Genomic DNA, 285,551 nt, shown 5'->3' on the forward strand with positions numbered 1-285,551 from the left:
TTTCCTTCTTTCACCCTAGAGGATACAGGGTGCAAAAGAAAAATATTAGATGTACCATCTCCTTACAGCCAGCACCTTCAGAGTCCATTCACTACTTCCTTCAGACATCTGGGCTCCCTTCTCTTGATTCCTGCAGCGTTACTCTAGCACCAAGGATATCTGTCCCCGAATTCTCTCACTAGGAAGGATGCTCTTTGGTAGGATCTTCCACAATGTTTCCTTTTCTGCTTCCCCTAACGTTTATGCTGGAAAATTGCTTTTCCCTCATTGCTTATAGAGAATTGTGAAGACACTCAGAACAGCTTGTTAATAACAGACCTGCCCTCTTGCTCCACAGCGAATGGGTGAGGGTCCATGAGAAACAGAAGCGTCTCATGGCCAGGTGGTTAGAATGGGAAAGCTCGGTGCTTTGCAGATTGGTTCAGTCCCCCTCCTTCCCTTCTGTTGATGAAGGACCAACAGACCCTGCCACCAGGAATGGAAATTAACCAGAGAGGAGAACATGGCAGAGGCTCCATAGGTGGCTTTGGGAGGCTGGGAGCTGGCTGTTTCCTCCTGTTAGCTGTGTAACTAAAGGGAGGCTGTTTTCTCTCTCCATCTTAGTGTCTTTAGCTGTAGAATGGGAATAACAACAGTAACACCTCAAGGGGATTATCTAGGAGAGCAAAGGAAATGACCTGTGTCAAGGGTCAATGTGCTTGCTTATTAGCCATGGTTATTACCTTGGAAGTAGTATTCAGTGCATATCATGGAAAAAATAAACTGAAGGCACGATTTAAATTTGTTTAAGCTTATCAAATAATATTAATTCTACATAAACTACAGTGTTTATGTAGTTGGCAGCCCTGCCGTCCCACCCCCCACCCCCACAAGAAACTGTGGGAAGGGGCTTAACAAAATCAGAGGAAATGAGAGGTCAGATTCAGGCTTCTTTGGTTACTCTGTTATCTTCATTCACAAGAAGGTCCTGTGCGGTGTCTGTCTAGTCAAATGCCTCTCCCAACCATTCCCTTTTTTTTTTTTTCGGCCATGCCTCTGGTATGTGGGATCTTAGTTCCCTGACCAGGGATCAAACCCTTGCCCGCTGCATTGGAAGCACAGTCTTAACCACTGGATGGCCTGGAAAGTCCCATTCACTTTTATTTTGAAAGGAAAAATAAAAGAAGCAACACTACAACACCCTACCCCCCCCCCACCCCACCTGTCCTGTTTGACTCCAGCCTTACTTATTAGATTGTAACTTTCTGACGGCAGAATTGTTTTTTCTTTGACTGCATTCTTCACCCAGTAAGGGATCACAGGTACACTTGGATTTTTAACGAAGAAGCAATACAAACACCCCCAAGGCTCCGGGGTGGCCTCCTTTCTTAGAGATTTTGCAGAGATGATATTGTTCAGGAAAGCAAAATATAAAGCTGCCCACACTCAGGGGTCTGCCATCCCTGCCAACTCCTGATTAATCAACAAGGAAGAAGTTTCCTTTAAGGAAAAGAAGTATGGACCGGGAAAGAGAGCGAGCTTGCTTATCACTCTCCTCCAGCCCTGCCACCCTCTGTAATGCTTGGTCTTCAGTACAATCATGGCTAAATAGATCTGGTCCAGGCAAACTAGCCAGCAATGGACCCGGCAGGGAACAGCTGGATAACTTAGTCTCTGACTAATAAATACATGGTCAGGAGAAAAAAAAAAAAAAAATCTGAATTTCAAGGTTAAGAATCCGCCTGCCAATCCAGGGGACAAGGGTTCGATCCCTGGTCCAGGAGGATTCCACATGCCATGGGGCAACTAAGTCCACACACAACTACTGAAGTCTGAGTGCCCTAAAAGCCACAGCACTGAGAAGCCCGAGCGCCACAACTAGAAAGTAGCCCCTGCTTTCCACAACTACAGCAAGGCTCTGCACAGCAACGAAGACCCAGTGCAGCCAAAAATAAATAAATGAGTAAAAAAAATTTTTAAAGGCACCTCTAGAACAACTCTTTCCCCTCTTTTACAATTTCCCCACAATCCCTGGCCAGGTGCAACAGAAAACACTCAACATTTCACCATTCCCCCCAGTACAAGGGGCTTCCCAGGTGGCGCTAGTGGTAAAGAAAGTGCCTGCCAGTGCAGGAGACATATGAGACAAGGATTTGACCCCTGGGTGGGGATGATCCCTTGGAGGAGGGCATGGCAACCCACTCCAGTTCTTGCCTGGAGAACCCACGGACAGAGGAGCCTGGCGGGCTACGGGGGTTGCAAAGACTGGGACACAATGGAAGCAAGTTAGCACGCTTGTACCCAGCACCAGAGATTACTCACCGCACCCTCCCCCCTCCACCCCCAGGCTGGTGGACAGCAGCCTCTTTGTAAGGAAAGTGAACAAAGGTGTGCAGACTGGGCGGAGGTGAGTGGGTGTCTGCAGTCTGTGCCCTGCCTCATCCTGGTCTTGCGAATGCAATACGCAATCCTAAAGGTTAATAATAATCACAACAGGCAGCCCATCATTGCCTCCCTGTCTGGCTGAGAGGTTTACAACTTAAACTCATGGCAGAGGGAGAAATTGGCTCAATCACTTGGAGTAATGGTACATGGAGAGCCAGTTGGGCATGACTGCTATTTAACTCAAGGAAACTGGGCTGCTGCGGTGAGTCTAGGTAAGCGTTAATAAACACGTCATGCTCTGAGGTGAAAATTAACACTGCCCCTGCACTTTATACTTCATATCTGCACTCCCCCACTCCGCTCTCCATTTGCCCGCTTGCCTCGTCCCAACCAAATAAATGGGACAAGACTGGGAGAACTGGGCTGCAAACCAATGCTTACAGCTATCATTATGTCAATAATCACAGGTCATCCTTCATTCTTTCAAAGAGCTTTTACTTCTCATGAAACCTTACCCCGAATATTTATAATCAGGCATTTTGTAGGGGGAAGGGAGAAAAGAAAAGAGCATCTGACATTATCGCTAATAATAGCTAACATTTTCGGAACTTTCATTGTGGCCAAGCACCCGGGGCATGTTCCCAGCCGCTCTATCAGATGGGTACTATTATTTGTCCTCGATTTAGCTGCTGAGGACAGTACAACTCAAGAGTTTAAATGACGGACCCCAAACCCCCCAAGATCTAGGAAATGGGATGTGGTATTTGAATCCAGATCCACGTGAGTAAATGAGAGTCCAAGTTCTCAGCCTTTTTGCTACACTAGCTGTTTAAGGGACGAAGGAAAAAGTGGAGGAAGACACAATGATTGGCTTAACAGTGTTCTCAACTAGTCCTCGTTTTAGCCTCAAAAGCTCAGATAGGTCCACATTATGATGCCTTCCCATCCGCCCTTCCCTAGCGGGCATGCTGCTCTTCCACTACAGATTAAGGGCTCAACTTTATCATGTGCCAAGTATGGCAGACACAGAGGTGAAACTCACAACCATCTCTGTCCCCAGGCTTACAGTCTAGTAGAGGCAGCTAAGAAAACTATGTTCATAGGAAAACTAGGTGAACTAAAAGCTGTTGGACTCTTTCTTGGTTTTCCCCTTGACCCTGTCCATACGAGATGCTACATTCTCAATTGCTCTACGTGTAACCCAAGTTGTCACAGAGGTGAAACTCACAACCATCTCTGTCCCCAGGCTTACAGTCTAGTAGAGAGGCAGCTAAGAAAACTATGTTCATAGGAAAACTAGGTGAACTAAAAGCTGTTGGACTCTTTCTTGGTTTTCCCCTTGACCCTGTTCATACGAGATGCTACATTCTCAATTGCTCTACGTGTAACCCAAGTTGTCAAGAGGGCCTGGGGTCAACCCCTTGTCCCAGGCCAGGATCCCAGCTCAGGCGCCATCGCCCTGCTGCTCTGACAAATGAAACTAGGTGTATTGTATTAAGGTAATGCTAGTTACTATAATAAACAAACTGTAAGATATATAACAGCTGAAAGACATCAATTTAAATTTGAATTTCAAATAGTTTTAGCATTACTATGTGCTGTGCAATATTTGGGACACACTTATATTAAAAATTGTTCATTATTTATCTGAAATTCAAATTTAACTGAGTGTCCTGCATTTTCTTCACCAAGCCTACTCAAGACATCAAAGGTTTTTCGGCTTGTTTGTTTTTTTATATTTATTTATTTGGCTGTGCCAGGTTTTAGTTGTGGCTTTTGGGTTCAAGTTCCCCGGCCAGAGATTGAACCCCAGCCTCCTGCCTTGGGAATGGGGAGTTCTAGCTTCTGGACCACAAGGGAAGTTCCTGACATCAAAGGTTTTTTTCTTGTTTATATAAAGCCCACACTGGGAGTTCTCAGTAGACAGGTAGGTGCCCTCCAAGGCTCCTTCCATCTTGGCTCTGTCATTTTCATCACTCAGTTTTCAAGGTATCTGTAGGCTCATGGGGCCAAGTCACAGGAAGGGCAAAGGCTTGGGGAGTTCCACGTGGGAGTCTTTATGGGTTGGCGCTGGTAGCGGCACAATGGACTTCTGATCACAATCCATTCATTGGCCAGAATGCCATTACATGGCCTGTACCTGGCAGCAGGGTAAGCTGAAAAATGTAATCCAGTGTGTGTTCAGGAAGATATCTGGAAAGCAGCTAGCCAGTCTCTGCCACACTGGGTGATAGCAGAACTCACCTGTCAGTACTGGTGCCTAATCTCCTGTGCTAGTTTCAGGCTTAGTCAGCAGTCCTCCACCCACTGAGGTCCCCAGCAGGAGATCAGACGCTTCTTCTCAGCCCTGGACTAGTTAACTAATAGCCACAGGGATTAGGGGTACAAGGCCACTATGGGAGTAATAAGTGTTACGATGAATTCATATCAATTCATTTTGATCCAATGCAATTTAATAAATATGTATTAATGCTCTTAGGATACTGAGAAAAGCTTGGTTCTAGGCCCTCAAGGGAGATATAAACTGATCTAGAACCCAGTTATATCCTCAAGAAGCTGTATAGAATTAAATTCAACAGTTATTCTCCACCCTTATCTATATCCTTTGGATTTTTCAAAAGCTGATGAAAAACCCATAGGTTTTTACATACAAAGAATTCTGCCCTAAATGTTAGGGTACAGAATGGTTCCTCCTCTCCTAAATTCCTAAAACTTTTGGTGTCTATGTCCATTTATTCATTCATTTATCCATGCATATATGCACTCATTCAGTGAGTTCATTCATGAACATTGATTGAGACCTCTTTGCTTGACAGTGTGCAGGCTCTGAGGACAGGAATGGGGAATCTAAGTTGAGCAAGACTGAGACCAAGCCTTCCAGAAACTCTCAAAAAAAGGAGTGATCACAATGCACATAATTCAGTCAGATACAAGGCAGATGGTAGTCAACATAGAGAGGAAGGAGAAATTAATTCTAAGTGGAGGGTGGAGTGGAGAACACTGCATCAAAGATCCAATGACGGGGACTTAACTGTGGTCCAGTGGTTATGACTTCATGCTTCCAGTGTAGGGGGCTCACGCTTGATCCCACAGGCCACGTGGCAGGACCAAAAAAAAAAAAAGCCCGAAGATCCAACAATGAACTTCCCGGAGACAAATGAACCTGCCTTGCAGACAGGGCCTCAGGCAAACCCTTTACCCACTGGGCATCCGCCTGTCTCCCACCCATTCAGGTCCAATGGGAAGAAACGCAGTGAGCGCTCCTCAAGGGAGAACTCCAAGGCAGTCTCTCATTTTATCTTAAAAATTCACACAAAATTTGAATTCCACTCCACAGGATACTAACACTTGTTTTGCTATGATAATTTTAACATAATTGGCTTAAATTACCTGTCATTGAGTAAAATCATTTCATCTTGTGGCTTATGTACCCTCAACATACCACTTCTGTTTGAAGAGTACCTTTTTGGGAAATTTGGCTTCCCAGGTGGTTCAGCGGTAAAGAATTCGTCTGCCAGTGCAGGAGATTCAGGAGATGCAGGTTCGATCCCTGGGTAAGGAAGATCCCCTGGAGAAGGAAATGGCAAACCACTCCAGTTTTCTTGCCTGGGAAACCCCATGGACAGAGGAGCCTGGCGGGTTTCAGTCCATGGGGTCACAAAGAGAGACTGAGCATGAATGCATGCATTTTCCAGAAATTTAGCTTCTGCAAGCATAGGGCTGGAAATTCAGTTTTCACTTATTTTATCTCTTCTCTTTTCTCCCTCAGAATATAGGAAAGATTCCGCTGTAAGGATTCTGAGGCTAGCCATATGCTTTGTGAACACATAACACAATAACCATTGTTGAATTTTGTATTAGATAAACAGGCTCGTTTTCATACACTTCTCTCACATCTGGTAAGAAATGTACAAAATAACACAACTTGGATACGAGTTGTTATTTCTGGATGGTGGTGCTTCTGGGGACACCTTCAAGGAGCATGACCCTTCTCCTGCAGGTCCTTCCGGGTAGTGCAGGGTGCTCTGCTGTCAAACAGCTGCCCTGGATTCCAGTGTGCAAAGTTAAATACCTCACAGTGTAAACAACTGACTGAAGTTTAAAAGCACAGAAAATGTTACATATTTCCCTTCTTCCTGACCTCCTCACAAAGAAACACCAAAGTGTTAAACAAAAAAAATCCTTTTTCTAATGAGGACTCAGGGGTTAATTTTTAGCATGGTGCCTGGGGATTTCAGGCTTCCCTTGTGGCTCAGCTGGTAAAGAATCCTCCTGCAATGCGAGAGACCTGGGTTCGATCCCTGGGTTGGGAAGATCCCCTGGAGGTAGGGCATGGCAACCCACTCCAGCATTCTTGCCTGGAGAATCCCCATGGACAGAGGAGCCTGGCGGGCTGCAGTCCATGGGGCTGCAGAGAGTTGGACACGACTGAGCGACTAAGCACAGGACAGGGGATTTCATCGTGGGACTCCCGTTACTTGTAATGGGAGTCTTGCTGCTTCATTTCATGCATACTGTATGCGCCCCTCGACAGCCACAAAATTTTACTTTTGAAATTGAGGCCATCTTTTTCAGAACAAATCAGATTACAAGAAAACGCCAAAACTACTCTGTGTTGGCCTGGTGCCAGAGTTTGTGCTTGTGTGTATCTGAAGGGGAGAACTGCCTTTCCCTGGCATGCAAATGCCCCTTTCAGAGACAACAACATTAAAACATTATGCCCAAGAGGTGACAGCCATGGTGTGTGCCTCACCCCAAAGCTTTGTTTGGAACCCCATAAAACCTGGCACATGGTTTGTGACACCCAGTGAAACACAGGGCTTCTCCCTAATAACCTGAGCCCTGCTGCCTGTCATTAAGGGACCTCTCTTATTAAGCATCTCTTTTTTAAATGGCTGCCATCATCTGGTCCCAGTGTACATTAAATCCCATTATAATTATAAGCACACTTCCCCATAACATCCGTTGCAGATTTCATCCACACTGCCTACCCCCTCAGGGCATCTTTGCACTAATAACAACTCAGATTTTCTATTTGAGTTGACAACATTAGGTCCCAACACCATTTGCAATATGCTGGTGGGAGAGAGAGAAGAAAAAGCTTTCTCTCCCTCAGTCACAAAGATCTTGGGGTCACAGTGACTCAAGGCCTCTGGGGCTAAAAGAAATAACCCCTCATGTCCTCATTTTGAAACTCTCTGCCTTACAGAAAAGAAGGGCATTCTTAGAACCTGGAAGAGAAGCCTCAGTGTAAATATCACTAACCAGACGTCCACTGGGAAAAGATGACAATTACTAGGCAAAGAAACTATCTTCTTGTTTTCTTTTCTACACTTCAAATATCCAGAAGCTACACCACCTCACCTGATTTTTTTTCCCTCTGCTTTTTAGAGGGGGGATGAAAGGAAGTGGGATGAAATAATTAAATTAAGAAAACAAACAAACAAAAGAAAACTATCAACACATGCTGCTGCTGCTTCTAAGTCGCTTCAGTCGTGTCTGACTCTGTGTGACCCCATAGACGGCAGCCCAACAGGCTCCCCTGTCCCTGGGATTCTCCAGGCAAGAACACTGGAGTGGGTTGCCACTTCCTTCTCCAATGCAATCAACATATGCATTGAGGGCAAATATGACTCTGCTTAGCTTTCTTCTTCTTCTTTTTTTTTTTTTTGGTTTAGTCTTGTGGCTTTCAGGATCTTAGTTCCCTGACCAGGGATCGAACCTGGGTCTCCTGAAGTGTGGAGTTCTAACCACTGGATGGTCAGAGAATTCCCGACTCTGCTTAATTTTTGACATTATCAGTATCTATCTAGAGGATATCTCAGTGATGGCCGTGAAGCATCATAAGATCATTTGACTCCAAAAATGGACACAATAGGCTTGCTGTGTTTTTTCCCTCAAGAGTCCCCAGTGGGGTGAAGAGCTGAGAGTACATGTGATGGCCTAAAGATCTCACCTGCCAATACAGGAGACCTGGGTTCAATCCCTGGGTCAGGAAGTTCCCCTGGAGGAGGGCATGGCAACCCACTCCAGTATTCTTGTCTGGAGAATCCTATGGACAGAGAAGCTGGTGGGTTCCAGTCCATGGGGTTGCAGAGTCTGACTCAACTGAAGTGACTTAGCATGCACACATGACTGCCTGGTGCATCTTCTGTGGCAACCTGGAATTCTCCATTGTAGAGGTGACTATTTACATTTTTTGTTTTTTTTCCATTCAGGGCCTTCACTGCCAGCATCCCTCCCTGAATATTCTTCATTCTGTATCACAATATTTTGGAAAAATATGAAGTGGCTGTTTCTCCCCCAAAGACAGGAGTCTTTGATTTCATTTTCATGATAGGAAATTTTACCTTTCAATTTTAAGACTATTTTCCAATGAAGGAGCTGGAACAAAATGGTTTGGAACATTTTGTTAACCCTCAAGCAGAATATTCAAAACAACACAATCACCTTCTTCCTGGGCATCTACTTAATTGGAATTTTATTGTAATTCCAGACTCCCTTCTCAACTTTTGCTGAGGTTTTTTTTTTTTTTTTTTCCCCCAGTACTGCGCCACTCAGCTTTTGGCTTGAGGTTCTGACTGGGGAGTGAACCTGGGCCCCTTGGCAGTGAAAGTGTAGAGTCCTAACCACTGGATCTCCAGGGGACCCCCTTGATTGAGATTTCTGAGGAGGAAAGAAAGTGCAGAGATCTGGGCATCTAAGTCTGCCTCCTTGGTGGCCTGATTCAATGCAGAACTGTTCGGTTCCCAGCTTGGCTGGCTGTTGCGGAGGCCTTGATCTTTGTGGAGTAAGAGAAGGGAAATTAAATGCCCTTGTTTCCTTTTTAATCCCACTAGAGGCTATTTAGGAGCTTCCCTGGTAGCTCAGGTGGTAAAGAATCCGCCTGCAATGCTGGAGACCTGGGTTTGATCCCTGGGTGGGGAAGATCCCTTAGAGGAACGTATGTATGGCAATCAGTCCAGTATTCTTGCCTGGAGAATCCCCAAGGACAGAGGTGCCTGGCGGGCTATGGTCCATGGGGTCGCAAAGAGTTGGACATGATTGAGCGACTAAGCACAGCACAGCACAGAGGCTATACAATCTAGAAATTATGATCATGAGCTTTGAAGTTGGAATGGTCTGATTTAAGTCTTGGCTCTGATATATAACAGCTCTGTAGTCTTGGGTAAAGTGCTTAACCTCTCTGAGCCTCAGGTTTCCCATCCACAGAAATGGGGGAAAGAACAATACTTGCATCATGAAAGTTGTTACAAGGATTAAATAAATCAACACGGGTAACGTGTTAAGATTCACAGACAGTGCTCAGAATGAGGTATAATCCCCATGGTCTCCCTCCTGTACGATCACTTAGACCTGACGTACCCTTCTCTTCCACAACCTGAATTCTGAAGGGCTGCTACCACAGGGAGGTACATGAGTAAAGGAAGAGATGAAGGGATAAGATGTTTTAGCGATACAATTCCACCCAAAGGTCAACTCATCTGTTCCTCTGTTTCCAGCAGGATGATGTCCCTAAGATTGAAGTCTCTTCTATTTTTAGGATCTGTCAAAACTGATGTCCCAGTTTCTCTTACCACACCCAGGAAAAAAAAAAAAGTTAAAAAAAAAAAAACTACTACAGATCCATGAACATGAGAGAGAGAGAGAGAGAGAGAGAGAGAGAATGAGAATTTTCTGCTGTAATTTTCCATCCTGCTGGTTTTTAGGTGCTGCCATATGAAATCTCTGAACCGGAGATTCTCATCAGCCTTCCCGGGGCCCAAGGACACACAGCTCTGGCTATAAATGGTGCCAGTTTTGGTGGGGGAGCTGCTGCCACTTTATCTGGGCCCAATAAACCTTATCAAACTGCTGTGAGCCAGCCTTCAGCACTAAGTGGAAATGCTTGGAGCCCAACGCTGGCACTCAGCCCAAAGCCTCGCCTGCCTTCCTCCTTTTTGTTACCTTCTCCACCTCTTAAATTCGGGCATTAATCTCTCTTTAACACTTACTAACAAGGGCCGGGCTTTTTAATGGGTCGAGTTTATGAAGCAAGGGAGATTTTCACATAGCGTGAGTATGGCATGGAGGTTGGGGGGGGAGGGGTCCAGGGCCACAGAGGATTTCTTCTTTCCCATTGTTTCCCCAGAGAGTCACCCTGCCTCTGATTGAGGATTAATAGGAGATTAGATCAGGGGTTAATTGTTTGCTTCGCTTCTTACTGCACTCAGGAGGGGCTGGTAGGTGGACGTGGAGAGAGGTAGCAACCTTCAGAAGGTACTATCTAGGCAGAAGCTAAATGCTTCAGTTAAATGCTTCCTTCTATTTCCCCGGTGAGGCACTAGGACCATGCTCTCTTCTTCCATCTCTCTCCTCTTGTTCTTCTTGTGGATCAGTTCTTTTTTTAAAATTGAATTATAGTTGACTTACAATATTGTGTTAGCTTCAGGTGCATAGCAAAGTGATTCAGTTATATGTATATTTAGATTTTTTCCATTGCAGGTCATTACAAGATACTTAATATAGTTCTGTGTGTTTTAGTCGCTCAGTTGTGTCTGACTCTGCAACCCCATGGACTGTAGCCCGCCAGGCTCCTCTGTCCATGGAATTCTCCAGCAAGAATACTAGGGTGGGGAGCCATTCTCTTCTCCAGGGGATCTTCCCCACCCCGGGATGGAACCTGGGTCTCCTGCACTGCAGGCAGATTCTTTACTGTCTGAGCCAACCCAGAAGCCCTCTAGTTCCCTGTACTGTATAGTAAATCCTTGTTGTTTATCACACCAGTTTTTTTCTCAACTTTCCTTAAATTTCTTTCTTCTTACAGACTATAGACCTTAGCTAGAAAAGTAGCCCTATCATAGATTGCTCTTTGTTGTTCATCAGAATACCCAGGGACTGAGTTTTCCCTGGCATCCGTCAGGCACTGCGGTGTTGTCTGCTTTCAGAGGATAACTAACTCCCTTCCTTCACTTTCAAGTGGCTTCTCGCCGGTCTTTTCTCCCCTGACTCTTGCAGGCAGGTCTGAGCACTTTTCCTGCGAGCAGGAGACAGCTTGCTGGGATGGAGCTGCCTGTTCTCGGGACTGCTCCGTTAGCAGCTCTTGTGAACACGGATCAGTTCTGATGGAAACTCCCGCCAACTGGCCTTGCCAGGCCGGAAGTGGATTTTTGCCTCTAGCGGGCCTCTGCCACCTTCCAAGACGCTTCAGTTCTTGGGGCCTGACCTTCGGTTTGGGGCGGTGCCAGAGGGCGCATCGGGATATTCCCATGCTTGAGTCCGATGGGAAACCTTTGACCCACCCGCTTGTCAGGGACTGAGTGTGGGGACTGATTGAAGCCCCGCGTTGAGAGGATTGTATGACCTCCAGGGCCAACTGTCTGGAGACCCAGCGAGGGCGCTATCAACCACCTCCCTCACCCTAGCCGGAAGTCAAGGTGTGTGCCCAGAAGAAGGGCGTTTTCCACCTCTCGCCCACCACCTTCGCCAAGTTCCAAGGAAAGGGCGAAGACCGGGGCTCTCCGCAGCCGCGTTTCTTCTGGTTGCTCTAGGGATTCCTGACCTCAGCTCCGCCCTCTAGAGTGGAGCGGTCAGCAGAGAGGAGGCACTTTGGGGAGCCTTCTCCAGGCTCTCACTCGCCCCCTGAAGACTTTGTCCCGAACTGAAGGCAGTTCTTGCGGAACTGCTCCCAGCCAAGGTTCCCTGAGGGGACGGGGGCTGGGGGAAGGGGGACGGCGGAGAAAGGAGGGGTGGGGGGAAGCCCAGGGGATGCTCGAGACAGGGAAGAAAAGTTTCCCTCGCGCCTCGACCTTGGCCTCCAGGGGTCGCGACAGCTAAAACGGGGACGTCTCCCCTCGACGACAGATCCCCGAGGGAGCCTCTGGCACTCGGTTCACCCGGGCCCGCGAACTCTGCGCCTGGAGGCGAGTCGCAGTTTGGATGCTCAGGCCTGGAGGCCCCAAAGCGCTGGGTTTGGGCACCGCGAAAACGACCTTCTAAAGCTGACGCCGGGGTCCAGGGGTGCCGTCCCGAGCCCCGAGAAAAAAGTGAAAGGGGAGATGACACGCACTCATGAGGCAAACGCTGGGAGACCAAAATCCCGAGCCTGGAAGCAGCAGGGAAACACGAAACCTGTTCCCACTGGAGATTAACATTCTGGGGGTTGAAGATGGGGGCAGCTCCTCGCCCCTCATCTCCACTGCCCCCACTGAGGCGTCCATGTCCCTGGTGCGCCTCTCCACGAGCTCCTCCTTCTCTCCTCTCCGCTTGGCGGGTGAGCGGCGGCCGCCAGCGCCCCGGCAGCAGCTAGATGTCAGGCGAAGCCCGGAGCGCGGCGCACGGGGAAGGGAGGGGACGGCAGGGGAGGGGAGGGGTGGGGCGGAGAGCGCGCGCGGGCTCGGCCAGTGCGGGGGGGTGGGCGGGCGGAGCGGGGGGACGGGCGGGAGGGGGGAGGGAAGGGGGGCAGCTGTGGGCAGGGAGCCGGGCTCGGCCGCCAGCACTAAAGATGGAGAGGCGCCGGGGCCTCGCAGGGGAGGGGGCTCGGCGTTGACGTGGGACGCGGCGGAGGCGCCGCAGCCGGTGGTGATTTGCTAACCTCGCAGCACAGAGGAGTTGAGGGCGATGAGAGCGGGTACTGCGAACTGCCGGGCGATGCCGCCGCTACCGCCGTGATACCGAGAGCAACAGTTCCCCAGCAACACCCCTCCCCGACAGAGGCACACACCCCCAAGAGGCACGCACACCCACCCCACGGCACCCGGCTCGGCAGTGGTGAGTTGGGGGCCAGGGAGAGGCGCACCGCCCAGACATAGCTGTGCGCCCGGGCGCCCCAGGGCTGGAGAGGTCTGGGGGGGCGCGCTCGCTTCGGCCACTCGACTACTGGGCTTTTGCCTTATTTTATTCGGCTTGTTTCCTTCCTTCTGCTGCAGCCGTCGCCGCCGGCGGTTGGGGGTCGGCTGGAAGGGAGAGCCCTGGCTGTCAGCTTGGGCGCAGTTGTCTCCCCAACCCTTCCACTCCAGGGCACAGTCGGGGTGAGAGGTGGGGGCCAGAGCGGTCTGCGGGGCCGGGAGGCACAAGCGGAGGGCTGGGAATTGGAGGCTTTGTACCAGCAGGGGCCGGCGGAGGAGCCGGGAGCCTGTGGGTGCTCATATGTATGCCGACCGGTGCGCGGGCGCGAGATAGGGCTGTGGTTTATTTGTGTGTTTATTCGCCCGCCAGCTGGGAAGCTAGAATCGGAGGATCGGAGGAGTGGTTTGGGGGGCGGAGGGGAGCCGGACTGGGACTCACTTGGGTTTTGTTTCTCTCTGGAAAACGTGGTGGGCTCCTTTTTCTTGATTGGACTTGATCCCCCCGGTTTTGGGGGGGAGGGGCTCGGTGGTGGAGCGCTGGAGTGTCTCCAGCGCTCCGGGCCCTCTTCGGCTCTCGGCGGGACCGGCCGTGGCGCCGGAGCTCGCTGTGCGCTCCCGGCCGCGCTCGGTGGGTGCTCCGCTCTGCACCTGATGCGTTCCTGGTGCCTTTCCCACCCCGGCGCGCCAGCAGCTCGCTCTCACAGCCCCTCGAACACTCCCTCACGCGCTCGAAATGCGCACGGTCTCGCCGGCCCGCGGACCCGCTGGAACGCACAGACGCGCTCAGCACCGACTCGCTGGCCGCTCCCCGGAACGCTCGCAACGTGCCTGGGCCGGGCGCGCCTGCTACTGGCGCCACCCGCCCGAGGCCGGGGACCTTGCCCGCCGCTCCCGGGGATCCCCGCCCTGGGTCGGAGAGAGAGGGCCCTCAGATCCCTTCTCGCCTTTCCTCCCACAACTCGTTGTCGGGCTTTTGTGCTTCCCCTTCGCCTCAAGGCGAGTCCGCCTTCTCGCCTCTCTCGCCCCGGCGTCCGGCCCGCCTGGACTCTTGCCTTTCGCCCGGGTCTCTTTCGCTTTTCTTCTTTCCTAACCCGGCTCCCTTTCTTGTTGCCATCTGGCTTCCCCGGAAAAGTTGCTTCCCAAAGTTTGCTGAAGTCGTCTCCAAGTCTCCGTGGGGGGTGGCTGGGAACTGGGTGGGGGGCGGGGGGCGGGAAGGTGTAAGCGCGCGATCGATCCCCGGAGCTCGAGCTGGTTAGCCCTGGCTTTCCGCCGTGACGAGGGGCACGGCGCTGCAGCCAGCACCAGCCGGTTCCCAGGCGCCGAGCCGCGGGTTTCAGGGACGGCTGATCAGGGCACCCTGATTTCCCTCAGGACCCACGGTGCTTGCTTTGGGGAAGGAATTCGGGTAGACCAGCTTCCATTCTTTCGATTCCTACCTCCTAGTTCTCTGAAACCCGAAGTCTGCGGGGAAAGCGCATGGTGCCAAGGCACTTGGGAATGGTCACCGCCCCCCCACCATGGCCTCGGTTCCCACCCCAGGGTGGGGAGCAAAAGTGTCTTCTTGATTGGCCGTCCTGGTAACCCTTTCTAAGTAAGATTTGTGGCTCTGGAGTCAATAGGGTTCCTTTTGGGGGCGGAGGCCAGCAGTGTTCCAAGAGGAAGAGCCCTTGCTCTGTGTTGCTTCCAATTGATTTCACAGCAGTGTTGGCCACAGCCAGGCCGAGGCTGGGAGGGACCTGGGCCTGTGAGGTCTTTCAGACAAGCTTTAGACAGGTTTGGGAGACCCAGAGCCCTGTTACTGATCCCAAACAGCACTTCGAGAGAGGCCTTTGTCTCCAGCCCAGTCTTCCCTTCATGCTGGTAACTCACACCATAGATGCTGGTGCCAATATCACCTCTCACCCATCTGAGCCAGGTCTAGCAGTCCGGCATCAATTCCTCTTTGGGACATGGGACTTGCCCACTCCCGGGAGCCTGTGGAGTTTGTGTTCCCAGCACATGCACTCCTGGCTTTAGGGGTGCATGTTTCCTAGGATCTCTCTGTAGGTCCTTCAGTATCTTCTGCATATTATAAATTCTCCTCACTACTGGGCACTTGTGGGCAGGAGTTAAGTGCGGCACGTTATATAAGTGCGGCACATTATGTAAGTGTGGACATGTGTACTTGGGGTTTCCCAGGTAGCGCAGAGGTAAAGAATCGCCTGCCAGTGCAGGAGATGCAGGAGACACGGGTTCAACCCCTGGGTGGGGAAGATCTGCTGGAGGAGGAAATGGCAACACACTCCTGTAGTCTTGCCTGGAAAACTCCTTGGTCAGGAGCCTGGCAGGCTACAGTCATGGGGTCTCAAAGAGTTGGACACGACTGAGCATGCATGCACACACGTGTGCTGTTTCTACTTCTCTGGCTGGTGCATGCACACATACATGCACACGACACAGTTGAGATTTTGGATTACTTACACGATCACTTTGAGGCACCCATGATTGGAAGTGAGCCAAGCTAGTACATAGACTGTGTGTGTGTATTTCTCTTAGGGCCTAAGGAGAGGGTCAGGGCGTGGGTTCATCAGTACTTTGCAACTCTGAGAAGAGTGGAAGGGCAGAGGCCCAGGAAGGCATTAACTGAGGGTGAAAAGGTGGGCTGGAGGAGGAGAACCTTGCCTGTAGATTTCTTTGAGCTGTGACTCTAGGCTGCTAGCCCCAGCTAGGCTGGGCGTTGTTCCTGGGGCTACCACAATGAGGCAGGATTTAGAGAAACTTCGTTTTGAAGATGAGATTTGCTGCACAAGGGGTTGAAAGTGAAATTGAGTGCTCACACTGACTAGAAGAGGGGGTTAAATTCTTACTCATTTAAATTAAGCACTGGGCATCTTCTCAGAATCATTGTTGACTTTGCACAGGAGCCCCCCACCCTCAGACTTAAAGAAAGCTCAGGACTCACAAGACTCCACTGTAATTTTCATTTTACTTCTTCTAACAGATGTCATAGACCAGTGAATTAGGCATGTGCTATGTAGCAGAAACTTCTCTTTACTCCCATCATCCTTGACTGTAAAGGCAGTCATGTAGGTGTCTAGAAAGCCCTTCCGCTCTATTAAAATCTCCAGGACTGTCTTGCTGCAGGTTTGGGTCAGGGGCTATTGATTGAATTCTTACTTTTAGGTACAGTAACTAATTTATCTTTTGTTCTTGCATCTCTTTTGCCTCTTTCCCGATTTCTCCCCTCTAGCCCTCCCCATTGGCCCAGGAAACGCACCCTGCCCTGCCACGCAGAGCCAGGAAGGAAAGAGAGCCTCATGCCTAAGCCTCGGGGAGCACCATGGATCTGACAAAGATGGGCATGATCCAGCTGCAGAACCCCAGCCACCCCACGGGGCTCCTGTGCAAGGCCAACCAGATGCGGCTGGCCGGGACGCTGTGTGATGTGGTCATCATGGTGGACAGCCAGGAGTTCCATGCCCACCGGACTGTGCTGGCCTGCACCAGCAAGATGTTTGAGATCCTCTTCCACCGCAACAGCCAGCACTATACTCTGGACTTCCTGTCTCCCAAGACCTTCCAGCAGATTCTGGAGTATGCATACACGGCCACGCTGCAAGCCAAGGCAGAGGACTTGGATGACCTGCTGTATGCCGCCGAGATCCTGGAGATCGAGTACCTGGAGGAGCAGTGCCTGAAGATCCTGGAGACCATCCAGGCCTCAGATGACAATGACACGGAGGCCACCATGGCAGAGGGCGGGGCTGAGGAGGAAGAGGACCGCAAGGCGCGCTACCTGAAGAACATCTTCATCTCGAAGCATTCCAGCGAGGAGAGTGGCTATGCCAGCGTGGCGGCCCAGAGCCTCCCTGGGCCCATGGTGGACCAGAGCCCTTCCGTCTCCACCTCATTTGGCCTTTCTGCCATGAGTCCCACCAAGGCAGCGGTGGACAGTCTGATGACCATAGGACAGTCTCTCCTGCAGGGGGCTCTTCAGCCGCCCGCTGGGCCTGAGGAGCCGACCCTGGCTGGGGGTGGGCGGCACCCTGCAGTGGCCGAGGTGAAGCCAGAGATGATGCAGGTGGATGAGGTGCCCGGCCAGGAAAGCCCTGGGGCCGCGGAGTCTAGCCTCTCAGCTGGGATGGGGGACAAGGTGGAGGAAAGGGGCAAGGAGGGACCCGGGACCCCTACTCGGAGCAGCGTCATCACCAGCGCCAGGGAGCTGCACTACGGACGTGAGGAGAGCGCTGAGCAGCTGCCGCCTCCGGTCGAGGCCAGCCAGGGGCCCCCTGGCCGACTGGAGCCCCCTGCGCCCCCAGCTGAGAAGCACCTGGGCCTCTACCCCGTGTTGCCCAACCACAAGGCCGATGCCGTGCTGAGCATGCCGTCCTCGGTGACCTCGGGCCTCCACGTGCAGCCCGCCCTGGCTGTCTCCATGGACTTCAGCACCTACGGGGGTCTGCTGCCCCAGGGCTTCATCCAGCGAGAGCTCTTCAGCAAGCTGGGGGAGCTGGCTGTGGGCATGAAGGCCGAGAGCCGCACTGTTGGGGAGCAGTGCAGTGTGTGCGGCGTGGAGCTTCCTGACAACGAGGCCGTGGAGCAGCACAGGTAGGCCCCTCTGCCCCCGTCACCCCCAGCCTGAATTTCTGGCCCCGGGCCCGCCTTCTTCTCGGCTGTCCCCTAGTCCTGGGGCCTGGCTCCCTTGTTCTCTTTGCTATTTGTGAAAAACCATCTGGGGGGGGGGCACTTTCCAGGTGTGTTGAGAGAGCTTCGGGTCTTTCCTAAACAAGGGGGAACTTATGTGCCCAGTTTCGTTTAAAAAAAAAATTATGATTTTTGTTTATTTATTTTTTGATCATGTCAAGTGGCTTACAGAATCTTAGTTCCTCGGCCGAGGATTGAACTTGCGTCCTCGGTAGCGAAAGCTTGGACTGCCAGGAAATTCCTTTCGCCCAGAGTCTTTACTAAGCTCTTTCTGCTCTTTTTCATTTGGGCTCCCGTTTTGCTTTTCCTGCTGTTGGGTCGCTTCTCCTGGGCCTGGAGAGACTCCTAAAGTGGAGGGAGGGAAAGGTGGGGTGAGGAGGAGGGGCCCGTGGCCGGGATCTGGCCACTCTGCCAGGTTTCAGGTACCTGAGTTCCCCTGCGGTGGTTCCTGCCAAGGCCGGCACATCTGCAGCTCGGGAGGAGGGGAAGGGCTGCAGTCTGCTTAGACCCCAGAGCAGCTGCAGGTTCCAAACGTTGTTCCTGGTGAACCTTCATCACCAGGAATGTTGCTTCCTCTCCCTTTTCATTCTCTGTCCCTGTGAACACATTTCGGGGGAGCTGATTTAAATTCAAGGGAGAAGGATGGGTATGAGAGACATTGGTTTTGCAGCTTGCAGTCTTATTCTTAACCCATCCCTACTCACATTGAATTTAATACCACTTTGGGCCAGCATCGGCTCCCCTCTGGCTTCTGTTTCCTTCTCTGTGAAATGGCTTTTATGATGTGCCTGGTTCAAGTGCTTTTCGTGGGGTCATATTTTTGTTAATGGCAGTTTTCCCAAGTAGATGATGTTCTTGTCCATAGGGAGATAATAAGACCTTTACCCAGGGTCATGTAGATACTGAGAGGCAGAGCTGGATTCAAATTCAGGTTAACCTTCTTGCACTTTGCTGCCTTTCGGAGTTATTCAGTCTGAAAGAGTGTCTTGTCTGCAGAATGGAGGGTTTTGAAATTGCTCATCGGAAATGGAGTAAACGCAGAGGGACTCTGTAGTGAGTGTGACATGCCCATCACATTACCCTCCAGTTCCTGGGTCAGGCGAGGGGTGTCAAGAAATCCAGTTTCTCTTTGTCATCTGTGATAACATTTCCCTGCACACTCTCTTGCCTGCTGTGCTGCAGATCTTGGGTGGATTCTTTAGTTTTGCACTCCTCTCCCCCCTGCCCGCCCCCCCTCAAATTCTTCTGTTGACCATTCAGGAGGGGGTGTGGGGGAGAGGAGGTGGGGACATGGAGTTGGAGGCACCTGGAGGTCATCTGATTCCACCAAGCTGAGTCGGAACCTCCTCCAACACTGCTTAATCCAGTCTTGTGAGACTTACCTTGTGGAAAGTGCCGCTGAGCTCCACGTAGCTGATTCTCTTCCGGTTGGGTGCGAAAAATAACCGCCACTAAGGTGTGTCTTCGTGATGCCTGTACTGCTCAGAAACAGACCGAGGTTGTGTTTGTTTTTGCTCACACTTTCCTAAAGAGGAAACCCTCTCCCCAAACTTGACCAGATACGTTGATCGCCTTCTCCGGATGTGAATTATCTCAGTTATGTGCTATGAGAAATGGGGTATAGTGGAAAGCAATTTTAAAATGGATATATCATTGACGTATAACAGTTTCAGGTATATAATGATTTGGTATTTGAATATTTTATGAAATGATCACTATGATAAGTCGACTTAGTTAAAATCCATCACTCTGGATAGTCTGAGAATTTTTTTTCTTGAGCACTTCTAAGATCTACTCTTTTAGCAACTTTCATTATGTAATGCAGTGTTGTTAACTATAGTCCTCATGTTGTGTGTTATAACCCCAGGACTCATTTATTTTTTGACCACCTTTGACTACCTTTTCCCATTTCCCCCAACCCCTGTTCCCTGAAAAGTAGGTTTTTTTTTCCTGGCTTCCTGGGTCCTTTCTCTTTACCTGAGATAGGGCTGCAAAAGATATTACTCTCCCAGGAGTTTTCTGTGGGACCCTTGTTCCTCTGGGGCGAGCCGGAGGGTTGGCTGTGTTCTATCCACCCTCCCCACCAGAGCATGGGTAACAGAACTAGCCATGTCTAGCACTGAGAGCTTGGCAACGTTATGTAACCTTTCTGAGTCTTGCTTTACTTTCTTTAAAATGGAGGTGTTCTGCAGGGTGGGGTGCTGAATTAACGAAGTAACACCTGGAAATCCCTGGAGCCGCGATTGGCACTTAGTAACAAAGAGGGTGAGGGCTGGACCCTCAGTGTCCCCCTGTCTCCCTTGGGTCTCGTCTCTGCTTCGCCCTTGCGGCTCTGAGTTTTACGGTGTAGTGTCTGCGGCCCTGCCATCAAGGGGTTGAGTTGGCTGGGAGGTGGTGCAAAGGATGTTGCCGTTCTTCTGAGCTTGTGATGGTGAGGCGCCGGTCCTGGCATCCTCGGCGTCATGCCCTGGGCTGCTGACACGGGAGAATGTGCTACTGACTGAGGATGGAAAGTGGGCTGCCGCCGCCCCAGAGGCTGGAGCCTGGAGCCTGGGGCTGTGCCCTGGGTGGAAAGCTGTGGGGTCCGAGGAGATCAGGGATGGAGAGAATGTTCCCGCGTGCTTTCCTCCCTGGCAGCCCCTGGCTCCCGATCTGATGCGCTTTCAGGAGGCTTCACCTCTCTCCCTCTCTCTCTCAGACCTCCAGGATGAGGGTGCTGCTTCCCAATTTCCTACTGTTCTCTTGTGTAAAGCTGCCAGCATAACACGAACAAAAAGTCAAGACAAAACAATCAGAGTGGGAGATTTTGATGTCAGGAGGCTGTGGATGTGATAGTGATGAACATGATGAAGTAACAGTCTAGAGGATTTATTTTATTTTGTTGCTAAGCCAGTAGGCCAGAGCATTGGTAAAGGTTAGGTACCTGCTTGCCGTTGTAGTCGCTTTTCTTCTTGCGGGGCGGGGGCGGCAGGTGATGGGCAGAAGGGCACGGAGAGGAAGGAGGGGGAGAGTGCAGGGAAGGGAGACAGGCAGGAAGGTGTGTGATAGAATCACACCAGTGTGCTTTCCTTGTGACTTGGTTCCAAGCTGGGGAGAGGGGAGCCTGTCGGGGTGACAGACAGTTGGAGTGAAACTTTGTAAAGTTATGGTCCCTGCAGTGCATGGTGAGATGTAAAAGCAGTGTCAGATGTAGTCTGATGGATTGATGGAAGGCCCACACAGAGATGCTACCTGGGTAAATCAAGTGGGGCTTACCTGCCTAAAGGATAAGGAAGGAAGTCAGAACAATCAGAGGGCCTGCTGGATAAGCAGATCTGTCTCCAGGCAGATGCAGGAGCAAGTGCTGGATTCTAAAACCTCCCCAGCAGGCTCACATCGCAGAAGATAATGTCTGAGGGAGGGAGGGTCTTTTTGGGAAGGTTGGACTCTTCTTCTCTAAATTTCCCTGGTTACTCAGATGATAAAGAATCTGCCTGCAATGTGGGAGACCTGGGTTCAATCCCAGGGCTGGGAAGATCCCCTGGGGAAGGGAATGGCAACCCAATCCAGTATTCTTGCCTGGAGGATTCTGTGGACAGGGGAGCCTGGCAGGCTACAGTCCAGGGGGTCTCAAGAGTCAGAGACGACTGAGTGAACGAACACTTTGTTTAAACTTGATCTCTGTTCTGTCTCCTTCTCTCCCTGAAAGGGTGGGCCTGGTCTGCATGTCACCTTGTCTGGATCTGATCTGGGGACCAGCTGAACTAGGCCAGGTGCAGTCTCTGTCTTAGATTTATGTACATGTGATAAGATGATCTTGAATAATGTGATTGACTTAGGAGTCAACACAGCCCTCGTGGGCCTCAGTCTCCCCAGGCTCATGAGCCTAAATCTTTTTTCTTTTTTTATGGCCATGCTGCGTGGCTTGAGGTATCTTAGTTTCCTGACCATGGATTGAACCCTCGTGCCTCCTACAGTGGAAGTGAGTAGTCCTGACACCCTGGACTGCCAGGGAATTCCCAGCCTGGTCGTAATATGTTTCTGAATTAAAGTGCCACAGAATCAGAGTGGGATCTGATTTCCTAGGAACCTCTGGATCTCCTGCAGACAAACCTTCGGATCAGCACTGTGTGTCCTGCATACACACAGGAGGAGCTCTTGTCTGGTTCTTGCAGGCATGCTCAGGAACCCCAGAGGTGGTCCCAGCCCTGTCAATGCACTCAGGAGTTCAGAGGCTCCCCAGGCCAAGTCCAGAGTGCACGACCATGTCACTGAGCCATCAGGTTCTGCCTGGCCCTTGCCTTGGCCTCTTTCAGATGGCCAGCTGCTTGGTTTTCAGTGGTTGACCATGTAGAGGGCCAGTCACTGTTGACCTTGGTTTCGGTCACTTGGAGAATTTAGATGTTGCCCTGAACTCTTGGTCTCTTCTCATCATTCTGCCAGCTTTAGGCACCGCTGAGGTCATACCAGATTCTGTTTGGAAAAGAGCATCCAGTGGCATAATGATAGCCACAGTAATAATATTTTTTTTTAAGGTAGTTAAATTTATTTTTATTTATTTTTTGACCATGCCATGCGGTATGCAGGATTTTAGTTCCCCAACCAGGGACTGAACTCATGCCCTCTGCAATGGAAGTGCAGATTCTTAACCACTGGACCACCCTGGAAGTCCCAGCAGTAATATTAACAATGCGTTTTATCAGTTGTCTCACTTTTTCCTTTGCTAAGCTCCTGTTTTAAAAATACTTAATCTCTATTTTTGGCTATCCTGGGTCTCTGATGCTGTGTGTGGACTGTTCTCTAGTTACGGTGATCAGGAGCTACTCTCCGTCGTGGTGCACAGGCTTCTCACTGTGCTGGCTTCTCTCGTCGTGGAGCATGGTCTGGAGGGCTCATGGGCTTCAGGAGTTGCAGCACATGGGCTTGGTAGTTGTGGTTCCCGGGCTCTAGGGCACAGGCTCAATAGTCGTGGCGCGCGGGCATAGTTTCTTGGCGGCACGTGGGGTCTTCCTGTACCAGAGCTCGAACCTGTGTCTACTGCATCGGCAGACGGATTCGTAACTCCTGGGCCACCCAGGGAAGCCCCTGCAAGGCACCTGTAGTGACTTTGTCTCTCTTAACCTCCCAGCCTCCCCTCAGGGGGTGCAGGTCTCTCATTCCATACCTGTGATGAATTAGTCTGAAAACCTCTGAAAGCTAAAAGGCTTTGTGTAAGTTTGCAGCGAACTCATTTAGCGGCAAAACCTGATCTGAACTGATGTGAGGCTATATTTATCTCGCCTATTTTGAATATTCATATATTTTGCTGCAAAAATATTAATGCGTTTGATTACGGAGTGGTTCCCTAGACTACTCTGGGCCTGGTGAACACTCAAGTCCCCATAGTACCTTTTAAAAGTCTGAGCAGTTCGGATTTCCAAAGCACCAAGGATTTGGGTAAGGGATTGTCACTGTCATCAGCTCCAACTTACAGATGAGGAAAATGGGCTTTGAGTGAGTAAGTGACATGCCCAAGGTCACATAGCTATCTATAAATGGCTAGAGACAGGAGCTCGGCTCACCTTCTAATTCGCAGTCCTGGGTGTTCCGCGCCAGGCCATATAAGCACATGGGCATTGCCATTCTAGGTCAGATCCATCTGACCTAGTCTTTGGGTGCCAATACCATCCCTAAGATACCACCGTCGGAGGTTGCAGCTCTCTTTCTTGACGTCAATCGTAAAGGTCAGGTGGAGCCCGGCTTCTCTTAATAGCTATTTATGGCTGCTCTGTCATTCACAGATTTGCCCAAATCCTTTCTGAAACCATTTCTGTTTCCAGGAAGTATCCTTTGGGGGATGATGAATGACTTAAGTTTATAAGCTCCTGGACTCCTGGAAATCTAGTCTGTTCAAGAGGTCACTGGCTGTGAAGATGGGAAGGTGGCTTTGTGGTGTTGTGTCCTGCCATTTTGGAGGCTGGTTCTGTATTTTTTGTTTTTCAGTTCTGTCATTATTGTCAGTCTCTTTTTTTATCTGGAATTTAACGTCTTCATTTGTAAAACCAGGCCCTTGGATGAAGCTATTTCTGGTTTGTTGAACTCTTAAAAAAAAACTTCTCCTTTGCTCTTTTGGCACTCACTTATATCTTCATGAAGTCATTTTGGTTATTTGAATTTTGCTCTGTTTTGGAATCTGGTTTGGCAGTCAGCCAGCTAAAATAGGGGGTCAGTTTGATTTGATTCTGTCTGCTCTGACTTTGTTTTTTAATGCTTCAACCTGCTTAGGGTTACTGAATCATCTGGAATATAGACTAAACTCTTGGGAAGTTTGAAGATGAGTTCTTTTATTTTCTTTCTAATAAGAAAGTTGCCTACTCTTTCATCTCAGTGAAAAGTCTCATTTTAACTTACTGTCACTATTGGTTGGAGCTGCTAATTGCTGGAAGGGGAGGGGAAGAAGCTTTAGTTCAGCAGTGCTTTTCCCTGTTGCTTGTTCTAGGAAAGCTATTTATGAATCTTTAAAATAGTGATTATCCTAAACTGTTAAAATCAAAACTCCATTCACAGCTCGGATTTCTTGCTAATTCAGGGGAAAAACATTTCCAGTTATTTTAATTCAAAAAAATTAATGACTTTAAAACAAGTCCAACCGAAAGTCCATGTGTGAGACATAAAAAGTCTTGCTAAATGAATACAGGCGTGCCTCAATTTGCCCATTGGAAGGTTCTGGAATTTTCCACGATAAGTGAAGGTTTCTGTAGTCAAATTCTGTTTTGGCGGTTTTAAGTGAAAACTCTGACTCAGTGGCATTTATTTTGTTAGTAAGGAAAACCTACCACCGCATCCCTGCTCCCCAACCTCCAGCACCTGAGATGGGCATTTTGAGCAACTTATACTATCTGGGTCAGAATCTCGATTTCACCACTTACCCACTGTGTGACTATGGTTACGTTACTTAACCTCTCTTCACTTGTTTTGTCTGTAAGATGGGAATAATAACCCAGTACCTACTCACTGGGTTGTTGCAGGAATTAATCACTCAATATTTGTCATGAGCATGGAAGAATAGCAGAGAGCAGATGTTTGCTGTTGTATTTTTGCCACCATTGTTGGTGTGAAGCTGGCAGGGCAGGGTAAAATTTTTGTTCCTGTTGGTTGATGTCCTGCTTGCCCTCAGAGGTGTCCATTTATCCAGCACCTGAGAACCGCTGGTGTTTTTGCAGCTGGTTCACAGTGGGCACCTGCATTTCCCCCCAAAAAGCTGATCTCTTGAGGCACGGTGGCCAGGGTACTCTTTGTCCCATTGACCTGAAGCCTGATGAGTCATTGCAGGCTTCTTTTAAACTTAGCTGGGCAGCACGCCACCGTCATCAGTTACGAATGCTGAGGCTGCTCACCGACGCCGGGTCCTATCGCGTGTGCACGTGGCCAGGCCAGCAGATCACTGTGATGGGAGCACAGCTGCCTCCGCACCTAGAGAAGTCTGGGCTTTCAGGGGTGGCGTGCTGCAGAGCCCCTTCCCATCCCCACCCTACAGTGCAGGATGCTTCTAAGGGCAGATTCAGCAAATGTCGCCTTGAGTGCTTGATGCATATGCTAAGTGCATTCTTGTCAGTATCTTCTCAAAACCTCTAGCCACCCGCTGGGTTAGATATTCATTTCCCATTCCCCGATGCACAGAGGGAAGCCTGAGAGGTTAACGGACTGTTCCCTGGTGAGACGGTGAAGGTTGGCACCAGGGTTTGTGCCCAGGTCTTCTGGCTTCATGTTCATGCTTGTTTCCACAATGTCCCGCTTGGATCTTCAGCCCCTAATGGAATCAGAAGGGAAGGGGGCGTACAGGAAGGACCGTTCCATGTTCCCTGAAGTTGCTAACCGGGAGGCTCATGGCTTGGCCAGTTCTAGCCTCCTGGCTTTGTGCGGTGGCTTGAGAAGAGGGAGGGAGAGTCCTGATTCCCTGGAAGGGTTTGTGTCTCCTGGGGTCACAGGAGTCCATCCTCTCTTACAGACACAGGGAGAGGCCAGCTTCTAGCGATAAAGGGGGTTTATGCTGACTTCAAAAACAGAAAAAAAAAAGAGAGAGAAAAAGGAACCCACTTACAAAAATAAAAATCCCGTGCCGTTAATTTTATGCCAGCATAATCAGAAATACCCCTTTCTACTGTTTCCCCTTAAAAGCCCCCGTGTCCTTATTATGCTGGCTCAGTCTAGAAAAACTCTGGTCGGGTTTTGCCTGTGTGAGGCTTATCTCTGCAGCTGCCAAGAGGGAATCCAGTACTTGATCGTCAGCACGGAAACTTCGGCTAACAACTCACAGAAACCTGCTTGGTTCTAAATTTCTTGCCCTCTTTCAACTCTTGTCCTCAAGACATGACATTCTTTGGCAGGGACAGAATGTGTCCAGCTTTGTAGTAGGAGGAATCCAGGTCAGATGAGAGAAAGAACTCCCTGACACAGTGGGGGCATTACTGGCAATTTTATTAGAGTATGCAGTCACAGAAATTTTGATGGGAGGAGGAGGAGTCATGGGCTAGTTGGAAGGAGTGTTTCGAGGTCTCCCCTCTTTAGGGTCATTTAGATCCTCCGAGGTGATAAGTAAGGGTGTATATACCAGGCATGCTAGGAATGAGAAGGCACGCCACCACCCCGACTCTGCAGGCAGACAAGGTGTGTAGGGCCGGGGCATAAAGACTGATCTCAAACTTGGGTTTGAATGCCTCATGGTGGATCTGGGCAGATTTGGGTAGATGGCTTCACCTGTCTGAAGGGTCAGGCGCCTCTGTAAAGTGAGGTTGTAGCCCCTTACCTCTCAATGTGGTGCAAACATGTTAAATGGGGTCCCATGTAACATGAAGCACCCAGCAGGGACTCACATGTGAGGCTGCCCCCACCCCCCCACGCTTCCCGCTTCTCCTGTGACCCCAGTCTGACAAGGGAGCCTCTCGCTCCAAGCCCCCAGCCACCCTCTCCTGCCGTTGGTCTCTAAGTGGATTAGGCGAGTGTTGTGATCTTAATGCCATTAGGCCTGTTGGCACAACTCTCCTCGCCATAGTGAGAAGCAGATGTGGCCGAGCGTAATGGCCCTCGGTGATCCATCAGGCCTGGAGTGCTGGGGGAAACATTATGAGTGTTAATTTGGGGGAGTCTCTTTATGGTAGCTGGGGGAAATGTGGAGGGATTGTTGGAAATGTATTTATTTAAGCCGTTTAGCAGGTTAGATGCTGCCGGGGGTCTACAGTGGCTGAAGCTCCCACCTCCCTCCACCCACACCCTCCCAACCCCTCCTTTAAAGAAGGACCCTCCCCAGCCCTGCAGCCCAGGCCTGATTGCTTCCAGAGTTGGAGAGACAGCTTAGCAGGCTCTTGTTTCTTGCCGATGTACCTTATTAGTAGCACCTGGCATCATAACCCGCTAATGGGAACCAGCGCTCTCCTCCTGCGTGGCCAGTGACAAGTAGCCCTGTCAGCCGGAGCTCGCCGTGCGAGGAAGTTCCTATTAGCTTTATGGTCAGGAGAACTTGTCCTGTTCAGGAAATGAATGTTGCCGCTAAAGGTCCTCGGCCCTGACCCTGGCGGCGTAACCTGTGCGGGCTGGGGAGACCCCGCTCAGGATGCTTGGGATTTCAGCCCCTCTCTGGTTCTTGTCATATGTAAAGAGGGAATCATTGTGGTATGTTGCAGCCTTGAACTTTTGATTTATGCAGCGAGGGCGACTTAACCGTTTCCATGCCTGGACGGCTGTGTGGTGACAGAGCTGAGGGTGTGCGCCTAGGTGTTGGGGGGTGGAGGACAGAGCCCTCGTGCTGGCCGGCGGAGTGGCCGCTAGGACCTCAGGAGAACGCTTTGCTTGCTTTTTCTTCCCGGAGCGTCTGGATGTTCAGGGGTGCTTGTTGCCTGCGGAAGGGTGGGAACCTGGGACACTTTGCGTCTGCGATTGAACCTGACTTTGAATCCATTCTCTGCCTGTTTGGAGCTCGGCGATAGATACCTGGCCACCAGCTTCCTCATCTGCGCCAGGAAGTTAATAATGTCAATTTCATACGTGCTGCCATGATGATGTTCCTAGGATGGTGCACACGGGACCCCCGGGCCAGGCACGTGGCCTGGTCTCAGGGTACAGTGTCGGGAGGGACACGTGTGTTTCCTTTTTGCTCATCGTAACACGGTTTGAAAAACGGAAAAGAACGGCAGAGCACTTTTTTCTTTTTCGAGTATCAAGACCGTTTCTCCCCCTCATCACAGCCTAAAATCTTTACGGAAAGACTCCTTAGGTGGCTTCTCCTTCTGTCTTTTTCGACCTGTGAGTAACGTTTGTAAATGTGACTTTTGTGGAGAACAGCAGCGTTTGACCTCATTCTCTAGGGGAACTCTGGCCTGACTCTTTGAGAAGAGGCGTTTGTGAGTTGTCTGGCAAAAGGATGCGTCACTTTTGCTGTGGCCGCTGCCTTGCTAAAGGCCCCTGGTGACAAAGGGGTGAACTGCACCAGGGTCGCCAGGAAAGGGTGGGCCTGGCGGGGGAGGGAGGGCTGGGACGGGACGCCTCCGGAACTGCAAAACAGACCTGTCCCTCTGTCTCTGGCATTTATGGCATCGTTGACAGTAGTTCAAGGAAGAATAAAAATAAGTTCTTACCGACTGTGTGGTTGGGTGCAAAGAGTGAAGGACAGGCGTGGTTAGTGGTGGCGGCAACTGATGACCACCGTAACTCTCTGGTAACTCTCTGTTACCCAGAATTTTGAGGAGTGGGACCCTGGATCCCTGCGGGGTACACACACTCTGGGAGGATGTTCTTACTCCCCTCAACCCTCTCTCCATCCTTTTACGTAAAGAGCAGCTCCTGCCCCTCTTGGAGCAGGTGAAAGCTGCTTTGAGGGCGTTCGCAGAGCAGGGATTGGAAATGTTCGATGCAAAAGTGAAATCGTGACAGTTGTCCCCTCGATTCTCTGCTAAATTAAGGATCCGCTAACATTTCTGAGTCTACCTCCTTATATACCCCCACCCCCGTCCCCTTGGCAGAAGGGATAAAGCCGGTACCTAAAAACAATGTGAAGCCGCTGCTAAATCGAGTGACTCTAAAAACATTTTTCTTTCCTTGAAGTTGAGTGTGGAAAACCAGGGCTGGACTCTTGAGCGCCGCAGACCCATTTAGGGCCCGGGACTGGCCCCTTCCTCAGTTCCTGGCACAATGGTTTTTCATTGCCACCGGCGCCCCCCCCCTTCCTTCCCCCCTTCATAATTATCCACTATTTTACTTTTTGTGTCCTGACAGCTACAGAGTGGGTTTTGTGTTTTGAGCTGAGTAGCTGCTAAATATTCCCCAGAAGCCAGATTCAATGGCTCGAGGGAGGGGATAGGCCAAATCTTGGCATCTCCTGTTGCAAAAAGTGAAAAATATTTCTGTTTGCAGTTAATTTTAGTGGCAAGCAGATCATGTTAACTGGATGTAATTGCTTCCAGATATGGCGGAGGGTTTTGTGTGTTGAGATGAAGGGTCTGGTAAGTGCTTACTTCCTGTGTAAATTAGCCTATTCCATTCAGGCTTTCATTCTGGCCAGCCCTGGATTCTGTCATTCTCCCGTTTCCCCCTCCCCAGCCCACAGCCTGGTGTGAGAAACAGCTTGCTCCGTCTGTCCATCCGTCCGAGTGCAATTCTTTTGTCACTTGGAACCACTCACCTCTTGGTGCTTGATGCGAATTTGCCCTTAAAATAATGAGAAGGGTTTAAAAAGATGCCATCTGGGCCTGCTTCTTTCTGGGCAAAGGCAGATCTGCCGAACCCAGGGCAGGTAGGCTGTACCTGCTGGTCCCATGGATGGTGTCCAGAACCCACAACTCATGGTTTTCCTTGGGTTTTTTTTTTTTTCCCCTGTTGCCCACTGACCCCTACTCTCACCTTGGAGAATACCTTTTTCAATATTTCTGAACAAAGCAGACTCCAGTGGTTCTGAATCCCAGAAAAATGAAATGGCTGTTGCAAGGAGGAGAAAGTTTGGGCCATGGAATCTAGCCATGGAAGGTTCTCTTAGATACGAAGCTACCACTCTTGCAAAGCAGGTTGGACCAACACATACTCTCACCTGCCCCTCCCTGCAAAACAGGAGAGGCAAATCCACCCAGGGAATCTTCTCCACGTTCCTGTGGGTTTCCAGGGTTGGAACCAAGGGAAAAGTGTTAAGATTCATGTTCTCCTAAATTCCGATTTTGTCCTGTGGCCAGTCCTACATTCTTAGTGCTATTTGCATAAGAGATTGCTGTTTATCTTCCTATATCAACTCCACTGATAACCCCTGTGGTCTGTTTAACAATCTATGAGGAGTAGATTACTTGATAAATGCCAGTTTTTCCAATATGCAAAGATAAACTGTTGGGGTCAGGGTGAAGGGTGGAATGAGGAAGGAGAGACCAGGTGGGGAGCTCGGACCCTCTTTCAGATCGGGGTGGAAATGTGTGAGGGCACCTGATGGCAGAAAACAGGTATCTTGTAAAACACAGCCGCCGCATTTATCACACAGTTTATCAGCTTCCTGCCCTCCTCTGCCTTTCTCCCCCTGCGTGTGGACAGGCAGCCTCTGAGAACGTTTCACTGAGTGGGCTGTCGAGGCCCATGTTCATACAAGATGGGAGAGGGTGTAGGTAATCTTTGCTTCTTTAGTTCCTGTCTTTTTCTCCATCCTCTTCCCCCTCCCACAAGTTGTAGGCTGATAAGTAATGCGTGCTTACTAAAAATATGTAAAGCTGAAATCTTCAAGGGATGGACTTTTCCTACCTGCCCTGAATTTGCTTTTTTAAGCACAGTGCCTGGTTGGGGAAGAAGCGAGGTGAAAACTTCTGACCCCATCGCCTAGTCAATAAGCTGTCTGAGAATCAAACAAAGAGTTTGGACTGGCTGCTGAGGCTTGGAACCCAACTGATAGCTTTGTTTTGATGTCCTTGTAATGTTTGCAGATCACAGAGGGTGCTATTTAGAGCAGGGGTATCTGCGGGGACAGACTTACTGGGAAGTTGAAACAGGGAGCACAAAGTCCAGGAGATGCTGAAGATAGTGAAATACAGCCCAGGAATTGGGGTGGGGGTGGCAGGAAAGAGGCTCTCTGGGAGGTGATGGAAGTGGTGTTTTCTAGGAACAATATGCAGTGATGGGAAGAATGCAAAGTTCAGAGTAAGACATCCTGGATGAAAACCCAGACTCCAGATTTACTAGCTGGATGCTTTGAGCAAGTTACTTAGCCTTTCTGTGCCCTTATTTCCTTGTTCTCTAAAAAAAAAAAAAAAAAATGTGGCCAGTATACCTTTTAGGTGGTTATTTGGATAAAATAATGTTTAAAGAAGAAATTCCCTGGCAGGTCAGTGGATAAGACTTGATGCTTTCACTGCTGTGGGCCTGGGTTCCATCCCTGGTCAGGGAACTAAGATCCTACAAGCTGCATAGTATGCCCTGCCCCCCCCCCCCCCCAAAAAAAAGATATAACTACTGAGCCTTAGAACTAGGCCCTTAGAAAAGCCTTCTATGTTGGCCCAAGGGAACAACTATGAAAGAAATCAGTGAAATCTTTTGTTTTGGGCACTGCTAAATGGAAGGTAGTACTGACTGATCTTGTGCTAGCAGTCAGCAGGTGAACTAATAGATGAATAATCTGAGTGCTTCCCAGGCGGCTCAGTGGTAAAGAATCCCCCTCTCAACGTGGGAGACGCAGGTTTGATCCCTGGGTTGAGAAGAACCCTGGGAGAAGGAAATGGTAACCCACTCCGTCATTACTCCCTGGGAAATCCCGCAGATGGAGGAGTCTTGTGGGCTGCAGTCCAGGGGGTCGCGAAAGATTTGAACGCAACTTAGTAATTAAGCAAACAAACACATGTGAGCACATAGTGAATATGAAGGTCTCCATTTGTGAGGCGCTACTTGAGCGTGTAGTGAATATGAAGGTCCCCATTTGTGAGGTGCTACTTGCTGTTGTAAAGAAGCTCTGTATCCAATAAGTGATCACTTAATCCTCTGATGTGGCCTAGGCCCCAAGCATTTTGGAAATCTTTCCGAATCCTTTCTGAAGCCTGTGCCACATTCTTTTGCCTTGTCTTCTGGGAGGGTAGGTTTGACTGTTGGAAATGGTGGAAATAATTCAGTGACAAATCTGGTGAATATAACATGTGATGACACTGGTGACTGTGGCTGACTCTGAAGGCAGATTTTTGGAGAGAGTGTGTAGAGAGGGCACGTCAGCGCAGCCCAGGGTGCATGGGGCCTTACTTCTTGGGTGGGAGGTGAACAGGGCCAAGGGACTTGTGACTTCCAACTGATGACCCTGAAGGAGTCGCTGCCCCTGACTGCGCCCCCACCCTCACCCACCCCTTCTAGGCCTGGGGCAGACTCATCTCATTGCTGGAGTGTTTCTGCATTTGTGGTTTGGACTCCTGTGACTTTGGGCTCCCAAGAGGCACTTCTGGTGTTAAAAAAAAAAAAATCTAGCCCATCACGAGTCAGTGTTGCTGGGAATCAGGAAGAATGGATTGAGTTCAGACATGTATTCTCCAAGGGGATGGGCACAGGAGGCTTTAGGGGCCCCAGTGAATCCTGATTTCCATCTCTTGGGAAGGTTAAAGGAGCTCGTGTGTTAAAATCCTGTCCTGGTGCCCGGCACATCCTCAGCGTGGCTAGTCCCCATTCTGACATCCTTACTTGTCCTCAACGCCGCGAGGCTGGAGGGAGGAATATTTGACTTGCCTCTCCTTGGGAACCACCACTGTGCTGTCAGTCAATCCCATTCACCTTGGGATTGTCCGTCAGACCTGACTCTTTTGTGACCTGGCTGTGAGGGGGTCGGGGAGGGGGGCAACGCTCAGAGGGGGGCCTCTCCTTCTCTCTCCTCACTTTCCACATTATTTATAGTAAAACATATTAGGACCGAGTGTTAAAGAGGAAGGATGAGTCATTCCATTGAAACCATTGATGACATAAATAAAAGCAAAATGCTTACTATGTGTTTTGCACAGTATTTAAGGCCAGGTGGTGCTAATTTGAATGCTCCCTGACTGGATCTGTGAAAGTATACACATGTGGGAAAAAATTCAGGTTTAACCAGAGGGAAGTTAGTTATTGAAAATCTATTTCGGTATCTGCTTTCTCCCTTTTATTTACTTCCGATCCATATTCAAATCCTGGTTGTCATCCTTCCTAATGAGAGGGACTGGCTTGTTCTCTCGCTGGGATTTGTTTATTTTTGGAAGGTTGAGGAATGGTGCAAGGGGGGTTCTGTGCACCCCCAGTCTTCACCCCTCTTCTCGCCGCCTGTGGAGGGAAAGCTCTCAGAGCCCTCACCTGCCTCCCAGCTGTGGGTTCTCAAGGTGACCAGTAATCATAGACTGATAGGCCTGGAAGGACCCATACATTGTTTGTATCAGCATGCTCATTTAGGATGTAAAATACGGAGGTTCAGAGAGGCTCTGTGATTCACCCAAGGTCACGTGGCAAATTAGTAAGGACTAGAATCCATATCCCTGCCTACTTTAATTGCTTCTTCACAAACCTCCCTGTGACTGCTGGGGTCTGCTCCCTGCTTCCACCACCAAGGAGGAATTAAAGTAGGATAAGAATAGAATCTGACTTAAGGGCAGTTTCAGATCTTTGGCTGTGCGGTGTGGATTTTTGGCATGGTGACTGGCCTAGTAGGGTGCTCATTAACCTCTCTCCTGCTCAGGCCGAGTGGACTAGTGTGCGCTGAATCCTTTAGATTTGCAGGTGCACTGCTCTGGAGTATTAAGTATTGGTAAGACCTGGGACTTGCCCTTGAGGAGCTTATAACTTGAGCAGCTGAGTTAAAATGCTGCCTGCAAATGTGTACGAGTAGGTTGATAACCATGAGAGAAAGTAGAAAATGGAAAAATTATGGCAGATATACAGGAAAAAAAAAACATAAGGCAATTCAGAGATGACATGCCTTCCACCTGGAGGGATTCATTTTTAATTAAAATTTTTTTTGTTGTTGCACACTTATATGTGGGCCCCAGATTAGGCCCCTGGAATTCAGGGGTGCACAAGACAACAGCGTGTCTGGCCTTGTGGGGCTTTCTGGATGGGGGAGAAATGTAGCTGGTGTTCTTCTGGAAAACTGTGGGGTTGCAATTGTGGTAAATGCTGGGATCCTGGATAATACAACTCCCTTTGGCTGGAATGAGGGTGATTACTGGAATGGTAGGTTGGGGTCAGGTGGGGGTGCCAGAAAATGCCAGGCTAGGAAGGGGACAAGGCAGGATGGAAGGGTGGGGAGAACATGGGCAGCCTGAGGACAGATTGTCGCGCTGCCACTTGGAGACTCTGATCTTGGCCGCGTGCCCAAAACACTGTCAACTGTGGTTTCCTCATCCTACGGTGGGGTTATCATGCGGGATATCATGGGGGCTCGCCTGAGGATTTCAGATAATGCAGTTAACACATTCTGCATGGGACCTGGACCAAGGTAGTTGCTCAATAAACGTAACTGTTGTTAGTTCGGGGACTTTATCCTGGGGCAGTTGGGAGCCTCTGAAGGTGTTTGAGCAGGAATGTGACAAGGTCTGAGCTGTCCTCGCTGGTCGTCTTGTCCCCCTGGGTCCTGGCTCCCAGGCTCCGCCGGCTCTGTTTCTGCCTTCAGGTCTGTGAAGGAGTTTGTTTAGCTGTTAATCATCAGCCCCTCTCCCTGCGTCTTGCACCCAGCATCTGCCAAGATGGAATGACGTGACATGAAATGGGCCGTTGCTGCCACTTCTCGGTGGGTGGAGGGCCGGGGAGAGGGCGAGGCAGTGGGGAGAGGGGACTGCAGCCCTGGGACCAGGGGAAACGACACCACGAAGCTGGCCAGCCGGACTGTTACCGGCTGTCTGACGCTCTTTTAATAGAAACCTGAAGGTCTGAGCTCAGCCTAACCGTCCGTCGCCCCGCTTGCCTGCCTGATAGCGAGCCGAGGGCCGGTATCTCTCGTGGGCCAGTCTGGGCTGTGGTTGCAGCCGAAGCCCGCGTCTGCAGAGCGACAGCGGCTGGGGGAGATAAGGGCCGCGTTGTGTAAGAGGGGCTCGGTCTGTTGGCCCCGCGGCTCCCGGCCCCTGGTTAACTGCTAACCTCAACGGAGGAGTGGGCCCTTGCTGGGAAAGGCCGTTCCAGGGCCCCTCGCTGGTTCCACTGATGCCTTTTTGTGGTTGGATAAAGGAAGCTCATGTAGGCCGCCCACAGTGCACACTTGGGCTTGGGCTACGGCTGTCTGCTTGTTTTGTTTTTCTCCTTTGTCTTTCTTAAAAAAGAGAAGCTGAAAGGGGGACAGTCTTGCTTGGCACCTACCGCCCATAGCCCGAAACGACAGAAAACAAGCAGTTCCTAAACCAGACGGGAAAACATCCTCCTTCCCTGCCTGATATCCCCGGGTCCCCAGAGGCCAGCTTGGAGAATTCGGTTTGGGGGCTTGACCGGAGGGGGCTTCCTTGGTGGCTCAGCGGTAAAGAATCCAGCTGCCAGTGCAGGAAGATACAGGTTCCATCCCTGGGTTGGGAAGATCCCCTGGAGGAGGAAATGGCAACCCGCTCCAGTATTCTTGCCTGGGAAATCCCATGAATAGAGGAACCCAGTGGGCTACTGTCCATGGGGTCGCAGAAGAGTAGGACACGACTTGGCAACTAAACAACAATGACAACTTGACTAGAAGCTCCTGTCCTGGAACCTCCACCCCAGGCCAGCTTTTCTACTATCCCAGGGGCTGGGTCCAGGGAGCCATGGTAGAAAACACATTGTACTTTGCTTGCTTCTTTCCGTCTTCCCCAGCCACTTTCAAGATGGATGAGCTAGCCATAGTGTGTGTCCCCCGCTCTTGAAAGGATGATGGAGTCTAGCATCCTGGCTTCTGGTGTTGCCCTGTTGTGATGGGTGATAGGCTAGAAGGGGCTTTGGTGGCCACAGCCCCCATTCTGAGGCTCTTGTGTGTTGATGCTACCGAGTCTGTCCATGGACCCCTCAGGACAGGGATGTTGCTGTTCCCTGAGCGCCCAGTTCTTCTTCCAGAGAGTTCTTACAGCCCCACCACTCCTTCTGCTCTTTGGAGTCATGGAGACTGGGCCACAGCCTTTGAGAGCTTCGTAGGATAGCAACGTGTCTTCCTTAGTTAGGCAGTGGCTTTCCGTATGCGATGATTTTAATTCACTTCACCATTCTCATAACACTGTTTTAGGTGCTTCCAGATTTGTCAGTTTTGTATCAACTGCAGACATCAGAAGGATCGTATGCACTGACATGAGCAGGTGAAGAACCAGACACTCACCTCCGTTGTTTGAGGTGTTACACTTCTATTAATGGGCCTTCTGAGTGTCTGCCTTCTGTTCTTTCCTCTGGCTGCCCCAAGGTTATTTCCCTTGTTCTGGGCTGTCTGATTGCTCCCAGAGACTGCAGTGATTTTTCTTTTTGTGGGCGAGGTCACTGGGGGTAGCAGGAACGAGGGGTTGGATGGGAGATGAGCTCTCTGAATGTTAGCCAGAATGGATGGTCATTTGCAGGCTTGGTGGTTGCTGCATGACCACTGCAGGGGTCTGACTCAGGGATAGTCAGGGGAGGGCAGGTGGTGATTTAAAAGATTCGAGGTGGTGGCTTATATTGATTTTAGCTTATCTGACCCTTTAGCTAGAGGCTGCTCTTCCCTCAAAGTGTCTTACTAGCTGTAACTTAAAGCAACAGAGATATGTATATCATCCCTTTCTTTGCATTAATTAGGGCTGGGAAATTCATTATTTAGAAGGATAAGCGCTTCTGAGGAGGGAGACTTTTGAACCAGTTTAGAGATCTGTGGCCAGACTGCGGGAATTCCCAGGTAGCAAGTGGAGATGAGGTGAGAGAGTTGATGAGACATGAGTGGGGAGAAGGAGGGGTGAAGGGTCAGGAAGGGGAGGCACCCAGAGCCCTGTGCAGCCTAGCAGGGATCAGACGCCCTTCTCCAAGGGGGCCTGAGTTAGCAGTGCTGGGAGCCGGCTGATCCTGGATCTTCTAGAAATGTTGCTTTCTGGGTTTAAAATACAATGTTTAGATTAACTGCTGCTCCCGCACGTGGTCTGGTTAGCCAGGGGTTAAATTGTACATTTCCCCCTTTTAGTCATAAAGCCAGTTACAGATCTGCCCTGGAGCAGGGTCTTCCTGCCTGCCTTGGTGGCCGAGTCTAGAGGACCTACCAGAATGATCAGTGACTCTTATCTGAATTCCAAAACCTTACCATGATGATTCTCTTCTGAAGCTGTGGAGTCAAGGGTGAGTGAATGGGTAGTGACCCCTTTCCCCCCAGGAAGTCTCCAGAAGTTATGTTTTGGGTGAAACCTGTGATAACTAGCTTTTTTCTTTGCTGGTTTATCCTAGAACGGAGGCTGTGGCCCACAGAACAGTACATTTTTCATCTAGGCCCGGGCCTCACACAAGTATACCTACAACTGAAGGTTCAGCAGAACTCTTTATCTGTATTCTATGTTATGGGCTCTGATAGTTTCTCTTCTGTTTATCTGTCCTATTTCATTTAACATTAATCAAGACCCACTGATGGATTGTTACCCATAGTTTAAAGAACACCCTAATAAAGTGAGGATTTAGCCACAAGTATTCAACTCAAAAGACATTTACTGAGCACCTACTGTGTGCTGGGTGCTTACCAAGTGCTGTGAGGAAGCACACAGCTGTTAATAAAGCCTCTTAAGAGCTCACAGTAAAACACAGGATAACCACACACATGTATATGGCTCTGTGTGTGTGTGTTTATCAGACATTTGCTCAATTATTGGATTAGTGAGATACTAGGGGAGCACAGGAGAGGAATTGAACAGTTCTGATTGAAGCTTCAGGAGGGGCTCACGGAGGAGGTGTCATTTGGCTGGTCTTGGATGATGGCAAGGATTTGGAGAAGTAGAGATAGGTATTGTCATTTTTAGCTGGGAAGTGAGAAAAGGTGACCGTGTATGTGTTTGGGCAGGTGGCCCACGGACAGCTCAGTGAGCTGGAGTGGGGGATGGACATGGGATGAATGGGAGAGCAGGCAGAAAAAATGGATTGGGGCCAGGTCTTGGAGCTCTTTGAATGCCAGGCTAGCAGTTCTGGGCAAGGCTGAGTTGGTTGGAGGTTGGGTAACTGAGATTTTCGTAGAAGACAGGCCTGGGAGAGGTGAGACCATGAAGTCTCTCAGAATGCTAACCCCCCTCTGTTGCTATCCAGCCTTTTCTGAGTATTTGGGGGTGGGATGGAAGTGGTGTAGAGCTTTACAAGCAACCTGGATTGGATGCTGGCTTTTGCACCAAAGTTCTTTTCCATCCTAACTCCTTCCCACAGTCCACACCCAACTTTGGGAGAGAGAACTGCCTCTTTGGGGCTTCCCTGGTGGCTCAGATGGTTAAGAATCTGCCTACAATTTGTGAGCTCTGGGTTCGATCCCTGGGTCAGGAAGAACACCAAGAAGGGAATAGCTACCCACTCCAGTATTCTTGCCTGGAGGGTCCCATGGACAGAGGAGCCTGGCATGCTAGTCCACGGGGTTGCAAAGAGTCAGACACGACTGAGCGACACTCACTGCCTCATGGAGCCGCCTGGTCAGTGACATTGAACAGGCCCCCTTAGACCTGGCGCACACCTGTCCTTTCTCACATTCAATCTCTACCCTTGGCAAACATCACGCAGCAGCTCAAACTCAGCCCTGGGCCTCCCAGAAGTCAGGCCCCTTCCAGGAGAGCAGGGTTTGGAATGAAAGTGCTTTTGTTTGGGGCGTTTTCTGCTCCCTGACCCCCACCCCTGCCAGACCTGAGTTGTCCTTCTCTTTCTCTGTGGTCTCCAGGTCAGGCCTCTGTGGAAGCTCCATCTCACTGTTTGGCTCTCCCCAGCTTGCCCCGACAAGTGTTTCTAATCGTTTCTAAATATATACCATTTCACCGTAAGCTCCACAGCCTTCTTACCAGGCTGTTTGGGCTCGCGTTTTGTCTCCCCAGCTACCGCACAGGTTCTGTGAGGATGGTGATCATGGTTTATCCAGCCTCTCTCCCTCAACTACCTGACGCCTTGCTGAACACGCAGCCGCGATTCCATAAATTATAGCTAAGCGGGCACCCGCTCTGGAGTAAGCCCTTCATGAGCGTGAATACACTTCATCCTCATAACCACCCGTGGGGGTGGGTGCTGGGTTTTTAGGAAATAATTTTATTTATTTATTTTTGGTTGTGCTGGGTCTTCATTGCTGCTCGGGGGCTTTCTCTAGTTGGGGTGAGCGGGGGGGCTACACGTGGTTGCGTGCATGGGCTTCTCTCGTGGAGCATGGGCTGTGAGTGCAGGGCTTCAGTAGGTAAGGTTCATGGGCTCAGTTGCTTTTTGGCATGTGGCATCTTCCTGCAGCAGTGGTCAGACTCATGTTCCCTGCATGGACAGGTGGATTCTTGCCCACTGTGCTACCACGGAAGTCCCAGGTGCTGTTGCAGAAATCCTTGGGCATCCAGGTTCCCTCTCCTCAACTTTGAATTTAGGTTCTCCTGCCCCAGGATGCTCCTTGGTTTATCTCCATCCAGCCTTCATCAGGGTGACTGTGTTGATGCTCTTATTTCAAAGGCTGCCTGTGACCTCCTAGTTCTCAAAAGCAGTGTCCCTTCCTGGATTCTTTAACATCAACCCCCCTGCTCTTCCCCCTCAAGATTCCTGCAGCTCCCTCCCTAGAGGCGATGTGATCTAGTACACGGACTTCTGCAGGATCTCTGCTTGCCTTTATTTAAAATCTTGCTTTTTGAATGTTTTTATTAAACCTTTTTATGAGAAAACTGAAGTGTGGTTGATTTACAGTGTTGTGTTACGTTCCGATGCTCAGCAAAGTGATTGAGTTACACACACACACACACACACGCATATGTACATTCTTTTTCAGAGTCTTTTCAGTTGTAGATTATTACATGATACTGAATACAGTCCCCTGTGCTGTACTGGTTATCTGTTTTCTGCACGTCTTTGCCTCTTGTTGAGGGGCAGACACTTTGGTCCCCATGGTCTGCTTCCTCGCCTGCCAAGGGCTGGTAGCTTCTCCTCTGCACAGCAGCGGCAGGCGGGGGGTGGGCGGTGTGTGTCCCCAGTGGCTGAAGGTGGCCCTGTCACGCCACGGCGGAGGTCTTTCCTGAGCTGATGTCCCTGCTGTCTCTCCTCTCTCCAGTCTCCTCCTTGGCCATCTCGTGGTTTCTGTGCTCTGCTCTCTGTGGAAGGTGTCCAGATCTTTGTTGCTAGTATTTTTGTCTCCCCTGTGTTGCCCACATGCCTTTTTAGCTGCCTGCTGGGTACCCCAGTCCTGCCAGAAACTAGAATTTGGTGTGCGCGGGCTGAGTTCAGCCCTGTCCCTCTTGGATCTTCTCCTCTGTGTCCTCAAGTTCTGCCAGAGGCTCTGCCCCCTTCTTCAGACCGTGGCATTGTCTGTGCCCTGCCTTCCCTTTGCCTCTCCGGTTCATCTCCTCCTTCTCACTTAATTGGATGGATATCCCAGCCTCCTAACCGGCCTTCCTGCAGGTCCCCCGGCCGTGGCTTATCACCACATCCTCCCGAAGCAGAGCTCTGATCATGCTGCTGCCCTGCTCAAAACCCACAGTGGCCATTAACTCTTTCTAGAGAAGCAACTGGAGAATTCTTAGCTTGGTGTTCAGAGCCATCGGGGATCCTAGATTCCAGCTATGTTTCTGTGCTTCTTCCCTTTCTCAGCACATGCCTTAGGACATACACCCCTCAAGTGGAGGGACCATCTTTTTCATGTCCAAGTTACAACCGTTTAGCCCATCATCCAGCACATGGAGGCTCAGAACACGTTCCTGTTGCATCAGACTCGTTCCTTCACTTGCTCTAACTTCTCTACTCATCACAACAGGGCCAGAGATTTCAAGTTCAAGCACAAATGCTGTCTCCTCACAGCCTTTCTTGGTGCATCCTTCCCTTGGCTGCCAGTGGGAAATAAGATGCCCTTGGAAACCTCCCAAGCAAAGGGGTATAGATAAAACTTGATGCTTATTATCACCACTTCTGTTCATTTCTTCCCTCTGATACCCTTTCTCAGTAGCATCTGGGTGCTCTTCAGTTCCATAGCCATCCCTCCTCCTCTCCTCTTTCCCCCAAGTCCAGGGCCATGCCCTGGATATTGTAAGTGTTCCATGAATCTTGTTGCATAGTGAACTGGAGGTTGTCTGATGGATGGTGGCATTATTACGAAATGGGTGGGCTGAACTTTCTGAATATCTGCAGTATAGTACTAAGGGTTCAATTCAGTTTAGTTCAGTCACTCAGTTGTGTCCGACTGCGACCCCACGGACTGCAGCATGCCAGGCCTCCCTGTCCATCATCAACTCCCAGAGTTTACTCAGACTCATGTCCATTGAGTTGGTGATGCCATCCAACCATCTCATCCTCTGTCGTCCTCTTCTCCTCCTGCATTCAATCTTTCCCAGCATCAGGTCTTTTCAAATGAGTCCATTCTTCACATCAGGTGGTCAAAGTATTGGAGCTTCAGCTTCAGCATCAGTCCTTCCAATGAATATTTAGGAGTGATCTCCTTTAGGATGGACTGGTTGGATCTCTTTGCAGTCCAAGGGACTCTCAAGAGTCTTCTCCAACACCACCGTCAAAAGCATCAATTTTTCGGCGCTCAGCTTTCTTTATAGTCCAGCTCTCACATCCATACATGACTATTGAAGAAACCATAGGAGTTAGAAATAGTTCAATAGCATCACCAACTCAGTGGACATGAATTTCAGCAAACTCCGGGAGATAGAGGAGGACCAAGGACCCTGGCGTGCTGCAGCCCATGAACTCGCAAAGACTCGGACACGACTTAGCGACTGGACAATCACATCAGCAACTAAGGGTTAGCTATCAAGGCAAAGCTGGTAATAAAAAGAGAACCCAGAAAGTGGGCCCAGGCTTGGGTACTGTCAAAGCAGAACTGTCTTTGCTTGGAGCTTTTTCTTTTATCTTTTCTTTTTTCTGTCTGCTTTCCCCCACCCCTTTTTTGATCAGTGCCAAATTTGTCCTAATTGGCATCTTTATTATGGCAGGAATCGGCCAGGCAACAGCAAGGGCTGGGGTGTGTGAACGCTATGTGAAGAAGGGAGGTGGCTGGGAAGGCGGATAGAGTGCCTTGTTGTGCAAGGGCAGGCATCCACTGTACAACCGCCTGCCTTTACCCACCTGGTGACAGTGAGCAGGCCCCCGGGGCCAAGGACCCCGAGCCCCTGCAACTGGATCCTCCCCTTCCCTCGCCTCCAGCACCCCCAGAGGAGACCCACCTTCCAATGAGCAGCAGTCCTTGGAGCAAAGGTGTCAGGGAGAGCTTTGCTGGGAAGGGTGGCAGGGCCCAGGGGGTGGACATTTGCTGGTTCCACCGGAGATTCCCTGTGGGTTAAGGGAACCTGGGAGGGGCTGATCCTGAAGGGAAGGACTCGTACAAGGACTTCTCGTCTGCACCTGCTCGCCCGGTGAACGTGCTGGTACCACCACACTGAATTCCTTATCATCGCTCCAGTAAGAGGGCCGAGACTGTGGCTTTTTCTTTTCTTTCTCCCAGTGCCCAGCCTGGCACAAGGTGGTCACCTGTGATGTGTTCAGTGGGTTGAGGTGTAGAGGGTGCCTCTGATCCCCAAGACCTGTGTGTGGGGGGATCAGCCTTCTCTCGGCTCCCAGAAATCATCCCCGCTCCAGACTAGGCTTAGATGGGGAGAGGCAGAGGCCGCTGAGCTAGCTGGTGAGGAGGCAAGAGGGGAGGACCATCTGGCTCCCATCCTGAAGGGCTCGCTGGGGAGTCGTCCTTTTGCCCCTGAGTTTGCCGGAGTGCAGTATGTTCTTGGCTGGCCTGGCGAACCTGGTGTTGGTATGAGCTAGACCTGGAGACGAGAGGGGCAGGGAGGCTGGACGGCTGCTTCCCTTTTCTGTCCTTTTCGACTTGGCAAGTAAGTCCCGAAGTGTTTGCATTGTAAAGGTCCATGGGTTTTATAGGCACCCGGATGGCAGGTGCAGGTCTATAACTCCACTTGGGGCCTCCCTGGGGCAGCCGGCCAGGCTCAGGGCAGGAAATGGCTGATTCTGGGTCACTTGGCGGCTGTTGTTTGCTGCTGAGATTGTTCCTGTAATCAAGATCTTAGATCTGGAAGGGACACGAAGAGATAATCTAGCTTAGCTCGTGGCCTTCGGGCCTGAAAAGTGGTGCTGACAGTCTCATGCCCATTTCATGGGCAGGTACCTGAAGGCCCAGAGTGACAGAGTGCCCTTAGGTCATTCAGCATGGCTGCCTCCGATCTTCTCTTCCAGCCCCTGCCGTGACATGCTGTGGATGGTTGTGGATGAGGCACTGTCTCCCTGGTGAGGTATATTCTCTGTGGGGTGAAGCCATTCTTGTCATTCGATGCGCGAGAGGGCCAGGAAGAACGCCCTTGCTTTATTTCTAGGGGCCTGTTGGAAAGAGCGGGTGGGAAGACAAGGTGGCCTCTTGAACTTTGGGGTTTCTCTGAGTTGAGGCTTTGCCTCGCTGGCCCTGGGAGGCTGTTGGTGGTTTGGGAAACGAAGGAGGGAAGCGTGGCCTAGCCAGAGAGCTCCTGGGCTCCTGTCTGCCAGCCCCACATCACAGAAATGCCTGGACTTTCTGGTGGTCAGAAGGTAGTTTTGGAGAGCCTGTGTGGTTGAAGCCTTGTCTGGGGCTTGTCTGAGGTCTGGGTAAGAACTTCCCTGTCCATGGCTTAGAGACTCAGGCTTTATGGTCCCTCCATCCTGGGAAGCTCATTTGCAAACTTAAAAAAGGACTTCATTTTCTTAGATGCCGTGTGGACCAGCCCTGGGCTGTCAGTGAGAAATGTCTGAGACCTTGGCTTTCCTGACCGAGATAGGGGTGTGTGCGCCATGGCTGTCTGCCCTTTCTCATAAGATAACTAATATCTCTACCACTCTACCAAACTCTCAGATTGTTTCTGCCTTTTTTTTTCCCCCCCTGCAGCATTTTATCTTTGTGGGAAGTTTAAGCAAAATGTATCTGACTTTGTTGTTTCTGCTTATTTGTCTTGTCCTCAAAGTTTCTGATTTTCTCCTCTCTCCCTCCCATGGTGGAGTTAGTGGAAATTACAGTGGGTGTCATGGGGTGGTTGAAGGTCCTTAGGCCTTTGTCCTCCTACCTGGGTGCAGAGAAGACAAGCTACAGGCATTTAATAAAGAACCTTTCACTATATTCTTGTATCTTTCCCTGCCAACCCCTAAGCTCCGTCAAATAGCGAATAGATGTGAATTCTCCTAGCCTGTTAGTGCCAACTTCCATAAGTACCTTGCCGACCGGCTCTGGGCTGAGCGTCTCCCATGGGGTTTGGCCTCTGTTGCTGGGTATGAGAGTTGGGTTGCTACTTCTGTACTTCCTTGTGCCTTTTCCCTTTTTCCTAATCTTATCTTTCTTTCTTTGCTTGATGTTTTCTTGTAATTATGTGACTGCACCCAGTGTGATAGGGTTCCTTTCTGCTTCCCTAACTTCCCGGGACAGTGTCCTGTGGCTGTGATCAGGGTGGACTCCATCTCTCCGCCCACTCCCCTTCTCCTTGCTTTTGTCCAGTTGACCGGACAAAGAGAAGAAAACCAAATGGCCTCCCCGCCCCCTCTCTCCAGCCAGTCACGCACTGGTGTTCCGAGCTGATCTTCCTGCAGCCATTGAAACACGTGCTTAAATGCCTCCAAGTCACTGGGACTGGCCAGGCCCGTGAACCCCTCCTCTCTGACACCCCCAGACCAGCCAGGGTCTTCCTGCCCCATGGAACCCAGTGGGTGTGGGGCCGTGCAGAGCCCCTGAGGCTCTGCTGACCGGCAGCTCTGTTACAGTCGAGGAGCCGGAGGGCCGGGGCTGGGACAGGTCAGCCAGGCCTCTTTTATTTACAGTACTCTCTTTCACGGCCCCAGTGAAACGGGAGCCCCGAGAGGCGGCAGTGAAAGGACACTGTGTTTGTGCACTCAGGCCTTCCAGGGCTTGCTACAAAAGGTGGGGGCGCCCGGAGCTCTGAAGGGCTTTTTGTCACCAGCAGTTTGGCCTGGGCTCGCTGAGGGCCAGAGTGCGAGGGTCGCCGCTGGGATTCTGAGCCTGTGCCCGTGTAGACAGCTCTGGGCTGCTCCTTAGGGCTAATTCTGCAGTCTGGGGGTGGGGGCAGGGGTGGGCACTGCACGTCCTGATCCTCTCAATTTTATTGTAGCAAAGCCTCCCTTTCTCCTCAGGGTTTCTCCTAGTGGGCCCCTCGTCTCACAGAAGCTATGGTTGGAAGTAAAGTGTAGAGGGGACCCCAGTCTCTTCCCCTACTCTCCTGTCTCCCAAGAGCAATTTCATGGGCAGCAAGTCAACTTCCATGAGCTCTTCTTGGCAGCTCATTCTTGTGGCTGCCATTTCCTGATTCTGCCTCCCCCCATTAATCCCTTTGAGCCTTAGTTTGCCCATCTGTAAAATGGGGGCAGTGATAGCATCTACCTGATAGACTGTTGCTTTTGTAACTGTTGTAACCTCTGGGTCAGATAACACGTGGGGTTGGCTCACATAGGTTTCTTTTCTTTCAAACTAACCAGCCACAGTTCCTTTCTCGGTCTGAGGAGCCAGGTTGGGGACCCCACTTTGTAGTGACCTCAACTTTCCTTCCATCCTCCCTGGCTATTGGGGTTCTTCATACTTGTCACCCTCTGGTCTGCGTTACGTGATCAAGGGAAGAGAAGTTTTCCAGAAGAACATTCAAAGCATTAAGGTTTGAGATTGTAGAACAGATGAAAGCACACATATACCACACCCCTCCCCAAAATTACCCATTAAAAGGAGATAAAAAAACCACAAGTACCTACCATGCATTGGTAAATTCTGGAAGCCTGACAGTATTTTCTTCACTGACCTGCTGTGGACTCAACTCTGTGGTTGAGTCCAGATGGGTGTGGAAGCCTCAAGTGTTTTTGCCTTTGCCCTTTAATTCTATCTTTGAATGTGCAGAACCAGAAATCAGGGCCACAGACGAGCAGTGGCACAGAATGGTTAAATTCAAGCCCGTTTAGAGAGCCTCGGGGCATTTGGAAGCCCTGGGTGGTCCGTGCAGTGGGGAAGCTGGTATTCCCCAGCTACAGAGGGACCATCTTCCTTTCAGCTTTTGTTTTCTTCACCCCCCTCCCCTCTTACACTTACCACCCCGGCTTCTCTTTTGGGGGCAACCCCCTCATGTTCTTGCCCATCTTCCCAAGAGGCAGTTAATAAACAGCCACAAGCAGAAGCAAGAAGACATCTCGAGGGAGTGAGCAGAAGGCCCGGATAAGGGCGGTAGAGCGTTGGCCTGAAATACAGAATTATAAAGAGCCTCAGAAAATCTCCTTACTGTGCTCACCCTTCAGGCCATTTCTGTGTCCTGTCCAGCTGAAAGGAGAAAAAGATTGGAAAGACACAGCCAAGGGGGTTTTCTGTCTTAGCCAGCACTGATTTCTCTGCTGCCGGGTTTCTCTGAGGGACTAATCTGTAAGAAAAATGGAGAACCTTATTTCTACCACTTAACCCATGTCCATTTTCTAGATGGTTTATAAAAAAGGTCTCACACTAGCTCTTTGGGACTATCTGTCATACATTAGGAATGGTTCTAGATGATTCTTGCATTGTCAAGAGACACTTTTTCTTTCTGTCTTGCTGCTTCTGAAATAGTGATGATGTCACTGATTCAGACTTAAAGTCCTTCTCTGGTTAAATTCTTCCATATCGGCCCTGAAAAATATATTTTTGGGCTTTTCAGTAGAGCATACCTGATTAGTCCACCAGTAGTCTGAGATGTTGGTTCAGTCACACGGGCCACTCAGAAAGGTGTACTCTCCTTTACAGTTGGTGAGGGCACAGGCCACCCCATGAATTGCAGTGTTGTGACTGATTGGGCACCCAGCTTCTGGGAGTCAGAGGGGGAACTTGGGTGTGCAGACAATGGAAAGGGGCCTCCCGAGAGCCATTGCTGCTCAGAAAGTTTCTGTGTGGGCTCAAGCTTGGCTGCCAGCCCTCCACACAGTGCTTTTCTATGAGTTAGAGAAGGTGCCCCTTTTCCATTGGGTGGGATGGGTGGGATTTTGCACCTGCTCAGCTCTCAGTTGGGTACGCCAGGCTCCTGGTCCAATGAGGCTTCAGTGCTTGGAGGGGTCCTGCAATGAAAGCTCTTCTAGTGAGATGTTTCGAGTCATCAGCTCATTGAGTGTCAGTGAGTGGGAGCCAGAGTTTCCTAAAGCCAAGGCCTCCTGAGGGTTTCACTGATCCCCCCACCCATCTGGGTTCCTCCAGCCCAGAGCCAGTCACAGCCCTATAGTGACTACACCAGGCTGCGGGCCACTGCGGCTCAACTCCACAGGAGTCGGGGGCCTCTCCGCCCGCTCTGGCATCCTTAAAACTGCCAGAAATGTCAGGTGGGGTTTATGGTATCCTCGTAGCATGACTGTCTCTGGTGATCAAGGCCAAGAAAAACAACGGGAAGGAGTAGGAGTGGCCACGTGCATGCACACAGCCCCCAGTCCCTGGCGTTGCCGTCTGTAGGGTTGAGTTTGGAAAAGCACAGAATCTTATGCAACCAGTTTCTTCGGCATGGATATGGAGCTGGGAGGGGGAGACCCGTTAACAAGGCAGAGTTCAGCGCTTTGCAGGAAGATCCGATTTGCTCACCTCTTTTCTCGTAGTGTTGCTCATCAAGTGGGTCTTTAAAAAGCCACTGCCAGACCTAGGCCAGTGGTAGAGTAACCCCAGGTCCCTTTAGCCTGAGCGCCCTTGGGTGCTGTATTGACAAGACTCTGAAGGGCCCATGGTAAGTAGACCAGGGCCTGAGAATAATTTCCATTTAACTAATGATTATTCTTACTCCAATAGATTTGAAATCTATTTAACTTTTCAGGGTCCCATAGCCTTTTAAATGTTTCAAATGTATTCTCTCTGATAGGTTACCTTTTCTCTCCCTGTAGGCTATAATTAGTGTCCTTTACACAAAATTGGCTTAGAATTGGATTTAGAGAAGATAAGAATCAAATTACCAGTATTTATCTTGTAAATTCCAAAAGATCTACTTAAGACACTGTATTTAAAAAAAAAAGAGTTTAAAAGAAAAGTTTATTCTATGAAAAAGTAAATTCCTCATAGTCTGAATATCCCAGGGCCATTTTAATATTAAAACTGCAACTTCCCTTGGAGGAGCCTAAAATTGCCTTTTCCCTTGTCTCTCGTTTTATCTTCAATGGAGCTGAAATATGTTGCCAGGCTTTGGATGGTGGAAAGCTAATGTCCGGGTTTTCATTAAAATTTGGAGGGTTTGGATTGTCTATAATTTTTTGATTTGTGGTGAGACAAACCTCTAAACGTGTATCCTAAAAGATATACATGTAATTTTTTTACCTTGGCATTTTAAGTTATTAAGCTGTCGGGAGCTGAGAGAACAGACCTCGGAAGTCTCCTGCATGTTTGCATGACCTGAAATGTCAGCATGTTAGTTTTCACCTGCTGCTTAGTACAGTAAGTCTCCAGCAGGTTTAAATAAGGTCATGTCAGAAAAATATGCCTGAGTTTTTAACACTGTTAGCTCATAAAGGTGCCAGGCAGTAATGGCATACTCAGACCATTCATTAAGCATTTAGCTACAGTCCTCATACCCTACAAATCCTTCCTGTATTCAGGTGCACTTCCGGTGTTGAAGGTGAAACTCTCACCCCCAGGCGAGGAAGTAAAGGGTTTCAGCTGCAGCTCCCAGTTTGTGGCCGGGGTCACACTTCACTGGCACTTTTGTGACCTCAGAGGCACTCTCTGCATGGCCTTCTGCTTCAGCAATATTGTTGACTGCAGTTTTCCAAATTGATTCTGACTTTTTTTTTTTGGTTCTGATGAAGGTGTTGGAGGCCAAAACACAAACAACAGATTCCTTTTAAGGGAACAAAAATGTGTTTCATGAGCAGTTCCATTTATGGGTATGGACCCAAAAGACTGGCAAGCAGGGACTTAAACAGATAACTGGTACACCCATGTTTGTAGCAGCGTTATTCACAATAACAAAAGAGTGGAAAGAACCCAAGTGTTCATTGACAGATGAATCGATAGATAAAAATGTGGTAAATACATACAATGGAATATTATTCAGCCTTAAAAAGGAAGGAAGTTCTGACACACAGACTTGATATAGCATGGCTGATCCTTGAAGACCTTATTCTACGTGAAATAAGCCAGACATAAAAGGTAAGTCTTGTGTGGTTCCATTTCTATGTTTATAAGTATCTCTGTTTATAAGAAGCACATTCATAGAGACAGAAAGTTGAATAGAGGTTACCAGGGGCTGGTGGGGGTAGGAGTAGGGAGTTAGTGTTTAATGGGGACAGAGTTTCAGTTTAGAATGATGAAAACGTTCTGTGGATGGACGATGGTGGTGGTTGCATGCACTTAGGCCACTGATTTATACACTTAAAAATAGCTAAAATAGTGCATTTTAATGTAATGTCTGTTTTACCATGATAAAAAATTACATTAATTGTGATACCTGGCTTTTGAAATGAAATTTCTTGGAAAACACTTAGGTTATCATTACTATTAAAAGCCCTCTGCTAAATGTTAAAGAAACAGTTACCTAGATATTGTATTGATTATCAGCCACTAGCCCAGGACCCTTAAACTATCAGCATTGTTATCAGCAGGATAAAATACTTTCATCTACCTCTCAGTTGGTACGATTACTTGCTGAGGCCCCGTGTTGTTATTACTCATGTGGTTCTAGAACAGTCTCCCCTTTTTGGCTCTGATACTTTCTCTGGTTGACCTCTTCCCAGAGAGAAGGCTGAGGAACATCTCCCCCCCTGATTTTTATTCTACGTCAATAATTTTTAAAAATGTCTGTGGTTTTACAAACACAGGGAGGTTTCAGTGAGGAAGGAAATTCATTCTGGGTTTGCAAAATTTCTGAAAATTGTGGAAGAGGTGTTTATGCTTTTTGACTTTGTACCTGTGTGGTCAGGTTTTTAGAAGCTTTCTGTTCCCCATCTGTGGTGAGTCTCGTCCCCCGCCAAGGGTTGCAGACATAACCAGAGATTTTTGTGAGCTTCTGAACAGAAACTTCAGCTCCTCTTAGTTGGGTTTTTAGTTAAATGAAAAATTTAAAACTCCTAAGGAAATTCACAGGGAAAAATCTATGCCCAAATAAGTTAGCATCTCAAGATGAAAATATCAGTTCTGGAAATGGAAGTTTCCTCTACCCCGTGGTGGCGTTGCAGCCAGCAGCCTCGTTCTGTGCGTCTGAGGGTTTAATGGCCAGCATGTGTAGGTATGGGGCTCGCTGTATATATAGTACCAGGCGTGTGGGCGCCTTGGCGCTGATCTGAAAATGCTTAACTTTGGCATTTCTAGGTTTATTTTAAACCTACAACCTTTAACGCCAGACACAGAACTGCTTTCCCACTTAATGTAACCATACATTGATTGCTTTTAATTAGCGTTGAATCTTTTTTGGTGCTTTGCAGCTTGGGATATGTAAGAAGTCTGACTTAAATTAAAAGAAAAAAAAAAAAACCAACTCCGACAGTCTCACGAGGCATGGGAGCTTTTGAAATCCACACCCTGCCGGGGTCCTCTTTATTTTTGTCTTGAGTCAGGTGGGCTGCGAAGCAAGTGAAGGGTCCGGTATAACCCATGTGATAGATAAAAGGTAATTTACTTGCAGTGTTTTGGCAGAAATTAAACGTCCGTATGTAAATAACAGCAGCGGGGAGCTAGGTTTTTAGAGCCTGAACATAGTTGATGAAGATCAATGATGCCCGAGTCATGGGTTGTTGGCTAGGACGGGAGGGGTAGGGTCAAGCCTTTTCGTTCAACAGTTTGGAAATGCTAATGATCAACTGTGGTTTTCAAGCCAGGATTCATAGTTGCTTGCACATCGCCTCCCCTTGTGGGAAGCCTCCATGCCACCACCGAATTCTCCAGTAAATATTTCAGACATCCTGGGCCCTGCTCTCCTTCCCCTGCAGTAAATTACATATTAAAGAAGCCTGGTAACTGAGCACTGGTTGCTGTGAGATAAGGACTGGGAAATCAATATGTTTGCCATGTGGCTGCTTGTTTATGACACCTGCCTCTGGAACAGTTGAGCAATGTTTTGTTTGTTAAGGCTGCATTTCAGAAGCTTGTATCCTCCTAAAACAACCGTGATCTTACTGAGGGGGAGAGAGAAGTGCTACAACAGATATTGATTTTAGTTTCTCTAAGTATGGAATTGCCCTTCTAAACAGTGGTCTCCCAGGCTGCTTTTTCCTTCCCCCTGTTGAAGAAGGGAGGTAGATAACTCTGATCCTCTGAACATGTAGATCATAAATCTATTTTAGAATGTTTATGATGTGGTCAGTTAGAAGAAGGAGTGTAGCTTATAATAAGGAAGTGTAGGTGTTGTTTAGATTATCTTTTCTCCGGGTACCTGGCTCACACCAGTTCCGTTCTCTCCAGACTCCTGATCCTGCCTGATAAATGCTTTTCCAACAATAAGAGCAAAATGCAGCAAGAAACATATCTGTGGCTGACAGTAAATAAGCATTTTAATCTCAGTCCCCAGTGGGGTTGTATTTTAACTAATGGATAATACTATTGTCTTGTGACCCAGCCTGCTGGTGAGTTAATGGTTCTTAGAGCTGTGCATTGTCAACTCAAGTGAGCGAAAGAGTGTGTGTGTGAGAGTGCGTGTGTGTGCGTGTGTTAGGGTAAGGGGTCAGCTTTGGAGAGAGGAGGGAGGCAGTATGAATCTTTCACTTGGTCTTCCATTTTGGAAAAGAGCAACAGTGACCCAGCTTCTCTCCTTGCCTTAGCGATTCAGTGGTTATAAAATATATTTCAAATACGTTTGGTTGTCAGGGTGTAAAACGCATATTGTGTTGGTGCAGTTGGGTTGCCAATGGCACACGCCCTCCTAGTGTTCCTACACCTAAGATGCATTCTTCTGTCTCCAGCCCAGTTAGTGTTCTGTGACTTCAAATGCACTTACATGTAAACAGTCAGCTCTGTTTTGTTTTGCCAGAAAGTGAGTTAAAGATCTGAAAGGAAACACGGGCTCCTTATTGAGCACCCTGGGGGCACCACCCCGGAGCTGCTGCCCTGCACTGGGGTCCCGAAGACGAGGGAGATGATCTCTTAACGACATGGAGATATTCTGAGCCCTGATTTTTGTTTGTTCCTGTGTTTTTTAACCCAGATTGTCAGGTCCTCCTTAATCAACAGTGGCAAAACATCGCTTTCCTTTCTGTGTTCGACGGAATGGTAAATGGCTTACGCAATCATCTCTCTCTCTGCTGTGTTCAGCCCAAGGTGACATTTAACATTAGATGGAGGTGATGGGCAGGGGGGCTTGGTGAGTTGAGTACCAGCTCAAACCTGGGGAAAGTGAATGAAGCTGGACCTGTGCAACTGTTTGAAAGGCCAGTGACCCAGGTGTCAAAGTCAAAAAATTAGTTCTCCACTGCCCCCACACCCTTAGTGTCTAATAATACGGTAGGCATGATAGGTGACTTATCCTGAGGAGGCTGGAACATATTTGAGATGTATTTAATTTTTGTAATCCTGGCTTGGCTGGATGACAAAAGTGCTTAAACCAAAACTGATTCTAGGAAGCATTTTATCCTGCTGGTAATGGGATGTGGTCATAGCGCATATGTGCAAATTTGGTGGTGAGGGTGGGGGGCGGTGTTGGAGGTTGGCAAGGTGGCCTCTCTTCTCTTAAATTTGCTCAGCCACTGATGGAAAGAGAGGAAACTCAATGAGGACCCTTCTAGTGATTTTAGTTTTCCAGAGATTTTTAATCACTGAGCAGTGCTGGGAACTGAAGTGACTCTGACCTTTCTGATAGATCCTTTTGTGAGAGGTGGCACTTCTAGCTTTATGAAATTACTAACCTTTTATAAGACTGAGATGGTTATAAATGCAGAGAGAGACCAGACAACGGCTGTAGGATTCCTCAGTTGGAAAGATCAGGTGTTTACTGCCTTCACAAAAGTTAGAGCTGGTTTGGAAATCCAGAAGGACCTTTGGGGTGGGGAGAGACCCTAGAGGAGTTTTAATGAGGATGTAGTCACAGGGCAAGCTTCTCAGGAGATCCAGAGGGACTTTTAAGGCCAGGAACATTGCAATCTGGGTTTTGGGGTTTTTTTGGTGAGTGTTTATTTTGGACAGTTACCTCCTGTAAAAGGATTTAGAGTATCCACTCAGTTATGACCCAGCCCTCCCCATATCCTCCAGCTCAGCATTGTTTTTTTGAGCTATGGAAGCATATTTTCCTAAGGACTGTGTGTAATTCATCTACTTAACCAGATCTATTTGAGGGGTTTTCAGAGCCTTGCATGACTGAAGAGAGAAACATGATATGGTACAAAGAGCCCAAATTTTAGAATCAAGATAGACCTAGATTGAGAGAGAGTTTGTCCACTTTTTAAATTGTGTGTCCTTAGATACGTCACTTACACATTCCGAGCCTCTTGTAAAATGGGGATGATGTCGCCTAGCTTGTGAGGTTATTGTGAGGATCAAATGGAAAAACACATGTAGTTCTCCTTGCTATTATTGTAGTGCCCAATAAATGTTCGTTCCCTTGTCCTCCTTTCTCTCTATGAGAGCCGGGGACCTGCTTGTATTTCTTTGTTTTTTGATGTCATGGTACACAATGGAGATACTTTCATGTACTGTGGCTCTGTTTGGTATCCATCATGGTGGTAATAAAGGAGCTGGTGGTGTCCCAAACGGGGAGAGAACAGGCAAGGTTTTCCCGGTGGCTTTTCATTTGTCTTCTGTAGGAAATTGGGCCCTGCTCCAAGGAATGAAAGTCCTGGGGCAGACATGTGTTCCCTTGCCTTTGGCCTCTGCACCTGGGAGCTCCTTCGTTTGGTGGTCTGCCTGGTCTCGTGGGTCTTGTCTGGTATATTGGGGTTGGCACTGAACAGATCGCCGATGGCTGCGTGTCCTCATTCACAGGCCTCTGAGCCACGGGCCTCAGCTGCTTCACTCTGCAGACTTGCAATTTCCTTTTCCAGGGGAAGAAAAAATCCTTAAAAAATGCTCTGGGAAGTCTTTCTTATTGTAGCTGTAAGGTGCTGGTGCTTCGTTGGCAGCCAAGTTTGGGTTTGGATCTCCCTGGGGTTTGAGGATGCTCAGCGACTGTTCCTGACACCTCTTGCCTTTTTATGCATGGACCGAGCTTGGGATCCTTGGTGAACGTTTCACTGTGGGGCTTTCAGGAGAGAGGTTTGTCATTTGTCATCACGCTCCTCATCCATCATGATTGCAGTGAGAGTCGTTCCAGGGACAAGGTGGAATCAGTTGTTCAGATTTTTGCTTCTTCCTGATAAGTCAGTCCCCATCTCTCACCTCTCACCCCGCCCCCGCCCCCAATCTTTCTGGAAATGAACCAGTTGGGAAATGCTTGGGCCAGTGTTTCTGGGATGATCCTGGCATACGTAGGAAGAGGGGTGCTTTTTGCAGATAGCCCTGGGATCCGTCCCATATCCCTGAGGTGTGGTTTAGTAAGAGGTAAACAGTCACTTAATTATTTATTAGGTGCCTACAAAATTTTATAGGCAGGAGAGCCTAGGGCAATTCTAGAAAAAAGGCCAATCCTGGAGCCTTCTGTGCAGCTCCCTCCTTGGCTTTGAAGCTTTTAATGCTCCCTGCTATCCATTATAGCCCCCAGTGCCAGCTGAGTGTCAGGTGGGGACAGTAGTCAGCCAGAGCTAGGTCGTTTGGTGTGTCCATAGGAACCAAATCCAATCAAAAGTGAGTGTCCTTCCAAACCATTACATCTTGCCCCTCTCAGCTGCTGGGAACATTCCAGTTCCAGTTCAGTCGCTCAGTCGTGTCCGACTCTTTGCGACCCCATGAGCCGCAGCATGTCAGGCCTCCCTGTCCATCACCAACTCCTGGAGTCTGCCCAAACCCATGTCCATTGAGTTGGTGATGTCATCCAACCATCTCATCCTCTGTCGTCTCCTTCTCCTCTTGCCCTCAATCTTTCCCAGCATCAGGGTCTTTTCAAATGAGTCAGATCTTCGAATCAGGTGGCCAAAGTATTGGAGTTTCAGCGTCAACATCAGTCCTTCCAGTGAACACCCAGGACTGATCTCCGTATTTAAAGACCGTATATGAAAGCAAACATGACTGTACCAAGGATATGCTGGAACCAGAGGTCTGTAAAACAGTACTTCATTTCGTTGATGATTATTCCTGTTTTGAGCCCTAACGCTGTGATCACTGAGGTTAAAATGTAGGGGCTGAGAGAGCCTTGAGGTCATTGTGAGTAGTCTCCTGCCTTTAGACTGGGCCCTCTTCTGTCTGAAATTCAGGAGACCTGGGTTTGATCTCTGAGTCAGGAAGATCTCCTGGAGGAGGTCACGGCAACCCACCCCAGTGTTCTTGCCTGAAGAATCCCATGGACAGAGGAGCCTGGTGGGCTGCAGTCCATGGGATTGCAAAGAGTCGGACACAGCTGTGCTACTGACACTTTCTGTTTAAGGAGGGAGGGAGAAATGTGGAAGGGAGAAGTGTGGACTCTGCAGGGAGGAGGATCAGAAAATAATTGGGATTCGGGAGGCAGACCTCCTCCCTCAGCCTGGGTCCAAAGCACTGTTTAACCCGGAGATGAACTCAGAGGGCAGGGGCTGTACCAGCTTTGAGACGCGGCTGAACATTCTGCTTAAACACACTTTTAGTTTTTTTTTTTTTTTTTTTTCATTTCTTTTTTAGCATGTACCGTCTGCTAGGACTGGAGAGGTTTGGGTTTTTTTTTTTTTTTTTAAAACTTTGGGACACAGAAGTCTCTGCTTGCATTTGTGTATCGGTAACCACATGTAACAGCCAGTGGAATCTTTCTTCTCTTTGCTTTCTCTGAACTTTCCAAAGAGTGGGCCCCTGACTCTTGGGGGGGGTTAACTCCTCATCGGCCCTGTGTCGTGGGTGCTCCCCCACCCTGTGTCAGCATCTCAAGCCCTGTACACAGGATGTTTTCTCTAGCGCTTATCAGATGGTTTAGGAGATGTGGGGTGGAGATACAGGTAACGTATAACCCATCCTGAATTCCTTTCACAAGTTGGGGCCCAAGACCAACTCAGCCGCAGCACAGAGTGGGGTTTGGCTAGAGTGAATGGTGCTGAGCTTTCTATCTTAGAGGGAGGTGTGGGTGCCTGTGGTGTTATGGCACAAAGGAGCTTCATTTCGGTGGTGGCTAATTTAGCACCCCCTCCCTGACATCAGTGTGTGGGTTTGGAGCCCGGGGAATCAAAGAGAAATCTAACAAGCTATTCTTTCTTGTGTGTGGGCTGAATAATTGAATTTGTGGGTTATCCGTGCCAGTTTCTTCTCTGGTCTTATCTTCCTTTCTTCCTACTCAGACCAGCATTTTGATCAAGGTGCCCAGTCTGAGATCATTGGCCAAAGAGGAGCAAGGGAGGGAGCAGAAACCAAAGCAAGCACCTCTGTAGCCATGGAGGCTCTTTTTACGTGGATGCGTTTGGATTCCGTAGAGGTTGAGATTGTTTTCTAAGACTGCACATGCGTGGAAAACTGGCAACTAGCTACTTTCTTGTCTTCAGCCTCGCAAGAGTTCCTACTTTGGAGGCGGAAAGGATGGAAACAGACTTTAGCATAGCTCTGTAAGAACCTTGCAAGCATGTGCCAGCCTGTTGACATGGCCTGCTAGCTGGCGAAGGACACCGCTGATGAAAGATATCAGAACTCAATCCTGCTACTCAACTAAGACTGAACATTTCTTACTCTTTCTGGACCTGGCCATCTCTTGGTCACCTTTTCTTCTGATATACCCCTCTCTTTCCATAGCAGGAAGGGAGAAGAAAGTACCCCAGGATAGCTAGCCATCAACCCTGTTCCTAAAACACTCTGTAATACCAAGTCGGAGGGCGAGCAGGGATGAGAGGGTGAATTGGTGCTGTTTTGCAGTGGTTTGCATGCATGTTCCAAAATCTTTCTGGGTATGATTGTCAGATTCAGGGAAGATGATGGACCTCCCAGAAGCCATGAAGAAGGAGATCCTGTGGCTGGGGAATCAGAAGACCTGGACTCTGGAGGCATCTCATCATAGCATTCAGCTCACCCAGCCTCCAAAACAGAGAGCATCCTTTTAGCTTCTGCAGCATGTTTCCATTGGAAAGCCAGCCATCCTATTGAATGGATATTGACTCATTCTTGCTTTTCTTCTTGCTGTACAAAAGAGAAAAGTAGCTCCTTTCATCATTGGGACACTCTTGTTAGAGGCACCAGAGTCTTCTCCACCACTCTTGAGTAGCAGGATTGAGTTCATTTGGCTATCAGAAGGGGAGTTTACCGTTCCTGTCTTCCCTGAGGTCAAAGTTGGTCACCAGACTGCAAACCAGAATTGTCTTTTCCTGACCCATATTGGCAGGCAAATTAACAGTTTTGCCCATAGAGCTCCAATACTTTGGCCACCTGATATGAAGAGTTGACTCATTGAAAAAGACTCTGATATTGGGAAAAATTGAGGGCAGGAAGAGAAGGGGGCAACAGAGGATGAGATGGTTGGATGGCATCACCGACTCAGTGGACGTGAGTTTGAACTCTGGGAGACAGTGAAGGACAGGGAGGCCTGGCGTGCTGCTGTCCATGGGGTCTCAAAGGGTCAGACACAACTGAGTGACTGAACAGCAGCAATCCACCCACCTGGGCAAGACATGTCTGTGTGATCTAAAAATTATACCAGTTGGTATTTGGCACCTGAGAGGTAGACATAGCAGCACATGATAACTCATCGTATTTTCTCTTGTGGTCTGAATATTCTCTGATTCTTACAACAAGCCCGTGAGCTGAGGCTAGCCAGGCAGCCCGAACCTCTGAATTAATTCCTCTGGCTGAAACACTGGGTGTGGCTGTTCTTTTGGTGGAGGTGACAAAAGAGAGGTGAGGTATCTTCTAAAGGCTTGCTTGGAGGCAGAGAGAGCTGGCCTGTCTCTGGGTTCCCCTCTTTGCTGGCTGTGCTTAGATGAGGTTTTTTTTTTTTCCTCCCCCTCCCACTGCTCTTTCCTTTTCCTCTTATCCTAACAGTCTCGTAGGTAAACTTAGAAGGAAGACAGATACTTCTCAAACTGTCACCAAGAGGGCCATAAAAGAGACATTTGGACAGTGGTGTTGGAGACCCTTGTCTTGGCTCCGTGTTAATACAAAGGGATCAGGGTAGCCCAGATCACCAGGGAAAGGCAGTTTTTCTTCATTTAGCTTTTAATTGCTTTCTTTCACTTTTATGTATAAAAGATTGTCCATTTAATTAACTCAAGAATGCAATTTCAAAAACACTAATGCTTTACACATGATGGCTTTTAAAATAAAAGTAGCATTCTAATATTGCGTAATGTTTTCCTCTCCCCTTGCTCTCTCCCCTCTCCCCCCACCTTCCCTCCAGTCCGACTTAACCTTTAATAGCTGAGGGTTGTTAGGAAGAAAATGCTGGGTCCTGGCCATGTGTCTGCTTCCACTTCCCACAGAACAAGTACTCCCATCAGTGACAGGATGGCTGCCCTTTTATGAAGCATTCTGTCTCTTTTGTGAAAAGAAGGCAGCTCATCCCTTCTGCCTGGGCTCATTTCAGGGCTGTATTTACCGTCTTTTGAGGTCACAAGAACCTTGCTTCTGTTCCTGACTTTAAAAAAAAAATGGTGGATTATATAGAAAAATGAAAAAGGAAATAAAATCCTAATGCTTGACCTTGGTTTCTTTAATCATTTCATTAAAAGAAGCCTGTGAAAATTGGCCTGAGAGTTAACGATTTCACTGTCTTCTGTTTTCTGACTTCTCAAAGAAGGCTGGCTCTTTCTCCTCTCTTCTTCCCCTCTTACCGTGTGAGTTCCCCGTGTTTTTGGTCTGTCTGCTTTTCTGATCCCGGTTCCTCCCAGCCCAGACTTTTCCACTCGGACCAACCCTTACAGCCTAGTGCCCACGCGATGGTTGTTTGAAAGCATAGTTGTATTTTGACCGGTTGGGCTTGGGAAGGGTTGCTGCTGCTGCTGCTGCTGCTAAGTCGCTCCAGTCGTGTCCGACTCCGTGCGACCCCATAGACGGCAGCCACCAAGCTCCCCCACCCCTGGGATTCTCCAGGCAAGAACACTGGAGTGGGTTGCCATTTCCTTCTCCAATGCATGAAAGTGAAAAGTGAGAGTGAAGTCGCTCAGTCGTGTTGGACTCTTTGCGACCCCATGGACTGCAGCCCACCAGGCTCCTCTGTTCATGGGATTTTCCAGGCAACAGTACTGGAGTGGGTTGCTGTTGCCTTCTCCTGGGAAGGGTTAGGAGTACACATAGGGATTCCGCACATCTGTACGCCCCGAGAAAGACACAGCAAGCCCAGCTGCGAGGTGGGAGTGATCCTGGTGATCCCTTTGATTTTGTAGCTGAGATAAGAGAGTGGAGCCCCCGAGGGTTCAATGACTTGTCCGCGGTCTCCTTGTCAATGGGAGTCAAGCCTGAATGAGGTCCCCTTGCTTGGCTGATGGCTCAGTCTTTCTGCCTACCATCTTCTTGGATTTTTCTCTGTTGCATTATGATCCGGTTCCTGAAAGGGACCTCAGGCATCATGTCACTCATCTACCTCGACACCTGCCTGGGTAGCCCTCCTATTTTGGTTCTGATGATGTCCAGAGAAGAGCTCTTTAGACCTTGTAACTGCACCCTACATAAAACTCTTTGTGTTTAGATCTAATTTAACTTTCTCATGTTAGCCCTGCTTTCTCTTGCTCTGGCCTCCCTGGTGATGAAACACGTGGTCGTTTAGAGTGAATAAATCCAGTGACTGCCAAGTGTAGCAGTGCAGGTCTCTTCGGAGAGAGATCTTTTCTCCCATGGTGTCTCTTTTCCAAAAGAACGTGATATTTGAGCCTGTTTAAGTGAGGGCAGTGCTAGATCTTCCACCTCAGAAGAACAGTTGTAAAGCTTTACAAGTGGCCCAAAGGTTGTTTCTTTCCCTGGGTTAGGTGCGTAGCCCTGACTCTTTCTCCACTGAGTGTTGTGAATGTATACATGTGCATCTTGGGAGAGCTATAGACTCTTGATTCCAGAATAGGTTGGTCAAACTGACCTCAGAGATAGCTGTTGTTCAAAGAGGAACAGTGTGCTGGACTGAAATGGCTAGAGCTTGGTGACAATGTGCAGTTCCACTTTTTTTTTTCTTGTCCTATTTGGGGAGAGAGATTTTCTAATTAACCTGGAGCGAGTAGAATACTTTAGCAGGAGATTTGGGGCTAAGTCTTTTTTTTTTTTTTTTAAGTTGTCCTTCCTTATAATGGGATCCCTTTTCCACCTCCTACCTTTATTATTTATTATTGGTTTGCACTTGGGAAGCATTCATTGTGGAAGATACTGGGAGGGTTGGAGTGCTGCTCAGGAGAAGACAGGCAGATAGGGACCATACGGCTTTCTCATTCATTAATTCTAGGGTTCATTCACTGAGCTATTTAAACCTCTGTCTGTAAGCCCCAGATGGTCTTTTGGTGCCAGCTTTAGCTCTGAGACCCCAGGCTCTTGACAAAAGAGGGTACAAAGAACAGCTGAGTGTACGAAATATTTGCGGTCATTAGGAAGTATGTTCTGGAGCTAGCTACAACACCTAGCATCTCCAGCATCTTAGGGATCTTTTTTTTTTTTTTTTTTTCTTTACTTTTTCCATTTTTAAAAAGAGCCCAGCATGAATCAGTGAGCCAGATTTTATTATTACAGAAGTGGTCACAGTACATCTCTGATTTTTAGAATGGAATTGAGGTCCATGTGTTTATTCACGGATTTCCTCCGTCATAGCTCCCTGCCTTCTGTTCTGGAAGGAGTTCACTTTAACATCACGGTGAACCTTTGAGCTCATCCCCATCCTTCTCCTTCCGCCCACTCCTTCCCCACTCAGCACTCTACAGGACCCCTCAGTGGTTAGGAAATGGCCAGGAGGGTCGAGGAGGGTAGCTGGTAGTGGTGACTGATTTCCCTATGCATGATGGAGGTGGCTCCCCTGGGTTGACCACCTGCAATGCCATGGGCTCTGAGTTCAGTGTTCGGTCCACATCATATTGCCTCATTCAGTCCCCACGACAGACCTTTGGCATCCTGGTGTTACTGATGAGAAACCTCATGTGTACACATGAGATGTTCAAAGAGATTAGACTGTTTAGCCCATTCTTTTAAGTTGGGTGTCTGGAAATCAAACCCAGGTCTGTCTAATTGCTTAGCCTATGCTCCTAATGCCTTCTTGGATTTTCTCTGTGAGTGTTGGGATAGGCTGGCTTCAGAGTTGATGGTTAGACGTGGGCACCGGACGGAACTGGCTTTGCCAAACTGCAGTTACGCACCTTTTGTGTTTGCATCTCTGGTGAGTCTGCCCCCTGAGGGGACTGTGGATGGGGCACATGGGTCATCCTATCCCATGTTGGGCTTCCCTCCTGGCTCAGATGGTAGAGAATCCACCTGCAATGCAGGAGACCTGGGTTTGATCCCTGAGTTGGGAAGATCCCCTGGAGGAGGGCTTGGCAACCCACTCCAGTATTCTTGCCTGGAGAATCCCATGGATGGAGGGACCTGGGGTGCTACAGTCCATGGGTCAAAAAGAGTCAGACACGACTGAGTGACTGAACACACACACAGGCAGAGGCAGGAAGAGTATGGGGCATGTCCTCATCCTTGGGAAACACTGTCACTTCTTCTCTAGTGGATTTAGCTTTGTCTTTTCATTAGCTCTCCATCTGAAAGTGGCAGTTTGTCCCAGTTCTGAACTGGCCTTCTGGAAAATGCTGTTTTCTCCAGAAATAATGCTGTGGTGAGTGAGATGAGTTCTTTGAGGGTTGGGGAGGGACATCTTTGGCCGGGCCAAGTCTTTGCTAGACTGAAAATGTCTGCAGCCTCCCTGGCCTCCCAGGCCCCAATGCCAGGCCCTGTCCCCCGCTGCCATGGCCGTGGCACTCACTCTTGGGGAGACCTGGAGGTTGATGGAGTGCCCCAAGGCTGGGGTTGGGAGCACGGGGAGGCGCAGATGTTTTGCATAGTTTTTTCCATTGCCCCATTAGGAATGTGTTCCCTCAGGACGGGTGATGGCCTGGAAGTGAGCCTAATGTAAACATCCTTGCTGTGGCCAGTCCCCTTAATCGAATAGAAATGGTTTGGGGATAAGCGGGCTTAGGGCAGGGAGGAAAGGGAAGGAGGGGAGGGGAGAGATTTAGTGACTGAATTCAGAGACAAGACTGTCTGTCGGGGGCTGTTCTCCCGGTGGGTTCCAGGCTGATGCAAAGCAGGGCCAGCCTCCCTGGAGCTGGTGCAGGGCGGACCTGGCCGGTTCTCTTAGGCAGTGGGATAAGACGCTGAGGCCACGGTGGTTCAGTTGACCAGCCGGGCAGAGCAGTGAGGCGTACAGAGGTGTACCGGATGAGCCAGGACTAGGGGCAGGAGTGGCAGGGGCCCCATGAGGACTTCTAGGGGAGCCTGCTAATTCAAGTACCTCATATTTAAAAAAAATATTTATTCATTCATTTGGCTGCGTCGGGTCTTAGTTGCCCATGGCATGTGGGATCTAGTTCCCCGACCAGGGATCGAACCCATGTCCCCTGCACTGGAAGGTGGATTCTTAACTACTGAACCACCAGGGAAGTCCGTCAAGTACTTTAAAGGCCTGCAACATCATATTCAGAATTGTACTCTTTGAAATGCTATATTTTAGGGGCACTAGACTCCTGGAGAAGGAGTGTGAAGAGTATGGCAGAGTTATATGAATATGTGTGAGCTGGGGGTGGTCTCAGGGCTCTTGGCAGGGAGCCTCCACATCCCAGGGAGGGATCCTGGGATCCCCCACATCCCTCTTTACTGCATCCCGTGTACCTCTTTTTCCTCTCCCTTTAGGGGGCTCAGGCTTTCTAGGAGATCCTGGTACCTCACTCAGACTTTGAAGTGGAAGATTCGTCATAAAGCAGTCCTCTGTAGCAATCTGTGTGCAGAACCCCCCCAGAGCAGTCATCTGGGGTCCCCAGGGGACATTAGATTTTAGAAATCTGACCTGGATAGTTTCCTCTTGTGTGGGAGAGTCTAGGTGTGCTCCGGGCAGCGTCAGAGCAGCTGCTCTTTCCTGGCTGGTAAACTTTTAGGACTTCTGCGTGAGGTTGGTTTTAAACAGTTGGCAGAGATGCCAAGACCGGTGGGTTGGTTTCACTGGTTCAGATTCTAGGAATAAGAATCAGGCAGCAGGAGAGACCTCAGGATCTGCGAGGTGGTGGGAAAGTTCCTGTTCTCACACCTTGGAATCTTGTTGCCTGAGTGTGCCGAGGAGACTGGAGATGTAAACAATTCAGTTTGCCTTCGGGACGCAGGCTCTAATCTAAACATGATTAAGCTGATTTGATTTTATAGATTGGAATTTCTAAGTGATGGAAACTGATGAGGTTAATGTGAAATATTTACTTAATAAAAAGCCTCATTACCTGATGCTGAAGGATAGGGGAAAAAACTGATTCTTGGTAACTCGTCTGATCTGTTGGAAATGAAGTTGGGTTAAAGTTTTCTTGGTAAAAACTGAATTCTGTGATCTTGTTTTTACACATGCTGTGCTTAAATATTAACACCAATTGAGCAAATTGCCTTTTAACTGCCTTTATTTGCTTTCATTAACAGTATAATTTAAAAGCTCAAGAATTTGCATAGAACCTGTTGTGCATGTTGGGGGAGGGGCTATTTATAAATTAATTAATCGTGAGAATGTTATCTTTAAGGAAGGTCATGACACGCGAGCATGCTTTCTGAAAAGCAGTGACATGTTTTGCTGTTTCTTGATGGAACTTGATGTACTTTTGGCTTAGAGATTGTGTGTGTGTGTATGTGCAATAACTTGGCTGGATCAAGAAAAATTTTAATGACTGGACATGTTTTAAGTTAAGTTGAGTGAACCTAATTAACACTGTTGTTTCTAGAGAGCTGAAGGCAATACCATTGGTGTGTAAGTACTAGTTTCAAAATTAAAACCAACCTATATAATTGCCTGTGCTCCTTAAATTGTTTCTCTCCTCCCCTCTCCATCTCTGAACACTACCCCCACTTTCACTTTCACACCAAAAGAGAAGAAAGAAGTTGGCCAATGCTGTTGACAACATCATTCTTGCGTCCAGCACATACCGTGAACTGCATTGTCTCTTCCTGAAATGACTCTCAACATGTGAAAAGTTTCCAGAATGATTTCACTGAAATCAGTTGCTCCCTTCTGTACAGATGTTTTTGTGGTTTAGAACCTCAGCCAAGGCAAACATTATGAATGGGACCAAGACCACCGTGTCCTCTGACGGACTGAAGTTCCCAAGGAGTTACTGTGCCCAGGCTCTTCTGACACCTCTGTTTTGACAGCACTCAGCCTCTCCTTCCCCTTTCGTCTCCCTTTCCTGGTGCTGTTGGTTTGTTGTGGGTGGTTTTCCTAATTAATTTAATCTGTAGTCTAGTTTTTCTGGGTCTGCAGATGCCAGAATGCTGAATTTATTTATCTCTAGTGTTTTTGTTGGCTGCTGTTGAGACACATTTTTTTCCTCTTCTCTTTACCCTAACTCTTTTGGAGGCTTCTAGACCCACGTCAGTAAAGAATTTCTGTTGTGAACGCTTGTTAGATATGTTTTCTTCAGTGTCAGGGGAAGTATACAGTTTAAATAATATATATGTATATATATATTTAACAGGTCATATACAAAACCCCGAAGTATATAGAGTTTTATCTTTATGTACTTGACTACATCAAAATTTTAAACCTTCTGTGTGTTTTTCTATTGGATTTTTGCCTTTTCCCTATTTATTTGTTGGTTCTTTTTCTATATAAATCAGAAATGTTCATCCTTTATTTGTTGAAGGCATAGCAGATATTTTTCCAGTTTATCATTTGTCCTGCAATTCCGATTATGGTTCCTTTTACATCATATACCATTTTTATAGCTTATCTAATTTAATTAAAAAATTTTTTTTTTTGTTTATTGGCCACACTGCACAGCGTATGGGATCTTACTTAGTTCCCTGACCGAGGATTGAACCCACACTCCCTGCATTGAAAGGGCAGAGTTTTAACCACTGGACACCAGGGAAATCCCTAAAATTTATCTAATTTTAAAATGTCACATGATGTCTGTAGAATGGAGAGTGTAAAGCCTTTAATGGTTGTGTTTTAAAGTTTGAATTTGTAGCGTATTCAGGTACTGAAACAGAGAGGGAGGGAAAGAGGGAAGGGGAAGAAAGGGAAGAAGAAGAGAGGGTGAAGACAAAAGGTTGATTTTTTTCCTATAAAGAAATCCGTGGTCATCTGAGGCCCCCTCTCTCTAAGGGGAGTGTTGTTCTGGCAATTTCAGTACATACTCGCTTCACGAAAGTTTCCCCTGTTCCGAAGAGACTCCTCCTACATACGAGTTGTCCATCTACAGAAGGCAGCCTCACCCCATTCTCTCTTCTGGTCATCTCTCCTACTGAGGCTTTTGAAATAAAAACTCCATAAAGCCACCTCTGTTTCCATACACTTTATTTTGACCTCTCAGAGGACCTACTGCTTTCTAGGTTATGACAGAAGTATTTCTGCATATCTAACCTTCCTTTTTTTTTTTTAGATACTTTAGGCAGAACAGCAGGCTGCTTTCTTTTCTAACTTTAATTTTTATTATTATTTTATTTTTTTGGCCAAGCACCGTGGCATGTGAGATCTTAACTCCCTAACCAGAGATCAGACCTGTGCCCCCTACATTGGCAGTGCAGAGTCTTAACCACTGGACCACCAGGGAAGTCTCTCTCACTTTCCTTTTTAGACTCTTACTTGAGAGCAGAGACCTCGTTTTTCTGTTGTTCTGTCTTATCTTCAAATTCTTCTCTTTCTTTGGTCACTGTACAATAACTATTTATGAGTAAGCAATTTACCAGACAGATCAACTTTCATCCATTCCTTTTTCCTATGCTCTCTTCTGAGACCAGTATAGGCTTCCCAAAAGGCTTCTGGGGCCTGGAGGTTTAACATTGCACGTATTTTGCATAAATAAGGTTGAGGTGTTGACTTGGAACCTGGTTGGAGTTTTGGGAAGAGAAAAAGGAAGAGAAGAAGGAATTTCAGAGCTGCCCACGGTGACCTCAGGATTTTCCCAATCTAAAACCATTCTAATCATGACCTTTATTCTCCCAGAGCACCGGACAAGTGTTTTACTTTGAGTGAAGTGATGGAGGGCAAATAGAAATGTCATGATCTTTGCCCTTGTAAAGTATTCTCTAGTTTGAGATCTGTTTGGGACAAGGGGTTACAAAATGCAGACATTCTGTGAAATGACTCTTCTGAGTTAACCCTCATTCTGTTTTTATTCCCCATCCTTTCATTTCCTCTTCCTAAATGAAGCTGATTGGGGGTGTCTTTTTCAGAGCCAACTCTGTTGAGATTCTTGGGGGCAGCCAGAGTTAGCTGTCTTGTTGCCCAGATAGTCTTCACTTGAAACCTGGCATTTATTCTTTTACTTGTATATTCATTTATTCATTCAATTAGTCATTCAACAAAACGTTGTTTAATCGATATTAGATTAGTCTAGTTTTAAGTACTTGAAGCGACTAAGCTCCTACTCTCTTTCTATTAAAAAGCTGATTTATTAGTGGAAGTAATGGATGGTAGGGATAAAATTGTTACTGAAAAACCTTCCCTGTCGGCTGTCTTATAACCTCCAGGTGATTCAGTAGAAAGAATACTATTTCTGTCTCCGTGACATACTTTCAGGAAATAAGTAGAAATACCATGAGTAGAACATACTATAAATACTCTTAAGAGTCTAGAGTAACCTGATACTCTAATTGGAGATGATTTCTGGAGAATGTGTTCCTAGTACTTGGCACAATGTTTGTCGCAAAGTAGGGAACCAGTAAATATTTGTTGGAAGACAGAATAATGAAGACTGAAGGCAAGAAATTGATGAGAGAAGTTACTTTGGGTTGTGGGTTTGGGAGGGAAAATCCGATTGGGAAAAGACCTACGGGGGACTTCATTGCATATGGGTGGCTTATTATATCATTCTTTAGACCTTGGAATATTTGGAATATTAAAAAAATTCTATTCTCTCATCTGATTGATCTGTCTTTGCTGCCAAATTCCAGTCTTAGCACTATAGAAGGTGCAGGGAGATGAGTTAAGCGGTAGTGTTTATAAAAAACGTTTGCTTCAGTTCTTATCAGAGTTCTTTCCAGAAACAGAACATATGTTATTTTACAGAGTATATGCTATTTTTCAAGACTTGGGATGGAAGTCAGGGTGGATATTAATGTATTCCCTAGAATGTTCTGGTCCTGAACGGTGTTTCATAGAAGTCCTGCTGATCATTCCACATTGATGGGCTAGAGGGGCAGAGAAATAAAGATTTCAGGAGCACAGATTTCACACGTTCCTTTATTCCTCCCTCCCTCCTTTTCTTTCATTCTTTTGTTAAAGGGGAGGTAGGACCAGGCTTTGTTAGGGTGGAATATCGCTGAAAGCCTGAAGGACCCCTTTAATTTCTGTACCCTTACCCAAGGAGCTGAAGCTCTGTATTACTGTCTCTAGAAAAGACCTTCCAGAAAAAGGGACAGTTGCATTTATATGTGGATGTGACCAGAGTGGAGAACGGGTGCTCCCTCCCACCCAGCTTAAAGCGTTCGGGGTCTGCTGCCTCTCGGGAGGTCAAAGGTGAGGTAGGCTTTCTGTGGGTATTGTTCCCTTCCCCCCTTTTTATTCCCTTTGCTTGTTATCTCAGCTCCCAAACATCGGCTTTGATGTCTATTATGGGGACTTCAAGAGGACTCTCAGCACACGGGCAGGTGTTGGTTTTACTTAGCAGGCACAAGTCCCGTGTTCTTCTGTTGTGGGGAGAGAAGGGGGTCCCAGCCATTCCTTCTGATGCCCTTCCCCCGGGGCAGCCCCAGGCCATGCCCCTGGGAGCCAGAGATGAGAACGGGGGTCCTGTACCTGATGGGGTGGTGGGTGCACACCGGGACTTTCTCCTCTTATTTTTAAAGCCTGTTGGAAAGGATCTGTCTTCCTTCAAAGCTGCTGAAGAGACGTTGTCTAACAGGCGCGTATTAGGGTTTCATTAATCAAAGACACTTCCACTGCCCCTTTACAGAAACACAACTGCTGTGGCTGTCCTCTGCTGACAGGCCGCTAATTTATCTTTCCTGGAGGAAGGGAGGGTGAGAGGCGGGGAGGCAGGCGGGGGCTGGCCACGCAGGCTCCCAGGGTGCACACGTGCGGGCACATGCTGGTTTTCCACATGCGTGTGCAGAGCGCTGGGCCTCAGGTCGCATCCCCTCCCCGCCCTGCCCGTGTGCCACGGGATCACGACTACTGGGAATATTCTGGAGATGCGTTTACATGGTCTTCTTTTTTATTTGCCCAGGACATTTTCACTTCCAACTTCCGGGTGGTGTATGCAAGTGTGGGTTTGCTGAAATTGGGGGCAGAAAGACCTAGAAGAAAGAAACAAGACTCTCCATGCATGTGTTTAAGTGAGGGGTAGAGGCAGGTGTTAATACCTGGGAGCTATTGACCTGCAATGTACAGTCTTCCTTTGCTGAATTACTCCTTGTTCTCAGGTTGAAATCTGACCCTCTGTAACCCTCAGCTCAGAAGATGGATATTTGGACCTTTGGAAACCTCTCAGGGCCTCCTAAGTAGGTGATTGAACATTGTGTGTGTGTATGTGTGTTTAAAGTAACATCTCCATTGGCGAGTCGCTTTGAACTCACTTTATTCAATTCATCAAATATTTACTGAATACCTACTAGATGTGTTTGGCTCTGTTGGAGAGGTAATGGTGAAGCATAAGCCTTTTCCTTACTCATAATTTGGGGTTAGAACTAGTACACAAATGGCTGTAACAGAAGACAGTAAAAACATGCTCCCTAAGATGATTAGGAAATGCGTTGGAAGCTCCAAGACCAGTACGGCCCCATTTGACTCATTCTTTCAACAGGTATTTATTGAGTTCTGCTCAATATCAGACAGTGGGGATACAGGCATCCGAAGAAATGGTCCTTGTCGCCAGGAATATTGTAAGTTAGTAGGGGCACACAACAATCCCTTCGAGTATAATAGAAGTGGTGATAAAGTGAAGAACACAGCATAGAGGGACAGCATGATGGTGCTTTTTGAGAGGCTACAGGTAAGACTTTGCGGAGGCCGTGACATCTGAGCGGAGTTTGGAAAGATGAGAGAAAGATCAGTAGTTAGGCAGGAGAGCAGAGCAATCCAGGTAGAAGAAACAACATGTGCAAAGCCCCAGGGGAGGAGGGAGCAGAGAACTGCAGGCCACTGGATTTCACTGGAGCTTGAAATGTGTGATGAGGTAGGTAGAGGCCATGGTTGCAGGTGATGTTGTCTACTAGGAAAGACTTTGTCAGCAAAAGGACATGCACTTTATTCTGTACGTGTGGGGCAAGGTGTTGAAAGCGTTCAATTGGGAGATTGAAATAATAGGAAATACATTTTAGCAAGAGTCGGCCGAGTGTGGAATTGAGGATGGATCTGTGGGGGTTAGTTTAGAGTCAGGGGCACCACTTAGGACCCTGTTGAGTGGTTTTTGGCAAGGTAGTGCAGGCTGAATTATGACAGCAGCAGGGAGGTGGAGGGATCAGGGAAGCTGGCGGATGAGATGGACAGGTCTTGGCTGGGCAGGGTTGTGAGGAGGGAGTTGGGAGAGACCCCTGCGTTGTGGCTTGGATAACTGGTGGGAATATAAAAGGAATTCTGGGTGGAAAAATTAAGTTGATGTTCTGAACGTGCTGCTGGAGGAGATCTTGGGGAAAAACCATGTAGAATTTGTCTGTGTATTTGCAGTGGGTCTTGAAGGAAAGATATTTTGACAAGTCAAAGTTTTCTGTATATGAATTCAGTTGTGTTTGTTGACTTTTGATGATGCTTTAGAGTGCATGAGAATCAGAAGTATCTCAATTCCATGGCAGGAAACAGTATTTTTGGAGTCCCCTGAATAACGAGAAGTGTTTTCATCAAAGACCTTTGTTCGTGTATGTGCTGACATCTGGAGAACAGAGATAGATATTTTCCTTAGGTCTGGATTCCCGAGCCATGGGCTCTTCCCTCGCTCCTAATTAATCCTTTATAGTTACTGACTGATGAAATCACGACTCTGAAATTCTAATCCTTGGCTGTATAGACACAACAGACTTTATCACAGGACCCCAGGTGTGTGTCTGAAATTAGTGTTGAATCTGTTGCATATTTGATGACTTTATAAAACCCACAGATTCTGGAGAAGACAGACTGGAGTTTTGGTAAGGTTTATTATTATTATTATGGTGCTTGCGTGCACTCAGTCATTTCAGTCGTCTCTGACTCTTTGTGACCCACTGGACCATAGCCTGCTAGGCTCCTCTGTCCATGGGATTCTCTAGGCAAGAATACTGGAGTGGCTTACCATGCCCTCCTGCAGAGGATCTTCCCAAATCAGGGAATGAACCCATGTCTCCTGTGTCTCCTGCGTGGCAGGTGGATTCTTTACCCCTGAGCCACCGGGGAAGCTATTATTATGGTAATCTTGACTAATTCTTGAATGTGTATCATGGAATCTTAGAACCTGGAGACCATGCTGTTATCTTCCCTGAGGAAACTTAGGTCCAGAGATAGGAAGTGACCAGAACCTTGGCCTCCTGCTTCATAGTTTCATTGAAGTTCATAGTTCATAGTTCTCACTGAGGAGTCAGTCTTGAGTGAGAGGTTAGGAAGAGAATAGTGTTTCTATTTTTTTTTTTTTTTTTTTAAAAAAAGGCCTGAGGCATGTGTCTGTAGTGTGTTTTTGAGCTCTCGTGGTATTGCTTGTCTCCAGGTTGGAGCAGTGAAGGAGAGAAAAGCATGGATCACTTGGACAGTGACTTGCAGTTCAGTTGACATTTCAGGTTGACCTTTGTGATGAAGGTTGCAGGGGGTCATATATGTGAGTGAATGAGTGACAGAGGGTGTGTGTGAGAGAGAGTACATGAGAGTGAGTGTGTGCACACACATGCACGTTCACGCTCCATCACCGCCTTCTTGTCTAGGAAGCCTGGGCTTTCCTGTAGGATTTCCTGGGAAGAATTCCTACTAGGGACCTTCCCATTCAGTCTCCACTGTGTTTCTGCATGGTGCAGAAGTCTCTCTTCCTGCAAAACCAGAGAGAGCTTGCACAGGGCTATGTGCGTGGTGGGGGGGTGTGGGGCCACAGAAGGTTCGGGTTGGACAGTGTGATGGGGGGCTTCTGTCTGGGCCCACCTGGGTCTCCCCAGTGATGCGGAGTGTGAGTTTCAAGAGCAGCCAAAGCACCGCGTCTCCTCTGGTGTGTCAGTCCCTGTGTGGGTCCTTTAAAAGCCAGACTTTATTTAATCATCATGAGAGGTCTGTGGTAAGTGTTGTTATGTCAGGGTACAGATATTAACGTGAAGCTCAGAGTGGTTGCATGCCTGGGCTGATGTCACCCAGCTGGGAGGGTAGGGCTGGGACCTTGACTGACACCCAGCCTTCCCGCTGCCACGCCTGCCACTGGTGAGGATCGCTCTTATCGCCCGGGCTGTTCCCTCTGGAGTGAGGAGCAGCTCTCCTTGGAGGACGGATTTCTCAGAAGAAAGATGAGTGTTCTCTCACCATGATACGAAGGGACCCTAAGGAAGTGTGGTGGGGGGGGGGCGGACAGCCTCATTAGCAGCTTCAAATCAGGGTGGGAGTATTTCTGTGACAGAGCTGGAGGGAGTGGAATGAGCTAGGTGGCTTTCTGGGACCTTTCCAGGAGGGGAGCTGCAGAGAGACCAGCAGAGGCTTTCTCTAATTTCCTGGGGACCAGAGAGGCCATTGGAGCCAGCCCCAAACCCCTCTGTTTCCAGGGTTCTCTCAGGACTCTGGGGGTGGAGCCAGCACTTGCTAATGAGTGGGGCTGAGGTGCAGAGCATCTGGTGGGCCGCAGGCAATGGAGAGGCTGTCCCCCCCCCCCCCCCACACACTTCCTTAGGGTCCCTGCAGCTTCGTCCACCTTGAACCTAGGTCTCCTCTTCCCCTGTGTCACACTGTGTCCTTTGCATAGTCCATTCTTGATCTCATCCTTTAAAACGGAATTCTCTTTGTATCTACAAGTTGCTACACTCTGAAATGGGAGAAAGTTTCCTTCTGATTTGTCCCAGTTTCTTCAACTCCTCTCCCTCTTGGTGTGTTGTTCCGTAGCTGAGTTGTTTCTGACTCTTTGCAATCCCATGGACTGCAGAAGTACCCTCTTGATGCCCAGTACATATTCACCCCTAGAAACCACCAAGCTTACGTTCCTCGGCGTTCTTCCTTGGCATCTCTCTGGATGAGTTCTTTATTAATCCTGATCACAAGCTCTAAAGGGTGGCATTGTCGTGGTAGGAACCAAGTCAGGGCCTTCTCTGGAACCTGAGACCTTTGACAGAGTCTGTGGATTATGGGGATGGTAATTGGAGCTCTGGTGAAGTGTAGGAATTGAACAAGAAAGATGGGAAAGGGATGGACCAGCAGGGGCCCGAGGGTCCCTTCTCCTTGCCAGCCCTCGTCTCTAAATCTTCTGCCCGTCCTTCAGGGCTCTTCTTCCCTTTCCTGAGAACCTGTGTAACCCCAGCCCCTCCGCGACGGTGTCTCATCAGGGAGCCAGTCCCCACGGTCTGATGGATGGAGGAAAACGAGATGAAGCTAGGAAACAAGGAAAACTAGATCCCCTCTCAAGGGTGCCCAGTGCAGTTCTTGTGTCCTGTGACATCCTGCCTGAGAAACCTGAGGATTGCACAGAATCTTAGGTACAGAATCTCAGATCCCACTTGCCTGGTGAGGGAGCTTTTTCATTGACATGCTAGGAAATGTTTAACAACTAATTCTACAAGATGCACATCTCCTGATTTGTAGCATTTCTAACTTTTGTGGTAGAAATACTCCCACCCTGATTTGAAGCTGCTAATTCCCTCATAGCCTAGTCGGTAAAGAATCTGCCTGCAATGCAGGAGACCTGGGTTTGATTCCTGGGTTGGGAAGATCCCCTGGAGAAGGAAATGGGAACCAACTCCAGTATTCTTGCCTGGAGAATCCCATAGACAGAGGAGCCTGGCTATAGTCTATGGGGTCGCAAGAGTCGGATACGACTTAGCGACTAAAGAGAAGAGAGAGAGAAGAGAATGTGGAGTTCTGGAGCCAGAGTTGGGAGGAGAGGTGCACAGTGGTGTGAGCTAGCCCCAGAAGATCACCACTTCTGATGCGAGCATCCATGTCCTGGCAACCCTAGTCAGTCTCCAGAATGGAAATAAGTTGGGGAGGGTAGTTCCTCACCAAGTCAGAACATGAAATCCATGACTCTGCTCTTTGTCTTTTTTTTTTTTGTTCCCATGTCTGGTTCTTGATTCTGGCCAGCACCATGGCTATTTAGCAAACATACTGTTGACATTGCTGGGCTTCCTAGGTGACTCAGTGGTAAAGAATCCACCTGCCAATGCAGGAGAGGCAGGAGACATGGGTTTGATCCCTGGGTTGGGGATATCCCCTGGAGACCCACTCCAGTATTCTTGCCTAGAAAATCTTATGGACAGAGGAGTCTGGCAAGCTACAATTCATAGGGTTGCAAAAAGCTTCACACGACTGAAGTGACTTAGCATGCAGACACACACATACACACACACACACACACACACACACACACACTATCACATTTAATCTAATGATATAATCCCATGAACTACGCACTGTTATCATCTCCACTTTACAGATGAGGAAACAGACTTGGGATGGTTTAGTCACTTGCTCAAGGCCACGAGGTCTCTAAGTAGTCGTTCCTGAATTTGAAACGAAGATTGATCCCAGATTCCAAGCCTTCACCCACTATGTCATATTTCCAGTTTCATAGCATTTCACAGACATCTCTGGATTTGGCTTTACTCCCAGGGGAGGGTCCTCAAACACAATCTCAGCTCCTGTTGGCAACTCTTCACGTTGGGCTGTCAGGATAGATTCTCAGAGACGTGAGGTGTCATGCCCTTGGCTTTGGTCAGTTTGGTTGCAAGGTACTGGCTGTCCTCTAAAACTCTTCTGAGCACCAAGACCACAGATCTCACCGAGGACTGAGATGGCTGCATTCTTCATAGACACTGGGTTTGCCTGTTCCAAAAATGGTGATTTCTATAGCAACCATTTATTCTAGCAGATGTGTGCCTGGTATGGTTGGCAGAGGGTGGGATCAGAAATGGAAACGGCCTTTTATTCTTCATTTACTGAATGCACACCCTGTGTGCAAGGCACATAAGATGGGAAGATATGGCTTCCTTAGAGTCTGTGTAAGATCTGTGGCCGAGCAAAGAGGCAGTTGTTGTTTATGACTGACTTTTGTCTGAAGCTTGCATTGGGCCATCTTTGGTTTCTGGTTCTTTAAGAAGCATTTTTTTGGCAGATGGACCTGGTTTCAGTTCAATGGATACTTGTCGCTTTGGTTTCTGTAGAATGTGGTCATTTACTGTGGGGGTGGGGCAGTTAAATAAACACCTAGAAGACATTGCTTTGGCTCTTAAAGATCTCAGTGTCTATGTTCGTGTTTATTACTTAGGGCTTTTTTTGGGTTGTAGCTTTAAAAAAAGATTTGTGCCGGCTTAAAATAAACAAGACTATTTGTTGTCATAATACAGGAGCATTCCATGGTGCCTGAGGGTAGGGATACAGCCCACCTTTGAAAGGCAAGTGAGCAGAACTGAAAAGTAGCTGTTGGAAACCAGAGCAGTGTTCTCTTTCTCAGCCTCACTTCAGCCCAGTCACCTAGTTGCATTTTTATCTCTCTGTGACCCCCTGGGTGGTCTAAAGATGACCATCCCAGGACTCCCACCCAGGTTTACCTGTACCAGGACTTAATTGAACTTTCTTGTCTGCGTCCCAGATTCTAGAGAGGGAATCTGTTCTGCATCTTGCATGGGTGTCTGCCCTCGGCCACTCACTCACCGAAGGCCTTGTGGTAAGGGTCCTGTCTGAGTCTGCTTGGGCCGCCATAACAGAATACCACAGACTGGGGCGTTTTCACCAGAATTTATCGTCTCAGTTCTGCAGACTGGAAAGGTCAAGGTCTAGCACGGTCAGGTTCTGGTGAAGGCCCTCTTCCGGCTTTCAGATGACCACCTCCTTGCTGTGTCCTCACATGGCAGAGAGAGAGAGGGAGAGAAAGAAGACAGAGAGGGGAAGGGAGAGGAAGAGATGGGGGAGAGGGAGAGAGGAGAGCAAGCAAGGGAGCCGCTTCCTGCTGTTTCTTCTTATAAGGGCACTAATCCTGTGGGATGAAGGCCCCACCTGTATGACCTAATTTAACCTTAGTTACCTTCATAAGGTCCCATCTCTAAATACACAGTCAAATTGAGGGCTAGAGCTTCAACATGTGCACTTGGGGTTGGGACGGAGATACAGTTCAGTCCATGGCAGTCATCTAAGTATAGTACAGTTTTCAGATTCTACCCTTGATCCCAGCGGATTGGAAGGGAGCTTTTATCAGGCTCCTAGAAGGAGACTGCTGTAGATGGAGAGGCTGAATACAGTGCGAAGGCAACCCCACATGCCATATTAGAATCTGAACCTCATTGTCAATGTGCTGCCTTTGGGCTGGAAGACTCTGCTGTGTGTGTATGTGTGTGCATGGATGTACTTGTGTGTGTGCATACATATACTCACATATACGTCTCTCTGTAACGCTAGAGAGGACTTTCTGGAGAAGGAATGCAGGGATATTTGAGGATGGCCCTGGGTCCCTGTCATCCCTCATCACAGTGCAATCAGCTGCTGTCCATACTGGTTTACACACAGAATATGAATGAGGGATAAATTCCCATTTCTCACGCTCATGGGTTCTCTGTCCCTCAGAGGAGCTCTGAAGAAAGAGCTGGGTTTATAGTTTGCCAGCCTCTTAGCTCTGTGATCCAGAGGCATTCAAACGCTTATTGACTGTGGCCTTAAAATAAGAGTTTTTAATAAAATAAAAAAGGTGAGTGGGGCCACACACTCCTGTCACCTGTGGCTAAACAGATCTGCGGTTGCCGGACCAGTGCAGGGAGCCTCCCAAGCTGGTGAGATAACATGCTTCTCCAGAGACCAGATGATGAATATATTTTTAAACTTGGAACCCGGAACCACTGATTATTTCTGAATTAGGAATCACAAAACATATGAATAATCTCAACAGGGTTTCTGCAGATGTATTCTGCCTTTAAGGTCACTTATGTGGGGGAGAAGGTTGGGGCTGGCGGGGGAGTGAGGACTGGCTTGGGTCTGTCTGTGACTCCCAGGAATCCATGTCATGTGTGTGCAGTTTCCCAGTCACCGTGAGTGTTATGCGAGGCACATTGCTGTGGGGTCAGGCAGCGCGGGGAAGCACACAGCCTTCTTTATTTTTTAATACATCAGTGTCACCAGCACTTACAGCAGTTGTGAGAAGGTGGGCTCTGGTAGCCGTGTGTTCACGGCTGTGATGATTGAGGAGGCAGCAGCCTGCACCAGAGTTCTCAGGCTTGTCCCCAGTGCTTCTCCCCTCCCTCCCAGCATCTCTTCCCCCTGCCTCCTACCAAACAAGGTCCGGAACTGAGGTGTTCTGGAATGCCGCCCTTGCTAAGCTCTGGGATTAGGGCCGGTCATTTGGGAAAGGGGATGGAGGGAGAGGAAAGAATACCCAAACATTAACCCCTTGAGCCCACAGCGCTGAGAGGCCTCACCATTTCAGCCACGGGCAAATCTGCGTGTCTTGGCCACATCCCTGAAACCTGAGCTGCGTGCACCAGAAGGAGACAGTTAAGCCAAGCCAGGCTGATGAAAATCTCTCTGTCCTTAATGACTCTGCCGGGCACACCTGCTCCAGCCTCTCACTTGCTTTCATTGTCAGATGGACCCAGGTATTGAATGACCACCCCAGTGCAGAGTGCAGCTCGAGGGGCCGTGGCGGAGGGGGATTGTGAGCGAGAGGGAGGCTGTGTCTCTTGTCCTCAGGGAGCTTGCGCGTGTCTGGGGGCGTGTTCAGGCTCATCCAGCGCCCAGGCGGTGGCCAAGGGGAGGACTGGAGGGCACTAAGCCTTCCCAGCCATGCTCTGCACCAGGCACAGATCCTGAACCCTCTTCCTCCCTATCTGCCTATTTTTCTTAAAAATTTTGTTCAAGTTAAAAAAAAAAAAAAAAAAAAGATAACAGGAACACACACACTCTTTTTAAGAAAATGAAGCAATACAAAGATATATAAAGAGTTCCTCCTCTAAGGAAACTAATCTGTGTTTTATTTTTATGAAATAATTTCAAACTTACAGACGAGTTTCCAGAATGACACAGAGAACTTCCATATCACCTGTTCCCATTTGGAGTTTACCAGTTTTCAACTTCTTGCCCCTGGGTTTCTTTCCTGATCTCATGCCTTTGGCAGCTGGAGGTAGGTGGGATTACTGTTTTTGGACGTGAGGAAGCCACGGCCCAAAGTCGTTGAGCAACGCCCCCAAGGTCGCATAGCTGTCAGATGGCACCGCCAGGATTCCCACCATTCCCCCATGATGTCACCTGTGTTTTCATTTCTGTCGTTCCTCCCAGGACTTTGTTTTCAGTCAAGACTGCAGAAAGTGGATCCATTCGCTTTGCAGGAAGGAGATGGTAGGGAAGTAGGAGGTGAAAAACCCCGCCTTCCTTAGTCCTCCCCAGACCGGTGACCTCCCCTCCTCTGTTCTGGTTTTGGGTGATGGGAAGGGTCCAGGGTGCACGTTGCTGAAGTGGCTCCTTGCTTCAAACCCTTTGGGCTTCAGACAGCTGAATGGGGTCTTTCAGGGCCAAACCCGAAATCAAGGAAGTTCACTCCACAAATGCATTTGTTTCTCATGAAGAAGCAACAGAAGAACAAAGTGAATGAGGTCTCCCTTTTCATGGAGAGAGATTTTTGCCATTGCCTTTTGGCTGGACCTGGGTTCGCACAAACACTCGTCCTTTGGGTGAAAGGAGAGGACCGCGGCGCGCTGCCGTCCCGCCCCCCGCCCCTGCGCTGTGTGTCCTCACAGTGTGATGGAAGGCTTGCACAGGCTGCACCCCAGGCTTCTGCCATTTCAAGGATCTTTCTGGCTCCGAACTGTTGCTTCTGTGAGGTCTCATGGAATCTCTCCCTTCTGCCCAGGTGTGGATGGTGCCTTCATCTAACGCCAGCTCTGCCTCAGCTACTCTTAAAACGAGGGGAATCCACTGCTCTGCCCCGAAATCCCTAGAAGGGGGCCACAAACCAGCAGCCTCGTGACCCCAGCCTCCCTGGCCCGATATCCACATGGAGTTTTCCTGGCAGCTGTCCCTCTGGCCTCACTCCTCCCCATGGGGACAGGTCAGGTTACTGGGGTGGTGGTGGCTGTGGGTGTCAACATAGGTCTTCACAGGGTCAAGGCCTTCTCAGGATGAGGGCCGGCCGACTCAACTGGGTCCTGTGTGGATGGTCCCAGTGGACAGACAAAGAAGTGAGGCCCTTCCTGTCTGATTCAGAGAGCCCAGAGTGGTCCTGGCTCTGAGAGTGGTCCTGGCTCTGTCTTCGTCAAGGGTGGGGTTGGAGGACTTCCCTGGTGGTCTGGTGTCTAAGACTCTGTGCTCCCGATGCAGGGAGCCCGGGGTTCGATTCCTGGTCAGGGAACTAGATCCCACATGCCACAACTAAGACCTGGTACAGCCAAAAAAGAAAAGTGGGGTTGTGCCCCTGCGCTGCAGTTAGCAGGGGAATGAGAGCTGGGGCAGTGGGCAGACAGTCCTGCCTTGCGAGGGAGGGTCTGAGAGCTCATGCCCCAGAGATTTTCACAGACTGGAGCAAGGCCCTTGGTGTGTCCTCAACGGAGGCAGGGAAGCCACTCCTGGCCCATCAGCGCCTGTGCCTGTGAGAGGCCGCCACAGTCTCTCCACCTTCCAATCCACAGCAGAGTCCCCACTCCACAAAACCACACTCGTCACTTTACCGCCAGCTGTGGCATCCTCGACAGTTCCGGGTATGATGGCTTCATCTCCCCCAGTGGGTCGCAAGCATCCCAAAGGCCAAGACCTTGTCTCCTTCTAGTAGGACGGAGGTGGGGAGTGCTGGCTCCTGGACCCCACCTGGGCTCCTGGCTCTGGGCTGCACTGCGTTTGCTTCCCTGCCCGCTTCCCTGCAACCCCCGACCTGGCAGCCGCGCACCCTGGTTCACAGCAGTGTCTTCCCGGGGTCAGGGCCTTCCCGGAATGAGGGGACGTGGATGCGTTCTCTGGTGCAGCTCCTCTCATGAGCATACCTGCCCGAGGTGGTCCTTCTCCTCCACTGCAGCCCGTAGATCAAGGGGTTCTCAGGGTGACCCGTTAACCCACTTGTGTTGGAAGCCCACACGGCAGGTGTTAAAGCCTTTTGGCCCACTGGGATGGGCTGGAATCAGAACCCTGGAGTGGGAGTAGAAATCTGTGTTCAATAAGTTCCCCATGCACTAGAGTTAGAGAACTGCTGGAGTGGTCTGAAGCCCCCACACGCCTCCCCTGTCATCACAGACACAGACAGACAGACAGACAGGCAGACAGACAGGTATGCGGGTGGCTGAGTGGCAGTGCCTGAGCATGGAGTAGGGAGGGTTCTTCTCTCGGACTCATGTCAGGGATTAGAGGATGGAAGGGTCGGAAGGGGGGTCTCAGAATGGGGTTCTTTGGGGTTGCTGGGGAGCCAGGAGAGCTCAGGGAGAGGCCTGCTCCATCCCTGCAGAAGTCTGGAGCTGCCACCCACGTGGCCTCCCCTTGGACACACAGAAGTCTGTCTGACTTTCTCATCAGGTGTCATGGGTACCCCCAGGGCAGTCCTGAAGTGGGATTGGGGAAGCGTTATGTGATTCATCTTGAGCCCTGGACAAGGCAGCTGAGCACATGTCTTAGAGTTGCAGAATCTCAGTGCTGTCACCTCTCTAAAGCCTGGAGACTAAAGGCTGAAGGTCCTCCCTTCACCCCCTGCCTCTCGACTCTATCACTAGTGATGTGAGGCAAGTTAATAAAGATCCGACGGCAAGGGTGCAGGTCTGGGACTCAAACCTGCCTGGATCTAAGCCTTTCTTGCTTGGTTCTCATAGGACTTTGGACAATTTCTTTCCCTTTCTGGGAGCTTAATTTCCTGTCCAGTATTCCCACCCTATCTGGCCTCTTGCTTTTTTAGCTCAGTGTCCACGGCTGCATCAGGGAGTGAGACACTTGTAGAGCTGCATGCCTTTCTTAGGAAGGCTGGAGGATCCCGAGATGTTAGTGATTTGGGGGCACGGTGCTCCTGGCAGCTGTGGCATCAGCTTGCTCTCATGCCTGCCCTGTGCCAGCAGGAACACCCAGAAACAGCCCGTCGGGGGTGAGGGAGGGTGGTCCCTCCCAGGCCGAGGCCAGGCAGTCTGCAGCTTAGCTTGTGCTTGCCTTATCAGCAGACAAGCTGGATACCCAGACCCCCAGCTGCTTCTGCAGAGGCCACATGAGTGGTGACTGAGCCCTGGTTCTGGGGGAGGGGGGACGCCATCCACGTGGTCGCAGTGGGAGGGATGAAGATGTCAGTCCCTGGACTCAGTCCTGGCTTTGAATCTCAGCTCTGATGCTTTTAGCTGTGGAGTCTCAGGCAGATTAGTCAAACACCTGACCCTTAGTTTTCTCACTTATAAAAAGGGAGGAAGGTACAGCAGCTAGTTCCTAGGATTTGTGATGTTATGAGGGTTTGGTGAGGTGAAACCTCGAAACCCTTCTTAGCGCCTGGCTCAGTCACCCGTCAGTGAGGGTTAGCAGCAGTTGTGACCCTGGGTGTGTTCCCAAGACACTCATGAGTTTGTAACAAGAAGCTCAGTTCCTCAAGAATAACCAGCCTCTGGTTTGGGGTTCTGGCTGGTGGAACCTTGGGCTGCTTTAGAAGGCGCCTGAGTTAGTGCAGTTTGCCTTCCCCAGAAATGGGCACGCACCTGCCATCTGCCCTTGATGTGCCATTTGCCCTATACTGGTGCCAAGAATATGTCTTGCAGCCTTGACTTTGAGCCTGGGGTCTGCTTGGGAGGTGGTGCGCTGCACCCCCAGCTTGTTTGGACCGGGTCCGTCCGTACCGTTCACTCTGCGGCTCCGGGACCGCTCACGTCTCTCTTCTTTACTTCACTTTGAAGAGAGTCAGCAAAATCCTTATTTCCATAAGCATTTTTCTGGCTGTAAAAAGCTGAATCCCAAACCTGTTATTATAGCTGTTCATGCTATTTTAATCTGCTCTGTTTAGAGGTAAGAGGGTAGCAGTGACTCTGCAATTACCGAGTACATTTGATCCAGGGCACAGCTACCGGAGCCGGCGGAGAGAGCCCTCCGAGTGGGATGGTGCCGTGTGTGGCAAATCACTTTCAAATTTACTAAAAATATGCCCCTTTGCAGCCATGCAGATATCATAATTTTCCTCCCTGAGGCTTATTGAAATTCCTGTTCGCTTCCTGCCATTCGCCCGTGCCCAGCACGTGTCCCGTGGCCCTCCTGCCTGCTCCCTTTCATTCTTTGTCTTGGCCCTCTTGGCCAGATTCTGTCTGGTCTCCCTCGCCTCCCCGCCCCACCCCACTCCCCCTGCTTTTTCTTCCTCCGTCTTCATTTCCTGCTCACAAATATTTTATATTCTACTGACTGGCACGCCCATGAAATCATTTGCGTTTGCCACGGTCAGAAGAAAAATTACTCAGAATTCTAAATCTCCCAACTATTTCACATTTAAACAAGCTGGCCCCGGCGCTGCGCCTCCTCCATCCAGTAATTGTTGCATCCCCAGGCTCCCAGTTCTATCTCTGTTCCTATTTCATTCACTTTTCTATTTGCAGCCAGTGTGGAGTGTGGGGCCGCCCCCCTCCTGCAGCCGGCTTTCTATCCAGTGACCTTGGCCTTCGCGAGGGCTGCGCTGTAAATGAAATGTGGCATCGCCACATGTATCTTGATAAAATATATCAGTGGATGAATTGATTTTCATATTGATTTCCTCGGACGAGCAAGGTGTGTGTGGAAATCATGTCTCTTAACGGTAGTCCTGGAGAGAGGCAGGATGCCGCAGGAAGGGCAGGTTTTGTTTTTCTCTCACTTACAAAAAGTTTCTGCTTGTTAGCTTGGGAGAGAGGCCTCTTGGCTTTGTCAGCTCACCCTCTTTGTAGTGGGCAGAAGTAAATATCACCAGGGTGTGGCCAGTTCCCAAAGAGGACCATGCCATCTTAGTGACTGCCTGGGTCTTTGGGGTGAGCAAGCATCTGGATGTCCCCAGCTGGTTTGTCCCTGAAGAGAGCTGAGAAACTGTCCAGCCCTATTGGAGGCCCAGCAGGATGGAAAGTCTTGGATGGGCCGATGGATTTCTTATGCGATCTTTATACTCGGCCCCCTGGCCACCTCCACTTTGATTTGTCAGGTTAGTTGAGATGTGGCCCTTTTGAATCCAGGACTGATGCTGTGGCCCAAAGGAGCCATGAGGTTGTACTTAACCAGGTGTCATTCTTTCGTGTCAGCATCAGTGCATGGGCGTGCATCCATGTGTGTGCTTTCACGTGTATGTATATAAAGAGCCGTGTGAGCCTTGTGTTGGGGCTGAGTGTGAACTCAGATAGACAACAGTCTCCAGGCTTGCAATGGTTTTTATTAGTGAGCTCTGGATACCCGAAAGGACAGTATCCAGTGAGGTGATCAAAACTTCATTTTCTCTTCTCTGCAACTGCCTTCCCGATTCTCGCTCCTAAATAAAATAGATGCGTTCAGCCCCTCTATTCGATCCTAGAAGTGAGCTGGTAGTTGAATCCTTTTATGAGGCTAAACAAGCATAGCTTAAGGTGATACTGTGCATGCATGTGTATACTCGTGTAATAAAACAGAGTTAACTGGAATATTTGGGGATGAAGCTATGGTAATTCATTACATTTTTTGGCTAATTGAGGTTTAACTAGAAAATCCTTTTGGTCATAAGCTCTGCTTAAATGCTTTGCAAAACTGAAGTAGTACATTTTCTTTTGCAAGTACCATGTAGCAAGATATTTAAATCCTTTGACAGCATATGAGAGCTAGCCTTTGGTTATTACCTACGATTGTACATGTCATATGGAAGGTGTAGAACTGGTTTGAATTAACATTCAAGAAGGTGCTCCAAGAAGGTGGTTCCTACCCAGGGACAGTTTTGTCTCCCAGGGCACACCAGGCAATGTATGGAGACATTTTTGGTTCTTGCAACTGAGGGAACCTGTTACTGGTATGTAAGTGGGTAGAGATCATGGCCACTTCTGAGCTCCCTACAACCATCAGGGAAGTCTTCCTCCTCACCCTTACCCCATAAATACAAGTAATTATTTGGTCTAAAATGTCTATAGGGCTGAGATTGAGAGATGCCAATTTAAGATATATCTTTAAACACTTTTGTCCAAAAAGTCTTACTAACTTCTTGCACACAAAATATTTTGTTTTCATGGGTCTGGCTTTTCTGAAGAATCAGGTGCTGGAAATGTACTGAATTATTGAAGCCTCTAATTCATTGACATTTATTGTTCCGCAGAACAAATAGGGAAGCCTGCCAGTTTGCAGATAGGCAGGCCTGTCCCCAGATGGCCCGCCAGTGAATGCCCAGATTCATTGAATCATTTAGGACCATTAAAAACCATTAGGGCCACACTAGCTTTAGATTGAACTAAGCAGAATAAATAATCCCAGAGGGGGCCATAGTTTACCCCTTTCTCTTTGTCTTTACAACCCAAACTAAATTCTCAGAGACTTTCCAGAACTTTCTGTTGAGGCAGAATTTACTATACTTATTGCAGGTCACGGATGATCTGGCCTTGGAACACATTAGAGTGCTTCTGGAGTAGGCAGACATGTTCATTGCTTTTGAATGGCCCCAAGCGAGCCTTTGGCAGTGTCTGTCTGATCTGGGTTTGGTGGGTGTACCCAAGAGCGAATGATGGGGATTTTGCATACTCTGCATCTTTGACTCTCTGAGGACATCCCTGGAAGTCAATGGATTCATATACTAAAAAGTCTTTTGAGCAAAATCCAACTGGTTTGGGGGCATTAGGCTGACTTTGGGGCCTGTCTTATTAGAATAAATTCATTTACTGTGAACTCAAGCTCAGCTTAAACTTCGATGTCAAATGTTCTGAATTGTTACATGTCATTTTATTAAGCCACACCCTTTATGTCTAGAATGCTGTACGAATCTAGTTAAATGAAGTCTGTGTGTTGTATGTCTGGTGAATGCGTATGAGTAGTTGAAGAAAACATGTTCATCGCTTGGTTTAATGTGCAATTTATCAGTCCATGGCAACCTCTGGCAGGGGTTCATTATTTCATATAGACTAGAAAGGAAGAAGTTGTCCCCTGTAAGACACAGGGGGTGAAGTCGTGCTGCTGAAGCATGGGGTCCTCAGGTGGAATTTTTAGAGATTTGCCTTCCAGTGTCCATCAGAAGGGGTGACTGCAGGAAAGAGGGCTGGAGGTGGGGCCAGGTGCCCAGCATCTCATCTGGGTTTGCTGCCTTCTGGCTGTGTGACCTTGAACAAGTTGCTTAACCTTCCTGAGGTTAACAACCTTCCTGTTGCTCGTAGAGACAACAGCACCCATACTGCTCTATGGAGGCTTGCTTGGAGGGATCAAGGGATGGGAAAGCACTCTGTAAATTACAAAGAGCTGAGTAAACATCAGGCATTTGGGACATTGTTCCGTTGTTAAGCAAGAGCAGTGCCATTTTTAACCCAGGTTTTCAGTACATCCCAAGTATTTTTTATGAGAAGAGTCCAGGCTTCTCTGCACATACTTCTTTAAGGAGGATGGGTACCACAGATCTCTCCATCTGACGTATTCTAGCTGAGATGCTCATTGGAATCGTGGGTGTACCTGGGGTCTTTCTCATTCCAGTGCATCCTCTGTTGGGGGCTAGCTGTGTTTCCTCTCCTCTCTCTCAGATGGAACTGTATTTATAGCCTGGTATAAATACAATCAGAAGGTTCCTATAAAACTCTGTTATTACTGCAGCACAAAGTTAGACATGCTTGAGGTTTCGGCTTCTTGGCTCTTCCATGCGGCAATGAATATTTTATGGGAAAGGAAATACTTAGTGTCTGACTCTTTTTATAGTGCAGCTACGCACAGGGCTGGTAACCTTCCAGATCTCTCCAAAATCAAAAGCGTTGCCTGTCCATCTCTCGTCTCCTTTCTTCACAAAACCCATCGCTGCTCTGCCTTGCCGAGGTGTTCGTGTTCTCTTGGTGAATGGGTCCATTTACACGATGTGTGGGGTACACTTTCCGATCCTAATTAATGCCCTGAACCGAGGAGTTGGCCGCTCACCAGCTCCGCCCCACCCCTCCTGGCACTGGGTCGCTCTGGTCAGCCCCCGGGGAGGTGTGCTGGCAGAGTGCCCTCTGGGCTCTCCACTCGAAGGCCTCCATCTGTATTTCCTGCCATGCTGCCTTTGCTGTGTGCCCTCCAGAGGATGTAGCCCAATCTTTCCAAAGGCTACTCTCATCTTGGATTTCAAAATGCAGTCATGAGTTTGAGGTCGAGCACAGAGACCCAGGGGCTCTTGCCTTTCAAGGCCTGAGCTTGGGGCTGAAGGTCTTACCGTGAGGAGCCATCAGGTTGATGGTATTTTCCTCCCAGGCCCTCTTACTGAGGTCCTTTCAGTGACCCCAAGTGTAAGGCTGGGAAATGGGGCCTGGGCGGCCTTGGCCTCGGCTTGTGAGGTCCAGGCCTCTACGTAGGGGAAGTGGGTCTCCTGGCAGGTCAGTGGCCATGGAAATTGCTCCTCTGGCACAGGTGTTTGGCTGGATCGGCCTGGTGGTCCTCAGACACGTGTCAGTGACTACAGCAGCATTGCAGACCAGATTTCTGGCCATGTTGTTATGGTGCCTGGGGTAGCTGGCCCACGGAACTCTCCCAAGAGGCCCCCACAAGCTGGCAAAGTACTTAGGTCTCCCGTGGGTGTGGGGAGGGCAGCTTGGGTCTTTCTGCCAGTGCCCAGAGAACATGGTGGGCTTGGGTGCAGCTTCTGAGACACAGGAGCAGGCCTGGCTGGGCCCCACCACGGGCTCAGGACAGCTTTCCCTTGGCCGGGGTGGATCTGTGAAAGCAGGTTATGCTTCCCGAATCTGCACGCGGATCCCACGCTTCATCAGCGGGGCTCAGGAGCACGGCATTTCACTGTGTCTGCCTTCTGCTCTGTGCCTGCTGCTTGTCTTGGTACCGAAGGAGGTCCGGGGAGAGAGTGATTTGCAAACCTCCAGTGGCTTTGATTTGTTCTCCCAACTCTGGTTGCATTACCGCCAAATAGAGCTGTATTTCCTCACCACAGCTTTGCATTGGGTCGTCCTCTGTCCTCCTCTCCCCCTCATCTTTCCTCTTTTTCCATCTTCAGACTCCATGGTGGCACAGGGTGGGCAAAGTGTAGAGGGCTTCTGGGCGTGTAGGCTCACAGGCTCAGCTGTGTCTTCAGTTATGAAGATGAGGAGAGGATTATTTCTTACTTTTAACAGACGGGAATGGGGCCAGCTGATGGCCCTCCAGGGAAACTGAGCACTGGGATTGGCTGGGATTGGCTGGGATTGGCTACACGGTGAAGGTGTTTAACATGTCAGCATTTACGCTTCACCAGGTTATTGGGTGGGATGGATATAGGCAAGGCCAGAAGAATTGAAATCCTCAAATGTTCTTAAAGCATCATTATTGGTCTTTACTTGTATTTTGATTAGCCCTCCCCTGGCTCAAATGGTAAAGAATCTGCCTGCAGTGCAAGATACCTGGGTTTCGATCCCTGAGTCGGAAAGATCCCTTGGAGATGGGCATGGCAACTGACTCCGGTGTTCTTTCCTGGAGAATCCCATGGACAGAGGACCCTGGCAGGCTACAGTCCACGGGGTCGCAAAGAGTCAGACACAACTGAGCTACTAACACTTCCCCCATCTGGGAAGTAAACAACGATGATGGATAAAAGAAATGTAACCAGAGAGAGAATTAAGAGGGAAAACTTTTACTAAGTATTTGTTTTATAATAAACACTGCCTTGTGTTTTTAAATGAATACCTTTCAGGTTAATTCTAAAGCTTAAGATTTAGAAGTTCCCTTATTCTGGGATTTGAGTAATCCACATTACTCATGGGATCATTGGTCCAGGGGTCAGATAAGGCACCAGTACTGAGTGTCTTATTCTGTATCTAGAGATGTGCTGGATACTGTGGAAGATTCAAAGATGTATATGCTATGATCCCTTCTCTCAGGGGTTAAGGCCACACACACACATGTACATGCACATGTGTGTACACAAAGGTAGACGTGGCCTCTGGATCCTGTTAGTGCAGCTTGCATTCCAGTGCTCCAGAAATCCACCAGGTGTTGTCTGGGGTATCAGTAAGGTGATATGAGACACTCCTCCTCCTTAGTAAAGCCTTATGGGCTGATGTGATGGCAGGTGTGGACACCAGCAGAAGATCATGGTCTCAGACAAAAACTCACGCCTGAAGTTGTATGGTTAATGAATGTGTAGGCAGAGTAGTGCCTCCCGTCCTCCGAGATGTCTGTGTCCTCCCTGGGAACTGTGAAGATGTTTCTGGCAGTGAGGAATTAAGATTGCTAATCAACTGACTTTGAGACAGAGAGGTATCTTGGATTATCCAAGTGGGTCCAAGATAATCAGTGTAATCACAAAGGCCTTAGATGTCGGAAAGGGAGGGACGCAGAAGAGACAGTGTTAGAATCAGAAAAGGAGATGTGGGGACGGAAGCAGAGAGCCAGAGAGACGGCAGCCTGGGAGAAACTCAGCCTGGAACTGCTGGCCTTGAGGATGGAGGAAGGGGCCGTGGGCCAGGGAGTGAGCGCTGCCCCTGGAAGCTGAGAAAGGTGAGGGGACAGACTCTCCCCTAGACTCTGCAGGAGGAACACCGGCCTGCCCACACCGTGATTTTAGCCCCGGGGGACCCACTTTGAACTCCCTGCCTGTAGAACTGTGAGATTGTACACTTGTTTTATTTTAAGCTGCTAGCGTGGTGGTGACTTGTTATAGCAGCAGAAAGAAACGAATACAGCCAGGTGGAGGAAATGTGAATGACTAGGGAAAGGGAGCCAGTGCTCTTTACTGTTCTCAGGAGTTCCTGCAACACAAGTGATTTTTTTCATCCCTTTCTGGAGAGCCAGACAGGACTGACCCTTATCCCACCCAGATTCTCAAAGCAAAACAACCGCACCCTTGTCTGTACCTCCCTTCCTTCTGTGGGATGCCTCCTCTCTCCCCTGCTATGTACTCACTGACTGGGTACAGATTCTTGAGGTGGGGCGCTGGCTAAAGATGGGAAGACGGTTGCATGAAATTAGGTTGACATTTTTCTGCCTTGAGGGATAGGCTTGGACCCTAGCCAGTGTGGTATCTGGCGTTCTGATGCCTTACTCCACCTTCCTTCACTCAGGTTCTCTTTTGAACTTATCTTCCTTGTGTGAACAACCTGAAGTTTTTCAAAAATAAGTAGGTTCTCCTGGGAAGGGCTAAAAATAGCATTTGTTTTCAAGTCTTGGCATTTTGTGAAGGTTATTGACTGCCATTTGGAGGGTAAGGTGCCGTCTAAGAGCGGCTGTGGAAATGAGGTCCTGTCCCCATAGGTGAAAGGGTCTCATGAGCTCATCAACCACAGATCTGTCCAGACACTGTCAGAGTTGGGGGGAGCATCCTCGTTTTACAGAGGGGGGAAACTGAGGCTTGGAGAGCTTACATGACCCAAGGAAAATCTTTATGTTTGTGACAATCTTTTGTGACAAGCTTTTCCTTTTTCTGGCTCTGCTGTGTTTTAAGGGTTTGCCTTCTGATGTTGCCAGTCCGGGGGCGGTGGGTGAATTGTGGTGGTAGAGACAGAGATTGGCTTTTCAGTGTTCCCCCAAGAGATGAATGAAACTAATCAGATAGAATATTGCCTGCCAAAGGGTTTGGTTGGCGAGGTATTACTCTCCATCATGGAACCGGAGAATAACGTCTACTGAGGATGACTTTGTCTTGGGTGTTTCAGTTTTATTTTTTAAGATTCGACTGTAGGTTTAAGTGAAGGGCATCAGCCTCCTTGAAGGTCATATTGTACTGTCTCTGGGGTTTGTGACTTAGCTCTTTTTGCTGGATGATATGTTTAGTACTGTCTCTTAATGTCCTGTTCTCCTGCCTCCAAATCTCCACAAGGGTCCCATATTCTGTGTGACATTTCTTTCCTGGAAGACTTTAAAAATAATCTAGGTTTTCTGTCTCTAATGCTCAAGTACCTTTTTTCCTGGATACAGAGAAGGCCCAAGGACCTCCCAGGCTCTCTAAGCCCTCTGATTCTTGGAAGGTTAAACTATTATGGAAACTGCATCTGTGTCTTCTCTTATTTCCTGCATGCAGGGGTGACCTTTGGGGGCACATTGTTCAGACCAACCATTATCTCTCCCATTTGAAGTCTGCTACTCTTCATCTCTCTACCAAAAGAGAAACTAAACCTTATTGTCATGATTAAGGTCACAGCTGACAGCCAGGTAAAGAAGTCAATGCTGCCCACTCACAGTGCTTCCCCGTTCCCCAGCTCTCCCATCCTCTCCACGATGCAAGTGTCTTGGGAAAGAAAGAAAGTGGAGAGTAAGCAAGAAAGATGAAAAGGCTACTTGTGGTCCTTTCCATCTCTCAACCTCACTGAAGAAGGAACTTGGCCACACACTTGTTGGGTATAGGGAGGTGACATGATGTGGATATTCAGATGGCAATGAAGTATTTATATGACCAGACCCAAGGATTTCCAGGCGCTTCCAAATCCTTCCAGCCTCCTCACAGTGAGAGTCATGGAGGCTTCCAGCAAGAAAATTAGCACATGAATTAAATTATGTCTCCTGGAATGGAGCCAAAGTTCCCTGCCCACTGTGGTATAGTTGATTTCATTAAGGTTGACCATGTCCTTTTCTTTGGGCAGAGAGAGTGAAGATGGGTTCCATGGAGAAGACAGTGAAGCAATAGCATTGGAGAATGACTCTGTGGATGGTAGGGGGCTCTCTGAGACCCTGATGGAGTCTCCCTCCTCCCCCAGTGGATGGTGCAGAGTTGGGGACAAATCCTACCTGGCTGCTCTGAGCACATCCCCCTATCTGCGTGATGAATGCAGCAAGCCCTGTGCTCTGCATGTGAAAGGTGCAGAGGGAACCACTTGGGTGAGCACTGACCTCCTGGTTGAGCCACAGAGAAGGCAGCAAGTGAGGTGTGGCTTGTGGGGCCCTCGAGAGGAGCTTAGTGAGGACCAGGATGAAAGGGTGCTCAGGGCTGTTGACAGGCCCACCTACACATCCTCTGTTCCTAAGCTGGAAAGAAAAGCAGGTGGCAGGGAGAGCAGGAGGCAACTCCTAGAGCCGTGATAGGCTCTAACCGTGGGAGCTGCCCATTTAGAGTGCAGCAGGCCTTGCGACTGAAGAGTAGCCAGGGTTAGTGTCCCCAGCTTGGCAGACCACAGAATCTGGAGCCAGGAGAGGATGTAAGAGCTGAGGGAGGGATGCATGGGGGTTTGGATATGGCTGTGGTATTTCCAGGCAGCAATAAACCTTAGACAGAGAAGGAGCGCTCTCTTTTGCCTTGTTGTTTGGAGCCTGTATGCAAAACTTGTAGCACCCTCCATCTGACACTCAGCCTTGCATCTCCTCTCCCCTGTTCTTGTCCTGTGCTGTTAGCTTTTTACACGCTTATGTTCCCTACTATGTTTTAAGGTCCTTGAGGGTGTAGCCTGTGTATTACATTTCTTTGAACCTTTCCACAGCGGCTAACACCATGCTTTGCATTTAGTGGGCAATAAATACCTGTCAACTTTGAGTGAATGGGACTGCCCCTCCCTGTTCCCTTCCTCCTAGGGGAGCTAGTTGCTCATATTCCCATGGTCTCAGTCATCACCTGTCCCCCAGCCAGCTTTCTGTCTCAAAAAGAAGCTGATGCCAGCCTCTTCCTCCTCCAGAGGTACTTTTGTGAGCGTTTGTAAGACAAACATGGTGTGATGCAAAAGGCAGCCACCAAACAGGGGTGCCTGGAACCACACTTCTGAAACCCGAGGGAGACCCTTCTCCAGACTGTTGCTTGATTTGTGGATCTCTCAGCTCATCGATCAAGCTGATCCTCTCTCCTGAAGGGGGATGGGGGCGGCCTGTAATTCCCTGACCTCTCCAGTTATTATTTTTACCGTCCTTCCTTCCTTCCTGCTCCTTTCCAAGCTCCTTTATCTGCCAGCTCTGCCAGTGTGTTCAGTGTGATTGTTTCAGCTTTATTTGGAAACGGGAAGCCTCATTTTACTATAATAGTTCCTTAATGATTTTCTAAATGAAACTTGCATACTTCATCTGCTCCCTCACTTTTCAGATATTAAATAAATAATCTCGAAGAGGTTTCCTTTCTTTTTTTACCTTTTTTTTTTTTTTTCAGAGAGCATCAGTTTGCTCGGCCAGATGGTGAGAGATGGGGTGTGTTGTGGGGACGTGCCCGTTTGTGCGTGCAGTGTAGAAGGGGATTCTTGGGGAGGGTGTGGCTTCTGCTCACTCTTTGCTTGTCCCTCTGGCATCCAGCTGGGGAGCAAGACAGAGCCCCCTTGGCAAGTGACCAAGACAGAGTAGGTGGCAAGAAGTCCCCGTCACCCTGATATTCCTATGAGGAATCCACTTGTCTGCGAAGGGGCGGCTTTGCAGGAGGTCGCAAGCAAGTGTCTGGCCAGTCTCCAAGGCCAGATGTTCTTTGGTGCCGTGTGTCGTGGTAGGAGGGCTTCTGGGGCACGGCGGACCTCTGCTGTAGAACCACCCTCATCCTGTGTCCCCTCCCCCGTGTCAGGGGCCTGCGATGATGCCCTTTGTGCTTGCTTCCCAATCCCACCTTGTTGACTTTAAGCGTCTGATCTACACTCCTCCCATGCTGCTCCGTGACTCTCAGCTTCCCCTCGCCTGCCTTCTGGCTGGCCGCCCTTTGCTCGGGAACCACGCAATTCCCAGGCTTGCTTTGCCTTCATCTGAAATGCCTTTCCTCTTCTCTGCCTACTACACATGCTTGTTGCCTTCTAGGAAGTCCATCCTCAGGGGAGTCCTTGAGTTGTTGATGCCCGCTGAATCTGGGTGTGGCGGTTGAAGTGAGGACCTGACGCCTAAGCATGGGAGTAAGAACTGGTTTACAGTTCTTCTGTGAATTGTCTTCTCAACGGGATGGCAAGCTTCAGGGAGGCAGGTGTTGTCCTGTGCGTTGGTTGTATCTTTCATTGCCCATACCTGATTGATTCCCAACCTGTCTGGGCTGGTGAGAGAGAACAGCGACTTGGATGTTTCTGCATCCTGCCACACTGAGTTGATGACCAGCCCAAGATGCCTAAGAGGAAGTAGCACAGTCTAGCTCCTCCGTTGCACGTTCTTGTTCCACGTTGCCATCAGGAGATGATGGTCTGTTCAGTTGCATGGACATTGCTGCCAGGTAAAACAGAAGCCGTGGCTCTGCTGAGTTCCCTGCTTTCGTAACATGGACTCCATGGAGCCAGGCGCCTGGCATTGAGACAGGTGGTTAATTCTAATCTCTCTCTTCTTGTACCTTCTTGGGGGACTGAAGTATCTTATACATACGTAGCTGCGATGTTGTGTTGGCGTTTTGTTCTGGGAGGCTGATCTAACTACCATCTTTGGAAACATCCTCTTTCTCCATACAGAATTTGGGTACTTCTTTCTGTCCCTCTCCTTCCGTGGTTCCTGTCTACACCAAGCCTTCCACTCCAAGCCAGCTCCATTGTTTGTTTCAGGGAGGGTTTTGGTGGCTGGTCAACGACTGCAGTGCTCAAATCAAAGTCCACCTCTGTCTTAGGACTCGGCACAATCCAGCCCTTGCTACAACCTCTGCAACTCACTTCTTCACCTGATCCCTCTGGATAGCCAGCCAAACTCCCAGAGGCTGGTCCAGCATGACTTGGCAAGTCTTGGCTCATGTGATGCCACTTATCACATGGAGCTTATCTCCCTTATCCGAGGCCTTTCTATTCCTAATAGTCCCTAGCATGGGTTGGTAGAGCTTCAGAGCTTACAAAGCCCCTGAAAGGACCAGCTCAGTCTCATCATGCCCTCAAGCCATCTCTAGCCACACCACTCACCTTTGAAGTTGCTCTTCTTCTGCACATCTGAAACATGGACTATTTGTCAATATTCTGTTCATAACCACATCTTCCACTTGGGAGTCTTTGTCTCTTTCTCACCAGCTATGTGATGAACCAACTGGAGGAGCTGGGTCTATCTTTCTTCTTCTTCAGCCTTCTGCTAGCTGATTTATTTAGCACATGTCCTCAACTCTTTGTTGTGTCTTTTTATATGCAGAGTCTCATTTTTCTGTCCTCTGGCATAAAGATGTCATTATCCCACTTGGCAGATGAGAAAACCAAGGCTTAGAGAATCACAGCATCTTAAAGCTAGTCAGTTGTCAACCTGAAATTTATAGTGAGGGCTGATATTAGAGTCTGAGTTTTTAACCTGTTTGCTCTGCCAACTAGAAATGTAACAGGCTCTGCCGCCTACCAACTTGATAACCTCAGACAAGCTGTTTACTTTCTGTGCCTCAGTTTCCTCATGGCAGAACAGAAATGCAAATATCCTTGCCCAGTGGTGAGTTGTTCTGAGGGTTGAATAAGATGGTGCACATAGCAAGTGCTCAGATACGTTTTGGATACCATTTTCCTAATCCTTCTTCATTATCAGCATCATCTTAGTATTGTCTGTGTTACATTATCACCTCTCAGGTCTCAGGTATCACCTTAGCACCTAACACAAGGTCATGCATGTGGCTTGTGCTCAGGAAATGCTTAATTAATGAATGAGAAGATACTTCGGTTTCCAGAGGTGACTTAGTGACAAATACTCGGTATGATGTTGTCTTCGTGACGGATACTGATTACAAGGTTGTCTTTGCCAGCGTTCAGTCTTGGCAGGTTGTTGCGGTGATGGTGGTTGGGGGTGGTGGGTGGGGGGTGGGGGACGTGGGTGGTGGTGGTGTGATGGACGCTGTAGCGAGAACCTTCCTGCAGTCTGAAAACTTTTTCTCCTTCCCACCCCCTTCCCCAGTAGCTGTGAGCCCTGCCAAGTCTGTGCACAAGCCTTGAAATGACAAAGTACCCTTTAGTTAATTGCACAACGGATTGCCTAGAGTTAAAAGTTCTGATTTATATGACTATAGCTCTAACTGCTCAATAACACAGGCCTGTAATCTACTTTCATTTCAAACAGAACGGTGATTTATAGGGCAGCATGCCGCTTTAGCTCAGAAATGAGGTGTTCAACATATGCTCTGTTGACATAAATTTGGAATTTATCGCTGTTGTCAAAACTGCCTGTTGGACAAAGGTGGGTATTAAGGCAATAAATGGCTCAGAATAGTTTTCTGTCACATTTCCTAACCATTGTATTCAGTCTATCTGAGGGGAAAATATATACTTAAAAGTAATCAAATGTCCAAAATCCATGCATCTTGTTTTGAGTGGTGAGAAGGGGGAGGGTGGCGGGGTGCAGGGGCTGGGAGAGGGTTGGGGGAGGGTCGGGGGTGTTGTCCAAGATAAGCCTTTTGGTGAAGTTATGGCCTATTTTAAAAAGATTCCACTTGGCTTCCTCTCCCCCATCCCCATTAGGAGGTGGACTTTCCTTTCTCATTTACAAAGAAGGGGAGGAAAATGAAAGCTCATTAAATAAAAATAGTAAAGGACATTTTTATGTGTGGGCTTAAAGCCGGTGATGTCAGGGAGGAGTTAGTGAGCGGGACTGGGAGGGAGGCAGAGTGCGATTTTGTTTATGGGGAAATAAAGCCACCAGCTCGCGTCGGTCTCCGTTTCCCTGCCACCCCGGCGAGCACCAGCTTGCTGTCACCTTCCTTCCCTGGGCTCCGGGGCTCCCGCCGACCACGTGACCCCTCAACCCCTGATGCAGGTTAAGAAGAGGTGGGTACCAGGCTCTGCACACTGTGCTCTATGTACCCCATCCCTCTTCTGCTTATTTATTACCCACAGGCTGGCCAAGCCGCTTCTGCCCACTCACTCCTCCCCAGAACATGTCCTGAGCACACACAGATCCAGCCCCTTTGTGAGGCTGGAGATTACGGAGACGTGAGGCTGCGTCTGTCTTCGGATCGTTTTCCATCTAGTAGGAGAGTCAGACAAGCAAGCGATGCAGCCCCAAGCGCTCTTGGTGCCACAATAGATGCACAGGCAGAGGATGGGGTGAAATGGATGCTCGTCAGCTTTGGGAGTGGAAGGACCATGGAAGCGCCCCAGAGGTGATGCTCGCTTTCCTACGAGGAGAAATGTCCCTTTGTGGCTATTAGATCCTGTAGGGAGAATACGGGAAAAATAATACCCTAGTGATAGGCTTTCTAAAAAAGGTGTTTGATGCTGTGGTCAGCGATCCCCGAGGTGTGTTGGTGTGGATTCTCTGTGCCGTGTACTGTAAAAGTGAGGCCAGGGTCCCTGTGCATCGAGGCTGCCCCCTCCAGTGTTCTGGGCATTGGCTCCATGCCACGGACTGGTCACCGCATCTCCTGAGTGCGGGGCCGCCAGGCAGGTAACGTGGAAGATTGAGCGAATGTGGTCAGAGTCATGGTTGAGAATCTCTTTTCTCCATCCTCCGTTTTATGATAACGTAGCTTGTGGTCTGCGGTCCTGAGTGCGTGTCTGTGAGATGGAAAGTACGAGCACACCCAGAGAGCCGGCTGTGTGGTGGCTGCCGGCCGTGCCCAGGGTCCTGGGTATTACGCGTTTCCTGCACGCCCGGCTCGGCAGGCTTACAGGTTAGGAGCTGGAGGAGCAAGCAGGCTGCCTGGTACTCCTCCCTGTGAAAACGAGGCCCAGCACGGGGAGAGGATGCATTATTGCTTTTATTTTGTTTTCCCTTTTATCTCATGCCCACATGCTCGGACCATCTCAGTGTCGATATATGTGCACTCTTGTACACATACACAGCCCTCCTTTCTCTTGCCCTCGTGTGTGACACCCAGATGCACGCTCGCACACACAGTCCTGCGCGCACCCGGTGTGGGTGCTGTTGTCAGCCTCCTCCATGTGGCTCATCCTCCCTTTGCCACCAACCCTTGTCCTTTTCACACAAAGCTCCCCGTTGGGAAAACTCATAATTTTTACACCACACGGTCTTGACTGGCCATTGCTGGAATTACTGTCTCTTTGAAGTGCTTTCTGCTGGGGCATTTACAGGCCGTTTTAATTACCTGCAGCTTGCAAGGGGCCTTGCTCTGTCCCAGCCTTTGTTTGTTCTTTGCAAGGAGTCTGTGCAGCAAGCATAGGGCTGCCTTCTTTTACAAAGAGAGACTAGGGGAGCAAAAGAAGTTTGAGGAGCCCTTCTCGAAGGTTCTCCCCCAGCCCCCACACTTTGGGAAGAGAGGCCAACCTTGCTCTTGGCTTGCCTGTGTCCTCAGCTCTGTGGGTCTCTCCTAGCCTTTTCCTGGGATAGTTTTGTTTGTATGTGTTGATTTTAAGCATATTTTCAAACTTCCCGTCTTAGATAAGCAGGGCTATCAAATAAAGCTGCTCTCCTTGCTGACCAAATCAGAGTCAGCTGCAGTTGAGCTGGGATCCTCGTCATATTTTTTTCAACTAAATCTGTTTAAGGCGTGTGTGTTATTAAATTATTGAGTCTGGATATGGGGTGGAGGGTGGGGGTTGAAATCATATGCGAAGGTAGAACCCACTTTGAGCTGTCTGGAGTTTTATTTTCCTTGTCTTCATTTTTTCATTCGATTCTCTCTCTCTCTCTAGAATGAGCTAAATATAAATAGCCTTCTTTGGGGTTTCTGTTAAACACGAGTGTGGCATGTCATGTCTGCAGATGAAGATGCGAGCTTAGTGCTGGAGCCTTGGAAATGTATCCCCTTCCCTGCAGGCTTTTAGAGCAGAAAGAATCTTCATTCATTTATTCATTTAGCCCAAAAATGTACTGAGAAATTGGAAACCTCATACATTGTTGATGCGAATGTAAAATGGTGCAGCTGCCTTGCAAGAGTCTGGCCTTGGAAGGGTCCTCAAAAGGTTACACATAAAGGTACCAGCAAGTCTGTTCCTAGGTGAACACCCAGGAGCAGTGAAAGCAGATGTCCACAGATAAAACTTGTACACACATGGACATAGCTGAAGCATTATTTATAATAGTCAAAAGGGGGAAACAGTCAGAAGTTCATCCGCTGATGAGTGGATAAATTAGACGTATAAATTAGCCCTATATATGTACATATATACAGGGCTTCCCTGGTGGTTCAGGCAGTAAAGAATCTGCCTGCAATGCGGGAGATCCAGGTTCAATCCCTGGGTTGGGAAGATCCCCTGGAAAAGGAAATGGCAACCCACTTCAGTATTCTTGCCTGGAGAATTCATGGACAGAGGAGCCTGGTGGGCTACAGTCCGGGGTCGCAAAGAGTCAGTCACGAGCATGTACACACACATATATATATCCCATGGAATCCAAAGGAATGAAGTACTGATGCATGCTTCTAAATGGATGAACCTTGAAAACATTATGCCAAGTGAAAGAAGCCAGACAAAAGAGGCTTCCTGTATGATTCTATTTCATGAATGTTCAGAATAGGCAAATCCATTGAGAAGATGGGTTGGTGGTTGCCAGAGACTGGGGGACAGAAGAATAGGGAATGTCTGTTAATACGTAGGGAGTTTCTTTTGGGGGTGATGGAAATGTTCTGGGAATGGAAATAATGGTGATAGTTGCACAGCTCTGTGAATATGCTAAAAACCATCAACAGGTATACTTTAAAGGGGTAAATTTTATGGTATGTATGTAAATGATCTCAATAAAGCCGTTATTTTAAAAATGTATTGAATGCTTACTCTGTAACATGCACTGCGCCAGACTCTGAAGCTACAGCAGATAGTTTCTGCTTTCAGGGAGCTTAGAGTCTAATAGAGATAAGGAATAGCAGCAGGAACACAGTGTATACCTGTCAGTTGTGGCAAGTGCTATGCAGGAAATCAGTGGGGTGCAATGATGGAGAATAACGCTGATGGAGAACCTACCCAGATGGACTTCGACTCCAGGGCAGTCTTAACTTTCCCAGAACTGGGCACCCAGAAGAAGCTTAACCGATATGAAACAGCCGTCGGGGGTGAGGCTTCAAGTGTTCCTGAGGTCTTCCAGGTAGGAGGTGATGAAGTCCTTTCAAGAGCCAGCCTGCCGTGGGCGCTGGGTGTCATCATTGGACTCACCCATGCGCTCAGTGGCTCCGTTTCCTCCCCAATTCGTATTCGGTGAGTCCTGGGCATGCTCTCAACGTCTCCTCTCTTGCTGGTTGTTTGCTGGTGCCTTTAGGGCCGTGAGGAGACGTTACGCGTGGAGTGCGTATTCTCCCAGGTGGGAAAATGTGAATGTGGATCAGGAGGTGAGCGATCTGGAGACTTCTGCCTGCTTTACGGGGAAGATCAGTGACTCACAGTGTCCTCATCTACAGAAAGGGGCCTGTGCTCCCTTCTCCAGACACGAGGTGGCTGAGATGGTCCTCAGCGAACCCTTTCGGACTCGGATGTCATTTATAAACGCACTAGCCATATTATTATTAAATCTCTGTGCATTAGGTTTTTTTTTTTTTCACTTTTCTAGAAGAAAAAAAGAAGTAGCAGAGAAGTGGCTATCTATTCGGGTTTTGCCTTTTTCCTTCATTAAAATGACAGTGACTTTCGCAGTGTGATTGGATGTCCATACAGGTTCATCTCTGCACTCCCCTATCTTGAGTTTCGAGACTGATGTTCAGAATGATGGCTCCAAAGCTCAGCATCCTCATAGAAAAGTAATTCAATTTTTGGTGTGCTAAAGCAGAAAGAATGAGGCAATATACATTAAGAAGATTTTCAGAAGGGTTTAATTCCACAGGAACTTTCTCCTCAGGCCCTTAATAAACCTCAGTTATTTTCAATAGTCTCTGAGGATCCATGGCTGGTCTGTGGGATGGGAAAGCGGTAGAATTTTGGCTGCCCTGGCTAATGTGAGAGCATGTCAGGATGAGCCTAGATAACTACGAGAATGACATTTCCTCCGCACACCCAGGCATAGCAGGAAGATTAAGGGGGAATCTGTAGCTTTTTGAAAGGATTTTCCTAGAAATTGGCTATTTGTACTGGTTGAAAGCTTCATATAGGAGTGACAGAGCAAAAAGCGCTGCTCATCCGTAATCATAGTTCAATTCCCTTATAGGGCCTTTTGGGATCTGGAGAGAATATTTTGGGTTTATTTTTGTTTCCCTTGGGCTGACATCATCAAGCGTGCCTCATGGTGCCCTGTTTTGGGTTTGGAAAAAAGCTCCGAGAAGCTATAAATCTTAAGGCATTTTCCTCTTTTTCCTCTTCCCTTTTCTGAAAACACAACTTTTCTGGTTTCTTTTTAAAAAAAATTAAAAAAAATAAAAGAAAGAAAACTACAAAAGTGTGTATTGATCCCTTTCCCTCAAATCTTAACTGGCCCGGCTGTAATACCTTGCTTACATCTGCCAGGTTTTGTGCAGTTTTGCAACATCTCCTTAATCCAGTGAGCATAAATAGAACATTTCAATCATATTTGGCTACCAGGAACTTCGCAGATAAGCAGGCTAAGACCTTGTTGAAAGAAGACTGTATGAGATTGTGTGCGATAAGATCATCCTATAGCCTGGTGCCCAAATGAAAAACTTTTGTTCTTGGTGAAATTTGTTGATAGAGATATTTCAAATAAATGACTTGGGAGAACTTGGTGCTTTAAAACAAAGGGCCGGTTACATAACAGCCAGAAGCCTGGGCCTCCTGGTGCTGGGCCGCGGCGAAGATCCTTCTTTGAGCAGTTGCTGCGCGGAGATTAGCATGGCCCTTTGTCATTTTTGACGTTGTGTTTTAACACTCTGGGGCAGCCTTATCTGAAAGCACTGTACTTTGTGTGGTTATGCCGCGGGGAATGACATTGTCCTTCCTCATATTTTCAAGGCTTAGGACAGCCCCTGCCCCTCTTCAGTCAGCTCCAGATTGGCCTTGATCCCGGGCCAAGGCAGAATGCATGGTTTTCTTTCCAAGAAGCCCAGGGAGGTCTTCTCTTTTGGACAGCAGGGACAACTGTTCTATTTTAAAAATTTATCTTACTGAAATATAGTTGATTTACAACGTTGTGTTAACTTCTGTATAGAAAAATGATTCAGTTATACATACATTCTTTTACATATTCGTTTTCATTATGCTCTATCACAGGGTTTTGAGTGGAGTTCTCTGCGCTATACAGTAGGACCTTTTTGTTTATCCATTCTGTATGTAATAGTTTGCATCTGCAAATCCCAAACTCCCGGTTCACCTCTCTGCCTCCTCCCCCTTGGCAACCACAGGTCTGTTCTCTGTGTCTGTGTGTTTCTGTCTTATAGATAAGTTCCTTTGTGTCATATGTTGGATTCCACATACAACTGATATCATATGGTATTTGTTTTCCTCTTTCTTCACTTAGTATGATAATCTCTAGGTCCATTCATGTTGCTGCAAATGGCATTATCTCATTCTTTTTTATGTCTGAGTAGTATTCCTTTGTGTGTGTGTGTGTGTGTATATATCTTTATCTGTATCTGTATATCACATCTTCTTTATCCGTGCATCTGTTGATGGACATTTAGGTATTTAGGTTGTTTTCATGTCTTGACTATTATGAATAATGCTGCTTTGAACGTTGGGTTGCATGTATCTTTTCAAATTATAGTTTTCTCTGGATATATGCCCAGGAGTGGTACTGCTTGATCATATGGTAATTCTGTTTTTAATTTTCTGAAAACAAAATATTGTTTTCCATAGCAGCTGCACCAGTTCAGATTCCCACTAACAGTGTAGGAGAGTTTCCTTTTTTCCACACCTTCTCCAGCATCTGTTAATTGTAGACTTTTTAATGGTGATCATTCTGACTTTTTGTGAGGCAATACCTCATTGTGGTTTTGATTTGTATTTCTCTAATGTTACTGATGTTGAGCATCTTTTCATGTGCCTGTTGGCCATCTATAGGGACAATGTTTTTTACTGGTGTGTGTGTATGTGCGTGTGTGCGCATATGTAGAAGGCAGTGGGGTTTTTTAACCTCTACATTTTTTCTCCTTGAATTCCCTTTCATATTTGTCTTTTCATTCAGCAAAGATGCACTGAGTCCCTCCTATGTTCCGGGCTCAGTGACAGAGATTGAAGGGATGTTAACCAGTATGGATTCATGACAAAGAAGATTGTAGTCTGACTAGTACAGGCCCTTGTCAACCCCACAGCCTTTTAATGTCATAAACCTGATTGGAAAAGGCCTAGGAAATCATCTAACTCAATTCTTGCTTTGTTGCAAAGCTGCAGAGTGAAATCTGGAGAGGGTAAGTGCTTTGACCAAGGTCGTTGGGATGGTTCCTGGAAGAGCTGGAGTGAACACTCTGTCCCCCACCCCCAGTCCAGTTTTCTGGTCAATATGTGTGTTAGTTGCTCAGTCATGTCCGGCTCTTTGTGACCCTGTGGACTGTGGCCCACCAGGCTCCTCTGTCCATGAAATTCTCCAGGCAAGAATGCTGAAGTGGGTTGCCATTCCCTTCTCCAGGGGATCTTCCTGACCCAGGAATCAAACCCATGTCTCATTATGTCTCCTGCACTGGCAGGCAGGTTCTTTATCACTAGTGGTCAAAATACCACACTTCTAATCTAGGTTTTTGAGAAAACATGCCTCTTTAAAAGGCTCTGAGACAACCAAATGGCCTCCATCTTCCATGGCCCATAGGCCTGGATTCCCAGCAGAGGGACGCTTGCTGTCGTCCTGCCCCCCGTTTAGCAGCACAGAAGGTGTTAACTAGCACTCTGTTAGTTCTTGGTTGCTTTTTTTAATCTGTTGTTTGAAATCCTTGCCTTTTATTGGTATATTTACTTTATGGCATACATAAAGAGCTGTATTAAAAAATAAATTGTGTTGTAAAAGCCTTCGCTAATGTTTATTAATATTGACTAGTCAGAGAGCAACGAACTCTATTGCTAGAAGGATAATTTGCGGTAATACCAGCTAAGCATTCACAGCTTGTCAAATGACTGTCTAATCTCAACGTTGAAAAAAAGTGGGCAAAAGGACAATTTCCCTTATTTATGCCTTGAGAAAATGAACGTGACCCACTCCCTAGCCAAGATTAGAACTATGCTTTCTTTTTCTCCCGGGGGGTGCCAGGCCTCTTCTCTGAACCCAGGCAGTTCCAGGGCTGGCTTTCAGTGTCTGGTATCCCTGGGTTTTGGGGTACTTGACAGCTGCTTCAGGAGCTGTAGCCTTGCAAGGGTCTGCTCTGGCTGCCTGCATCTGTGCTGAGGGATTGGCGGGGGGGAGAAATGGGGTCTTGGTTCCTGTCCTCCAGGAGCTTGTAGATTTGAAGACCTTACAAATGGCTTAGTCCAGAATTGTGGACTTGATACTCCAAGAAAGTACATAAGGAGAAGGACACTGGATGTGACTGTTGACCCTTGGTGACTGAAATAGATCACTCACTATTGACAGCATTAAAAGATGTTCCCTTGTGGGACTTCCCTGGTGGTCCAGTAGTTAAGACTTGGCACTCCCAAGGCGGTTTCAGTCCATGGCTGGGGAGCTAAGATCTTGCATGCTTGCATGCTGCATGGTATGGCCAAAAAAGGAGAGAGATGTCCCTTGAGAAGATACCCTGTCACTCTGAGAAAGTAGAGAACATTCCGTGAGCATCCCAGGTGTCCTGTGGATGACCTGCTCTGGCTTAGGGTGGAGGCTGCTAGTGGAACAGTTCTGTTCAGCGTATTCTTTCCCCGCAGAAAGGCATGTGGAGAAAGAACAGGAGGCTGGACCGCATGCAGAAACACCCTGCAGTCTCCCTAGAAGTTGCTTTTGGGAATAAATCCCTTGTAACCCAGTCGCTTTTCACTCATCTCTTCTTAAAATTTAAGCCCAGAATGGTGTTGACTGTTTGGCCCTGCTCTTGGCATTTGAGTTGAAGGCAAGTGGACATTGAAGGCACATCGTGAATTTAATGGTTTGGGGAAGAAGAGTAAGCCTGTTGCTGAAGCGCATAAACTCTTTTCCTCTGTCAGTTCTGTTTCCACTCGGAGAGGTGAGGGAGGCCGGGGAGGTTCTCTTACCACTGGGTTTAAGGGCCGTTTGCTGCTTTGCAGACTGAGAGCCTTGTCAGAGCTCCCGAAGGGACCCAGCTCATGGGGTGCCTACGTGGGGAGATGCAGCTGCCAGTCAGGGCTGATGGGCAGGTCCTGCTCAAGAGGGGAGCAGGAGGTTTGCATGGAGCCACCTTCCCATGGTCAGTAGAGAGCCTTGGGCAGTATTGACTCCCGGGAGGCAGCAGGCTTTTGAGAGAAAGGGATCATTGAAACCATCGTGGGGAGCTGAGTCATAGAACCTTCTGTCTTGTCCTCATCTCTTCTGAGTATCCCTAGAAGCGTTGTGTAGGTCAGCTTGATAGTCACGGGATCAGAAAGCGAAAGATCAAGCACTGGGCTGACTTCTGCATGTGGGGCAGCTCAGACCAAGTAGAGGGGTGAGTCGGAAGGACCTTCAGAGCTGCTGAAGCTAGAGTGTTGGTGGGAGCAGGGAATGGCGTCGCGTAGGGTGAGAACAAAGAAAGCATCATCTTATAAAGGCCCTTCTAGGATGGCTTCCCCACTGCATCTTTTCTCAGACAGAGGTGAGTCGGTGGTTCCCCCACTCACTTAACCCTCAGGACAGATCTTAGTTTTCAGTTCTGCTGTGGTGTGACCAGCAAAGTCACAGGGCAGGCACTTTCACCTCCCCAGGAGGACAGCGAAGGGCAGCCCTTGGGTTATTGGGAGACAGTTCCCCACTTGTTGGTCTGTTCTCACTGCCATTTGTCTCTGGCAGAGGAGCTTGGGAAGAAATGGAATATTGGCGGTGCTGGGCCTTGAACGCCTCTCTCTCAGGCAAGCAGTGCTGCTGGCCCTGCTTCTAGCATTCCCCTTAGTCCTTGGCTGTGTGGGATGACAGAGGGCTGAACTTCTCCTGCAGGGCATAGATGCAGAGGGCGCCCCTTAGGGAGCAGCTGGGATGGACCGCTGTCCCTGGAGGCTGGGCGGGTGAGGATGGCATCTAGTATCAGTCTTTCCCTGCTACCACTTACTCTCCTATATTGTGTTCTAGTGGGGAGATGAAGACTCATCCCGAGGTGAGGTTGGTCTGAACCTCAGGCTTTGTGCAGCTGTGATGTCACCATTGGCCTTCCATGCGTGGGCTTCAGGGGCACAATCAAGGTCCAGCTCTGGGTTGGAGGTACCCATGAAGCTCTTGTGCTTGGCACAGTGTTCAGATGAGAGGAGGCTGTCTGGAATTTCTTTGGCAGCACTGAGCAGTCGCTTCTAAACTAGGCCCTATGAATAAAAGGAAAGCGAAACAGGGCTTCTGCCATTACATAGTTACAGCCTAAAGCAGATGAGTATGAACGTTCAGGGTCATAACAGCACGAAAGTGGTTTGAATGAGCGTGCAGCTTCCTGACTTGGTTTTACTGGGCGAGAATTGTGTGGTTGAGAATCAGTGAGGAGCGTGTCGTTCTCTCCAGTTACTTGTTAAAAAGTTCGTCTTAGCTTACCTCTGATTTCTCATAATGATTCAGCTCTCTTGAGAAAATAGCTAGAAACCTGTTAGAGGTTAATTTTTTTTGTCATCTTGGACCGAATTGAAAATCTCTTGCCTTCAGGGTGAGTTTACCCGATGAGTCAGGTGTGGACGTGCTGGGGCAGCAGCGGGGCTTGGGGAGCATCTGAGCCTGCTCCCCGAGAGTGGGTGGTGGGGCCCCGAAGCCTATGGGGAAATGGACCCTCTGCCGACTAGAGTGTGGAGAGGCTTGGGCCGTTTCGAACTGGGTTACTTTCAAAACTGTGTTCGGTGCTATTGCTTCTCAGAGAAGAGAGTGTGAAAACCAAGGCAGCAGGCTAGAAAGGTGCAAAGATGTCCCGAGCTGTCCTCCTTTCCTGTGTTACAGTTTAGGCTGATGACCTCAGATGGCCACGAGCAGTTTGACCTTGTGAGAAGGCATGGCTGGGCTGGGAAAATATAGGTGTGTGTGGTTCAGGAAGAAAGAGGCGGACAGACTTTCCATTTTCATCAAACACTTTGCAGCGGCACAGTGAGGGACGGAGGTGATAGGGGTTGTGATCTAGAGCGGGGGTCCCCAGCCTCTGGGATCTAAGGCCTGATGATCTGAGGTGGAGCTGATGTAACAGTAGTAGGCATAAAGTGCATGATAATTGTAATGCACTTGAATCATCCCCACACCATTCCCCCCACCCCACCCTGTGGTCCATGGAAAAATTCTCTTCCAAGAAACAGGTCCCTGGTGCCAAAAATGTTGGGGACCACTGCTCTAGAGAGACAGACCCTGAGTTCTGACAGTTTGTTCTTTTTCTCTAGAAACTGGTTGGGACTTTGTTTCCATGTTGATCATTCCCACAGACGGTGCCATTTAGAATCATTTAGAATCTCTTGGTGACCCTTGAATACACTCAGATTCTTCTCTGCCTTTTCCCTTTTCTTTGGATTAGGAGAGGTCGCTGCCTCGTTGTAGCCATCTCTTGGCGTCTAAATGGTAACGGAGGAGATGGGCAAACCAGCTCTGGGCTGCGCTGAGCTCCGGGCCTGTGAGGTGCCTCCTTCTCTCTTCTGGACTTTGTATGCTTTTGTCCTAGTCTCTCCGCCAGTGAGGCAGGACCTCGGTCCTTGGATTCCGCCTGGGATCGCTTGGATGCCACCCTCGGCACCTGTGTGGGGGCGCGGAGTTAGTGGCTCAGGAGCAGGGCAGTTTCCTTATCCCGAGGCCTGGGCAGGAGAGGACACCCGTGTCTCTGGAGGCTGCAAAGTGCATGGCAGCAAAGTGGTTCCAAAGAAAGGCTGCTCGTGAGTTCTGGACGTTTCTTCCACTGAAAGATAGACTGCAGGTGGGTAAAGGAGAGAACTTAGGTCATCTGGATTAGAAGGATTTAAAATGAATAGATTTCTGGGAATGGGTGTCAGGTTTTTGCTTGGGTTGTCCCAGCCCGACCGCCTAGGTGTTGTGAGACATCACACAAATGGAATATGGCTCAGAGAGATAATGTGTGTGCACGCTCGCTCAGTCATGTCCGGCTCTTTGTGACCCTGTGGACTGTAGCCCATCAGGTTCCTCTGTCCATGGGATTCTCCAGGCAGGAGTACTGGAGTGGGTTGCCATTCCCTCCTCCAGGGGATTTTCCTGACCAGAGAGGTAATAATACCCCTTGGAGGAATCCCTTGGAGGCTGGGTAAAAGGACATGGGTAAGACTTTTGAATAATAAAATTTTGATTCCATGACATTCAGATGGTAAAGAATCTGCCTGCAATGCGGGAAACCTCGGTTCAATCCCTGGGTTGGGAAAATATCCTAGAGAAGGGAATGGCAACGCGCGCTGGTATTCTTGCCTGAAGAATTCCATGGACAGAGGAGCCTGGTGGGCTACAGTCCGTGGGGTTGCAAAGAGTGGACACAACCAAGCGGCTTTCACTAGACATCATCCATCACTTTACAGGTGAAAAAAAACTGCAGAGAGATTGTGACAGCAGGACTTGGCAAGGCCGTACGTAAGGCAAGTTAGTGACCAAGTTAGGACCAGAACCCAGGTCTTCTGGCTGCTCCCCTGCCGTCCTTCCCCTCATCCTGCTCCCCCTGTCCCCCTGTAGTAGAGGGCAAGAGTGCATCACCCTACACACCACGCAGCTCCTGTTGGCCAGGAAAGCCACTGACATCAGTGGCCAGGCAAATCTATTGGCACCAAAAAAGGTGATGGGGTAACCCTGAAAGTGTTCGTGGGGGTGAGAGACTTGATCTAGAACCTGCCGGGGGAAGAAACAGAAGCCCAAGGGTGGGGTGGGCATGCTTTCCTGGTGGTGGCTGCTGAAACCCAAGGCTGGGACACTCCAGTGTCCTTTGGGAAAGCCAACCTGAAAGGGTGTTCTCCTCTTCCTGACAGCCACCCCAGAGGTGGGCACTCCTGGAAGCTAAGGAAGCATTAGCGCAGACAAAGGTGGAGATAAAGAAGACTGGAACCCATGCTGACCAGACCATGAGCATGTGTACCAGAGTCCCCTGTGGGACCACCTGTGAAGAAAGCTTTAGCTGCTTCACAGAACAGCTCTTGGGAAAGCAAACCCCTGTCCTGCCTGGGCAAGTGACAGGCACAGTCAGCTACCACGTGTGCACATGCATGGGTGCACATACACACACACACACACGCCTGGGTGCATATTTTAAAACCCGCTTTGCCCAGAATGCTATTAAGACATGTCCCTGTGCCCAGCATTGTGAAATATATTTAGAGTTGAGAATGTTCGGTAGAAATGTTCTGTACTGTTACTATTTCTCAATTGGGATGGATCGGCCCCAGCCACAAATCAGATAGCATGGGGGTGGGGTGCACGACCATGTCACAGATGAGGGTGTGTGTGTACTTGTGATTGAGAAATCATGTGTTGGCTTTGGCACGCGGTTAAAGGGAAAGCAAGCAAACACAACTGTGATTGAGAAAGAGTTCTGCGAAGGGGCCGGGGCGTGATCGCCGACAGGAGCTGCACACGCTGGACCCCAGATACGGTCTTCAAGCCACCAGCCTGGGCTCATACTCACCCCGGGGCCCACTCTGGGTTCTCAAGGGACTTGGAAGGTGCTGGCTGTGGGGGGCTGGCCCAAGTGTCATGATCTGGGCACCGCTGACTGGAATGTACAGTCCTCCCCCTCCCCACCTGCGTTTATCTAGTATCCTGTACCAGCAGCCCTCCAACCTTTGACTGTGGGCCTAACACATCAGCCTCCCAACTGTGATGGGCGGTTCGCCTAAGAGTGCCCGTCTGCCACCCCACTGCCCTCGGCTCCTATCTCTGGCTGCAGTACCTGCCTGGTTCCTCGGGGCTGAGGCCCCTGGGGAGGTGGCAGGCAAGGCGGGGGTGGATCCCGTATCCGGCGGAGGCCCAGAGAGGCCTGAGAACAGGAGTGTGGGTGGGAGGAAAGGTGGAGTTCCGGGCCAGACGGCCCCTGTGCCAGCCTGCAACCGACTCTCTAGACCTGCCCCGCCAGCCACCTGCCTCCCTGCCTCTCACTGGCTCCATTGCCTGAGCGGTGGGGTCTGGTGGGCAAGGACCAGGATCAGAGGCTGGACCTGTGAACAGTGGTTACCAGGGCCCCTGTCTTCCTGGGGTGCTGGGGTGATGATCATGGGTGGCTGGCCCACCTCACAGCATGACAGTGATGGTAAAATGAGATAACGTGCGTGAGAGTACTTTGGAAAGCCAGCACCGCCAGCTCCCACCTTCCATTTATAGAATGACGTTATCTGGTTTCTTCAAGCCTTTCTTCCCATCCGGGTTCAACCTCTGGTGGGAAGCAGAGGGAAAGCACGTCAAAAGCTGGGCCTTTGGGGAGGTTTTGTGTGATGGAGAGTGACGGCGGGTCTCAGAACACCTGGATACTCTCAGGGGAGCATCTGATGTCCCTGAAGGCCTCGGTTCACTAAGAATGCTCTGTGCCCATCGCTGGGTGGGCGCTGGGCTGTGAAGAGAGAGGAGGTACAGGGCGGCCCTCCGGGGTTGGTGGTCTGGGGGAGCCGGGGGCTCTCACAGGGCAGTTCCAGTGGGCCGTGCTATGAGCGAACCAAGGAGAGGGACCTCAGCCTGCGTGTGTCACCTATGCTTGTTCGACTGGAAAGATTGTGTCTGTCTCGCTGTCCTGGGGCTTCCTCCTTCCTCCCTCCACAATTGAACCTGACTTTTCCCCTTGGTCTCTGTGCCACGCGGTGAAGCGCTAGGGCACGCCCTATCCTTCTAGGCCTTGGACAGGACCAGGTATAGATGCCACCTTGGCAGCCGTCCACGGGTAACGGGACTCTGGGCCGCCTGTGGGATCGCGGATGTGTCAGGGCCCACCTCCAGCTCCCGCGCCCTATGTCTCCCTTCCTCCTGTCCACCTGCGGGAGGGTGGCTGCGAATTTCCCCGGTGAGGGTGGGCCTGCTTACTGGGCAACCAGAGCGGCAGCAACCTGTCTTTTCCTTTCCTGTAGGAAACTGCACAGTGGGATGAAGACGTACGGGTGTGAGCTCTGCGGAAAGCGGTTCCTGGACAGTCTGCGGCTAAGGATGCACTTACTGGCTCATTCAGGTAGGCGCGGATGCCCTGACCGGCCCCCCGAGCACGGACGCCCACCTCCTGCCTGTCTGCCTTTCCCCGACCCAGAGCGCGAATGTCCCCATCGCCGGTGGGCCTTGATCTGCCCCATCCCGTGGATGCTCCCTCCAGGCTCCTGGAGCAGGAAGCCCATCCTGACCACGTGACCGTCTGGATGGGTCCATCCTCTGCCCTCCCGGGCTTCCTGGGGCATCGTGGGTACCCAGTGCCCTGTGTGAGCCAGCTTCCCAAGTAGACTGCAGTTTCATTAGCAGAACAATTGTGGAATTAGGTTCTCGCTGTCTAATGAATCTGACTATTGGGTTCACATTATACAGGAGCCTTTAATTAAATAGATATAGAAAGGTTGGAACACAAAGCTAGTTACAGCGTGCTGTCTTTTGCAAGTTAATTTTAATCCAATTCTGGTGGGGTCGACTCTGCGGCTGCGGGTGTTTTTTGCTCGTGTTTGGGCAGAGCTTCTCTGCCCCACGAGGCGTGAAGGGAGGAGAAGCAGGCAGGCAGTGTGCCCTGGCGTTCTCGGTGGAGGGGCGGATACGGCAGGTCCAAGGCTGCTGCCTTGAGGCCAGGGGGGCTGCCTGGGTTCAGTGGGAGAGGCCGCCACACTTCCCTGCTGGGGCCAGTGCTCTTTTCCCTCTAATTTGAAGCCTTTCGACTCTGGAGTCACGTTTCAGGGGAGAAGACCGACTCTCTTCTCGTCTGGTCTTACTCTTTCCCACCTTGTCCGCACTCAGCATCTGCTGTCCTTTTCCACATTGCCTCCCTCACGGGGCCCTCCTGGCAGCTGGCAGTTCAGTGTTGGTGAAGTGAGTCTGGACTTTGGGGTTGGCCAGATCCCCATCTCCGTGACCTCGGGCAGGTTTGTCTTCTGAACCCCAGTTTCTGTATAAAGGGCCAGGTGTTGCTAACTCCTGTCAGTTCAGTACCAGATGTCTGATGAAGGCATCATACCCTTCTTAACCTACAGTTGGTGTTTAATAGATGTGGGTTGCTTCCACCTTCCCCTCTTTGCCTCGGTTCTGAAGCTGTCGCCCTGGAGTGTTGCCGTCGCCGTGCTCCTGGAGGACAGTCTGAACGTCCGTGGTCTGTCCTCACTGTCTCTGTCGCCTTGGTCATGCTGCTGGTGGCTTTACGTGCCTCCGCTCGCGCTGCCTTCCTGCCAGCCCCGGTGCCTCTGCCACGTGTGGGATGCTGTCCCTCTCGCCGGCCTTCATGGCCCTGCATCAAGTACTCCGACTCCTTCCCATTCTTCCCGCTTCCAGATTCAGGAACTGGGCCACGCCAGGCAGCTGGGTGTGTCTGTGTCCACCCTGTCCCCGTGGCTTTGTGTTCTTCTCCTCCTTCCCCTGGGGCCTCCCCTCCCTCACACTTGGCCCCAGGGCACCATCCTCATCCCCCTCCTGCCCCACATTGGCCGGGAGTCCTGAGTCCAGGCCTTCCTGAGCTTGGCATCAAGCTGGGTACCTGTATGCTTTCTGGGTTTTGTTTTTGTAACTTGCACCTGCTATCTTCTTGCTCCCCTTCTCTTTACAGGTTGTTCAGGGTTTAGTGAGGGGTCCCTTGAGCTGTCTGCCCACTGGTTGGCCACCCTCCCCCAGTCTTTCGTTTCATTTGTTCCCTGCTTCTTGGCACCTGTGTTGGTCTCTACGGCACGTGCTGTCGGGCACGTCCCTGTGGGTGATGCAGCCTGTGGATAAGGCCTCCTTGCATGCTCTGTAACTCAGCCCAGTAAGCTCCCTTGGTCCTCACTGTTTCCTGGAGTCTAGTATGCCAGCCACACTCATGTGCTGGTCGGTGTACCTGGCGCTGGTGTGTCGACCAGCACAGCTTGCTCGCCGAGCTCTGTGGCTCTGTTTACCCCATCCCTGTGCGTGGAATAACCCGTCCCCAGTCTTCCCAGGTCTTCCGAGGTCTCTAGAATGATCCCATCCTCAACTGTCCCCCACCTCCGGCCAGAAGCGATCAAGCCTTCTTCTCAAGTCCGTATTTCTTTATCTGAAGCTGTCTCTGGGTACAGTCTTTCTTCTCTGTGTTATTGTTATTAATGGACTTGCCTTATCTCCTCCTACTTGGGAGTCAGGGTTAGGAATTTGGGCATCTTCTTCCTAACCATGTGACTTTGGGCAAGAAATGTAAGCCATCTGAACCTCTGAACGCAAGGCTCCGTTAGATACTTAGCACTCTGCCCGGCACATGATAGGTTCTTAGGAAATGTAACTTCCCTTTCCCTCAGTTTTCCCCTAATAGACTGGAATAAGCTCCTTGGGGCCAGGGTCTGTCCCCATGATGTGCAGCACGTTACCTGGTGCAGTGCTGGAGTCTGTAGATGCTGGTTGAATGGATTACTACAACCTGGGAAGCCAGGCGACTTAAGAAAGCTCCAATCTCTCACTGGGTCTCTCCTGCAATAGAAGGACTTTAGACTGTGTCTCTAGGATTCACTGCAGGGCACTGGCTTCGTGTGAGTTAGCTGAGGTCTCTGTTGTGAACCCAGTTCTTCAGGAGTGTGGGTAGGGTGGGTGGAGTGGCAGAAGGAGGAGGAGCTGCTTATTCACATTCAGGTGGGTCCAGGGGCCCCAGGTCTGACAAGATGAGTAATGCACCACCCCATGACCGAGTGCTTTTTCAAGGTCCCACAGTCTTGGACATACCCTGGGGCCTATTTTCCTAGGTTTTCCTCTCTGTCCCTGGAGTCTGTGCAAATGATTTGTCCCTCTGAAATTCACTTGCCACTGCCCTTGTAAAAGAGGATTTGGTGATGGGGGAGGTCACAGCAGGGCCTTAGTCCGCCCTTGCAGATAGCTCAGAGCTTGCTTTGACTCTGATTTTTCTCTTCTGTTTTTTCTTTCTCTGGCCCCACATACCTCTCACCCTTGTGTCAGGATGGCTTGAGAAGAAAACAACGACAGGGGTGTTGTGAGGCTAGATCTCGAATTGTTCGTCCCCCCCCTTTAAACACTGAAGGCCCTGAGCCCTCTAGAGAGACCTGGCCGTGTCCGGGAGGTGGGGTGGGAGGGCTGGGCCAGGGTGCCAGGGCTTCTCCCAGATTCCAGTAGCAGAAGTTGTACTTCCCTCATTCCAATTCCTCCCCCCAGTTGCACGATAACAGAACTATGTGCGGTCTTCGAGGAGACGTTTAATTAGATGACGTGAGGTTTTCTTGCCGCTCTGTTTTGAAGGCTCCGTGCAGGGAGCAGACAGCCAGGATGGCCCCTGAGCATCTGGGGGGCTACCCCCGCCTTGGAGGAGCTCAACAGGGGCTGCAGCAGCAGGGCGGAGTGGCACCGAACTGGAGCTGCCCTGGGGACCATGTTTGCAAAAGGGGGCAGGCGTGGGAGAAGGGGGTCTGGGCTCTGGGTCGAGGTCAGGGAGCTCCTGACGTCCCCCGAAGGCCATCTTCGCCCGCAAAGGCTCATCCCCACTGCCTCTCGTCCTGGGAGCGGCGCAGGCTCACTTCCTCGCAGGCCCTGCGTGCGCCGCCCCACCCCCTCTTGGCGAGCGTGGCCCGTGTTTGTTATTGTAGTCCTGGCGCTGGGCCAGGCCTGGCTGGGCGCCAGCCTTGTGGGTACAGTGTGTACAGTGAGTGCCGAGCCAAGTTTGTCATCATACGCCATTAATTTTTTTTTTTTTCTCATCTGGTAGGGGTGGGGTGAAGGAGGAGGCAAGAAGGAGTTTCTCCAGTGCTTGAGAACAGGCCTCATTGAATTCTGCGGAGATATTATTTCTGAAAAGATAAAGCGCTCTGGCTCACCCTTCCTCCCCAGCGTTCCTCTTTCTCGAATTATCTCCCTCCTCTCCTCTGCATTTCCCTACCCGAGGAAATCAGCCTGTGTGAGATCGACACTGTGAGGCCTTATTTTCAGTGACTGGAATACCAAATTTATACTCCTAAATCAGTTTGCATTGTGTTGAAATTGACAATTTGTTTAATTAGAAGTTTGCCCTGTAGGAGGCCCTTCTTAGAGACAATTCTTTCTCTCTCTCTCTCTGTCTCTCTATTTTTTCTTTTTTAAGATCCTAAATGGTGGTAGTGAATGTTCAGTTTAATTGAAGTTTTGATTTCGATTTGAATGCGTTAACTAACCAAGTGTTTGTGAGTTATACCTGATGATAACAATAAGTTTAAATTAAGAAACAATAACCTAACTCATTCAGTAATGAGATTGATCTGGCAAGACCTGGCATTCTCAGACATGGTTTGGAGATCAGGAGGGTTTGAGCATTGAGAAAGAGACTTGGGGTGAGAAGAGTGACCACTGGAGTGCTTTGCAAAGCTACTCCTTGTGGAACATGAATCTCAGGTGGGGGAACAGGGGAAGGGTCCCAGCCCCTGTGTGCGCCCAGATCTGTCTGAAGTCTCCCACCCAATCCTTTGCTGCCCCTTCCCTTGTGGGAGCATCTGTGACCCGCTGTCTCTGTGCCACTCCTGTTCTCTCCTAAGAGAACATCCTAGCTCTGGGATGTCCGTGCAGAAACCACAGACTTGGGCGATGACTGGACTTGATCCTGCGATGTGCTGGGGTAAGGTTTCCCATTAGGTAGTGTTTCCCACAGCTTGGCCTAGTGTCCTGGTGGATTATAACTGAGCACACCCAGCGCTGCTTGCCCCTATTTTTGCCTTGGCTGCATACTATTTAGAGGCTTGCATATTTCTGTGGCCTGCTTCTATTCTGGGAGTGTTGTTCATTTTTGGAGCCAGCAGATGCTTCAGGCTCTGTGTACTTAACCCTGGAGAACAGGCAGCACCCCTGCCCTCTGGGTGCTTATGTCTAGTAGGAAGGATGTCTGATACTGTGAAGTTATGGCAAAAGAAGGTGATATGTGCAGAGTGCTGAGAAAGAGTTCTAGGAGGAATTCAGAAGAGGAAGGGGGCTCCTGGAGAAGGTGGTAGAATGGATTTCTGAGAGGACCTGATGGCGGCAGCCCATGCCTCCTGGGATGATGCACAGTGTAGCTGGGGCGTACAGGCTGGGCGTGGGGCGGCGGAGGGGCAAGGTTGCAGGGGCCTCGAGTTGCAAAGTGAGTTGCACTTTACCTAGGGCACTCAGAAACCATTGGAAGATTGGATAAGGCAGGGACGCTTTTATTCCTCTGGAACAGAAAGGACTGTTGGTCTTTTTGATGTACTCTAGACTGGAGCATAGGGTTCATAAGACTCTTAGGGGAAATGGTGCGACTGACAGATGGTCCTGAGGCATGGCTGCAGTGTGGTGTGGCCTGTGCCTCTTGCACTAGTGGGGGACCCGCAGCCTTTCTTTGGGGGTCCCATCTGCATGTTCCCTCCTCCTCGCCCTTCTCTGGGCTCTGTGAGCCATGGCCCTTGAGGACCACCCTGACAGCAGATTCTTCCCCATAGTTAGAAGCACCAGGAAAGAGGATGGTCTTTGGCCAGCAGATTTTCTGATTGCAGCAGCAGCGTGGTGTGGCCGGGCGTATCATCTGGGGTCGGGTCACCAGCTGGCAGGAAAAGGGCAGGTGGAGTTGGGTTCAGAAACGCGATTGTTTCCTCTCTTGCTTTCCCCTGTCCTGATCGGATGGAAGTCACAAAATTTTACCAGATGTCAAAGATCTGTGGATTGTGTACTTGGCCTCTATTTTTTTTTTTTCTTTTGGGAACCACTAACGTTTAGGTGTTCTGGGCCCTTCTTTGCAAAGACAGAGAATGTGGGGAGGGGGCAAAGGAGCTGGGACTCTGAGGTGGAGCTTATGAACAGGTCCCACACTGATGATGGAGAGGCATCTTAGGATGCAAAGATGGCTGCTCGGGACCTGCAGCTTCTCCTGACCTTGCATTCTCTCTCCTGTCTTTCTCTTCTTTCCTCCCAGATTACCCATCTGCTAGGAGCACGAGAATGGGGTTGTCTAGGCGGCTCTGAACCCAGGGTCCATTTGCTCACTCTCTGCTCGCTTGCTCCCTTCTGCTCTTGGCTTTCTGCCATCGGGGTAAAAGCAGGAGATAACCAAGAAGAGACTTCCCAGGTCCAGGATCTGCAGAGGTGGGCCCGATTGAGGGTTAAACTGGGGTGTGAGTGGCTCGGAGACCACCTTCGCCGTCCCTTTGGTCGAGGGGGCGCAGGGACAAGGAGAAGCCACTTTCCCCGGCTCTGTCTCCAGCACGCTCCTCTCTCTCCCTCCCTGCTCTGAATCTGGCCTGCTTCCCGAACTTTTTCCCAGAGTGGTGTCGTCACTGGCCTGCCGGCAGGTCTGGATGTTCTGCCAGCATTCCAGAGAGTTTATGATCACTTGCAGATGTGCCTCCAAGAACACACTGTACCCAAAGCAGAAATTAATGCAGGCTTGACTGCCGTCCAAGCCCATACACGGGAGAGAGGAAAAAGAAAACAAAAACTGTTTAATGCTGTTTATAAATTATACACTGGCTGATGAAAAATACATTTCTTCCCCCCTCCTCCTCCCCACTCCTTGCTGCCCCCCACCCCCGCCCCTTCTCCCTTTCTGCCTCAGGAGCCTAAATGGAGACCAGAAGAATATGGTTTTGCCTTTTAGCTCCTGTTTTGGCTGGGATCCGAAACCCCACTGCTGATTCACAGCCAGGGTATTTTTCCCCTTTACCTGATGAAATATACTGATTTTTCCAGCCCAGATGGGGTGTTTTTGGTTTTGTTTTCTGTCTTTTTTTCTTTTTCTTCTGGCCAGGGATGTTGTTTACAGCAAGTGGCAGGTCCTGCAGTGGCATTGGGTGCAATGGGGGCCCCAGGGTAGATAAAGCCCCCCATCTCCCCACTGTAGTGCTGCTGGAGGTGTGTGCCTGGGTCCCCCAGATGTCACATCGGGCCAGCTGAACAGAGAAAGTTCAGAAAGTTCATGGCAGGTCATCGTATTAAACACTGTTTTCACCACTTCCCCCCCACCCCTTCACCTGCAGCCCCTGTGTGAAAAAAGGGGTTCACATAGCACCCCCCCCCCCAAACACACACATCTCTCCCTCCATATGGTGCCTTAGCAGGGGTTTGGGAAGCGCATGCATCTACCCCTCTGGAGCCCAGCCTCTCCCCCTATGCTCGAGTCCCCCAGTCCCAATTTATTCTATAAATTCGTTTCCACATTATGTCTATCCATTTACATGGCTTTTGTGTTTTTTAATACTGCTAATGTTTATCATTTGCCCAACAGGCTCGACAGATTTTGCTTCCTGTAGAGCATCGAGGCTTTAGAGCCCCCTCGTTGCTAAGTAGCAGTCTCCGTGTACTGTAATGGGTTGATTTTGTATTCTGTTCAGCGCTGTATCTTATTTTTGTATGCAAGACAAAGTGTTTTGATGGAGGACGATTGCGGCAGTGTCTGGAGGCTGTTTGGAGTTTTATGGGCTGTACAGTACACTGTGTGCTCTCCGAACAGAACACAGGCTGTTGAATTTTGGATTGGATTTGTCATTTTTCCCCCCTCGGAGAGGAGCCTGTCAGATAGAACATTACTTTAAGGGTGGAGGGAAGAAAGTGGAAATTATGTAATAACCTTCTTTCTCTCTCTGTTTCACTGCGGGTGTGTGTCTCTCTGATTTTTCTCTCCCAAAATACGGTGGTTCCTACCCCCCTCCCCCGCCCCCAACACACACTCCCTTTTGTGACATCTGATTCTGTTGAGTGAGATAATGACGTGCGTATCAGGAAATGATGGCCCTTGAGAGATGAATGCCGGGACATCTCGTCTGTCTGTCTGTCTGTCTGTCCTCCTGTTCTGTCCTTCCCCCGCCCTTGCTTCCGCCACCCTGCCACCTTCTGGGCTGCCTTGCTGGCCCCTGTTTTTGTCTGGGGCTGGCTGGCTGATGGGGTTGCAGGGGAGGATGTTGGTGTGGAATCCGCCCAAAGGCGGTGCCATATTCTCACTTCTGGGGTTCTTTTCGCCTCCCCAGGTGTGCACCCTGCCAGGATGGCGGGTGGTCCTCCGCCGCCCTCTTCACCCTCAGCCCTTGCACCTTGCTCTCTTCCCAGGCTGTCTGGGGTCCCAGTGTCCAGGGCTGTACCCAAGAGACCAGCTGCCACCAGGCCAAGGCGTGATGGTTCTCTCTGCCAGCTGTCCTTCTCCATGTGGTCTTCTGAACTCTCTCTGGTAGCGGGTGTTCTTCTTTCAGCTCTGCCCTTCTCCTCGCTTCCATTTCCCCTATCTCCTTTCATCTCATTTCACCTCTTTGTCTCTGTCTTTGCATCTGTGTTGGGCTCAGCCTTTTCTCAGTGCTCCTTGCATCTGCTGGCTTCTTTCTTATGTCTTCATTAGACTTCGTCTCCTGCCATGCAGGGGTGGCCTTTGCTGTCTCACGAAGTTTGAAGGTTTTTCACTGGGAAGTTGAGGGTGGTTGGGGTGCGGAATAACTTGTTACTCTGGCCCGGAAGGCCTGGGGAGGACTCCAGAGTGCTCCCGGCACCTTAGCCTTGTGTCTTCCTGCCCCATACCTCTCGGGGACCAGAGTGGGGCTTCTCTGGCTTGGTTCCTGCTTTTCCTAGGTCCCTGGATGTTTCCTTATATTGAACTGAGTGTGGGCGAGTGGATGAGCAGAGTTAGGTCTGGTAAGATCCTTGTTGGACTTGGCTGCTAAAAAAGTGCATCTTGCTGGCAGCATGCTCCCAGAGTTCTGTACCATGCCTCTGAGTGCAGAGCCCACTGGGCACCTGGGAGTGTGCTCACCCTCATGTCCCTGGGGCCTGGCAGAATACCCAGCACACAGAAGGCTTTTGATGAGGACTTGTTGAATAATACCCTGTTACTGAAGAGTTTGTACTTCTGGGTGCAGATCTGGGTTTGGTGAAGCTTCTACAATTTGGGCTACCCTCTCTCAGAAAAAGATGATGAATAGCAAATGTTAGAGCCCCTCCTGAGGAATGGGCCCATGCAGTGGAAGGAGTTGGGGGTGTTGTTGGAACTTCTGCTTGTTGAACTTAAGAAAGAAGGGGCCTCCCTCCATACCATGAGGAGCTACCAGTTGGGGCCCCCAGAGTTGGAGTGACTGAGTGGGGAGATTCAAGTTTAAGGATAGGATGGTGACATCTGCTGTGCTCTGAGGACCCTGGGCTTCCCAGGTGGCGCTAGTGGTAAAGAACCTGCCTGCTAGGGCAGGAGACACAAGAGATGCAGGTTCGATCCCTGGTTTGGGAAAGATCACCTGGAGAAGGAAATGGCAACCCACTCCAGTGTTCTTGCCTGGAGAATCCCCATGGACAGAGGAGCCTGGTGGGCTACAGTCCATGGGGTTGCAGAGAGTCGGCCACGACTGAAGTGACTTAGCATGCATGCTGGGGACCCTCAGAACGTGGGTGCAGCCGTGTCTGCAGGCCTCGGGTTTGCATTCTGAAAGGGGCAGGACAGATTCTCCTGCCTTTGGTAAGCTGCCATTGGTCCCAGTGGACTTGGTGGACACCTCTGTATTTGAGTGCCCTCTTCTCAATGAGCCTGGGTGGGAGCTGCAGACTGACCCCAAGTCCCGTCTCATCCAGAGCTGCCAGGTAGATCAGTGTACATGGTAATATCCTGCCCGCACCCTGGGCTTCAGTGACTCTCAATGAGGGAACGTGGAAGCCACCCTTCTGAGGTGCTGCATCTGCCTGGGCCATGTCTGACTGGAGCAAAGCACTGGTCCTTCCATGGTGTGTGTGTGTGTGTGTGTGTGTGTGTGTGTGTGTGTGTCTTGGAGAGGAACCAGGAAGGTGAGTGGCCCTGGTGTGTGTGTGTGTGTGTGTGTGTGTGTGTGTGTGTGTGTGTGTGTCTTGGAGAGGAACCAGGAAGGTGAGTGGCCCTGGTGTGTGTGTGTGTGTGTGTGTGTGTGTGTGTGTGTCTTGGAGAGGAACCAGGAAGGTGAGTGACCCTGGAGGTGATGAGAAGTGTACCTAGAGGTCTCGGAGTCTATTCTGCTGTGTTTCCAGACTCATCCTTAATTAGGATCAGGGCAGAAGTGGGATTGGACCATCTTTTGGGAAGGACACTCCTTACTTCTTGGAAGATGTGGAAAAGCTACAGTTATGTTCCCAGTAATGAGGGCAGCTCTGTGTGTGCGCGTGTGCATGTGTGTGTGTGCACACGTAAGAAAAAGAGATTAGGAAGAAGCGTTTACATGAAATACTCAAAATTGTTGCTTTGCTGTAATGGCTCTGCACAGACCATTACCTTGCAGATTTAAAAACTAAATGAGCTCATCATATCTAGTGACTTCCCTCGACATTCATGCCTGATTGCAAAGCCTGCATTACCTTTGAATTTCAACTTCGTTGTTTGTTATTAATTCTTAGATATGGGTGGTATGTTTCCGTCTCTTGGATTCTACCATGGACATGTTGATTTGGTGTGATGAATGGAAGTGTTTCTCAACAGGATCCCCCTCAAGAACCTTTTCATTTAAAAAAATCGTATTGGACTATAGTTGCATTACAGTGTTGCATTGTTTTCTGCCGTACGGCAGAGTGAACCAGCCATACATATCCAGCAGTCTTCAACCTTTTTGGCTTCAGGGACCCATTTTGTGGAAGACAGTTTTTCCACCATTGGAGGTGAGGGGGATGGTTTCAGGATGATTCAAGTGTGTTACTTTTATTGTGAACTTTCTTTCTATTTTTATTACATCAGCTCCACCTCAGATCACCAGGCCTTAGATCCCAGAGGTTGGGGCCCCTCCATACATATGTCCACTCTTTTTTTGGATTTCCTTCCCATTAAGGTCACCGCAGAGCACCACATAGAGTTCCTTGTGCTGTGCGGTAGGTTCTCAAGAAGCTTTTCATTTAAAAAATAGCCCCGTGATCTCTAGGATAGAGTCTTGCGTTTCTGAGGCATCCAGTGGGCTGAGGGGTTGACTATGGAGGGGGCAGAAGTTTTCACATGCTTTAGTTTAATAACTTGGGTTTCCTGTGAATGGTTCTGCGTTCCATGCAGTGCTCTTGCATTTCATAGCTGTCTCTTCCACTGTGGGCAGAGGAAGGGAGGGAAGAAATACCAGCAGCAGTATTCTGTGGGCAAAGGAAGAAAACAGGAGAATGGGGCAGAGAACAGGCTAAATTTAAAATTGTAATTGGCTGACTTCCACTGGCTTGCGGGTGTTTTAATGACTCATAATAACTTCATTTAAAACCAGCTGAGCAGAAAATAGATTGGAGAGGAGCCTCGGGCCATTATGGATTTGTTTTTTTTGACAAGCTCGGTGTTCGGCAGCCAGGAAGGCTCTCAGAGAGGGCTTGGCTATGTTCGCTCCCTCTCTCTCTCTGAGGGTTGGTGGTCTGCCCAGGAGAGATTGTATAGAAACCCAGGACTGCTTTTTTTTTTTTTTCACCCTCCCTATTTTTTTTTAACTGATTAAAAATAGACGCCTTGAGGTATTATTTTAGCATCAGTACGTTTTTTTAACTTTTGATGTGGTAAATGGAACATAAATAAAATTGTTTTTGAAATTACCGAATTAATTAGGTAGTAAAAGCCACTACAGTGCATACATTTCCTTTGCCGGTTGCCCTGATCCATATTTGGGGGGCGTTCCCACTTTTTCTCAATCCCCCACTTTTTTCTCCCTGGCCATCCCCCCCCCTCCACCCGGACCCACCTTCCTCCCCACGCTGACCCTCCCTTTGAATGGCAGGGCTCTTTTATCATCCCGGCTGCGACAGCTAAATGATTTTTTTTTTTTAAGATCTGTAAGATTTTGACAGGATTGGTTCCGTCCCGCTATCCAGTAGGCTCGAGGAAGCAGGAGTTTTGGGAATTGCCAGAAAAGGCGCTAACCTGCCTCTAGCCGTTTTTAAATAGATCCTGCCTGCTTCCCGTGCGGGGAACAGTGCCAGTGGGCCAGTGATCTTTTTCCTCTTCTCTTTTTAAAGTCAGCCGGCTTAGCCATGGGCTGTGTCGGTCTGGGCAGGACCAGAGGCACCCCCCACCCATCTAATTGCTCATGGCCATTTATCTGTCCCCTCTTACAGCACCTGTCACCTTGTCTCATTGCTATTTATTTGCTTATCCTTTTTCACCTACCAGACTCTTGAGCTTCTTCAGAACACATGATTTATTTCCATGTCTCCCATACTACCTAGCAGAGTGACCTGCAATGTGGGTATACCTCAGTTGCTTTTTGAATGAACTAGTGGGTGGGTGGACGTGTGCATGTGGCGAGGCGGGGCACACCCCCAAAGTGCTGCCCTGCATCCTGCCAGCCCTGGGGGTCAGCCATCTGGACGGGGAGACAGAGCGGAGGCAGGACCTTATCAGGGACGTGCTCCATGGCATCCCCACAGCCCGACACCCAGCAGACCCTCAGGAAATCCTGTTGAATAAATGAATGGCTCCGGATGCACCGCTGGGCGGAGGGGAGGAGAGAGAAATCCCTCCAGTACATGTATTGGAGGCCTCCTGTGTTCCAGACCTGGTGCTTGGCGTTCTGCATGTCCGAACTCACTTATCTAACGCTGACCTTGGAGGGTAGTTATTCTGATGCTACTTTACAGGTGAGGACACTAGAGTGTCCTTAAAGAGCCAGAGTGACTCGTGGAAGGTCACACAGCCAGGAGTGGCGAAACTAGAAACTCTCTGCCCTCCACGCCCCCAGACCTCACTGTGGTGCCGGCCCAAGGGCTTGCTTTCGTGTTTGTAAAGATAACCAGGGTCTCAGTGACTGGGGGGCCGAGACAGGAAGAGCCAGTAAGGCCCTGTCCCCGGGGGTCCTGGGGGTTGGAGGGGGTCACCAGCCCTTGCTTGGGGCCTTGCCCCTGGGCCGCCAGGAGGGGGATGTGGCTCACGAGCCTCTTCCTGCTCTTCCCGAGTCTCATGTGTTCACTTGTGGATGCCGCGGTGGCCCATGGCCATCGCCTTGCAGTGCAGTGGACAGGGTGGTTCTGGGAGCCTTGCTGGAGGGGTCTTTGGGCGAGGATGTGGTCCTCCCACCTGGGTGAGAGCTTAGGGGTGTCTTTTGCCCATTCCTTCTTCCCACCGCCGTCCCACACAGAGAGGAGTGGCTGGACCAGAGAGCTGTTGCCGGTGGTCTCTCTTGCAAGGAGACCCAGTGGGGTGCTCTGCTGCTGAGCGGAAGCCCTCTGTTCTGTGATGCTGAATCAAGAGTGAAGGGGGCAGCTGGCCATCCCCGCACATGGGAGCTGTGATGACTCGGGGCTCCTCAGACTTTCCATCTTGGGAGTGAGACTCGCTGCAGGAAGGTCCCTGCCTCCCCAGTCTTTTGAATTCTGTCCAGTGGAGCTGGACCACTTGGCGTGAGGCTCCTTCTGTCTGTTCTCCGCAACCTCATCTTCCCCAGGCACACGCTGGGCATGCTGGAGCCTTCTCTGGGGACCAAAGCATCAACCGAATGGGAACCAGATGGTGAAGCTTGGGGCAGCAGAGAAGCCTCAGTGACTATTCTGGGTCACTCAATGTGGCTCTCTTTGCAGGGGGGTGGGTGGGGTGGGTGGAAATTGTCCGTGAATGAGTTCATCAGTTAGCCGATGGCCAGGGAGGGCCCATCGATGCAGCGCCTGGCAGGACAGACAGAGGGGCTGCAGTCAGGGTCCTCACCTGCCAGGGGCTGTTGGTCTGGCGGAAAGGGTAATGTGAGACCCCAGTGAGGCTGGGTGTGCCCCCATCTCCACAAGCGGGAAAGAGTGAGTGTGGCAGTTTATAAATGGGAGAAGTCCCAAGGCCCAGGGTGATGAGGAAGGAGGTTCCTGGGATTTTGATGGACTGTCTCCTGCTGGAGTGTCCACATGGAGCCACGAGGTGGGCAGTGGATCTGTGTCTCTGGACAAGAGAAAGCACAAGCTTCCGTGAGCAACAGCCAACCGGGCGGGTGTCTTCCTCCTCCTCTTCCTCACATCAAATCCTCCTTCCCCTGTCTCATCTCCTCCTTCTCTTCATCGCAGTCTTGAAGAGACTTAAAGCCCAGCTTCTCATACTGGAGAATCCTCAAGAGTCCTAAGGATTTTATGACCCACCTTGGGGTGCAGGTTGAGAACGACTGCATTAAAAACGAAAAGCTGGCACTTCACACGGTCCCTCCATTGCAAGGTGTCCACGGAATAAGCACACGTGTGAATGTGGGCTGTCAGATTGGACACAGATCCGGAGTGTTCTGTGTTTCTCATGTAAGACTAGATGACCTCCAGAATACGTCCTGAGTGTCCAGGCTCCGTGAAGCCCAGGCTGAGAACACATACCTTAGAGGGCTACACCTCGGAGGTGGACAGACTCGGAGCACTGGAGGGTGCGGGGGAAGGGAAAGGAATTCCTTAGGCTGAGGACCGCAGGTCCCAGCCTCCTTCCCAGACCCCTGTCTGTGTGTCTCTTGGAGGCGAAGGTCGGCGCTTCTTCCCTGGGGCCCTCTCCTCATTCATCCTGATAGAGACATCTCTTCTAGACTTCTCCCTGGCCTTTAACATGATCCTTCCTCCTCCCTACTAACCATCCTATTTTGATTGGAATTCTTGATTGGAATTCTTTTGCTTGCCAGGGAAAGGAGAAAAAAAAACAAAACACTAAGTTCTAAACTTTTCATTAGGTAGTTGGGATAAGAAGTCTTCTGGGGTAGTCGGATTAGAGCTCGGTGGCTCTCACTGACTATTACAAGCTAATTGAGCGCCAGGAGCTCATTGGCGGTTGCAATGAGCATTTTGCTGGAGTAATTATGCAAAGGCCATGGTCGTCGTCAGTAACAAGGTAACTCCAGGTAAGGAGAGAACTCCCTGAAACTTTTGATTTGCTGGAATCCTCCTCATTTTCTTTCTTCATTAAGATGAGCCCAGGAGAGATAGAGGCCCAGAGACCAGCTCTTTTGAGAGGCTGCTGCTCACTGGGGATTTCTGCGTGAACATCCCTGCCCTGATCACGTGGTCCCTTTGTGAGGGCCTGTTAGCAGCCACCCTGCACATGTGGCCCCTGATGGCCGGGTGAACATGGATTTAGATTTGGGGTCCAGAGTCAGACGCTCTGGGATACAGGCTGGAGAGGAATGAGGGCAGGCATTGGGAGCCTGGGGACGGCTGGCCAGGGTCCGGGAGCCTCACAGGCCAGCATCTTGTTTGCTGATGTGTGCACTGAGAACATGCCTGACCGCAGGTAACGAGGCTGGCATCGTGCCCTCTGTCTCAACTGGGCTCTGTTTGTCTTGGGTGGGCGAGGTGTGGGCCTGCATAAATATGGTCTTTTCTGTCCCAGAGAATTCTTTATGGTGAAACTTTCTTAGATAAGCTATACGCTCCCTGGTGCCGCCTCCCCAGCCAGAGTTGTGATCAGGAGGTCGGGGCCTGAACCTGCCACCTGCAGGTCTGGGCTAAGTGGCTTGGGGAGAACTTGTCAGCACCCTTTGGCAGGGGGCCTGGGGCCTTGCCAAGCCGACCTTATCCTCTGGGTGGCCCTGCCCGGCCTCTGGCCTGCCGCCCACCTGCATTGAGTCATGCCCCTCAGAGGACAGCGTGTAGCTCTGCTTCCAGATATAGCCCCCACCCTCCAGGGGGACAGGGAGGGTCATTGTTACGGAGCGCTCCATCTTTCTGATGCTGCATGACGCAGGTGGCTTTCTTCTCAGCCTGGCACAGCCTAGAATTCTGCTCTGCAAGCAAACGTAGAGCTATTTCTTTCTTTCTTTCTTTTTTTTTTTTAAGTATGTGGCCCATCCATTTTCTTCTCTTTTCCATCTCCCACTTCAGTTTTCAGGACACTGCCTTCAGTCTCTGGCCTGGGCTGTCTTCTTCCTCCATCTCACAGTTATAAATTTGTCCCAGTCAGAGGCTGGCTGCATCGAGGCAGGAATGTGTTGTTTGGTTAAATTGTAAAATTAGCTAGGAAAGTTAATGAGGCATTCCGCCTCTGCCTTCCCGAAGAGCAGGAAAGTTTATGGAGGTGCCTCGAGTCCCTCGCCTAGGAGGGAGAGAAAGAAAGGAGGGAGTGGGCCAGGAATGTGGAATAGCCTTGTCCAGGTGAGCCTGCAGGCCTGGGACCCGGCTGTGGTCTGTTTAGCTGGGAGGGGCCTGAGAAGTCGTCCCTCCAAGCTTCAGCTTTGGGACAGCCTCCGTCAGCCACTGTGAACCATAGGGACTCCCTCCCTCTTGTCTGAGGACTCTAAGGCCACTCGGCTGCCTATGGTTAGCTGTTTTAGTGCCACATTTCTTTTTTGTGGTTGTGCAAGGCTGAAGGCTGAAGGTGAAGGCTGAAGGCTGAAGAGACAAAGACCAAACACTTGGACTTTGAGGGTGTCCACAGCAGAAGGGGGAAGGCCAAGAGCAACAGTTATAATGGTGACTGACATTTACTGAGACCCGACAGGTGCTCGTTACTATGCCAGACGCTTTATTCGTCATCTCCTGTGATCCCCACAAGATCCCTGGGACAGCCTCTGTTATTAAGTCCACTTTATGGATGAGGAAACTGAGTTTGCTTGCCCAGGATCAGTCAGCGAGGAAGAGGCAGTGTGGGGTTATAAATGCAGGTCTGCCGGCCTCCCATGCCCCTGGTCTTAACCCTAGAGGCAAAAATCACTTCCATTTCCTTTCCGGGCTGCCTGCTTTTCCCAGCCTCTAGCTCACGTGGCACAGACTGCAAGCTTGCAAAAACTACCCCCTGAAATTTTGGAAGTGACGGTCTCAACGGTGCCTGCAGAAGAGTTGCCCACAGCCTATCTTCTGCACTCACCAAATTCTCAGGTCCTCTTATGACACCGGACAAACTCGACAAACCCTCCAGTTTTCAAGCAGCAGCTCTCTGTCACTTTAGTTATCAGATGCATTTTTATAAGAGTTAGCATGAGACACAGTTACCCTGCTTAGGCCTTTTGCGTGAGATCAGCCAGAAAAGGAGAGGTTTTTCTTTTTTTTTTTTTTCTTGGCTGGTATAGAGGGGTGATGGTTCACACTAAGAATGGGAATTAAGTATGACAAGCAATATTTCCGTTTGGAAAAGTGTGGAGTCTTAAGGCTCCTGAATTTTGAGCCTGGAAATGTCAATGCGGTGGTTGTAATGTAACACTTCAATTATGGTGCAGGGGGTAAGGAAGAAAGACTCTGAAACCTGCAAGCTTCTTTAGATCCACAGCCTGAGCCACAATTAAGGCTTCAGAAACACCAAAGGCAAGCCAATGAGTGTCATTTTTAACCAGTTTGAACATTTTACTACTTCCTAACATCAGAAGCACTCGGGCTAGAGAGCCTGCTTCTTGTCCTCAATAAAGTGATTAAGCTGAATGGGTGTTGGGGAGTATTATTAGGCTGAGAAGCGCTAAAAATAGAAATGCTCTGTTTTCTGAAAGCCACAGCAGGCCTGGAGAGACTGGCAGCCTGGAGGTGCCACTGAGGGGCCTGAAGAAGGGGAGGTAGGGTGGCAGTCCCCAAGGCCCCCGGGCTGAGATGGGGTGGTGGGTGTTGTGATGGGCTAGCTGGGCGGTGGGCCTCTTTCCCAGCTGACATCAAGAACAGAGTGACAGCCAGAGAAAGGAATGAAACTGGGTCATTTGCAGTGATGCGGATGGACCTAGCGTCTGTCATACAGAGTGAAGGAAGTCAGAAAGAGAAAAGCAAATATTGTTTATTATCTTTTATATATATATGTATGTATATATATATATATATGGAATCTAGAAAAATGGTGTTAGTTGCTCAGTCGTGTCTGACTCTCTGCAACCCCGTGGACTGTAGCCCGCCAGGCTCCTCTGTCCATGGGATTCTCCAGGCAAGGATACTGGAGTGGGCAGCCGTTCCTTAAGATTTGCAGGGCAGGAATAGCGAGTGGGCTTGTGGACACAGCGGTGGGGGAGGGAGGGGGGTTGCCCCGCAGAGTGCACTGACTTATGTACACTAGCGTGTGTAAAGCAGACAGCTAGTGAGAGTCTGCTCCGTAGCACAGGGAGCTCAGCGCGGTGCTCTGTGATGGCCTGGAGGAGTGGGGTGGGGGTGTGGGGGGGAGGCTCAAGGGGAGGGGATATATGTATGCATGCAGCTGGTTTGCTTCATTGTACAACAGAAACCAACACGGCCTTGTAAAGCGGTTATACTCTAATGAAAAATAGTAAGTGAAGAAAAATAGGAAGCTGTGGATTGGTCGCTTCTTGGCTTTGAAGGCCACCCTCACCCCCCATATATTTTTGTGTGTTAAAGTAACTGACAATGCTTGAGTCTAGGATGGACACCTTGACCTAAAATTTACGTATTTCAGCCCTGAACTAGTCGGATTTACCTGCTGCTGTGGTGAGGGGGTGGGAGGCAGTGGGGATGGGTGAGGAATCCAGTTTGGGCAGTGAGCAAAGGGCAGATTCTAAGGGTTGCTTGCAGGCAGAGCTGGGGAAGGGGAGAGACCACAGGGTGTCTGCTCTGTCAAGCTGGGATTAACCAGAATGCTCAGGGAAGGTGAAAGAAAGGGACTTCTTGGTTAACAGAAGGTCAGCCTAGAAAGCCTTGCTTGTTTTATTCTTTGTAGTTTACTGTCATTCATCAATGTGAGAGGCTTTTTTTTTTTTTTCCCTGCTTTAAATGAATACAGTTGACTTTCTTTCATGATAAAACATCTTGCTGGCTTAGAAGTCACAAGGAGAAGGCCCATGAAGGGATGTTCCCAACTGTGATTTCACTGGAAGTCAGTCTTAAAGATCGGCGGTACCTTTTCTTCTGTCAGGCCCTACACGTGTTCTTACCTTGAACTCACTTCTCCACGATTAGGTAGAAGGGTGGGGCTGGGAACATGCTGTCCACCTTCCAGGTGGAGAAACGGAGGCAGCGTCCCACAGCGGAGTCCACAGCAGGGCCAGATGAGTCCAGGCTGTGCCGTGGGCATGGTGCATCCCTGGACCCAGAGAGGAGAGCTGTTCTTCAGACACGAGGATATAAACTGGGGAGGTGGCCTCGGAGCTTGTGAGAAAGACCTCCCTCCAGGAATGAGCCAGAGTGTGGAGAACAGCAGAGGCCGAGAGCTCGCTGCCTCTGAGTGTCTCTTCTGCTCCCCTTGATGTGAACTTCTCACTAGCTAACCTTTTACATCACCAGAGACCCTGGAGGTTAGGTGGGTTTCCCATACTGCCACCCTGATTGAGTTTGTGTCTTTTTCTTTACACTTACTGTGAGACCTTGGGCCACAAACCTAAGCTTTTCAGCCTCAATTCTTTTTTTTTTAAAGTTAATTTATTTATTTTAATTGGAGTCAGCCTCAATTCTTACCTCTATAAGATGGGAAGAAGCTTAGAACTGATGGCAGAATTAAATGGTATGTGAACTAAGCTTTTCAGACCTCAATTTTCACCTCTATAAAATGGGGGTAATCTTAGAATTGATGGCAGAGTTAAATGCTCTATGGCATGTAAAGTAGTTAGTATGGTGTTTATCTTGTAATAAATATTCAATAATTGAGTTATCAGGGACTTCTCTGGTGATCCAGAGGTTAAGAATCTGCCTTGCAATGCAGCAGGTGGGAATTTGATCTGTGGTCAGGGAACTAAGATCCCACATTGGGGCAATTAAGCCTGAGCCCCAGTGAAAGATCCTGCATGCTGCAACTAAGACCCGATGCAGCCAAATAAATAAAATAAATCCATTAAAAGTAATAATGTTATCAGTATCCTTATTATTATTCTCAAGGCTGCAGCAGCACTGTTGCTTTTTTCGGCAGGGCAGCCCTTGCAGGAAGGACTCCTAGCATCCTGGGAAGGGAAGAGTTAGGGTGCAGTTGCCACGCGCCAGTTTCTGTTGCTGGGCGCCTTCACGTGCATCATCTCATCTGAACGTCCTACCAAGCTTGTGGCTTCGTTTCTGGCTGAGTGGTGCCCCTGGAGTTGTACACTTTCAGATTGTAGGATATGACAGGTGTATTATTAGTATTACTTCTTTAGCTGGTGAGGAAACCGAGGCTCTGGGAGGTTAAACGACTTCCACCCTTAGTGTAGCTGGTGGGCACCTGAGCTGAAATATGTCAATGTCAAAGCCAGGGATGGACTTGACAGTGGGTGAATCCTGCCCCTTCCTGGTAATCTGGCACGGTGTCTTCAGGGGCTGTGGCAGGGCGTCCTGGTGGGGCTCCCAGGAGGGGGGACGTTCCTGTCTGCTGGGCTTTCACAGGTCACAGCGAAGGGAATAGTCAACAGACGCTCATATTGCAGACCCCTGCCCACTGGTTTCTTAGAGAGTGCAGTGGTTATTACGCTGTGACAGCATTTGAAGTCCTCTGAAATGCTTTGTTCTTTGTAACTTGTCAGGATAGGATTACCTATGGGTGTTTTAGGCTTCCTCGGGGTCTCAGTGGTAAAGAATCCACCTGCCATGCAGGAGGCACAGTAGACGTGGGTTCGATCCCTGGGTCTGGAAGATTCCCCTGGAGGAGGGCATGGCCACTCCAGTGTTCTTGCCTGGAGAATCCCATGGACAGAGGAGCCTGGAGAGCTACAGTCCATGGGCTCGCAAAGAGTCAGACACGACTGAGCAACTGAACACACACACACACACACACACACACACACACACACACACAGGTATTTTAGCTTAAAAACAACTCATGCACGATTGGAGGTGGAATTGGAGAGAGATGCTGGTTGTAGGGAGAGAGCAGGAGAGTCTGAGAGGAGTGGGGATGAGGGCATTCCCTCTGTAGGGATCTCAAAGAGCTTTCAAGGTTGTGAGAGACCTTGGCGTACTTTGTAGTCAATGAGAAGTGAGGGAGGAAGGATCCTGCCAGGAGACAGGGAGGGCCAGAGTGCAGTCAGAGATGAGCAAGTCTGCCCTCCCTCTTCTCTGAAAGTACCTCAAGGGACAATTTAATTGGAGGGGGTATCAGGGGATGTTGGGGGCCTAGGGTGCTGACAACCATCAGCTTGTGATGTTGTGGGTAGGTGCGGTTTTGATTCTGGCTGTCTCCCCTGGAGTAGCCTGGTTTTGCCTTTCTCTATTGTTCAGGTGGCACTAGTGGTAAAGAACCTGCCTGCCAATGCGGGAGACACAGGAGATACAGGTTTGATCCCTGGGTTGGGAAGATCCCCTGGAGAAATAAATGTCAGCCCACTCTAGCATGCTTGCCTGGAGAATCCCATGGACAGCTGGCAGGCTACAGTCCATGGGGTCACAGAGTCGGATTGCCTGAACTGACTTAGCATGCATTGTCTAGGTAGTACTCATGCTTTCCCCCTGGGAGGTGGGTGGGGGTGGACCAACCCTGAGGGGGGTGGGGGTGGGGGCCCACCCCATGCTGGATTTCGGGTGCAGACCCCTGATGGGGAACTCCAGTAGAAGGAGCAGAGTGGGTGAAGCTGAGAGCAGGAGGCCAGAGGCTCAGACCACAAACAGGGCTTCGAGGCTGCTGCATGCCAGCAGAGCCCTCTGTCCTTTAGGAACCTCTTGTCTGAGAATCCCCGAGTGGGGACCAGGGAGGAAGATCCTTGCTGGTAACCAGGGGTTGGTTGAGGGGATGTCCAGTGAAATCATGGCAGAAGTGCCCCCCACCCCCAGAGTTTTTGTGGCCTTTCTACCTCATCCTTTACAAATACCAAGAGCACAGTGCCACCTCTTTTAAGCAGGACGAAGCCGTGGATACCTGAAAGCTTGAGTGTTCCCTGGAACTCGGGTCAGCCTCTGCCTCGGCCTCACTGGCTCAGCCCGGCTCTGCCTGGCTAATGATTCTCTCAGTGTCTGGACTGTCTGCCCCACTTTGCCTGTCGGATGGAGCAGAGTCTGCCCCTGGGGAAGGAATCCCCTGGTGGAATCAGGAAACCCAGCCCCAACTTGATCCAGCAGCCCTGTCCCATTGCCAAGGGTTGTGTAAGCATTTGGGCTCCTTTACAGCCACTTTAAGCCTCCTTTGCCCTGTTTTTCCAGCTGCTTCCCCAGAGACGCCCCTTCGTCTTTTCTTCTCCCTTGGGTCTCCACTTAAAACTAGTCATTTACAGATGGAAGGATGAAGTGATTCACCCATAGCTACACAGCTCAGACAGAGCCAGTTCACCTGCCTCATCCAAGGGTGCCCCTTCTCTCATCCCAAACAGCTGAAGAGCATGCATTCAAGGGCCCCAGAGAATGCAGTGTCTCTCCTTTCTGAGCCTCTTGCTCATCACAGGTGGGAACTTTGGGGCTAGAGTATTATGGACTGGAGTTCCTAAGACTCTGCCCAAAGGCTGGTCTCCTGGAGCTCATCAACTTGATGAAGTGAAACGATTCTGTAATCATAACTATCCAGGTACTTACTGTGTGCCTGGTACTTCATACAGGTTCTTATTCATGCTCTCTTATGAGGAGAGATAACCCCATTTTAAGGAGGGAAGTAAGGCCACAAAGTTGATGCCAGGCCCATACCGCCAATGAAGGGCAGAACCCCAGAACCGTATCTGGCCAGTGGCCACTGTAGGGCTGCACCTCGGGGAAATCTCTGAGTTGGCACGGCATGTCTGGAAGGAAGTCCGCTCTGTCACACCAGAGGCTGGTGTTCCCGTGGTAAGAGAGGTGTTGGTACCATTGCACCAATTCCCACTGTACCTTGATTAGCCAGACATGGAAGCTGCCCAGGAAAGAAAAGGGGTTAAAGGCAGTGGGAATGTGAATCCCCGTATCAGTGCCCTGAGATTTCAGTGACATTTGTATGTTGTTTTTACTGCAACAGATTTACCATCCCACTTGTATTTTACTTAAAGTAATTCACCTTAAATAGGTATGCACTCATCTCAGTAGGAGGCTGACAGTGCTATGACTGGCAGCTCGCCCCGCAGTGTGTAGGGACCAGGGTCTGGTGCAGAGAGCCCTTCGTCCTGGGACATGGGGGCATGGCTGGAAATGTGCATTGTTGGTTTCTGTGGGGGCTCATTAGGAGTGCATAATCATCGGTGTCATCCGCCTTTATCTTCCACTCCCCAGAGAAAGTCTCCTAGAGACTGGACCAGAGAGGGAGTCTCTTCTCCTTTGTTTCTTTTGTTCTTTGGTCTGGGGTGGTAAGAATATTTTAAATGTTATGAGATGTGTATTACATTCATTTGATGTCTGTGTGGGTCTCAGACATTGACACCAGGGGAAGGGGAGGAAGCAATGGTAATGATGAGGATGTTAACTTGACAACCAGCTTTTATTGAGCAATTACTGGATGCTGGGCATGGTGGTAAATACTTTACATATAGTATTTAAATGAGTCACCAGCCAACCCTGTGAAGTAGATACTCTGTGCCCAGTTTTACAGGTGAAAAAACAGGTCCAGAGAAGATAATTAGCTTACTTGGGGATGGTAGCTAGAAATGGTAGAACCCAGGACTTGAACGTGTGTGTGTGTTGATTCTAGAACGAGGGTTCTTCCCTGCTATGCTGCTGTGTATGTGTTATGTATTATGTGTTATGTGTTTCTACGGGCTGTGGACTGTGTTTCTAAGCCTATTGGGTTATCTGCTGGTGTTAAAAGTGGTAACAGAGGAGCTTTTCTAAGCCTCTCGGGGCTGAGAACTGGGTGATGGGGAAGAGGGACACGGTGTTTGGCACTTAGCAGTGCATTGATGGGAAATTGACATCTAGTGATCAGGAGAGCCTGCCGCCCAGAATCCCCGGTCATTCCGTGATCTCTGTCACCTGGCCAGGGAGTCTGTCCTGGTGACTTTCCGAGTCCTACCTTTGATTGAGGCCCAGTGTGATTAGTTCACCCTGCCACCCCCCCATCTTGTAAGCAGGGCCAGGCCCGGAGGACCTTTCCCCTACTTGGTTGTCACGGAGAGCTACCCTTGAACCATATTCTGAGCCAATCGATAGAGCTGGTTGTTTTCCGGGCAGCCCACATCTGCCCACCTGCTTTCCCTGTTCCCTCTCCCCTAAATCTGTGTATCTTACAGAGATGCTGGTTCTGTATCAGTTTTTGTTTTGTTGATAAAGGTGAAAGAGAGAGAGAGTGCGTGAGCGAGCTAGAGAGCGAGCGAGCGAGCGAGCAGGCTTTCCAGCTCCTCTTAGGGAGTACACATCTCCTTGAGTGAAGGAACACGCAGTGCTGGCCTTTGGAATTGGCAGGCAGTGTACTGTTCTCTGTCAGATAAGAGGCACTGTAAATAAAACTGTACACCATGGCCCGTTGTAAAATGCCCGGAGTCTGTACTCATTGTTCTGACAGCTTATGCTTTTTTTGGGTCTGCTGTTTTGGTACACTCTGTACTTCCTTATGTAAGCAGGCATGCATATCTCATCAGAACAGTCAAGATGTTTATTTTAAAATCTCAAGGAATTAAAAGAAAAAGGACGCAGTACTCAACATTAGATGCTGGCAAACGTTAGGTGTTTTTTTCAGTGGTTTCTCCTCCCCCTCCCCACCCCTCTTGTTAGCACGGGGGTGGGAGAGGTTTGGGAGACGAGGGATTTTGAAATTTTTTCCTTTTATCATTGGCTGGCGCCTTATTGGCTTCAGAGAGACTCCAGTCCACGTCTGATTGTTTGCAGCGCCTTCTCGTCCCCTTCCTTAGGTGCTTGGGACCCCCAACCCCTTTTCTGGGCAAGAAGGCGCTGTGCCTTGCCAAGGGGGAGCGGCCCGAGGGGGTGGCAGGAGAGGAGGGTGGCTGCGGGCAGCCTGCCTGACATGCTTCTACTGGATTTCAGCTCTGTTGTTGTTGGAATGCTGGGCATTGATAGAAAGCTTTATGGTTTTGAAAGTGCTTCTCTGGCATGTCTCTCCTTTGATTCCTGCGAGTCGGGGTGATCCTTCGCCCAGAGTGAAGTGGCTCCCACACACAGAGGCCTCAGACCGGCTCCAGCCTCCCTGTGGGCTGTGGCAACTGCCTCCTTTATTTTCAGCCAGTCTTAACGTGCTGTGAGCCCTCCTTCTTCCTGTGGCCCTTATTTCACTTTCTGGAGGCATCAGGGAAGAAGGGGAGAAGTCAGAATGGTCCGGTGGCTCCTCCCCACTACGTACCACCACCCCCCAAACTCCTGTTGGATCCTTGGTTCGGGAAGATCCCCTGGAGAAGGGAATGGCAACCCACTCCAGAATGCTTGCCTGGAGAATTCCATGGACAGAGGAGCCTGGCGGGCTACAATCTGTGGGACCCCAAAGAGTCGAACACGACTGAGGGGCTAACATAGCACCATTTCTCTCAGTTAAACTCAGCATCTGTACTGGGAGTGGGTTTGCTCAGCAGATATCTCCCAGCCTGTGGAGGGTCCACTCGGGCCAACCAGAGGCCTCCGAGTGGGCCGGAGGGAGGAGGGCTTGCTTGTTTGTTGCAGCGGAGTGAGTCCTGGGCAGCTGGATGGGGAGCAGAGGGCGGGCAGAGAAGAGGGACATCTTGCTCCAGGGGAAGCAGACAGCTCCACTTCCTAAGTTTCCCTTTCCTTCTCCTCCAGACTGCCTGAGTTCCAGGCAGAGACCGTGTCCTTGAGTTTTGAAAAAGGGACAGCAGACAACCCAGCACGTGTAGACCAAGGACTCTGCCACCCCCTAGGGGACGGCCTGGCAGCGCCCGGAGTGGCCAGTGCCCCCTTCACTGGCCAGTTCTGCAAACCGGGAGCCTGCCTGACGGTTTCTTTGTTTATGGGGCAATTAGTGAGCATGTCAGGTACTGTGGAGAGAATTGGGGATGGAGTAGAGTGGGGGTCCCCAGTGTTTTTGGCACCAGGGACCTGTATTTGGGGATGATTCAAGGGGGCGGGGAGCTGGTTTGGGGATGATTCGAGCAGATTACATTTACCATGCACTTTATTTTTGTTATTGTTACATCAGCTCCACCTCAGATCATCAAACGTTAGATCCCAGAGGTTGGGGACCCCTGGAGTAGAGGACAAGCCAGATGCCCGCCCTGCTGTCATGGAGCGTGCAGTCTGCTGGGGAGACAGAGAGAGCAAAGGAGTCCGGCAGGCAGCACAGGATCTGTGAATGGAGCTCCTCCGGCAGCGATGTAGAAGCTGCAGGGGTGTGTGGGGAAGGGGCAGGATACGGAGAGCTGTCAATACTGACATGTTGGTCCTCTGATAGATTGCTCTGCTCCCTCAACAAGACAATCCCTCACCCTTTAAATTAGCACGACAATGTGTGTGCGTGTGTGTGTGTGATTATAGTGAAATATGTCTTTACAAATGTGAGCTCACTTTACACAAGATAAATGGCCCCCAAATAGCTGTACATTGAATTTCAGTAAAATCAATCATACTTTGCACAAAGGAGTTCTTGAGAGGAGTCCTGGCCCCAAGCCCGCCTGGGCTGGTGGTCGCGTCACTGACCGGTTCTGTGGCTCTGCTCCGGCCCGTGGGGTCCAGCACTTTGCCCAGCTTCTCACAGCCCCTTTGGGACTGCTCTTGCTGTTCCCATTTTACAGAGGGAACGACAGTCTCACTGAGATTAGGCAACTCGCTGAGGGTCACAGCTGGTGATTCGCTTAGCTGGGATTTGAATTCTGGTCTGTCTGACACGAATCCTGCACTCCTAACCACATTCTGTTGTGCCCTTCCCACCCGCCAGGGTATAAAGAACATTAGTAATCTCCTGTCCGCAGAGTGCCTGGTGATTAACCAGAGATTTGTAGTCATTAACATCCATGATCTCCTTGGGTTCTCATAGCCTCAAGTGAGGCAGATGGATCCGCTCATTCCCATTTTACAGACGGAGATGCAGGTGTGTTGAGGTGTGATGAGGAGTGTGAGGCCCAGACGGGGCATGGCTGAGGCGGGCCTGGGACCGTTCTCCCCACTCTGGATCCTGCCATTCTCTCCTCTGGTTCACCCTGATCTGTAATGGCCAGGGAGGACAGCGAGGGTCTAGCCCCCTTGATCACCGTGTGGCTCTGCCTCTTTGCTACTGAATTCATCTTCCTGTGATCCAGACCCTACCTGTCCCTCCCCACTCTCTGACGCATGCCAGCCAGCCAGCCTCCTGGCTCTTCCTTTGTCTGGAATGGACTGTCTTAAAACTGTGGGCTCACCTCCTCGGATGTCAGCTCATCCCATAAAAACAGCCCCCGCCTTCTCTGGCCCTCTTCACGTATTTAGTTCTCTCTTTATGGCTTATTGCCACCTATTTTATATCTACTTGACTTTTAACAGTGTGCTTCCCCTCTTGAATATAAGCTCCTTGAGGGCCAGGATGTGTTCTTTTCTTCATGTGTTGTAATTCCCCCTCTTGGCATCTACTTAACAGACATCCAGAGAACATCCCCTTTGTGTAGGGAGGGGATGGCAGGGAATGTCTGTCCCTGAGCCGTGCCCTGCATAAGCCCCAAGAAATTTTTTTGGGGGGGTGTAAAAAATGCTGCTATATCCTTATATGCCCATTGTGTTCAATTGGCATGACCTTCCCCCCCCACCCCCTTGCCCTGATGCTTTATAAATGTGTTAGTGGCTGGGTGATGTCACCGTAATGCATTTTGGGAATGGCCATGTGGTTTATGCACACTTGAGTTGCTCTGAATGCAAGCCTGACATCAGACTGGAGGCAGCAGCAAACAACATATGCACAGTAAACAGGCAGAGACTGTCCTATTGATTAACAGATGAGGCCTCTATTATCGATCAAAGCCTGGCGAGGAAATTTATCACTTTTAATTTCAGGGCTGCCAAATATTTCTGCCTCTGAGCCAGCCATTACAGAGACAATTTAAAGGCACACGCCTCCTTGGGAGAGGGGGGCTCTCTGCCTCCCTCTACCCAGTTCTTGTGTCCTGTAACTGCCTGTCCTTGCTCCTGGGCTTGGGGTTTGCGGAGGGAGTCTGGGTGGGGATGGGGAGTACAGAGGCTTCGTGAGTGGAGGCAGCTGTGGGAGCCTATGTCCATGGTATCCACGTGGGAGGGGGTCATCACCCACAGTCACTGAGGATGGGGGACTTTCACACACTCAGCTCAGTGTTGTGACTTCAGCAAGGCAGGGGGTGGAGAGCGGAGGACTTTGAAGGCAGCCAGATGTGGTCAGGCCTGGGCCAAGCCGCTACCCTTGCTCAGATCACGTGTGCTGTAATCTGCTTTATCTTCATTTGGCTTCTGCAATGTCACACATCCGGCCCGTGATTGCCTACCTGGCCTCCCTGCTTCTCAGTCATTAAGGCAGATGCTCCTTCAGCCACATGGATGGCTGTTTTCTAAGAACCCTCATCACCGCAGCCCTTTGAAGCTGCAGCCTGAGTGGGCTCCTTGCCCAGAGGCAGAGCTCCAGCATCATGGCGATGGTAATGGTGGGCCCTCCCCTTTCTAGCCCCTGCTTGCCTCCTGAGGCCCTCCTTCCCTTCCTTCTTTAGGGACCCAGGAGGAGACCTCCCTGGTGGTCTAATAGTTAAGACACTCTACCTGTCCATTGCCGGGAGCACAGGTTCAGTCCCTGGTCAAGGAACTAAGATCACACATGCCATGTGGCATGGCCAACAAAACCTGTAAGTCCTTTAGGGAGCTATGAGAACTGGTCGGGTCAAAGAAGAAATTAGGGTTAAAATCCAGTTCCTTACAGGTCAGCAGAAATTCATTGCTAGCTGATGATTTGGAGCTGGGGGGAGTTTCTCACTATAAGCGGGGATGGTTTCCTCTGCCCTGAGTCTTCCCACCTCTGCCCTTTGAGGTACTTGCTGCATATCCAGTATGAATGGATGAAAAGTGGCCTGGCTGCCTCCAGGGTGGATGCACATGGTGACTGCTTTGCCATCAAGTTCCCTGGCTCTTTCTTAGAAGCTCTTGAAGCCGCTTACAGGTGCTTGGCCCTGGGACACCCTGCAGCTTGTAGGGGCACCCAGAGGGGATCATGGTATTCTCCCTGCCTCGAGGCAAAATTCTACTTCAGCCACTGAAGACAAATGACAATATTTATTTTTGAAACTCTTAAGGAAAAGCAATTTCATATTTTTCCTGGGGCACTTTATCATTCATTTATTTAGTCCGCTGTGTAATATTTATTGAGCCCCTAATAGAGTATATATCCTGCTCCTTATCAGGAATGTAGTCAAGATCATGCCCTAAATGTTTATTAGTATATAAGTCTATACTAGTATAACTTGTATTCTGAGTTCCTGCCCTTAGTGTGCTAAATACTCCAAGACAATTATAAGATGCTTGCTCCTTGGAAGAAAAGCTATGACAAACCTGGACAGTATATTAAAAAGCAGAAACATCACTTTGCTGATAGAGGTCCGTATAGTCAAAGCTATGGTTTTTCCAAGTCATGGACAAATGCGAGAGTTCATCCATGTGTGAGGACAAACTGTGAGGATCACAAAGAAGGGTGACCACCAAAGAATTGATGCTTTCTAACTGTGGTGCTGGAGAAGACTCTTAAGAGTCCGTTGAACTGCAAGGAGATCAAACCAGTCAATCCTAAAGGAAATCAATCCTGAATATTCATTGGAAGAATCGATGCTGAAGCTGAAGCTCTGATACTTTGGTCACCTGATGCCAGGAGTCGACTCTTTGGAAAAGACCCTGATGCTGGGAAAGATTGAGGGCAAGAGGAGAAGAGGGCAATGGAGGATGAGATGGTTGGATGACATCACCAACTCAATGGGCATGAGTTTGAGCAAACTGTAGGAGATAGTGAAGGACAGGGAAGCCTGGCGTGCTGCAGTTTATGGAGTGCAGAGTTGGACTTGACTTAGTGACTGAATAACAAAGATTTAAAAATTACTTAAAAGCAGTGAAACACCTGGAATAACAGGCAGATTTGGCCTTGGAGTACAGAATGAAGCAGGGCAAAGCCAAGAGAACTCCCTGGTCATAGCAAACACCCTCTTCCAACAACACAAGAGAAGACTGTACGCATGGACATCACCAGATGGTCAACACTGAAATCAGATTGATTATATTCTTTGCAGCCAAAGATGGAGAAGCTCTATACAGTCAGCAAAAAGAAGACTGGGAGCTGACTGTGGCTCAGATCATGAACCCCTTACTGCCAAATTCAGACTTAAATTGAAGAAAATAGGGAAAATCACTAGACCATTCAGGTATGACCTAAAGCAAATCCCTAATGATTATACAGTGGAAGTGAGAAATAGATTTAAGGGACTAGATCTGATAGAGTGCCTCATGAACTATGGACAGAGGTTCGTGACATTGTACGGGAGACAGGGATCAAGACCATCCCCAAGAAAAAGAAATGCAAGAAAGCAAACTGGCTGTCTGATACATACAAATAGCTATGAAAAGAAGAGAAGCGAAAAGCAAAGGAGAAAAGGAAAGATATTCCCATTTGAATGCAGAGTTCCAAAGAATAGCAAGGAGAGATAAGAAAGTCTTCCTCAGCGATCAATGCAAAGAAATAGAGGAAAACAATACAATGGGAAAGACTAGAGATCTCTTCAAGAAAATTAGAGATACCAAGGGAACATTTCATGCAAAGATGGGCCCAATAAGGGACAGAAATGGTATGGACCTAACAGAAGCAGAAGATATTAAGAAGAGGTGGCAAGAATACATAGAAATGTACAAAAAAGAATCTTCATGACCCAGATAATCACGATGGTGTGATCACTCACCTAGAGCCACACATCCTGGAATGTGAAGTCAAGTGGGCCTTATAGGAAGCATCACTATGAACAAAGCTAGTGGAGGTGATGGAATTCCAGTTAAGCTATTTCAAATCTTAAAAGATGATGCTGTGAAAGTGCTGCACTCAATCTGTCAGCAAATTTGGAAAAGTCAGCGATGGCCACAGGACCAGAAAAGGTCAGTTTTCATTCCAGTCCCAAAGAAAGGCAATGCCAAAGGATGTTGAAACTACTGCACAATTGCACTCATCTCACACGCTGGTAAAGTAATGCTAAACATTCTCCAAGCCAGGCTTCAGCAATACATGAACTGTGAACTTCCAGGTGTTAAAGCTGGTTTTAGAAAAGGCAGAGGAACCAGAGATCAAATTGCCAACATCCGCTGGATCATTGAAAAAGTAAGAGAGTTTCAGAAAAACATCTATTTCTGCTTTATTGACTATGCCAAAGTGTTTGACTGTGTGGATCACAACAGACTGTGGACAATTCTTCAGGAGATGGGAATACCAGACCACCTGACCTGCCTCTTGAGAAACCTATATGCAGATCAGGAAGCAGCAGTTAGAACTGGACATGGAACAACAGACTAGTTCCAGATAGGAAAAGGAGTACATCAAGGCTATATATTGTCACCCTACTTATTTAACTTATATGCAGAGTACATCATGAGAAACACTGGGCTGGAGGAAGCACAAGCTGTAATCAAGATTGCCGGGAGAAATATCAATAACCTCAGCGATGCAGATGACACCGCCTATATGTCAGAAAGTGAAGAAAAACTAAAGAGCCTTTTGATGAAAGTGAAAGAGGAGAGTGAAAAAGTTGGCTTAAAACTCAACATTCAGAAAACTAAGATCATGGCATCCGGTCCCATCACTTCATGGAAAATGGATGGGGAAACAGTGGCTGACTTTATTTTTCTGGGCTCCAAAATCACTGCAGATAGTGATTGCAGCCATGAAATTAAAAGATGCTTACTTCTTGGAAGGAAAGTTATGACCAACCTAGACAGCATATTAAAAAGCAGAGACATTACTTTGTCAAAAAAGATCTGTCTAGTCAAGGCTATGGTTTTTCCAGTGGTCATGTATGGATATGAGAGTTGGACTCTAAAGAAAGCTGAGTGCCAAGAATTGATGCTTTTGAACTGTGGTGTTGGAAAAGACTCTTGAGAGTCCCTTGGACTGCACGAAGATCCAGTCAGTCCATCCTAAAAGAGATCAGTCCTAGGTGTTCATTGGAAGGACTGATGGTAAAGCTGAAACTCCAATATTTTGGCCACCTGATATGAAGAGCTGACTCATTGGAAAAGACGCTGATGCTTGGAAAGATTGAGGGCAGGAGGAGACGGGGACGACAGAGGATGAGATGGTTGGATGGCATCACTGACTCAATGGAGTTTGGGTGGACTCCGGGAGTTGGTGATGGACAGGGAGGCCTGGTGTGCTGCGGCTCATGGGGTTGCAAAGAGTTGGACACGACTGAGCGACTGAACTGAAAAGCCGTGGAACATTTTTTTTTTTCTAACTATAATTTTACACAAAACTTTGAGGTATAAAAGGGATAGATTGGATTTTTTGTGGGGGGAGGAAGTCTAGAGCCCAGGTTCATATTCGTGAAGCATCTTTGCAGATGGACCCCTGGTGAGGCTGAAGGGTACGGGGAGGAAGAGGAAAGGCTCTAAAGTCAGGCTGCCTGCGTTTGAGTCCACCTCTGCAGTTAGCCATTGTGTGACAATGAAGAAGCTACTTAACCTCTCTGAACTTGAGTTGAATCATCCGCTAAATGGGGGTAGTCACACTGTGTCCTTTAAAAGCTTGTTAGGATTAAATGAAATGATACATGCTAAATACACAGGCCTTACGCCTGGCATAAGCTATGTTGTTGTTTAGTTGCTTAAATTGTGTGTGACTCTTGCAACCCCATGAACTGTAGCCCACCAGGAAATCTGATGTGTTTTGCAAACAGCACTGGAGTGCTTTCTTCTATAAATATGTGAAAGAAATAGTTGTGCCTCTTATGGGACTCGAATACAAAACTAAAACACAGGCACACTTACAGAAGTGCTCAGGCTTGTCGAAAGGAACAAAGCGCAGAGCAGATAGCAGATTGGAAAGGGCAGAGCCGCGAGGGGCCGGCGTGTTTGGCACATGTGCGCTTTGGTCTTGGAAATGGACTAGGACTGGAATGGACAGGAATGAGGAGGGGTGTTGCTCGGTCACCGTGACCCAGGAGAGCCGAGCGGCTCCCAGAGAGGGCTGGCAAGGACAGTTCCCAATGGAGTTGGACAGCTGACCGGGTGAGGTGATGGAACACCTTGAAGCCAAGTAGAGGAGTTTAGTGAAAGTTGCTCAGTCGTGTCCTACTCTTTGCGACTCCATGGACCGCACAGTCCATGGAATTCTCCAGGCCAGAATATTGGAGTGGGTAACTGTTCCTTCTCCAGGGGATCTTCCCAACTCAGGGATCCAACCCAGGTCTGCCACATTGCAGGCAGATTGTTCACCAGCTGAGCCACCAGGGACGCCCAAGGAGGAGTTTAGAGTCAGTGCAAATTGTGAGCTGTTGTATATTTTTGAGCGAGGAAGTGTGAGGAATCAGGAACCTGCCTCTGTTGGGTGGATCAAAGGGTCGCTGGTGGTGTGGGAGTCCTCCTCGAGTCATCCAGTGTTCTGGGCACGACCCACAAGGGCCTCGGTAGGGGCAGTGGTTATCAACACGCGGGGGGCAAGATGCATCTAGAAGACATTTGGAGGGAAACCTGCTAAAGCTTGTGACGGGTGCCCCCTAGACGAAGTAACAGAGCCCCAAAGCCATGAGCAAGTGGTAGAAAGTCATCGTCACATTGTGGCACTGTTATTTTGATGCTTGTAAAACTGCTTCCAAAAAAGCTGATCCAATTGAATTGTACTGAACTGATTTTGTTTATTCCACAGATATGTACAGTCATTCATTCCCACTGGGTGTTAGGCAGATACAACTGTGCATGCGTGACATACTTCCTCCTCGGGGAGCTGGAGACAGGTCCACAGGCATTTAGGAGAGAGCCTGGTGAGACCGCGACCTGGAACAAACAGGATGCCATGGGAGCATTGGAGAGGGGCCCCCTCACCAGACCCGGGGCAAGAGTGGGAGCCGAGGCGTGATGATGATGTCCTGTGGGGCCGTGGAGCCGGGTGGACTGTCAGAGCCAGAGGCGGTACAGAAGGATGCTCAAAGAGCTCACAGTGAGGAAGTGCCGGGCTCCTCCAGGGGCCCAGAGCCTCTCAGGAGGGCTGGAGACCAGGGAACGAGACCGAGGAGCGAGGGAAGAAACAGGAGAGAGAAGCGCAGGAAGGGCTTTGTGAGTTACCCTGTGGACTGTGGACCTTATTCTGAAGGAGAGTCATCCAGACATTTTAAATGGTCAGCTGCAGGTGGTGCCTAGGGGTTAGGCAGTTAAATATTTTTATGTTTATTTTTTGGTAGATGTGGTATGGTTTGACGTTTTAAAAATACCTACATTTATTGATTTATTTGGCTGCTCCAGGTCTTAGTTGGAGACCTTTGAACTTCTTTGAGACATTCTAACTCTTAGTTGTGGCTTGTGGGATCTCGTTCCTTGACCAGGGATTGAACCCCAGCACCCTGCTTTGGAAGCATCGAGCCTTAGACACTGGACCACCAGGAAAGTCTCGACAGTTTGGTTTTAGACACACAGAAAGTGAAAGTGTTAGTTGCTCAGATGTGTCCCACTCTTTGCAGTCCCACAGACTGTAGCCTGCCAGTCTCCTCTGTCTGTGAGATTTCCCAGGCAAGAATCCTGGAGTGAGTTGCCATTTCCTTCTCCAGGGGATCTTCCTTACCCAGGGATGGAACCTGGGTCTCCTGTATTGCAGGCAGATTCTTTACCATCTGAGCCCCCAAGCAAGCCCCTAGGCATACTCAGGGAATTTTCCAGGTAATGATGTGTCAGCAGTTTCTTTTTTCCCATAAAGTATAGTCTGAGCAGCAGGGCACGTTTCCCCTCACAGAATCAGGGACTCCTTTCCATCCCTCACTGGGTGCCAGCCCCTCAGGATCCCCCTTCTTCTTGCACATCTCTCCCGGATCCCTTCGCTGTTTGTTATGGCTGTTCTGGTTCTGTTCCCTCTTCCGTCTGGGAGAGCCCTCGGTGGGGGCATTTGGGAGCTCACTTGGGGGGTGGTCACATCTTGGAGGTGGGTCCAGGCTGGCTCTGGGGCCGTGGGTTATCCCTGACTTGAGATCCTCACAGGTGTTCAGCCCCTTCCCCCAGGGTCCACCTGCAGGATTTTAGCCCAGGACGCCTTTTCCTAATGCAGTGTCACTCAGTAACTGCCTCCACTTTCTTTCAGCGGGTGCCAAAGCCTTTGTCTGCGATCAGTGTGGCGCCCAGTTCTCGAAGGAGGAAGCCCTGGAGACACACAGGCAGACCCATACTGGTGAGTGAGTGACCCCATCCTCCAGGTCCTCCATTGTGACGGCGCATGGATGTGAGTATCTTGCCCTTGTTTCCCTGGGGAGCTGTGAGTGTGGTGGTTTGTGCCATGTTCAGCTACCCTTGCTTGTGGAGCTGGCTGGGCAGGAACTTATAAGTGTGACTTTGCCCCGGAAGAACAGCTGCCCTGCATCAGGCCAAGGCCTCTGTCTCTAATAGGCCACTTGGAGCCCATCTCCATGGAGACGCTGGTACTTTCAGAGGCTTTAGAAAGGCAGTGATGTTGTCTAACTCTGAAGCCCTCTTGCGGCCCAGTGGGCTGGCCCTCTGTCTGCAAGAGTCTAGTCATTGTCTGAAAGAAAGCAGTCTGTCCACAGGCGTGCATCTGAGCAGTACTATCCAACGGTGATATTGCCGTGATTTCAAACCATTGATTTCATAGCAGCAGCGTCGTCTCGTCATGGTACTTGGCGTCATCCTCATCATTGTAGCTCATGCTTGCTGAACGTTCATGACGTGCCAGGCCCTGCTCTCGGTGCTTTACCTGATCTTGTTTAGCCAATCTTTCCATTACTCTGTAAAGTAGAAAGCTACTCCCGTGTCCTTGATAGGGAGACCGAGATTCGAAGGAGGGTAAGTGACTTGCTGAAGTGAACAGTGGGGACAGGAATGGTACAGGTTTGATCCTGACATGACACTGCCATTTACTGTCTGTGGAGCCATGAAACAGTTACTTCAGCTCTCTTAATTTGAGTTTCTTCACCTGTTGGAAAAGTAGGGTAATACCAGTATCTACCTTGTAATATAGATTTGTTGGGGGGATTAAATAAGATATTTTATTTGGAGTGTTTAGGAGAATGCTTGGCTCATAATAAGCATTCAATAAATAGTAGTAGATGCATATAATTTAATAAATATTTATTGAGTTCCTGTAATATGCTGGGCACTGTTGGGGTCTTTAAGGTCTAGTAACATATGAGACAGATAGCATTCTTCATGGAGATTCCAATAAGGCGATAGGATAGGCAAATGATTGTGTAGTATAACGCCAGGCATTATACTCACATGAGCGAGAAAAAATATAGCAGGATAAGGGAGGAAAGTGGTGTTTTAGATCAAATGGTCAGTCTTCTCTGAGAAGGTGACATCTAAGCCCAGTCCTAAAGTTGGAAAGTGAGTTAGTTACTTAAAGGTTTCAGGGAAGAAGGTCTGAGTAAAGAGAGCAAACACTTGTAACACTCCTGCATGTGGGGTGAATTTGACGGGTTCGTGGAAGAGCAGTGTGGTGGTAGGGGGCAGGCAGTGAGGTACAGAGAGTGGTGGGAGATGAGGTCAGAAGTCAGGTGGGTCTCTCAGTCCTGGCACGAATTTGGATTTTATTCTGCTTGTGCCGAGAGTCCGTTGTGGGGGGGTGGGGATAAAATATTTGCAAATCATACGTTTGGTTAGAAACCTTCGATTTGAAAATATAAGGAACTCTTAGGACTCTAATAAAAATACAAATAACCAAAGCAAAAACTGTGCAGAGGATCTGACTGAATAGACATGTCTCCAAAATAAACAAATAGTCATTGAGCACATGAAAAGATGCTTGACATCATTAGCCATTGGGGAACTACAAATCAAAATCACAATGAGATACTAAATGCTTTACACCCACCAAGATGTAGCTTAATAAAAATGCAGGCAATGAGAAGTGTTGTTGAGATTGTGGAAAAATCAGAACCCTCATACACTGCTGGTGAGAGTGTAAAATGGTGCAGCCACTTTGGAAAACAGGCAGTTCCTCAAAAGGTAACAGATACTGTGACCCAGCAATTCCACTCCTGCATATATGAAAACATATATCTACACAAAAACTTTCACATAAGTGTTCATAACAGCATCTTTATAATAGCCAAAAAGGTAGAGATAACTCAGTGTCCACCGACTGATGAAGGGATACACAAAAGGTAGTTTATCCAGTGGATTAGTTTATGCAATGGAGTATTACTTATCTATAAAAAGGAATGAAATGCTGGTACATTCTATAACATTTTAAAGACGAATCCTAAAAACATTATGCTCAGTGGAAGGATCCGGTCACAAAGGCCACGTGTTGTATGGTTCTACTTATATGAAACATCCAGAATGGGCAAATCTCTAGACAGAAAGTAAATTAGTAAGGGGCTAGGAGATTTGGGGGGAAATGGTAAATGCTAATGGGTACAGAGTTTCTTTTTGGGGTGATTAAAATGTTCTAAAATTGACTGTGGTGATGGTTGCGCATCTCTGAGTACATTAAAAAGTACTGACTTTGTCCTTGAAAAGTGTGAATGGTGTATCATATGGTATATGAATTATGACTCAGTAAACTACATATACATACACACACACACCTATGCAGACAAACATTTATAGAAAATGGGCAAAGCTGTCCTTTGGAGGGTGTTGAATGGAGGATGACATGACTTGATTTATGGGTTTAAAATATCACCCCAGTTCCTGTGTTGATAATTAACTGCAGGAGTGTTTGTTACCAATTGGTATGCAAGGAAAACCACTCTGACAGTAGATTAAAGCCACAGTGTGTTAACATATCAGACATTTCTGTAGGTGACTGTGCTCAGCTGAGCAGCTTTCACTTGGGGTCTCTCACGTGGTCGCGTGGGGTGGTGTGTGGGCCTGGGTGTCCACGATGGTGCCCTCCCTCTCGTCTCTGCCTCCCGGTCCTCCTCACGGTGGCCTCTCTCTCCAGCAGAGCAGCCTGCACCTCTCACTCAGGGCTCCAAGAGTCAGGAAGCAGAAACTGCCAGCTTTCTTAAAAGCTAGGCTGGAAACACGTAGCCACCGTATTTCATTGCAGGCACAGGTCAACCCCAGATTCAAAGGATGGAAGAGTAGATTCCCTCTCTTAGTGGAGATGGACACAGGGGGAAGAACTGGTGGCAGCCCTCTGTGGAGACAAGCCCCTGAGCTGCTACAGGGGCCGGAAGGGCAGAAGGAAGACCAGTCAGCTGCTGCTGCTGTTTGTGATCACCATCAGTATTTTCTCATCTTCCTGCCCCTCAAAATCAGCCTCTGCACGTGGAAGGCATATGTCATAGCCCTGGTATCATGCACTCTGGGCTGGTGTTGCCCTGACCTGTGGCATTAAGCAGAACTTTCTCAGTGAGCTGCCATCCCAATCAGTGTCTCCCTGGCCCAGTTCTAGAGAAGGGCACTTGGCCAGAAGATTTTGCCCAGGATCCCAGAGCTGGTTTCCTTAAAAGCCAGGGAAGGACGCATGTCTCCCAGGCTCCTGGCCGTTTTTTGTTGCCTCTGGACCGCACATGTAACTGAGAATCCTGCTCTGAGAATTCCAGTCGGGGGCTGAGGACACCGAACTCTGAGCCAGCTTTGCAAAGCAGCTTAATTCTGTCCGTCCAGATTAAATTTGCAGCAGCAGGGAGCAAGCTGCCCTCACTGCCAGGGCCAGGGCAACAGACCGAGTCCCTGCCGGGTGAGCAGATGGGGATATCGTTCACAGACAGGACCCCACACACTTATTGAGCACCTTCTGTGTGCCTGGCACCCACCGGGGATACGGCAGTGAGCAACACAGATGTGCTCCCTGTATTGTTTTTCAGGCATCTTTAGTGAGATGTAATTCACATCCTGGTCACATGTTTAAAGGATCCACTTCTGTAGTTTTTGATATATTAGTGTATTTTTAAGACTGTCATAAAAGATACATAAATGTGCCATTTTAACTTTAAAGTATATAATTCAGTGGTGTAAATGACAATGCAACCTGTTTTTAGAGTTTGGTATTGATTGGGCTTTGAAAACCAGGAGGTGTCTTAGGACCAATGTCCTTCCCGGATTTATTACGTTAGTGAGGACTTGAAAGTGATCAACATTTTTCAGAAGAGAATATTAGTTCCAAGTACTTTGGCCACCTGATGCAAAGGGTCAATTCATTGGAAAAGACCCTGATGCTGGGAAAAGACTAAGGGCAGGAGGAGAAGGGGGCGACAGAGGATGAGATTGATTGGATGGCATCATCACCTCAATGGACATGAGTTTGAGCAAACTCTGGGAGATAGTGGAGGACAGGGAAGCCTGGTGCATCAGACATGACTGAGAGACTGAACAGTGATTGGCAAGAACCTGAAGTTTGAGTCAGAAGCTGAGGAGGGGGTGGGGTCTAACTTCGCTGTCTAGCAGGTGGATAACCTTGTTCCTCGTCCTTTCTGCCCTTCAAATCTCCTCACCTGCAAAGGGGGGTAGTGCCCATCCTTCCTGTAGCAGAGGTGGAGCCCGGCGCCTTCAGACCTGTTTGGGGGCAGGGGACAGTACTGTGGAGCAGGCATTGGGAATCTTAGATCCCTGACCGAGGATCAAGCCTGTGCCCCTTACATTAGAAGTAAGTCTTAACCACTGGAGTCTTAACCCTCAGACTGACTTCTGCTTTATCTCCGAGTTGAATCCAAATTGTGCAGAAGAGACCAGAGTGGATGCTTTAAGAAGGGCTCCCTTCCCACCTGGCTGTGAGCGAGGGGCAAGTTCCCTTGCCATGAGAAGCGTTTGGCCCCTCCTGGTATTGGGCAGGCTGTCCTCGGCTGGGGAGAGAGGTGGTGGTGGCCGTATCATCAGCTTCAGGTTGGCAACGAGGCAGTTCTGACAGGCAAAGCTGTGTAATCACCTATAGAACCTGCAGAACCCAGATGGGTTCTCAGACTTCCCGAATAATCAATGAAAAAATACAACATGACATCTAGATGCCATCTCTATTCTAAGAAAGGGGGCCTCTGAGGAAGAGAGAGGCCTGGTTATAAGGAATGCTGAAAGTGATGCTAAAGCTGTTGGACTGGGGAAGGCCGGGGGCGCGGGATACCAGATATCCTTTAAGAGAGTGGCCAGGAAAGCAGGGAGGAAGCTCTGAGAAGGAAGAGACCCTGGGAGAGTAAATTCATGGTATTGTCATCTCATGTTTCCGATACCTACATTTATCAAACACTTTCTTCCACTGTACCCATTTCACAGATGAGACCATGGAGGCCTAGAAGCCCAGCACAAGGAAGTGAAGAGCTGGCACTTGACCCAACTCTGACTTCGGTGCTCTTTCTACCAATCCCCAGCCGCCTGCTCATTGACTTACTATTGTCCATGCGTATGTGGCTGGACGGTTTAGGGAGAGCTTGTATAGCTCATGGCCGTGTCCTGGGCAGAGCTCTTTTGGATCCCTGTGACCTATTTAAGCATCCTCAATACCCTGATGACCATGTGCCCCTCAGGAGACGGTATACAATATCCCTGAAATAGATAGGGTCTGAGAGTTCCATGTCCAAAGCCGCCCCACCACATGAGGAATTCACAGAGCTGATGTGTAGCATGGCATTGGATGGGTGATCGGGGTGCTTCTCAGATAGTCTTGACATTACAGAATGAATTTAGTAAAAAGTATTTCCAATCCCATTTTCGCCAAACAAACATCATCGGCGGGTCTCACCCTTTCAGGGCCTCCACTTACCCTGGAGGACTTCTGTCCCCGTGGGTGCGACCTTCCTTATCCCCTCCCTCCAGGGTCTTGGCGGGCTTCAGCTGGTGCTCAGGGACAACACATTTATGGTTGGGCTGGGCGCAGGCTTCGTTGTCAGACTTCAGTTTTCTGTTTTGCTACAGCTAAGACTTTGAGGAGATAAACAGAGATCACTTTACACCTTTTATATTATGACAAATACATATTGCAAAACACTGCTGCTTCCAAAATGTTTGGGTTGCAGAGCAGTCAGGAATTAACAGCTCTGCAGCTCCCCAAGATGCCTGTACTTCATTTACACATCAGAATTTTTTTTACACTGTTCAGTAAAATAAAAAGCGAGAAAACACACATACAAGCACGTACACACACGCGCCCAGCACACCACTTGGGTTCTATATCAGGAATGTCTTAAATTAGTAAGTAGTTCTTTAAAAGTCCAGATAAATTGATAAATACCATTAATGGCTTAATTTATACTCCGGGTTTGAAATTTGACACACGGACAGTATCTTGGCTCAGGAAACACAAGTGGTTTTGTGCCAGAGGTTTTAATGACCGATCAGTAATATAAATTGCTGCATCACTGAACAGAAATAGCTTCCCTGTGTCATTTGATCTGGAAACTTCTCTGGCCAGGCAGCAGTTAATAAATTTAAAAATAATTACCCTCTTCATTCAAAGTCAAACTAATTAGGAGTGGGTTTTACAAATCATAATGTTGTCCGAGCCACTGTACATCCTCATTTGGGACGTGAACAGGCCTGGGGGCAACAGATGGGATCGGGTGGCATTAATTAGAGGGCAGGGGAGATAGCTCAGCTGCTGAGCTGAGGGCGAGGGGGCTGGGGCAGTCTGCAGCAGGCCCTGTGGGGGAGGGGGGACATCTCAGTGCAGCAGCCTTGGAATTGAGCTGAAGGAACCTTCAGCTCTTTTAATCCATATGTAGGAGACTCAGAGGCTTCACAGGTGGCATTAGTTGTAAAGAACCTGCCTGCCAACACAGGAGACACAAGAGATGCAACTTCGATCCCTGGGTCGAGAAGATTGCCTGGAGGAGGGCACGGCAACCCACTCCAGTACTTGCCTGAAAAATCCCATGGACAGAGGAGCCTGGCAGGCTGCAGTCCATAGGGTCACACAGAGTCGGACACGACTGAAGTGACTTAACACGTTGGCATGTAGGGAACTCAGAACAGTTCCCTGTGTGCGATCTGAACATAAGAGAGACGGGGCCAGTGCTAGTGTTTGGGGGCCAGGCCAGAGACCCTGTGAGAACCCCCACAGCAGGAAAAGCAGATGTGCAAATGGCTACTTGGGGAGGATGACCTCTCGAGGGCTTTATTCACCAGGCAAGTTGGGGCCCTGATAGCACGGTTCAGGTTTGTCTTGCAGGTTTCAAGAAAGCGGGACCCTTGGAACCCAGTCTTGAGTGTGACGTTCAGGGTATTCAGAGCACTTGGGATCTGGTGTCAGACTGTCTAGATTCAAGTCCTATCTAGTCCCATCACTCCCATGTTTTATGAGCTTGGGCAGTTTGCTTAAGTTTCCCTAAGCCCATTTCCTCCTTGGTAAAGTGACAGCAATGATGCTGTCGTACAAGGGATGTTGTGAGGATTTAATTTGATGATCCATGGAAAGCACTCAGCATAGGCCTTGCATGGAGTAAGCGCTCAGTCAGTGGCGATGGTGGTTACTAACACTGCACCATCATGGTCTTTGCCATGCCCTTGGAGGGCATCCTTTCCCCTGACTAGGTAGGTGAGAGGGGAAGGGGCAGGTAATGGTAAGAAAGGAATAAGAATGGGGTACAGCTGCTTTGCCGAGCTGATGGGATCTCTGAGGATCCCTGATGTGTCCTTTGGCCAAGAGGATGTTTCCAGTGTACCTGTAGAGCCAACAGCCCCTGCTGTCCGTGCAGCGGGGAGAGGTGAGGGCAGAATGAAGTTGTGCATGTGGAACCGCCTCTCAGAGCAGATTTCATGGATTTTATTTAAGGCCCTAGTTCCTAGAATGCCCGAAGCTTCCCGGGGGGGACTGCCGTCTTCTGATGTTTAAACCAATGACATATCCAACTAGGCTGGACAGGCTACAGAACTGGGGTTAGCACAGAGCAAGGTCTTGTGTTCCCCCTTCCAGGAGCTTGAGTCCCCCGCTGGTGTCCTGGCCCATGTCTGTTACCATTAGGAACTTGGGTATTCTGGAAATATAAGTCAGACCTGTGTCATCCCACTTTATGCCCTCGTAGTGCCCTGGTAAGGAAAAGAGACAGATACTAGATGTCTAAAGTCATTCCTGAGCTTAGGAGTTCTGGGGCTAGGAAGTTTCATAGATGCCTTAGAGCCCAGGACACTCGATCTCCAGACTTGTTGCAAAGCAATTCCACTCTGTCCTCCAGCCCACGCCCTGCCCCACGAGGTCAGCCAGGTGAGTGACTTGTGTTCGCTACACATCAGAGTAGCCTGTGCAGCTGATTTGTCTCATCCTTCCTTCCTTCATTCATTTATCCCCTAAGTTTTAAAGTACCTACTGTGTGCAAGGGGTGGGCCCTGCCTTCCTGAAGGCTACAGTGTGTTGTGGAGGAAATGAACAAGTCGGGTGAATTTGCTTTGGTTGCAGATAATATGGTCTTCCCAGGTGGCGCTAGTGGTAAAACAGACTAATAACAACAACAAAAAAAACCCTGCCTGCCAATGCAGGAGACATAGGAGATGCGGGTTCAACCCCTGGCTCAGGAACATCCCCTGGAGGAGGGCATGACAACCCACTCCAGTACCCTTGCCTGGAGAATCCCATGGACAGAGGAGCCTGGCAGACTACAGTCCATGAGGTTGCAAAGAGTCAGACACGACTTAATCTACTTAGCATGCACGCACAGATAATATAGTAGCTGTACTCTATTGGATATTTTGGAGATATAATTTTATTAAGTCCTTACTACCATCCTAAAACATAGACATTTTCCTTCCCTGTTCTTTGCTAGAGAAAATTAAAACTTAGGAAAGTTAAGGATGACCTGACCAGGATGGCTAGAATGTGTGCTTCGGGCTCCTGCAACCCTAAAGCCTGTGTTTTAATGCTGCTTCCCCTCCCAGTGCGGGCCTGGGCATCATACCTAATGTGCAGAGCGGGGGGCTCAGCTCTGCCCACTCAACAGCCTAAAAAACTAGGGCTCAGAAGCCTATATTTGCTGAGGGGGGTCAGTTGAGAACAAATAAGCCAAACCAGAATTAGGACCCACGAGTTCTTACTTCCAGGCCAAAGTACTCTCCACTCTTGACTACAAATAAGGACTTTATTTTGCTGGCCTAGAAAAACTTGCTTCATTTCCACCTTCCTGCGTCACAGAGAAAGCCATTCAAGCGGATGCAAATGCTGAGATGCTCGTTCTCAGCTTCTCCATGTCAGCCTCAGGAGGGTCGTGCGGTCCAGAACAGCTAACTCACCTGGCAGTCACGGGCCAAGGGCAGCCGTGCCAACCCCTGATAGCACGGAGCGGGCACTGGAGGTGCCCTGCCCCAGGGCCCTCTCCTCCTGAGTGTGAGGGAGGCTCGGAGGCACCTTGTCGTGGCTCTGGGAGGAGCAGGCAGTGACAGCACACACACACACGCACACACACACATGCCCACCCTCTGATCGTGCAGAGAGTGTGCCCCCACCTTGGTGTTGTCGGCTGCCTGCTTGAACTGGCCCCTCTGTCCCTCCTGATATATTAGGGATGCTTGGAAAGAGCTTCGGGGACGGCCTCTGGCCCTGAAATCCAGAGGAGAAAATGAAGTCCTTGTTTGGAGGACTTTAGGTGGTGGATGAGCAGGCGGGGCCGAGAACTGAAGAGGGTGAGCAGCTACATTCCTTCCCTGGGGTGGCTGCTGGCCTGGGCCCCCCCTTCCTGCCCTGGGCCCGGCACCAGGGGTGGTGCTGGGCACGGAGGAGCCCTGTCAGGGTGGCTGGCTCCTGTCTTCCCGCAGTAGGAAAACCAGCAACTGTTCTGGGTCCTCCTTCCAAGGGCAGTCTCTTGGTTCCCCTGGCCCTGCAGAGGATGGGGGAGGGAAAGGGAGAAGGGCCAGCAGTTGAGAAAGAACTTCCTCTCCCCAAAACTTGACATGGAGAAAAGGCAGAACAAGCCGCCCACCCCGGCCCACGCTGGAGGGCATGGGTGGGACAGGGCGGGGGGCGGTCATCGGATGGCACGTGGGCTCCCCTTGGATTGCGTGACCTCCCCATTGAAAGCATAATAGCTTTTGACTTTTATAAATATCAGGGGTGATTGGTATAGCATTTCACGTGGTGTGCCAGGGAATTGAACCCGAGAAAGCCTGAGCTGGGGATGGCCGCAGGACGTCATGGACACTTGGGGAGGGGGGGTCATGTGCTCCTGTTTATACAATCACTGCTCCAGCATAGACTTACTCTTGAGCTCGTTTTGTGCTATTACTATCAAGGCATGTTTGATGCCTAATATAGAGTTTTGTTTTCCAAGCCCAGGGCTCTTGGCTCTGTTGGAACTGCTTGCTGTGGCGTAGAGAACCACAGCTTGGCTGTCCCCTGCTGCCCAGACATGCCTTCCTTCTGCACTGGTCACCCTAGCGGTGCCAGGGTCCCTCTGGCTCCTTCTGGACTGACCTCCAGTGCGTCTTCTTATGAATAGATTTTTTTTTTGAGTGATTTTAGATTTACAGCAAAATAGAGTGGAAAGCACAGAGTATCCCATATACCCTCTACTCCCCACCCCAACACAACTCCCTCACTGTCAACATCCCTCATCAGAATGGTGCATTTGTTACCCCTGATGAACCCAGGCTGATACATCATTATCCCGCAAAGTTTATGTTAACGGGTCACTCTCGTTGTTGTAAATTCTCTGGGTTTTGATAAATGTATAATGATGTGTATTCACCATTGTATCACACAGAAGAGTTTCACTGCCCTGCAGAACCTCTGAGCTCTGCCCATCCATCACCCCAATACTTTTGCATGAAGCATTAATATTTTGAGGGGGTTGGTGGTGTTTAGCTCTCTTGGGATTGGAGAGGAAAATTGAACTGAGATTGATTTGGTTAGAAGAGGTTAAAGCTCATTCATTCAGTAGATGTCTTGAGCATCTGCTGTATGCTGGACATTGATGCTGGGCCCTGGGATAAAGATATAGCAGTGAGCAGGACTTACCCGGTCCCCACCTCCAACAATCTCCCATCATAGTGGAAATGATGAACATCATTGTTGTGTGGGGGCTGCTTGGTATCAGGGAAAACAAGAATGAATTAGGGGAAAGGAGAACTGAGTTCTTATCCTGGCTCTGTCACAGGCTTGCTGTATGACATGGGACAAATTGCCTTGTTTCTCTACCTCTCTCAAATATCGGGAGTGGGAATTAGGTAAGAAAAATTGCTGTTTGAGAGGCTGCCTGGTTCCAAGCACAGGCTAAAGTTCTGATCTTGGATGGATGGTCTGCATTTTTCTTCACTTCAGCGCATTTGTACCTATGACTGTTATAGGGGCTTCCCAGGTGGCCCAGTGGTAAGGAATCTGTCTGCAGACACAGGAGACACAGCTTCAATCCCTAGGTGGGGAAAGCCCTTTGGAATAGGAAATAGCAACCCATTCCAGTATTCTTGCCTGGAGAACCCCATGAACAGAGGAGCCTGGCGGTCTACAGTTCATGGGGCCACAAAGAGCCAGACATAACTAAGCACGTTAGACATTTACAAGTTTCTGTCTTACCAGTAGACAACCGCTTCTTTCATTTTATTTAGATGCGTATTAAAAATAAAAAATTAAATGCATACTGTGTCTGAAGAAATTAAAGGTGAAGATCTTTTGTCTTTTAAAAACTATTCCAGAAGTTTGAGGGGATTGAAACTATTTTGATCTTTGAGGACTGTTGTTCAGAGCTTGGACTGTGCCTGGCTCTGGTGCTTTTATATATTATCTGGTAGAGCCCACTAAGAGGCAAGTTCACTGCCTGTATCACTGCTGGGAGCTGCGGGCTCAGAGCGGTTTAAGTAAGATGACTCGTTCAGTGGAAGGACTGGGATTCAAGTTCAGGGCCCCCAGCTGTGAGTCTGATGGAACTTCCAGGGTACGTGTCATTCTCCTACGGTACTAAGTCCCCTGCATGTGAACAAGTTCTGGTCCACGAGTGGGTTGGTAAGTCCAGTTTGTTCATAAGTCGATTGAAGTTAGCCTAGGTACCCAACTAATAACTGGCTCCATAGTACTATTCTGTCGTAGGTTTACAATACTTCTCACACACATAATACATAGCAAACATGAAAAATAAAACATCTTACCATACAGTACCTTGAAAAGTACAATAGAGCAGCTGGCATCGGGGGGCTGGCATGGAGTGAACAGGCAGGAAGGAGGACTGGAGGAGGGAGAGGAGGTGGGAGATGGTAGCGCTGGTGGATCGTCAGCAGCGGGAGACGAGGGTGAGCCGCAGCCTCACTCGCGCCTGGGGTGGGTGCCACAGGATCTGGTTCCTCGGTGGAACCAGACACCCGCTCGCCTCTTTGAAAGTTCACAACTCGAAGGTTCATATGCAGAGAGGACTGAACTGGATTCAGAATTGCCTGTGTTCAGAACGGCCCCTTCCCTTTCACGCAGTCCTCACGCCAGAGTCCCCGTGGTCAGCCTTAGGGCTCCCACTCACCTCTCTGCCCCCCACTCCTGCTGGCCCCAGGTTTCTCCTCCATCTTCTCAGCTCCTGCCCCTTCCTCTCCGGCTGTGTTCCCTTCTCCCCCCCGTGATACCACTGCTGCCTGATGACAGAAAGGAGTTAATAAAGACCAATGTGTAACTGAAACTTGAAAAGCCATAAATCGCCTTGTTTTTTCTAGGATGTTGGTAGCATTTTGATTTAATAGTTGGACAAACACAAGGGCCTATTTTATTCAGAGTTTACAGGCCTCAAGGCTGTTATTCCTCCAAATTTAATAGCATTGAAATTGCAGGGTTTGCTATAATTTGCCTATCGCTTTCTGCTCCACCATTGATGTTTATTGTCAGCGGGATGGAATCTCAATCCGACTCACTTAGATAACATGTCTGTTAAACATTTAGATAATTGTACCATCATTAACTTGTCACATTATTTTAGAGATTCAAAACAGAAGCAGGGTAAGTAGAGGTACCGGGAGGGGCGGGGGGAGGAGGAGGAGAAAGAGGAAATCTCTCCTGAGCTGAACAACCAGGAGATGAGAGAATTGATTTCACACTCCTGACGCTGGGCTGGAAACCCAGGGCAGGCCACCCCTATTACGATGCCACAGATGCTCAGGGACCCTTGGTGGTTCATGCCCAGCTTTGGCCTTTACGTCACAAAGATCAGTTTTTTAGCTTCTCTTAGAGATGCAGATTACAGCATTATAGGTAATTACAAAGCCTGAGACCGACCTACATGTCTAAAGGTAGGGACTCTGTGAATTATGGCACCTGCATGGAAAAATAGCCATGTTTTGTGTGACAAAAGGTGATTAGAGGAGAAGGTGGTTTAGTGTCATCTCATTTCATCTAAAATACAGAAGCCATCCTGTAAGATTCTCTAAGGCTCTACAGTCTCCTTATTAACAGTGATTATCTTTAGAAAACAGGATTACAGAGCAACGCGGGTTTTACTTTCTGCATTATCTATTTCTGAGTAATAATAAGAATTAGTATTTATTTTCTTTATTATTATAGAATAGTAATGACTTATTGGCATGCTTTACTTACATAATTTTACTTTATTATTTACTTTTCCACCATGCCGCATAGCCTGTGGGATCTTAGTTATCCAACCAGAAGTCGAACCCGTGACACCTGCAGCGGAAGCATGGAGCCTTAGTCACAGACCTCCTGTGAAGTCCCTTGTTTGACTTTAAAAATTAAGGTCACATTATAAATAATGAGAAATATCACCTTTGAGCCTTATTCTTTCCATGGAGGAGGATTTCTAAAAATAAGAGGCTACATGTGCAAGTAAATGGGTTTCTGAGGCAGATGTAGGACGTTCCTGTCTCCTCTGCACTGGTAGACCTCGGTTTCCCACTCTTAAGGCAGGTGACTGCCAGATGGAGAACTCGGGACCTGGGAGGGGCTTGTGCCAGTGCTCAAGGGTCACAACCACTGGCTGTGTTCACCAAGGCCTGATAGAGGACGTGGGTAGCAGGGGAGATTTTCCTTAAAATTAAGTGAGGACTGACGTCACACCTGGAGGGGTGACCCAGGCCAGGGCTCAGGAGGAATGAGCTTCCATTTTTCAGAGAGCAACTAAATGTCAACACGGGTGGGGTACTGAGCTTGGCATCCAGAACTGCCTCCCTAGGAATTCTATGGTCTATGCCCTCTGGTCCCATGGGAGTAACAGGTGTGACCCATTCTGCCCGTCTGGCGTTGAGCACTGTGTTAGCTCCTGTGTCCCCAGCGCTTGCTCTGTGACTTGGGCCAAAGAACTCATTGTTGCCTCTCACAGCTGTGTGCACCCAGTGACCCCCAGGAAAACTGCACAAGTCACAAAACAAAGGTTGGAATGGACATGTACACACCACCATGTAAAATGGATGCCTTGTAAAATGGATCACCAACAAGGACCTACTGGATATCACAGGAGACTCTGCTCCATGTTATGTGGCTGCCTGGATGGGAGGGGAGTTTGGGGGAGACTGGATACTCGTATATGTTTGGCTGAGCCTCTCTGCTATCTACCTGAAACTATCACAATATTATTAATTGGCTGTACTCCAATATAAATTAAAAGTTAAAAGCAACAACAAAAAGCTCTACAACGGTTAATGTTTTCCTGATTGTACTGTAAATAATGCAGATATTTGGGGGTGGGAGGGACAAACAATGTAAATATTTTATAGACTGTAAGCTAAATAATGTATACATTTAGAAAAACAGCTTAAATATTTCATATGCTGCAGCGCAGATTTTTTTTCTTAGAGGATGAACTGGACTGGTGAAGCCCATGGGGTAAGGATGGTGACACGGTGTCCCCTGGGGTGGAGGGGCAGAAGAGTTGCAATAAAAATGCATGTGTGGGATTGGGGAACAACAAGGACCCACAGCTCTCAGTTTCTTGGAACCCAAGTATGTAATTGAAAGTCTCAGATATTTCAAACTATCTTTTAAATATCCTGTGCTTTTTTTTTTTTTCTGATGTGTGAGAGACACAAATGACAACCTAATAACAAGAATTTACTTTTAAAAAGCAACTTCTAGCCCAGGAGAATTGAAAAACACCCATCCACACAAAAATTTGTACATCAGTGTTCATAGCCACTTCATTTATACCCTCAGCATAGAAACTGGAATCCACATGTCCATCGGCTGAGGAATAGAGGAACAAAACATGGTATATCTGAGGAATCATTGTCCAGCCATAAAAAGGAATAAATACACTTGCATGCTACACCATGGATGCATGTTAAAACCAAATGAAAGAAGTTGGGCACGAAAGGCTGCATAGTGTATGATTCCATTTATGTGAAATATTCAGAATAGGCAAATATATGGGAACAGAGCAGATTAGTAGCTGCCAGAGGCTCAGGGGAGTGGAAAATGGGGAGTGACAACTAGTGAGTATGGAGCTTCTTTTGAGGGGTAATGAAAATGTTCTGGAGTTTGTGTTGGTGATGGTTGTACAACTTTCTGAGTACATTGAAAACCATTGACCTGTGTATTTTAAAAGGGTGTATTTCATGGTTTGTGGATTATATCTTCTCTGAAATGAAAAGCAACTTCCAGATCTTATTGGTTTTTACACCCTCAGCCCAATCCCCTCTACCTGCTGCATCTCGGGATATTTTTTAGATAGCTAGCAGTTTGTAGAATGGTGACTCTTCAGACAATGCAGGAGGCTCTGGTGCCTTCGGAATCATTCTATTCTTGGAAGGCACTGGGGAGTGGGATGGTTCAGAGACTTCCTCCTGTCCTTCCTCCGTATCCACTACCGGGAAGAAATAAAGAAGGGATCAGGTCAGGACCGTCAGTAGGAGAAGGATGTGAATCTGACATCCGCAGTCAGAGGAGACTGGGAGTTGCCTTGCGTTGTACATCTTCAGAAAAACAGCCAGGTCTTCTCATGCCCGAGAGGAATCACTCTGACCAGAGGGCGTACATGAACAGCATGGACCCAGGCAGCCTGTTTTAAGAAAAGAATCACACAAGTAATATGCGCTCCATGTGGGGAAATTAGAAAATACATGTAAACAAAAGGAATGTGTTTCCTGTAGTTCCACCATCTTTTTCTGTTGTCTTTTAAACAACATTGAGGCGATAATAGGCGGTGCCTGCTGTTTTGTAATCTGTTGCTCGCATGCCAGCAAACCTGTATCTTGATGATCTTTGTAATGCTTCCCTAGTATTGTCCCCTGCTCCCCATATATTTTTTCCTGGAAGCCTCTGATTGCCTTACTTTGTGCACTGGGATGCCCCCTTTGCTCTCCACGCTTTAGTGGGGGTTGGGGAACCAGTCCCCACACATGAAGGACCTTCCTGGGGGCCACGGGCAGGAGAAGTGACTAACAGGTACAGCACGTTATCACCTCTTACCTATCGCTGCTTCTGTCAACAAGATGAACTGGGCTGGCCAGGCACTTCTGCGGCAGCTGTTTACTTGGTCATTCCAGGCAAGCTTGAAATGCTGGGAACACAGCCAGTCCTCACATTTGATCTTCTTAGAAGCTGTTTGCCTTTGGTTTTCTCCAGCCTTGCAAATGGCCACTCGCCCTGGGCATGATCTGGGCAGGTAATTTACCTTCTCCACTAACTTAACGGATGGCACTGCCTGGGGGCTGGGCAGACCAAGGAAAATATAGGCATCAATTTATTTGCTAAGTTAAAGCCCAGAGTTAAGTAGCAAGGTAAGCATCTCCATGTGTTAAGTGTCCCAGGCCCAACTAGAGTAGATTTCCTACCAAAGAAGAAGCCCAAACAGGTATTAAGAAAAAGGCTCTTCTTTTGGCATTTCCTTCTCTGAACATTAGGAAAAGTTACCTCACAGGGGGATTGCAGGTTTGGGTCAGATGAAGTGTTCTCTGCCCCCGTTCGGAGAAGATCCATTACAGATTAGAAATGACTTTTTCTCTAAGTGCCCATTGTTAGATGGAATACACATTCCTCTCCACCAAACAAATATAAAATGCTTCCAGCCTCTGCCTCAGATTTTCTATTACTGTTTCACAGGACTCCAGAGAGTTTTAAGATAGCAATTTGATTAAGCTTATGGGGAAGATCCCATCAGATAACATTCTTTTTCTGCAGGTAGAGATAATGTGTTCAAGTATTAAGTATGTTTTAAAGGTAATTATCTTTTCCATATTCATTTTAGTTACAGGAATTGAAAAGGGGGAGACTTTGCATCGGAAAGCTGCCCCTTGGGCCCCAGAGTCACTCTGACTTCTCTCCTCTGGGAAACACACTTGAGGTTTTTGACAAATGAAGGAGCACCAAGTGTTTCTCTGTTTTGAAATGACTTGGGAACCCCTGTCTCCAGGGAGGTGGTCCAGAAGGCAGTGTCTTGGCCACTAGCTGTCATCTGGCTCCCAAGCTTGGACCCCCTGTCCTGGGATGCCTTCTGGCCTCCCCATCTTAAGCTCAATGGACATAAATTTGAGCAAGCTCCAGGAGATAGTTGAAGGACAGGGGAGCCTGGCGTGCTACAGTCCATGGGGTCGCAAAGAGTCTGAGATGACTTAGCGACTGAACAGCAACATCTTAAGCTCCTGAGTGATGGAAGGCCTGGCTGCTGCTCAGAAAGAGAACTTGCCTCATCCAACAGTGAGTCATAGTGTTCCAGCCCCACCTTCCAAAACAGAGCCTGGGATCACCTCTTACATTGATTAGCCCAGCTTTGGGGTGTACTCACATTGGAAGAGGCTAATCCCAGATCTCGAATTCTAACATTTTTAGAGTCCTAGACTTCAGAACTGGAGCAGGAGGCATTAAGGAGTGTGATCCTGAGCCTCAGAGAGGTTCAGTGATTTGCCCAGGATCACACACAAGTCAGAGAGACATACTGTGGTCTAGGGGGCTTCCAGGTGGCTTAGTGGTAAACAATCCACCTGCAATGCGAGAGATGTGGAAAATGTGGGTTCAGTCCCTGGGTCAAGAAGATACACTGGAGAGGGGAATGGCAACCCACTTTCTTGCCTGGAAAATCACAGAGACAGAGGAGCCTGGTGGGCTATAGTCCATGGAGTCGAAAGGAATCGGACACGACCTACCTTGCACGCATGCACTGTGGTATGTAACCCAGGAATCCTGGTCTTGGACCACTCCTCCTGTCCCCTGGGATTCCCACAACTCTTCCATCTGGAAATCATCCTCAGCCCCTTTCCTGGGAATTTCCGGAGTAGGAGATTCTGCCCATGTGGCCTTCCTTGGTTATCTGTGCATAGGGTCTGCACTGAGAGCTAACCCTAGGGGTCTGAGAAGCTGAGAGCGAAAATTGTGCAGATGCTCTGAGCTTCTTCAGACCTCACTTGCCCACCGGCTGTACTGTTAGAATTACTCTATCAATTTTTTTTTCAAAATAGAAAAATCAGATCGGAATCCTACCTTCAGAAAGTGAACCATTGCTAGGGAGGGAAAAACACAGACATATCTAAAATGGTAATTAGTGATACAAGGCACTTGAATCAGATGCATGCTGTGAGGATCCAGGGGTGGTGATTGGAGTGTCTCTCATCCCTTCGTCTGCCTGAAATTCTTTCTGCTGCAGCCAGAAGCCCATAGTTCCTGCCCACAGTATCCCCCACATTATGTCTCTGCCTGATTGCTCAGGATCACGTGATTAGACTGCAGTCACTGGTCTGAAGGCAGCTGACTCTGGGAAAGGACCCCAAGTGATGGGCTTATCGTGTAGGACCTGGGATGGTGGCGTGGAGAGCCCCATTGTCTTCACATTCCTGCCCAGTTCTGCCAGATGGAGATGGCAGTGGAGGATGGATGTGGAGTTGATGGATCCAGCATGGGTCTAGGGCGTGGCCTCATGCACTTACCTTAGCTAAGGATGGCTCTGGCATCCTTACTGGTGTTGTCTCTCCATGCAGGAGATGCAAGAGACGTGGGTTTGATCCCTGAATCTGCAGGAGGAAATGGCAGCCCATGCCCACTGTTGTCTCTCCCATGTTCATCCTTCAGAAGGTCCTCATTGTTTTATACCAGCTACACATTAAAATCACTTGGGGGGAGGTTTTTTTTTTTTTTAAAAAAAAAGAAAGAAATAGCAAGCAGAGATTCCCACCACAAACCAGCTGAATCAGAATCTCCAGCGTGGGTGCCAGTGAGGGGCTCAGGCATGGATGTTTTCTAAAGCTCCCCAGGAGGCTCACATGTAAAACCAGGGTTGAGAACTTTTGAATAAGATAAGATCAGACTCCACTGCGTGGCCCAGAAAATGCCTCCAATCAGAATTTCAGGCCATCTCATGCTACCACCTACAGTGTTCATCCTGAGTCACTTATAATTTCCTATCTCTCCTTGCTGCTTTTCTTCTCCTTGTATTTCCCCCTGACTCCCTCATTTCCCTGTGTCTTGTTTTTGTAGACTATTTCTTCTCAGCTCCATTGTTTATGTTATATAAATGTTTGTGTCTGCCCTCCACCCCTGTTCCCTGCCCCGATTCATGTCTTGAAGTCCTTACCTCTAAGGTGAAGGTATTTGGAGGTAGAGCCTTGGCAGGTTTAAATGAGATCATAAGGATGATGGAACCCCCATAATGGGATTAGTGTTCTTATAAGAAGCAGAAGCAAAGACATCACTTTGCCAGCAAAGGTCTGTCTAGTCAAAGCTTTGGTTTTTCCAGTAGTCATGTATGGATGTGAAAGTTGAACCATAAAGGAGGCTGAGTGCCAAAGAATTGATGCTTTCAGACTGTGGTGCTAAAGAAGATGCTTGAGAGTCCCTTGGACTCTAAGGAGATTAAACCAGTCAATCCTAAAAGGAAATCAATCCTCAATGTTTGTTGTAAGAACTGATGCTGTAACTGAAGCTCCAATACTTCAGCCACCTGATGCAAAGAGCTGATTTGTTGGAAAAGACCTTGATGTTAGGAAAGATGGAAGGCAAGAGGAGAAGGGAGCGGCAGAGGATGAGATGGTCAGACAGCATCACCAGCTTAATGCACATAGATTTGAGCAAACTCTGGGAGATAGTGACAGATATAGGAGCCTGGCATGTTGCAGTCCTGGGGTTGCCAAGAGTCGGACATAACTTAGCGACTTACCAACAACAGAAGAAGCAGGAGAGACTAGCGCTCTCTCTTCCGTGTAAGGACACAGCTCCAAGGCGGCCATCTGCAAGTCAAGAAGAGCCCTCACCAGGAATCCAGCCATATCAGCACCCTGATCTAGGACTTCCAGCTTCCAGGACTATGAGAAATGATTAAGCCGCCCAGTTGTAGCATTTTGCTAGAGTATCCCAAGCAGACTAAGACTGGGTCCTCCTCTGTCACCCCCTTTTCCCCAAATAAGCAGTGGAAAGCTTGCCCTCCTTTTCATCTCCTGCACCGTGGGCATACCTCCACTTGTACCACTTGGCCATCTTGTTACTCCATGTGTTGGGGAGGGGCTGTGTCTGAACCATCTTTGGGTCCCTGGACCCTTTGACTGTTTTAGAAGAGTAGCCACCCAATCAGTATTTGTTGTGTGGTTAACCAAAAGCAGTAAGGGGAGCTTCCTGGTGAAAAGCAGGAAAGGGAAATCTGTTCTTGTCTGAATTTAGAATTTTGCTCTTCACTTGCCAACTGTATGGCCTTGGACAAGTCACTCAACCTTTGTAAGTCTCAGATTCCTTAACTAAAAAACTAGAACTTCATGCTTGCCCCAGTCACACCAAAGATGGATGTGACAACTAGAATAATCTTAGCAGTAACATCCTTGTGAGCTGAAAAGCAAATTCAAATGTATGGTATTGTTCTAATTGTACCAGCTCTGGAGACCCTTGGGGGCCTTGGTTTCTGCCCTTCAGATACCCAGTCTGTACCCTCTGCACCACAGCCTTCCCAGCTCTTCCTGGCCCCTGCCTTCCCTGGCTTGCCCTGTTGTACCTGCCATCCTGTCCCCTGCACATACATGAATGCTGCATGAAAAAAAAAAAAAATCAAATTCTATTATCATATATTTTGAATTACACCGAAAGTAAGGGGGGAAGCAGGCTGGTCCACCCGGAAATTAAGTATTCAGTGTAACGTGATGGACAGACGTTGGAGGGAGAGGTGTCCTAGGGTTTTTGACTGAATGTGATCTGAATAGGTCAGATCCCCCATGCCATCCATTCCAGATCCATAATTTCTAGTGCGGAGAAAGTTCCAGAAGGAACCTGAGCTCACCATTCCTTCCTCATCCGTCCTGTGTGATCGGAGCACTAACCACGGGCACATGGCAGGTGCCCACCTGCCAGCATCTGAGGCTAGCCTGCCTCTCCTGCCCCCCACCTGCACTCAGGGGCTTGCAGATGAGAGGACGGCTATGTCCGGCGTGCTCAGGAGCAAGATGGGCGGGTGCCCGGCCGTGATGTGCCAGGAAGGGCTTGGAGGCAGCAGGAGGCCCTCAGGCTGAGTTTTCTTTGCATGCTGCTTTAGGGTAAATTTATCTCATGGGGATGGTGACTGAGTCGCTCCCTGTATCTTGCAGAGTAAAACCTGCGTGTTTAGGCTTGCAGATGGAGGCTGTCGCTAATCCCTTTGCTTTCTCAGTCTCCTGTTTCTGAGGCTGGCGGTGTCTGGCGTTTGTGCAGGGAGGAAGGATATAAAAGGGCAAGACAGGAGACCCTGGTGCCTGGATTCAGAGCCTCTGCATTCCGGGACCCCCCAGAGGCCCTGCTCCCTGGACCCTTCAGCCGAGAAAGCCATTGTGCTCCGTCCTGGCCTCTGACCCCACGGCTCTGAGAAGCAGCAGGTTGTTGACACTTGGACAATCATTTCTCGCAGGACCACTGCCTCCCTCGGGAGCTCCCCTGTCTGCCTTGGGGTGGTGACGGCTCCCCCAGCTGGAAAGGGGGGTGGCGAAGGAAAAGTTTGCTCCCAGGCAGGGTGGGAGGAGCAGAGGGGGTGCCTCCACGGCAGCCACCCCCCCACCATTGTGTCCATGTCCTTTCCTCTCTCACCTGTCAGTTCAGTGGCAGCCCCCTCCCCGGGGGGGAGAACTTCCAGAAAATGAATCCAGGAGACATTTGCGGCCCACATTCCCTCTGGCCTTGTCGTGGGTCTCCTCCTTGCGGGGGAGCCCCGTGTTTCTGCATGGAGGATGTCTGTCTGTCTGTCTCCTGCAGTCACAGCCACAGAGACTGTTTCTGGCCTTGGTGCTGCCGCTTATTAGAAGCAAGACTCTGGACCAGTCAGTCGCTTGCCCTTTTAGAAGCTCAGTTTCTGCATTGGTAGAAAGGGGTCCAAAAAGCTCGCTTACCTAACAGGCCTGCTGTGAGGCTCAAGGAATAATAGATATGGAGCGCCCTGCACCCTGTGAAGCCAGTGTATGGTGGGTTATTAGAGTTTCTTTGAGAACCACAGTTTGCTGGCAGTTTGCGTATATGATTCTTATAATTTCTGTGTGTGTGGGCGAGGTTCCCCAGCATTTTCTCCCCCTTCTTTCCCCAGCATCTCAGAAAACATTATTTAGAAGCGGGTGGAGCTGGACAGAGGGACTCTTACATTTTTTAAGTGCCACTTTGCATTCCTTTCACCTTGGTCTTAATAATAAATAACTCTGACCGAGTGACCAGGGCCTGGGATGGTCTGTCCAAATAAATGCAAGAATGTCTCCAGTAGCCAGGCGTCCCCATTCAGTGGGCTTGCTCAGGACCATTTCTCCAGCCATGAGAAAAGCCGTCTTGCTAAGCTACAGAAAAATCTCCCTTGTGCTTTAATTCTGGAAGAAGCGGATTAGTGTGGCCATATTTAACCTTTGACCCTGACACAAAAGCATTATCAAAATTAGTTGCCAAGAGGCTCTGTCTTCCTCTCCCTGCCCCCCCACCCCCCCCATGTCCCTGTTTGCCTGGACTGGTTTAGGACCTCGGTAAACTTCTGAGTAAGAGCAAAGGTTCAGAAGACCATTGTTGCCTTAGAGACGTACAGGCTTGGCGCTGGCTGTCCGAGCTCCTGGGGTCCAAGGTGAGCTAAAGGGCAGAGCTGAGAATCTTGCGCTGCAGTGGGCGTCAGAATTTATGGGCTTCCTTTTAACACTCTTTCTGTCCTGGAACCAGCCTACTTCTCGGCTTGCTTGGAAACTGGATGCTAGTCAGATGGTACATTGATTTTTAGACCCACGTTCGTCAGAACTTTTTAATGCCTCCCTCCACCCAGTTGCTATATGATCTCAAAGTACTGGTTGATCCAAAGGATTGATTTCCGACATTTTCCCCCTCCAGGCAGAAATCCGTGGGCTTGGGGATGGAGCAGGGCGGGTATCTGGACTTGAGTCAATTCTCTGAGTGTAAATGCCTCCCCTGTCATTTAGTCACTAAATGGGCAATTTGTGTGAACTCCGCACCTCACTTCCTCATCTGTAAAGTGGGCATATTCATGACAAGATACAACAGGATAGTGTATGTACTAGGATAACATGGAAGAGCCTAGAATGGTGCTTGGCATTTATATCAATGTACTACTCACTGTTTAGCAGATATTAGCTATTGTTATTCCTGTTGTCACCAGTATCATTATTGAGTCTTTATTATTTCCCCAGGTCCTGCATGTCTTTGGCCACACCCCCATCCCTCCCAGTCCCCACCACATTGGCACCCCACAAGTTTTCTGGGTGACTTGCCCCATCTCTGGCTCCTCTAGCCTAGCTTTCTTTGCAGTGATTTTTGGAGTCTCCTCTTGGATGGGGAGTGGGGGTGCCTGGGTGAGGACTGTCTTCATTTCATACCAGAAAGTCCAGCATGCAGAGGGGGATTGGGAGGGAAGAGCGCTTTATAAGCTCGCGATGAAAGCTGTAAAACGAGATGGTCAAGGGTCTGGCCGGGCCTGGTTCAGGATTATGGCCGGCCCCTGGAATGCAGAGGGGGCCTCTCTTAAGCAGCCAGTGTCTATTTACAGTGTATCTCTCATAAACCCCAACGCTGGGGCGAGGGCAGGGGGACTCGCCCTCCTGGCATGTGATTGATTATCTGGTATTTATGCCATTGAGGACTTGTCAGCGGTTCGGGGTCAAAGGGTCATCTCATGTGTCTTGCCGCCAATCCACCTCCTTTTGCACAGTGCGGACCGGGTGAGCGGTGCACAAAACAGCTTTTTCTTTGCCTTGGGAAAAGGGGGAGGGGGTGGGGAGGGAGTGTCAATGAAAATTTTTTTCAACCTTTTCTGAATAGTGTCCTTTTAATTCTAAAGAACTTTTAATTAAAAGTAGCAGGAAAATTCATCTTGAGAAGGTTTAACTTACCTTAACAGATAACTTTTGTGTCCCAAGAAGCTGGGAGTGACTTTCGATTTAAAAAAAAAAGAAAAGAAAGGAAGGGGTTCTGTTGTGTCTCTTGCCCTCCCCAGACATGTTTGAGGATCCCTGGAGGTCCCTGCCCTCCATCCCTAAGTGTGGCCCCAGCTTGGGAAAGCAGGAAGGACAGAGGTGGTCCTTCAGCTGTTGCATAACCTTAAAAACCTAGAAAGGGTCTCTCTGCTCCAGCATTCCCCTGTTTTAGATGAAGAAACAGAGCTTTGGCGGGTGAAAGACTTACTTGGAGTCACGTAGCTGGTTGGTTGTAGAGGCAGGAACAGGGTTCTGTTCTCCTGACCCTCCTTCCGCTGTTCCTCTGAGTACATGCAGTTGTTTCTTGAAGTTTTGGATGCCAAGTGAAGATAAAGTGATGGTATCGGGTTGGCCAAAATGTTCGTTCAGGTCTGTTTCATAAACCGAACGAGCTTTTTCGGCCAACCCACGATTTTGTTGCGTTTAAACCCTAGATGTTTGAGACTTGGGGACCTATTCTAGGTTCCTTGAGCTGGAGGGACCCTCCTCCATCTCTATATAGACAGTGTGTGCTCACATGGCTCAGAGGAATCACATCTACCGGGGCTGGGGGGGCGGGTTTCGTGTCCTCTGCTTGGTAGAAAATAAGCAGCATCCCTCTCCCAGTCTTTGTCACTCTGACGGTCTGGATGTTCTTCTGAACAGTAAGCTTCCTCTGGCCTGGAGCTCAGGAGTGGCCTGAGTGGAGGCTGACTGTCTGTTCACCAGTGTGAGAGGGGCCACCCAGAGCTGGGACATCGCAGGGCACCTCATTTGTGTATAGTTCTTCTCTGCCGTGGCCTCAGCATCCCAGGGGGGACATTTAACCCCCCAAATCTTACCCAGCTGACTTACATGGTGACACCCCAGGATAGCAAAGGGACACCCTGGTCATGCCTCTCAGCTCGTTGAACACTAGTGGAAACCCGAGCAGAGAAATTCTTTGTCTACAGTTATGTGTCTGTGGGAGTCACATGATATTCCTGTTGGCCATATTCCTGATTTTGTCCTCGCTGCCACTTGAGAAGATACAGTACAAAGAATTGTCTTCTTGGGAATTGCTGCAGAAATCCCAATTCCTTCTATTCTCCTCATTCCTATTCCAGTTAAATTAGTGAATGCTAATTTGGGCTGATGGGGCATCACCATGAGGAAGAGACTGAAATTGTGTGAGACCTGGATCTTGCTGGTGAGGGAAGAAACCAGCATTTACTGAGTTCTTATAGTATTTGCTGAGTGTCAGACACTGTCCTAATGCTTAATTGTAATAATTTTATTTAGTCCTTATATCAGCTTTTTGAAGTGAACATTCTTGTCTCCAGGCGAGGGAGGCATGAACCGCTTTCCCTGGAGATAAATCTGCTAACCACTATAGTGAAAACTGATTGAACATTTGCTTCATGCTGGGTAGTGCTAAACTTTTAAAACACAGATCTTCCTGAATCTGTACGAAACCCCTATGAAGTAGGCACTGGTATCATCCTGGTTTTACAGAGCCTGAAACAGGCACAGAGGAGTTAGGTAACTTTCCTGAGACCACACAGCGGAAGGAAGTGGCCACGCTGGATTTGACTTCAGGGTTTCCCCTTAAGCCGCATCGCCACTCTGCCTCGTTAGGTTTCAGAGCTGGGCTGGAACTCAAGAGTTTCAGATGTCAGTGCTCATATTGTTTTTTCTCACTATCCTAACATAAATTTGCTGGGAGACACTATATATAGACGTATATAAATCAACCTGAGACCAGCAAAAGGTCACTGTGTAATCAGATGCCAACCTGGGTGGTGCCTGGAGAGGAATTTAGAGGAGCAATATGTTAACGAGGACATCACCCAGCCCCATCTCTCTAAGCTCCCACAGTAAGGGCCCTGTGACTCGCCTTTCCATCACGAGACCTCACCCAGGACTGGTACACGTTAGCTCTTCTATAAATGCTGATTAAATTACTAGGAAGGATTGAGTCGGGGAGGTGGAGTGAAGTGAATTTGTTTTAGGAAAATGGCGTTTTTAACTAAAATTTGTTTGGGGAAAATGGTGTTTTTAGCTATCTCCCTTTCACGGTGGGCTGATCAGGTGCTAGGCCCTCTGCTAGGTATGTTATTTATGCTGTATACGTGCGTGTGTGTGCTGAGTCACTTCAGACATGTCTGACTCTTTGTGATCCGGTGGACTGTAGCCCACCAGGCTCCTCTGTCCATGGGGATTGTCCAGGCAAGAATACTGGAAGGGGTTGCCGTGCTCTCCTCCAGGGGATCTTCCTGACCCAGGGATTGAACCTGTATCTCTTTCATCTCCTGCACTGGTGGGTGGGCTCTTTACCACTAATGCCTCTTGGGAAGCACCTATTTATGCTCTACGTTAACCCTTATACGTCAGCCCGAGGACTGTTATTATCCCTAGAGTAAACTGAGTCTGAAAAGAAGCTCTGCATCTTGACCAAGAATTCTCCCCATGATTCCAAAATCCATTTCCTTTCTCCAAGGCCAAGAAAAAGGCACAAGGGAAGGGTAAAAAGAGTACGCGTGACAGAGGTAGACTACAGAGAGACTGCTCAGTTGGCACCGGGGACCCGGAAGACCGAGGCGGAGAGCGTGTCTGCTTTTCTTCTGCTTGTGGTTGGGAGTTACCTCTTTGATCAAGGATATCTGGATCTATGAAGTTAACTGTGTCCATTTAATTGAATTTATTATTCAGCCCCCCAAATGCTGAAAAGAATTGTCTTTTATGTTCCTTAATGAGTGCTATAAAAACAAGTGGTGAATCTAATTTTATGAATGATCCTTTATGACTTACCTGATAACTAGTATCTGTTCAACACGAAGGACTCATAACTCAGTCTGGGCGCAAGCTGGCTGCCTGCAGTAAAAGGACTTGTTTTAAAGTTGCCATCTTGTTCCTCTTGAGTGGCCGAGGCTTGCAGCTGTTCCCTTGTCCACGCTCAGGCTCCTCATTTGAGGGGGATTGTGGAGAAGGGTCACCTGGCCTGCCAGCCCAGGACCACCACGAAATCTCACCTCTCATAATTGGCTCCTTACCCAGAAGGGGAAGGGAAAACATGGCAGGTCATCCCAGTCTCTCTCTGCTGGAGTTCCACCTAGATGTGGCCAGCTGTGCTAGGGAAGAGAAGAGAAGCGTAGAGAAAGAGGTACAAGGGCAGTAAAGGAGTTTCTTTTATCTATACCATACAGTGAAGACAGTGAGCTTTTGAAAAAAAATAAGGAAAAGAAATCTAGGTGAGATGCTGGTGAGACCTTCCTGAATTGAAGAGCTATTCTTAAGAGAGACTGAGGCATGTCCATCACTAGAGTATGCCCACATACATGTGCCCTTAGCTTTTTATAGTTTTCATTATTTCTTAAAATCTTTTTAGAAGTTGAATTTAAATGGTTTGGTGATCACACACCTTAAAAGTAATAGGGCTTAGTCGTACAATTTGAGCATCATTCATGAAGACCCTTGAAGAAAGGTTGGCTGAACTCCCATCTGGAAAGTCAGAGGCAGGGGGCTGGACTCGGTGGTCAGGACCCTGCCCAAGGTGCTCACCCAGGACAGGAAGGGCTTTGGGGAGGGAAGCCCTTGAACCAGGCAGCCAGAGTGGGGGTGTGGGAGCGTCATGAAGGAAGGCCAAGATGAAGCTGTGATTTCCGTGGGTTATCACCTTTCCCACTTTACCTGGGATAAGAACAGGTAAGAGCAGGCCCTGCAGCCCTGAGTGAACCTTTCCTTGGGGCTGCTGAGTGGGGAAGCAGTCACATGGCCCTGTCTCCCCACACCCCTCTCCCTTGTACACATTGCACCGGTAAAGGCTGCAGCTTTGGTATGTGGGGTGGGTGGGGACAAATACAAGAAAGTCCCTGATCTGGGCGCTGATGACTTCCTGGCAGAGTAGCGGTGGGCTGGGACCTTTGTGGCCACGGTTTGAGTCTTGCCTTAGCTGGCCTTGTGCCCAGACTGTCTGGTGGGCCTTCCTTTGTCTTGTCCCCACCGTCTCTCCCTTGTCGCACCCTCATCAGGCAGATGACATGCTCTTGGAATCCACTGGGGCTCTGACTCTGCTGTTATCTTTGATCAGAAGGAGTCTGGGTGAAAAGGACAGGGGAGAACTATTGCTCCAGCACCACGTTTGGAGGCTGATGAACTTTGGCAGGGGAATGCCCACCTAGCTGGTCTGGAAAAACTTGTTTGGGCACCAGAGAACCTGGCAAAACTGGGTGCTATCAGCCTAAAAACATGTATGCTGAAGGCAACCAAGAGCACACACATTCCATCTGCTGATGAACGGCTGGAGACAAAGGATGTGTGAGGCCTCACTGCCCCTTACTTGAACCAAGTCCAGATTCTCACTGTGCTGGCATGTTCCTAAACGAGCCTCCGCTTCCCGCTAGTATTTTCAGAAGCAAAATAGCCCGACATTCATTCATTCATTCAACATTCATCGAGTGTCTGCATGTTTGTTTGCTAAGTCATTTCAGTCGTGTCTAACTCTGTGCACCCTCTGAACCGTAGCCCAACAGGCTCCTCTGTCCATGGGATTCTCCAGGGAAAAATACTAGAGTGGGTTGCCATGCCTTCCTCCAGGGGATCTTCCCAACCCAGGGATCAAACCCGCTTCTCTTACATCTCCTTCCTTGGCAGGCAGGTTCTTTACCATCGGTACCACTTGGGAAGCCCCCATGGAGTGTCTGCTATGTGCTAAATGCTAGGGATACAAGGGTCAGTAAGTCCTGGTGCCTTGATTCCGGGGACTCAGAGTTGAGAAGACAGACAGTAAGCAGGCCAGGCGGTTATAACAGACAGTGCTGGTTAATGGAGACGTTTGTACTTGGTACTGTGGGCACTCAGAGGAAGCATGCACAGGGGATACTCAGGGGACAGATAAGACGTCCTGGAGAAGACATCATAGGCTTGACAGAAGAAGTGGAAATTCGCCAAGATGAAGGGAGAGCTGGACACAAGGAACAGACCTCTGTGTGCTTAGAAATGGCGGTGGGGTAGCTTAAGCATCATGTCTGAGACAGGTGTGGCAGGTAAGGTTGGAGGGGAAAGCAGGCCTAGACCACAGAGGTCTCGCTAGGCTATCTTTTTTTTTAATTAATTTATTTTTTTATGGTTGTGCTGGGTCTTCGTTGCTGCACTCAGGCTTTCTCTCGTTGCCGCAAGTTGGGGCTGCTTTTTTGTTGCAGAGAGCGGGCTTCTCGTTGTGATGGCTTCTCTTGTTTCGGAGCATGGGCTCCAGGGTCCTTTGCTTCAGTAGTTGTGGCAGCTGAGCTGCAGCATGTGGGATCTTCCCAGACCCAAGGATCAAACCCATGTCCCCTGCATTGGCAGGCAGATTCTTAACCCTTGGACCACCAGGGAAGTCCCTAGGCTGTCTTAAGGAGCCTAGAAATTCTCTCTAGGTGATGGAGAGTCCTGGGAAGCCTTTAAAAGGAAGCTGCAAGAGCAGATCGGTTTCCGAGAGGCCACATTGGTGGTTGTGTGAGATGTGCTGGGGAAGATGTGCTGCGTTCAGGAGCCTCTTGCAGGAATCCTGGTGGGGACGTTGGTGGCTGGGGCCAGGCTGTGCCTTTCTGGGACACACATGGCAAGGTCTTAGGTCCTAAAACATTAGCCAGATTGGGGTGGGGGGTCGGAAGTCGAGGGGCCTCGGGGATGACGTCCAGGCATCTAGCCTGAGGACAGCATGGGTGGCAGTGCTGACAGTTGAGACAGAGATCCGGGAACGGGGATGTGGGTTTCAGGCTTGGACACGCTGTGTCTCGGGTGCCTGTGGAGCATGCTGGGGCACTTGCTTTTACGGGTTTTGCGCTCAGAGGTCTGGACGAGAGGCGCTGTTGTTAGCTTCTGAGGGCCAGTAAGACCAGGAGAGAAGAGTTCACTGGGACAGACCGTGGGGCGCGGGGAGCATCATGAGCTGAACACTGCAGGGCCAAAAGCTGAGCAAGGCCTCAGCCCTCATCAGCCTCAGACTTTGCAGAAAGAAACACGGGCCTGGGGTGCAGAGGGCTGTCTCTGGAGGGCCCCCCAGGTGTGGCGTGTGTAGAGACACCCACAGATGAGCGCTGAAGAGGAGCTCCAGGGTCCCAGCAGCTGGTGGTGTTGAACCCCAGGGAGCTCCTTTGACCAGTGCCCTGGTCTGGGGCAGGAGAGGAGACGGGCTGAAGGAATTATTTTAGAACTGATGGGGCCTTGAGGGGTGTCAGATCTCCTCTCCTCTTCTGGGATGGAACAGTCAGTCCTCTGGGTCATTCTAGACGGTTCGAATACCCGACCCTGCCCTGCGGCACAGCCCTTCCTGGGGGTCTCGTCCAGTGAGCCCTTAGGGCTGGTCCCGCTTCCCACGGCCCCATCTTTCGCACGTGTGTCTCTTTTCTGAGGTTTATGGTGCTGGGTTATGTCTCATATTCTGGAGGGAACATAAGCATCCCCACTTCCTTCCAGAGGAAGCTGGGATCATGGCCCCATTTGGGTTTGACCTTCTGTTAAACCCCACCCCCCACTTTCCTGCTCTCACCCGGATCCCCAAGTGAACACTTCTCTGGGCACGTGGGTCCCACTCTCCCTGATGCCCTTCTCTGGTAGCTTGGCATTTTGGGACCGGCTGCTAGAGTGATTGACATAAAGCCAATCTATAAATAAAGTCTTTTTCTCTTCTCATAAAGACTTTGTGGTTGAGTTTGCCTTCAAGGTCAAGATCAGACCTTTCTAAATAAACACATATCAAAGGATCATTAGCAGAGCAGCACTGTTAAATTGAGATATTAACTTCTGTCAACTGCTTGTTTCTTTTTTGTTCTGTAACTCATGACTGCAGTAGGTTTTTATTATTTTGTCCTTAGGCAGTAGCATCTGGCTTCTGTAGAGACTGTAAAAATTAAAAAGCAACACAAATCATTGCGGGAGAAAAGCAGTAAATCCAATGATAAGAATTTAAAATTAAAATGTTTCAGCGCTTTTATATTCTGCAAAACATGAAATGAATGAGTTTGCTGCCTGTTGCCATAAACCTAACCCAGCTAATCGTCCGCTTGGGTTTTTTCCTGTCTCCTTCGCTCATCACCATCAATTCTGCCTTGGCACAAGGCGAGACATCAAGTGAAAGCCATGTGTGTGTGTTTGTGTGTGTGTGTGTGGAGTGGAGTTGGGACAAGGGGAAGATTGACTAAGACCCCTCATCTGAATGGTAGAGACAAGAACAGGGGGTGAATACGGTGGAAACCGGGACGGGGGAAGAGACATGAAGGTTTGCCTGTCCCCATGGATCAGAATTCCCTTTGTAATGCACTGTTTCCTGTTAAGCACTGAAGCCAAAATATAGCAAAATCAACACGCCAAAACCCACAGGTCACAGACCTAAACAGCATCTCGTAGCATCCAAGTGAAATGCTTAAAGGGAGTTTCCTTAGCAGGTAAGTGATCTTGGATTAGGGATCTGAACAAGTTCTGGCTCTTTTCCATCCCAGAGAAACCCAAGCCCTCCCTTGGGTACAGAGCCAGGGTGGGAGACAAGGCTGCATTTGAAACTCTTTAATCTGCCTTGAATATTTGGGTTTTCTGTGCTGGGGTCATTGATTCTTATTGCAAAATCAAGTTGTGATGCCTGACTTACCTATTGCTAGGCCATGAGGGAGATCAAAGTAGAAAATTGTTTTTTTTTTTTTTTCCCCCTGCTCTGGAAGAACTGTAGCTTAAAACAATAATGGAAAAGAGTATTAAAAATTATATATATATATACTCACACACACACACACACACACACACACACACACACACACACACACACACACACACACATATATATATATATATATATATATATATATTTATAGCTGAGTCACATTGCTCTGGGCTTCCCAGGTGACTCAGTGGTAAAGAACCTGCTTGCCAGTGCAGGAGATGCAGGAGACATGTGTTTGATCCCTGGGTCTATCCCTGGGTCTGGAAGATCCCCTCGAGAAGGGAATGGGAACCCACTCCAGTATTCTTGCCTGAAAAATCCCACGGACAGAGTAGCCTCGTGGGCTGCAGTCCATGGGGTCACAGATGGTTGGACATGACTAAGTGAGCACTCACTTTGCTTTACAGAAGAAATTAGCACAACATTGTAAATCAGTTACATTTCAATAAAACTTTTTTTAAAAAAAAAGAAAAAAATGGATGTGGCACTTCCTATGTTAAACCGCTCGAGGACAACTTAGGGCAGATGTGGGTAAGGATGCGACACTGTTGGACAAGTCACACGTCCAAGATCTGGGGAGCGTGTGGATTACAGAGTGAAGTGAGGCCAGTTCAGGGAGAGCTTTTAGGACATGAGTCGCTAATGGACTTGAGAGCTGATTCTCAAGTCCGTCTGGCTCTGGTGCCTGGGAAGCCTGGGGTGAGCATTGCTGGGGGGCTTTATCCCCGTATTCAAACAGGAGAGTGGAGAGGGGTGGTTTTCATCCAGCCTGTCCCAGTTTGACTGCTGGACCCACAGGCACGAGGGTAGAGCTCTTTGTCCTGGACGAACTTCTTCAGCCTAGGGAGAGGTGAGAAAAGAGAGCCAGTCCTTGGCCTCCGTCAAAGGGAATGAAGGGAAGTGTGAAGATTAGGGGACGGAGGGGTCGAGTTAAGAGGGTATGACTAATACGGCCGGTCATTCAGATAGGAGAGCACATTGTTCTCTGTGCCCAGATGGTCCTTGGAATAAATCAGCTCAGGCAGAAACAGACTTCCAGTACAAGGACGTTGGAGCAACTGCTTGCCTGCTATTCTCCAGCCACATAACCCAGCCTGTCTGGAAGAGCAGACATTCATATATGTACTGTGGGTGTTGGAATTGGGGGGGGGGGGCGGGCGGTAGATGTGTGAGAGAGAGAAAATATGTCCTTTTATAGCCTCTTAAAGAAGAGTGTATGAGGCCATGTTGTGAGGCGTAGACATCAGGAGACTTCACCTAGAGCCCGACTTTAGATTCCAACCCTTGAGAGTTTTAGAAGTAGTCATGCTGGTTTGTCTCCCTCCATAGACAGGAAGCTGTCCAAGGGCAGGGACTGTGTGTGTCTGATTCATCAGCATGTCCCTAAGACCTGCATTGCACAGCAGATGCTTCCTACAAGGTGCCTAATAAATAGAAACACAGGGAAAATTCTGGCAGCATTCTCTGTCTTTTTTTTTTTTTTTTTTTGGCTGCACCACATCTTCATTGCATCTCGTGGGATCTTTACTCTGGCATAAGAAGAGGTCTTGATTAGTTATGGTATGTGGGATCTAGTCCCCTGATCAGGAATTGAACCTGGGCTCCCTGCATTGGGAGCAGGGAGTCTTAGCCACTGGACCACCAGGGAAGTCCTGTTAGCAGCATTCTTATTTTCTTCTGTGGCCTCGTGGTAGCCACCCATTCATTTATTAAACTAATAATTGGAAGTGAAAGTGTTAGTTGCTCAGTTGTGTCCGACTCTTTGTGACCCCTGTGGACTGTGGACTGCCAGGCTTGTCTGACTATGGAGTTTTCCAGGCAGGAATACTGGAGTGGGTAGCCACTTTCTTCTTCAGGGAATCTTCCTGACCTAGGAATTGAACCCAGGTCTCCCACATTGCAGGCAGACTGTTTACCCTCTGCGGCTCCTGGGAATTGGTACCTGAGTCCGGGAGCCCAGCACTGATCCTGGCATTCCTCACATGGTTCCCATCCAGGGATAGTTATGAGGACTGGATGAGCTGGGCAGGACACCCTCCAGAGCTGTCGCTTAGAAGGTCTGGGGTGATGCAGGGCTTTCTGTCATAAACGTTCTCTAGGTAGGTGTCTCCAGTTTCCCGTGATGACGATTTGCAGGCATACACGGATGTAGAATATATGTAAGCCTCCTGATGCTCGGTGGCAGCTTTTCCAGCCTGGAGGCCCACAGGCAGCAGAAAAGTCAACCTGCTCTGATCTCTGGCCCTAGGGCCTCCATCTACAGGCCACACAGATTCCTTTCCTCTCACAGAATCTGTTGAGGCTCCTTAGGATTTAGGGGAGGGAAGAACCACGTGGCAAAGTCACTGAGTAAATAAGAATAATCAAACAGATACTCCCTGGAGAGGCTTCTTTATATGAAGATGTTAATTAATATGAGCATTCTTGTCTCGCGTTCAGAGGCAGTCTTCTGTGTAAATGGTACACCACCGCCCATCCAGCCCTGAGTAAACCGACTCTTTGGGATCTTCGGCTTTTGGAGAATGAACTTCTTTGGGGGAATCAAGCCAGATTCTGTCAGAGGTGGAAGTTGCTTTGTCTGAAGTTAAGCACATCATTTAAAAAAAAAAAAAAAAATCACAGTGGAAAGAGGAGAAGACACCTTAGCCCTTAGTGCAGCTGAGTTAGAAAGTGTCGCAGGGAATCCACGCGCATCCCTCAACCTCCTCTCAGCCTGTCCTGCTTGTGCATCGCCGTCAATGTTTCAGAAAACCCAAAGCTCATGAGCTGCCCAGGTTGTCAGAGCCGAAAGATTTGAGGGCTGTGTCTGTGCTGTCCTTGTCTGAGGCCTTGTACAGTCCACACGGCCACCTCCCCACTGTCCTTTGTTCTCCAGGCCCCTGGGATCAAGAGGTGGTGTAAGCTTTCCCCGTGCTGGTATTACTAACGAACTAGTCTTATCTCAATAGGCTGTTGTTTGCAAAAAGCAACTAACGTGAGGAGGAGGAAGGGAAGAGCAGGAAGAGGGAGTAGGGTGTGTGACCTGGGGAGCATTTGGGGAATGGAGGAGCCAGGGAGAGGAAGACACTGACCCGTCCGAAGAGAAGACTCGGGCTGTGAAAAGGAGTGGGTGTGACCACACGATGTCCATCGGGGCTTGTCATTGGCATTCCCTGTGTGGGAAACCCTCCTGGAACCAGACCTCCTGCGTGAGTGGTGTAGGGGAACCTGGCTTGAAGTCCTTTGGAAGGATAAGGTCTTTCTTGCTGATCTTTGCCGCTGATCCCAGAGGCTGCAAAAGCTCCACAGTACTTCTGTTTGAGTTCAGATGGGAACATTTTGACGATTCCTCCCTCCTTTCAATGACCTTTGTGAAAATCTTCCAAGTGAACAGTTACTCTAACGCGAATAAACAGTAAGCGTCCCCAGTATTTGCCAATTCTCAGAGGCCCTAGCACTAGTCTAAGAAATCATAGGCTTCCCACCTTCTCACCCCCCCAGAAAAGTTAGGAAAGAGGTGTAAAGACGAATGATTAAGCACTGCTTTCTCCTTTCCAAGGGTTTTGAGAAGTGGGGATAGAGAAATAGTTGTGGACAAGCTGGAAAAACAAAGGGATCTGAATGGATGTGGGCAATGCCAAGGCCCCTTTGCCTGGGACCTGGTATCTCCCAGGGGCTCCCTATGTGGTCACGTTTGCTTACACGGACAACGGGTACTATACTCACCACTGGCAGGTCACCCATAGAGCCACAGGAACTGGGTCTTTGACCAGGACAGAGAGCAACCCTGGGCTCAACTCTGCAAAAGCCTGTTGAACTCTTGAAGAAAAATCAATCTTGAGTTTCCGAGCAGGATGGTATTGGAGGTCACAACTTATGTGCGTGATAGTGACACAGCTTTGGGCATTTCCATTAGCAGCTCTGTTTTAGGGGTTTTCCATCTGCTGTAGAGATGGAGTCTCAGAATAGTATAGTATACATCATCACCCTCTGAAGAAGGATGAAAGCAGCCCACCCAGAGCGTGATTTGGGGAAGTGCATTGCCTGAGTGTAGAGGACTCTGTCCTCTGGGCAGCTCAGAGCAAGTCCTGCGGGGAGAGCTGAGGGCCTGCTCTGATCTTAGAGGAGAAAGAGGTAGCAAGTGGACACCAGGTGCACATATAGCCTTGGGTCCATGTCCTGCCAGGGGCCAGGAGGAGTTGCCAGTTTTAACATCAGGTTCCAAACTATTAGTGACTTGTTGGCTGCCAGCTCACAGCTTTGGCCAGAAAGAAATATCTTGTAACTCCGTTCTACAGTCCTTTCATTCAAAGAACTGGATCCTCCTTTGATGCAGATGACTTTCCATCTTGAAGAGACATCTGGGTAGTTCTGCACTGGGTACCACATGTACCCCCTGGGTCGTTCTGCACAGGAGGGCTTCCAGGTTGGGAGGAGAAGCCAAGCCCAGGAGAGCCCATGCCCAGATTCTGGAGCATATGGATACGCGTTCACACTTGTCAGTCATACTATTAAGTATATTGTAACAAATATTCAAGCTTATAAGGAATCTGTTTACAATACACTTTTTGGTGGTTTTTTTTTTTTTTTTAATCCCAATTTATCAGCGTTCAGATGGTCACTACACCAAAATACACTGTTCCCAGAACACCACGACACAAAGACTGCAGACATCTTGCTAAAGATTATTCTACAGTCAGGAAAACTAATCATAGAAACAGACAGGCCCAGAAGCCTGCAACTCACAGGGAATGTGGGCTGGTGGTGGAATGGCTGAAGAGGGTAAGGAGGCATGTTTTACTTGAAGTCGTAAGAATCAAATGTTAATGGCTTGGACTTTAGAAATTGTAACTTGCCAAGGACCGTGGATCAAACCCACAGAGATATTAATAGGTTAAAACTTTGTGTATCGTTTGTTTATTTATCCACTCAGTAAATATTTCTTAACACCCGTTATGTACCTAATAGTATATTAGGCTCTGGGAATGCAGTGGTGAGTAAAACAGAATTCATGTCCTCATGGGGCTCATGTCTTACAGGGAGGCAGACAGATAAGTAAGCAAGTCACGTACAGAATAAATATTGTTACAGTGGAGGCATAAGATGTTATAAGAGCACACATGGAGGCCTCCACATGGATGGGGAATCGGGGAGGCTTCTTGGAGGTGGTGTCTTCTGCAGGATGAGAAATTATTAAGTAAAGAAGATAGGTTACTGGGAGAGAAAGGGAAGAATGCCAGACTGACGTCAGCGCCCTGAGTTGGAGACAAGTTAGGCAGATATGTGAACTGAAAAATGGGAGTGGGGAATAGGGCTGAGGCCTGACTGTGGAGAGATGATGGACATTAACTGTGAAAGACCCCTAAAAACCTTACGTAACTGTGTGTTTTTCCTGAGGTGACGGGGAGCCATTAAAAGGTCCTCGGAAAGTGACATCGAATTATGTTTTAGAAAAATGACTTGGACTATGCAGTTGTGAATAGACTGGAGGGGTTTATACTGAAGGTGACATTAGTAAGGACAGTATTGCCGTAATCCAGGCAAGAAACTGTGGTAGCTTGAACCGGTGTAGTTACAGTGAGGATGGATAAGAAGTGGGAAAAGTCCACGGTATTTAGGAGGCTGAAGAAATTTGATAACTGATCTGTTGTGGAAGGTGAGAGAGAAAGGAATCAAAGGTGATGACCCCTTTTCTTACTTGGGGCCCAGTGGGTGACAGTGAGCCCTTTACTGAAATCGGGGTGAAGGAGAAGAAGGAGAAGAACTTTGTTGCTGCTGTTGTTAAGATGATGAACAGTTTTAGTGTCATGGTAGTGAGGCTTGTGTGACATCCAGTGGGGACCCATCCAAGAGGCATTTGGATTCATTGTTATGTCTGGAATTCGGGAAAGAGAGAGATTTGCTGGCCATGTATCTATTGGCATCATCAGCATATAAATGATTCTTGAAGCCAGTGAGTTTACAAAACGAGAGGAGAGCTTGGAACAGAATCCAGAGGAACTCCAACGTCCTGTGCCCTCGAGGATAGTCACAACCCATCATGGAGATTCAAACAGAGGTGCTGGAAGAAACAGGATGGAGACCAGGAGAGTGTGGTGTCATAAAGAGGTTTCTAAAGGGAAGAAGTAGTCATCAATCTTAATGCTGCCATTAAGCCCCCTAAGAGGAAGACTAGAAACATCTGTTGAATTTAGTGACATGGGGGTCACTGGTTTTCAGAGGCGAACAGTCTTGGTCTTTGTGGAATGATGGAAGCAGGGCTGAGATCATGGTGGGCTGAGGAGTGAATGAGCACATGGGAAGGGGAGGCAGCGTGTGTAGGCAGCTCTAGGAGTGGAGGAGGCGACGAGTTAGACTGATCCAAGGGTAGCATTTGGCGGGGGTGGGGGTGATAAAGTGGCAGGATAATGGGCAAGGGAGTTCAGGAATTGGCCAGGAAGCAGATGGGAGTTGAACCATGGGCCCTGAAGTCGGGGCTGATGGAAAAAGAAGGCAGAAAGGAAGGACATGCTGGGGATCACTGGGGCTCCGAGAACAGTTCTGGTGAGAGTAACTGGATGGGAGAGCTAGAAGGGAGGGAAGGAGATTTCAATGTAATACTTCAGATGAATAGCTCTTACTGGTGATGAAAGTTGCGGTATATTCTCTGTCAGCATCTCCTGGAGTGGGCCTGCACAGTTCAGGGTGAAGGTGAAGGTGTTAGTCGCTCAGTTGTGTCCGACTCTTTGCAACCCCTTGGACTGGAGTTCGCCAGCCTCCTCTGTCCATGGAATTCTCCAGGCAAGAAGAGTGGGGTGGGTTGTCATTTCCTTCTCCAGGGGATCTTCCCGACCCAGGGATTGAACCCGGGTCTCCTGCACTGCAGACAGATTCTTTACCATCTGAGCCATCAGGGAAACCCCCAGTTCAGGGTACCTAAGTTCAAACACCAAATCCATTATTTACACACCTGTCTCCCTCCAGCCTTCAACCAAGTCCCTGGATTCCTGTTCTAATCAGCTACCAATTCTCCACTCCCCGCCATCTCACACTGTGGTGGTTGTTGGTTTTAGTTGCTTAGTCGTGTCTGACATAGTCCATGACCCCATGGACTGTAGCCTGTCAGGCTTACCTATTCAAGAGATTCGCCAGGCAAGAATACTGGAGTGGGTTGCCATTTCCTTCTCCAGGTGATCTTTCCAAGCCAGGAATCGAACCCGGGTCTTCTGCATTGCAGGCACCTTCTCCACCGACAGCTACGACAGAAGCTCTCAAAGTGTGGTAGACTCATATATTACCTCCAACCTTCCCAGCAAGCTTGAATTGTGGGCGTTATCACTCTAATAAAGAGAAACCAAGACCCAGAGATGTTAGGAAATTTGCCGACGATTCTCTAGCTAGTAAGTAAATGGCAGAGCCAGATTCTATCTGACTTCAGAGTCAAGACTTCTTGCTTTCCATTTCTTGGACTGCAAGCTTAGTGAGGGCAAGAAGTGTCTTCTTAGGGCTAAAGCCTTGGTATTTGATGCCTGTGCAGAATTGGAGCTCAAGAAATGCCGGATGCCAGGATACATGAGAAAATAAGTGAGTGGTGCTAAGAGTGATGCTCCAATGCTATCTCCCAAGGGAAATAAAAGTACTGCCACCCCAAGAGAGACATGAAGATCGTTGGAAAGAAGAAGGAGGGGCAGCTTTGGTAATCAAGTGGCATCGTGTTGGATGAATAGAACAGAGGTGTCTCCTCGGGCCCTTTTGTGACCAGGGTGCTGGGCACTTGGCTGTGGCATGGGAGAGTCGACTGTCAGCTTTCCCATCTGCGCTGGGGCCAGCCTCAAGTTCCAGTTCTGGCAGGGAGTGGCCTAGAGCCTCGGGAGGAGGAACTGAGAAGGGAGGGACCTAGGAAATAGAACCCGCAGGGGAGAAATGAGAAGGCCCAACCACTCCCTGACACCCCGTGTTTCCTTTTTAGAATGTGAGGCTAGGGCTTCTCTGCAGACCTTCCATCACGTTGTCAAGGGGCGTGTGTGTGTGTGCACGCATGCATGTGAGGGCGTGGGCAAGGAGGCCCAGGTTCCTCACCAGTTGCCTGAAGAGCATCCACTCTCCCTGGTGCAGGCTCGAGGCCCTGGCTGATGTCTGCTGGGTGGCTACCCCATCCCTTTCCCTGGGAAAGACTTGGTGAGTCAGGTTCGCAGCCTGCTTGAAGGGAGGGGACTCCCACGTTTGGGGGAAGTGGGGAAGGCTGGTGGACCATGTGGTTTGGCTTTTGTTCCTGACCGCATCCTTCTCTCCCACCCTCCCTGAGTAGCAGAAAGGACAGTTTCCTCCTTCCAGGCTTTAAAGGCCACTGCGCGCTGCCTGATGCTACCTCAGGGCCTAGTCCTCAGGCCTCCCTGCCTCCCTCTCGTCGCCTGTCTGTCCAGGAGGTCTATATATTCATTGTCCTCTGTCTCCCACCATCATTACCAGCCCATTTCCTCTCCATGGGCCGAGGCCCGGGGTCCAGAGGAGAGTTGTGGGGCCGGGGGCAGTGGCCCCTTGCCCTCAGTCTCCACGTCAGGCATGCTCCTGTCACAGCCCGTCCCCCCCAACCTGTGTGCACGCACCCCCACCCCACCCACCGTCTACTTCCGAGGGCTGCGTGCTGGAGGCGAGGTGTGGGCAGTAGGCAGGGGAGCCTGGTGAGCAGATTTAGCCCCTCGGGGACTGTCAGTGCCTTAAAGGATCACAGAGCCCATCCTCCTTATGTCCCAGATGAGATCGAGGGTCAGAGAGAGAAAATTCATCTATTTAATCTTTCATCCGCTGGTCTGTCCTTCCCTCTGTCCAATAAAGATTCATCAGACGCCTGTCAGATCCAAAAGACACAGCCACGAGGCCCCCTGCTCTCACGCGGCTTTTGTTCTGATGGGGAGGGAGACACCATAAACCTTGAACTTGAAGCAGCTCTGTCACGGCTAGTTGGCGGCCACAGAGCTGAGCCTGGACCTTCTGCAGTGCCCTTTCCGGGACCCATGTGTGATGACTCCCCACCTTCCTTGGAGCCTGAGCTTCAGTTTTCTCTAAAAAGCAGATGGAAACATTTAGAAGGATTGAAACTGGATTTTAGCCTTGATACTTCTGAGCAGCAGAGGGTCATAGAAGTCCACGTAACTTTTGACCATTGAGACTGAGGATTCTTTTCGTCATTTTGGTAAAATGTATCTCACGTAGGATTTAGCGTTTTAACCATTTTTAAGAGTGCTATTCAGTGGCATTAGGAAATGGCAGCACACTTCAGTATTCTTGCCTGGAGAATCCCATGGACAGAGGAGCCTGGTGGGCTACACAGTTCGTAGGGTCACAGAGTCGGACATGACTGAGCACGCACTCACAGTACTCAGTGGCATTAAGTACGATCGCACTGTTGTGCAGACATCACCACCATCCATCCACAGAACTTTTTCATCCTCCCAAACCGAAACTCTGTCTCCATTGAACAGTAATTCCCTCTAAGTCCCCCGAGCCCCTGGACCAGGAATTCTTCACATTTCGTGCCGTGGGCCCCTTGGGAAATCTGGTGAAACCTAGGAACCCTGCCTCAGAATAATGTCTCTAGTTGCATAGAATGAAATACCTAAGATTACAAAGGGAAACTTTAAATACAGAGAGCAAAATATTTTTAAACCATTTGTAATGCAGTTCATATGTGTGATCCTTTGTCATCCTGCTAACAAGCTCAAGCAGTGGTTGGGCATCTGCAGTTGGCATAAATAGTTCGAGGTAACTGCAACATTTCTTCTAATGTGGTGTGAAAATACCTAGCTGTCTGTGCATGAACAGGTCACAAGTTCAGTTCATCTGACTGCCTTGTTGCTTTCACTCCCCCATTGAAGGAACTGCTGAATTTCAGTTTGTTGTTGTTGTTGTTTTTTGGTCTCTAAGTCATGTCCGACTCTTTGCCGACACCGTGGGCTGCAGGATACTAGCCGCCTCCACTGTCTCCGGGAGTTTGTTCAGTTTCACATCCATTGAGTCAGTGATGCTATTGGACCATCTCACCCTCTGCCACCGCCTTTTCCTTTCACCTTCAGTCTTTCCCAGCATCGGTTAGAGGTTGGTAAAAATTAAAAGGGGATATTTTCTCCTCCACGTGGGATCAGCAGCCTCCTGAATCCTGTCCCTGGGTTGTGTCGGGGTTTCTTGGCCTGGAGGTTCAGAGAGGCCTTGCGGAGCCAGTTTGCTCCATCTTTTCCGCCTAAGAGGGCAGTGCCCAGGGCCAGAAGTGTGCTGATGGGTAGGACGCGTGACGGAAACCCTCCCTGTGCACCGGCTCTCGAGAGAGGGATGGCGGGAACATCACAGGAAGCCAGCCAACAGGGGAAGAGGTGCCCCCTTTCTCCCCAAGCTGCCAGCCTGCTGTCTGAGGTGGGCGGGGCCAGCGCCCTCTGGAAGCGTGCCTTCTGGCAGCCTCCCCACCCCCCTTCTACCCCCTTGTCCAAAGGCTCAATGCAGAAGGGAGCCATATGGTCCTTTGTGGACACATTTTCCCCAGTACAGTATCTTCCTGGTGTGAATGCAAGGGCCTGGCTCCCCAGTGTCAGCTGTCCGTCCCCTCCCCCCGCGATGCCCCATCTTCCATCGCCAGTCCAGAACATAGCAGGTTGTGGGGGGCAAGCTTACTGAGTTGGGGAGCCCTGCAGAGTCAGGGTGAGTGAGGCGTCTTTTTAGTAACACCCAACCGCACGCACTCACACAGAAACTGTTGAAGTCAAATGTCTCAAAGTCAGATCCCTTTTTAGTATGAATTTGCTGTGTCTCATTCTGAGCACTAATTCCAATTTAATTGCAAGTGGCCTGAAGCCTCTTCAATAGGAGTAACAAATGGTTTGATTTTGTAAACTTCATCAGACTGCATTTTAAATGCGACACAGTAGCCCAACTCGAATGCCAATGAAGCACTGGAGTAGCTCTCTGTTTACTAATTATCCGTTTTTACTCCAAGCCACGCTGGCTGGCTTGTCTGATTAAATCGGATTTGTGGGATAGAGAACAGCTAGCAGAGTTTTCTCTATAGTAAACGAGATTGAAACTATGGGCCGCCTGGCTGCACACTGTAAATTATATTTCCTTTTAAAGGGGACGTGTCTCTTTTATTTCTGTGGCGCCCCTTCTGCATATTAAACCTCGTGGCACAGAAATGTACCTGGCTCCTTCTAAATCCAGCCTCCTCGCGCCCTCCACCAAGTAGCCAGCGCACTTCTGTTGCTTTCCATCTCCCTCTCCAAAGGACTAGGAAGGAAATTGGCGGCTACATCCTTTATTTACCTACCATACTCCTTTTTTAATCCTTGCATTTCTCCCCTTTATTCTAGGGGTGAGTTTTCATTATTTCATTATTCTAAAAGGTCCCTGTGATGATATGGGTTCTTACAATTCATCCTGAGTTGGATAACACAGAGTTCTAGCAATAAAATTTACTGATACCCAATGTGGATTGGGGTTTAACTTTTCTGAAAGACAAGAATATTGGTGGCATTGGGTGGGCGGGCCTGAGTTGGTAGTGACAATGTGGGTGATGAAAGAGCCAATTTCTGAAAACTTAAATTTGTTCTTCAGTCTACCCTGGAATGAAATCCTTTCTTCTCACCGGGGTGAGATTCAGATCCCAGGGTTCCTCCCTGTGATCCAGCAGAGAAGGTATGGCTGGAGGAGTGGGTGCTGTGGACCAGTGCTCACTGTGTAGCCTGTGTCAGGGTTTAACTGGTTTCTTCTACCCACTTGCTGGGGTCTGGAGTCTAGCCTTGAGCTCCTGGTCTCTCTTTAATTGTTTATTCCTCTGTCCCCAGAGGCTTCCCTGGTGGTTCAGATAGTAAAGAATCTGCCTGCAATGCAGGAGACTCCTTCATCCTTTCCGTCACACACACACACACACGCACACACACTGAACACAAGGCAGCCCTGAATAAGGTGTAATCAGGTTGTGCTTAAACTCTCCCGTTGCTAAGATTTGACTCCACAAGCTAGACCTGCCTGCCCTGCCCTCACTCCCTGTCTGTGCACCAGAAGCTTTTTATATTTTAATTTGCTTCTGAATGTCCTGCAAAATTAACGGTGTGCGGACTTTTCCCTCTTTGGCCATTGTGTGTGGTACAGTACAGGCAGGCCTGGCAGTGCCTCTGATAGCCTGGTTACCGTGGGAATGAATGGCCACCGCACTCTCAGGCTCACAGCCTTCCTTCTAATTGTTGACAGTAAAAAGCGTTTAAATGCTGCTTAATTTGTAATCATCTTCTGGGGGGTTGGGGGGAAGGAGAGGAACCATTAAAATGTCAGTAAAATGAATACATCCATCTCTCTCTCTCTCTGTCTCTTTGCTTTGGTTTTGTTTATTTATATGGGGTGGTTTCCTTTGCAGTGCCCAATGTTTGTCTGAAACAACCAGTATTGCATTTGATTTTGAATTTCCATCTCCCCCAGTCCCTGCTCCCCTCCCCGCCCTGTTCTGTCCCCGGGCCTTTGTCTGCAGAGGCCTGTCTCCTCATCTGTCCCCTCTCTTCTAGGTAGGCCTCCCTGCTGGCTCATCCTCATCATCTCTGAAATGCACTGGGATTTACAGGACCGTTTAGATAAGACCCCAGCTGAGCTGATATCTTTTTTTCCATTGATCCCTCTTCTGGGTCCCAATTCTAGCCTGGGGGGCCTCAAGATGGTTTTGGGGATGCCTGGATCTAGGGAGATGGGCTCTGTTGAAAAACATCTTGTACACCTGAAGAAGATGGGAGAGGAAAGCTGCCTGGGGATAAGTAGTTGTATCACTGCGATAAGGAAATTGGGTCTCATCTTCAGGTGGAACCGCAACACCCTCCCGTGAAGCCTTGGACACACAGCTGAAAGCCGAGGTGCCTGCTCTGTGTTGGGCAGAATGCTGAGGAGAGGAGGCCACTGGGATCAGGGGGTCTGCTTCTCTGCCCCACCATGATTGTGTTTTCTGTCGCCCAGTGCTGGGGGCCTGAGAGAGAAAGCCCCTTCTCCCCTCTCCCCTCCCCATCAGCCTGGCCCTTGCCCTGCAGAGAGGCTGGCAGGGACTCTCAGACCCAGAAGCTCATGAATTGCCCTTCTAGGCATAGGGCCAGTTCTAGGAGGTACTGAGTAACAGGTGGCCCCTTGAGAGAAGGACCTAGCAGGGTCTCGAGTCTTGCTTGGCCCGTCTTCCTAAACACCTCTGTCTCTCAGGACTGGCGGAGGGTTCGGAGGGAGAGACCTGGATCGCCTAAAGCTAGCGCTTAGTCAAGCTTAGCTCTCTTCTGTGCTTCTCCTGGGGCTGGCCCCCTGTGAGCCAAAGATGGTGGTTCCCAGTGAAGCCCTGAGGTTCTCTTTAACCAAAGAAAAACTGTCAAGCAAGACTTTGAAGGAGAAATGTCTGGAATGCATCTTACCCAGGGAGAAAGGCCTTTCAGCGTCCAGCACCTTCTTATAGGCCTAGGATTACTGACAGAGTGAAGGCAGGAGGAGAAGGGGTCGACAGAGGATGAGATGGTTGGATGGCATCACTGACTCAGTGGACTTGAGTTTGAGGAACCTCTGGGAGAGGGTGAAGGACAGGGAAATCTGGCGTGCCGCAGTCCATGAGGTCATAAAAAGAGTTGGACACAACCGAGCGACTGATACACAGCGTGAAGGGAAACTTGAAGATTACTGACTTCTACCTGCATTTTTCTGATGAGGAAATTGAGGCCCAGAGAGGTCCAGGAACCTACCTGAGCATGCACAGCAAGTTAGCTGCTGAGCCAGGACTTGAGGATGGGCCTTCCAGTGCTTTCTACCCTTCTGGTCCTCTTCAACTGGGAGCCGGCAGTGAGACGTCACCAGAGGGGGAAGGGCAGGAGGGCCATGGCAGGACGATTACCCTGGCGTGTCCATCACACATTTCAGGGCTTCTTTCTCAGAAATCTCAGTACCAGGGGGCTCCTGGCTTCTTCCAGGCCAGCTCTCACACAGCCTGGTAGAGAGCGGCAGGCTTCTCGCCGGGGTTATAGGCCACAGGTGCAGAGCTGAAAACATGCCAGGGAGGCTGGATTGAGGAAGGAACCCATTGCAGCTCTGGGTTTATTTGCACCCATCTACCCACCAAAGGAAGGAAGTTGGGAGCCCTTGGGTTTCAGGAACCCTCTGGACAGACAGGTGCCTTGCCTGTCTCCTTTGATCTTCAGTCCTGCAGAAGAGACAGCGCAGAGAAATTGCGGAAGTCGGTCCTTCTCTGCCTCTTGGGAGGAGAAGCCGGGTACTGGTCCTTCTAGACAGCCCGAGGCCCCTCCTCTCCCAGATGGCCTTCAGAGGCCCATCTCCCACCTCAGCACCCAGGAGCTGCTTCCATTTCCGACCCCTGCTCCCGGGCCAGGCAGGCTCTGCGGGGCTGGGCTAGGTTTAAGGGACTGCCGGCCGCCCCTCTCCACTCAGGGCTGTTGAAGTTGGTCCAATTTTTCAATCGTGGGCCAATTAGTTTCACAAATGGGGGCCCCCGTGGTGCCAGGGCGCATTTGTTCCGGGCCTGCGCACTGGCCAGGCCCCATTGTCCTGCCTCCCACCCCCGTGGGGGCCCATTGTCCTCGCCCCCAGCGGGGGCTGCTTACGGCTGATTTATACGGGCAGGCGTCCTGCGGCACCGCCACAGCTGGCCGAGGTGCTTAAGGCCTCGGACCCCCTGACCTCTGCCCCAGTCCTGCTGTCATTTTGAAAGTTACAGACCAGAGGGCCGCATACCTCTCCGGATTTACTGTCCTCCCCCCACTCCGCACGCACCGTGTCCCTTCCCTTTTTCCTCCTCTTGCTCTTGGCGGTGGCAGTCTGGGCTCCTTCTAGAATGTCTGGAAGGGTCCAGGAGCTGGGCTGGGATGGGGACGAGGGGCAGGTGGGAGGTTCCAGGAGAGGCGGCCGGTATGATGGGGAGGCGGTGGCTGCTGCTTCCTCCACGGGGCCTCTTCATCCTTGGTTTCCTCTCTGATGCGGGGCAGGGGGAGTGTGTTCACATTGGTGCAGCACTGCCAGGGACCCTGGGACTCAGTCTGACATCTTGCAGTTGAGTTTGCCCTCACCACCCTTCTGCCCAGGGCCCGTGCATCCTGGACAGAGCAGCCCAACATAAGGGAACTGGAGGAGGCCGTGTAACCAGGCAGCAGAGCACAGATCTGACTCCTTCCTAACCCATGGACTGTCTCTTGCCAACCAAATTCAACTCTCCTCTTCCTTTTTACTGCTTTTCCTTTCTTTTCCACCCCCCTCCCCTGTTCTTGTCCCCTTCCGCCAGTTTCTCCCCCTTTTTGGCTCCGTTTGTTGGAATGATTGACAAAATTAGTAAATCCATTCATGTTACTTTTATTGTGCAGGTCTCAATAAATCCCCCCGTGTCCAGGGTGCACCTTAATGAGCTAGTGAGCTGACAAATTTGTTTACTGTAGCTGGAGGTGCCGAGTAATGAAATGCATTTGTGTCTGCAGCTCACTGCTAAACAAATACACAGTTTTCTGGGAGCCAGCCTTGCCTGCTGCTGCTTGAGGATGTGGCCACACTCCCCAAGAGACTGAGAGTGGTGTGTGAGTGAGTGTCTGCCTTCGTGTGTGTGTGTGTGTGTGTGTGTGTGTGTGTGTAGAGCACACACATGCCCTGAGACTTGTAATCATTCACCAGTCGATGTCTTAGTTCCAAAACAAATTTGAATCAGCAGCTCCAGCTCCTCCCCCTTTGGTTATTCATTGAGAACTCTACTCCCTGGGCTAATCATAGGAAACCCCAACATTCCCCCTTTCCCTGTGGAAATGGAAGGTTATGTTGATGTATGGGTGCCTCCCAAGATTCTAAGCAGATAAGAAATAAAGGAAAATGTGGCACGGAGGGCTGGATAAGGAGACTGGACTTGACGAGACTGAAGTTGACAAGAAGGTTAAGATGCTATGGTCTTCAGCTCCTGGCTTGGTTTGGGAAGATGTAACGAAGCCGATGATTAAAGGTGCCCTAGAAGTAGGTGATGATATGTAGGAGACACGCACCAGTGCACAGACTTGGGGCTAATTTGGTTTGAGGCAAGCCTACCAAAGATGTTTTTTCAGCCTTCCCTACCCTTCCTGGGAGAGAGGCTGTAGGCAGTAAAGGAAACAGTGGGACTCGTCTCCTACTCTCCAGCAGCTGTCGCTCCCAGGGCGGGAGTGGGGGGTTGGTGGGCTGACATTTTCTTGGGCTGGGTGGACTGGGCCCTCTTTGTGCACAAAGCTAGCCTTCACAGGAAGGCTGGGAGTTGCGGGTTCATCCCAAATGATGCTTCAGCTTATGCCCAGAAGGAGAGCTAGAACAGGATCGTTTGGTACTTTTTTCAGTAGATCCCTTGAAAAGGACCCAAGCCCGAATGATGGCTCAGGGGGGTCAATAGGGAGGCACCCCTGCCCATGTCATGCGCTGGGCTTTTGCTTCCTTTCTGTCTGCTCCCGGTCCTGTCCCCACCCCCCACACACACACCCCCCACACCTCCAGCCTCTTGGGATGCAGACAGAGCCTTCCTGCCTTCCGTGTGAGTCAGCCCTGGGCTGCTTGTCTCTGTCTGTCTTTTTCTCCTGCATGGTGGATGACGCAGCTCTGCCACTTTTTTAGCAGTGACCTGGGGTGGAGGGGGAAGGAGGAGAAAGAAGGGGAAGAGGGAGAGGTGGGCAGTTTCTGTGACAGTTTTGGTGTGTGGTTACAAGGCTTCACAGGACTGGAAATGGTGTCTTAGGAAAGAGTACTCCTAAAGGTCAGAGGAAGTAAAGTAGGTAAGCCTGTCTGAGGACTTGGGGATAGGGTAGGGGTGGGGGGGTGGAGGGTGAGAGGTGGTTCCAGTTTAAATCAAGATTTTCACACGGTCTCCCCACCTCCAAATTTGCTATTTTCTTTCCTCTGGAAAGAGGAAGTTGTAGGGGATAGGGAAGCAGCTCTTCCTTTCTTGGGTGAGGTTGGGTGGAGTTGCACATGAGAAGCCCATCCTTGGCCTATGTGCAAGCGCACGCTTATACACACGCACACACATGTAACAGCCACAGCCGGCTTACCAAAAAAAGCCCAAATACATTTAGATCCCTCTGCTCTTTTGATTAAGAAACTGCTTATGTCTAGGGTTAATAAGAGCCTTGCTCCAAGAAGGTGTAGCACCTGAATGTCTTCTCCAGCTGTGTGCCCCTCTGATCCTGTTCCTGCCTTTCTATTAAAGAGCTAATTGGTGTGGAAGTGGACAGGTGTAAACATGAGGGTTTTTGTGTCTCATAATTTCAGACCCAGTCATCACCGGGGTGAAATAAATACCCTGGGTTGGTGTCACCCCTCCTGCCTCCTGTTCCATCCTAGCCTTGGCTTTCTCCCGTTCTTTTCTGTTGTTCTTGGCTAAAATTAAACTTGCTTTAAATTTGGAATCTGTGAGTCGTACATGCCCTGCAGCCAGAATGACTGCGCTGCCCTTGAGGATGGAAGGCGGGTGTGGTGGGGGCCACCATCTCCAGGTAGGACTGATGCAAATGAGGGTACAGATAATTGCATGGTCTTCCCCACCTTACCTAGGGCCTCTCTCCATCAACCCCACCATACCCATTCCTTCCTTCTGGTTCATACTCCCTTCAGCCCAGGCAGACACCCCTGGGGTCCAGCCTAAAATGGAGGCCCATTCATAAGAGCAGAGGGGGTACTATTCTTTGACCTGATAAATGATTTCTTTGGGCCACGCCTAATTTATGTGTCTGATTTACATTTGAATGTACAGATTGATTGAAAACAATACCTGTGTAGGATTTACATATTCAATAATTTTTGCCAGTTGCCTATTAACAGCATTATGAAGTTGGTGTTGGACAGGGCCGCTGAGTCGTGAATACCATTTCCTACATGAAGATATGAGGTCAAGGGCAGCAGGTACCTGGCCCCAGGTCACAGAGTCAGGAAGGGCTTCACCTTTGGGTCAGAACCAGGGTCTGCTGACTATATCACTGCATGAGGTGGCAAAACTGATCCTTCTGTGGGCTGGGTCTTTGCTTCTGGGTAGCAGAGCTAAGACACGGAGCCAGAACCAGGGTGTCCTGTTCAGCCCACTAGACAGACATGAGAGGCCCCAAAGATATCAGGTGTCTAGGGTTCACTGGGCATTACTCATTTCCAAGCAACATCTTATTGGAAGCTCTGCATTCAGCCTGGGCTTTCCCCAGCTCTAGTCATCCATTGCTTTGTAGCATGACTTTCCCATCCTGTGACCCCCTGTGCTCTTTGTGATTGCCCCACAACCCCTTATTTATTCTTTTAAAAGAAACAGCTCTTTACTGATTATTATTACTTTATATTTTCTTGGCTGTGCTGTGCGGCATGTGGGAATCTGAGTTCCCCGACTGGGGCTTGAACCTACCCCCTTGCATTGGAGTCTTCATCACTGGACTGCCAGGGATATCTGTCCTTATTTATTGTTGAATGCAACATGCAGCTATTGAGTGCCTACTGTATGCCAGGCCCTGTGATTTATGTTGGGGGATATAATGATGAAGAAAGTGTTTTTGCTTTGGAGGGCTTACCATCTCTTACCATCTACTGGACAGAGCTACATGTCAAAAATAAGTACAACAAAGGGTTTAATAGTTGTGCTGGGATCGTGAGGGCTCAGAGGAAGAAGATGTTCTTGGCACTGAGTCCTAAACAGTGTCTCTCATCCAAGATGCCTTCTCTAGAGTCAGTTTCCTGGAAGAAGTAGCCCAGAGTCGATAAAACAACATCGGCTTGTGTATCGTGCAGAGCGGCTGTGATCTGTGTCCAGGTTGTTCACTGCAGGAGGATGCCCAGCTGAGGGAGAAACAGAGGCTGGAGTCCAGCCGTCTTTCTGTGCCAGAGCTGTGTGCCCAGGCGAGGATCTGTGTTGGGCTAGAGATAGAGGCATTATTTTCTAATTCAGACAAAGGCATCCTCTAGGCTGGCTTTAGTTCTGCTACCACTTCATAGCTAAGAAGCTTTTCCACTTGGGTATCTCATTGGATGCTCTCAGTAGCCACAAGCAGTGTGGCAAAGGATGAACAGATTCTGGTCCAGAGAAGCTGAGTGACTTGCTCTGGGTTGCAAGGCAAGTGAGTGGCTGAGCCAGGACCCACGTGCTTCTCTGGTCTCCCTCGTGTCCTGCTGGCCCTCTGATTTCTGAAGGTCTTTTGCAACCAGTGGCGGCTCCTTGCCTCTCCCCAGTGTATCAGGCCTGAGGTTCCTTCAGCAGCAGAGGAAGGAGCAGTGAGCATCTCAGGGGCTCAGGCATTGAAGGGAGCAGAGTTCTAACGCTGCCGGGCCCCCTTGCTTCACCCTACATCTCGCTGCAGCTAATGAATTGCTAATACAATTTTCTAGATAATTTTATTTCCATAGTCCCACATTTTAATGTGTTTCCAAAAGCTAGCATTTATTTGCTTAATCTCCCAGTGTAATAGAATCTGCCCTGACTCATCATACATGCGAACAATCAGCTAGGCAGAAACTACAGCAAATTGTTTAATAAGTCAAATCTAGTCTCTGGATTTTTAACTTACATGCACCAATAGCTTTTCTTGTGTCTCATCCGTTTCTCACCCACTCCTCCTCCCCCGCCCTTTCATTTTTCCTTTAAAGATATTTTCTATCCTCTCAGCTGCTGGTCTCCAAACAGAAGAATGGGGAGTGGACTGGGGGCCCTCCTTTCTTCATCTCTGAACCTCAGGCAGTGTCATCAGTGAGCAGGGGGAACCCCTGTGCCCTGTGGAATGCCTAGGAAAGAGAGACCACCATGGGGATGCTGTAATAGATCCTTTCCAGGTGGTCACTGCATGACTTTACACTTGTCACCAAGGTGCAGAGCCGATGTCCAGAACTTCAGATGCATGAGGCTTCCTGACTTGAGCCCAGGCTAAGGGTCCTGTCCTGCCATTGCCCTGGGATTCCACTTCACCAGTCCTCCTCTGTCATCCCAGCCCCTACCTTAGACTGGTTCCAACACTCCTCCAGCGGTAGCACAAAAGCTGTCACCTCTGTCCCTGATCTCAGCCACTTTGCCACTGCCATTGGTCCCCACTCAGCCCCCAGGGGCATTGCCTTCATGTACTGGTTGGAACATGCTAGCCCCTGCTCCCTGCATCTTTTCCTGGCACCCCTAAGGAATGAAATCTAACCTGTCCCACCTGGCGATAGGGCCCTCTGCCATCCGACCCCCAATAACTGTCTCTGCTTATCTTCATCCTTGGTGGGGGCGTCTGTCCTCTCTTCCTGCCTGCTTTGACATTTGATTGTGTTGTTTCTAGCTTGGCTCCTGTGCCTGCTCTGGTCCTTAGCTCCTCAGTACACTTCATTTCTTAAAGCCCAAGAAAGAATCTCCAGAGCCCTCTTGGGATCAGCCTGTCTTATCCTCCGGCTGGTGGTTGGCATGTCTGTGTCCTCCACTCGGCCAGGACCCTGTGTCTCTGATTGGTCTCAGCATCCCTCTTGTCACCTAGTACAGTGCCTGCGCTAGGTGATACTCACAGAGTTGACTGAATGGACACGAAATAGGCTCAGGTGACCCTGAGAAGAAGGAGCTGCACAGTGGGGCAGCTCTGGGGCCCCGGGAAGACCTGGAGGGTGAGGCTGCCAGGGTTCTCAGTCTTCTCTGGGCTGGGACTGACCTTCAGATCTCCTCTGGGCTTGGCTTTTTAGGCTCGGGATCTCCTACTGGGAATATGATTCATGTTCCCTCCAACCCAGGCTCCTTCCACACTGGGGATTTTGAAGGATCCATAAGGAGAAACCTGGGCTCTTAAAGGGCATGGCTTGCCCAGGAAGCTTGTTCTCTCTTAGCGATGAAAGGCAGATGTTTGATGTCTGGCTTCATCGGGACTCTCTGTGGGTTGAGGTTCAGGCCAGAGATGGAGCTGATGCTGGGGGCTCGTGGGATGAAGCAGCCGGAGCTGCCATGCCCCTTGGTGTGCTGCAGGTGGACTCCACTCTGGGGAGTGCTGGCCAGGCCAGACTGGACTTTGAGGACTCACTGTCAACCCTTTTCTGCGTCTGCTGGGCAGACCATGCCTCTCACTGTGCCCCCCTCAATCAAATGGAGTGACCACCTCAGTTCTTCTTGCAGAGGCCTCGCTGGCTCCCAGTGGAGTTAGAAGGCTTCAGAGAGTCCTACCTCGTGACTTGGCTTCTAGGGCGCTCCTCCTGGCCTGGGCTGTCTGTTGCTCGGGTGGACCTGGGGTGCATGGGGCCCCCTGAGCCTGCCGGGTTAGAGCTGGCTCGCTGTATCATCATTGTGCCTCTTCTCAGAGAAGCCCAGGCAGATAGAGCAACATTAACCCAACTCTGTGGTTTCTGAAATCAGACAAACTGAGGCATTTATAAATCCCAGCTCCTCTTCTTTCTGACTCTGTGACCTTAGGCAAGTTATTTAACCACTTTGTTTTGCCATTTGTGAAAAGGGGCATGAGTATCCTGCCGGGTACAGTTGCAAGTTTTAAATGAGATGATGGCATCGATAAAGCGCCTAGCACAAGGCCTATAGCGGTTCCCCTTCCCTCTGCTCTTTGAGGCCAGGAGGAAGTTTGTGCCCTTGCTGGTACTCATCTCCCCTGCCCAGCCTTCCCTGGACCCGGATGCAGGCAATGCCCGCAGGTGGGATGGAGCATGGCTACAAGTGTCCTGAGGGGTGGGGATGTAGGGAAATGAGAAGCCATCCTTGCCTTCCGGCTAGTCCATCACAGACCCAGCCAAGACTGGGACTGAGGCAGCCAGAAGAGACCTCTTGTTTGCTGTCTCCACTGATGGAACCCAAAATAGCAGCCAAAGAGCTACCAGCTGGGACTCAGATGGAAGGTTTAGATGCTTCCTCCTGTGCTGCTGAACCCCAGAAAGCCATGGCTCCACAGCAGCACCGCAAAGAGGGTTGACGAACAGAAAATAGCAGCCTGTCTTTGTAGGGCTTTCCTGGTGGCTCAGTGGTAATGAACCTGCCTGCCAATGCAGGAGATGTCAGTTAGATCCTTGGTCAGGAAGATCCCCTGGAGAAGGGAATGACAGCCCACTCCAGGATTCTTGCCTGGGAGATCCCACGGACAGAGGAGCCTGGTGGGCTACAGTCCATGGGGTTGCAGTTAGACACAACTTGGCTACTAAACAGCCACAACTTTGTAGGATATCATGGGGTAACTGCCTCTACTTCTGATCAGCACAGAAAACAACCAGAGTTAAATAAAAATTTCATGTCCCTCATTAGCTTAAAATCTCTTGACAGAGGACTTCCCTGGTGGTCCAGTGGTTAAGACTTTGTTTTCCAATGCAGAGTATATGGGTTCAAATCCTGATTGGAAATCTAATATACCACACTCCTCATGGCCATAATACCAAAACATAAAACAGAAGCAATATTGTAACAAATTCAATAAAGACTTTAAAAATGGTTCACATCAAAAAAAAATCTTAAAAAATAAAATCCCTTGACAGTTGCACGTTGGTCTTGGGATGAAACCTAAAACTCTTACCACGATTTTCAAGACCCCATACAAGCTGGCCCGGCCCACTTGTTTGACCTTCCTCCCTGTTTTCTTTCTCCCTCCCTAGCTGCTCTGTTCTGTCTGATCCTTCTACCTGCTGTGTTTCTCTCCAGTTTACAGATACTATTTTTTCTTCCTGGAATGCTGTCCCCATGTCCCCAGTGTGTTGGGTAACATCTGTGATGAGGGCAGGCACTTTGTACAGTTCTCCATGGCTGCATTCCCAGGGCCAAAAAGAGAGCCCTACTTGTAGTAGATACTAAAATAGTGTTTGTTCAAAGAACGGACCCTTAGGATGTGTGCATTCATGAGTGGAGATGTGGTTAAGAGAATCGGGTTTGTAGCGTCAGGGGAGGATCAGATCCAGGCTGCCTGGCCTTGAATCCCAGCTCCGTTTGCTTGTGAACTCTGCTACTTTGGACAAGTTATTCCATCTCTCTGTGTCTCCTTTTCCTTATCTGAAGGGTGAGGCTGTAGAGGCCTGCTTTTGCAGATGGGATGTTTTAAGTGTTACATTCCAATGATGGCTTTCATCTTCGCTATTGTGGTTCCTCACAAAGGCCCCCGGACACCCCATCTCCTGCCCAGGCTTGGAAAGTCCCTCTGATAGACGGCTTCTTGGTACCCTGCCTTTGACACAGTACTCCAGACAATTGCAGACTCATTTGCTGCCATGATATTTTTGATTAATATCTTTGTTTCTCCCACTAGACTTTAGGTTCCATGAGGATGGGAAGTGAGTGGATTTTATCCACCAGTGGAGCCGTGTACTGGGGGCTCCATCAGCATCACGTGGCCCATGCTGCCTCTGGGTTTGCTGCTGAGCGTGGGGCCGGGGGTGCTGTCCTGCCGCTGGCTCGTGCTCCGGCCCAGCTGAGGCTCTGCCCCGTCTCCCTGCAGGCACGGACATGGCTGTCTTCTGTCTTCTGTGCGGGAAGCGTTTCCAGGCACAGAGCGCGCTCCAGCAGCACATGGAGGTCCACGCGGGCGTGCGCAGCTACATCTGCAGCGAGTGCAACCGCACCTTCCCCAGCCACACCGCCCTGAAACGCCACCTGCGCTCACACACAGGTAGGCTGGCCATGCGCGGGAGGGCGGGGTCCCTGGGAACCGCTGTCCGAACGGTTTACCTACAAACTCATTGATGGGGGAGCCCTTGGCCCTTCTCTGCTCAAGGGTCTGGCGTGCAGGGGCCTCTGAGGTGCAGGCCAGTGTGGACAGCTCTTACCCCGTCACACCGTGGGGACGTTTAGTTCTCAATATCTCTGTGCCCAACAGAGACGGCTCTCATCAGAAATGTAGGCTCATGAGTCCCCCCACCCCAGAAACTTCCATTTAGTGGGCATGGGTGGGATCTAAGACTCAACATGGTTAGTAAGTATTCCCAAAGATTCTGATGCCGGTGCACCTGAAATGAATTCTGAGAAAAATCTGCCTGCTTGGTCTCTGGTTCCCACCACTGGTCCTACTCCACACACACACACACACACACACACACACACACACACACACACACTGTGCCATTGTGCACACACACATATACATACCATGCACACATATTGTGCACACACACATTGTGTAGGCACACACACACTGTGCACACACACATGTTGTACACACACACTGTGCACATACATACTACACACACAATACACACACATTGTGCACACATGCTGTGCACACGTGCACACACTGCACAGTGTGCACACATGCTGTACACACATACATGTACATACACACTGTGCACATACTATACACACATTGTGCACACATGTTGTGCACACACTGCATGCTGTGCACACACACAGCATACATACACACACACACACATTGTGCAGGCACACACACTGCACATGTGCACACACATGCTGTGCACACACATGTTGTACACACACACTGTGCACATACATACGATACACAACACATACACATTGTGCACACACACTGTGCACACATACATGTTGTACATACACACTGTGCACATACTATACACACACATACACACACTGTGCCATTGTGTGCACACACGTATACATACCATGCACACATATTGTGCACACACACATTGTGCAGGCACACACACTGCACATGTGCACACACACATACACACATACACACACACGCTGTGCACATAACGTTTCTGAGGTCAGCCTTGGGCTTTTAAGGGAATGTGGCAGAAGTGGTCCTGCTTATTCCACAGTTAACAGAAGCACATGTTCTGCATTGGGCCTTACCCTGTTTAGGGGAGACAGTGTGGGTGTGTATACTGTGAGCCATGCTTAGCCAGTCACAGATGCTGGGGGAAGAGAGTAGCTGTAAGTCAGGGGTTGGTGGTGGGTACTTGACTCTGAGACCCAAGGGGCATTGGCTTCCTTGCATCATCCCCTAACCCCCAGCAATGTCATAGGTGGCTTGAAGCCTCCCTTTGTCTGACTCTACGTGGATAAAGGATTGCCTGTTTCTAAGTCCACATGTGTCTCTGCTTATGTGTGTTCTGTCCTGGGTTTGTGGCGAGAGGTGGGTGATGGGCCCAGGGAGATAGAGAGGCACATTCTCTTTCTGGGGGTGTAACAGGGTGTGTTGTCCTGGCTGCTGGAGAGGGTATAAAAAAGTCTGCATGCCTCATGACAGACTTGGCAGGACCCTTTCTCACTCTTGGGTCTTGTCACAGCCCCAGGATTAACTGGCAGGCTTTGTTGAATACGGGAGAGGTGGTTATCCATCACAAGCTGGCCTGTCCTGCTGGCCGGAGGCATCCTCACTGAGGAGCCTCCCAGGCTCTCGCCTCTGGATGCCATTCTGTTCAGGGGAGCATGTTGCCTTAGCATAATCAGGTTTGCTTAGAACTTCCTAGATTTGCTGGCTTAGGACAAGGGGAGGTCGCAGAGGGTAAGGCCCAACAAGAAGGGTGGGGGAGGAGAGGATGCTGGCAAGAACTTTCTCTGCAGTGACCGCCTAAGCCTCCCCGGCAGGTATCAGCACCTGCCCCACTGGGTCCCTAAGCTCGGCTTATCGAAGATGGCCAGTTAGCTTTCAGACACTTCTTTTTCATTACTTTTTATTTGTTTCTTTTTGGCTGCGGTGGGGTCTTCGTTGCTGCACGTGGGCCTTCTCTGGTGGCAGCAAGCGGGGGCTGCTCTCTAGCTGTGGCTTCTCATCGCAGTGGGCCCTCTCGTTGCAGAGCATGGGCTCCACAGCCCGTGGGCTCCGTCGTGGTGCACGGGCGCAGTTGCCCTGCAGCACGTGGGGTCTTCCCAGAGCAGGGATCAAACCCATGTCCCCTGCATTGGCAGGAGGATTCTTAACCACTGGACCATCAGGGAAGTCCCCCTTCGGCCACTGCTGAGCATGCTGCTGGGTCCCATCAGCTGGATTCATGGGACCGGGACGATCCCACCCAGGGTCGCCCTGCTCTGCCCATGCTGGCTTCTCAGAGCTCAGATACCGAAGTGTCACGGGTCCCTGTGTCAGTCACGGCGTGGATCCATCGGGAGGGACTATTTCCAGACGTTTTGGAAGAAGTACTTGCTTCATCCAGGAAGCATGAAGCCGTGTGCACTGCTTGTGCACACACAGACCAACACCCATCAATTTCACACCAGCCAGGCCCTGTGCACACAGCCCTCACAGGCCGAGCACACCCCCACACAATGCCTCATTAATATTCTGTTGTTCTTGGCCCATTTGCTGCTGGGGCCGGGTGTTTAGCATCGGCAGCTGTGTTTGGTAGGTTAGTCCAGCCGCGCTCTTGGCATTGATGGATCCCTGATTCACACGGCTCATCATATAATAAACTCTCAGCTGTGTTGGAGGGGTGGTTGAGGGGCTGACAGGATGGGGCTGGGGTGGGGAAGAGGACATTGGGCTTGGCCGGTGCCACGGAAACCAACCAGGTGAGGACGGACCACTGGGGTCACAGGTGCGCTGGGCAGGCCGTTGGGGGCTCTAATTAGTCTCGTTTGTCCTGCACTTAATGTCAAGCTCATTAAAGAGGCTACAGAGTTAATCAACATACCACAAATTGGATTTTGAGTTCTGCAGCCAGTTTTGTGTACATTATGGCAACACTGACACGATTAACTCTCAGGGTGAGGATTTTGAGCCAGGTGCTTCAAAATCCATGTGTGTGTTGGTGTGTATGTGTGTTGGTACGTTGCTGTGTTTTTTCTTCCTAAATGTTTTATCCCTTTCCCTGGACTGCCTCTAGAGATTTCCTATTTAAACTCATTTAATGTGATCCACTTCATAATTAAATTCATAAAAATCTGATCAAACCAACCTCTCTGCCTTAACCCTTTGTTTTTTAAACTCTCCGGGCCCCCTCTAGAGGGGGCAAGATGCAGACAGACGGCGGTGCCCCCCGCCCACCCGCCGAGTGGCTGCCGATGTACAGTTTTAATTACCGGCTCTGGCTGAAGTCTCACGTGGGCCCTGCCTTATTTATTTATTTATATCTTAATGAGGATACTGAATCCTTGATTAAAGTCGTAATCGTTGCCGATTCAGTAAGGAGGGGGGGTTGGATGTCAGACGGTGGTGAGCGCAGACGTCTACACACACACACACACACACACACACACACACACACACACGGTGGTGTGCGGGGCCAGATCAACCCTCACTCTGTTAGATACACAACTAATTAGGACCAGGGTCTGCTTGGGCCTCGTCTCCCCTGGGGTTGGATGAGGCTGGCGGCTGGGGGACCGGGCAGTCTGCACAGCCCCGCAGCAAGAGGGCAGGCAGGTGCGGGGAACCCAGACCTCTGCTCATCCCCAGATCTGCACGTGGAGGGGCTCTCTGAGCCCAGGGCAGGGCCCCTAGGATGGTGGGGACTGGCGTGGAAGGATAGCTCTCCTCTTCGAGTTTCTTCCATCTGATGCCTCAATGGGAGTGTTCCCACCCACCCCTCTACACCCTCGGAGCATCTTACAAGTCTTCCTCCTGCGAGAGAGCCCGCCAGCCAGTGGACCCCAGCATCCTCTCCCCACAGAGCCTTAAAAACCCTTCAGAGCCATCACAAGAGATGAGAATTTATGTGGGTACAAAGGCCTACCTTCGAGAATGGGGAGGTTTGGTTAGAGGCCTGAGGAGGGGAGAGAGAGAAGAGAGTAAAATATCATTTTAAAGAGGAAGTGAAGGCGCAGGCATGCAAGTCTATAACGAGAAGGACAATTTATGCCCAGGCACGAGCGCAGTTTGACATGGGGATAATGAAAAAGCGTAGGTCATTGTGGATGACTTAAACCTTCAGCGGCTGAAGAAAATGTATGAAATGCAGAGGACATTACACGGTTGGCAGCCTCGCACATCTGCAGAGGGACAAGTGAAATACAGTGGGCCATTCTTTACCATAAACTGTGGTTGTTGGAGATGCAGCCCAGAGAAATTGTAATTACAGTGACAAGACGAATCAGCGATATTTAAATATTCATGAACAAAGTCTGGGGTGATCAATCTATCTTTATTGTCTGTGCCTTCACTCCTGTAATAAATAAGTAGCTGAAGTCTTCACCTTTCATCCCCCCTGCCACCGAAGCCCCCACTTTGGGTACAAAGGGAAGGATGGTTAATCCCCACACCCCAGCCTCTGACCTGGTAGGGGACTTCAGGGTGCATTACAAACAGGATGCTGATGGGCATAGCTGCCAGGCCAGGGAAAGGGAAAGGCCGTTCTCCCCCAGTTTCATATACTGACATTTTCTGAGCACCTTGATTGGTTTGACTGTGTGCGATGTACTGAGGCCACAGGGATGAGTGAGGCTTCCTTCTGGCCCTCATGGTGCTTCTGTTCTGTGGGCCCAGTGGGTGTCACAACAGATACAACTCAGCATGTCAGTTAGTATTCGGCTAAGTATTCAGTGTCCAGACCCTGGAACTAGATATGAATCCCAGCTCAGCTCCTTAGTAGTTCTTTGACCTTAGAAACCATGTTTAAGCATCTCTACATATCTCATTTTTCTCATCTGTAAATTGAGAATGATACTATCTTTTTTGTAAGGTTGTTGAAATGATTACATGATATGATCTGTGTGAGGTTCTCAGCGCAATGATGAGCACTCAAGAAACGTGGACCATTTTAATTAGAAAGTGCCATGACAGTTGTACCATTATTGCAAAAGGGACAGAATGCCGGACAGTTCTTCTCTCTAGAGACAGAGGGGAAAGTGACTCAGTCTGCCTGGGCTAGGATAATGGGGGTAGCGCTAAAGGGAAACTTCTGAACCGTGGTGACAGGTGATCTGGGTTTTGACGGGTGACTAGGAGTTCATCAAGAAGAGAGTATCATATAGAAAGAACACCTGCATGAGACTGTGGAGGAGGGGAAAGCAGAGCAACTGAGAACACTGGAGGGATGTTTTGAGAGGAGTGGAGTCAGGCTGGAATGGCTTGCACCCTTGACCTAGAAGAAAAGGAGCTGGGAGCAGGGTCTAGAAGCCCTGGGTCTGCTCTACCTGCTGGGCACCTGCTTTCTGGGGGCTCTGTCCTCCCTGAGTGAGATGGGCTCTCTTTTCCCGGGACGAGCCCTTGAGGCATGGATGGCCGTGGGGCTGTGCGCGCTCCCTGTTAATGCTAAGGGGCTGGCAGGGGTGCGGGCTCCTCAATCATCTCTGCAGGGGGTGGGTACAAGCAGTCTAGACCTTCTGGTGCTCTGATCCTGCCCTGGTGTCCCCTAAAGAGAGGGCGGGCAGAGGCGAGGGCCTGATGCAGCCCCTTGTCCCCACAGGCGACCACCCATACGAGTGTGAGTTCTGCGGCAGCTGCTTCCGGGATGAGAGCACACTCAAGAGCCACAAGCGCATCCACACGGGCGAGAAGCCCTACGAGTGCAATGGCTGCGGGAAGAAGTTCAGCCTCAAGCACCAGCTGGAGACGCACTATCGAGTGCATACAGGTACCGGGGACAGACAGCCGGCTCCGGCCTGGGGGCGGGCAGATGGGTCCCCAGAGGAGCCCAGGCGAGGATGGTCCCAGGCTGAAGCGGGGTGGAACGGCTCCTGTTAAGGCTTAGTATGGTGCCCTGAGTCCCACTACCTCCTGGACAGGGCGAGGCAGACATTGCTAATCGATCACACTTTCCGGGAGCCCAGAGCAGCCTTCCAGGCAGCCATACCAATAGCTAGCAGATGATGTCCATTCATGAATCCTTAATTAGGGTTCACTTGCCTGATTAGCAGAAAATGAAGGCCAGGATTATTTCCTATGACTTGAGGGTTAGAATAAGACCCCAGGGGACTGTAAGTTAGGATTTATGATGAGGGTTGGGAAAAATCGTAAGTTCGATTGAGTTCCAAGATTAGAAAAGCCAATGTTTTTTACTAACCCCTCCACGTGTGTAATGTTGTACCATTTCAGAGGGCCTTCCCCTTCCTTTTTACATGAATGTGAGCAACTGTTTCCTTAGGGCCTGAGGACAGAACAGGTGGAAGTGGTCCTGATGTCCAGCGCTGCCAGAGCTGGGGGCAGTGGGAAGCTGGAGCCGGCCCCAGCCTGCCTGGGAGAGCCACAATTCAGATGTCTTTCCAGCTCCCCCACCGTGTTCATTGTTACCACCTTGTTTGCTTAAAATCGGCCACGTGGGAGTATTCACAGCATGACCGCTGGCAAACACTACAAAATCAGGGCTTTGTGGAGAGCCCGATGTAAACACTTAGCACCAGCACGCTGCTGGGTTGGAGGGTAGATATTCAGAAGGACTTCCTCTGAGGATAAGAAGTGGTGGAAGGTAGTGGAATGTGGCCAAAAAGAAAGCTTCCCCTGATCAGGGGAAATAGCTGCCTGAGCAGAGTTAGAAGGGAGAGGTGATTCCACTGCAGGGGAGGGTGTGAGTTCCTGGGAGGGGAGGTGGATGGAGGGGGTAGTAAGCACAGGATGTGTGTTGTCACAGGTCTGTGTTGGACCACACAGAGAGGATTGGGTGGTCGTTGCTGACAACTGCAGTGACCCCCAGGATTTCACACAACCTCAGGGGCTTCCTTAGCCCCTTGTGGGAGATATGACCTGGCGGGCGGATCATTAAATGCATTGGCACTGACTATCGTAAATAGCTGGTCGATAGTTAGATCACTTTGGCTGTTCATTACTTCGTTATTTGCAGGGGCCTCTGCACGGAGGAGTATCGATAGCGAGATGGCTGGCCAGTTAATTACTGTATCGAAACAAGGTTCTCCTGCGTCCTCTGCTCAGCTCCAGGGGACTGTAACAGAGGGGTGGGTGCTCACAGCTAGGACGTGGGCCACGGGCCTCCCAGGGTGGCTGTCCTCTCCCATTCTAGCTCGAGAGGGAAAGCAGGGTCCAGGGCATATTCTTCGAGTCTTAGAAGAGGAGCCATCCCCAGGGGTAGCATGCTTGCTGTACTGGGGTCCCTCACTTTCACCACCCCCTGCTCTCCACCATCTGTAGCCCTGAAAGAATTCTATCCCCTTGCTTCCCTAGAAGGAGCTGTGTGCTAAAGAGCCATCCCTAAGGACTTTAGAGGCTTTAAGAGCACTTTTCTAGACTTTCGTTTCCTCTCAGGAAGGGGAGAGTCCACCCGCTAGAGAGAGTAAGTCCAGGGGCTGGAGCTGGCCCACACATGACCACTACCTCTGTGTGGCTATTTATTGGGTTGGCCAAAAAGTTCATTCAGGGTCCCAATACCCAAGACTTCCCTTGTGACTCAGCTGGAAAAGAATCTGCCTGCAGTGTGGGAGACCTGGGTTGGGAAGATCCCCTAGAGAAAGGAAAGGCTACCCACTCCTGTATTCTGGCCTGGAGAAATCCATGGACTGTACAGTCTGTGGGGTCTCAAAGAGTTGGACACGACCGAGTGACTTTTGCACACATACACACGCACACACACAATACATTAGTTACGGTGAACAAGATTAAGAATGTAATATACTGGAAACTAACACACCATTGTAAATCAACTACACTTCAATTAAAAACCCAAAAGAACATAGGGTCGCAGTTGCACGGGCCACATTTCAGGCACTTGGGAGCCAGCTGTGACTCGTGGCCGCCACCCTGGGTGGTGCACCCATCACCGTGGAAAAGTGCCGACCCAGAGGGACTGAACGTCTCCAGCAAGCCTGAGTGGGGGTGCTCACAGCCCTCTCCCTCTCTCCTGGCTTCTCCTGCCCCCCCTCCCCCCACAGGTGAGAAGCCCTTTGAGTGCAAGCTGTGTCACCAGCGCTCCCGGGACTACTCGGCCATGATCAAGCACCTGCGAACGCATAACGGCGCGTCGCCCTACCAGTGCACCATCTGCACGGAGTACTGCCCCAGCCTGTCCTCCATGCAGAAGCACATGAAGGGCCACAAGCCCGAGGAGATCCCGCCCGACTGGAGGATAGAGAAGACTTACCTCTACCTGTGCTACGTGTGAGGCCGGCCTGTGGCCGCGGCGGGGGAGCGAGGAGCAGGAGGAGAAGAGATGGAGCTGGGTGGAGTCCAGGAGGACCGTGCAGGGGAAGAAAAAAAAAAAAAACAAAAACACAGCAAAAAACAAAAAGCAAACAAACATAAAAAAGCAGAAAGGAAAAAGAGAGAAAGGAGGAGAAGGAAGTCTCGGAGCTGTCTGGCTCTGGTTCTGTCTGGGGCTCCAGGTGACCCGGATGCCTTGCTCAGCCCCTCCACCCAGGCTGGGGGTCGGCCTGCTCTTTTTGGGTGGGGGTGGAGGCAGGGGTTTGTTGAGCTCAGATGGTGGGATGTTTCCTTCTTCCCTACACCCAGATCCTCCTTTTGTGTCCGGAAATAGAGACTAGGAAGGGGCTGAGGGACCCTCTGGTCAGAGTCAGACCATCCCTGCCTGCCATCCTCTCACTGAGTCCTTGGAAGGTGCGGGGCTGAAGGATGGGTGGGGGTGCTCCAGGGGCGCGGGCTGCAGAGGGTGGGGCTGGGCTGGGTCACTGGTTGACACTCACAACGGCAGCTCTAGTTTGCTGGGGGGCACATTGGGGTGGGGAGGGGTCCTCCCGCCCTGCCCACTGCTCAGTTCGTGTGTTGCTTTCTTCCTCCACCACACCCAGGGGTCCCTTCACAGTCTTTCAGGAGCCTTGGGGCCCGCTCCCCGGCTCCCCTTGACTCCTGTCCTCCCCCACCCCCCCATGGATCGGAGTGTCTCCTGCCTCCTCCAGCTCCCTGCTGGAGAAGCTGGGTCTGACTCAAGAGCCCCCTCCCCTGCAACTTGCACCCTTTCGCTTCCTGAAAAAAAATGCAGACAAATTCAGTGGAATAGCCCATCCCGGTCCAGCCATCCTGAGCAAGATTCCTGCTGAGCTGCTTTTGCTTCCAAAATGGAAAAATGTAACAACTAAATACGTGCTGTCCCAGCAAACAAACACAGCCCCTAGGAGGAGGGTTCGGTCCCTGAAAGGGCTCGTTGGCCCGTGGAGGGATGTGACGTCATTCTCCAGAGGTGCCCTACACCTGGAGCGGGGGGACCCCTGTCCTGGGAGGGAGTTAGGGAGCCGTGCTGGGGACCCTTGGAACTCAGGGGGCCCCCCAGGCCTGGTGCTCTCTGCGGGGAGAGCCAAGTCCAGAGGGCTGTGCAGAATTCCTGACTCCCAGGGGCCCCCAGGCCGCCGAGAGGAGGAGTTGAAAGCGCTTTGCCTTGCGTTCCGTTTTGCTTCTTTTCTGTGTCCTCTGTTCACCTGTTAGCACATTGTACTTGAATTACCTCAGTTTTTTGTGACCTCATGAGCTTTTTTGACCCCTGTATCTCTGTTTTGGTTGGGGGTTGGAGGAATGGGGAGAGTGTTCTTTTCAGTTTCTTGTGTAAATTAATAGCTGGTTTAATAGACTTCAGCTGGCCAAGGCCCTCCCCATCCCCTCAGACGAGCCTCCCAGATGGAGGGAGCCGTGCAGAAGGAGCTGAGTACTCAGGATCTGAATGGGAGGCCGGGGCAGGAGGTGGGTGCCCGCCGGGGGACGGGGTGCAGGGGGCCACCGCAGGCCCGCAGCTGGCTCCGACCGGGCATGACATCACCAGGCCTCAAACACTCTGGAGCGGATCCCACCTTTCTTACAGTTTGCTGGGTCCTCCGGGTCTGGGGGCCTGTGTTCTTCAAATCCTTTTTCACGCGTGTGGCCCTATCTCCGTGTGCATTATCACTGCCAAAACTGGCCTCTGGTCTCTCTGCAGGGCTGGTTGGGGATGAGACGGCCCGTGTGTTGTTGCAATGGGGCGGGGGTGTTGTTTTTCTCAAAGCTACCTCTTACGTTTGTCCAGTTCTTTTGTCCCCTTCACGCCTCCCCTCTGCTGCTCTGTGTCCCCTCCCCACTTCGCCCCAGCCTCCTCTCCCTGAAGTTTTGGAAAGCACATTTGCAATATTTGTGTTCGCTTTGAGACGGGTTTTCCGTTTCATCTCATGCTTTATTTGTAAGAGTTGTTTGTGGTTTTGTTGTTTTGTTTTTTTTTCTTCTTTCTCTGAGAAAATTGTGGCTGCGTTTTTATCTTTAGGTTTTAAAAAGGGGTTTAGGGAAGTGGTTTGGGGGAGAAGGGTTGTGAGGCATACAGGGAAGTCGGAGGGGTGCGTGCTGCTGTGACCACCCCCTGATCCTGGGCCCCGTCCCTTCTGTTCTCCCCTGCAATCTCGCCCACCAAATCTGAAGGCCTTAAACGTGGTGTGTTGGGGGGATACGGATTGGGAGGACTGTGTCACTAGACCATTGACTGGGGGTGATAAAGTAGGGAAGATGCTGTTTTGCAACTATAATGATGATACAGTGCTTTGGAAAGGAAAAAAAGTTAAACTTGAAATATGTAACTAGAACAGTTGTCTTGTTTATAATGTGAAAAGAGTGGAATCATTGGGGGAGGGGCAGTCCATAAGAAATCTGTGTGCACTATTGCGGCCTCCCCCAGTCCTGGAAGAAGGGGGGACAGGCTGGCCCTCAGGGGATCTATAAATCCCAGAAAACAGTGTTTGAACAGCAAGATATCATTCACCTTAGGTGGGGAAGGGAAAAAGTAAAAAATCAAACTATTCCATAGGCCCAGCTGACCCCTCTCCCTCTCCCCTTACCCTTCCCACACAGCCTGGGTCTCCTCCCCTGTTCATAAAAGCTGAGAGGGTTGAGCTAATATTTACAAATTGTAATATTTTTGTAATATTTGTTAGTTCCTTCATCAGTTCTACCAGACCTTGCCCTTTTCCTTTTGTAATGTGAATAGGAAAAAAAAAAAAAAAGACAAAAAAATTCACCACCACCACCACCAAAATGTCCCTTTGTACATGCGTGTGTGTGTGTGTGCTTATTGTGTGCGGTTGTGTGTTCAGTCATGCAGTATTGTCGTAATCTGGTGTTGCAGCGCTGGATGGTACTTAATCAGCCCCTGCCAGCCCCCACCATCCCAGAGGGATCCTGGCCGCGAGATGGGGAGAGAGAGGGTGTGGGCGTGGGGTCTCTGAAGGATGCTGAGCAGGGAGATCTCTGTACCCGGCTCTCCCCTCCTTCCACGAAGCCCCAGACTCCCTGAAGAGACTCCAGCATGCCTCTTGCCCCAGCTTCCTGCTCACACAGACAATAAGGATGCTGACCTTGCCAAGGTGGTCGGGCCTGATGGCCAAGGTGAAGGTCAGAGGTGATCTGGAGGCTTTAGACGTGTCTGCACAAAGAGGGCCAAGGAGACGAGGAGGGTGGAGGCCACGCTCTGCCCAGGTGAGACCCCAGTGCTCTCACTGCCCTCTTCTCTGCCACCTGGCTCCTTGGGCACCCCTTGCCTCTGGCTGTGGTACTGCTGACAGCCTGACTTGCTACTGCCTTACCCAGCACAGTGAGCTTGTCCAGTCTGGGAAGTCCACGTGGACTAACAGTCCCTTTCCCGTGTTCAGCTCCTATAACTGTGCCCCCTTAATGCTTTTGGTGACATTTCCCCCCTCACTCATCCGCTCTTTCCCTGTTCACTCCTTCACTCATTCAAAGCATTAAAATCCTATGTGTATATAGGATAGACAAATATATAGAGAGATATATATATAGCAAGAGAGAGATATAAAATAGTAAATATCATTGCTGCTTTGGGCTGCTTTGGAGGAGGCCACGAATACGGGGAAGGGAAATGTGGGGTGTAGGGGTGGGGAGGGAGGCTGGGGGACCCAGTGATTCAGTACAATCCAGGGATGCAACGCGGGCTTGTTTAATCTTTGTGCCTGAACAGTTTTTCCATGTGTAGAAAAGAAAACAAAAAAAAAGGAAAAAAAAGAAAAAAAAACTGCTGCAATTTTTCACAAGTGTATGGTACCCTTCTGGATGCTATTGGTACAACCGGCTGCTGGGGTGTCAAGGCCTTGGAAGGACAGAGCTGATTGGTTCACCTCCTTACAGGGGAGTGAACAGTGGTGGGGGGCAGCCTTCTGACTCCCGGGGGTGCTGGGGGAGATTGGTGACCAGTTCCCTGCAAACCCCATGAAGGCAAAAGCTGGGGGCAATGGATGTTAAGACAGAAAAGTGGAAAGCGAGCAGACCGTTCATTTTTTCCTAGGCCTATGTCAAATCTGTTTTCCCCCTCCTGTCTTTTTCCCCTCCATCTCGGAGCTCCGCTGGTGGCACTTAACCTGATATTTCAGTAGGAGGGGAAAAAGGCCAGACCAGGCCTATACGGTGGGACTGCTGGGTGGAGGGGAAAGGCACAGCCAACCAGGAAAAAGGTGTGCAAGACAGACCAGGGGAGCTGGGTCAGGGGAAGAGGGCTGGGGGAGAGGGCCTTCAGGCCCCGCAGCCCTGCCTTCCTGGGTCCTTGGCATCCCACTTTGCAGACAGGGTACCGGCCTCCTGGTGTGTGTCATAGGAGTTGTTCACATAGTGTTATGCATGATCTTTGTGAGGTTAAGACGCCGTGGTGGTGCACCATGACATCCGACCCATATATATAAAGATAAATATATATATATATGTATGTAAATTATAGCACTGAGGGCTTGCCGCCCTGCTGGACCAAGCAAAACTAAGCCTTTTGGTTTGGGTATTATGTTTTGTTTTGTTACTTGTTTTTTTTTTTTTTTTTTTTGTGGCTTGTCTTCTGTCGTGACAGCACAAGTGCCAGTCCGATCGCGCTGTATTACAGAATAGTGTTTTTAATTAATTGATGTTCTAGTTCATGTCTACCTCAGCACCTCCTCTTAGCCTACTTTTAGGAGGTTGCCCAATTTTGTTTCTTCAATTTTACTGGTTACTTTTTGTACAAATCTCTCTCCCCCCCTTCTCCTCTGTTCCCCACTCCTCTCCCCTCCCTCCCTCCGACCCTTTCCCCTTCCTTCCCCTCTCACTTCTGTTTGTTTCACTTTCTCTCTCACTCTCCCCTTCTTGCCCGCCTCTGGCCCCACCCAGCCCTGAGACTCCCACGTTGTGCTTGCCAGCCCCTATCTGTTCTAAGCCCGAAGCAGTTCACCCGAACTTGTGCGGTCCTGGTTGCAGCTTGCCGCATCTGCCTTCGTTTCGTGTAGATGGACGCGTTTCTTTGTAATTTCAGTGTTTCTGACGAGATTTAAAAAGAAAAAGGAAAAAAAAAAAATGAATTTACTGCTGCAGGTTTTTTTCTCTCTCCATGTGTCACTAAGTGAAGTTTGTGCCTTCTATAGCAAAGAGAATATTTTTTACATCCTACTAACAGTAGATTTTTTTGTAGTGAACATTTTTTGTATTTTTATTTATAAGTCTCATAAGAAAAATAGCAATGTTCAGTTGTATACCTTGAATCTGCAGTTAGAAGAGAATAAAGTTAATTCAGTTGTCTCTGGCTTGAAGTGTCCCCCCTTTTTTAAAATGTGCTTTGCCTTTTCTGTCTTCCTGGGTGGGGAGGAACTGAGATCTCTGTCTGGGGATGGGAAAGAGGGTGCATTACACCTCAGCCTCATGTGTGTGGCCCTTTTATGCATATTTGAGAGGCTCATACCCACCTCAAGACATACTTAACCTGATAAGTTTTCGTTTAAAAAATAGCATTAAATACACAAATAGCATTTGGCCCTTGGTACGGTATGTGAAGCAGGTTTCCTGCGTGGCTCAGTGGGTAAAGAATCTGCTTGCAGTGCAGGAGACGCAGGTTTGATCCCTGGGTCAGGAAGACTCCTCTGGAGGAGGGTAGGTCAACCCACTCCAGTATTCTTGCCTGGAGAATCCCATGGACAGAGGAGCCTGGCAGGCTACAATCCATAGGGTCTCAAAGAGTCAGATACGACTGAAGAGGCTGAGCACACAGGATGTGTGAAGCAGTTATTTGTCCATTAATCGCTTCAGCATAAATGTTCATCCGGTAATTTGCACAGTTATTGTCATAAACCTTGGGAATACAGTGAGAAGGGAGTAGACAGACCTCTCCCCTCAGGAACCAATATTCTAAGCTGCGGGGTTGGAATGTTCTTAGATTATAACTTGTCCTCATCCCACAGCTGGTGAGTGGCAGGGTCACAACCTGCATCTAGAACTCTCCGTTCCAAATCAGGTTCCTTTTTCCTGAAGCCAGAAGCAGGGGGACTCCTGTCTGGTCTTAGAGACATCTACTTTTTGCTCACAGCCAAGTGAGTTTCATCTGTTTCTCAACAAGAAGCTGCCCCCCAGTTAAAGGTCCCTCGGTCTGGCAGCCGGGCCTAGTGGAGAAAGGAGTTTGGAGCTGGCGGGGCGGGGCGGGGGGTGGGGGGACACAAGCCCAGCATCACCACTTGCAGAATAAAGCCTTTGTACAAACTGGGATGGCATGGCTCCTCCCACGCTGCCCTGTCTCAGGGTCTGTCTGCTTTCCTCTCCTCGGGGATAGGAGCGTTTGCCCCGTGGGTAAGTGTAAGCCAGAAAGCCAACGTCACCCAGTCCCAGACACACTGGCTCAACACCTCTGCCCAAGGCCATCTACCTGCCTGACGCTGACCAGAATAATGAGGAGGAGAATCCGTCTGGTCACGAAGACCTAGCTAAGAACACAGCAGCCCGCCCCCCTGGGTGTGCTGGCCTGGCCTCCAGCGGCATCCTGGGCCTCACCGGGAAGCATCCTCCGTGTGACGCTTTCCCAGCACCAGCCGGGCAGCGGGGCCTGATCTCCGGCCTCACGTGCCAGCTCTGGGCGCCGTCCTTTCCACCCCCCCCCCCCCCCCCCGGTGCTGTGTCTGTGTGACCCTGGGGCTGTGAGCTGCAAACCACCTGGAGCTACTACACTCAGCTGCCTGGGTGGGTGGCAGCCACTCTGCGGGTGGCTGCTCTGTCCGTCTGTCCTTCCTCCTCTCCCGGCCTCTGTGCTCCGCTCTGGTCGTTTTCCTTCACCTCCTCGTCTCTCTTTCCCTCTCCCCAAGTCCTTCTCCCCTCTCCCCTTCTCTCTCTGTCTCTCCTTTCTCTTGAGGTTCCTTTGGGCCCCATACTGCCTTCCCTTCCCGTGTTTCTCATATTGGAAAACAACCCTTTGCCCCTTGATTCCGAGCCCCTGCCCCGTTCCTCGGAGCCCTTCCTTGGGCTGGGCCTTTCTTCTTCAGGTCCCTGCTCATTCCCATGCCCCCCCCACCCCCCATCCCCCAGCATCCCTGCCCCTCCCCCACACTCCCTCCTCCCTCCTCCCCTCCAGGCCTCAGCGTTCTCTTGACAGATGGGAGGGCAGTGAGCGCTCCCTCTTTAAAACAACATTTAATCGCCGTTTTCTGTTCTCGGACATCAAAGCTGGGGCTTAGGCGCTGTGCTGGGGTCGCGGTGCGCGGGCTCTGGGGGAGAGGAGGTGAGTGAATAGGGCCGGACTGAATGGGCTTTGTGTGGCCGCTGGGGTCTGCCTGCTTTACATGCTCTTTGACCCAGATATGATCTCATGGAGAGAAAGGGGCCCTGGCCGTGGCCAGCCTGAAAACGCTCCATGGCCTGACTCAACCCCCTTGCCCCACCCCCCCGCCCCAGCCTTCCCTCCCCAGGACAGGGGGCCGCCCGCCCGCCCGCCTGTGGCCAGCCCAGGTGCAGCCGCCCTCGGCTCCAGCTTTCAGCCCGGGGCCACCTCCTCCAGGACCGGACTTGCCCAGAGGAGCTCCGCTGGGCTCAGAAGAGGGGCTGGGCTGCTGGTAGGGCGGGCCGGGGTCTCCGTTCCTCCTGACTGTGTCTCCGAGGACATTAGGTGGGAGCCGGCCCCTCCCTGCACACAGGCACACTGCCCCTTCTTGGTTGAGGCCGCTGGTTTTCGGGTGGGTGCTGGGGTCACACGGATCAACCTTAATGGCTCTCCTTTCAGCCGCTCCGAGGGGCCCCCCTCCCGCCAGAGGTCGGAGCGCCAGGCGGCAGAGCCAGCAGAGCCTTGCTGAAGACTCAGGTTGTGGCAGGGCAGCAGACAGAACTGTCCTGCTGAGTCCGAGGCCAGGGCGTTCTCTACCCTGGTCCACATTGCTGGGGCTTCTGCCTGGCCGCTCCAGGGCCCCTTGTCCCCACCAGAAAGGCAGGGAACTGCAGAGTGCTGACCCCATATGCTCTTCCTCTCTCTGTCCACTCTCAAGTTTGCAGCCAGATGGATTTCCCAAAAATGCAAACAGCATCACGTCACTCCTTTGATTAAAGTCCCTCGTTACTCTGCAGATGGAGTTCTGATTGCTTCCTTAACAAGGTTTACAAGACCCTCCATGAGAGAAGCCCTGCCGGCCGGCCCAGACTCATCTCAGCATCACACCCTGCCCTGCCCTTGTCCCCGCCTCCCCCGCCCCTACCTGTGCTCCAGACTGCAGAGGGTTTCTGGAAGACACTGAACTCTGTCCCCCATGGGCCTTTGCTTGTGCCATGTCCTCTTCTGGGAAGTGCATCACCCACAAATACACTGGCCTCCCTTTAGTCTCGGCTCAGGTCCCGGGCAAACTCTAGGTTCCCAGGAAAGCTCTCCAGAGAGCCGCTGAGACTGAGTTCAGAGTCACCCCTTCCCTCCCTGGTCCCATTGTCCTCATGCGTTGCGATCACTCACTTCCTTAACTGTCACCGTTGCCCCAACGCTAAGTTCCTTGAGAGTGGGCATTGTGTGTCTTCATAGTCCCAGAGCCTAACGCTGTCCAGCACGTAGAAGGCACCCAGTAAAGCTTTGCCGGATAAACGGATGGGAGAAGGAGGGAAGGAGAGGCAGCATCAGGGGTTGAGGTCAGAGTTGCTAGGGTCGGCAGGTGCACACCCATGCCGCCCAGGCACCTCCACGAGCGTGCGTGTCACCGCGTGCAGACTTCAGTGGAGGCGGCCGTGCCTGCCCCATACATGCCCACGTCAGTTCAGAGAGATGCCCGAAGAGTCAGCTCATTGCCATGTGCACGGGAGGAGCAGTCAGCCCAGGAGAGTGGTGCACCTCAGCTTGGACATCGCTCTGGGTGCATGTATGAGCGTGAGCACATGGGTGTAGACAGCTGGTCCCCAGCCACTTTGGGGAGAGGTTATCCCCCAGCTCTCGCCGTGGCTCAGACCCAGGCCCACCATCTTACCCCCAACCCCCGCCCCTCACGTGGGCTGGCAGGAGGGCAGGCTCTTCTCTGGGCTGTGTTTCCTGCTCTCCAGGGGGCATCTCAGTGAAAGTGAACTCACTCATTTAAACCTGACTCTGCAGCCTTGCAGCCCCCTGCAGCACTAATTACCCTGTAGCTCTAAACTGATTGCTGTACACTACGCTTAAGCCCTCCTTTATTTATTTACTGACTACATTAATAGCAAAGCCACTGCTTTCTGCGGCTCACGACTGTACCCGGCTGGCTGCACCCCATTCCTCTGCTGCTGCCTCTCCCAGGGGAGCGGGGAGTGGGGGGCGGGGGAGGGGTTGGTGGTGCAGAGATACACTCTGGAAAGCCCACCCTCTCCCAGAGACCCCAGGGCCACAATGTGAAAGTCACGGCCTTTGCCCTCATACTCCCTGACCCAAGCGGGGGCCTGCTTCTCTTGTTCTGGTTCTTCAAAAGAGCAGGAGCACGCGACACCCCGCATCCCCAGGGGGATCTGCTATTTGGGGGACTCTTGGAAGCCTCCCTTTCTTCATAGCTCCTGTGAAGTGCTGAGTGCTGGCTGCATTTTAGTGGGTAAACGGAGACTGTGACTCGTGGTGGTGGCCGGTGAAGGTGAGGCTGGAAGCCAAGATCTGTCATTCCATCAGCTCCATCTCTTCTCTCCGCCAGGCCACCTGTCTAGGTGACACCCTCCCACTCGTGGCCTGATCAACCCAGGTTGGATAGTGATATGTTTTCACAACTTCCACTCCTGTGTTGAATCAAAGCCTTTATCTCCCGGCTTTTTCTGCCTCATTCACATACCTGCCCAGAATTTGCTGGAAACTCGGGCCCTAGAGCCTTTCCTTCACTCTCAGTAGCCTGTCCCAGGGCAGACCTAAGTCCAGCCTTAGCCAGAGGACCACATCCCTCCACCACTCACACCTGGGCAGGTCTGGAGAGCAAGGCCAGCTGTGGGCTCCTGCAGGGTGGTGTCACCAGGCTGCCTGGCACTGTCTGCTTCACCAAGTGCCCTCAGGCCCCATGAGGCAGAGCTGAGCCCCGGCCTTGGGGCCTGGCAGCAACCGAAGCCCAGATGGGTCCCATCAGGGTGCAGCATGTGGACCCATGGAATCGAGCACCCAGCTCCACTCTGACTGACGTGTGGTGGCTGCTGTTCTGGACACCCCCCAAGGAGCAGGGGCAGCTGAGTCCTGCCTGAAAGAACCTGAAGTCCAGAGTCAAGAGGACCTAGGTCTGAGGCCAGCTCTGCCAATCGTCATGTGACCTTGACCGTAACTCCAAGCCACGCTGAGGTTCTGTGTCCTCAGCTGTAAAATGGGGTGCAGAAATGCCTGCGCTGTCTACCTTCAGGACATTGCCAACTGAAGCAAGGCATGTGAATCAGCTTTCTAAACACCACGGTGCTATAAAATGAAAGTTATAAATTAGTGGGGGCGGGGGGCAGGTTCAGGGCTGGCCTGAGCTGGGGGAGGGGGCAGTGGTTCTAGTGGCCTAGACATTCATTTCCAGAGCTGGAGCCCTGTCACCAGGACCCAGGAGACATGGGGTGGGTTCCTGGGCTCTGCTGGTATCACTAGGACTCTGTCACCACCTCGTGGACACGGACTGCAGGTGCCTCTACTGGGCGGGCAGGTCTGGAAAGAGACTGGGAAAGCACATCCCCTTGTAAGCAACTTCGGTTCTTTTGGGGCACCCTATGCTATCCCGGGTCTGAGGTAGGGCTTCCCAGGTGGTGCTAGTAGTGAAGAACCCGCCTGCCAATGCAGGAAATACAAGAGACGCGGGTTCGATCCCTGGGTTGGGAAGAACCCCTGGAGAAGGGCATGGCAACCCACTCCAGTGTTCTTGCCTGGAGAATCCCCATGGACAGAGGAGCCTGGTGGGCTACAGTCCATGGACCAGGTCAGGCTTCATAAGGGGAGAAAGTGGTCCAGAAAGGAAATGCTAAACTACTTGGGAGATGGTGCACTTGGATTTTCCAGAAGTTTGCCGGAGTCAGCATTTCTACCTTTTTCTCCCAGCTGAGCAACTGGCTTTGTCAAATCCAGCCCCTCTCATCCCCAAAGGCTGCCCTCACCAGCCCACACCCCAGGGATCCACGCGGCCTCATCTGACACAGGGAAGATCAGCCTCGAGGGGATCCAGCCCCTCAAAAGCTTCGCTGCTGGAGAGAAGCAGGCAGGCCAGGGGCTGCACCGGAGCTCAGAGGCCCCCAGCTCCAAGCGCAAGGGCCTGAGAGGCGACAGCAAAGGGCAGGGGCGGCAGGACCAACTCTTACTTCTGAGACCCTTCAGAGAGTCTCGGAGAGCCGTCGTGGAAGGTTGCTAAGGGCAATTCCTGCCTCTCAATAGAACTGCCCTTCTCATAGAGCGGGTTGATCTGTGCCTGTCCCCAGACCCTCCACAGCCCCTCTCTGGCTGCTTAACACCTGAGTTCTCTGGGAGGTAGTGGACTCCCCTTGGACATTTGGGTCTGCAGGGTATTTGATTGGAAGTGATCTTAGGTTGGGTCATTTTGTCTCTCTTCTCGACTCTTGGCACCTCTGACCGTCTCAAACGGATTCAACTGCATGGTCTAGAAGACCCTTCCTGACGCTAAACTTCTGAGATTCTATGACTCTTGCCAACTATGAAGATCCTCAGAGCAGAGGATACCTCCGGCCCCACCTCACCTGTTAGCACGTGTTTCTCCCTCCACCTGGATTGGGTGAGCCTCTGTTTAGAGCAAGCGTCTAGTGACACCAGGTGGTAAGAAGGGGGAAATGAATGTTTGATGGTTGGTCTGATGGGCAGAGAAAGGAACAGGGAAGGGAGGAAGTCAAAATGAGGGGAGCAGGAACAGGGTGGGGGTTGGACCATGCAAGTTAGATTTGACTGATACCCACCTTATTCTCAGAAATCTCTTGCCATTTAGCATTCCTCCTTAACACCAGTTGTCCCAAGTGGCTGCACTTGACCTTTCCCTTAACTCCCCAGAGCACAGCTGAGACCAGCCTGTAACATTTAAATTAGATTTCTCTCAAGTCTCAAGGACAACAACAGAAAATAAGCACCAAGAACAACATAACATTAGCCCAGCTCTCTGCCTGCCTGCCTTCATGAGACCATGCCATCTTTAATCCCTAGGACCAAGAAACCCAATAAAGTGAGACCCAGAGAGAGGAGTCTAATGGATTATGTGTCCATCCTACTGAAGGTCAGCCCCTCCTCCTGGGCTCTGGGTCTCATCCTCCCTATTTTTTCCAAACCCTTTGCTTTTGTCCTTTTCTCTCTGCTGCACCCATTTCCCCCCTTTAACCAGATTATTCCTATAAGCATTACAAATATCTGCTATTTTATCAAAACTTCCACTGACCCAAAGTCCCTTTTTAGTTACCACCCAAATCCTCCTCCTTTGAACAGCAAAATTCTAGAGAGAATTTTGCCTATACACATTGCCTTCTGTCATTTTTTTTACAACCTTTTCTGACCTGGGTTTTATCTCAATTTTACTTCATTGAAATTGTCTTGTCAAGGTCATCAGTGGCTTCCAAGAGACTAAGGCTACTTTGCTGTCTTCATCTTGCTTGATCTCTCAGCGGCTTTCTACGTCTCTGACTCCTTTTGGAAATACTTACTCTCCTGGCTTTAGCCTCTACCCCACAGTCCGCTGCTTCTCAATCTCATTGGCTGACTCCTTCATCTTCCTCTCCTGGAATTTTGGATATTATACTAGACTATCTCTTCCTGCTCCCCTGACCCTCTTACCTTAACTATCGACTTTCCCCTGTGGCCACTTCTGTCACTTTTATACTTGCTAATGACTCCCAAATCTCTCTCTCTTGTCTTTATTTTTCCACTGAGTTCCAGACTCAGTTACTTAATTGACACAAATATTTTAATATCAAACAGGCATCTCAAACTTACCATGTCCTTATCAGAAAGCCTGTCCGTACACATCCATGCCTGTTTCTTCCACTGGGTATATATTAAATAAGATAACACTAGCTGCAATAACAAGTAGATCTAAAACACACGATGCCTCCAATATGTCTTCATGTGCTCGGTCAGTCATATCTGACTCTTTGTGGCCCCATGGACTGTAGACTGCTAGGCTCCTCTGCCCATGGAATTTTCCAGGCAAGAATTCTGGAGTAGGGTGTGGTTTCCTACTCCAGGGGCCTCCAATATAAGTTTGTTTCTCACTCCTTTAGCTATCTGAAGGCAGGTGATTGTGGTTGGCAGGTGGCTCTTCTCTACAATCCTGTGGTTCTGCCATCCTTGGAGGTCTTGTCATCATCTTCATCTTTAGAAGAAGGGAAGGCAGAGTCTGAAGGGAGTTTTCCTGCTTTTTAAACACCTTGGCCCAGTAATGATATGTATCTTTCCTACCTTCATTCCATTGGATTGTATTCTGTCACATGGCTACATCTAAGGGCAAGGGAAACAGGAAAATGCCTTTCAGCTACGTTCAGAGGGAGGAGAGTGAGTTTTGGTGAAAAGCTAGAGATTCCTTTTGCAATTGCCCTTCTAGTCTCTTTACACTCTTCTCCCCACACGTAAAACATTCCCAAAGAGAAATAACCCCAAATTCTATCCTATCATTGTACCCATTTCAAAATGTGGGGTCTCTGCTTGATGTTCAGTCTTCACCATCAGCTCTGTGAACTAAAAGCGAGTTACGTGTATCCCACCCACATCCACGGGTACATGACTAAAATAAATGACAACTGCCCATGCTATGCAATAATTGGTTTTCTCCCCTTCTTGGTTTAAATTAAGGTTATAGTTCCCCTGCAGTTAGGTGTGGCCAGATGACTGATGTCTAACGATCGTGTGGGTAGGAGTTATTTGTATTACTGTCAGGAAGAGGATTTTAAAGGCAGTATCCCCTGTTGAAGTTTCCTAAAGCTCTCATGACACATCACCACAACTAACCAAGAGAAACTAGTTTTCCCACAGTTGTGGAGGAAAGAAATCCAAGACCAAGGTGTCAGATGGCCACATTCCCTCTTAAGACTCCAGGAAAGAATTTTTTTTTTTTTTTTTTTTTTGTCTATTGTAGCTCCTGAGGCTCCTGACATTCCCTGGCTTATGGCGGCATCCCTGACTCATCTGTACATGACCTCTTCCCCATGTGTGTCTGTTTAGTTTCTGTCTCTTTTAAGGACACTCTCATTGGATTTGGAAAGTGAAAGTCACTCAGTCATGTCCAACTCTTTGTGACCCCACGGACTATACAGTCCATGGAATTCTCCAGGCCAGAATACTGGAGTGGGTTGCCATTCCCTTCTCTAGGGGATCGTCCCAACCCAGGGATGAAACCCAGGTCTCCTGCATTGCAGGTGGATTCTTTACCAGCTGAGCCACCAAGGAAGCCCAAGAATACTGGAGTGGGTAGCCTATTCCTTCTCCAGGAGATCTTCCTGACCCAGGAATCAAACTGGTGTCTCCTGCATTACAGGGGGATTCTTTCCCAGCTGAGCTACCACCCCAAATCCAATATAAACTCATCACCATCCTTATCTTAACCACATTTAAGACCGCATTTCCAACTAAAGTCATATGCTGAGGTTACAGTGAACATGAATTTTGGGAAGAAACCATCTAATCCCCTACAGCCCACTTTATAATAAAAATCCCCTTCTGCAATGGAAGGCAAGGGGCTCATCCAAGTCTCAAGACCGCAGAGATGGTGGAGGCCCTGTACGCAGGTACCTGTGAAGGACCCCGGCCCCAGCAGTGGGGGATGTTCTGAATCTCTAGTCTGGGAGGGGTTGCCTTGTCCGATGTTCTCAGAAAGCCCTGGCTCCAGCCTCTGAGGAATCATTTCTTGACTGTCACCTGTCCTGGCCCATCTCAAGTGGTCCTGGGAGGTGGGCCTCCCTTAGGACAGCACCGCTTTCACCACCAGCACCAGCAGTACAAGGTCAGGGGTACTGAGTGTGATTTTAAGGTCTAAACTTCCAAGGCCTTTATTAGGCTAGGTTCATGGATTTTTTTGGCAATTCGGTTTCTTGAAAAACAACCTTTAGATCTATTTGCTTCTAGTCCATTCCTCGTGCTGGTAGACACACCTAAACTTCTTTCCTACACATAGTTGTCAAAACTGCTTTTATCGCTGGTATTGTTATTGCTATTAGTAGTTATTTTTCTTCCTCAAATCCAAGCCTCCCTGTGAACTTCCTGGTAGCTACCTGAGAGAGCTAGCTTGGGTGGAATCATAACGCTCTTAATTTGATGTTTGCCACGAAGCCGAATCCCTTTGTAAGAGAATTTTAAATAATGAACCTTTATTGCTTGAGGCCTTCTTCAGTCTTATTTCCTGTAATTACACAGGGCATAGAAACAGCTTACCTACATCCCAAAACACACAAATATCTAGATACACCCTGTTTTCTTGTATTTCTTCTTGGAAAGTTGTCAATAATCATATTTTGCTGTAAACACTAGAGAACAAACACTAACATACATTCTGGTCCTTCCCCCAGAGTTTCTCTTGGAGCTGTAGACTCAATACATATTTGTTGTGTTTTTCACGTTGTCAGGCAAGCGTTTTCCTAATTGTATTTTTTCTGCCTACCTTGGGACTCCATCTGTCTAGCCAGCCATCCCTCTCTCCTTGTTGGCCGTTGTCTATTTCCCTGTCCCGTCTTTCCCACTATCCTTTGCCAGTGTTCCCTGCCTCACTGCCTTCCATCTCTTCCCAGACAGGGGAGGCTTTTGTTTACGCTGGTCCCTCTGTCTAAGCCTTTGCCAGGCTGCCTCCTGCACATATAACTGAGGTCTCAGCTCAGACATGGCTTCTTGGTGGCGTTGTCCCTGACCATCCCATTCAAGTGTGTTTCTTCACAGCATTTACCACCATCCAATATTATCTTCTTTATTTGCTTACTCATCATGGTCCAGGCCCCACTCTTCTTGAGAATGGGCTATGTGAAAACCAGGATCCTGTTGGCTGTGTTTGCTGCTGCTGCTGGTGTTAAGAACTGGGCTTGCTACATGGCTGTTATGATGACAAATGCCCATATTAATATACCATATGTGCCAGACACTGGTTTAGTTTTTTATTGAAAATGTTTTTAATAAAAAATTTCAATATACACACAAGTAGAATAATATGATGCACCTCACAAAGCCCATCACACAGATTCAGCCTTATCAAGAAAACCCTTGCTTTATCTATCCTTCTTTCTTTCCTTCCTTCATTTCTCTTTCCTTCTCTTTGCTTCTGTTGAAATATTCCATAGAATCCCAGGCATTATGTCCCTCCTCCCCCATTCCACTGTATCCTTCATTTTTTAAAAAGTTAATTTTTCTTATAGAATTTCAATGCCATTCATACACCTCAAAATTTAGAAATGATTTCTTAGTATCATCGCTCAGTCCCTATTCATATTCCCTTGATTGCCTCAAAAATAGCTTTTTTAATGTTGACCTGTTTGAACTAGGAACCAGGCTAGGTCCACACATTGCATCCATTTGTTATTTCTCCTAAATCTCTTTCTCCCTATCTCCCATACCGCTGACTTGTTGAAGAAAGTGGTTATTATTATGAACTTTTCAGCTATGAGATGACAAGGGCTGGAAATGGGGCTGGGTAATAGGGATGAAAAGAAGGAAATGTTCTAAAGAGACCATGTTAATAGGGTCATCTGGCTGACCCTGACTTGGGTCCATAGAGTGAAGACATCACTGCCCACTTGGAAGCACTCAGGAGCTATGAGAACAACACTCGCCTTGCTCCCCCTTAGAGGGTCCCTGATGTGACAGATGAATGGAACCCTCAGATCACCTAATTGAATCTCTTGTTTTAGTCCCTTGCTCAGCCTCTCCCAGTTGGACAGAACATCTGTGCAATCCTCCCACTTCTTTACAAAATTCCCTCTTTATCTTGCAGCCTCTGAAGCTTGTTGGGAAAAGGGTCAGTCCCCACACACTGTACTTACTGTGGTTCTCACACCAACTGCTCCAAAACTCATGGAGTTTCTACTGCTTCTGTAAAATTATACTCAAATATCTGATTACCTATCCCAGGCCATTGGAATGAGAACCTGTGGCCATGGTATCTAGGAATATGTGTTTTAAAACCACTTTCTGGATGACCATGATGTAATTAATTTATAGACCTGGATCAGAAACTTTATAGAATATGCCAATTATGTGAGTCCTAAGATGGAATCCGTAAGGCAATTTCTGCCAGCAAAGTCACAATTCCTCTGGGGTCAATCATCTCCCACATTTTTGTTAAAAAATGAAATGAAATTTTTCATTTAAATTTTGATCATCTATGTCAATATTTGGCTCAGATGGTAAAGAATCTGTCTGCAATGCAGGAGACTGGGTTCAATCTCTGGTTCAGGAAGATCCCCTGGAGAAGGAAATGACCACCCACTCCAGTATTCTTGCCTGAAGAATTCCATGGCAGACTACAGTCCATGGGGTTGCAAAAAGTCAGATACAACTGAGCAACTAACATACATTATATACTGTACTACCATATTAAATATAAAACACACTAAAGTAAAAAAGAATTTTTTAAGATTTAGCAAGTAAATAGAAGTTCTGATATTTGCTTCTCAAAGCCCAGTGGTTTTTTTTTTTTTTTTTTTTTTGATGCCTGTTCATCTGTGAACTACTGCTCTGGGATATTTTCAGCCAATTTTTATTTGCCCCGAGTCTTCCTCCAAGGGGCCCATTTGATGAGCTTCCAGATATCATTGAAAAGCTCCTCTTTTCTATAACAGTCCTTGACATAACCTTGAATCCTGCTTGGAAAGAAGTGTATCTGGTTCACCTTGGTCAATTTCTTTGTTTTTCCTCTACTGTTCAACCATGAAAACTTTCCTGAGCAGACAAAAAAATTATGTCAGCTCTCCAGGTTTAATTGGACCCAAATCTTCCATTCCTCCTGTCACCTCTTGGATCTGAGGGGGCTCAGGACACGAAAATTTCCTGATGGATGTACCTAAACCTAAAGAAGGAGAAAAGGTGATTAAAGGTCTAGAAGAAAAAGAAGGTACATTGGGGTAAGGAAGACTAGAATTTGCCATTTCTAGAGCTCCTCCTTCCTTCCTGTGGATCTAAGATTCTATCAGTATCATTTTCCATTAGCCTGAAAATCTTCCTTCAGCATTTCTTACACTACAGGTTTATTGGTAACAAATCCTCTCAGCTTTCATTTATATGAAAATACCTTTATTTCACCCTCATTGTTGAAGGATATTTTTGCTGGAAATGGAATTCTGTGTTGACAATTATTTTATTTGTTTGTTTCGGGCTTTAAGGACATTATCCTTTATCTCCTGACCTCCACTATTTCTGATAAGAACTCAGCCATTTATTGTGTCCTTGTTCTCCTGTGTGTAACATGTCATTTTCCTTTGGATGATTTCACAATTTGCACAAGTCTAACTATGATATTTCTATTTCATTTAACCAAGATGGTGGTTCAGTTACTAAGTTGTATCTGGCTCTTTTGCAACGCCATGGACTATAGTCTGCCAGGCTAGAAGAATTGATGCTTTTGAACTGTGGTACTGGAGAAGACTCTTAAGAGTCCCTTGGACAGCAAGGTGATCAAACCAGTCAATCCTAAAGGACATCCACCCTGAATATTCATTGGAAAGGCTGATGCTGAAGCTCCAATACTTTGGCCCTCCCATGCGAAGACTCAGCTCATTGGAAAAGACCCTGATGCTGGGAAAGATTGAGGGCAAGAGGAGAAGAGGGCAACAGAGGATGAAATGGTTGAATGGCATCACTGACTCAATGGACATGAGTTTGAGCAAACTCTGGGAGATGGTGAAGGACAGGGAAGCCTGGCAGGCTGCAGTTCATGGGGTTGCAAAGAGTCAGACATGACTTAGCAACTAAAGAAGGAAGCAAGCAAGCAACTATGATCTGCCTTGTTGTGACTTGGGAGTTTGCTGAACTTTTGGATCTGTAGGTTGATATGTTACATCAAATTTAGGGAAGTTTTATCATTTTTATTCTTATATCTTTTCCTATCCCTCCCTCTTTTCCTTCAGGGATTCTAATTATGTAAATGTTAGCTTTATATTTTCCAACAGGTTATTGAGGCTCTGTTCATTTTGTTTCAACCTTTTTTTTTCTCTCTTTTCTTTGAGTTGGGTCATTTTTACAGCTCCTTCTCCAAATTCAGGGCTCTTATTCCTGCCAAGTTCAATCTGCTGTTTAAACAATTCAGTGAATTCTTCACTTTAGATATTATATTTTCAGTTTAGAATTTGTTTTAAAAAGTCTTCTCTTTGAGATTCCTTGTTTGCTATTCATCAAGACTGTGTTTTCCTTTATCTCCTTGAATAAATTTATTACTGTTTTGCTGAAAGTTTCACTTTCGTTTTAGCCTTGAAGGATTCATTAACAAAAGAAACTAGTCAGTACACACATAAATAATTTCCATTTTTTTATAGAAGATTACCTGACTCTGTTTCAATATATAGCCATTAAAAGAAAAGAAATAGAAACAATAGAGAGAAGTAACAGTGGATACATCACCAAATTGGGCCAAGCTAAATCCAGACTTAACAGTGGGCTGCGTCCCAGTTGGGAAAGTGTTCCCGGGCAGTACTTCCACCTCATGACTCAGACTTCAAATTGCAGTTTTGGGGATCCAGCTTATAATCCCAAGCCACAGAGTGGTATCATCATCAGTTCATGTGCAAAAATGCAACTCTGGTTTTACTTTGACCATTTTACAATGCTGTTTGTTTCACCTTGTAAGTTATAGGGTTTAGTTAGACCCCGGGGGTTGGCCAGACCCTTAGGGGCTCAAGAATTCCAAGACACACTCCTTTTAGTCTCGTCTAAAGTGCGGCCTGACTTGCTGTGCTTGCAGGCAGGCAAGGAATCTGAACAGTATCCAGGCAGATCAGAAGCAGATCAGAGGCTTCTGAAGCCTGAACAAGACTTCCTCCATTTTAATTTCCCTAACAATTATAACTGCTTTAAAATGTCCTGGTCTGCTAATTTCAATTGCTAGACCATTTCAGAGTCTGTTTCCATTGATAGCGTTGAGTTTTATGGATAACATTTTTCTGCTTTTTGGTGATTCACCATCTGGTGATTTTTTATTGTAGGCTAGATTTTGTGGGTAATCAATCAGAAGGAGCCTGGATTATGTTGTTCGCCTTTAAAGAGTGTTGTGTTTTGTTTTGACGGGTAACTAATTTATCAGAGGTTTTCCTTGACCCTGTCAAGGCTTGGTTTTAGGCTTTGTTAGGGTGCATCTAAAGTAGTCTTTATTCCAGGGCATAATCCTTCTTCCCAAAGCATAACTTTCTGGTGTCTCAACTGGATGCTGAGATAGTACATCCTGTAACAAGAAGACCTCTCCACTCTGGCTGGAACACGGGCTCCCAGCACTGTGTGACTGATCTGAGTGAGAGCAGTGAGTGGTCCTGAAGAGAGATCTTAGTTCCCTGCCCAGGAACTGGACCAGGGTAGCCTGGATGAAAACCAAGAATCCTAGCCACTAGACCACAAGGGGCTAGAGACTAGAATCAAAGTGACCCTGGCTGTCACCCCTGTTTGAAAAAAAGAATGTTTCAAAGAGGCAAAAACTGTAAAAACAGGTACAGAATTTATTATTAGAGGGCCCAGCACAATGTATGGGAGAGCATGCAGAAAGACAGTTTAGTTAAGTTGGAAACAGGGCAGAGACACACACCCAGAGAGAAAGGGTATGGGCATCCTCTGTAATGAGGAGAGGCGTAGTAAGTCAGAAGCTAGGCAGAGATACACATCTGGAGAGAAAGGGTAAGGGTGTCCTCTCTAATGAGGAGTATAATAAAGAGGTAATGTAAATCTCTTATATAAGTGATTTACACTTATATAAGACAATCTTTCCAGGTCTTTGCTTCCCTTTGGCTAATTATCTTGTTTCTTTCTTCACATCTGACTGCCCCTTGGACACTCCACAAGATATGTGCGCAACTTTTTTCTAAGGTGGGTCTCACCACAGAGGCCTGTGAGTGCATAGCCACACTTATTATGGGGTGGGCCCCTCCCGTTTTGACCACCAAGATGCCTTCCTACTCATGTGTAGACAGGAAAGTCTTTCTTGACCTCAGGAGAAGGCACCTTATCTCTTTGCTTTAGCAGAGCTCAGCTTTCGCGGCTAGCTTTGTCCTTGGAGTGTCTGGGTGAGAATAAAGCTTGAGTTCTACTCCACTTGATAAACAACAGCCATCTGGCCCAGGGGCCCGTCTCTCTCCTACATCATGACCTCTAGTATTTTCATTCAGCTCTCAACTCCATAGCAGCCAGGTTGTTACCGTCTCAGCCTGTGCATGGGCAGCCCAGTTCTTGACCAAAACTGACAGGGAACCCCTGTTATGGGTGAAATTGTGTTTCCCGCAAAAGATACACTGAAATCTTAGCCCCTAATACTTTAAAATGTGACTTATCTCCAAATAAGTTTTGGAGATGAGATTTTCACAGAGGTGGTTGTTGTTGTTCAGCTGCTAAGTCATGTCTTTCCAGCCCTATGGATTGCAGCTTGCCAGGCCTCCCTGTCCCTCACTGTCTCCTGGAGTGCGCCCAAGTTCATGTCCTTTGACTTGGTGATGCTATCCAATCATTTCACCCTTCATAAAGGTAATTAAGCTAAAAGGAGCTCATCAGAGTGGGTCCTAATCCAACAGAACTAGTGCCCCTTATGAAAAAGGATATTGGAGGCTTCCTTGTTGGAGCAGTGGTAAAGAATCCACTTGTCAATGTGGGGGACATGGGTTTGATCCCTGGTCTGGGAAGATCCCACATGCCTTCGAGCAACGGAGCCTGTGTGCCGCAGCTGTTGAGTCCGTGCTCTAGAGCCCGTGTTCCGCAACAAGAGAAGGCACAACAAGTGAGAAGCCTGGGCACAGCAGCTGGAGAGAAGCCCCCCTCACCACAGCCAGAGAAAACGCCACAGAGCAACGAAGACCCAGCACAGACAAAAATCAACCAGTCAATAAAATAGTTTTCAAAAAGGATATCAGACAGAGAGACATGTGCACAGTGCGAAAGCCACATGAAGGATGAAGGAAGAGATCAAAGAAGAGAGCTTGAAGCCAATGGATGTCAAAGAGTGACCAGTGGGAGGCATGAGGGATTCTCCCTCACAACTCTCAGAAGCCACCAACCCTGATGACACCTTGATTTCAGGCTTCCAGCCTCCAGAATTATGAGAGGATGAATTTCTGTTATTTAAGCCATCCAGTTAGTGGTCCTTTGTTAAGGCAGCCCCAGCAAATGCATATGTGCCCACACAGAATTTGGGGCCCCCTTTATGTGACTCCCTCCCCACTGGCCCCTAGCCCCACAAGTTCCATTTGCTCCAGCAGCTCCAAACTCTGCTCTTGGCTTCTTCAGCTCAGCAGGACACCTAGACTCTTCCTGGTTCCCACTCCTTTGTGCTGCAGTCAGGACATTTGTCCCCAGGCAGAAGCTCGTGAGAGCTGGGCTCACTTTATGTGTTTTCCTTCTCTGAGGAATTGCAGTTGTGCACTGCCTGTGGTCCAATGCCTGAAAACAGTTGTGTCATTTTGCCTAGTTTCGTAGCTGTTTATGGTGAAAGGCAGCTCCAATATTTGTTACTGGCCAGAAGTGAAATTTCTGTTCTAAGTTCTTTGAATCTATTCATTTAATCTTCTCAACAACTCTGTGGGAGTAAGTTACTGTCCTCATGAGTTCTAGATTTAAAAAAAAGAGAGAGGCAAAAAGAGAAAAGATTAAATAACTTGTCCAAGAGTATGTCTTATAACTGGTGGAGCTAGATTCTCAATCTAGGCAGTTCAGCTGCCAGCCCTTAAACATCAGCCTATTACCTCACATAATAGGTGCTCAGTGAGTGCACCTATTTTGAATAAGTGAATAGATAGCTGTTTCTTCTACCTTTTATCCATTTGCCTTCTGTTCCACCTGTTTAGGAAAATTCCAACATTACATAAGCCCAGTATCTTCACTTTTCCTGGAACCAGACTTGTAAGAATGCTGCGGGGGGTGGGGGTGGGGGGACATACTTCTGGGAAGAATAGACTTTTCTGAAGTCTATTATCCAGTTACCCAAGGCTTTGAAAATACCTAACAATTCTATGTGTCCCTAGTGTTTGCCCTCCATTTTCTGTTTATTTTCACCTCCAATTTCAAACATCTGTACCTCTGTACTTGTTATTTTCAAGAAAAACACAATTTCCAGCCATGAACTCAGTCTCTTACTCATTCCTATCAATCTGACTTGTATTGGCACCCATTCTTGCCTTTTCCTCTACTGTCAAAATATTTAGTGTTTCTCTGCCTGTCTAAGGCTTATCCACTTTTAGCTGCTGCCCTACATCTTTCTTCCCCTTCACAGCCAAGCTTTGGAAGTGTTGTTTACACCCTCTGTCTACATTTCCTCATCTTCCTTTCACCCAGTTCAATCTGGTGGCTGTACGTATAACTTCATTCATTTATTAATGTCAGCTTTTATTTTTATCAGTTTCACTCTTTTGCTTTCTTTAAATGTGTTTAATCTTTTCTCATTCCTTGATTTGAATGCTTCATTCATTATTTGTTCTGTTTATTAATATGAATACTTAGGATCACGAAATTTCCCATTTTATCTGTGTCTTATACTTATGTGCAGAATTCCTTCTTAAATAGTTTTTTTTTTCCTATAGAGTTTAAAATTTTTGTTTTGGTTTTCTCATTGATCCAAAAGTGTTTATCAAAAAATTAAAAAAAATTTTTTAAATAATTTTATTTATTTGTTTTTGGATGTGCTGGATCTTTGTTGCTGTGTGGGCTTTTCTCTAATGGTGGCGAGCTGGGGCTACTCTCTAGTTGCAGTGCATGGGCTTCTCTTATTGTGGACCATGGGCTCTAGGGAGCTGGGGGGTTCAGTAGTTGTGACCCACCCCCAGCCCTAGAGTGTGCGGGCTCAATAGCTATGGCACACGAGCTTGGTTGCGCCAGAGAATTATAAAATTTCCCCAAAGTAGAAATAATATAAAGTAATATACTCTTTTCAAAACGCCATAATATAGATACCACCAATTATAAAACCAGAAAACAAGAGACTCTACCACACAGAAGGATCTACATTTTCCGGGGCTTCCCTGGTGGTTCAGTGGTAAAGACTCTGCCTGCCAATGTAGGGGACACAGGAGGATGCTACATGCCTTGGAGTAATTAAGCCTGCGCGCCCCAACTACTAAGCCCACACAGATGTGACGGCTTCACAGCGCAGAACATCCTGAGGAGCAGAAGAGTGATTTCCCTTGCTTCTGAGTGGGCAATGGAAACGGGGCAGAGAGAGAGAGATGTACAGGCATGGAGGTTGGGAAAAGATGTTGCAACCCTTGTTAATCAGTGAGCTGGGACCAGATTATGCAACAAGATCTCATTTGATGCCAACAGCATGGACGAAAAAAAGTGCCAGCTCCCATGCCTGGCACCAAGTATGTTCCCCACCCCCACCCCTGGTAAAGGAAGGCTACATAATTGAGATATAATGTCTACCACCCATTTGGATGGGTTTCGAGAAGAAATTTAGTTCAGTCATAGAACAATTTTGTACACTTGTCCCACAACATCTATAGCTCCTGCTGAGATCTCTCTGTGAGTTCTAGAACTTTATCCAGGTTAGATTAGATTTTTCAGTTTCAAGTTGAGTATGCTCAAAATAAAACCCATCTCCTCACATCATCTTACCCTCTTCACTTCCCAACTAAAACCTACTCTTCTTCTCGTCTTCCCTGTTTTACTAAATACTATCAATGTTTATTCAATTGTCTAGGACAGAAACCAGGGTGCTGTGTGTGTGTGTGGGGGGGGTGCAGTTCAGGAAACACTAAAAATTAAAAGCTAACTAAGACATCTCATCCAGGGCTTCCTTAGTGGCTCAGAAGGTGAAGAATTTGCCTGCAGTGTAAGACCTGGGTTCGATCCCTGCGTTGGGAAGATCCCCTGGAGGAGGTCATGGCAACCCACTCCAGTATTCCTGCCTGGAGAATCCCCATGGACAGAGAGCAGCCTGGCAGGCTACAGTCTATGGGATCACAAAGAGTTGGACATGACTGAGCGACCAAGCAAAGACATCTCACCCTAGGATCACTCATCTATACTGGGGCTTCGCTGGAGATTGCGTTTAAAAATTAGGCGTGCTTTTTAAAATAGTTTGAAAAATCATTGTAGAAGAGGATGCAATAAATGGAGCAAAAGAGACTAATACTTCCAAACAAGCCAAAGCCACTGAAAAGCCTGGGGGCTGGGGAAGGGAACTGGAGAGGTGAATGGCCAAAGGGAGGCAGGTTCAGTAAACATCCTTTGTTGGCTGCTCTGGTCTTCATCCCAGTGTTTGTTCTGAGGGCTGCGGGGAGGACAAAGTCTGAGCCTCATGAAGAAGGGCTCAGCTAATCTCAGGGAATCAGACTGCCTGCTGCTCCTTCCTGGACAAAACTCACTGCTCTCCATGGCTCATCAGGAACCCAAGGGGCCTGATGTCTACGAGGAGAATTTTGAGCCCACATGCTACCTGGACTATTACAGGATGAACCAGGATCCCATTGGTGATGAAGTCCTCCATTTCCTGCTAAAACACTACAACGCCACTTTTAAACCAGGTGCTGGTCTTCCTCAGCCCTGGGGGAGGTTTGTGGGAGGAAGGGTGGTCATGCAAATTTTAAATCAGATGCTGGTTTTCTTTCATTGTAGGGCAGTCTTCGAGTGGGAGTGGGAAAGGATGGCCAGACCATTAATAGCAACTTGGGATCTTTGGAGGGTGTGGCTCTGCCCTACAGGAAGATTTTAGTTTTTAAAAAAAATTATTTATATATTATTTATTTTTGGCTGCACTGGTTCTTCCTTGTGGCATGTGGGCTCCCTCTAATTGCAAGGAGCTGGGGCTACTCTTCAATGAGGTGCACAGTCTTCTCACTGCGGTGGCTACTCTTGTTGCAGAGCATGGGGTCTAGGCACGTGGGCTCAGCAGTTGCAGCTCGAGAGTTTAGATGCCCCACAGCATGTGGAATCTTCCCCGGTCATAGATTGAACCCGTGTCCCCTGCATTGACAGGTGCATTCTTAACAACTGGACTACCAAAGAAGTTAGGAAGAGTTTAGATACACTTGAGGTATGGTACACGGTGGCATCCTCTCAAAGTTTCTGAGGTCAGATTTTCTCTTCCCATAAAGCCTGAGAGCTGTGGTCTTTGATGATCCTGAGTAGGCCTGTCTTCTCCCTATCCCTTGCAAGGGAAACCTGAAGGGCATCTGAAAGTGTAGGGAAACTTTTTCTCGTTTGGGGTGGGCTTTGCCCTTCTGCCTGATCACCACTGTGGCCCATGCAAACATTCTGGGTGGTTGGCTCTCAGATTTGCACTGCCTCCCCTCACCACCACCCCAGGGAAGTGTAGTGCTAGGCTGGCTGGACCACTAAAATCAAATACTGGTATCTTTTCGTCATTCACATGAAAAGAAAACATAACTCAGTAGCCAGAATTTCTCCAATTAAAATTTTATGCCATCAAATTTTCTTAAGCCTTTGATGCCTACTTCAATTTATTTGCTACTGTACCCTACAGATAAAACAACATACAGATAAACAAATGTAGCAGCAGATTAGCTGGCTAATCTCAGCAGTCAGTCAGGACCAGCTAATTTTCTCTCCTCTTGGCCTTGTTGTTTATCTTGGAAGCCCCTTGTGTGCATGCTCAGTTGCTCAGTCAGGTCCAACTCTGTGCGACCCCATGGACTGTAGCCCACCAGGCTCCTCTGTCCATGGGATTCGCCAGGCAAGAATACTGGAGTGGGTTGCCATGCCCTTCTCCAGGGCATTTTTCTGATCCAGGGATCAAATCCACATCTCTTATATCTATCTGTATTGGCAGGTGGGTTTGTTTTTTGATTTTTTTTTACCACTAGTGCCACCTGGTAGCCCCTTGCCAAAGTCCAAACACTACTGATATTTTATGTCAACCAGTCTCTTGTGGATGGAAAGAAACAAAACAGGAAGGGGAAGCCAAGGGGTCTTCACAGATCCTGTTTTCTCCTTTTAGTCCCCAGACTGCCAAGCAAGTTTCTGGGAATACAGTTGGTACTCAATAAATGTTTGCTGATTGATCTTTGGAATGTTATGGATGGTCTCAGTGGGGCCATAGGGCATATCAACAAAAAACTCTTGGAACAGGGAAACCAGTATACTCCAAAATTGAATCAGATTTCTCCTTTGGACACTTTTTAAATATTTTGTTAATTTATTTATTTCATTACCATATGTGGAATGAATGTGGCATCCCACATTGGAGTTTCAGCTTCAGCATCAGTCCTTTGTTATACACTTGAAACTAACACAACATTGTAAATTAACTATACCTCAATTTTTAAAAAGTAAAAAAGAAATCATAGTTTTAAGCAGAATAAGAAGCTAATGTACAACTTCAGCCGTCTTAGTTGCGGAGAGCAGGGGTACTCTAATTGTTGTGTGTGGACCTCTCTTGTTGTGGAGCCCAGGCTCTAGGGCACAGAGGCTTGATAGTTGCGGCTAGCGGGCTTAGCTGGCCCATAATATGTGAAATCTTCTGGGACCAGGGATCAAACTGTATCCCCTGCATTGGCAGATAGATTCTTAACTACTGGACCACCAGGGACGTCCTGGACACTTTACAGTGGTAAACTGGTGGGTGAAATGTCAAAGCTGGTTCTTTAACACCCTACCCTCAAACAAGCTCCCTTGCTTCTAACACTCCCCTCCTGCAAAAACTCTCCATTCTCAGTGCGCTGGAGCTCTTAGCGCAGCAAAGTTCCCAGTCCTGGAGTTTACATGCCCAGATGGTCAACTCCCTGTAGCCTCTCCCAATGGAGCAAGAGGAGTGGACCTTTTTGGGAAGTGTGGACCTTGGAGCCCTACCCAGGTACCAGTGATTCAGAAAGAATATTCCTATTCTAAAACAGGTGGGCTGGAAGAAAAACTCTTGATTGACATTGGCTCTGGGCCCACCATCTACCAGTTCCTCTCTGCCTGTGAGTCTTTCCAAGAGATCATCGCCACTGACTACACAGACAAGAACCTCCAGGAGCTGGAGAAGTGGCTGAAGAAGATGCCAGGGGCGTTTGACTGGTCTCCAGTGGTGAAATACGTGTGTGAGCTTGAGGGGAACAGGTAAGGGTGTTGTTGCTTGTTGTCAGATCTGCATTATCTTCACTTTGCTCCTAACCAAGAATTTCCCATGGAGTTCGTGTACAAATGGCAAGGCAGATGGAGACTAAGCAGGAAGGAAGTCAGTGGAACCCCAAGAAAAAAGGAGGAAGAGTGAGATATGAATCCTATAAAGACCAAAAGAGGGAACAGGAAGAGCCAGCTAGAGACAAACCTGGAGCCAGGAAGAAACATCACCAAGCTCCACAAGGAAGCCAAGGTCTGAGCCCAAGTAGGAGAACCCTCTCGGCTGCCTGCTTTCTGATTGGCTGGTTTGTTCCAGTTACAACCTCCAGGGAGCTCTAAACTTGTGGAATCTTTTTGTGGATCCCAGAAGATAAGGGTTAGAATTAAGACAATCTTGCATGGCAAGTGGAACAGAATTTACTTACCTTGTGTATTTTCATTTAATTTCAAGTCACCAGGAAGGTCCACCATAGTCCTTCCACTCCGAAAATATCACCCTCCCTAGTTAAGACGGTTGAAGTTGTACATTAGTTTCTTATTCCTTTGGCTTAAAACTATGATTTCTTTTTTACTTTTTAAACATTGAGGTATAGTTAATGTACAGTGTTGTGTTAGTTTCAAGTATATAACAAAGGACTGATGCTGAAGCTAAAACTCCAATACTTTGGCCACCCCATGCAAAGAGCCAACTCATTGGAAAAGACCCTGATGCTGGGAAAGATTGAAGGCAGAAGGAGAGGGGGCAACAGAGGATAAGATGATTGGATGGCATCACCAACTCAACAGACATGAGTTTGAGTAAACTCCGGGAGATAGTGAAGGACAGGGAGGCCTGGCGTGCAGCAGTTCATGAGGTCACAAAGAGTCAGACACGACTTAGTGACTGAACAAAAATATGATTCCACACACATATACTTATATGTATATACATATATATATATATATATATATATATATATATATATATTCTTTTTCAGATTCTTTTCTATTATGGGTTATTTAGGTTATTAAAAGATACTGAGTATAATTCCCTGTGCTCTAAGTAGGTCCTTGTTGTTTACCTATTTTATGTACAGTAGAGTGTATATGTTAAGACTACATTTTTTAAAAAATAGAGAGCTAGAAAGAGTAGGCCTTTAAGTGCTAGTACTTATTGATACAGCAGAATGCACGTGGCCCACATGCTGAGAACAGGTACAGGTAAGAAGGGGATGTGTGAGTCGAGGAGGTTGAATGGAGTGGCCAGGGGCCCCCAAACAGTGTCCCCCAGGCTCACACTGTAGTTTTGCTCTGCTGATTCCAGGCAGACGTTCTGTTTCTGGGGGCACTTGCCGGCTCATGTGAGATACGGGCTAGCAGAGAGAGAACGCGCTAACCGCCAGGGGCGCAAGGCCGGAAGGGGGCCACCCGTGACCCCAGGGTGGGCAGGCGCTGGGCTTCGCTTTGTCCCCAGCCGGTCTCTCTATGGGACTCTTGTTTTCTCATCTGTAGAACTGGCAGCCTGCTGCTCTGGGAGCCCGGCCGCCAGGCAGAGAATGGCCGGGAGTGGCGGGAGTGGTCCACGTGATGAGCATGACCCAGCCGGCCTCTCTTTCTTCCCTCCCGTCCAGAGACAAGTGGGCCGAGAAGGAGGAGCGCGTAAGGAGAGCCATCACGCGGGTACTCAAGTGTGACGTCCTGAAAGAGAGGCCCCTGGAGCCCGCGGTCCTGCCGCCAGCTGACGGCCTCATCTCCTCCCTGTGTCTCGAGTCTGCCTGCCCCACCCCGCAGGCCTGCCTGGGATGCCCTGCGCCACCTCAGGACCCTGCTCCGGCCCAGGGGCCATCTGGTGCTGAGCGGGAGCTTCGAGACCACCTTCTTCATGGTGGGGGATAAGAGGTTCCCGGCTCTGCCCCTGAACGAGAAATTCCTGCGGGAGGCCCTGCAGGAGGCCGGCTTCATCATCAAGAAGCTGGAGAAGGTCGCTCGGGCCGCTGAGACCCACTTGGATAACCGCAGTGACTACACAGGGCTGTTCTTCCTGGTGGCCCAGAGAGGGGACTAGAGGAGCGGCTTGGAGGAGTTGGGGGGGGGGGGGGGCTTGGGGCCATCCCTCTGCCACCTCTTTCCTCACCATTTCGCCAGCTTCACTTCTAACACTTGCTGGCAAATGATCGCCAGGTCAATCGGGATGCTTCTCCCAGAGAGGTTTATAATGTATTCCACTAATGGCCCTGGGCTGGGAAAAAGAACTGGACCAGAGAAATAAAGCTGTGTCTCCTTCCTTCTGAGGGCTCCTTCAGGGTTGCATGGAATGAAGTGGGACGGTCCCTTCCTGCTCTCCGATTTTAAGCAATTCGGACTGCACGCCTTATGAGCTCACTCTCCACCTCCGTCCCCATGCCTGCTAATCCTGCAGCCCTGCCCCTTGAAATGGAAAGGACACACATGGATTTTGATCCTTGGCTCTCTGATTCACTTGCTCTTGTGACTTTAGGTGGGCACCTAATATCTCAGAACCTCAGTTTCCCCATCTCTGAAATGGAAAGCATCACACCTCTCCCCAGAGATTCTGTGACACGCAAAAGGTATAACGTGAATACTTTTGGTAAATAACCATGTGAGCAAGCTTGTGTGTTTTTCAAGCTTGGCGGACCTTGTAGAGACCTTGTCACAGGATGTGATAAGATGGCATAAGGAGTTCTAAAGAGAGCTGGAGAAGTTGTTTTCCTTCGCTGTCCATTGAATCCCACCTAACCCCATCTGGGGCAGGGATGGGACACATGGGAAAGACTTTTTGAGGGAAGTAGGGAGCAAATCGGTGAAAAGGTGACCAAGAGTAAGTCAAGTGAAGGAGTCAGGGTGAAGGGCAGGAACTTCTGGTACAGGTACTGAGACCCAGAGGAGAGACAACATACTGTGCTGGGTGAACTTCAAGAAAAACTGAAGACAGGGACTTCCCTGGTGGTCCAGTGGCTAAGACGACTCTGCACTCCCAAAGCAGAGGGTCTGGGTTCGATCCCTGGTTAGGGAACGAGATCCCACATGCCCCACCTGAAGATCCTGCATGTTGCAATGAAGATTTAAGATCCCACATCCTGCAACTAAGACCTCGGGCAGCCAAATTAATTAATTAATTAAAAAAAGAAAAATTGAAAACACTTGGGTCCCAAGATGGGGCTCTGTCCCTTGAGGGACTGCTAATACACATGGTATGGTAGAACAGGCCAGTGCTCAGAGTGGGGGAAGGAGTGTCAAATCAGTGACGATGGGTGGCATTTGAGGTGGGCAAGCAAGCAATTTAGTCATTCAACAAATATTTGTTGAGTGCCTGCGTCCAGCTGGACACCGTGTAAAGTGTCAGAACCTTTGCCTGGGGCTGGTCCTCGCACTAAGCATGGTTGCAGCATCGAAGCCCTTGATCACGTTCTACCCCATGTGTGTGTATCTGGGGTATATTTTTTGTGTATGTGGGCATGTGCACACGTGTGTGTGTGCATGTATGTGTTTGTGTGCCAACCATGGTAGTAGAGATGGGCCACATCTATCCATGGAACCACCACAAGAGTGGTCAGTGAGGTTGACTCCCAGAGGCTAGTCAAGACTAGCTCCCAGGACTTGCCGGCAAGTCGACGGACCCAGAGGCTGAGTGCTAACACCCCATGCAGGGTGAGCTCCAAGTATCCACTGGAGCGTGCGGCCTGAAAGCTGAGCTGGGCTGGGAAAGCATCAGGCAAAGAGCAGGTGGGTGTGCATACGGGGCAAGTGTCTGGGATGGGTGTTCTCGGCAGGACTGAGGTGCCCAGTCTCTGCCTCCCTGTAGGAAGTGTGGACATGTACCTGGGCAACATTCTTCTGGGGCCCTGGTGTTAGTTAACATGAGCTGTCACATCAGGACTGCTGGCTTCTTGACACGACCATCAGGTTACTATGTAGCTTCATGGGCTGCCTGTGAGTGGGCATTTGAGTGGCTTCATGACTTCCCTGGTGGCTCATATGGTCAAGAATCTGTCTACAAAACAGGAGACCTGGTTCCATCCCTGGGTCAGGAAGATCCCCTGAAGAAGGGAATGGCATCCCACTCCTGAATTCTTGCATGGAGAATTCCATGGACGGAGGAATCAGGTGGGCTACAGTCCATGGGGTGGCTAAGAGTCAAACATGACTGAGTGACTAATGCTTTTTACTTAATGTGTGTGAGACATGACTAGTGACAGGGGAGGGTTTACAATTCGCTGAGACAACAGGCTTCACACTTCTGTTAAGCACCCACTGAGCTGACACAGGGCCCTAGGACAAGGCAGCATTAACTGGGAAGAGGAACAGTGATGAGAAGCAGAGATGAAGGAAGGATTAGTTCCTGCTTTGGAACCAAGGAAGGTTTCAGGAGGAAGTGCAGACAAGATGCATTATAAAGGAGCATGATGTTGGAAAGGCATTTCCCCTGGAGGAAACAATCCTGTTACAAAACCTGGCCTTGGGAAGATGCTGGGTGAATGATGTGATGTTTGTGCTGCCTACAGGATGGGCTCTCTAGCGGAGAGCAGAGGGAGGCAAAGCCAGGAGGGCAGTTCCGGGCCTTGGGCTCTGTGAGTCTCTCCAGGGGTAATCAGAGTTCATCAATAAATATTTATTTAGCATCTGCCATCTGCCAGGCACTGAGAGTGTGAAAACAAATTTGATACAATTCTTGCCCTTGTGGGGCTCACAGACAGTTATGACCCCATTACAGGAGGTGAAGGCACAGAGAAGGAAATGCCCAGTTTAGGGGAGACCAGGGAAGCATCACGAAGAGGTAATGTTTATTTTTAAAAACTATTTTTATGGTCGTCCAGTGACGAAGACTCTGTGCTCCCAATTCAGGAGGCTCGGGCTCGATCCCTGGTCAGGGAACTAGATCCCACATGCTGCAACTTAGACCCAACACAGCCAAATAAATAAATAAATATTTTAAAAAATGTATTGGAGTATAGTTGCTTTACAATGTTGTGTTAGTTTCTGCTACATGGCAAAGTGAGTCAGCTACATGTATACACGCGTGCATGCTAAGTTGCTTCAGATGTGTCCGACTCTTTGCAACCCTATAGGCTGTAGCCTGCCAGGCTTCTCTGTCTGTGGGATTCTCCAGGGGAAAATATTGGAGTAGGTTGCTATTTTCTCTTCCACGGGATCTTCCCGACCCAGGGATCGAACCGGCAGTTCTTACATCTCCTGCATTGACAAGTGAGTTCTTTACCACTAGCGCCACCTGGGAAGCCACCAGGAAATGAACATGAAAGAGGAAGTCTGTCAGTCGTGTCCGACTCTTTGCAACCCCATGGACTATACAGTCCAAGGGATTCTCCAGGCCAGAATTCTGGAGTGGCTAGCCTTTTCCTTCTCCGGGGGATCTTCCCAACCCAGGAATTGAACCAGGATCTCCTGCATTGCAGGCAGATTCTTTACCAGCTGAGCTCTCAGGGAAGCCCATACGTATACATATAGCCCCAATTTTTTGGATTTCCTTCCCATTTAGGTCACCACAGAGCACTGAGTTGGGTTCCCCGAGCTACACAGCAGGTTCTCATTAGTTATCTATTTTACATATAGTATCAATAGTGCATATATGTCAATCCCAGTTTCCCAATTCATCCTACCCTCCCCACCTTCCCCCTTGGGGTCCATATGTTTGTCCCAAAGAGGCAATGTTTAAACTGAGCCTTGGACTAACCATAAGTACCAGGTTGCCAGGCAGACAGTGAAGTAGAAGGGGCAGTGGGCTGGGGTGTTGAACGCGTTTCAGGAGGAGGAGGCAGCTCGTCCCTGATGGGAACTGTGGGCGGACATCAGGCATCTTGGGGGAACCTTGATCAGGAAATGCATGCAGCGTGGCTGCGTGGCTGCTCCCTGCTGGGCCTGTTCTGTATCTAGGGATGCAGTGATTGAGTCCAACAAGGCCCTGCCCTCAATCTCCTTGCAGAGAGGGGTGGGGAAGTGAAAGTGAAGTCTCTCAGTTGTGTTCGACTCTTTGTGACCCCGTGGACTGCAGCCTACTGGGCTCCTCCAGGCAAGAATACTGGAGTGGGTTGCCATTTCCTTCTCCAGCGGAGCTTCCCATCCCAGGGATTGAACCCGGGTCACCCGCATTGCAGGCAGACGCTTTACCCTCTGAGCAACCAGGGAGGCAGGCAACAAAAGAGTGGGCCAAAACAGCGGTGTGAGAAGCCCCGAGAAGGAAATAAACAGGGTGATGCTTGGAGAGTAACTGGGGCAGAGGGTGTTGGGGGGGGGGACAGGGCAGGTGGTCCTGCTGAATGGGAGCCCCTGGGTGGGGGGTGCCCTTGGGGAGAAGGAGGCAGGGGACCAGTCCCAGCCCAGCTTCGGATGGTTTCCCTTGTCCTTCACTCTGTGGACACAAGGGGGCAGCCGAGACTTGAGCTTGGCAGGCAGCAGGGCCAGTGGGGCTGGAGGACTCTTATTTCACTCTTGCTTGTCCACCGCTCGGGCATTGTCTGAGCCTGCTCTCCCGTCCAACCTGACTGCTGAATGGGGGAATCAGGAAGAGGAGGCCGCTCCCAAGACAGAGCACCCTGACTTTCACTACCTTCACTTAACCATATATGATTATGATGGCCCTCCCCCTCCACCCCTACCCCACTGCCCCACCTCACCCAGAGCCGAGGCTAAGGTCCAGGAGAGCTGATCAGATCTGCTGCATCAGAGCCTGACTAGAGACGGCGCATAAATAGCCAGGATGACACACCAAGGGAGGGGAACCCCAGCTGGCCTCTGGAAGGGAATTCTTCTGGGCCGTCTCTATGGTAATGAAAACCTCCCTGAAGCCCATGAAGCTGGGGCAAGAGAGCCAAGTTCAGTGGCCAGGACATAGTAAGCCCGTCAGATCCATTCAACAGCTATTATCGCATGTGTTAGGTCTTGCTCTAGTGCTCGGAGTACAAAGGAGAATTGGACACAGAATTGGATTCAGATTCTTCCCAAAAGTTCACAATCATATAGGCAAATGGCCATTGTAACGTAGTGTGGTAAGTTGAGTGACCGTTGTGCAAGACTCAGAAGTGCATTCACCTAGACCTGGGGGTGGGGTGGAGCCTTCCAGAGAAGGCTTCCTGGAAGTAATGCCCAGGTTCAGGGTAAGAAGGTTTAACCAAGCAAAGGTGGAGAGGGCTTTTCAGGCAAGGGAAAAGGGTGAGCAGGAGACCACAGTCAAGAAACCACACGGGAGGCTTCCCTCGTGGCTCGGTGGTGGAGTGTCGGTCTGCCAGGGCAGAGGACACGACACAGGATCCATGCCTGGTTCTGGGGCGAGCCACACGTCTTGGAGCAACTAAGCCCGTGAGCCATAACTATAGAGCCTGTGCCACACCAAGAGACTAGCCCCACTCGCCACAACTAGAGAAAGCCCGCACTCAGCAACGAAGACCCAGTGCAGACAAAGATGAATAAATATTAAAAGAAAAAAAAAATGACATGGGAGGGAGGTTAAAAGAAGCTCCGGAGTGTCCGAGAGCGTTCCAACTTCATACCCTTTAACGCTGTAACCATCTTAACAGGCTCAGGCTGCAGACCTGGCTCTTGCCTACCTCTCCGGCCAGTAGAAAAGGCTTCCTGAACTGTTTAGTACATTTCCACAGGTGCTTTGGGGAACTGAGTTTTTCTAGGCCAGAGCCTGCACGATTAGGGAAAACTGAATGCTGGAAAGAGACGAGGTGGCTCGGAAATAAGCCTCTGGGTGAGCCTTTCCCTTGGGGATCCTTCCATGTCCCTGTTCTTAACAGGTGACCCTCCTGCAAATTGGGGGCTGAGGGGGAAACCTGACAAAGGAAATAGTGACAACGTGCTTTGAAGAGGAACCTGGGCTTCCCCAGGGGCTCGGTGGTAAAGATTCTGCTTGCCTGTGCAGGAGACAAGGGTTCGATCCCTGGTCTGGGAAGATCCCACATGCCGCAGAGCAGCTAAGCTCATGTGCCACAACTATTGAGCCTGTGCTCTAGAGCTCGGGAGCTGCAACTACTGAGCCCACGTGCTGGAATTACAGAAGCCCTCACACCCCAGAGCCCATGCTTCCTGCAGCAAGAGAAGCCACACACCACCGCCCCCACCCTTCTCCCTGGAACTAGAGGAAAAATCTGCACAGCAACGAAGATCCAGCACATCCAAAAATAAATAAAAGTATTTAAAAAAAAGACAGGAATCCAGATATTGACTAAATAAATAACAAACACAATTTCAAAAATGAAAACTGTAAGGCTAAATATTGGTTAACTAGGCTATATAAAAATTAGATTTCTGAGTGGTGAAAGACCCCGATAGCCAAGGTGATCAGGCAGGCAGATTGGAAGAAATATTTGCAATGGTAAACCAACCAGAAACTGATACCTTCTAGAATATACAGATGAACAACAACGACAAGAAGAAGTCCAAGGGGAAAAAGGACAGGGACGTGATGAGAGAACTTACAGATGAGGAAAGCCCCAAAGTAATAAACATCTTATGACGGAGATTGTCTAATTCTTCACCAATTTCCATGTCTTCTCTTCTTTGGCACACAATGCACTGCATTTCCCAGGCCGTTTCCTGTGGCTGAGTTCTGGCCCAAGGAATGTGACTGCATCTGTGCATGGCACAACACATTTTGTGTTCCATTCTCTGAGGGCTCTCTCTTCCCGCCCCTGTTGGCTGTATGTGGAGAATCCAGCATAGGACCCTGAGGCCCTAGAAGATGACAGAGCTATGCATTAGGAGCCTGACCACCTGGAGTGGTACTCTGCCCCTGACCCTTGCTACGCTGCACTGTGATATGAACAAATAATAAGCATTTTTGTTAATAAACCATTTTTGTCAATGGTTTTGTTAAGCCATTGAGATCTGGGGTTTGTTAGGTTACTTACTCATACACATGTTTAGATGTACTCAAGCTTGCCAGAGAAAGGCAAATATATATATATATACCTCTTCACTTATTCTCACGAGACTGGCAAAAATTGGTAGAGTAGATCACTTGTTCCAAGGAGTGCCGTAGGGGTTGGATATGCATGTGAGTCTGGTAATAGAGCAACAGCCATGTACTGATGGTGGAGATGTAGACTGGGGCAGCCTTGCTGGGGGCAAGCTGGTGATTCTTAGTAAAATGAGATATGTGGTCACCTTATGACTCAGCATTTCTACTCCTGGGGATATACCCCGTAGAAAGGCTCACATGGGTCCATAGACAGGCCTAGATAGCTACAGAATGTTGTGCTGGGAGTTAGCGGCAACTTGGGTGTCCATCACTGGGGGACTAGATAACAAATGAGAGGATACAAGTCAGTGAGAGAGCAATGGTCAGAAGCAACGGGCCACACGTGCACGCAGCAATGAGAATGGGCCTTCAGAGCCGAGTGGAAATGGTGTAAATAAAAATATATGCAGAGACTTTCCCAGTGATCCAGTGGTTATGAACCCACCTTCCACGCAGGGGACTCAGGTTCAATCCCTGGTTGAGGAACTAAGATTCCATATGCCGCCAGGCAACTAAGCCTGGGCCCTGCAGCTACTGAGCCTGAGAGCCGACACAGAAGATCCTGCAGGCCACAGTGAAGGCCATGTGCGATGAAGATCCCAGGCCCCACAACAGACCTGACACAGCCGTAAATCAGTATTTTAAATACTATGTGTGCGGTCCCTGGTGGCGCAGTGGTAAAGAACCCGCCTGCCAATGCAGGAGATGGGTTTGATCTCTGGGTTGGGAAGATCATGAAGAAGGGCATGGCAACCCACTCCAGTATTCCTGCCCGGAGAATCCCATGGACAGGAGCCTGGTGGGCTACAGTCCATGGGGTTGTGCAGTGTTGAACATAACTTAGAGATTAAACAACAAAAATAATGGAGCACCAGTAGGTATTTTACAAAAATACACATAAAGATATATAATAAAGACTTGGGAATAGTTGGAAAACGAGAGGGAGAAAAGAAAATAGAATTGAATGGGTGAATTCACTTGAACCACACAGATTCTTCCTTTCAAAAGCTTTCTGACAAGAAATTGAAGACTGACAATCATAGCCTTTTGCTTCTGAGATTTGGCTTCCTTTACGGAATCTGATTTTCATGAAGCTATTGCAGATTTCTTCAATTTTTTAAAAAAGCCCAGACTGAGTCTCTGCTGTGCTTTTTCCAATTTCACAAGCATTCTCTTTTAATCATCTGACCTCATGTGTTTTCCAAAATTAAACAAAGAGAAACAGAATTACAAGATCCAATCACAGTCCAAAGAGCTTTTATTCAGAACATGAAATGATTTGTTTTTTACATATGTAATAAACAGAGGGAGAAAAGAATGAAATATATCTTGCTTGTATTTGTAAAGCATTATTAGTGACAGGACAGGTGTCCTTAATATACTGTAACGTTATAGTAATTAGTAGGAAACAAGAAAAAAAAAATCAGTGGAAAAGAGAAGATAGCTCTAGTTAGGTCGTGGTAAGTATTATAAGTTCTTCCCCGCTAGCTCAAAGGTAAAGAAGCTGTCTGCAACACAGAAGATGCGGGTTCAATCAATGGGTTGGGAAGATCCCCTGCAATAGGGCATGACAACCCTCTCCAGTATTCTTGCCTGGAGAATCCCATAGACAGAGGAGCCTGGCAGGCTGCAGTCCATAGGATCACAAAAAACTGGACATGGCTGAAGTGACTGAGCATGCACAACTATTGCAAGTAGGGACATACCCAAGGAGGAAAGGAAGCAAAGTGAAATAATCCAAAGAGCACAGAAGCCACTAAAGGTGTCAGCCTTTGCCAGGTGGGTGTTGTGGGAGCGGCACCCTGATCTCCAGCCTCACTGCACTTTGATCAGCATGACCTTTGCTGGGTACATGCTGATCTCCAGCAAGCAGGCCCTCCTGCCTCAGCATAGAAGCCCAGAATGCCGTCTCCCTGAAGTTCAAATACCTCGTGTGCAATGGGGTTGGGCAGGGGCTGGACACCTTTTGGCTGGATGATGACATTGACCGAGGCTGAGGCTCAAGCACTTTATTCTTTCCTGAGCAGCCCTCCCCCACCCCACCAATATCTTTGGTCTCCCCTCACCCTTCTTCCTGTGGCCAAGCAGCTCACCACTCACGTCTTCCACTCCTTCTTGTCCTTGACACCCTTCTAAAAACTTTCTGCAACCTGGGCAATGGGTTCAGTAGCCAGGTTAAAGTGTGGAGACTCATGAGTGTAGATAACCAGAGAGATAACTAGATAAGCAGAATTTCTGGTTGAACCAGTGTCAGCGTGGCTGTGGGTTTTCAGCTCAAGGCTCTGTGGGAGGACGCATTGTTAGAGGCACAGGGAACAAAAGGTAGCTTTCTGCACTCACACTGCCCTTCTCGTGGTCTGAGGGGGCAGCTGTCCTTTCTTCCCCACAGGTAGGCAGGACTCTCAACCAAAGAGGAAAGCTGAAAGGTTGTGGACTTTTAAGAAAAACCTCCCCACTCCCCTGCAATTAAGGCTCAGATTAATCATCCCTGGACTCACCATATGCATTCATTAAACTCTCAAGCAGGCCCTGTGGGACAACATCAAATTTGATGAGTTATCATTTTGCTTGTAATTTTGTTTATTTCTTGTTAATTACCAAGAACTTGAAAGGCCCCCAGATTGCCGGTTCCTCTGACTGTAGGAGTTGCTTCATTTGGCTCTGCCTGGGACTCTGATCTGGGGGCTCACAGCTGGCCTCAGGTGTGGTTTGAGCAAAGAACCGGGAAACAGGCTCAGTAGACCCACTTCTCTGCCCTATTAATGAGCCACCCCCACCCTGCCCCCACCGACACACACCCCTGCAGCAGACAGAGGCGATGGGAGCAGGCTCCTAATTGCTGCGGCATGCCTGGGCGACCATTGCTTTCTTGGATATCAACAGAAGCCACGGAGTATAATAGGAGAGATCACTGCTGACCGGGGTCTGATCATCTCTGGAGCGTATCGGGCCGCTGATCTAAAGTAAGCCTTGATGTCTGAAGCACAGAGGGATTTCTTCCAGAATTGGAAAGAGAAGCTTGGAAGGAAACTTGAATGGCAGCTTCTATAACGTTGCCTGCCATCCTTGCCCTATTTTTGTTGAGATAGTTCTTTATCCTTTCGTGCCCTTGAGTGATTTAACCCCACTGGATAAAACTGTTGCTGAGAACCTACCTTACAGAGGAAACTTGGGAAAACCTACGTGATCAAGTACCCTTGGTCTCTCAAGCTGTGCTTGTTTTAAAAGTGGCTCTGCATCTAGAAATGCAGGATTTTTTTTTAAATTGTGGTATACAGTATATGTAGAAAAATGTCCACAAAACATTTACAAACAGTGTAAAGATTCATATAAAATAAACACCAGGTGATCACCCGTGAGTCAAGAAGTAGAAGACTGAAGAATCTTCCTTCGCCTCAGCACAGTCCCTTCCTTTCCCTCCAGAGGGAGCCACTATCCTGACATCTAAAGCAATCATTTCCCATGTTTTTCATGCTTTTAGGCATCACTAAATGATATTGTTTACTCTAGCCTGTTTTGAACTTTGTATAAATCTGATAAAAACATCAGTCTTTTTTTTATGACTTGCATCTTTCACTTTGTAGCATTTGAAGAAGCATCATTGTTGATACCTGTAGCTATAGTTATATATATTTTGTTGTTTAGTTGCTAAGTCCTGTCTGACTCTTTTGTGATCCCATAGATTGTAGCAGGCTCCTCTGTCCATGGGATTTCCCAAGCGAGAATACTGGACTGGGAAACCGTTCCCTTCTCCAGGGGATCTTCCCAACCCAGGGATCGAACCTGTGTCTCCTGCATAGGCAGGTGGATTCTTTACCACTGAGCCACCAGGGAAGCCCATGTATATTCTTTATATATAGTTTCTTAATCTACCTGAGTTAATTTCTCTGTATTATATTGTCAAGAGAGGTTCTAATTCCATTTTCTCCCCTATGGATACTCGTTTATGTCAGCATTATTTACTGAAAAGTCTATCTTTTTGCTATTGACCTGGATGTCACCTCTGTCATTCATCAAATATTCGTAGGGGCGTAGGTCCCTTTATGGGTTCTCTAGTCTGCCTCACTGGTCTATTTGTCAATCCTCATCCCAATACCACGCCGTCTTAATTACTACAGCTTTATAATAAGTATTACATCTGGTCGAGCAAGTCCTCCTACTTTATTCTTCTTCTTCAAGAGTAGCCACTCTTGGCCCTTGGTGCTGTCATATAAATTTTAGAGCTGGCTTGTCAAGTTCCAACAAAAACCTATTGGGATCTTAATTGCAATTTTACCGAGTCTATAAATCAATTTGGAGAGAAATGACATCTTTACAATGTTGAGTCCTCCAATCCATGAACTGGTGTATTTCTCCATTTATTTAGGTCTTCTTTTATGTCTCTCAATAAAATTTTATAATTTTCTCCATTAACATCTTGTACATGTTTTGTTGGATTTATTCCTCAGTACTTCACATTTTTTAATGCCATTGTGAATGAAGTCTGTTTTAAAATTCATTTTATAACTGTTGCTGGTTAGAAATTAATTTAATTTTTTTACATTGGCTCGGTATCCAGAAACTTTGCCAAACTGTTGTATTAATCCTAGTAATATGTTCATAGATTATTTTTCACTTTCTATATATAACATCATCTGCTTATCTTATTTCTAATCCTTGTACACATTTTTCTTACCCACTGTGCTAAGATCCCCTAGTAGACTCTTGAATAAAATTGATAATTGTTAGCAATCTTGTCTCTGTTCTCAAGTCAAAGGGAAAGATTTTAAATTGTCGTGATTAAGTATGATGTTTGTTGAAGTTTTTGTAGATAATCCTTATCACATTAAGGAAGTTGCATTTTATTCCCAGTTTGCCAAGAGCTGTTTTTATTGTGAATGGATGTTGAATTTAAGCTTTTCTCCCTTGCTATTGCCTGGTTCAGAAGTTATATTTCCCTTTGCTATGTAAATATAATTATCTACATAAATTTATTTTTTGAATGTTAAATTGACTTGCATTTGGGGGATAAGCCCACCCTGTTTACAGTATAACTCCTAAAAGAATGCACATTTCAGGCTTAGGTCTGAAGCCTGGCTGTACCATTACCTGGGAGTGACCCTGGCAAGTTATTTAACATCTCTGTGTCTCTATCTCCTCATATGTGAAATGGGGATAATAATAGTACCTGATGCACAGAACTATTGTAAAGTTTAGTAATATGTTCCAAATGCTTAAACCAGTGCCTGGAACATAGTATGCATCCTCTAAATATTTGTTGCTTTATTGGCCAGACAATAATTGTGTAGGATTTTTGTACTTGTATTCATGAGTGATTTTAGCTTGTCATTTTTCTCATAAATAACCTTGGTATCATGGTTTTGCTAAAGTCATCAAATTACTTGAGGAGTGCTTTGTTCTTTTTCTGTTCTCTGAGTTTGTGTGAGATTACAATGTTCCTTGAATATATGGTAGAACTCATTTGTGAAGCCATCTGCCCTGAAGGTCTTGTGTGGGAAAATTTTTTAAGTTCACTGTTGGTTATAAGTCCATTCAAGTTTTGTATGTGTTGTATACTTGAAAGTGAAAGTTAAGTTGCTCAGTCGTGTCCGACTGTTTGCGACCCCATGGACTGCAGTCTCCCAGGCTCCTCCATCCATGGGATTTTCCAGGCAAGACTACTGGAGTGGGTATTGTATACTTACTTAAGTGTATATTTACTTAGGCAAATATAAATTTTTAAAATAAGGTTATTCATAATATTTAGTTATTATCTTTGAAAGGTATGTAGCATCTGTCTTGATGTTCTCTTTTTCATTGCTTATTTATAACCACAAATGACATTATTTTTTTATATGTTTGTTAGAATTACACACAAATTATCATTCTTTATTGCATCTCAGACCTTCCCTCTGGGTTCACATTCCTTCTATCTGAAGGATATTATTTAGGATTTCCATTTGACAGGAACTACTAGTGGCAAGCTTCCTTTTTTGTCTGAAAATGTTTTTATTTTGTTTGAATTCTTGAAAGACTTTTTCTTGTTAAAGATTCTAATCTGACAGGGACTCTTTTCAGCCACATTGACAATACCGTTCTCCTGTCTTCAGCCTTCCTGTGTGCCCTGCAATGTCAGTTCTCAGTGTAACTATCACTCTTTGAAGATAATCTGTGGGTTTTCTCTGGGTGTTCTCAGAATCTTCTCATAGTCTTTGGTGTTCGGTAGTTTTAGCAATAAAATGTCTAGTGATAGGTGGCTTTTACATATCTTGCTTGGAAGTCACTGGACTTCTAAACCTGGTTCTTCATAGCATCATTACACGGATTAAATGAGTTAATATTTGTAAAGTCCATGGAGCAGTAGCTGCACAGTGTAAGTATTCCATAAATATTACCTATTATTATTTGTGTGTATGATATCTGTACCTGTTATTCATTGCCTCACAGCTCTAGCCCACCCTTCTGTATTATGTGATGTAAGAGCTGGATTCTACAAACGTAATTGTCCTTTGCCGTGTAAGAGTGGGTCGAGGGCCATTATGAGGAAGCAGATTTTTATCTCTTTTGCTGTTGTTGCTCAGTTGCTCAGCTGTGTCTGGCTCTTTGTGACCGAGTGGACTGCTCCTCTGTCCTCCACTATCTCCCAGAGTTTGCTCAGATTTATGTCCGTTGAGTGATGCTACCTAACCATCTCATCCTCTGCCACCCTCTTTTCCTTTTGCCTTCAGTCTGTACTCCTGTGTGTGTGTTAGTTGCTCATCATGCCTGACTCTTTGCAACTCCATAGGCTGTAGACCACCAGGCTCCTCTGCCCATGGAATTCACCAGGCAAGAATACTGGAGTGGGTTGCCATTCTCTTCTCCAGCGGATCTTCCCAATCCAGGGATCGAACCCTGGTCTCCTGCATCGCAGGCGGATTCTTTACCATCTGAGCTACCAGGGAAGCCTATCTATAATGATATCTGATTATATGATATATGATTATATTATATGATTAATGATATAATGACAGACTCTGACTGTCAATCTTGATGGCTTCTGAAAAGGGTGGGAAAAATGAATTATGAGGTGAAGAGAAAAGGAGTACGACAGTATCAAGGCCACATGCAAGCACTGTTTTTAAACTTCCCTGGTAAATTGATCCATCAGTGGGAATAGTGTGCATTTCCCAAGGTAAAGGATGCAATGTAAGGGAAGCGATGATTCAAATTTCTCAATACCTTGAACAGAGAACTTTGAATAGAACAGATACTATCAAAGTAAACCAAAATACATCACCCCTATAATATGCCACTTTGGCATATTCATTATTGTGAATTAAAGGCACTTAAGAAACAGCAGTTACAGGGATACTCTGACCCTTCTTTTTCTTCCTGAAAACAGGAGATAAAAATCTCATATTGAAAGATATCCTCTCTGTCCCAGGAGGAAAGAAGACATTTCAATCACCGGAGACAGGGAATTTGGGGCTGAGAAATTTGTACAGACAAACCTTGTTGAACCAATCCCGATCTTCCTAGTTATTCTTTACCATTTAGTATCCCCGCCCCAAATCCCTTTGTTTTGACAATTCTTCACAATTTTATTATTTCTTCATCTAAAAGGTCTAAAAGCTTCCTCCTCCAGTCACATCTTCAGGTCTTCCTTCTGTTGTGAAGACACCCTTGTATACATAAAAAAATTAATTAAATGTATATATATTTTTCCTGTTAATCTGTCTTATGTCCATTTAATTCTTAGGTCCAGAGACGCTAAGGGGAGAGAGGAGAATTTTTCTTTCCCTACTATTCCCACTTTACACACCAAAACTGAGTCTCAGAAGCTGGGCTTCCCTGATAGTTCAGTGGTAAAGAATCTGCCTGCCAGTGCAGAGGACACAGGTTCGATCCCTGGTCCAGGAAGATCCCACATACCACAGACCAACTAAGCTCCTGCACCCCAACTCTTGAGCCTGGGAGCCACAGGAGCATGAGGTAAAGACCTCCCAGAGAAGAGCGTGGCAACCCAGTCCAGTATTCTTGCCTGCAGAATCCCATGGACGGAGGAGCCTGGTGGGCTACAGTCCCTAGAATCCCAAAGAGTCGCACATGACTGAAGTGACTTAGCACACACAGGAGTTTTACATTTTGTTCCCAGTTAACCTTTCTGGTGTCATGCAGAGTCTCTAAAGTTCCACTGGGTCTAAGCTAGCCTTTTATTCCATTTACCAGGGATAATAAGTCTGAAATCAGATAACTATCAGATAGTATGGAAATCAGATAGTGTGAGTATTCCAACTTTGTTCTTTTTCAAGATTATTTTGGCATATGTGGGATTTTAGTTCCCCAGTTAGGGATCAAACCCTCAACCACCTCATTGGAAGGTGGAGTCTTAACCACTGGACCATGAGGGACATCCTCACTTAGTGTTAATATTCTCCTCTCTTTTTAGCTTCTCAAGGTGGAAGCTTAGATCATTTAACTTCACTCTTCAGCATTGTTTTAGCTTCATCCCATGATATTTGATATGTCATATTTTTATTTTCCAATTCAGCATATTTTATAATTTTCTTTGTGATTTCTTCTTTGACTATAAATTGCAATTTTTTTTTTGGTTAATTTCCAAGATTGTTGGAATTTTTCCTAGATGTTGTTATGATTTCTAATTGAATTTCATTGTAATCAGAGACTTATTTTGTGGCCCAGCATATGGTCTATTTGGTGAACATTCTACATGCTTTCTACATTGAATAGAATGTATATTGCCCAGTTGATGGTGTAGTTTCCATAGGCGTTAATTCAGTCAGGTAGATCGATAATACTGTTCAAGCATTCTACATGAGTTTTGATTTACTTGTTCTATAATTACTGGGAGAGAGAGGTGTGAAAATCTCAAACTATGATTGTGGATCCATCTCTTGCTCCTCATAGCTTGTCAGCATTTGCTTCATGCATTTTGATGCTTTGTTACTAGTGGCATACATGTCTTTTTGATGAATTGACCATTTTATCATTAAGAAATATCTCCCTTTACCTCCAGTAATACACTTCCTCTTGAAGTCTTTGATATTAACATGGCCACACCAGCCTTCTTATTCTTGAAGTCGGCATAAGGTGGTAGGGACCTCTAAGATGGTCCCCACTAATCCTCACTTCTAGTATTCATGCTGTTGCTTAATTCTCTCCCCATACAAGAGAAGACTCTACACATGGACATCACCAGATGGTTGACACTGAAATCAGATTGATTATACTCTTTGCAGCCAAAGATGGAGAAGCTCTATACAGTCAGCAAAAACAAGACCGGGATCTGACTGTGGCTCAGATCATGAACTCCTTATTGCCAAATTCAGATTGAAATTGAAGAAAGTGGAGAAAATGACTAGACCATTTAGGTATGACCTAAATCAAATCCCTTATGACTATACAATGGAAGTGAGAAATAGATTTAAGGGATTAGATCTGATAGACAGAGTGCCTGATGAACTATGAACAGAGGTTCATGACATTGTACAGGAGACAGGATTCAAGAACATCCCCAAGTAAAAGAAATGCAAAAAAGCAAAATGGCTGTCTGAGGAGGCCTTACATATAGCTGTGAAAAGAAGGGAAGTGAAAAGCAAAGGAGAAAAGGAAAGATATTCCCATTTGAATGCAGAGTTCCAAAGAATAGCAAGGAGAGATAAGAAAGCCTTCCTAAGTGAACAATGCAGAGAAATAGAGGAAAACAACAGAATGGGAAAGACTAGAGATCTCTTCAAGAAAATTAGAGATACCAAGGGAACATTTCATGCAAAGATGGGCCCAGTAAAGGACAGAAATGGTAGGGACCTAACAGAAGCAGAAGAGGTGGCAAGAATACACAGAAGAACCATGCAAAAAAGATCTTCACGACCCAGATAATCACAATGGTGTGATCACTTACCTATAGCCAGACATTCTGCAATGTCAAGTGGGCCTTAGGAAGCATCACCATGAACAAAGCTAGTGGAGGTGATGGAATTCCAGTTGAGCTATTTCAGATCCTGAAAGATGATGCTGTGAAAGTGCTGCACTCAATATGCCAGCAAATTTGGAAAACTCAGCAGTGGTCACAGGACTGGAAAAGGTCAGTTTTCATTTCAATCCCAAAGAAAGGCAATGCCAAAGAATGTTTAAACTACCACACAATTGCACTCATCTCACACGCTAGTAAAGTGATGCTTAAAATTCTCCAAGCCAGGCTTCAGCAATAGGTGAACTGTGAACTTCCAGATGTTCAAGCTGGTTTTAGAAAAGGCAGAGGAACCAGAGATCAAATTGCCAACATCTGCTGTATCATCGAAAAAGTAAGAGAGTTCCAGAAAAACATCTATTTCTGCTTTATTAACTATGCCAAACCCTTTGACTGTGTGGATCACAATAAACTGTGGAAAATTCTTCAAGAGATGGGAATACCAGACCATCTGACCTGCCTCTTGAGAAACCTGTATGCAGGTCAGGAAGCAACAGTTAGAACTGGACATGGAACAACAGACTGGTTCCAAATAGGAAAAAGAGTAGGTCAAGGCTGTATATTGTCACCCTGCTTATTTAACTTCTATGCAGAGTACATCATAAGAAATGCTGGGCTGGAGGAAGCACAAGCTGAAATCAAGATTGCCGGGAGAAGTATCAATAACCTCAGCTATGCAGATGACACCACCGTTATGGCAGAAAGTGAAGAAGAACTAAAGAGCCTCTTGATGAAGGTGAAGGAGGAGAGTGAAAAAGTTGGCTGAAGCTCAACATTCAGAAAACTAAGATCATGGCATCTGGTCCCATCACTTAATGGCAAATAGATAGGGAAACAGTGACTAACTTTATTTTGCTGGGCTCCAAAATCACTGCAGATGGTGATTGTAACCATGAAATTAAAAGACGCTTACTCCTTGGAAGGAAAGTTATAATCAACCTAGACAGCATATTAAAAAGCAGAGACATCACTTTGTCAAAAAACGTCTGTCTAGTCAAGGCTATGGTTTTTCCAGTGGTCATGTATGGATGTGAGAGTTGGACTATGAAGAAAGCTGAGTGCCGAAGAATTGATGCTTTTGAACTGTGGTGTTGGAGAAGACTCTTGAGAGTCCCTTGGACTGCAAGGAGATCCAACCAGTCCATCCTAAAGGAGATCAGTCCTGGGTGTTCATTGGAAGGACTGATGTTGAAGCCGAAACTCAAATACTTTGGCCACCTGATATGAAGAGCTGACTCATTTGAAAAGACCCTGATGCTTGTAAAGATTGAGGGCAGGAGGAGAAGGGGACGACAGAGGATGAGATGGTTGGATGGCATCATTGACTCAATGGACTTGGGTTTGGGTGGACTCCGGGAGTTGGTGATGGACAGTGAGGCCTGGAGTGCTGCGATTCATGGGGTTGCAAAGAGTCGGACATGACGAGTGACTGAACTGAACTGAACCGCGTGTCCACTACATTCAGTTACTGGAGTCTAACAAATGCAGTGCAGCGGAGTGACGGGACATCAATTCTGAGATTAGTTTACAAAGAGACTATTGGGCACTCTCTCTTACACTCACTAGCTTGTCCTGAGGAGTCAGCTTGGAACCAAATTTACCCCTAGGTGGGCCTTCAGATGAAACTGGACAATTCTGAGAGTGGCCAGCACTGCAGTCTCATGAGGGACCTTTCACCAGAGACACTCAGCTAATCTGTACCCAGATATCTGACCTGTAGAAACTGTGAGATAAATGTTTGTCATTTTAGATTGCTATGTTTGGGGGTAATTTATCATGTAGCAATAGATAAATAATATACAAGATAAATCTTCTTCTACCCTTTTGTTTTCAACCTATGTTTTTATATTTAAAGTAACTATTTTTTTTCTTCAAGTGGCATGTAGTAAGTCTTGCTTTTCAATCCAACCTAACAATTTCTGCCTTTTAACTGAATTGTTTAGTCAATTTACACTTGATGTAGTTACTGATAATGTATGGTTGAGTCTAAATATACGATCTTGATATATATTTTCTATTTGTCCCATCTGTTTGGGGTTCATTTGTGCCTTTCTTTCTGCTTCTTGTTGGTGAATGAAATAATATTTGTTTTTCCATCTAGTATAATAATACATATTTTTAGTGTTCTTTTTTATCTCCTCCATTGACTTTTATCTTCTCTATTGATTTGTGTTTTATGTGTACGTTTACACATGTGTGATTTTTCTAGAAATTATATATTTGTAACATCTCATGAGCAATGTAAGATATTACAACAGTTTAATTCCTTTAACCCACTCTCCTGCCCCTTATACAATTGTTGTTGTATGTTTATTCTATATATACTATAACACTATAATATATTGTTACTGGGGCTTCCCAGGTGGTGCAGTGGTCAAGATTCCGCCTACCAATGCAAGAGACTTGGGTTCAATCCCTGGGTCAGGAAGATCCCTTGGAAAAGGAAATGGCAACCTACTCCAGTAATCCTGCCTGGGAAATTCCATGAACAGAGGAGCTTGGCGTGCTGCAGTCCACAGGGTGGCAAAGAGTCGGATACGACTGAGCACGCATGCACGCACACATATTGTTACTACTTTTGCTTTAAGCCATCAGCAGCGCTTTTGTTTGTTTTTATTGCTTTATTTTTACTTGTGGTTAAAAAACACATATCATAAAATTTATCACCTTAACTTTTTAAATGTACAGGTTAGTAGTTTTAAGTATATTCACATCAGTCAGCAGTAATTTCAACAAATATAAAGTCTCCTGTGTTTATCCACAGATCTGTCCTGTCTAGCATCCTTCACTTATTTCAGAAGATCTAGGCTTCTATCGGCCATCATCTCCCTTCACCTGGAGAATTTCCTTTAGTATTTTTTATAGCATTTCTGTTGGAGATAACTTCGCTCAGCTTATCAACATCAGGTGAGAGAAGCAATTCTTTCCTTTCTCACATTATGCGGAATTCAACACTTTTTGACGCCCCCAAGTCCTTCTGGCATCTTCCTTCTTGGTGTTTATTGTGAAACTCTTGAGATTTTAAATCCAAATGTTGTCATTGAAAGTATTATTTTTATATTTTCTTTCAAGATCATATGCTCTCAGCTTGGAATCATATTTGCAATTATGTGGATGTACTTTATGCTCATTATATATGATTTTTTTAGTTGTTGACTTTTAAAATTCTGATTCATCTCTTAGTCAGCTGAACAGGTTTTTGAACCTTTTTCAAGAACAGAAAAGTGACATGTTTTCTTCTTTTTCATGTATATAACAGTTTTATTGAGACGTAATGAATGTATATATCACACAGTTCACTCATTTAAAAGTGTATAGTTTGGTGGGTTTTAGTATATTTAAAGAGTTGTGCAGCCATTACCACAATCTTAGAACATTTTCAACACCCCTGAAAGAATCCCAAACTCCTTTCTCAACCCTAGACAACCCTTAATCTACTTTCTATCTCTTTGAATTTGCCTATTCTGGAAATGGAATCATTCACTATTTGGCCTTTTGTGTCTGACTTCTTTCAATGCCTTAATATTTTCAAGGTTCTCTGATATTGTAGTAAAAAGTGATACATTTTCTAAGCCCAGGAATATTGGGAAGGTACTTTTGTTGTCCATACTCATGAGCAACATTGTAAAATTATTTAACAATACTTAAATATTGCTCCACGTTTTTCTCTTGGCATTAAATAAGAAATCAAGAGAAACTATTTTTGTGTGCCGTTTAAACCTGTAAACCCTTTTCTTAGAATTAAATACTAAAAGCATTACTTATACTGGCTAGAGCCTTCAAACTAAAGATACATTCTTCAAAATAAAAGTAATTTCAAACTTTTTAAATTGACACTGTGATTTCACAGAATGAAATGGACATTAAATAGAAGAAAACTGTAGCTATGGGGACTTAAACGATATTCAAAATTATTAATAAATATGGAATTTCCCAGGACTTATAGAATTTCAGGGAAAGTTTATCAAAAAGTTTTTAGCCATTGTCAGACCGTGCACCTTTCCAAAGTCCAAATCATGCGTCAAGAAGGCTTTTAGAACTTTGTCTCAATTTCCCTAGCTATCACAAGCCTTTCCATCTTATTCAGAAGTGGATCCTTAACATCTAGCAGGTTACTAAAAGCATTACTTATCTCAGACCAGAATCATCAGCTTGTAGCAATTGCTCCTGAGACACAGTCCCTTCCCAATCACTCTGTTAGACTAAGGAACTGTATTTTTGGCAGTAAAATTCTGCATTCGCACCCTTATCCTTTTGCTAGATCCTAGGCTTCAACCATTTTGAGAATGATAGTGATCCCATTCAACTTATGTCTTTCTTGCATCTCCAAGTCCCTCTATCAACCCACAGCCTATTTCCCCCCGAGATTATTCCTCCTTTATCTGAAGCTATTTCTTGTGCTGACTTATGCTGGAGACAATTCGAGCTGTCTCCTGTTTCTCTGCCTTTACATTGTGACTCAGACACTTAGACGCCACTCATTTTTACAATTATCCTAAAAGTTCTAAGACACTGGTATCAAATTCTTGCCTCACACTATTCATTTATCAAGTCAGAAAGTCAAATACTAACTACTCAAGCATGAACCAAGGAAAATGAGCTTTTACCTTAAGAAGACCTAGAAACAACCATTAATTAACCTCTGGTTCCTGGCGCTTGGAACATGTGGCTTTGTGGTCTCCAGATTAGCAGCTTCTATATCATTTGCGAACTTACTAGGAATGCAGATTCTCAGGCTTACCTACAGAATCAGAATCTGTATTTCAACAAGATCTGTAGGGGGACTGCATGCATCTTACAGCCTGAGAAGCCCCGATGTCTAGAACAGAACTTCCCAGCAGGTATGTCAGGACACGCTGGTGGGTGGTGATGATTTCCAGGTGTGCTCTGGAAACCAGCCCTCAGCCCTCCTCAGCCTTCGGGGCAGCTGGGAGTGGTCTGCAGGCTGGAGCCCTGGCTAGGTGCCTCTGCAGGGAGCAGCTCCTTCACTTACCTCCTTGTACCTGACAGGAGAAAGCTTGAGCAACTGTAGAGGTGGTGGTTCTCTGAAATAAATGCTCTCCATACAAAGATTTTCATATCTATTGAAAAAGATGTTTGTCTGTTGCCCTAAATAGATACAGCTGTGCCAAATTTGTTCTGTGAACTAGTCAACAGCCTCTGTGTGCGTTTGCGAGTCACTCAGTTGTGTGAACTCTTTGCAACCCTATGGACAGTAGCCCGCCAGGCTCCTCTGTCCATGGGGTTCTCCAGGCAAGAATACTGGAGTGGGTTGTGATTTCCTTCTCTAGAGGATCTTCCCAAACCCAGCGATCAAACCCAGGTCTCCCACATTGCAGGCAGATTCTTTACCATCTGAGCCACCAGCGAAACCCAAACTGCCTCTATCCCAAAGCATCTCTGCATTTTAATATCTCATAAAAGACTGACATTCTTCTCAAAATCAAGATCTTGATGGTCATGACAATTGTCTCGGGATATCTAGGGCAAGCTTCTGCCTTTTATAAGTATGTCTTTGTCTTGAATGAGGACTCCCACTGCATTCTCTCTTGGGGGAAATTAACAGGACAGGTTGAAAAACCTTCAACTGGCCATTTCCTTCAAAGGTAAACTATTTCTACTCATGTATGTCAAAATATCTCAAACTCAGTGTGCCTGAATAGAGCTGTGATTATCCCCAAATCTGTTTCATCTCTGGTATTAGCTCTATGAATGGACCCATCATATAATTAATTGGAGAAGCCAGAAGCCTGGAGGCCCATCCTGTCCTTTTCCCATCAGTCATGTTTCATGACCAGCACCAAGCTCTGTCCACTTCTCTTCTCAGACCAGTACATTTCCCCCGCAATATTTTGCAATGCACAGGCTGTTTTCTTGGTCTGTGCTACCATCCTCTTCTTCCTAATTGACCTCCCACCTCTACTCTTGTCCCGAATCGATTGCCTCAAAATGTAAATCTGATCACATCCCTCCCCTCCTTAGCACCCCTTAACATCTCCCCATGGCTTTCAGGATAAAAAGCAAAATTGTTAACATGGTCCATGAAGCCTTGTCTAGTCGGGCGCATGCCTTGTGATTCCCAGACTAGCAGCTCCCGTATCATCTGGGAGCTCACTGTCTGGCCTCCCTGTCTGCTCTGCTCTGCTTCACTTCCTGAGGTTCAGCCGGACCTGGTGGTCTCATCTCTGTGTCTCCTCCCACCCGGGGCCTCTACACGTTCTATTTCCTCACTGAAATATCCTCCTCCATCCTACTCTCTTTTGCCCCTTTCACTCCTACTTATTTATCCTCTGTTTCTCTGCTCACCTGATTCTTTCCAGGCAGAGCTCTCACTGATGCTCAGACGGAGTCAAATCCCCAGCCTTCTTCTCTTTCTGCCTTGGGTCCCTCCTCCCTAGCACTTATCACAGATACTCTCAGTTTTGTGGAAGAACACTGGATGGCTTCTTCCTCCCAGACTGTAATCTTCCTGAGGATAGGATTTGTTTCTCATTCATTCCACCCTGGGCCCCTCTGCCCAGTGCTCTTCCTGGCACACAATAGGAGGTCAAAACATATTGATAAATGAAGTTGACTGTGTGTATTTTGCTTTCTGGAGGCTTCCTCCTGCCATGTCATGCAGCTACGGCCTGTACTGAAGGGTTCCCGGGGTTTAGTCCTTGCTCTTACAATTCTCACATTGACATCTAAGCTGATTTAGCTTTTTATTTCCTTTATGCGCCTTGATGACTTCCCCTTAGGAGGGCCTGCTGGAATCTCTGGGGATGGGGCTTGGAGAGGTAAATGGAATCGAAAACAGTTTGTCCAGGGCATTCTGATTCACCTCTTGCCTTGCAGAGCCGGGGCAGGAGGAACCTGCTCTAAATCTCAGGATAACTACCTGGGGTCTAGAAAGACATTCTTGCCAAGTGTTCTTCCCAGGAGTCCCCGATTTATCCTTTCCTCCCTGCTTCCTCCCCAATTCCTTCAGGCTTTTATAGGCAGCATACTTACAGAGGAAATTGGTGCTTTATTTTTCTTCTTTACGTATTGATTCCTTTGAAAGACTAGATCTTTAGAACTAGAACAATGGTCACATGGCTGTTAGCTTTCTGTAAAACTGCCTCACGTTTTCCTGGTGTATGTTTATTCCCCGCCCCTTGAGCTAAATGTGAGGCTGAGTGGTAATTGCCTGCATCTCCAGGCGAGTCCATTTCGCTGCAGGTGGATCGCGGGCCCGGAGGAGCCCTGAGGTGTAATCTTTACTTGACTGCCTTGGCAACTGAGTTCAGCAGTGTTTGCAGTACATCCGTGGTATGTATCCACGGTATCCACGACCGTGGGTGTTCCTAACAAATTTCCCTCTCCAATTGGCACCTTCTCTCTGAGTTTTCCAGACTTCACGGTGTGTCTCACAGTTTGGGAACAATTTCCATCATCATCTGACTGGCAAGTACTAGTTCTGTGGCAACTTTAGTTTTTAAAATAGCTTCATACACAACAGGGCCCAGAGGTCCAACCTGCCTCTGACGTAATCACTTAAATACAAATTACCAAATCATTTCTAATAGACAGCATCATCTTTAGACCCATTCAAAAGAACACTGTGTTGTCACTTCTTTTTGCACACACTTAAGTTATCTGTAGGTGCAGGTAGGTTATTTGAATTTTTTCTATTCTAGATTAATCTACCTCTTCAAAGCCATGTTTCACACAGACTTCCATCTTTTGGAATTTTTTTTTTTTTTATTCTTAAAATGCTCTGTCAAATCATCCACATTTTATCAGGTGGGGTGACAGCTTTGTAACTGGTTTCCTTAGTTTTAGAATGACAAACCTTCCTGGTTTGCCCAGGACTGAGACAGGTTCCCAGGACGTGGGATTTTTAGTTCAAAAAAAACAGATAAGTCTAGACTGGTTGGGGCAAATTGGTCATCCTACTATCATTTCTACCCATTGGTAGACCCAATCACAGGTATTTATCATTCCTTGTGTATCTCAGTTTGTTGGTTGGTAGGAATTCCCTGAATGTAATGTCTTGCTAAGCTTCTCTCTTTCTACAAATATTTATTTATTTGGATATACTGGGTCTTAGTGGTGGCATGTCGGATCTTTTGTTGCAGCTCACAAGCTCTTCCTAAAGGCTCATGGGCTTCTCTCTAGTTGAGGCTCTTGGGCTCTACAGTACGTGGGCTCAGTAGTTATAGCACGTGGGCTTAGTTGCCCCATGGCATGTGGAATCTCAGTTTCCAGACCAGGGATCGAATCAGTACCTCTTGCATTGGAAGGCAGATTCTTAACCATTGGACCACCAAGGAAGTCCTCTCCACTCTCTCTTTTAATAGAACAGCTTTATTGAGGTGAAATTCACATAAGATATAATTCACTTTTGCAAAGTGTGCAATTCAATAGTTCTTTGTATATTCACAGAATTGCACAGTCCTCAGCAAAATTTTGGAACATTTCATAACTCCCCAAAGAAACCCTTTACATATCAGCAATCACTCCCCTTTTTCCTTGAGTCCTCTCAGTGCCTAGCAACCCCTGGCCTGCCTTCAGTCTCTACAGATTCCCTTTTTCTAGATGTGTCATATAAAAAGAATCGTATGACAGGTGGCCTTTTGTGTCTGACTTCTGTCACTGAGCATTATGTTTTCAACATTCTTCCATGTTGTAGCCTGTGTCAGCTGTTCATTCCTTTTTATTACTGAATAATATTCCATTGTAAGTGTATATATGTGTGTGTGTATATATATGGCTTCTCTGGTGGCCCTAGTGGTAAAGAATTCACCTACCAATGCAGGAGACATAAGAAGCACAGGTTTGATCCCTGGGTCAGGAAGATCCCCTGGAGGACAAAATGGCAAACATTCTTGGAAATCTCATGGACAGAGAAGACTGGCAGGCTCCAGTCTGTGGGTCCCTGGCAGGCTACAGTCAATGGGGTTGCAAAGAGTCGAACATAGCTGAGCACACTAAATAATACTGCATTGTGTAGACAGACCACATTTTATTTATCTATTCGTAAGTTGATGGACATTTGGGTTGTTTCCATCTTCTGACTATTATGAATAATGCTGCTAATGGACAAGGTTTTGTGTGGACATATGTTTTCATTTTCTTGGGGGTGATTCTATGAGTAGAATTCCTGGGCCATGTTAAATCTTTATGTTAAGACAATTATTTTGAAAATTCCACTGTTTTCCAAAGCAAAAACTGTCACATATAAAATGAACCATTTTACCATCTCACCAGCAGTGTACGTAGATTTCAGTTTCCCCATAACCTTGCCAACACTTGGTTATTATTGATCTTTCTTATTACAGCTATCCTAGTGGGTGTGAAGTGATAGCTAATGGTTTGAGTTTTGTTTCTCTGATGTCAACAATATTGAGCATCTTTTCATATGCTTGCTGTTAATCTTCTTAAATGGAAAATTTAAGAAAATTTAATCTTCTTAAATGGAAAATTATAACACAATTAAAGGATGCTTGTAAATAACTGATTATACATGCTGGGATTAGGATCTTAACTAAATATTTAACTATGATGTCCATAACTAATTGCTATTATCTGAAATCATTCTCACTGGAGGTAAATCTCCAAGTTTTATTTAAACAATCAACTTTTCCTCATGAAAAATGATCCCACTGTAAATCTCTGTCTCGCTTACTCTTATCTTGGGCCATCCTCTGTTCTCTCCATCAAGTCCTGTTGCTCCAGTGGCCAGCTTCTCCTGGAGCCAGTGACCATGTGTCCTTTGCCTGTAAGCCTGGATTTGCACCCAGTGCTTTCTTGATTACCTTCCTCGGAGGGATGGATTCCTGGTCATCACTCCTACTGTTTGGGCTCAGTGGCCTTCTGGGCACTTGACATCCTCAGTGTTTCTTTCCTTTCTCTTACCTCTAATTTTCTGCTACTTCTTCCTCCTTTGTTGGTTTCCTTTCTCGAGTTTCTCTTGTGCAATCTGTGTTATTTAATGTTGTTCATTGGTTAGTTTGTTCCTTCATTCCTCCACTAATAAATTCCAAAGGGATCTGAGGCATCAATTCTACCTCCTACCCTTGATTCTCACCTTTCATTAATGAATTTTCTCTCAAGAAACCCCATTGACATGGCAGAAAAGGAAGGATTCCTCACAAGGCTAAGAAAACTATCTTCATCAGGAAACATACTCCCTATCTGCAGCACTTTTTGGAGCCTGAGAATGGAAACCAGGCATTCTCATCTCTCTAAAAGGGCCCCAGCCACAGTTGTGTGGTATGATCAACAGTTTGTACAAATAGTTATGGATGACTCCCATGTGGATCAGCAGCTACTACAAAGATACTGTTTCAGCATTTAAATCCAATATTTCCTGGAATGCAAAAGTAGGAAGTCAGGAGATACCTGGAGTAACAGGCAAGGTTGGCCTTGCAGTACAAAATGAAGCAGGGCAAAAGCTAACAGAGTTTTCCCAAGAGAACGCACTGGTCATAGCAAACACCCTCTTCCAACAACATAAGAGAAGACTCTACATGTGGACGTCACTAGATGGTCAATACTGAAATCAGATTGATTATACTCTTTGCAGCCAAAGATGGAGAAGCTCTATACAGTCAGCAAAAACAAGACAGGCAGCTGACTGTGGCTCAGACCATGAATTCATTATTGCAAAATTCAGACTTAAATTGAAGAAAGTAGGGAAAAACATTAGGCCATTCAGGTACGACCTAAATAAAATCCCTTACAATTATACAGTGGAAGTGACAAATAGATTCAAGGGATTAGATCTGGTTGACAGAGCGCCTGAAGAACTATGGATGGAAGTTCATAATGTTGTACAGGAGGCAGTGATCAAGACCATCCCCAAGAAAAGAAGTACAAAAAAGCAAAATGGTTGTCTGAGAAGGCCTTACAAATAGCTGAAGAAAGAAAAGTAAAAGACAAAGGCAAAAAGGAAAGATATATCCATCTGAATGCAGAGTTCCAAAGAATAGCAAGGAGAGAAAAGAAAGCCTTCCTAAGTGAACAATGCAAAGAAATAGAGGAAAACAATAGAATGAGAAAGACTAGAGATTGCTTCAAGAAAGTTAGAGATACCAAGGGAACATTTCATGCAAAGATGAGCACAATAAAGGACAGAAACGGTATGGACCCACAGAAGCAGTAGATATTAAGAAGAGGTGGCAAGAATACACAGAAGAACTGTACAAAAAAGATCTTCATGACCCAGATAACCATGATGGTGTGATCACTCACCCAGAGCCAGACAGCTTGGAGTGCGAAGTCAAGTGGGCCTTAGGAAGCACCACTATGAACAAAGCTAGTGGAGGTGATGGAATTCCAGTTGAGGTATTTCAAATCCTAAAAGATGATGCTATGAAAGTGCTGCACACAATATGCCAACAAATTTGGAAAACTCAGCAGTGGTCACAGGACTAGAAAAGGTCAGCTTTCATTCCAGTCCCAAAGAAAGGCAATGCCAAAGAATGTTTAAACTACCACTCAGTTGTACTCATTTCACATGCTAGCAAAGTCATGCTCAAAATTCTCCAAGTTAGGCTTCAACAGTATGTGAACTGAGAACTTCCGGGTGTTCAAACTGGATTTAGAAAAGGCAGAGGAACCAGAGATCAAATTGCCAACATCCATTGGATCATAGAAAAAGCAAGAAAATTCTAGGAAAACATCTACTTCTGCTTTATTGACTACACTAAACCCTTTGACTGTGTGGATCACAACAAATTGTGGAAAATTCTTAAAGAGATGGGAATATCAGACCACTTTGCCTGCCTCCTGTGAAACCTGTACGCAGGTCAAAAAGCAACAGTTAAAACCAGACATGGACAATGCGCTGGTTAAAAATTGGGAAAGGAGTATGTCAAGGCTGTATATTTGTCATCCTGCTTGTTTAACTAATATGCAGAGTACATCATGTGAAATGCCGGGCTGGATGAAGCATAAGCTGAAATCATGATTACAAGGAGAAATATCAATAACCTCAGATATGCAGATGACACCACCCTTATGGCAGAAAATGAAGAAGAACTAAAGAAACTCTTGGTGAAGGTGAAAGAGGAGAGTGAAAAAGCTGACTTAAAACTCAACATTCAAAAGACTAAGATCATGGCATCCAATCCCATCACTTGATGGCAAATAGATGGGGAAACAATGGAAATAGCAACAGACTTTATTTTCTTGGGCTCCAAAATCACTGCAGATGTTGACTGCAGTCGTGAAATTAAAAGACGCTTGCTCCTTGGAAGAAAAGCTATGAGAAACCTAGACAGCATATTAAAAAGCAGAGAAATTACTTGTCAACAAAGGTGTGTATAGGTAAAGCTATGGTTTTTCCAGTAGTCATGTATGGATGAGAGTTGGATCGTAAAAAAGGCTGAGAATTGATGCTTTTAAACTGTGGTGTCAGAGAAGACTCCTGAGAGTCCCTTGAACTGCAAGGAAGTCAAACCAGTTAATCCTGAAGGAATCAGTTCTGAATACTCATTGGAAGGACTGATGCTGAAACTGAAGCTCCTATACTTTGGCCACCTGATGCAAAGAGCTGACTCATAGAAAAGACCCTGATGCTGGGAAATACTGAAGGCAGGAAGAGAAGGGGATAACAGAGGATGAGATGGTTGGATGGCATCACTGGCTCAATTGATGTGAGTTTGAGCAAGCTCCGAGAGATGGTGAAGGACAGGGAAGCCTGGTGTGCTACAGTCCATGGGGTTTCAGAGAGTCCGACATGGCTGAGTGACTGAAAAACGACAACAATCTGATATGTGCAGGTCAAACAGCCACTACTTACAGTTTGGCAGAGGGGACAAACGCAATAATGATGATGATGATGATGATAAAATGATCCAGGCATTATTCTAAGCAGTGGAAGAAGAATTTCCACTTCATGGGGACAGTTCATTCATTGTAGAAGCAAGCAGCTAAGTATTTTGATTATTATTTCTATATTCTTATTCACTTCCTAAAAGGATTTAACCCACCACAAGGTAATATGGTAACATTCAGACACCAGAATGTCTTCTTTCTCTGTTTTTACAACAGGCATGCTCCTAAGGATATAACATTTGGGATAGCATCGCCATTTCGTACCTGACTTGAGAGATCTGGAGTCCCCATAAGTGAGGTGGTCACCCATGTATGTTGGTTTGTGTGTTTCAGAGTCAAGGGGCCAGAGAAGGAGGAGAAGTTGAGGCAGACAGTCAAGCAGGTCCTGAAGTGTGATGTGACTCAGAGCTGGCCACTGGGGGCCATCCCCTGCCCCCGGCCAACTGCCTGCTCAGCATGCTGAGACCTCCCTGCCTACCGCACGGCCCTTAAGAACCGCGGCAGCCTGCTGAAGCCGGGGGGGCTTCCTGGTGCTTGCGGATGCCCTGAGGAGCAGCTACAGTATGATCGGGGAGCAGAGGTTCTCCAGCCTCTGTCTGGGCTCGGAGGCAGTGGCGACAGCCGACAGGGAGGCCGGCTATACCATCCAACACTTTGAGGTGATCTCCCAGAGTTATTCTCCCACCATGGCTGACAACGAAGGGCTTTTCTTCTTGGTGGGGTGGAAGCTGAGCACATCGGTATGATACCTTGGGACCGCCATTAAAGCAATTCCTCTGATGTGCCCAGTTGACTTCAGTCCTTGCCATAGTCATTGTGCTGCGTAGAGGCTAATGGCTAAGGCCCAGTGGTTCACCTCAGACAGGACTGGAGAGGTCAGTCTCCCTGGCAACCGTTGGCTGACCACCTGCTCTGCACTCCTCATGTGTGTTGGTGTTAAGGGGACCCAGTCTGACCCATGAGCATGCCCAGGTTTCATCGCTGTGGTTACAAAAGAAGACCTCATTTTCCTTGATCTTCCCAGTTATCATGGCTTAAGTCCACACCTGCTTACAGAGAAATGTCTGCGGTTACTCACTCTTCATTCCCTGATGCCTTCTTCTTTCCTGGGAATAGACGTCTGTTCTTCAATTCTTGCCTTCTCTGGGACCCTGTCCTTCTCTAGGGTCCACTGGAGCCACCACCACCCAGGGTCAGAGAACAGCTGCCGCTTTCACCTCTTGGTCCCAAGAATGGGATAGACCCTTCATTAATTCCCTTAATTAACCCTAAGCCAACACTGTAACGTTTACCTGAAGAGAAGTTTAGGAATCAGAGAGAGAAATAACAGGCACTATCATAGAGCCACTATTAGAAACAAGTATCTTAGAGCCACGTGCTTAGAGGGTCCTGAGAGGCAGCCTGTTGGTGTAGCTTTTTGCCAAGTATCTACTTGGAGTTAGCATATCTCCCTAAGGCATGCTCATCCTCTCTAGGTCCTATGGCCATCACCCCAAGGCTTTAAAACTGAGTTGACATATTATGGCACAGGAGCCAATTCCAGCCTGCTGCCCATTTTGTAAAATTTATTGGAACACAGCCATGGCCATCATTTACATACTGTCTATGGTTGTTTTCCTGCTGGGATATACCTGCTGCAGATATAGTCTGCAAAGCCTAAAAGATCTATTATTTGGATCTTTGTAGAAAAAGTTTGCCTTCTCCTACCCAAGGGAGAGAGAGAAGGAGTTTCTTCCTCCCCCAATCTGAGGCCCCTTTCTCTCATCTTCATTTCTCATCCCAAGATTTCCCTGTTCCTAGGCTTACTGACAGGCTTACTTCTGCTTCCCACAAAGGAGAGTTCTTCCCCCTATGTCCCCATGTGCTCTGACAATCACATCAGGGCACAGGAGTCCAACACCAGTACATTTTCATGTGTGTGTGTTAGTTGCTCAGTTATGTCAACTCTTTGTGACCCCATGAACTGTAGCCAGCCAGGCTCCTCTGTCCATGGGATTCTCCAGGCAAGAAAACTGGAGTGGGTTGCCATGCCCTTCTCCAGGGGATCATCCTGACCCAGGGATTGAACCCAACTCTCCTGCATTGCAGGCAGATTCATTACTGTCTGAGTCACTAGGGAAGCCCAAGAAAACATTTTTATTTACTTGGTTGTAAATAATGGGTCCACGTCCAGGACATTTCCCGTTGTTCAATCGCATAGGACATTCTCGTTAAAACATTGCAACCTAAAAAACCAAAAAACAAACAAACAAAAAAACAAAAAAAACACCCCCCAAAAAACAAAAAAAAACCATTGTAACCTGATTATGACGTCTAGAGATTCCCTCCTGAAGGCCAGTCCAGACTGCATCTAGAAAGCCAAGTCCAGCTCTGTTCCTAAAAGCATGAAGGGAGGTCAGGCCTGCGCATCCTTTCTGCACATAACTACTCCCAGAAGGCAACACGTTTAGCTCCCAGGAGTCAGCACCAGTCACCCCGGGCCCCAAAGAAATGACCAAATCTGTGGATACTGGGCTCTCCCAAATGCGTCCCATCTGCCTCCACCCAGAATAGACATCAAGCCTTCTCCTGAAACATCTGCATCTGGTTACCTTCTCCCCCAAGCAAAGCGATGGCCCTTGCTTCAATCTGCATAACTGCAAACAAAAACATAAGCCTACCTTTAAATTGATTGAAATTTAAATCAACTTAAATTTAAATTGACTGAAACTAGGATTTCCTAGTGTCAATCTCTTTTTAAAAACAGCACTTTCTTTCTTTTATCATTTATTTTGGCTGCACCGTTGCAGGGTGTGGGCTTGATTATGGAATGTGGGACCTTCGTTCCCTGATTGAACCCAGGCCCCCTGCACTGGGAGCATGGAGTCTTATTGCTGGACCACCAGGGAAGTCCCTAGCAATTTGAGTTTTGAAATGATAGGTTTTCTATTTTGATCTATGCAAGTCGGGGGGGAGAAACGCTGAGACTAGACTGGCCACCAAGGCTCTGTGAGGCCCAGTCCCTGAACATCTGTTCTGTGACTTCTGTGACTCTACCCCTAAGATGACATTTATTGTAATGCTTGTCTGTTTCTTCCACTGAACTGCGAGCCTCTTTCTTGGTTTATGTGTGGATTCCCTCACTGTTCGGCCAGACATGATCTAGGCTCCAGGTACAGAGTAGTGAACAGCAGAGGGAAGAACTCTGTTCTGGGAGTCTGTGTTCTGGAAGAGGAAGTTGTGGGACAGGAAGATAAGGAAACTAATCAACGAATGAGATACTGTCTGATAATGATAAGGGCTATGAAGGCCCCGTAACAGGATAATGGAATGGAGACTGTCTCAGTGACAACATCTGGCTAAAAATGGCTTCAACAATAAGGGGTTATTAATCTCACAAATAAGAAACTCAGAGGTAGGTACCCGCAAGAGAAAGCAGTGGCTTTATAGCATGGTTAAGCATCCTATAACATCTCTTTCTCCTCTGCCTGTACCTGTGAGTGGGGTTTCCATGGGAGGGAATCTGGTTCAGAAACCTCAGCAGGCTTCCCACATCTTACTGACCAGACTAACATGCCCACCTCTAGACCAATGACAGAAAACAGGGGAGACAGAGAGCACACTCCTAAAGATTTGTCAAATGAGTGAATAATTCTTAGGTGACAGCAGAAAAGAAAGAAAAAAACTCACTGGTTCAATGAATGAGCTAGCATCTCTAGCATCTCTGATACTCTCAGCATCCAATTTTTTTTTTTCCTTTTTTCTACAAAGATCATCCCATTTTCAAATTCTGACTCTGCTACCCATTAGCTGTTTCTCCTTGGACAAGTTACATAATCTCTCCATGTCTGTTTCTTTATCTGTAAAATAAGATTAAAATAGAATTTCTTATCCAAAGAATAAAAGTGAACTGATACATATAAAAGACATGGAACTTGATAAGCACACAATATTTATTTATTGTTAGTTATAATCATTATTATCTTTGATATCAGTTGCCAAGGTAGCTGAGAAAAGATGTCTTCAGCTCTAAGTAGGAGAGATGATGGCAGTTCTGGGATGCTGGCATCCAGGCTCTTTACTGGCATTGCCTTCCAGAGGCACTGTGGTAAAACTCAGTCTCTACACCACACGCCATTAATTACTTTCTCATTCAAGAAATATTCAACGGACTTCCCTGGCTGTTCAGTGGTTAAGAATCTGCCTTCCAATGCAGGGAGTGCAGATTTGATCCTTGATCTGGGAAGACTCCACATCACGGGTAACTAACTAAGCCCGTGAACCACAACTCCTGAGCCCGAGCTCTAGAGCCTGTGATTTGCAACAAGAGAAGCCTGTGCACCACAATGAAGACCCAGGGCAGACGAAAAAAGAAAATATCCAGCCAACTTTTGTTTAGCACCTACTCCAGGCACTGAGAATGCAAATGCAGCCCAACATCAGTTGGCTCACATGTTCTCATCTTTGTAGTCATAGTGAGACCCCTAGTGCTTCCAGGTACATTCTGAAGGCCGCACTGCGGCCTGAGGCAGCGGCCCCCCACCCAGAATCGGCCCGGATCAGCCTCTCCTGCTCAGATTGTGCTGCTGCTGATCCATGTCTATAGCCGGCAAACCCTGGGGGAGGAACGACATGGCTGTCCTGAGAAAGATAACCCTGCCCATGTCCAGGGTTCTGCCCTGGGTGCCTCAGAGACATACTGGCTTCCTCCAGGTGAGGTAGAAAGCTCTCTCATCTATGCCAAGGGTCAGCAAACGTCCCCTGCAAAGGGCCAGATAGTAGATATTTTTGACTTTGTAGGTCATAGAATCTTGATCACAACTACTCTGAATCTACAATTATAGGGAAAGCAGCCTGAGACAATAAGCAAATTAATGTATGTGGCTGTGTTCCAATAAAACTTTATTCACAGAGACTTCCCTGGCGGTCCAGTGGTTAAGAATTCCCCTTGCAATTCAGGGAAGGAGAGCTCCCCTCAGTGGTCAGAGAATTAAGACCCCACATGCTGTGGAGCAACTAAGACCCAATGCAGTCAAATAAAAAAATAAAAACTTTATTTACAGAAGCAGGTGGACAGGTGGATTTGGCCCAAAGGTTGTAGCATACAGATTCCTGATCTAAACCCTGAAGCAGCCTTGCTTGTGCTCAGTTTTATAAGGTTTCTCTAGTTAATTTCATATACTCCATTCTGCTCAAACCCAGTCCAAGGGGCTGAAACGGATTACGTGCAACACTGTTTCCTTCTTGCTCCATCCTTGCTCTGCCTCTCCTCCCAGATACATCCCCCAGTCAGAACTCCTTCCTCCTCCCCCGGGGGCGCATTCCATACAGAAGGACAGAAAATGGAGGTGGGGGGGTGCCCAGGGAGGGCAGATGAAATCAAACTACACTTACAGTTCTCAAACTGCAAGTCAGCATCCACTGTGTTAGTCAGCCGTATCCGACTCTTTGCAACCCCATGGACTGTAGTCCTCCAGGCTCCTCTGTCCATTGAATTCTCCAGAAAAGAATACTGGGTAGTGGATTGAATACTGGATCAAACCCAGGCTGATTCTTTACTGTCTGGGCCACCAGGGAAGGCTGTTAATTCTAATTAGTTCAAGAGAATTCAGCAGGTCTCTGATATCATTTTACAGATATCTTTATTTTTTTCTTATTTAATCCAGCTTTTTAAGTTTTCCTTTAAGAAGTTTTTGTCTTCCATCAGTCACTACATCCCAGCCATCAATAAGTCTCAAGACCTACTTTTGTGGGAATTTTATGTTTCTTATAGGTCCCTCTTACTGCAATTCTCTTTGTCTCAAAATAATGTATTCCAATTTTCATTAGGGTATCATAAAATCAAATTAGTGCATCACAATAAACATTTGGAAAAACAATACAGAATAAATTAGAAAACAAAACTCCAGGTAGCATCACTTTGTATAGTTTTATTTTGTGAAGGTTTGTTTTAGTTTTTTAGTCTACAGCCATACCACTCTGAACGTGCCTGATCTTCTCTGTGTTAGTTTTTTAAAAAGCTACATGTATATCAATAGATACAGAAATTCATGTTTATATATATGGTGAATGTGTGCTAAGTAGCTTCATTTGCCTTTGACTCTTTGTGACCCCATGGATTGAAGTTCCCCAGGTTCATCTGTTCATGGGATTCTCCAGGCAAGAATACTGGAGTGGGTTGCCATGCCCTCCTCCAGGGAATTTTCCCCACCCAGAAATCGAACCTGCATCTCCTTCGGCGCCTGCATTGCAGGTGGATTATTTACCGCTGAGCCATTGCGGAAACTGTTTATATATATATATATATATATATACACATATACATACATACACATATATTTCCTCCTGGATCATGATGTAAAATGTATTTATTTCTGTAGGTTGTCATCAAAAACTTTGAAAGCCACTGGGTTGTGTTCTAACTCACCTTTGATAGATAACATTTTTCTTTCATACAGAGATGAAGGTCATGGCACCTGCTCTTTTTTTAGATTGATTAATTAGTTAATTAACCTATTTATTTATTTGGCTGCATCAGGCCGCAGTTGTGGCATGTGGGATCTTTGTTCTTTAGTTGCAGCATGCAGGGTTTTTAGTTGCAGCATGCAGAATCTATTTCCCTGACCAGGGATCACACCCAGGCCCCTCATTGGGAGCATGGATTCTTAGCCACGGGACCACCAGGGAGGTCTCCCATGGCCTCTGCTTTTAAAGAATTGAGTCACTAGGGGGAATTGACAGTAAACAGTTAAAATTCGGAGTGATAAAGGCTCTGAGATGAGTGAGCCTGTGCTTTGAAAGCTGGCATTGGCTTTGGGTCTTGCCGGCTGTGTAGGGGTGTGTCTGCTGGACGTGAGGAACATCCTGGATAAATGTGTGAAGCAAGCCCTCCTGCTATCATACTCCTCTGGGGTTTGTTCTCCTAGTGAAGCTGGGATCTAAGCAAACATTTGTCTGCTTGGGCTTATGTTTGCTTTCCCTGAAATCAAACAGACCAACCGAGTCACTAGCAAACACTGGCTAGGGGTCACTCGTTATACAAATCTCTTTGACTGCTGACCCAGCACAGGTGTTTTCCCATCTACTTTTTGGGGAGCTGTTCCACAGTCTTGCCATGAGTAAACCTGGATGATGCAGGATGATGCCAGCTGGCGTGTAACGTCCTGGGTGATGACTAGGGAAGAGGAAGCCACTTACAAGGCTGTTCATCCAGTTGGTGCCGGTGGCCCGGCCCGTCCAGCCTTCGTCATTCCCATCACCTGGCTGTCACCAGTAATAAGAGGAGATGTCCATGATATGGCTGATGTTTAAAAGTTGGGACTGCCTCCTCTAATTTTAGCCTCAGCCAACTCGTAGAACGTGAGGGGACCATTAAATATTAAAGAGACTAGGAGGAGGTGGGGAAAGCTCTGGGTTAGGGGACAGAGGCCACGTGTGGACTTCCATCCTGTGACTTAATTGAAACCATGAAACCACCAGTCCACCTTTGTCAGGCTCAGGGCTCCTTCCGTAAAAGAGGGGGGATAACCATTTTGAAGGACTATTGATGTCAAATAAGATTCCTGTGAAAGGGTAGTGTAACCTGTGTAGTGAATCACAGCTTTTAGATGACTTGGGTATTATTAACACCTTCTAGGACAGCTGCTGAGCCACATGGTGCTGTGTGGCCTTTGGAAGCTCTTTAAAGAGCTCTTCAGGGACTTCCCTGGTGGTCCAGTGGTTAAGAATCTGCCTGCCAATGTAGGACACAGGTTCAAGCCCTGGTCCAGGAGGATCCCACGTTCCTTGAAGCAACTAAACCGGTATGCCTCAATTACTGAGCCCATGCTTTACAAGGAATGGGAAGCCGGAGCTCCACAAGGAAGATGAGCCTCCAGTTGCCGCAACTAGAGAAAGTCCTTGCACAGCAATGAAGACCCAGTGCAGCCAAAAATAATTAATTTTTAAAAAGAGCTCTTCAAAAGCTCTCAACCATGTCATGGAGAGGTTCCAGCCACGTCTAGGGAAAACGGTCTTGCATGTGCTCAATATCTAAGTCAGCAGCACAAGCACCTTGAATCCAGAGTCTTCTTCACAGCTCTTCAGTCATTTGGCAGATATTTTTTATGCCCCTGTTCTGGGCCAGGCACGAGGCTTAGGTAGGCTGGGGATGCTATGCTGAAGGTGACACAGCCCCTAGCCTCGGGGGACTTATATCCCTAAGGAGAACAGAAAGGAATGCATTTGTACGGAACCTTAGAATAAGCTCTTGATTTTCTGATTTTCAGGTCCTCCAGTCAGGAGCTTTGTTCTTTCTGATAGAGCCCACCAACTTGAGACAAACCAGCTTTTCTTAGAGCTGTACCTGTCCATTTATAGATCAGCTGTGCTCAAGTGTTTTAAGCTATGGATAAGGTTTTTTTTTTTTTTTTTTATTAGTTGGAGGCTAATTTGGATAAGGTTTTTAAGGAAGATTATTACAAAGAAAAACCCCACTATGCTGTGTTCCTGGTTTCTAGTGGAAGCAGTGATGTAACATTTCTGAGTTCTGCTTTCTCTCTTCCTTGCAGGCGAAACTTTTGCCCTGAATCACTGGAGTTGGAAATGCTTTCCTTCATCCTCTGATCGCCCGCAGAGGGCGCACTTGGCTCTTGTTGGAGACCATTCTAGTAAAGGCCCAATTTATACAGCAAGGAATTTAAATTGAGTCAAACCTTCCAAACAAGAAGCTTCTCCCCAGTATTGCTTTTTCTACACTCCACTTATGAGGTTGCTAAAGAAACAGGAAGATGAATTCAGCCTATTTTTCTTTAACAAAAATATGTATAATTATTTTTATAGATACATACATTAAAACTTTTCCCTTTTAAGTCTATACACAAAATGCAAATTTTAATAAACCACTCAGAGGCTCTTGGCCAGATTAGCATAAGAAATGTTAAATATTAGATTATAAGGTAAACTCACCATCACCTTCTATTTCCTATTTATTTAAAGAAGGATAAAGAAGTTTTTGTGCTTTTTGTAAACCCAGCTTTTTAATATTTAAAAAATGAAGAAGTCTTTCTTCCTGGCCAAATCATGATACTAAAAACTTTAATTTTTATTTTAATAGCATCTGACGAATTGGGGAAGGGTTGGGGTTGAATATCAAATCTTCCCATATAATTATGAGTTAATATTGCTTTTGTTCCAACCTCAGTGTTGAGGACTAGTTCTTTCCTGGTAGGTTACTGTCTCTATCATCCCAGAGAAAAGCTCTTGAACACTAAAACAGAAAAGGAGTTAAAGAATCATAAACACTAGTTAGGTTGCTCTTCAGAAAGATCAGTAATAGCAGGAACAACTCACTTATCCTCAACCTACCACCCGATTGACTGGTGTTCTCCTTAAGAGCAGTTCAAGCACTCCATGTTCAACAAGAGGGGCAAGATGCTTCTAGAGCAGGAGGGTAAGCTGTTAGTTTATCACTCGCTTTCTTCTCAAGGGACAATTTCTATCCCCTTTTCCCATCTTCCTCTATTCATTAAATGCCATGGAAATCCCAATTATTAGATGGGACCCTTGCCCTTGCAGAATTTATGATCTTACTTGTTAGTTAAACTTTACAAAATTAAAAGTCAAAACCTCCTATTTTATAGGTGAAGAAACTGAGACAGTGATAGGGGACAAGAAACTTCCCTTTTCCGTGCCTCTATCTCTGTTGTGAGATGAGAGGTTGAATCAGGTGGCCATGAGGGCAAAGAGTTGATTTCTGAGTTAAAGAACAATAGTTGCTAAAATAGAATTTTAATATAGGTGTCCCCTGAGTTAGTCCCTTTTAAGTGAAACTGGCTCAAACCTCTGTCCTTTACACAACCCATGCTTCCTCTAATACATCAGGGAATTTGGAGGGGCAGGGTGATATATTTCCCCTGGTGATCCCTGGATCTGAGCTCCTGTTGGCATTGAGTAGCAGTTTGTGAGTCATCTCACTTCAAGAATATTCTGATCCTTTTCTGTATCACACGACCCTTGGTCAGAATCTTTCTGATCCTCTCCTTCTCTGAAATCCCACTGGCCCTAAAATATGTGAGTAGGGGAAGCTTCAAGACAACGGAAGTGGTTCATGCCCTGGGACTGCAGCAACTTAAGGTATTTGGCATCTTTGCTTTTTTTCGGGTGGAGGGGCACATGGGATCCTAGTTCTTTGTCCAGGATTGAACCTGTGCCCCCTGTGTTGGAAGTGAGGCACCTTAACCACTGGACCACTGGGGAAGCCCCTCAGCATGCGTGCTTATAACCTTAGGGGGGTTTCTCAGGGACTCGCTTTCTCCTGTGGTCCCCTCACCAGGCCGTCCTTCTGTCTCCCCTCCCCTTTCCAGTCTCCAGCCCTCTCCTCATTGGCTTTTTGCCTCCCTTCCCAAACACCTGACCCATCCCTTCGTTTGCCTGCTTCTTCAAGTCCAGATTCCCTCCCCCCAACTCCCCCCCAACCCGGGAGCTTCACTTCCCTCTAGTTTTCAAGGTGTTCTCCTTAAAAGGGAATTTGCTGCCTTGTATTTAGAGTTAGAAAATTCACTCTTTGGGCTCTGAGCTTCCTGGCACCCAAAGCAAAGAGGGGAAATATCCATTACAAGGTTCACTGTGCTTATAAATTCAAAATAGACCAGCAGTTGTTTAGCATAAGTGCAACTTTTTCAGGCTCTGAAAACTCTCCTGCAGGTCATGACAACAGGGGGGATGGTGTTAGTATCACTCCCCACTACTTGTCTCTATTATGGTACATCTAGCTCAACTAGTGACTTTCGAGTTTAAATCCTCTAGAAGAGCATTATTAATTCCATGCAATGAAGGCATTTATTGAGTGCCAGGAATAATGCTGGATAGAGAAGAACATAAGACAGAGATGTTCCCTGGCCTCCTGAACTTACAGTTGAGGTAGGCATGGCCAAGCAGGAGGTCAGCTTTGAAGCATAATGGGGTGTAAGTGGGAAAACACAGCTGAGTCTGGACTAACATTGAAGAGTTGGCAAAGGCTTCCCGGAGGAAGTGATACCTACCATGAGGCTTAAAGGAGAAGTCAGATTTATTTGAGCAAAAAGGAGAGAAACAAGTTCTGGACAGAGAGAAGCCTCTGATGAAAGAGCCTCCAGGATGAAATGCCTGGAGGTGAAAGGGACAAGACACAGGATTAGAGACTGTGGCAGATGCTGTCTTGGGGTACCCAGATCCTCTTCTGCAGGACAGCGCCCCCAATCCTGCTACTGTGGTGTCAGCTGCTAAGGGCTCAGCTGCCCCCTTCCCAGGGGACTCGCTCTTAGCTGACTGGAGGCACCTCATCTGGGAAATTACCCGCCCCTGCCCCCTCCTGCAGCCCGGGGTGGCCACAGCCAGTGAACGGCCGATACAAGGATTCCAAAGGTGGCTCCTCTTGCCTCCTGAGGGTGAGGGTGGGGTGGGGAGAGGGGGGTTCTGCTTGAACTAAGACAGCACCAAAGGGAAATGTTTGAGACCGAAATCTCGAGACGTGCTTGGTTTAAATTTGAGCCCCATCTGTTAGCAAGTTGGGTTTCCCTGGTGGCTCAGTAAGTAAAGAATGCACTTGCCAATGCAGGAGACGCAGGAAACATGGGTCCCATCCCTGGGTTGCGAAGATCCCCCGGAGAAGGAAATGGAAACCCACTCCAGTATTCTTGCCTGGGAAATCCCATGGACAGAAGAGCCTGGCGGGCTACAGTCCACGGGGTCACAAAGAGTCAGACATGACTTAGTGGACTAAACCATCCCCACCACCATTAGCAAGTTAGGGCTGTACTGACTGAAGTTACTGCTGTATTCAATTTTTAAAAATTCTCGTGTGATATACCCATATAGATTTCTGGTGACCAGGCTCACAGTTCACGATCCTGATCTCCTCCAACGTCTTGAACTTGTAATTAAGGACATCAAAGACTCAGCAAATCCTGATGTTTGGGTAAAATCCCTCTGAACCTCAGTCCCTTTGAAAAGTAGGAATAATAATCCATGCTCTCTCTGTTTGAAAGAGGTATGGCTAGAATAAAACATACCTCAAGAATATCTTGTATTCTTTGACCTTCTGGGATAGATGAGGACAGGAATGCCTTACCACCACCATATCCCAAGTTCCAGCAATCCATCTTCCTCCCACCAAGTGAGAAGAGTTTGCTTTCTGGTTATGATTCAGTCTCTTATGAGTCTGATTAGCGTGAATCAGTGGCATGTCTAACCATGCATGCAGTGACAAATGAAGTTTCTGAACCTACAAAAGTAGACACTAAGTCAAGACACTGAGAGTCTCAGAGACTAACCTGGAATAGTCTCCTGTTTTCCTCTCCTCCTCCAGCCCCTCAAGAGCAGGGCCAGTGACCTGCCAAAGCAGAGCAGGTTGGGAGCTGGATCATGCAGGGCAAGTGGAAAGAACTCCCACAAGACCCACTTCGAAGCAAAGAAGCAGAATATCTCCCCACCAGTACAATATGCTTTTTAGTTTCTTGCTCCCAGGCAATCAGTGTAAGCCATGAATTAAAGATAATTAGTGTCCTTCCAGAATATGCAACTGTAATTATAGACATTTAAATGCACTTAGTGCATTGGAGAAGAATCAATTGTTTCACAGTTCACAGAGGGTCCTGCCGGCTGGAGGGTAAACTCAGCACCTCCAGTAAAACTTGATAATCATTAGAAGTGTACCGGGCTTCAGGAAAGCTGGATCTCAGAGGCGCATGCTGTACCCATAGTGGAGAATGGAACATTCAGCCTTCAATGTAGTGGAAAACCCCAATGATTCATCGTGAGCTGGGTGCCAAAGTCCCCTGGGGTAAACATGCTCCTTCCCTTCCTCTGGGCTCACAGACACCTTCTAAGTGCCAGGCATTAGGTAGGAGGGATACAGACAGGAAAACAGGTACAGAGTTCCTGCCTCCTCAGAGCTCATGGTCTATTTAGCCAGGATGGACAATAAGTCAAGCAAAACAGGACAGTGTGGAAAGTGACACATAGGGAATGCGCGTGGGTAGGGGTTTCCCAGAGAAAGCGACTGTTAATCTGAGACCTAGAGGATAAAGACAGTAAACAAAACATATGGTACAGGCAGAGACTTGGAAGGAGAGGGAACCATAATCTAGGCAAAACACAGCAAAAAAAAAAAAAAAAAAAACGCAGCAAAACTTGGAGACAAGAAAGAGCGCAGCTCATCAGGGGATGGCTGGTATGCGGGTTTAAGGAAGTGTCCAGAGGCGGACAAAGGAGGGGAATTACACATTAAGTCCAAATACCTAATTCCAAACGCAAAGACAGACCCTGGTTGGCATCACATAAGCAAATAACAAAAGCTGGCTTTGAGAAACGTAGAGACTTCTACTGTCCTCCACTATTTCCAGGGAAGGAAATGTCATCACTTCCTTGGGTTGTTTAGTCTACTGTGCAACTGAAAGGAAGCGTTTAGCGTCACCCTAGACATCTGTTCTCAGCCACGCTGGGTCACTCTACACTCCCGACTGAAAGACCTGGGGTTCGTTCCAGCCCCTTGCTGTGGCATCCAGGGCGGCCTCACCCACCTCTGCCCGCCCCCACCCCCACCTCTCAGCCCTCGCCCTTGCAGGCTGACACTCAGGAGGTGCTCAGTAAATATTTGTTAAATGAAAGGAGGGTGAATTGCTTCTGGGCTTCTATCATAGCTCAGAGCTTTGTCTGTGTTGAGCCTTCTCTCACATCACACCAGCCCTCGGACCCAAAGGAACTCAGAAAGAATACTCAAGTCAGCTCAGAAATCTGTCCTCGAAGAAGGTTTTTCCTCTGGCAGAGCTGATAGATCTTCCTCTGGGTTCTCTGGGCTCTTTCTACGTTGAGTCGATTCTTGTTATTCGCAGTAGTTAGATTTTATAAAGTCTTTGCAAACCCTGAATTAGTGAACACCCAACCATTGCTCTCAGGGAAAATATAGGGTGTTTTCTGTGAGCCTCTGATCACAACATCTTCATCAACTGATCAATGCATAACTTTGTTTACCATGTTTCTATTTAAAAATACCTTATATAATATGTATTGTTAAAAGACCCTGATGCTGGGAAAGATTGAGGGCAAGAAGAGAAGAGGGCGACAGAGGATGAGATGGTTGGATGGTATCACTGACTCAATGGAAATGAGTTTGAGCAAACTCTGGGAGAGACTGAAGGACAGGGAAGCATGGTGTGCTGCAGTCCATGGGGTCACAAAGAGTCGGACATGACTTAGTAACTGAAAAACAACAATGATACATATTGTTGATTCATTAACATTGAACTCACAGCCAACAGAGCTACAACTTATGTTTGAATGAAGCTTGTATAACATGTATTTTCCACTTATGGCATATCATAGCCTTCTTTCTTACAGAACAGTAGACAACACTTCAACATCACGATTGGGGACCATTTTAAATGGTGAAATCACCAACACAAAGCACAAAAATATGAAAAACATAGGCACCAAATTGACCCTGAAAAGCACACTACATACAGTAGGATTGCTGAAGCCAGAAGGTAGAATTTGCCTATTTCTTCCCCAGCTAAGATATGTGTGTTGGCAGCTCAATTTTTCACTGGCTAGGAGTGATTGCAGAAGCCCTGCAAGTCCTGATTTTCAGTTCAGTTCAGTTCAGTCACTCAGTTCTGTCTGATTCTTTGTGACCCCATGGACTGCAGCACACCAGGCTTCCCTGTCCATCACCAACACCCAGAGTTTACTCAAACTCATGTTCACTGTGTTGGTGATGCCATCCAACCATCTCATCCTCTGTCGTCTCTTTCTCCTCCTGCCTTCAATCTTTCCCAGCACCAGGGTCTTTTCTGAGCCAGTTCTTCGCATCAGGTGGCCAAAGCATTGGAGTTTCAGCTTCAGCATCAGTCCTTCCAATGAACACCCAGGACTGATCTCCTTTAGGATGGACTGGTTGGATCTCCTTGCAGTCCAAGGGACTCTCAAGAGTCTTCTCCAACACCACAGTTCAAAAGCATCAATTCTTCGGTGCTCAGCTTTCTTTATAGTCCACCTCTCACATCCATACATGACTACTGGAAAAACCATAGCTTTGACTAGATGGATCTTCATTGGCAAAGTAATGTCTCTGCTTTTTAATATGCTTTCTAGGTTGGTCATAGCTTTTCTTCCAAGGAGCAAGTGTCTTTAATTTCATGACTGCAGTCACCATCTTCAGTGATTTTGGAGCCCAAAAAAATAAAGTCTTTCACTGTTTCCACTGTTTCCCCATCTATTTGCCGTGAAGTGATGGGACCAGAAGCCATGATCTTAGTTTTCTGAATGTTGAGTTTTAAGCCAATTTTTTCACTCTCCTCTTTCACTTTCATTGAGAGGCTCTTTAGTTCCTCTCCACTTTCTGCCATAAGTGTGGTGTTATATGCATATCTGAGGTTATTGATATTTCTCCAGGCAATCTTGATTCCAGCTTGTGCTTCATCCTAGGGTCACAAATACATTTTAGTGAATGGGCAAATCCACAAATATGCAATCTGTGAATTCTGAAAGTTGATTGTATCTTTATTATTATGAATTGAAGTTAGTAATTGATATTCACTTCTTTTCTTCCAAAGGTGTCTAGTGACCACACTGTGAGCTTTTTGAGGAGTTAGCATACAGTAGGAAATAATGACAGCAACTAACATGGAGAAGTTACTATGAAGTATGCATTTTCTCATTCAGTTCTAGCAAGAATTCTCTGAATTATGTACTGTTACTCTTCTCACTTTGCAGATGGGGAAAGCAAGGTTCAGTGGTGATAGTAACATTTGCCTATGGTAACACAATCAGTTCAGTCACTCAGTCATGTCTGACTCTTTATGACCCCATGGACTGCAGCATGCCAGGCTTCCCTGTCCATTACGAACTCTCGGAACTTACTCAAACTCATGTCCATCAAGTCAGTGATGCCATCCAACTATCTCCTCCTCTGTCGTCCCCTTCTCCTCCTGCCTTCAGTCTTTCCCAGCACCAGGGTCTTTTCCAATGAGTAAATGAGTACGGTAATGAGTATGGTAACACAGTAAGCAGCAAAGGCTGGATTTGTACACAGGCTATCTGACTCGAGAACCCACATGCTTATTAATAGCTGGGCTGTCCTACCTGTGAATTTAAGTCCTCATGGAGAACTATCTGGAAAGTAAATCCAAGACCTTCAGCATAATCTGCTGCTCAGCCCCTGAGAGAGGCAGGCGATCCAACTGGAGAGGAAGTAGGAATGGCTCCTAGGAGGAAGCAGAGCTGGTGGCAGGGGCGCTCACGGGTGGTCCCCCAGATCACTGAATTCACTCGTTGGTTTTGATGCAGAATCTGGCCTCTGTTCCCCAACACTGTATTGAATCTCGTAGACAGAGTTTGGGTGAAGTAGAAACGAACAGCTCTATTGCTTTGCCAGGCAAAAGGGGCTACGGAGGCAAATGCCCCCAAAACTGTGTGTCCCTACCTGGAGGGGGTAGTGTGGAGTTGAACAGTAATGGTTCAAAGAGAAGGGCATGATCAGTTGGGAAATTCTTCTGATTAGTTAGTGGAAGTCAGCATCATCAACCTTCTGATTCCAACCAGTCTGCAGTCCACCTGCTCGTGGACAGCATACTGTTAATTTCTCCCACCTGGTGGGGGTTCACTACCTGTAAAATAGCTTAAACAAATTGTTATATGTATCCCTTGAAGGGGAACCAGGGCTCTGACCTAAAGCTGCACTATTGTTTCTTGACTGTTCCTCCCCTCTCTCCAGGTCCCCTCCCTTCTCTAATAGCAGCTCTTTAGATCTGCCAGTTGGAACTCAAGGAAGGTCACAGAGGCTGAGTGAAGCTCACAGTAAGTACTCTACCTATAAGCCTTCAAGTTGCGAACTTTCAAAGATGCGAACATGCGTTCACATGTCCAGTCACGTGTCAGGCAAATATCGTCACATTCATGTATTGTCTACTGGTGGTTATGCTTTTGTGTACTTTACGGTACAGTACTGTAGAGTATCTTTATTTCAAGCCCACGGTATCCTGAAGCAAGTGTAAAGGCAGTGGGGGTGTAGCTGGTACTGATATCAACCCCTGTATGAAGCTGTTGTACTATACTACCGTACTTTTCAAGATACTGTACTGTAAGATTTAAAATGTTTATTTTTGTGTTTGTTTTTTGTGTATTATTTGTGTGAAGAGTATTATAAACCTCTTACAGTACAATACCATATAGCTGATTGGGTTAGTTGGGTACCTAGGCTAACTTTGTAGGACTTAATGAACAAATTGGACTTACGAACGTGCTCTTAGAACAGAACTCATTTATATGTAGGTGACTGCCTATGTTTCCTGAAATCAAGAAATGGCGGGCACAGAAAGTCTTTTGCGCCCAGGAGCCCCACAGGGTGAAGAGTTTCAGTTTGAGGAGGCAAATGGCCAAGCCCGTCATCTAGAAGGACAGGTTTCTGCCTATGGGTGAATTGTCCAGCTTGGACCTATTTGCCTGGAGGCAGGGGCATGGGTGTTTCCGGGCCTTGCTAGGGACTTGGCAGCACTAGCATGACAAGGCAGGTACCCAGAGGCAAAGTTTGGGGCTCAGAGGGCACATGACCTTGGAGTATGAGGGTCTTTAGGGCAGCAGCCTGGTACCTGCTTATGTCAGAAGTGGTAAGGTGGTACTTCTCCCACCCACCACCCAGGGTCTAGAAGGCTATGTGTAGGGCAGAAACCTTAGGCGTCGCCTCTCATGTTCTCTGGGGTCAGAAGTGGCTACTCAGACCAGACCAGAGTCCTCGCTATCAAGTTGTTGGCCGTTACCTGGCTGACAGTGTTCCCAGGCTGCTGGGCCTTGAGGAAATGGCTCAGGGAATAAGCGAGTATGAGAAGAAATACCACATCAGGTACAGAGCCGTCCATAACTCCTTCCTTCTGGAAGGGGAACTAACACTCAAAGCCCTGTCTGCGGCCTGCAGGTTCTGACTCGCTCCGCTCTCAATGCACGCTGCTGCCACTGGCGGGCCTCCAGCGAGTCCTCTCAGTGGTCGCGGGAGCCAGCTTAGACGCTCCGTGACTGGAAGAAGGCTCTGAAGTGGCTCCAGTGAGAGCAATTTCCATACTTCAGAGCAATTCCAGGAAGCTTTCCAGGGACAGAAAGGCCAAACTCGCTAAAGAAAGCATAAAGCTGCGGCCGCTGCTGTGCACAAATTCTCCTTCCGCCTGAGGGAACACCTGGTCTCCACCTCCATCCCCACTCCCTGTCCCAGCCTGCAAGACGAAGAAAGTGCTGGCTGCACCCAGCCTCTTCCTCCGTGGCTCCAGGTCTCCTGCCACTGCTCTGATGACTTCCTCTTGGAGAAGAACCAACCTGCTCCCCACCCCCAGCACTTCTCAAGGAGCCCGCCCTCTGGAGGAACATCACTCCTCTCCCTCCCGCCTTCTGGTGGGGGCATCTGAGGATAGGGTCAGGATCACCCCACTGGGTGGTGACATTTCCATCTTTAATGACTTCTCCC

The 285,551-nt window shown here is 48.4% G+C and overlaps 1 protein-coding gene, 1 long non-coding RNA gene and 2 pseudogenes across 3 annotated transcripts; 3 read left to right on the plus strand and 1 right to left on the minus strand.

Annotated features, from left to right (window-relative positions):
• The first annotated feature begins 12,820 nt into the window (after positions 1 to 12,820).
• Positions 12,821 to 212,560, plus strand: ZBTB16 (zinc finger and BTB domain containing 16). 2 transcript variants are annotated; one of them, XM_061144951.1, is made up of 7 exons: positions 12,821 to 13,113; positions 16,420 to 17,777; positions 108,859 to 108,956; positions 143,676 to 143,762; positions 198,734 to 198,904; positions 204,561 to 204,728; positions 206,974 to 212,560. In XM_061144951.1, exons 2-7 carry the CDS (start codon positions 16,510 to 16,512, stop codon positions 207,201 to 207,203), a joined length of 2,022 nt encoding a protein of 673 aa, XP_061000934.1. In that variant the 5' UTR covers positions 12,821 to 13,113; positions 16,420 to 16,509; the 3' UTR covers positions 207,204 to 212,560. The 2 variants fall into 2 exon arrangements, with proteins under 2 accessions (XP_061000934.1, XP_061000943.1); XM_061144960.1 differs by lacking the exon at positions 12,821 to 13,113 and adding an exon at positions 13,142 to 13,373.
• Positions 18,092 to 19,758, minus strand: LOC133045680 (uncharacterized). The gene is made up of 3 exons (XR_009690314.1): positions 19,256 to 19,758; positions 18,300 to 18,469; positions 18,092 to 18,218 (listed from the first exon to the last, which is right to left on the minus strand). It is a non-coding gene; the product is annotated as an uncharacterized LOC133045680 (long non-coding RNA).
• Positions 212,561 to 232,680: 20,120 nt separating the features above from the next.
• Positions 232,681 to 237,414, plus strand: LOC133064718 (nicotinamide N-methyltransferase-like; annotated as a pseudogene).
• Positions 237,415 to 267,008: 29,594 nt separating this feature from the next.
• On the plus strand, positions 267,009 to 267,852 carry LOC133064722 (nicotinamide N-methyltransferase-like; annotated as a pseudogene).
• Positions 267,853 to 285,551: the final 17,699 nt, after the last annotated feature.

The sequence above is a fragment of the Dama dama genome, chromosome 1 (assembly GCF_033118175.1).
Source record: "Dama dama isolate Ldn47 chromosome 1, ASM3311817v1, whole genome shotgun sequence".
Taxonomy (NCBI): domain Eukaryota; kingdom Metazoa; phylum Chordata; class Mammalia; order Artiodactyla; family Cervidae; genus Dama; species Dama dama.

What these genes read in the sequence shown, in the direction of transcription:
- ZBTB16 (XM_061144951.1), top strand. Translation starts at nt 16,510, where the DNA reads ATGGATCTGACAAAGATGGGCATGATCCAGCTGCAGAACCCCAGCCAC. An exon ending in GCACTTACTGGCTCATTCAG is followed by an intron (nt 108,957 to 143,675) that starts GTAGGCGCGGAT and finishes ACTTTCTTTCAG; the next exon opens with CGGGTGCCAAAGCCTTTGTC. An exon ending in GCACTATCGAGTGCATACAG is followed by an intron (nt 204,729 to 206,973) that starts GTACCGGGGACA and finishes CTCCCCCCACAG; the next exon opens with GTGAGAAGCCCTTTGAGTGC.